Source organism: Caretta caretta, chromosome 6 (assembly GCF_965140235.1).
Source record: "Caretta caretta isolate rCarCar2 chromosome 6, rCarCar1.hap1, whole genome shotgun sequence".
Classification (NCBI taxonomy): domain Eukaryota; kingdom Metazoa; phylum Chordata; order Testudines; family Cheloniidae; genus Caretta; species Caretta caretta.
The window spans coordinates 126,682,683-126,971,040 of NC_134211.1; the positions used below are offsets into that span (position 1 = coordinate 126,682,683).

Sequence of the window (288,358 nt, forward strand, 5' to 3'; positions counted from 1 at the left end):
AGCTCCACCTCCCTGCTGTCTCCTTCCCTCCATCACTGAGCTCTCCCCCTGCACCAGTAGGGAGCTCCCTTCTCACACTGCCTTGCAAGGGAGGGGATACAGAGACCTCTGCCTCTTTGTCCGCCAGGTGCATCTTCGTATATGACGGCGCAGGTCAGAAGGGCAGCCATGTTCCTCCTCTTAGAATCATAGAATCATAGAATATAAGGGTTGGAAGGGACCCCAGAAGGTCATCTAGTCCAACCCCCTGCTCGAAGCAGGACCAATTCCCAGTTAAATCATCCCAGCCAGGGCTTTGTCAAGCCTGACCTTAAAAACCTCTAAGGAAGGAGATTCTACCACCTCCCTAGGTAACGCATTCCAGTGTTTCACCACCCTCTTAGTGAAAAAGTTTTTCCTAATATCCAATCTAAACCTCCCCCACTGCAACTTGAGACCATTACTCCTCGTTCTGTCATCTGCTACCATTGAGAACAGTCTAGAGCCATCCTCTTTGGAACCCCCTTTCAGGTAGTTGAAAGCAGCTATCAAATCCCCCCTCATTCTTCTCTTCTGCAGGCTAAACAATCCCAGCTCCCTCAGCCTCTCCTCATAAGTCATGTGTTCCAGACCCCTAATCATTTTTGTTGCCCTTCGCTGGACTCTCTCCAATTTATCCACATCCTTCTTGAAGTGTGGGGCCCAAAACTGGACACAGTACTCCAGATGAGGCCTCACCAATGTCGAATAGAGGGGAACGATCACGTCCCTCGATCTGCTCGCTATGCCCCTACTTATACATCCCAAAATGCCATTGGCCTTCTTGGCAACAAGGGCACACTGCTGACTCATATCCAGCTTCTCGTCCACTGTCACCCCTAGGTCCTTTTCCGCAGAACTGCTGCCTAGCCATTCGGTCCCTAGTCTGTAGCTGTGCATTGGGTTCTTCCGTCCTAAGTGCAGGACCCTGCACTTATCCTTATTGAACCTCATCAGATTTCTTTTGGCCCAATCCTCCAATTTGTCTAGGTCCTTCTGTATCCTATCCCTCCCCTCCAGCATATCTACCACTCTTCCCAGTTTAGTATCATCCGCAAATTTGCTGAGAGGGCAATCTACACCATCCTCCAGATCATTTATGAAGATATTGAACAAAACCGGCCCCAGGACCGACCCCTGGGGCACTCCACTTGATACCGGCTGCCAACTAGACATGGAGCCATTGATCACTACCCGTTGAGCCCGACAATCTAGCCAGCTTTCTACCCACCTTATAGTGCATTCATCCAGCCCATACTTCCTTAACTTGCTGACAAGAATACTTTGGGAGACCGTGTCAAAAGCTTTGCTAAAGTCAAGAAACAATATATCCACTGCTTTCCCTTCATCCACAGGTCCAGTGGATTGGAAAGATCTTCCTCATACCCATGCCCATGGCAATGACTTTGAGAGCCCATCCTGGCCCCTTGGCTTGTTGCTCAGCATTCCCAACCTCCATCTTTCTGTCTCTCAGAGATTTGCCCAAGCGCTTGGGCTGTGTGCCAGGCAACACCTAGGTGAGATTTTCACCATCCTGGAGCTCTGGGAGGAGTTCGTCAGCAGGGTGCAGCTCCAGCCTTCTGCCGGGGGCTCTCTGGAGGTATGGTCCCACCTAGCATCTCTGCTCTTCCATCCATCCCTTCATCAGCCTTTGCAGGTAAAGGGACCTGCCAGGGAGGACCCTGCTTCCCAGAAGCCTGTTCAGCGAAGAGCTGAATTTCCAAGCAGTGGCTCAGCCTCCGTGGAGGGAGCCCTTTCCTTACTCCTCCGTGGAGCTGCAATCACAGCACAATGGGATGGATCCAGGGGGGAAGGTGGGTCCTGTTGTAAAGCTCTCCAGGGTATCTCCTGCGGAGCTCAGACATGCTCCACGCAGCTCCATAAACAAGGCTCAGAGAGGGCCCAAAAGACACTACCATGCCATCAGCTCCAGCTGACACATTTCTCAGCAGAACAGACCCTTGGTCTTCCCCTGAACTGGGCTATTTCACAGACCTTCCTGGCAGAGTCACCAGGGCTGGCATGTCTGACATTCCCCCTGCCCCCACCACCACCACCACTTTCCCAGGAACTCTCTGGGCCAGTGCAATCCACCGTAGTCCCAGTGACATCTCTGGCGCTAGGCTGAATTAAAGCAGCTGCTAGTGCGTTCCCTTCAGCTGCTGGGTCACCTCAACCACCCAATCCTGGGGAGCTGGGAAGGGCCTCGGAGCCCAGGCAATTCAGCTCAGCAGAGTAGCCTTTGGTTGCTAGGCCGGCTGGGTGAAAAATCCTCCTCTGGCCCCATTTGTGAGATAGGAGCAGCTGGAGGCCATCCCTTCTCCTCACTCTTTCCTTTGCAATTCTCAGGAGCCAGCTTCCATCGAGCAGCTGAGAAGCCTCCTGCTCCTCACCTAGGGGCACGTGGTCCACTCAGGCCCCACGGATCTCATCCTAGAGAGCACAGGCTGCAAGATCCTGTCTCCCATGCGGCAACCCTATTTTCTGAGCCCACACGGAAGTCAGAGCCCTCCCCGACCGCCCACGCAGCACCTACCCGGGCTGTGCCCAGCAGCACAGAGCTATGTCTGCATTAACTGAGCTCCGAGGGCTGGCCCTTTGCCCAGGAGGGACAGGAGACATGGGAACAGCACCATTCTCCGTGACTCCCTGTAATGCGGCTAGCCGGGGCTCGACCCTCTCCGGGGCGGCGGGGAGCCGCACCGGCTCACGACACACAGATAATGTTTGGGGACATTAGTCCAGCCGCGGGAGTCTCCCTCGGCTGCCCTTGTGGCAGCTGAAACAAGCACCGTAAGTCCGGGCCCTAGGTCAGGGCGGGGCAACAATAGGTCAGGTGCTCAGGCCCTCCGGCAGGGGCTGAGCAGCTGCAAACAGTGTATAGAAATAGGCCCAGGCCCTGGGTCAGGGCGGGGCAACCAAGTCAGTAGTTCCGGCCCCCAGGCTGAGCAAAGTAGTCCAATGTTCGCAGGCCCAGGCCTCTAAAGGACCTGGGGGAGGGCCAGACGGCCACCCACGAGTTGGTGGCAGGGGGGACGCAGGCCCTCCCACTCCACTGTGTCCCAGCCCGGGGCCCTAGCAGCGGTAGAGGACCCGCTGCTGAGTCAGTGGGGATCCTGGCCGCAACACACTGACATGGGCTCTGGCGGTGCCTCAGCCAGACTAGGGTCGGCTGCCCCCGGGCTACTTCCTAATACCCCGTCTTGGGATACTTGGGTCCAGGCGGTGTCCTCCGGGGCGTCCAGCACCATGGGTTCCTGCGGGTAGTGGGCGCAGGGCAGGCCCGGCAACTCCTGCAGGTAGCGGGCAAGCAGCAGGCCCGGCAACTCCTGCGGGTAGCGGGCGCAGGGCAGGTCCGGCAACTCCTGGCATGCACCGTGGGGGTTTCCCAGTTGTGAGCCAGGCTGGAGGCGTCTGGCCTCCCCGGCGGCTGGGTCCTCAGTGAGCTTGTCCCTCTCCGGGGCAGCGGGGAGCCACACCGCCTCACTATACTCCACCATCTCAATTAGCTTCTTCTCTGATTCCAGGCCCATGGAAGCTAATGGAAGGACTCCCATCCGGGCCTTGTTAGAGTGTAACTGAGCATCACTTGGTGCTATTGTCCCAGAGACGACTGGACCCTGTTTGGTACTTTTAGGCTTGTGCTGCACTCAGGGATCAGAAGATAAAGATGTAGGGCCTGTTTCCCCACACACTGCAGTCGATGGTGTAGCTGGGCACAAAAGGCGCACTGAGTGATTTAGGCTTCTAGCCCGGTTGACAGGCTCTGGTGCTGAAGGGTGCTGCACCTCAGGGGCAGTCAGCCGGCTCTTGAGTTAATGGACCAGGAGTGAGGCTGGCAGCTACTCAAGGAGGCCCAGCCCGAAGAGTTTGCTCAGAGCAGGTGAGGACAGAGGCTGGAGGAGTCATGTTCTTGCTATGGGGCCTAGTGGGCAGAGATGAGAGGGGGTGGCTGGGACCAGGCTGGCTTCTGGCATGTGCAGGGTTGTCATGCACATGTAAACACGAGCTCTTGTTCTCTCCCAGGGCCATGGTGATCTACCCAAAGCAAGCCTTGAAGAGCATCCAGTGGCTCCTCCTTCCCAGCCTCCCAGGCAGGCCAGCCAGGAGGGCGAACACTGCACTGTCCTGTTGGCAGAGGTGAGCCTGGAGGACCGGGGGGAGGGTTAACCAGGCCCAGAAGCTGATGGAGCGCTCTGCCCTGCTCGTGTCACTTCTGTTAAGCTCAGCTGAAGCCAGCCTCTCGTGAACAGCAGTCGGTACGGATCTAAGTCACCTCCTGGCCCCTGATCATACTCCCTTCCCCTTGCTCCGGCTGGGCTAGGACCCACTAGCCTCGCCCAGCCCTCTCTGACAGCTCCTTTCGGTCCCTTTAGTTCCTCGGCAGCCCCCTGCTGATGGCGAATGAGCCCAAGGCAATGCGGAAGCAGGTTGTGAAGGCCATGCTGCAGCGGACAGAGGACAGCAACATCCACATTTGAGGAAGAGCGCTGCACGGCCTCAGGAATGCAGTAACCGAGTTCCCGGACAAGGTTGGTCTGGAATGGCAGGATACAAGCCAGAGAGGGCTGGGTAGGAAGCTCCTGGTTCCCCTTCTCCCCAGCCCATGGCTCCTGTGGAGCACACTGGGCTGTAGGCTGACTTGCCCGGACTGTGGTTACGCTCAGGCTGACAGAGTGCTGCTCACTGAGCAGCGTCCAACCCCTTCTCTACAGGTCAGGAAGAAACAAGACCAGATTCTGGGGAGCTTTGTCCTCGCCGTGCGCGAATGCTGCGACCCCCGCGCCATTCGGGACGCCATAGAAGGGCTCTGCTGGATGCTGCGGGACCCCAAGACACCTCGGAAGGCGCACGTCACTGTCCCACTGGTCCTGCAGGTGAGAACATTCTTTGAGGATGTAAGTACCAAGCAGGGCAGGCCCCATGGCGCTATAGGGCACCCCACAGAGGGAGATGCTCAGGACCTGCTCTCACGCTGTTCCAGGGGGGTGCTCCCAAACCCCACCACAGAGCCCCCAGCAGAGGGATTAATTTACAAGCCATACACCACCAGGACCATCTCTCATTGGCTGACCAGCTACTGGCCTCCTTTTCCATCAGCTTCCCAGACTTGTGGGGCAGCTCAGCTCCTCTGCCAGGGGAGGCAGGGATAGAATCATTCTTCGGCCCTGGACCCACAATTGTGCGGCCCAGCAGGAAGGAGGGGAGTTTGCAGAGAATTGTCCTGTCGTTTGAACTAGCTGAAACCTCTCCGGGCTCTGCAGCTGCCAGGCTGATTCCCAAAGCATGTGAGGGCCTGAGCCCGTCCCCCCTAACCACCCTGTGCCTCCTGTCTGCAGGAGAACAGCGGCCTGAGGCGGGCCTCCATGGAGCTCTTTGGCCATCTCAGAAAATTGGTTTCCAAGAAGTCGTCCCTCTTTAGGGCTGAGGTGGAGAAGAGCATGGGGACGCTGCTCATCCACCTACAGGACGGGACCCCCAGGTGAGTGCAGCGGAGGGCTCATAGGGGCAGGGGTGGCTGGGGGCATTATAACAACATGGCAAGGGTGGTGCAAACTCTGGCCTCCAAGCCCTAGATCTCCTCAGTGCTGTCCTGTGGCACCCAGGACAGGAACACCCCCACTAGTCCAGCCCCCTCTCTCCCCCCCCACTGCACACACAGCTCTGCCAGCCCTCAGAGTTTAGCTGTGGGGTAGACCTGTGGGGTTTCCTTCTTCTCCTCCATTCCCCACAGGCACCTCCAGCCTCCCTGCCCAGCCAGACTCTCCGTGGCTTTGGCTCCATTTCACAGCCTGCCCTGTTTAGTGGCCAGGCCCAGGTCTATCTGTGGCGCCTAGCAAGTGACCTGACCCAAGCAGGGCCTCAGGGAAGGGCAGGTCGCTGAGGCCGGCTGGCTCTCCATTGCTGCTGCCCTGCCCTCACTTGTGTACTAGCTCCTGTCTGGGAATGACCAGCCTCCTGCAGCAATCCCTCTCCCACCCCCCGAGTAGCAGCCCCCAATAGTGCCTGGGATTGAGGGGAGACCAAGTATGTTGGTTACTGGGCAGTGCTGTTAACAGCCTGACAGGGACCCACAAGGAATGGCCCCTTCCCTGCTCCAGGAGTGTCCCTCCCTGGCCCCAGCATTCAGGCCTGGCTCCCCTCAACACAGCCAAGCTGGAGATGGGGGCTATGGTGGCCTTGGGAACAACCGTCAGGCCAGAGGAGGTTCTGCAAAGAGGTGGCTCCTTGCTGCTCTGGCACAGTGGAGTCTCCCCAAGCCACGCAGAGCCTGCGAGTTGGCAGCCCGTGGTGCTCAGGGAGCTCACCCAGCTCCCTTCTCGCCCTCCCTGGCAGGCGTGCAGGGTGGCATTGCTGTGCTGCGCACCCTTCCTCAGCTGCCAGCCCCTGCGCATGCTCGTGCAGAGCCAGCTGGCCGAGGGGGCAGCCCCCGCCATCCCCGCCTTCCTGAGCGAAGCCTGCAGGACCCTGGTGAGTGAGCTCTGGGGCGTGGGCCCTGCAGGACAGGGGGGTGGGAGGACCCAGGCACAGAGGGGTTTCCCTGCTCCAGGGAGCCCCCTCACTGACTCCGCCCCATCCCCCGCCCTTGAGGATGGCTCCCCTCTGTCCCATGGGAGGAGTGAAGGGGGAGAGGGCTCTGACAGCCTGGGGTTCCTCACCTCCAGAGCAGGCAGCTCCCCTCAGCCTGGGGAGGATGTGTGGCTTGGGACTAACTGGGTTCTTGGCTTCCCAGCTCCAGGTCTGCCCAGGGAGGCTGAGCAAGAAGACTGCCCTGAGAGCAGCAGCTGCCCAGCACCTGATAGGTAAGAAAAGGGCTGGAGCTCTACTTCCTATTATTCCTCCCTGCCCCATCAGTCCGGGGCCCAGTGCCACACGCACACTGCCAGCTGTGGGGTGTGGGAGGGGGCTGGCCTCCTCTGCCCACACACAAACCCACCCAACTTCCCCCCCCCACCAACCTTCCCACCTCCCTGGGACAAAGGGGGAACCAAGGCTCCTTGCAGCCAGATGCGGGAGGGCTCTGCAGCCACAGGGTCTCCTCTGTCCTGGCCCTGGGCAAGCCCAGCACCTGCAGCAGGAGCAGGCCCAAGGGAGGGATCCTGCCTCCCAAAGGTCTCAGCCTGGTTCCCAGCCCCGAGGCATTGGCCCCAACCAGGTCCCTCTGCAGCCTGTACAGGGAGGGCAGAGATTCACAAGAAGCCCCAGTCCTGCCCACCCCAGCTACCACCAGCCATGCAGGCAAAGAGCCAGGGTAGCAGCTCTGCCACACTGTGCTTCACGCCAACTCCCAGTGGGGTTGTGTGCACAACACCTCTCCTAGCCTTTGTGGGGCACGAGGCCAAAGGCAAATTGATCCCAGTAATCTTGGGGACTGACTCTCCACCCAGCTCCTTCCCCTCCTCTGTCCGGATGGATTGGGGGTGGGAGGCACCTTGAAGGACAGAAATACAAGCGATGGCTGGTGCCCTGCATGCTGTTAAATAACCAGGCCTGCCTGCCTCCCCTAGGATACATGGACAATTGAAGCCAGAGAAGAGCAGGAGGCTTGGAACGCTGCCCTGCTGTAAGTCACGGCTGAGGGGTATTGCTGTGTTGGGAGGAGGGGCGGGGGGAAATTGGGGAGGAGTTCTAGGGGCAGGGGACAGTAGCCACATTGCACGGTGGCTGGGAGCCAGAACCCAGTTGGAGTGACTTGCAGAGTGTAGGAGCAGGGAGAAAGCCCTCAGGGCTGGTTCTGGAGTATCCTCTCCCTGGCCACAGTTTGAAACTCCCTGACCCGTGGGGGTGTTCCCATCCTGGCCCAGGCAGGAGCCATGGCTGGTCAGCAGGGTGTGAGAGTCAGAAGTGAGTCATTCCTGGCAGGCAGGGGGCACTGGCAAGCAGAGAGGAGGTGGACTCCACAAGAGGGAGGGAAACAACTTCTGATGGGAGACCCGGCTGCTGGCGGAGACTTTTCCCCCTACTCCCTCACCTGCTGCGGTGCTGCCGGCAGGGACTCTGAGCAGCCCCAGCCAAGGGCGAGGCTGGGGGTTGCTCCGAGCCTCATTTGGTGCTAACTCTGCAGAACCCAGCCTGGCATATGCCAGGAAGCCGTGTTGCAACCCCAGCACTAACCATCTCTCCCAAGGATTGCTGCCAGCCCCCTGCAAGTGGCAGCACCAAGAGCCCCTGCATGCACGGAGCAGCTAACCACCACCCCAAGCCTTCCCGCCCCCAGCCCCAGCTATGCTTATCAGGATACGAAATTCTAGCTCTGAATCTCCCTGTCTTCAACAGCTGATCATGCCCCAAAGGGCTGCACCAGAGCTGAGGAAACAGAGCCAGGTGCTGAGGAAACACAACCCAGGGCTGGAGTGTGCAGTCCAACCCTCCCCCGCATCACGGGTGTTAGTTCGGTCAGAGGCTGCCCCTGCCAGCTGCTTACTAGGCAGAACCCAGCCAGGGGCTGAGCAGGCTCTCCTAGACATGGTGCTTCAATCCCTGTAGAGGCTGCAGTCAGCCCAAGAAGGGTGGGCAGATGTTGGCGGAGAATCGCAGGCTGAACTGCAGGCCGCAAGCAGACCCAGTGTCACTTCTCACCGCCCCAATCCACAGAGCCAGAGAGGAATAAGGCTGCTGCAGCCAGAATTTCCTTCACTTCAGCTGCAGTCCTGGGCTCGCCCAACATGTGACCCTGGCTGTCAGAAAACTCCCCAGCTCCCTTTAACAAGTGACTCTCCCCCCCGCAGTCACTGCCGAGGACAAACTGTGGGGGGCCAGCTCTTGCTTAGGGAGCGGGAGTTTGAGCTCTTTACATTGTCTTTGTAGTGGAGCAAGCTCCTAACCAGCAAGGCCACAAATAATAGCAAGAGCCAAGAGGTTATTTGAGCTAAAAAAATTCTTTAAAAGAGGCAGGGTGGGGAGTAAACAGAAGCCTAAATTACAGCAGGTAGCATGTAAGCGGGAAAGTAGACGTGCTAAGATGACTTGTGAAGAGCAAATAACTGAAGGGATATAGACAAACACTAAAAACACTTTAAGGAGATCAGAAGCCTGTGAAAGAACGGGTGGATTCAAGAGAGCAATTAAAGACGACAAGGACATTGCTGAGAAGCTAATATTTTTGTGTGTGTGTCTTCTGCCTTTATCACAGAGGCTGTTGGAGAGAGATCTGTCCCAGACCGGTTCTCTTCTAGTAATAGAGGTACCATCGGGGCTTGAGATAGCAGCAGAGGCGGTCCCGGACCAAGCTGATAATTTACAAAGTAACCCCCCGACACTTCTTTGAGCTGGACTTCATCCTAGTCTTAGTAGTATAAGGGTCCTACCGTCAATCAAGCCCTAACCCCACCCCTTGATCCCTTAAGCCCGCCCCTTGACCCCCTAAAACTTGCCCACCTGTCACCGGAAGTCCAGCCCCATGGGGGGTATTACTTCCGGCATCAAGGCGGCGACATGACCAGAAGCAAGGTGTATCATGTGACCCCTCTAAGAGCTCCTCCCACTGCCCTCTACCAATGAGGATGGGTTTCGCCCCCATAGGACTGCCCCGAGAGGAGATTTGATCAATCAGGGGGAGTTCCGGGGCAGGGTGACCCGTCCGGAAGTGGGACATGTGACCATTCTAACAACTCCTCCCACCTCTCTCTTCCAATCAGGACGGGTTTCAGCTGTTGGGGACCACCCCTGAGAGGAGATTTGACCAACAGGAAGGAATTCTGGGGCGGGGTTACCCATCCAGAAGTGTTTTGTGTGACCCCTCTAAGAACTCCTCACATCACCCTCTATCAATTGCGATGGGTTTCGGCTGCATAGGACCACCCCGAGAGCAGATTTGACCAAAATAGGGCAGGTTCTGGGACAGGGTGAACCGCCTAGAAGAGGGTTGTGTGACCCCTCTAAGAACTCCTCCCAGCACCCTCTGCCAATCAGAGCATAGCACCATCACCCCATAAGTCCCAGTGTCGGGCAGAAGAAGCCATCTTTTACCAAGAACGCGTGTTTTAGAAAACGTGGAAACTTGGACTCCTTCACCACCCCCATGAGAACTTCGGACTTTGTTTTAGCCCCGAGGGTCTTCGGCCATCCGCAGAGAAAGCGCTACATCAGCAACAGTTCCGAGGAGGAGGGAGTAACCGAGGGGAGCCCTTTGGCCCAGCTGTTGATGGTATGCCGGAACCCAAACCCAAAACCCAACTGCCTGTGAGACACCCCGATGAGCATGGTGACCTCTTGTCATCCACCCCCCTGGAGGAGGAAGGCGAACGCAGCTCAGGGGAGTGACCGGCGGACAAGATGAACCGAAAAGATGTTGCACAGGTAAATGAATGATTAAGAAGTGACGGACAATGATGGGGTGTAATGGGTTAGGAACCAGGGGTTATGTAAATCTAAAAAACAAGCAGTGGGAACTTACACTTGTTTCTTGTATGAAAATCTCTCTACAGCTCGACGATGCCTTTCTAGAGGCCCCAGAGGCCCTGGACAGCATTGCATCAAGCAGCCAAGATGAACCGGGCCCACCTTGTTTTTGCTCAATGCCGATACAAATTGTTGAAGAGGACTCCAAGGATGACGGCTATGAGGAGTTAAGGAGGAGGCTTGGCATGGAACTAACTGATCCAGTGCCACGTTGTGAGCGTAAAAAAGTCATGCGGACTATTGTACGCGTTGCTGTTTATGCTGTCCTTAACCACTGCCTTAGGGAAAAGCTTTTTGAAGATTGTGAGGGCTGTGTCATAGATGCGCCAGCCCAACGGCACCATGACTGTGAGACTTGGACTTCAGTGGATATAAACTGCAAGCTCCGGGGCCTGCGTGCTGAGCTGTGTTTGGAAAGCTTATTAAAAACTGTTATTGCCATAGATTATGCTATGCAATGTCTGTGCCTTCACGAACAAGGTCAGCTCCCAGAGTGCTGCACTGGGCAGCACAGCATGGGGAGGAGGTGACCAACCCTCTGTGAAGGAAGAAGTGGTTCGGGACTATTTAGAAAAGCTGGACAAGCACAAGTCCATGGGGCCGGATGTGTTGCATCCGAGAGTGCTAAAGGAGTTGGTGGATGTGATTGGAGAGCCATTGGCCATTATCTTTGAAAACTCATGGCGATCAGGGGAAGACCTGGACGACTGGAAAAAGGCTAATGTAGTGCCAATCTTTAAAAAAGGGAAGAAGGAGGATCCTGGGGAACTACAGGCCAGTCAGCCTCACCTCAGTCCCTGGAAAAATCATGGAACAGGTCCTCAAGGAATCAATTCTGAAGCACGTAGAGGAGAGGAAAGTGATCAGGAACAGTCAGCATGGATTCACCAAGGGCAAGTCATGCCTGACTAATCTAATTGCCTTCTATGACAAGATAACTGGCTCTGTGGATGAGAGGAAAGCAGTGGACGTGTTATTCCTTGACTTTAGCAAAGCTTTTGACACAGTATTCTTGCCAGCAAGTTAAAGAAGTATGGGCTGGACGAATGGACTATAAGGTGGATAGAAAGCTGGCTAGATTGTCGGGCTCAACGGGTAGTGATCAATGGCTCCATGTCTAGTTGGCAGCCGGTCTCAAGTGGAGTGCCCCAAGGGTCGATCCTGGGGCCAGTTTTGTTCAATATCTTCATAAATGATCTGGAGGATGGTGCGGATTGCACCCTCAGAAAGTTTGCAGATGACACTAAACTGGGAGGAGAGGTAAATACGCTGGAGGGTAGGGATAGGATACAGAGGGACCTAGACAAATTGGAGGATTGGGCCAAAAGAAATCTGATGAGGTTCAACAAGGACAAGTGCAGAGTCCTGCACTTAGGACGGAAGAATCCAATGCACCGCTACAGACTAGGGACCGAATGGCTAGGCAGCAGTTCTGCAAAAAAGGACCTAGGGGTGACAGTGGACGAGAAGCTGGATATGAGTCAACAGTGTGCCGTTGTTGCCAAGAAGGCCAATGGCATTTTGGGATGTATAAGTAGGGGCACTGCCAGCAGATCGAGGGACGTGATCGTTCCCCTCTATTCGACACTGGTGAGGCCTCATCTGGAGTACTGTGTCCAGTTTTGGGCCCCACACTACAAGAAGGATGTGGAAAAATTGGAAAGAGTCCAGCGGAGGACAACAAAAATTATTAGGGGACTGGAACACATGAGTTATGAGGAGAGGCTGAGGGAACTGGGGATGTTTAGTCTACTGAAGAGAAGAATGAGGGGGGATTTGATAGCTGCTTTCAACTACCTGAAAGGGGGTTCCAAAGAGGATGGATCTAGACTGTTCTCAGTGGTAGCAGATGACAGAACAAGGAGTAATGGTCTCAAGTTGCAGTGGGGGAGATTTAGGTTGGATATTAGGAAAAACTTTTTCACTAAGAGGGTGGTGAAACACTGGAATGCGTTACCTAGGGAGGTGGTGGAATCTCCTTCCTTAGAAGTTTTTAAGGTCAGGCTTGACAAAGCCCTGGCTGGGATGATTTAACTGGGAATTGGTCCTGCTTTGAGCAGGGGGGTGGACTAGATGACCTTCTGGGGTCCCTTCCAACCCTGATATTCTATGATTCTATGATTCTATGACCTTGTCCAGGGCCGAACATACAAATGTAGCATCAGGGGATTGACAAGGAATGAGGGATCTCTTGACAGTGGAGGAGCAAAGACCTCACCTCTCTCTCCTCTTCTTCTCGGAAATCGACCATCTCCACTAGAAGCCATAGTTGGGGCTTGATGCTCTCTGCTGGAAAAAACATCAGCATGGTGCCCCAGCACTTGTAGAGAAAGCTCTGCGAAAGAGATACCATCACGCTGGATGCATTGGGCACGGCCTGGCATGCACAGAGCCCACTGGGTATAGCTGTCTGCTTCACTGGTCCCAAGCTGCCCCTGGGTAGCAGCTGCTGTTCTGAACTAGGCACTGAACCCCAATTCCTTCCAGGACACTGACCTTGTCATCAGGCTGCTTATCACTGTGGGCCAGGTGGCGCCTGATACTAGCGATGATCCAGCCCAGCCAGATATGGTCCGGGATGAAGAATAGAAGGTCTTCCAGGAGCTTCCAGGGAAAGAAGAGGCAGTTAGAACCAAGTGGGGCCAAGAAACTGGTCTTCTCAATAGCTCCACCACAGCTGGGAGGGGAGGGGAAGAGGGAGTGTGCACTGTCACCCCCAACGTCTCTCCTAATGCTTGTGAATCCTTATGAGCTGCCCCTGGTCCTTCTCCAATTGTACCCGCTGGGCTCAGCCGCTTCCTCTGTCCCACAATGCAGTGCTGCTGAGGGGCCTGTTAATCCTGCCTCAGTGTGTGGGGGCTGAACTAGATGACCTCTTGGGTTCCTTTCCAGCCCTCCATTTCTCTGACCCTTACCTGCAGCAGCTGCTGTTCCCACTCCCTCTGGCAGAAGGAGGTCTTGTGCTCTGGAAGAGACGGGCAGGTCAGTTTCCTTTGTGTTTAGACCCTTCTACTGGGGAGCAGCCGACAACATGGCTCTTGTTTGGCGGGGGGTGGGGAGCTGGCTCTTTGGAAATCGCTGATGGACAACAATGTTCCTCAGACCTAGACCCCTTGATGTGAAATACACAGGAGTTCTACTTGCAAAGATCCTTCCCCAGGGTGTGAGGTTTCAGATGAAGGATAGATACGGTCCTGGAAAGGATCCTTCCTGTCTAGGCATGGGGGCCTGGGCTAGATGAACCAAGGAATATGATCCTGACGTGATCCTCTCTGATTTAAGGTCACAGCATCATATTATCCTGGATTCAGAGGAAGGCCCTGGGCTCTCCCTCTCTGAACCCAGCACCACAGTGTTCCCTCCCTTCGCTCCTGCAAGAGGAGACACTCCCTCCTCACCTTCCACGTAGAGGAGCATGTCCATCATGTAGTTATCCCAGAATCGGCCCAACCCGGCCTGGAACATGCTCATCAGCTTGAAGAGGAGGAACATGGCTGCCCTTCTGACCTGCACCGTCATATACGAAGATGCACCGAGCACCTGGCGGATAAAGAGGCTGAGGTCTCTGTATCCCCTCCCTTGCAAGGCAGTGTGAGAAGGGAGCTCCCTACAGGTGCAGGGGGAGAGCTCAGTGATGGAGGGAAGGAGACAGCAGGGAGGTGGAGCTGACAACCAGGACAGGATTGAGAAGGATATTTCAGTTGATCAGGGACACTCCATGAACCAGCTATTGGCTCCTTCCATCCTCTCACTCCTGGGCTGGCTCTAGCTCAGATGAAAGGAGACAAGATTATCCAGAGGCCGTCAGGCTGCTGGTGGGTCAGATCCTTGGCCTAGGTTAGAGCAGCACAAGGGGAGCTTGAAGCATCCCGAAAGAGGCAGCTGGGCCATAAAGGGAACCCCAGCTGCCCCTTGGTAAGGGAGGATGCTGAAGGCCAGGGGGCAGGAGGGGGCATGCACAACGGTCCCGAAGGGCTCATTCCAGCTGGCTTATATTGGAGCCGTCCGAGGGCTGCACTAATTTGTGCCAGGGGACCTGGTCCAGCCCTAGGATCAGGGGAGCCAGGAAGGTGGCTGGCTCAGAGAGCTCGCGGGTTCTGTTAAATGCTGAAAGGCGCTGGGTCGATGTGCAATGAACGTGAGGAATGTGACGAGCCAGCTCCTCTGGGGGCTGCGGGGAGAAGAGCCACTACGCATTGCATGCCAGCTGCAGGACTGGCCCCTTCCCACTGAGGATAAGGAAACCTCCTGGCTGCGGGTTACTCAGCAGCAGCCGAGCCAGAAGCTCCTGGGGTAAAGTGGCCCTGGGGCTTGACCGACACCCTGTGAATGGAAAGGGGGGACATCCCATCAGGCTCTGGAGGGCTCTTTTGCATGCACCTCTGAGCTCTACCTGTGCCCTTGACAGCTGGCTGTGTCCTTGCAGTGAGCCGGAACCAGAGTCAAGAGCTGATCCCCACCCCAACCTGGGGGCAGACGCCTCTTGCTACAGAAGGACGAAGGGCAGGTGGATAAAATACGGGGACTCACCTCTGTTCTCCTTGCCAAACCTTCTGGCCAAGGGCAGCCTGCCTTCCTCCTGCATCCTCCTTACCGTCCTAACCAATGTCTGCAGGAGGAGAGGCAGGGCTGGCCCATGGGCTGCTGGGCTCAGTTGAAGCAGCAGCCCAGGCCATAAAACCTGCAGAGCAGAGAAAAGCCATCTCAGTATGGAAATATCCTCTTCCTTCACCAGCTCTCTCTTTCCTACACTAGCCAGGACGCCTGGCCTCGCCACCGCCAGCCAGACCTCTCTACCCAGCCTGAACCATGCAGCGATCCCCACCCCCTCCCCCTTCACACCTGCCTCCAGCACCAAATCAAGTGACACATGACTGACCCCCCCGCCTTTTGTTGAGTGTAGCATCATTGACAGCACAGTATTTCCTAACTCCAGTCCCACTTGGAAAGGCTGTGTTCTCACGGCATGAACACAGTACACCAGCTTGATAGATAAAGGGGAGACTAGGAAAACCAAAACTATCAAGTGGAAGCATAACCGACGCTCAGGGAGGTTTGAGCTCTGACCTTCACATCCCCACGCAGACCTGTGGACAAGAGGGGGACTTAACACACACTATGCCAGAGGGTTACACAATTCTTTGCTAGACCGTATAGAATAGTGGAGCTCAGGAACCCCCGGGGGTCTATCCTACCTGTAGTAACTAAAGCACGTATATTTGGCATGCTCAATCTGAAAGACAGTGTAGCTGAGAGCACGATACTTGGGTCTGCCTTATTAGAAATGTGGCTTCTAGTCTCAGCTCTGCCTGAAGTGACCTTGTGCAAAGTCACTGTTAATTTGTTCAGTGTGGGGAGGGGGCTGGCTAATACTTGACTGCTTAGGCTTGCATTCTGAGGCCTGGGTCAGTAATCAGGTCTGTGCAGTGTGTGGAAACATAAGCAATAGTCAGCAGAGATGAGATTTGGATGTAGTGTCTCCCAGCTCAGTGGCCTCTCCCTTAGGCACCAGGGTAGTGTGGGTGAGAGGCAGGAAATTCTGGGCTAGGGTTGGCTTTTGCAAAACAAGAATGTGGTGGGCTGTATAGAGCCCACCGTGTAACAGCCAGGAAAAAGTTAACAGAGGGACCAATGAAGAGGGACTGAGCTATGGAAGCTGCAGAACCAGCATGACTCACCACAGGGGATGCTAGAGCGGAAGAGCCTCTGTGGCATGGAGGGGCACTCAGCTGGTGCGTGTTCTCTGTTCCAAAGAACCAGGTCTGGCTCGGATCCGGTGTCCATTTTACCCAACCCCATGATGTTCTGGAGCGGGGAGGCTCAGATAAATAAGTCTGGTTGGGGCCTGTGTCATCGAAAAGCTCAGACCCAGAGAGGCCTGCGTCCAATGGAGAGGTGCGGGCTTCTCAATCGCCACAGTTTGAGGCTCCTTATTCCTGGAAGTCTTAACTCGGTCAACGGTGCTTTACAGCTCAGCTATCCGTTCCGTCAGGACCTGCATTTGTTGGGCAAGTTCCTCTCTGGTGCTCACCATCAGTACACTGGCCGTTTGCAGTGGTGTTGTGCTGGCTGGCTCCGATGTTTGGGCTTCCCAAAACTCACGGGCAGCCTGCCTTTCTTCCTCCTCTCTGACCTCTTTTATCAGCTGGGAGTAACTTGGGGGATGTTCCTGTTGTTCTCTGTGTTGGATCTTCGAAGTGGATACTACCAGATCCCTCTGGGAGAAGAAGATAAGGAGAAGACAGCCTTCATCTGCCCATTAGGGTTTTATCAGTTCGAACGCATGCCCCAAGGGATTTCTGGAGCACCTGCCACCTTTCAATGTCTCATGGAGAAAGTTGTGGGAGACTGAATTTACTGCAAGTGTTAGTTTATTTGGATGACCTGATTGTGTTTGGAAGAACCTTAGAGGAGCATGAAGAAAGACTTCTTAAAGTGCTTGATAGGTTGGAGGATTATGGTCTGAAGCTTTCAATTGACAAATGCCAGTTCTGCAGAACCTCAGTGAAGAATGTGGGTCACATCGTGTCCCAAGAGGGTGTGAGTACTGATCCTGATAAAATAGAAGCACTCACTACATGGCCATGTCCAGGTAACTACAGAGAACTCAAGACCTTTCTTGGATTTAGTGGCTACTACCGCAGATTTGTGAAAAACTATGCTACGATTGTAAAGCCTCTGAATGATCTTACCAGGGGACACCAGTCCAGCAAGAACAAATCTCAGACCAAGAATAAGGGGAGGTCCCCAAAGCCTCCTGTGCAGAGACACTATGGCCCCTTCGAACCATCTGGGCCACGGTGGGATGAGAGATGTGAAAGGGCTTTTCGAGAAATCATTACGTGCCTAACTCATGCTCCAGTCCTAGTTTTTGATGACCCAAGCAAACCATTTATCCTGCATACTGATGCCAGTTTGGAGGGTCTGGGAGTAGTCCTGTACTAGGAAGTGGAAGGCAAACGTAAACCTGTAGCCTTTGCCAGCCGAGGATTGTCTGATAGTGAAACTCACTATTCCACCCACAAGCTGGAATTCTTGGCCTTGAAATGGGCCATCACTGAGAAATTTCGAGACTACTTGTATGGTTCTCAGTCCCAGGTGTGGAGAGACAACAATCCACTGACTTATGTATTAACAAGTGCTAAGCTGGATGCTACAGGGCAGAGATGGGTGGCTGCCTTGGCTAGCTATGAGTTCAGCATTCAATACCGATCAGGGAGAAGCAATGTAGATGCAGATGCCTTGTCCAGACATCCGCAGGCACCAGAAGTTGCTGTGATACCCATGGATGGAGTGAGAGCTATTTGCAGTGTGAGTCGCCGAGAGCCAGAGGCCCGTGAGAGCCTTCAGGGATGTGTTGCAGAAGCTTTGGGCCTGCCCACTGAACGCATGCCTTCTGCTTCAGTGAACTATATTGCATTAGACCAATCTCCCTTGCCCACGCTCAATGCAGCTGACTGGCAAGAAGCCCAGCGGCAAGATATTGACATTCGTGATACACTACTTGCCAAAAGAGAGGGGGGAAGTCCAGCTGCCGTTGTCCCACCTCACCCAGAGGGTAAACTACTATTGAGAGAATGGACCAAACTAAAACTGATTCAGGGAGTGCTACACCGAATGACCACCGACCCTTTACAAAAGCAACGAGCACAACTAGTACTGCCAAAAGAGTACAGAGCCCTGGCCATGAGGGCCCTGCATGATGACTTTGGACATTTAGGGATGGAGAGGACCCTGGAACTTATTCGTAGTAGGTTCTATTGGCCCTGAATGGCTGAAGATGTTCACAGGAAATGTGAGACTTGCGCTTGATGTGTTCAAAGGAAAACTCTGCCCACGAGGGCTGCATATCTCAAGAACATCACCAGCACCAAACCTTTGGAACTAGTACACATTGATTTCTTGTCTGTAGAGGTAGACAAGAGGAATGTTGGGAACATTCTAGTAGTGACTGACCATTTTACACGGTATGCACACGCATATCCCACATGTGATCAGAGGGCCACCACCGTCGCTCGAGTATTGTGGGACAAATATTTCTCAGTCTATGGATTCCCGGCTTGGATACACTCTGATCCGGGCGGGATTTTGAGAGTCACCTTCTGAAGGAGGTGCTGAAGATAGCAGGAATTAAGAAGTCTAGGACAACGCCTTATCCTCAACCAAACCCTACAAGATATGTTGGGAACTTTGCAACCAGAGCAGAAGGCAACCTGGAGCCAGCATGTCGCATTTCTGGTGCATGCCGACAATGCCACAAAGAACGATGCTATGGGAGTCACACCATATCTCTTGATGTTTGGGCGAGAACCAAGATTACCCATAGACTTGTGCTTTGGTGTATCAGAGGACGGAGATAGCTATGAAACTCATCAGCAATATGTATCCCGACTAAGAGAAAAGCTGCGGGATGCTTATCACTTAGCTACCGCTGCGGCTCAGAAGAACGCAGATCGCAACAAACATCGATATGATGCCAGAGTGCGTTCGCAGGAGCTCCAGCCGGGGGACAGAGTCCTGCTGCGAAATTTGGGTATTGCTAGCAAACACAAGATAGCTGACAGATGGAAGGCAATACTTTACTTGGTGATGGAAAAGCTGGGCGACCTGCCGGTCTACAAGATCAAACCTGAAGAGGGTCCAGGGCAAATAAAGACAGTGCATAGAAACCTTTTGCTCCCTGTGGGGGAATTAGTAAGTACCCTTATGAGATGGGCTATAACAGGGCAACCGGGCCGGATAAAGGTGCTAAACCAAAGCCACCATCCAACATGGACAGCCAGCCCCCTGCAGCTAACCTACCCCCATGCAGCACATTCGAGAGCGAGTCTGAGGAGGAAGACACAACCCTGGTATATCCTGGAATGGAGACAAGATTTCAGTCTCGATCAGCTGAACCAAACGAGAGTTCCCCCTCTTCCACCCTAAACCCCATGGCGGAATTATTTAGGCCCATTTCTGACACCCCTGTGCCGCTGATGGGACCCCCGTGTGATGACACACACAGGTTATTGGACAGTGGAGACACACAGGTAGAGGATGTCCTAGGCACCTTGGACCCTCCAGTGTTAGAACTAGAAGTGCAGGGGCCTATGCCAGTAGCCGAGGGACCATCGAAGGAAACCTCTCCGTCTGTCACTCAAGAGGATGTTCCCCCTACCACGGCAACAGAGATTCTCAATAGACGAGACAGGGTGATAAGACCAGTAAAACGGTTAACTTATGATGCACCTGGGGTGACTAGTGAGGAGCCAATACATTTAGCACACAGGCTTGTGGAAGCTAAAGTGGGCTTCCTGAGACCCTTTGGAGGAAACCAATGAATTGGTATAAAGGGAGTGTGATTTGTCGTGACGACAAATTCTTAGCTGGGGGGAGGATGTAAGCAGAGTCAGGATGAGCTCCACCCTGACATCTGGGGGTGAGGTGTGGCAAGTTGTGGAAAAGAACTTCAGGGGCTGATCTCATTTGCATAGGCACACCCACCCCGCCTAGAATGAGGCCATAGCTGCCCAAATGGTCACTTTGGCTGCTGTGGGATCCCCAGTGTCTCTGTTATTGGGGCAGGAAGAATAAATTGTTTTTACCCTGATTATGGGAATCAAGGACAGTGGAACTGCACTTGGCCTTTTGTTATGATGGAGGGACTCGCCATCAACTAAGTAGCACTCGCTAGGCAAGGGACATGGGTTCCAAAACTCTGTGAAGGGAAAGAGGCTGGGAACAGGTATTAATACTTGGTGGCATGGGCTACCTGGTGAGGGCCTTACATGCTAATTGCACTTCCTCCTCTCTCCACTGTGGAATATCAGAGCTAATTTTGATTCTATTAGGAGTCTAGTTACAGGCTGCTGAGCTGAATTCACTTTGGGCCAATGGTGCACCAGCACTGAGGCTCCCCTACTACAAGCTGAAATCACAAAAGAGCTAAACTTACTAAGAGCTGAAATCATTGAGGGCTGTGTTAAGTAGTGGGGGAGCCTGAAAATGTATGGTGGAGCAGTTTGCGGGACGGCGAGCAGAGCGGCTGGTGGAACAGAGCAGTTTGCGGGATGGCGAGCGGAGCCATTCGTGAGACGACGAGCGGAGCCGTGTGGTGTGGAGCGGAGCGGAGCCGTTTGTGAGACAGCGGAGCAGAGCGGAGCGGAGCCCTGTGGAGCTGTGGGGCAGACAGCTTCAGGCACACAAGGGAAGTGTTATTTACCCCTTGACATAACACATGAACCAGGGGTCATCCAATGAAATTAATAGGCAGTCGGTTTAAAACAAACAAAAGGAACTATTTCTTCACACAATGCACAATCAACCTGTGGAACTCATTGCCAGGGGATGTTGTGAAGGCCAAAAGTGTAATTGGGTTTAAAAAGAACTAGATAAATTCAAGGCGGATAGGTCTATTAATGGCTGTTAGCCAAGATGATCAGGGATGCAATCCCATGCTGTGGGTGTCCCTAAACCTCTGACGGCCAGAAGTTGGAACTGGATGACTGGGGATGGATCCCTTGATAACTGCTCTGTTCTGTTCATTCCTCTGAAACACCTGGCATTGGCCACTGTCAGAAGACAGGGTACTGGGCTAGACGGACCATTGGTCTGACCCAGCATGGCCATTCTTTTGCTCTTTTGAAGAGCCACTGGGGAGCTGAGCTGGTAGAGGGAGCTGCCGGGTGGGTCGGTTCTCCCTTTACTGGCACGCAGGCTGCCCGGTGGTGATTCCAGTGCTGCCCTATGGCAGCAGGGCTTTAGCCCAGCGTGGGATGGCACGGAGGCTGGCGTGTAGGGTGGAGCACAGGGCAGTGGCTTATGTGCATGTGCAGAGTAGGGCACAGAGCCTGGGTGGAGTCTCTTCTTGCCCTCTCAGCACTGGGGTTTTGCTGTCACTGTGGCTGTTTTCCCCCACTTTATTCCTGGCGCTCAATACTGGGCATGGGCCTACTTAGATCAGGAGGCTCAGCACACAAAGTGCTGCAGTGGCTGCCTGCTCCTGCAGCCAGGGTTTGTGGTCCCGGGTCTTGTTTTTGGGCCTCCTTCTGCTCCTCTGTGTCTGTGGATACAGGCAGAGGGTGGGTTAATTTCCCACAATCCTGGTCACTAATAGAATGCCCTGGGGGCAACAGGGACATACAACTGTGTGGGAACTGTCTGCACCTTATGGAACCCCTGGCGAGGGATTTCCACCAATCACTGCCCGGACAGTGTCATATTACTTAACACTGAGATCGGACATTTCCTCTTCCAATCTCTTTACAAACATTACCCACACCTGCCAGACCCCAGTGAAGATTGTGAGTCTTGTTAGCCCCATTATGAAGCTTGGAAAACTGAGGCACTGAATGATCCTTTGTGCACTGGGATGGAATTTCCTGATGGGACAGAAATAGAAATGTGGTGATTTGTCACAGCGAAAGGCTGCTGACTCCTACCTGGGACGGAAGAGTCAGTGGGGCCTGGCTGGCTGGAGTCCAGATTTGTGCTGTCCGTTCGGAAAGGTATCCATCCTGTCATTCAGAAGGGCAGTGGAGGGGTGAGGTATCATGCGACTGATTCTATGGAAGGGCAATAGGAATCAGAGGGGAACTGGGGTAAATCTATATCATGGGGGACTCTTCTGGGCAGAATTCCTACTCGCCAATAGTCTGAGTCAGTCTTTGGCAGAGATGGTCCAAAAGCCCCATATAGACTCCTAAGACAAGAACCAATGTAAACAGATTAGAGGAGTTTCTCTTCTACTGCACAGACCTCAGAACATTCCCACCTCCCTCTTGGGAGGCCAAGCTAGCGCTCTGGTGCCCCGTGCTCTGCATTGCCATGTGGAATGAGACCCAGGCTCCATTCTCCGAGCCGGTCTGCAGCTCCCAAGATGGCTGGAATTGTTCCAAGTGGGAGGAAACACCATTTACACGGGGAGGCTCTCTGCTTGACTAGGGGCTTTGAAGGGGATTCCACTGGGTTCCCCTCAGCTAGCAGGACGTAACTCATGAGCTGGAGAATCCCAAGGAGCCAGAGACATTGCGAGGCTCAGATGGCAGTAGATGCAAAGAGCTGCAGCACTGAAATGTGGGATCCCCTTCCTTGGTGGTACCTCTCCTCTTCCTTGGGATTCAGCAAGGCGGCTCAATCCCCATTTGGCCCCAGGAGGTATCTGAGTTTATGAGGTGTGTTCTGACCAAGAAGTGACCTATTCTGGCCCACCTCACTGCACAGCCACCAAACCAGCACTGCCTGAGACAGCATCTGATCACGACTCACAAAGCCATTTGTAATAGACGTGTGAAAAACGTGGGCATCTCAGTCATGAAAAATGCACTGGTGCCTGTTTCCAGGAATGGCACGTGTGGGGCTCAGCTTGACACACAGTCAGCCAGTTACAGATCACAGTGATCGTTTGCACAAGCAGTCACTGCAACTGCTTGGGTCACTGCTGCAACCGTGCACACCAGTGAAGAAGAAGGTGTGGACATCCTTCTGAATTTTGAGGCTGATGAGACATTTGCTCTCATAATAACAGTTGTGATTCTCTAATATAGCACCCTGCGTTAATATACCACTGTTCACCCAGATTATTGGCATTTGTGCTTTGTACAAAATATTTAATAGAAGTTTAATTGCTATAACAAACCACTTGTAACTCTAAGAACCTTGGGTCAAGAATCAAAGAACCCAAAAGAGTGTTTTATCTACAGCAGAACACCTCCCTCTTCTGTAAGATGCCAGTTTATTATAGATCTAATCCTTTATCTCAATAAAACAAATGTTATGAAGAAAAATGTTTTAGGAAAGATCTGGCCTCGCAGGAGAATGTGAGGATGTTATTTATGTTGGATATTCCAAAATGAATTTAGGGATGTGTTAGAACAAGAAATCTAGGCTGTAAAGTGGGCTCTACCAGCCCCTCTTTGCAAGAAAACCCTCTGTTTGTGACATTACATTTTTAGAGAAAAAGGTGTGTAGTTGAGAAAAAGTTTTTAGAAAACCTTAGTTGATTTCTAAAATATTGAAATGGCAAACTGTTTTGGAGGGCATATTTGCAAAGTATTTTAACTGAATGCAAAGTATCTAATATGGTTTTCTAATATCATTGCTACGTGTGATAAAATGCATTATGTACTAACATGAAATCTAATGACCTTGCTCAGCTGATTACCAATATAAGAAGACATTTAAGTCTAGACTGTTTATTATATTAATGGGGAAGTAATTAGTTACTGGCAGAGCTCTAGCCACTCCTTCCCCTAACTCAGAAAGATAAGAAGAATCATCATCAATAATTGTTCTAGAGAATCAACAACAACTTCAATCACTATTTAAGCTAAAGACTCCTTAAGAATGATTTAATTTTAAAAGACTGCTTCGAGAACTAAAAGCTTTACATAAACCACAGGTTTGGACTTTTTAAAAACAGAATTTCATTTCCTGTTGAACCCTAATGAAACTGAAGAAATATCTCAGAAAATGAACGGAATAAGTTAAGAGTTAAAAGACTAAATTTGAAGATGTTCTGAGAAACTCTCCAACAAAAATAAAGGAAATATAACTGTCAAGAAATACTTACAACCCTAACACATATACACATTAACAAACTACCTTTCCATAAGATGAAGAGGCTCCATGAATGTACGGCGCCAATGAAAGGCAAGAGAGGTGTGTTTTTCTAAAATTGCACAGAAATAGGGAAGAGACTAGTATAAAAACTCTAAGTGAGCACCCTGCACACGCTCTGCTACCCTGCTCAAACTCAACTCATCCTCTCCCTCTCTACAAGCAAGCTGACACAGACAGAAGAGAGAAGACTCCCGAAGAAACCAGCCCAAGGAAACCTCCCTAAAACTTCAGCATGTGTTGGTAAGAGACATTAACTAGAACCCTGCCAAGGGATGAGAGTTATAAACTCTTGTAACAGTTTTCTTGTGATATGGAAATGCTTTTGTAATTTAAGAAGTTAACAGTTTTTCCTGTTAACCACTAAATGGTTAGACCATGCATTTGGGAAAGAGGCAAGGGCTAAACACTGGGAAATGGAGAAATAGTGGGATTTAACTGAATTTAAGATTCTAAATATTTTGTTAATTGGCCAGTCTCGAGACAGCTCCTTAAATGGTTTCTTCTAACTAAGTAATGTAACTACTTTCTTCTATTTCAGAGGATTTAGTTAAAATTGCTTACTTTGTCCATCTATAGAGACAGTCTAGTTATTAATAGGATCCGCCTGCTCTTAAAATTAGTTTGCCCATCCACAAACAGTCTTAGTATCTATGACTCACAATAATTTGGGGAAATAAGACCTTGGTTTTACCTGCCGCGTCCACAGGTTCGGCCGATCGCAGCTACCACTGGCCGCGGTTCACCGCTCCAGGCCAATGGGGGCTGCGGGAAGCGGAGCGGGCCAAGAGACATGTTGGCCACCCTTCCCGCAGCCCCCATTGGCCTGGAGCGGTGAACTGTGGCCAGTGGGAGCCATGATCAGCCGAACCTGCAGACTTGGCAGGTAAACAAACCTTTCTGGCGCATCAGGGGCTTTCCCTGAACAAACGGCAGACCAGCTTTGAGAACCACTGCCCTCAGGTATGTAAAAGAACCCCTGTGACTCAAATAGTGGAGTCACACCCTGAATTGTCAGGAAAAGAGATCTTAAGAACTAGCCGAACACTTCTTGTTTCTCTAAACAAAATATTTTTACTATGTTTTGGGATAAAATTACTTGACAGCCAACACAATTTAAAATTACCCCCTTTCACCCCACACCAAGTTCTGGCAATATGGACTGGTTTAAATCAGAGTGAGTCAAATCAATGATTTTCATTGTGATTTAAATCAGCAAGGTCAGGAAATCTTGAATTAAATCAGTGATTTTAATCTTGTTTTCCATTTTGTCTTTTTAGATATTTACCTAAAGAAAGGCTGGTTCTCAGCGCTTGGTATAATTTCATACTTCTTTTTCCTAACCCTGAGGATACACTAGGTGTATACACACTTGTGTAAGCAATTATATCGCTTAACATACAGTTATTCAGTCTTAATTTTTACATTTTTTATTGTGATAGAAAATGGTGAATCATACATTTCCTGTTTACTGGATGGCGATTATCTTTCACTCATGATTTGTGTCAAGTTAAATTTAGATGGAAATTGGAATTCAATTAAAAATGCACAAAAGCGTTTTAAAATGGTTTGTTATTAAAGAAAATGACTTTAAATGTGCTGGGTGCAAAAGAAAAAAAGCCTGTTTTGCATTTAAATCTAACTGATTTATTAAACAAAAGAAGTATTATCCTCAACTGATCAGTTGAACTGATTTTTTTCTGGTCACCACGTCCGTCGAGATTTTAGAACTAATAGATCTCATCCTCTCACATCTCTTTTTAATTCATAGATTAGAAGAGGAAAACAAACTTCCCTGCTTTTTCAACTCCCAATTGAGTCCTAAACTTTAGATGAACTACTCATTGAACTGAACTAGTTGGATAAACTGAAATGAAGAAAATATTCTCTCTGAACCTGCAGAAGAGGCTACTGCCATCGAAAGAGGGTTTAGAACTTCAGCAAACTCTGGTTCCTTCCAAGTGGTTAGTCAGCAACATCTACCAGGTCAGTGCTTTTGACTTTCTTGAAAACTTTGACAGCAAGCAAGGAGGTCTAGAATATTTGCTTATTTAATTTCAGTTATATTAATAGATTATATTAAATTTAAGCCTGAATAGAGGTTGTCATACTTTCACATTTAAATTTTAAATAGATTTATCTGTACAAATGTATTTAATTTGAAGAAAAAAATCTGATATTTTTGATGTTTTAATTGATTTTTTTATCCACCCTCATTCATGGAGGAATCAGGAAGAGAGAGGAAGGGGCACTGAGGGAGAAGAACGAGGAGGCAGGGAGATGGAAGAAGGAAGGGAAGAAGAGGAGAGCTCAGATTCCTTTTCCCAGCCCCTCACTGGAATGTTTCCCCCAGATCAGCCTGCGGGAAAACTGGAAGATCCCCCCTCTCGCCCCGCACTTCTCTGTGGAGTATCTGGAAAGGTCCCTCACCCCTGTGCTGGGATGGTCAAGCCACAGAAGAATTTTGATGTCTCACATATAATCGCAGATGACAGTGATGATGTGGATTCCTCCGCGAGTTCTGTATAAACAGGTGCTATACACTCCAAAAAGTGCTCCCAACTGTCTGAAAAGCAGAGCCCAGACAGCTGTGTGCTCCCTCCTCCAGCTCCCAGAGCACACTGAGCCACAGGGCCTACCCACTTTCTGACACAGGGCCCACCCCCTTTGTGACACAGGGCCACTGCTGACATCACAGAGGCAAGGTGGGCTGGGGCTGTCTGGCCAGGGCCTTGTGGTTTGCATCCCCCAGACTGGATTAAGGGAGGATTGCTCTTGGCTTTTGTTGGGAATTTTAATCCAAGGGAGCCCCGGGGCCTCCCCACAAACCCTGTCTGTATAATGTGTCATGAGAAAAGGAGATTCGACCACAAGGTGCAAAATGATTCTGTGTCAGTCCACTCCAGTAGCTTGCCTCTGGCAGCAGCAAAGGGGAAGGTGAAATCCCCACAATGCACCTGGCCAGCTTTGCTGTTCTCTGACATATGAGTAAAAAATTCCTTCCTCACCCCGCAGTGACCATGGAATCCCTGAAGCATGAGCTTGCACTGGCCATCTGTCTCAGCGTGAGCCGCTCCAAATGCTAGTCCAGCCACAGCTGCATCGGTGCCCAGGGCTGAGAGAATAAAAGGGCTGAGAAGATTCTTTCCTAAGGATACACACAGACACTAAATCCCCTCCCTAAAGGCTGCAATAAAAGGCAGTCTGAGCGCAGGACCCGTGAGTCCCAACAGCATGCTGGAGGCTGTACAACACAGGGGAGGGCACAGGCCCGACCCCAAAGGGCAGAGAATCTCTTGCTTGGTTTATTTGATTTCCCATTCTCCTGAGCAGGATCTTGTTTCAGGAGGAACTTGAAGGAAGAGAGGGAAGTTTGGGGCAGGAGAAAGGGAGAATAATGTTAGCCTGAGGAGTAGCATGGCAGGGGGTTGGCAAGGGAGAGTCAGGGAAGGACACAAAGGGAATGACTGGGAGAGTGTGGGGGAATGAACCTGGAGAGTTAGGTGGGGACGTAGTTTGCAAAGACTCAACAAAGAGCTGCACTTGGGTGCTGAATGGAGCTGAGCGAATCAGTGACTTTTCAGTTTGGGAGCCAGTCGGAGAAATACCAAAAAATATATATATATATTTTGGTTTGGTTTGGCCTGAAACAAAATTGTTTTGGTTTTTCATTTCAGGTTGTTTGTGGGTGTTTTTCAACCCCCCTGCTTTTTGTAAAGTTGCCTCAATTTCAAAATGAAAAGTGACAACATTTTGCTGTGGAATGGTCCAAACAAACTGGTTTGACTTTTAAAACAAAACATTCCCTTTTTGTGTGTGGCTGAAATGATTTGCTGAATTCACGCATGGTTTGGGTGGCCCTGAGATGCATATTTGGGGAATTTGCTAGCTCTACCGTAGGACCTGCGAGGGAGCCAGGGGAGGGATCAGAATGGGCTGGTCTGACGGGTGAGATGATTTTACAACGGGCTCTGAAGATGAGAGGAGATGTGGGGGGAGGGCAGAGTTAATGGGATGGGTAATCAAGGCCTGGACCAGGTGGGCTGGAGAGGACGAGGGGGACTATAGAGACGTGGTAAAGGAAGGACTGTTCAGGAAGGACAGGCAGGGCAGAAAAGGTAGGGGAGTTGCATTGTATGTAAGAAAGCAGTATGACTGCTCAGTGGTCCGGCATGAAACTGCAGAAAAACCTGAGAGTCTCTGGATTAAGTTTAGAAGTGTGAGCAACAAGGGTGATGTCGTGGTGGGAGTCTGCTATAGACCACCAGACCAGGGGCATGAGGTGGATGAGGCTTTCTTCCGGCAACTAAGAGAAATTACTGGATTGCAGGCCCTGGTTCTCATGGGAGACTTCAATCACCCTGATATCTGCTGGGAGAGCAATACAGCGTTGCACAGACATTCCAGGAAGTTTTTGGAAAGTGTAGGGGACAATTTCCTGGTGCAAGTGCTGGAGGAACCAACTCGGGGCAGAGCTCTTCTTGACCTGCTGCTCACAAACTGGGAAGAATTAGTAGGGGAAGCAAAAGCAGATGGGAACCTGGGAGGCAGTGACCATGAGATGGTCGAGTTCAGGATCCTGACACAAGGAAGAAAGGAGAGCAGCAGAATACGGACCCTAGGCTTCAGAAAAGCAGACTTTGACTCCCTCAGGGAACTGATGGGCAGGATCCCCTGGCCCTGGGAGAATAACTTGAGGGAGAAAGGAGTCCAGGAGAGCTGGCTGTATTTTAAAGAATCCTTATTGACGTTGCAGGAACAAACCATCCCGACGTGTAGAAAGAATAGTAAATAACCATGAAATCCTTGCTGATCTTAAACACCATAAAGAAGCTTACAAGATGTGGAACTTTGGACAAATGACCAGGGAGGAGTATAAAAATATTGCTCAGGCATGCAGGAGTGAAATCAGGAAGGCCAAATGACACTTGGAGTTTCAGCTAGCAAGAGATGTTAAGAGTAACAAGAAGGGTTTCTTCAGGTATGTTAGCAACAAGAAGAAAGTCAAGGAAAGTGTGGGCCCCTTACTGAATGAGGGAGGCACCTAGTGACAGAGGATGTGGAAAAAGCTAATGTACTCAATGCTTTTTTTGCCTCTGTCTTCATGAACAAGGTCAGCTCCCAGACTGCTGCACTGGGCAGCACAGCATGGGGAGGAGGTGACCAGCCCTCTGTGGAGAAAGAAGCAGTTCAGGACTATTTAGAAAAGCTGGACATACACAAGTCCATGGGGCCGGATGCGCTGCATCCAAGGGTGCTAAAGGAGTTGGCGGATGTGATTGCAGAGCCATTGGCCATTATCTTTGAAAACTCATGGTGATTGGGGGAGGTCCCGGATGTCTGGGAAAAGGCTAATGTAGTGCCCATCTTTAAAAAAGGGAAGAAGGAGGATCTGGGGTACTACAGGCCAGTCAGCCCCTTGAAAAATTATGGAGCAGGTCCTCAAGGAATCAATTCTGAAGCACTTAGAGGAAAGTGATCAGGAATAGTCAGCATGGATTCACCAAGGGCAAGTCATGCCTGACTAACCTAATTGCTTCTCTGACGAGATAACTGGCTCTGTGGATGAGGGGAAAGCAGTGGATGTGTTATTCCTTGACTTTAGCAAAGCTTTTGATACGGTCTCCCACAGTATTCTTGCCAGCAAGTTAAAGAAGTATGGGCTGAATGAATGGACTATAAGGTGGTTAGAAAGCTGGCTAGATCGTCGGGCTCACCAGGTAGTGATCAATGACTCCATGTCTAGTTGGCAGCCGATATCAAGCGGAGTGCCCCAAGGGTTGGTCCTGGGGCCGGTTTTGTTCATGATCGGGAGGATGGCGTGGACTGCACCCTCAGCAAGTTTGCAGTTGACACTAACCTGGGAGGAGTGGTAGATACGCTGGAGGGTATGGATAGGATACAGAGGGACCTAGACTAATTGGAGGATTGGCCCAAAAGAAATCTGATGAGTTTCAACAAGGACAAGTGCAGAGTCCTGCACTTAGGACGGAAGAATCCCATGCACCACTACAGACGAGGGACCGAGTGGCTAGGCAGCAGTTCTGCAGAAAAGGACCTAGGGGTTACAGTGGACGAGAAGCTGGATATGAGTCAGCCCTCTTGGCAACAAGGGCACACTGTTAACGGCATTTTGGGCTGTATAAGTAGGAGCATTGCGAGGAACATGATCGTTCCCCGCTATTTGACATTGGTGAGGCCTCAACAAAGGCACAGCACACGGTGCGATCAGCCACTCTGAGACCTGGCAAACTTGTACCAGCATTGGGCTGCTTAGAACATTGCTTTTTGCTACCTCTTTAGTCACAGGATCACAGCAGTGTTGCAAAATATGCAGTCTTGGCCAGCTCGGCCAGACTCTTACTAAACAGAAGGCAAAAGGAGAGGGAGAGGAAAGAGGAGAAATAGGAGGGAAGGAAAATGACACACAAAGGTGGGGGCAGTGGTGACAGCAGGAACCAAAGTCTTACATCACAGGTGGTGTTTGGGATTTGGCCAGAGCCAGTGGAGGTGGCCGTGTCATCTAGGTCCCTCTCTCTCAGGCCTGGTCTGGACAGGACATTTCTCAGCATCAGGATCATGAAGGCCCAACAGCGTTACGGTGGATCCTGAGGTCCCTAGGAGATGGTGGATGTGGCAGTCGTGCGGTGAAGCTCACTTCTTCCTGTCCACCCATCTCCCAGCTAGTCAGAGCACTTCATTCTCCCCCGAAGGTCTTTTTTCTAACGGACCCCAAAGGGAGCGATGGGTGGAATAGTCCTTCCTCTTATTATTTTGTCCACCAATTAGACCTCATTTCCGACACACCAGTTTTGGTCCCCTGATTTCCAGCCCCACAGTTCTCTTGTTGACCAGGCATGATCTTAACACTATCCTTGAGTTACTAGTTGGCCTTTCTGTTTTGGCTCATTCAGTCTGTCTCCCTTTCATCAACATTCCCTGTTATGAGTTATTGGAACATTTGATCAACTTTTTATCCACTTACCCAAAGTTAAGCTTACAATCAGGGTAGGCGTACGAGGCCCAAATTATTACAACAGGCTCCACTAGCCTAGCTGGATCATACCGTGGTGGCTTATCTTGCTCTCTCCTCCCCTTGAGCCATTTCTTTATCCCTTCTTCTCTCTATGCTTTTCATTTCCCCTTCATCTTCTCCCTCTCTCTCTCTCTCTCTCTCTCATTCTTTTCTATTCTCTTCCTCTGCACCTCCTCCAACCCCTTTCCCTGGGGCCTGTGTGCTCTTCCCCTGAGTTTCCCTAGTTCTCCTTCCCTCCAGGCCTCCCTGTTTTCTCTCTCTTCTCCCCCCGCCTCTTTCTTTCCTTCTGTCCCTTTTTGGCTCTTCCTCCCTCAACCCACTTGCTCCCCATTCCCCATGGGTGTCTTTCTCTAGTGCCTGTCTCTGCTCCGTGCCTCCTCTCCGTGCTTTTTCCTACCCATATAGGTACACACCCATGTACTTTCTCTCTCTGTATCCACACACTCACACAGAGTGACTGAGGAAGAGTCTAATTTAGAATGAATCAAAGCTCTTGACTCTCTTAAGTCAAACTATAGGATGGTCCCTGGCTCCAGCTTTCTGATTATCTCAATATTCCTTTGTGACGAGAATATCTTGTCCTCCCAACACCAGGCAGTATTGTCAGGGGCATTTGCTCTTCCAGTATGCCACTGAGGAGCAGTTTTGTGGCCACGAGAGATGCAAAGATAGTCTAGAATTGTTCAGTGGATGCATATTTTCACTGGGCATTCCAGGGACTCAGTCAAAGGGGTGGGAAGCAATATGGCTGCTGCTAGGTCTCTTTGATCCGTGTGTGAGGAAAGTTCCTCTCTCTCTACAGTCTCTCCAAAGTGTTTGTCATTCAAAATGCTTTAGCAAGGTGGGTGAGGAGTATTATCTCCATTTTACAGATGGGGAAACTGAGGCACAGAGAGGGGAAGGTCAATGTTCTCAAAAGCAGCTACTAATTTTTGGGTGTCTTCATTTCTTGTGCCCAACTGGGGACACCTGGATATCCGTGGGGCTGTGGAGCCGGTACTCCCATTGCCTTCAACTGAATTTGGGGCTAGAGCTGGTCTGGAGGTAAAAGGCGTCGGCATGGAGAGCCCTAGCCTTCTGCGGTGCTCTGGGGATGTGCAGGGCTTGTGGCTTTCTTCCATCTTGGCCCCCTACCAGGATGATGTGGAGGTATCTCAGCTCGGGTCTCCTCAGGGAGATTTCCTCCCCCAGAGCCTTCTACCATGAGCTCTGCCCCAGTTGGTTCGTCCAGCACTTGCACCAGGAAATTGTCCCCTACATTTTCTAATTCTACCAAGGGTTTGACCATGGGGGTGGGATGACTTAGCCGCAGAATCCCAAGAAACTGCATCCTGAAAACAATTCAGGTCAGATCAAAACCCTCATTGGACAAAAGATCACGGTGCAGTATGAGCGAATGGTGTTAAGGAAAAGTTAGCACATGTGACTCCATTTTGGTTTGGGGCCCACCATTGTCTAAAAGCAAGCACATCATGCACCAGGAGGCGTGTTCCTTAGATACTGCATTCCTGTGAAAATCCTCCTCCTTGTTTCCAGCCTGATGAAGTGAGCTGTAGCTCACGAAAGCTCATGCTCAAATAAATTGGTTAGTCTCTAAGGTGCCACAAGTACTCCTTTCCTTGACTCCTAGTATCTGTTCTTTGTCAGTCCCTAAACTCCCTATCTCCTGGCCTTTAATGTGAGGCCTCCCATCCTGATAATAAAAGTTACTGATGCGTGGCTTTAGGACCATGCTGTGTCATTAACATACTAGTTAAGCATGAGGAATGCACCAAGCAGGGATAGGTGGTAGATAAAAAAAGGGTTTGTTTATTGGCTAAGGTTTCTGATGTACGAGGGCAACATGCTTTGCTAAAAAGTATATAACCTTTGTATAATCTGTATTCGGGGTCCCCTCCTGGCTAGCAGGGGGGCACCACGCTCGAGCGTAATAAACTTAGTGTCTTTTGGGAACTCTGCAGTTGTGGACTTTGTTTCTGTGCCTCAGCCTAGATTCGAACTGTGCGTGACCTATCAGGTATAATTCGCAGCATTTGTGTGCGTGTCCTACCAGGTATAATTCGCAGCAGTTGTGTGCATGTCCTACCAGGTATAATTCGCAGCAGTTGTGTGCGTGTCCTACCAGGTATAATTCGTAACAATGGCAAGAACAAGCAACGGCTGTGTGGGACTTTCTGTACTCTGCTACTTTCTGGAAGCCAAATTCTTCAACATGGGAAATTCACTGGGCCCAAATTCTTCTCTTACAGAGATGTATCTTTAAATGACTGCCTTTGTCTGATTTCTAGCTCCATAATAGCCCATGCTTATTAAACTCTTAGGGGACAATGTGAATGCCCATTGAGCACATTTGCAGAAGTGGAGACAGAGAGTCTATATTTTAATACATGATTGAGTTCAAGCTTCTCTGGCTGCTCACACTTCTGGGAATGATTTCAGCAACTGTTCTGATCATCAGAGAAGTTGTCACAACGAAGGCCCTGATCTTACAAGCTGATCATTGCGGGTGGCTCACTGCACCTAGGATGAAGCTCATCGAAGACTCTGCAGGCGTCTGCCTACACGGAGGTGCTAGCAGGGTTTGAGCCTGAGAGGGTTTGAAATGGGGTCCCCTTTCTACCTATGATTCATTTACAATGCAGCTGATGTAACAGTGACAACGTAGTGGTGTGAGTAAAAGTATTTGAAGGTGTAAAACTGCCATACAATGGGGTCAAACTCAGTAAAAGTCCCAGGGCTATCACTAATTAAAATGGATTAATCATCTCTCTTGCGTGCAGTGATGACTATACTCTGAAGACTATAAAGTAGCACATTAAAGGGGGATGTTTGTAAATGCTGAGATGAAAAAGTCGTATTCTTTCAAAGATCCCAGTTTTACAATGAGATAAGTGTGGGTGGACCCCTGCGGCTGTACGGAGCTCAGACATGTTTGGGGGCCAAAGCCACTGATCCTCTAACTGATCCACATGGAAGGACTTTTGTGCATGTGCAGAGCCCCAGTGAAGTCGATTAGACTATTCACATGAGCAAACTCATGCAGAAGTGACACAATCCCACAAATGGGTCCACTTGGGGGGATCCCTGCATGCATGTGGCAGACCCTCGTTGGCTTCCATGGAGCTCCTTGTAGGTAGGTGTAAGGACTCGAGTGTGCAGGGCAGCTTCTGGAATCCTGGCCAGTGTTTGCAGGGACAGGGCCTGATTTAAAACAAGATGCAACAAGTGAGTGTGACGAACACTAGGAGGAAAGGGCATGTGAAATGAGAGTGACAGGAACAAGTCCAGCCTGGTCCATGGGCTAGTTGTGTGTGGTTGGTTTGTGGGTATTTTTATATCATAGATTACCCTATGTGGTTCTCTTTGGGAGTGTGTGTGTGTTTTCTCACATCTCTGCCTGTTTGTAGTCTGTCTTGTAGAATCATAGAAATGTAGGACTGGAAGGGATCTTGAAAGGTCATTGAGTCCATCCCCCTACCTTCACAGCAGGACCAAGTACCATCCCTGACAGGTTTTTGCCCTAAATGGCCCCCTCAAGGGCTGAGCTCACAACCCTGGGTTTAGCAGGCCAATGCTCAAACCACTGAGCTACCCCTCCTGTGGCCCCATTACTGTAGCAGTTCAGCACCTCCCAATCTTTAAGGTCTTTATCCTCACACCGCCGCTGGGAGGCAGGGCAGGGCTGTGGCCCCCTTGCCGGGGTGGGGACCTGAGGCAGGAGAAGGTAGGACTCCAGTGGGGTTTAGGTGCCTAAACCCGGGAGGATCTGGGCCCAGGGGACTGGCCCCCCGCGGCCCTGGGAGCCTGCGGCACGGCAGGGCCTGGTTCCGCGGCAATCCCGGGGCTGACCCCATGGCCGTTCACAGCCGGGCCCGGTCCCCTCCCCAGAGCGGCGCGAGGGACCCGCCGGGGCGCGCGTCCCGCTCTTTCCCGCAGCCGCCGCAGGGGGAGCCCGGGCCAGGAACCGGGGCCCGGGGAGCGGAGGCGGAGCCCGGATTGCCCGTTGCCAGGCGACAGGGAGAAGCGGGACCCAGGCCCCGCCCCCAGGGCGCTCCCTCCCCACCGTGCCCCCCGGCACCGCACATGCGCAGTAGCCCACAGGTGCAGGATCCCGGCGGCCGGACTCCGGAGCTGTGTCTCCGCCCTGGCCAGGCCCCGGCGCCGAGGCCCCGGCGCAGGAGCGGGCCGAGACGTTCCTCTCCGAGCCCTGCTTCGCCGACGGCAGCCTCCGGGGCAGGCGGGAGCCGGACCGGGCCGCCGCTAGCGCCGCCCCCTCCGGCCGGGAAAGAGCGGCCTGCGGGCGCCCCCCGAGCCGGTGTCCTGCGGGGTGCCGCTCGGCGTAGGAACGTGCCACGTCTGGGCACTGAGCATGCTCCGTTCATCTGCTGAAGCCGCTGCCCTTCCCCCTGCCCTTACACCCGCAGGACTCTGCGGACGGCTTCTGGCGGGGGGGCAAAGGGGGCGGAGCGGGGGGCAAAGGGGGCGGAGCGGGGGGCGGGGCTAGGGAGTGAGCAGGGGGCGGAAATTGGCTGGTCTGGGGGGTGGGTCTGCGGCTGGAGGTTGATTCCATTATCCATGCATCCCTCATTCACACACCTGAACTAAGTTAATGAGGTTACAGCAGGGTTTTGCAAAATGGAGTAAGCATTTTAAAATGACAGGTTTCAGAGGAACAGCCGTGTTAGTCCGTATTCGCAAAAAGAAAAGGAGTACTTGTGGCACCTTAGAGACTAACCAATTTATTTGAGCATGAGCTTTCGTGAGCTACAGCTCACTTCATCAGATGCATACCGTGGAAACTGCAGCAGACTTTATATACACACAGAGATCATGAAACAATACCTCCTCCCACCCCACTGTCCTGCTGGTAATAGCTTATCTAAAGTGATCAACAGGTGGGCCATTTCCAGCACAAATCCAGGTTTTCTCACCCTCCACCCCCCCACACAAATTCACTCTCCTGCTGGTGCTAGCCCATCCAAAGTGACAACTCTTTACATAATCAAGTTGGGCTATTTCCTGCATAAATCCAGGTTTTCTCACATCCCCCCTACCCCCATACACACACAAACTCACTCTCCTGCTAGTAATAGCTCATCTAAACTGACCACTCTCCAAGTTTAAATCCAAGTTTAACCAGAACATCTGGGGGGGGGGGTAGGAAAAAACAAGAGGAAACAGGCTACCTTGCATAATGACTTAGCCACTCCCAGTCTCTATTTAAGCCTAAATTAATAGTATCCAATTTGCAAATGAATTCCAATTCAGCAGCTTCTCGCTGGAGTCTGGATTTGAAGTTTTTTTGTTTTAAGATAGCGACCTTCATGTCTGTGATTGCGTGACCAGAGAGATTGAAGTGTTCTCCGACTGGTTTATGAATGTTATAATTCTTGACATCTGATTTGTGTCCATTTATTCTTTTACGTAGAGACTGTCCAGTTTGACCAATGTACATGGCAGAGGGGCATTGCTGGCACATGATGGCATATATCACATTGGTGGATGTGCAGGTGAACGAGCCTCTGATAGTGTGGCTGATGTTATTAGGCCCTGTGATGGTGTCCCCTGAATAGATATGTGGGCACAATTGGCAACGGGCTTTGTTGCAAGGATAAGTTCCTGGGTTAGTGGTTCTGTTGTGTGGTATGTGGTTGTTGGTGAGTATTTGCTTCAGGGTGCGGGGCTGTCTGTAGGCAAGGACTGGCCTGTCTCCCAAGATTTGTGAGAGTGTTGGGTCATCCTTTAGGATAGGTTGTAGATCCTTAATAATGCGTTGGAGGGGTTTTAGTTGGGGGCTGAAGGTGACGGCTAGTGGTGTTCTGTTATTTTCTTTGTTAGGCCTGTCCTGCAGTAGGTAACTTCTGGGAACTCTTCTGGCTCTATCAATCTGTTTCTTTACTTCAGCAGGTGGGTATTGTAGTTGTAAGAAAGCTTGACAGAGATCTTGTAGGTGTTTGTCTCTGTCTGAGGGGTTGGAGCAAATGCGGTTGTATCGCAGAGCTTGGCTGTAGACGATGGATCGTGTGGTGTGGTCAGGGTGAAAGCTGGAGGCATGCAGGTAGGAATAGTGGTCAGTAGGTTTCCGGTATAGGGTGGTGTTTATGTGACCATTGTTTATTAGCACTGTAGTGTCCAGGAAGTGGATCTCTTGTGTGGACTGGACCAGGCTGAGGTTGGTGGTGGGATGGAAATTGTTGAAATCATGGTGGAATTCCTCAAGGGCTTCTTTTCCATGGGTCCAGATGATGAAGATGTCATCAACATAGCGCAAGTAGAGTAGGGGCTTTAGGGGACGAGAGCTGAGGAAGCGTTGTTCTAAATCAGCCATAAAAATGTTGGCATACTGTGGGGCCATGCGGGTACCCATAGCAGTGCCGCTGATCTGAAGGTATACATTGTCCCCAAATGTGAAATAGTTATGGGTAAGGACAAAGTCACAAAGTTCAGCCACCAGGTTAGCCGTGACATTATCGGGGATAGTGTTCTTGACGGCTTGTAGTCCATCTTTGTGTGGAATGTTGGTGTAGAGGGCTTCTACATCCATAGTAGCCAGGATGGTGTTATCAGGAAGATCACCGATGGATTGAAGTTTCCTCAGGAAGTCAGTGGTGTCTCGAAGGTAGCTGGGAGTGCTGGTAGCGTAGGGCCTGAGGAGGGAGTCTACATAGCCAGACAATCCTGCTGTCAGGGTGCCAATGCCTGAGATGATGGGGCGCCCAGGATTTCCAGGTTTATGGATCTTGGGTAGTAGATAGAATATCCCAGGTCGGGGTTCCAGGGGTGTGTCTGTGCGGATTTGATCTTGTGCTTTTTCAGGAAGTTTCTTGAGCAAATGCTGTAGTTGCTTTTGGTAACTCTCAGTGGGATCATAGGGTAATGGCTTGTAGAAAGTGGTGTTGGAGAGCTGCCGAGCAGCCTCTTGTTCATATTCCGACCTATTCATGATGACAACATTCTGAACAACATACTAATCCACAGAGGTCTCCCTACCAACACTACAGAAAGAGGGATTCTAGATGGACTCCTCCTGAAGGTCGAAACAGCAGACTGGACTTCTACATAGAGTGCTTCCGCCGACGTGCACGGGCTGAAATTGTGGAAAAGCAGCATCACTTGCCCCATAACCTCAGCCGTGCAGAACACAATGCCATCCACAGCCTCAGAAACAACTCTGACATCATAATCAAAAAGGCTGACAAAGGAGGTGCTATTGTCATCATGAATAGGTCGGAATATGAACAAGAGGCTGCTCGGCAGCTCTCCAACACGAGTTTCTACAAGCCATTACCCTATTGGGATCCAGGAAGTGGGCGGGCGGAGCTCGTCCACTACGAAAGGAGCCCCCCCCCCAGCCTAAGGGGGAGATCCACAGGGCCTGGAGAGCCAACTAGTTACGGGGGACAACTAATGAAAAACAGGGACGGGAGTGCGGTCAAAGGGTCAAACGAAGGGAACCGGACGGGGACACCGAGCAGAGAACCCCGGACAGCGCCCACTGCTCCTGCAGGAGTCTGGTCCTATTGGGATCCAGGAAGTGGGCGGGCAGAGCTCATCCACTACGAAAGGAGCCCCCCCCAGCCTAAGGGGGAGATCCACAGGGCCTGGAGAGCCAACTAGTTACGGGGGACAACTAATGAACAACAGGGACGGGAGTGCGGTCAAAGGGTCAAACGAAGGGAACCGGACGGGGACACCGAGCAGAGAACTCCGGACAGCGCCCACTGCTCCTGTAGGAGTCTGGTCGAAGGCAAATATGCTGGCCACTGGATAAACAGTTTTCTGTTCCCTGAGTGACCAGAGCAGGGACTGCCCTAGCGCAATCAGGAACCTGCTAGAACCAATAAGACAGGCAAGCTAATGAAGACACCTGGAGCCAATTTATAACATACTAGAATCAATTGTGGCAGGCAGACTGATCAGGACACCTGGTTTAAAAAGGACCTCCCATCAGTTAGTAGGGAGGGGTGCAAGGAGTGAGAAGGCAAGCTGTTGGAGGACTGAGGAGTAGAAGTGTGATTAGGCTTCAGGAGGAAGATCCTGTGGTGAGGATAAAGAAGGTGTTAGGAGGAGGCCATGGGGAAGTAGTCCAGGGAGTTTAGCTGTCACACAGCTGTTACCCGCATGGCCCCACAGTATGCCAACATTTTTATGGCTGATTTAGAACAACGCTTCCTCAGCTCTCGTCCCCTAAAGCCCCTACTCTACTTGCGCTATATTGATGACATCTTCATCATCTGGACCCATGGAAAAGAAGCCCTTGAGGAATTCCACCATGATTTCAACAATTTCCATCCCACCACCAACCTCAGCCTGGTCCAGTCCACACAAGAGATCCACTTCCTGGACACTACAGTGCTAATAAACAATGGTCACATAAACACCACCCTATACCGGAAACCTACTGACCACTATTCCTACCTGCATGCCTCCAGCTTTCACCCTGACCACACCACACGATCCATCGTCTACAGCCAAGCTCTGCGATACAACCGCATTTGCTCCAACCCCTCAGACAGAGACAAACACCTACAAGATCTCTGTCAAGCTTTCTTACAACTACAATACCCACCTGCTGAAGTAAAGAAACAGATTGATAGAGCCAGAAGAGTTCCCAGAAGTTACCTACTGCAGGACAGGCCTAACAAAGAAAATAACAGAACACCACTAGCCGTCACCTTCAGCCCCCAACTAAAACCCCTCCAACGCATTATTAAGGATCTACAACCTATCCTAAAGGATGACCCAACACTCTCACAAATCTTGGGAGACAGGCCAGTCCTTGCCTACAGACAGCCCCGCACCCTGAAGCAAATACTCACCAACAACCACATACCACACAACAGAACCACTAACCCAGGAACTTATCCTTGCAACAAAGCCCGTTGCCAATTGTGCCCACATATCTATTCAGGGGACACCATCACAGGGCCTAATAACATCAGCCACACTATCAGAGGCTCGTTCACCTGCACATCCACCAATGTGATATATGCCATCATGTGCCAGCAATGCCCCTCTGCCATGTACATTGGTCAAACTGGACAGTCTCTACGTAAAAGAATAAATGGACACAAATCAGATGTCAAGAATTATAACATTCATAAACCAGTCGGAGAACACTTCAATCTCTCTGGTCACGCAATCACAGACATGAAGGTCGCTATCTTAAAACAAAAAAACTTCAAATCCAGACTCCAGCGAGAAGCTGCTGAATTGGAATTCATTTGCAAATTGGATACTATTAATTTAGGCTTAAATAGAGACTGGGAGTGGCTAAGTCATTATGCAAGGTAGCCTGTTTCCTCTTGTTTTTTTCCTACCCCCCCCCCCCCAGATGTTCTGGTTTAACTTGGATTTAAACTTGGAGAGTGGTCAATTTGGATGAGCTATTACCAGCAGGAGAGTGAGTTTGTGTGTGTATGGGGGTGGGGGGGATGTGAGAGAACCTGGATTTGTGCAGGAAATGGCCCAACTTTATTATCATGCACATTGTGTAAAGAGTTGTCACTTTGGATGGGCTATCACCAGCAGGAGAGTGAATTTGTGTGGGGGGGTGGAGGGTGAGAAAACCTGGATTTGTGCTGGAAATGGCCCACCTGATGATCACTTTAGATAAGCTATTACCAGCAGGACAGTGGGGTGGGAGGAGGTATTTTTTCATATTCTCTGTGTATAAATAAAGTCTGCTGCAGTTTCCACAGCATGCATCCAATGAAGTGAGCTGTAGCTCACGAAAGCTCATGCTCAAATAAATTGGTTAGTCTCTAAGGTGCCACAAGTACTCCTTTTCTTTTTGCGAATACAGACTAACACGGCTGTTACTCTGAAACCTGACAGCTGTTACAAGAGACACTGTAGACAGCTGCAATCCACAGGGCCCTGGGCCGGAACCCAGAGTAGAGGGTAAGCCTGGGTTCCCCCTATCCCTCTCAACTCCCTATTTGAGAGGAGGTGACCTAGACTGTGGGTCCCACCAGAGGGGAAGGTCCCTGGCCTATCCCCTGACCCACTAGGTGGGTCAGCAGAGACTGCGGGGATTGTTCTCCTTTCTTTCCCCATGCTGGCCAGTAATGAGGTTAGCTGAGTGAATGGCAGGTTTGAGCCACTAGCAAAAGTGGCCAAACTGAGGGTGGCTATGAGTCTCTGAGCCAAGCAAATCTTCCAATAAGTGCAGGACCCACCAAGGCAGAGGAAGAACTTTGTCACTGTATTCATAAGTGCGACTGGTAGCACATTCCTACGTGGAGCAGTGTCCTTCACTACAGACAAGATGCCCTGATTTTATAGGGACAGTCCCAATATTTGGGACTCTTTCTTATATAGGCACCTATTACCTCCCCTTCCCCCCCCACACACCCTGTCCTGATGTTTCACATTTACTTTCTGGTCACCCTAGTTAGAGAGCAGGGTACCTCAGGGTCACCTGCAGACAATCCCAGCTGAGTCTCAGGCCCAGCACGACACAGGCCCCCCGCTGTGGTGTACAGGCAAATGTGGCTGCATGGACCCCCCCCCCAAAAGCGGCAGTGGGAGTTCATTCTACCCCCCTGCTCACAGCTGAGCTCCCGGGGAGGTGCCAATACTTAGCCCAGCAGCAGGGCCTGCTCGGGGGGTCAGGTTGAGTGTGTCCTGTCTGCTGGTGCCCACACAGATTCCGCTGGGGGAGGAGTGTTAGCAGTGCCTGGCGGGGGCTGGGCTCCTCAGGATCTCTGGCGCGCGGTTGCCCCGTTCCCCTTTTTTAAGGGTCAGGGCCAGCCTTAGGGGAAATGGTGCCCTAGGTCACGGGCTCTCAACCTTTTCCTTGCTGAGGCCGCCCCCATGCTATAAAAATGCCAGGACCCAGTGGTAGGGTGGAGGAGGAGAGCTCAGGCCTCCCGGTTGGGGATCCTGGGGCATAGGGAATTTCACTTCGATTTGGGGGGTGGAAGTGAGGGGTGACAGGGCTTGAGTTAGCTCTGCACAGTAAGGTCTGGGGGGGGGGAGTGCCACCTCCACCCCCTGGCTCACTCAAGAGGCTACTCTGCCTATCTGGGCTGTGGGGGGGGGGGACGCAACCAAAACATAACTCAAAGGGGGAACTCAGTTCAGAAAGTTTGCAAACCGCTCAGGGTGCAGCGAGAGGGTAGCTCGGAGCTGTGTGAAGTGAAGGGAGTAGCTCAGGGTGCAGGGAGGTGTGGCTGGGGCTCTGTAGGGGCAGGGGGCTCCTAGTGGAGCTCCCAGCCTCAATGTGGGGGCGCTGGGGTTCCCGGCTTCAGCCATCTGCTGCTCCTGGCTTGTGGGGCACCAGCTTCAGCCCCGCTCCGCTCCTGGCTTCAGCACTGGGGCTTGGGGGCACCGGGTTTCGCCGCGGGACTCTGCGGCCCCCCTGGAAGGGCTCGCGGACCCCAGATTGAGAACCGCTGGTCTCATCTAAACGCTGTTTGCATTTGACCCTTCAGATCGCAGATTATAACCCAGCACACAGATCTCTGAGTGCAAGCCAAATCCTTCCCCAAACTGACAGTTTAAACAGTAACTCCCTTTAGAAAGAGCAGGATTTTTGCCTTAGAGCAGAACAGTGTACTTCCTTTGTTTTTTATCTACAGCGAGAGATTGAAGAAGCTCAATTGATTTCACTGAATGGAGGTTAAGAGGCGATTTAATCAGCGTTTTAAATACATTGTTTTAAAAATTCCCAGAGGGGGGAATCTGTGATTTTAAAGGGTTCCTTAATTCACCAGAGGAAGGTTGAACAAGACCCCTTTGGCTTGAAGTCGATGTCACAAAATCCCGACTGGAAATGACCATTTATAACAGTGAAGCTAATTATCCAGCGCCACAAGCGCCGCAAGGGACGGGGTCGATTCCCCATCACTTGCAGTTTGTAACTTAAGGTCGCGGCTCTGGCTGCGAGACACCCGGTGTGTGGGTGCCCCTGTTCCCCTTTTATAACCTCCAGTACATGGGATCCTTCAGGATCCCCGGCGTGCGGGTGCTCCACCCCCCCATCCAGGATGCCCGGTGGGTGTGTGGACAAAAAGAGACCGCGTCTCACCGGCTTGCCCAGGCTACGCTGCAGGGACTATTCGCAGGCACGATCCCACTCGGGCTCGGCAGGGGGGTTTTGACCTGCTCCGTTTCCGACCTGGGCCGGTTCACCCCTCCTTAGGCAACCTGGTGACCCCGAGCTCCCCAGGGCTCACCATATCGCTGCCGAGCTTAGTGCGGACACCCGCTCGGCACCGCCCGCCGCAGCCTAGAACCCCCGAGCTCCAGCGATCCGCCGGCCTCAGCCTCCCCAGGAGCTGGGATCACAGGCGCCTGCCACGGCGCCCGGCTGGGTTTCCCCGCTCCCATCTCCGGCTTTAAACGGCGCTGGGGAGCTGTGTGCCTTGGCCAGACGGGGGCAGGCTGCCATGGGGGAATGCTCCTGCTCCCCCCGGGCTCTCCTGTCGGTGTGTGGGCTCCGCTGTCCTCCCAGAGCAGACCCCGGTCCCCGGCTGGTTCGGTGCCCGCATCCCCCGTCCAGGAGCCCAGGTGCGGGGAGCCCCGCCCCGCATACAGCATCCTGGTGCCCGCTGCCAGGCGGGACCGGCTCGGCGTAGGAACGGGCCACTTTCTGCCCCAGGCAGCTCGAAATTTTTAATCCTGGTTTTGCCATAGCGCAGCTGAATCCTGCGCCCTGAACGAAATATCCCACGTCCCGCTGCCGCCCCTCGTTTGGAAATGGGGGAGCGGGCAGCTGCGCTGAAGGACAAGTGGGCTGTAGCTCAGGAAAGCTCATGCTCAAACAAATGGGTTAGTGTCTGAGGTGCCACAAGTCCGCCTGTTCTTGTCGAGCATGCTCCGTTCAGCTGCTGAAGCCGCTGCCCTTCCCCCTGCCCTTACACCCGCAGGCTTGCGCGGGCGGCTTCTGACGGGGGGCAAAGGGGGCGAATCGGAGCTGGGGCGGGCAGGGTCTGAGCAGGGGGCGGCAACTGGCTGCTCGGGGGCGTCAAGCAGCTGGAGGCAGCAGCAGGAGAGGGGCTAAAGGCAAAATCAGGAATGCGGGGGAGGCGCTGGCAGTACAGCGGCCCGGGGCGAAGGGGAGCGTGGCGCGGCCCCACCGGCAGCGGCCGTCCCCCCCCCCCGCCGCGCGGGGCTCTCGGCGCCAGCACGGAGCCGCCCCAAACGCGCCGCACAAGTTGGTCTGCCGGGGCGTGCCGTAGGGACGAGCACTGCGCATGTGCGGCCGCTGGTGTCTGGGAGCGTGAGGAGCCCGGGGTGGGGGTCGCGGTGTGTCAGGGGCGTCCCGCCATGAAGTCCCGCTTCAACACCATCGACATCCGGGCGGTGCTGGCCGAGCTCAGGGACAGGTAGCGTCAGCGCCCGGCCGGGGCCCGGGGGTGTCCGGGGACCCGCCCCCGCCGAGAGACCGGGACCCCTCCCTCAGACCCCCCCCCCCGTCCCCACACGGGGTGCTCCCGCGCGCTGGAACCCCCTCCACGGGAACAGCCCCCCCCGACTCTGCCGCCCTCTTGGGACCAGCCCACTGCCCCCCAACCACCCCGACCGGTACTGCCCCCCTAGGGGAACCCCCAACCACCCCGACCGGTACTGCCCCCCCCACAGGGGAACCCCCAACCACCCCGACCGGTACTGCCCCCCCAGGGGAACCCCCGTATGGGAACCGCCACCCCCCCAACCACCCCGACTGGTACTGCCCCCCCCCACAGGGGAACCGCCACCCCCCCAACCACCCCGACCGGTACTGCCCCCCGCCCATGGGAACCCCCAACCACCCCGACCGGTACTGCCCCCCCACAGGGGAACCCCCGTATGGGAACCCCCACCCCCCCAACCACCCTGACCGGTACTGCCCCCCCACACATGGGAACCCCCCACATGGGAACTCCCACCCCACTGCCCCCCAGCCACCCTGACTGGTACTGTCTCCCCCCATGAGAACTCCCCCCATGGGAACCCCCACCCCATTGCCCCCCAACCACTCTTCACCCCGTCACACATGAGAACGCACCATGGGAACCCCCACCCCACTACCCTGTGTGAGAGACTGGGGAACCCCCCATCCTACTGCCCCCTGGGAATGCCTCTGCCCTACCAACCCCCCCACCCTATGTGAGAAACTGGGAACTGCCCCCATAGGAGCCCCCTTGTCAAATTTCCCCCTGCCCCCAGGAACCTCTCACCTCACTGCCTGGTGTGGGAGACCTGGGAACCCACAGCCCTCCCACAGGAACCCCTGTTGCCCCATGTTAGAGATCTGGGAACCACACTACCCGATGGATCCTTATGGGAACTCTGATGCTCCATAACATCCGTTGCCCCATGTGAAAGGCCAGGAGAACCCTGACCATCCCACCCCACTGTCCCCCAGGGGAGCCCTGACATCTCCAACCCCATTGCCTCGCATGGGAGCCCTGATTCTTCTGCACACACACCCATTGCCCCATGTAGGAGACTAGGGGTGTCTTGACCCCTGTGCGCACACAATCCATTTCACCCCACTGGAGCCCAGACAAACTGCACCTCCACCTCCATTCCACTGTCCCTCATGGACGTCCTGAGACCCCATCCCACTACCCCCTGGACTCATATAGTCCTTCCACCCAGGAGACCCTGATACCCCTCAAGGTGTGATTTACATGGGAGTTTTATCATCCATGTTATGCTGTCTTGAATAACTATGAATGAAACAGCAACGGCATCAAATCTCAGTTGTGCTTTCTGTGGTGGTGCTGAAAGTGCTTTAGTCCCATCCAGGCTAGCTCTTCAAGCATTCTCAGCACCTGTTTAGCCAGATGTACTGCTGACAGTCATCAGCCAGGGGGGCTAGTTTGCTAATGTAAGTGGCGCTTCAATGATAAATTGCTGATGCAGAGATATGCATATGCATTAGTGTCTCATAAAATGAATTGTTGCTGAAATTCTGGAGTTGCTTTAAAGTCTTGTTCAAGTGGCTATTCTATTTTAGTTCCTTTTTGCATTTATTTCATTAATAGTGCTCCCCGCATATTCTAATTGTATCGTAATTTCTCCTGGAGCTTGTCCATTTTACTGCGTCTACCCTATCACATCTTCAAATGCTATTTGTATAATATATTGTAACCTGGCAAACTTATTTATGTACACATAAATTCAGTTGTCACTGAATCTTTCTGACAGGCTTGTATGAATTCTATACTGGATTCACAAAATGTATTTATTTTTTATTTAACAGCTTATTGGGAATGAGAGTAAACAATGTCTATGATGTGGATAATAAGACCTATCTTATTCGCCTTCAAAAGTAAGAACTCTTAACATTTGTGAGCTCTGTTTTATTCCTCCTTAAATTTGAGCCTATTTGTCTTGTATTAATTGCTGCTTATCGAGCCTTTATAACCAGTTTGCTAAAAACTAGTTTTGTGGTGTTCCCTGGAAGAAGAAAAATATTTTTATCATGGGAGTTCTTAGGAAATATCACAGGAAGATAATTGTTTTTGCCCTTTTTACAAACAAAATACAGAAAATAAGTGGAAGAGCAGGTGTGTTTTGCGCCCAAAAGTTTTTTCTCGTAAATACCAAGAATAGTGCATATGCTGTGGTAATGATAAGCAGTTATGACCACAGGAGTTGCTGTTCTGAAGCAATGAGTCTGTGTAGTCTGATGCTTTTTACATAGGGCCAGAAAAGTCCCTTTTGGTCACCCAGTTTCTGTGTTGGACTGTTAGCTTTCTCTTTTCCTATTTGTAATGCACCTGACCAACTGGACAGTGCTCTGGGTGGGTGGCCTTTCAAAATGACTTCCTGCAAAAGGTAATCCTGGATATTTTTGGAGTAATCAAGTAACCTCAGTATATCTAGCCTTTAATTTAGTTTATCTTAAACTTAGTTTTTAACTCCATCTTTTTGCTACCAACCTGGCCTCAATATATCTCAACTGTTCTAATATTTTTGACCATAGCTTCCTCTGAAAGATTTCTTTGACTTATAGTTGAAGTTGTAGGGCTATCTGTGGTACTTTGGCGTGCAGCTCTAATGAAATGTCATTGGTATAATGACAAATTGGTGGCCTTTAAAGTGTCAAACTAGTCTTTATTTTGTCAACAGGCCAGACTGTAAAGCTACACTTCTAATTGAATCTGGTATACGGATTCACACAACAGAGTTTGAGTGGCCAAAGAATATGATGCCATCTGGATTTGCCATGAAGGTAAATTAATCTTTCTCTTTCTGAAATTTCCTTCAGAAGAGAGAGTAATGGTGTAGTTTCACATCTGAGATGTAAATGAACTATTAAAGTATTGCCAACTAGCTGAGTGGGTCTTGGTCAAGCAGATGATGATGATGTGGGGACTGGCTGAAAGAAAGGGCAACTGCAGAATGGTGGGGGACACAGAACTGATGCTTGGTACCTGACAACAGTCAAAATGTAGTTTTTAAGACTTAGGGTACGTCTACGGTACGAAATTATTTCGAAATTATTCGAATTTTTGGAAGCGATTTTATACATTTGGTCTTGTGTATCCCCACTAAAGAGCGTGAATTCGGTGGAGTACGTCCACGGTACCGAGGCTAGCATCGAATGTCGGAGCGGTGCACTGTGGGTAGCTATCCCACAGTCCCCGCCGCCCATTGGAATTCTGGGTTAAGCTCCCAGTGCATGATGGGGCAAAAACGTTCTCGCGAGTGTTTCTGGGTGTGTGGTGTAAGTCTCTCCTCCCGCCGTGAAAGCTATGGCAGACAATCGTTTCGCACCTTTTTGGCGTGCAGACGCCATACTGCTTTCAGCAGACAGTGTAGTATGGTGAACCGCTTCTCTCCTGGTACTATGAATTCACGTCGCATTTCCTCTCCACTTTCTATGTAATCTCTATAAGTATCTACTCTTTCTCTTTTCTTCATCGACCGCTTCCGCTGCCAACTCTGCTCAGCCATTGTGAACTGAGCAGCACAGCTTCTGCCGCCAACTCTGCTCTACCGCTCTTGCCGCGCAACCGAGCTTCTCCATGTTGTCTGTCCTGGGCTCCCATCTCCGTGAAAGCTACAGAAGACAACCATTTCCCGCCTTTTTCCGGCTATCGTGAACCGAACAGCACCTCTTCTGCTGCCACTCTGCTCTCCTATGTTTCGCGCCCTTTTTCCAGGATTACCCGTGCAGGCGCCATAGCATGGCAAGTATGGAGCCCACTCAGATCTCCGCTGCAGTTTTGACCACTGTAAATACCTTGCGCATTATCCAGCAGTATGTGCAGTACCTGCAAAACCGGGCGAGGAAGCGACGACAGTGCGATTACAACAGTGATAAGTACATGGACACAGACGTTCCTAGAAGCATGGCATGTGGCGATTGGGAGATCATGGTGGTGCTGGGCCAGGTTCATGCCATGAAACGCCGATTCTGGGCCCGGGAAACAAGCACAGACTGGTGGGATCGCATAGTGGTGCAGGTATGGGATGATACCCAGTGGCTGAGAAACTTTTGTATGCGTAGGTCCACTTTCATGGAACTTTGTGACCTGCTGTCCCCTGCCCTGAAGCGCAAAGACACCAAAATGAGAGCAGCCCTCACAGTTGAGAAGCGAGTGGCCATAGCCCTGTGGAAGCTTGCAACGCCCGACAACTACCGGTCAGTCAGGAATCAGTTTGGAGTGGGCAAATCTACTGTGGGGGCTGCTGTGCTGCGAGTAGCCAACGCAATCATTGACCAGCTGCTATCAAGGGTAGTGACTTTGGGAAATGTGCAGACCATTGTGGATGGCTTTAATGCGCTGGGGTTCCCAACTGCAGCGGGGTGATCGACGGAACGCATATCCCTATCTTGGCCCCGGAACACCAGGTCGGCCAGTACGTAAACCGCAAGGGTACTTTTTCATAGTACTGCAAGCACTGGTGGATCACAAGGGATGTTTCACCGACGTCAATGTGGGATGGCCGGGAAAGGTGCACGACACTCACATCTTCAGGAACTCTGGTCTGTTTGAACAACTGTAGGAAGGGACTTACTTCCCAGACCAGAAAATTACTGTTGGGGATGTTGAAATGCCTATAGTTATCCTCGGGGACCCAGCCTACCCCTTAATGCCATGGCTCGTAAAGCCGTACACAGGCACCCTGGACAGTAGTAAGGAGCAGTTCAACTATAGGCTGAGCAAGTGCAGAATGGTGGTAGAACGTGCTTTTGGATGTTTGAAAGCGCGCTGGCGCTGTTTACTGACTCAGATCTCAGCACAACCAATATTCCAACTGTAATTGCTGCTTGTTGTGTGCTTCACAATATCTGTGAGAGTAAGGGGGAGACATTTATGGCGGGGTGGGAGGTTGAGGCAACTCGCCTGACGGCCAATTTAGCACAACCAGACAACAGGGCGATTAGAAGAGCGCAGCAGGGCATGCTGCACATCAGAGAAGCTTTGAAAGCCAGTTTCATGACTGGCCAGGGTAAAGTTGTGTGTGTTTCTCTTGAAGTTACCTGCCCCCTCTATATATAAGTCACAATTGTTTAAAAACCATTCTTTATTATTTGTTGCACAACACATTGAGAGAAATCAGAAGGTAGACTGGGGGAAGGGGGGGGTACTGGGAAAGGGGGGTGGAGGAGGAGGGAAGGACAAGTCCAGAAATCAAATCAAAATTTTGGATATGCCAGCTTTCTGCTGTTTGTGCAATCCTCTGGGGTTGAGTGTGTGGGTCCCCGTAACCCCCCCCCCCCCCCTCCGCCGCCCGTGTTCTTGGGTGAGGAGGCTGTGGAACTTGGGGAGGAGGGAGGGCGGTAATACAGGGGCTTCAGCGGCAGTCTGTGGTCTTGCTGCCTTTCCTGCATTAGATCCACCGTACAGTGGAGCATGTCCGTTTGCTCCCCCATGAGCTTGACCATAGCATCCTGCCTGCTCTCATCGCACACATCCCTCCGCTCTTCGTATTCATGTAACGCTTTATGGGACTCCGCAATTGTTTGCCTCCACACATTCAGCTGGTCCCTATCAGTGCGGGAGGACAGTATGAGCTTGGCGAACATGTCATCCCGAGTTCGTTTTTTTCCGCCTTCTAATCTGGATCAGCCTCTGGGACGGAGTAGATAGGGACCGCATTGAAACATTTGCACCTGCAGGAGGAGAAAAAGGGAGGGTAGTATTTTAAAAGATATCTTTTAGATAATAAAGGGGACACTTTCTCAGTGAAACAGACAATTCGTAGTACACAGCACATGTTTTTTCTGTACAAGGTCGCAGTTTGCCTCTTATACTGAAGTGCCTGCCACTTTGGTGTAAGTAAGCCATCACACGTGGCCGGGCAACAGAATTCAGCTTGCAGGCAGCCATGGTAAGCCCTAGGGGCACACGGGGTTCTGCTTCTTCCGCATTCATTTCAATGCTTTCAAACTGCTGGGCCCCCTTTCCCATAGCAAGCAATGCCTGGTGGGTTTGCCATATAAAAGGAGGGTCTGTGGGCTCTCTGGGATGATCACTTCACACAACACCCCCCCCCCCCCCCCCCCGTGTGGCTCCGATGAGGCTCTGAGCAGGGATGAGTCCTTTAAACTAAACGCGAACAGCCCAGTGCGGACTCACCAGAAGTGCCTTCTCCAGGGTCATGGTCCGGGAGGCGACTGGGTCCAGTGTGAAGAATGGTCCTGGCTAGGGGGGAAAATGGATTCCCCACTTGCCGTCTGTGCATTGTTCTCCTCCTCCTCTTCGTCCTACAATAACTCATCCTCCTTGCTCCATGCAGCTCCCCCCTTACGGGTGTCCATGGACAGTGGTGGGGTAATGGTGGTGTCACCCCCCCATAATTGCACGCAGATCACAGTAGGAGCGGCACGTATGGGGCTGTGACCCAGAGCGCCCATTTGCCTCGCTGGTTTTTTGGTATGTTTGCCTGAGCTCCTTGATTTTTGTACAACACTGCTCTGTGTCCCTGTAGCCTCTCTCCATCATGGCCCTGGAGACTTCAGCGTACATATTTGCCTTTCTTTTTTGGAATGTAGTTCTGCCATAACAGATTCATCTCCCCAGCGTGCAATGAGATCCAGTACCTCCCACTCAGGCCATGCTGGAGCTCGTCTGGGACTGCATGGTTGCCTGTGATGGTGGATTGTGCTGATGGTCACCTGTGCTGATGGTGACTAAACTGGAAATGAAATTCAAAAGTTCCTGGGGCTTTTACTGCCTACCTGGCTAGTGCACTGGAGTTGAGAGTGTTGTCCAGAGCAGTCACAAGGGAACATTCTGGGATAGCTCCTGGAGGCCAATAACATCAAATTGTGTCCACAGTACCTGTAACCCGGACCTGCGATCTCAATTTTTAGCGCTACTCCACTTGCCGAGGTGGAGTACAGAAATCGGATTAAAGAGCCCTTTTAAATAAATTTAAAAAAACAAAACAAAAACGGTTTGGTTGTGTGGACGGAATCAGTTTTATTTTGAATTAACTCGGCTAATTCTGAAATAACTGCATACTATAGACCAGGCCTTTGATACTCAAGCTTATAAATGTTCACTCACAAGCCATGCCTGTTGGAATTTTACTTTGGCGAAGTGAATATATTATTATTTTATTTTGTTATATAGGCCAGATTCTGAAGCCTCTGAATAGGCAAAACCCAGAGTGAATGGGAGTCTTGCATAAGTAAGGACTTCTGAATTAGACTATCTGAGGTGTCAGGTCTTGAAGTGAACTATTAGGCTCCAGTTCAGCAAATAGAGCCATTGTGGATGCGTCTGATTGCAGAATCAGATTACAGATCTTGTTAGCTCCCCACTCCTGCGAAGAGACCGTACACAAGAGTGCCCATGAGGAGCTTCATTGAAATGCCTCTCTGCAAATCCCCCACTGAAGTCAGTGGGAGTCTTGTGGAAGCAGGAGTAACCCTGAGTGGAGGTCATTGCAGGATTGGGGCCTTAGGTTACACTAGCTCTTTCCCTCCTTGGGATGGCAGAGACATGCAGGTTTCAAATAGTACAGCTGTTTTTATTACTGTAAATGCTGAATGCTTAACAAAAATGTTTAATTTTTTGCAATTTGGAGCTACTATTTTTCTTTAACAAGCAAGAGTAGATCAGAGCTTGATGGTTGTCAAAGTTTGAGCAGCTCATGTATGTAATATTTAGTTTTGTAAGTTTATACCAGGTCTTATCTTTATTCCACTTATTATAGACAAATACAAGCAAGATAAACAAGAAATGTTCAGATTTTCATGGGCATACACACACAGTCGTTAAATTAAATATTTCAGTTTAAAATACTATGAGTAAGACCTTTCTGTTTACACCTTATATACATATGCATATTTTAATATTTTTTTCTTCCATATCATCAGTGTCGTAAGCATTTAAGGAGTAGAAGACTTGTCAGTGTAAAACAGCTGGGGATAGACAGAATTGTAGACTTTCAATTTGGAAGTGATGAAGCAGCCTATCATCTCATTGTTGAGCTTTACGACAGAGTAAGTCATAAAACTGTTTAGTCTATAAATTAGTATTTAATATGGACTCTAATAATCAGTTTTGATGTTATTGCAGGGAAACATTGTTCTGACAGACTATGAATACTTAATTTTAAACATCCTGAGGTTTCGCACAGATGAGGCAGATGATGTCAAATTTGCAGTTCGGGAACGGTACCCAGTTGATAACGCTAAAGCATCTGCACCATTACCTACCTTGGAAAGGTAACTTTATTCTGTGCAACATGTATATTATAAATAAAGCAAAGACCATTTTTACATACAAAAATTTTGAGTCTGAATAGTTTGTTTTAAGCTTTGAACGTTGTGTAGGTGATGCAGTTCTCACAGAATTGAAATTGTTTGCTTTCTTCTCTAATTCAGAAAACATGGAAAGTCAATTCAACATTGTACATTTATTCTTTTGAATAGCAGCAATTCTGCTTATTATGTCTCTTAGGTTGACTGAAACAATATCAAATGCACCTAACGGGGAACTGCTAAAGAGGGTCCTTAACCCACATCTTCGTAAGTAATGGCATTATTACAATATGAAATGTGCAAACTGTTTGCATTCATATTAGATGTAATGTGAAAATTTAAAATAAAAAAGACACAACTGTGTTTCAGAAGGTTCAAGACAGTCTCCTATGTATAAAATGCAAAATTTATTTGTTAAGACTAGAATTTTAATACAAAGGTATAGAAACTTGGCTGCAATCCTTTAATATGCTTTATATGGGTGTAGGGATTTGTCCATGAAGCACTTATAGTATCGGGACCTTTGCTGAATTTTCTCAGTGATGGCTAGAATGTCTCATTCAATTTTGGAAATTAATCATTCTTAATACAGATTTCAACCTGAATGTTTAAACTGCTTCTATAGTTGGTTCTTTCTACTTTTATAGCTTATGGAGCCACACTCATTGAGCACTGCCTTATAGAAGCTGGATTGTCTGGTAATGCCAAAGTAGATCAACAGATGGGAAGCAAAGGTATGTAGGAGTATAATATTTGTGCACTTCAAAGGTTTGCTTGACTATATTTGGAGGGGCAGAGAAGACACCTAGGCACCCTTCACTGAGGAAGTAAAAGAACAGTGGCTTTGTTTCATGGAAAAAGGGTGCTCGGCCAGGATTGGCTGAAAATGCTGAAGGGAACTTTGGGTGAGAGAACCTTCCACCGAAAGATGTTTAACTTGTTAGTTAAGCTTGGTCTCTAAAAGCGTGTCATGATTTATTTATATGTAACCATTGGTTTCCAATATTCATACTCACTACTCTGTGAATCTCTAATCTGTGATAATAAACTTATTCTTGTTTTCAATATAAATATATCGAAGTGCTGTGGTGTTAAGCAAAGCGGTGGTCCTCAGTTGAATCTTAAAAGCTGGTATGTAGTGTTCCTTTGGGAACAGCAGGCCTGGTAATTCTGTGAGCATTCAGTGGATAAGGGCCTGGATGCTGCAGGGAAAAGTCCGAGGATTTGGAGACTGGTGTCTGCTTATTGCTACCTGTCCAGAGAAAGCAAGGCCTGGAAGGCAGTGCTTGTGTTGCCAGAGACTGGTGGTTTCAGGGAGCTGACCCACAGCAGGCACAGATAAGACTGCTTCACACTAAGCAGATAGTGGTGAGGCACCTCACAACCCAGGGTACCCTTGGGGAGCATCACAATGGATATGCAGTGTAAGTTTTTACAGGCTGGAGACTACTTTAACACTATTCTCTTAAAGCCCTAGCCTTGCTTATATACTAGTATTTTTCCATCCCTTTTAGCCTCAATTCTAAATAGTTAACTTTATGTCATATGATGAAGTGGTACTGTAATTGTGATACTGGAAGGATTAATAAGGGACTTACTATACCAGAGTCATGTGCCAAAGTGTTAATCATGAAAAAAATTATATATTGATTAGAAAGCAAGATGGTGGATTTTGAATGAATTAGAACAGTTGCTTTTGATTTCTTTGGAATATACAATTATGGGTTGAGGCGGTAAGGTCAGAATGATTAGTTCTGTAGTCGTACTTTGCTATGAGTGTTTTTTCGGAGGGGGAGAACTATGTTAATATGATGATCTGTAATTAATTAAAATAATGTAATACCTGATATCTGTTGTTATCTGAAGTGCTGTAATAAAGAAGGGAGTTTTATGGCTAATGTTTCAAAAGTAGGGACTTTCATTGTACACCCTTGCCAAGACAGGTAATTGCATGCATCCAGTCCTTGTTTTTTATGTGCGATTATGTGTTTATGCCAGCACTCTTATATTTTATGCATGTAGCTGCAATACGTATTTTTTAAAGAAATATCTCAAAGTTTAAAAAGGACACTAAATGAGGCTTTCTTCAAAATGGACATTTGTTTCTAATGCAAGGAGTTGATGGTTAAAGATGCTTATTAAAATGCGGACTTTTTTGAAATTTGCAAGAATCCTGGTTTTAGAGTATTTCAGAGAGTAGGATTATTGAAAATCTCATAATCCAGACTTCCCACAAGAACTGTATATTGGAGAAAATTCCTCTGTACCCCTGGCTAGAAATGCAGTTAGTAGCAGAGGTTAGTTTTTGGTCTGTCAAGCTTTAGCCTTTATTGGTTAAGTAGTGCACTATGTGTTTATGTAAAATATCCCAAAATTCTTGCCTCTTCAAAATCCATTTTTTCTCCTTTAGACAATATTGAAAGGGTACTTGCTGCTTTACAGAAGGCAGAAGAATATATGAAGATAACTAACAACTTTAGTGGAAAGGTAAATCTTAATTGATATCTGCATAGTTCAAAGTTAAACCGTCTAAGAAACAAACATGCATTATTGTTCTTCTATCATGTCAGACATTTGCTATTGGTTTAGCATGCCTATCACATCTTTTCATGTTGTTGTCTTTCTATTTTTGCTGCTCTGATGTCCTCCAGATACTAATAAGGAATACACCGGACCCTCGCTAGAACGTGGGATTTGGGATCCATACACAGTACTGCGTTAAAATGAATTCCAATTAAAGTAATTAAATTTGGGATCCATTGCTGCAACCACATTATATGCGAATTTGCGCTATATAGATGCACGTTCTAGCAAGGGTCCGGTGTGTATATATGATGCTTGTCTTGGACGTGCAGCTTGTAAATGAGCTAATGGAGTAAAAGGGACCTATCTGACTTGTGTGTCACCATTGTATTTAAATACTGATAGTAATTTTAATGTATGAAGTGTTCAGGGATATCAAAATAATCTCAGTCTGTAGTTCAATGAGGAACCAAAATTTAATTTTGCAGTTGTGTGTCTTCAAGGTATTCATGCGCCTGACGAGCAATATGATTGTAATTTATCCTTCTACATCGATCTTAATGCAACTTGGGAATAAGGCCTGAGTAGAAAGACTGCCAATTACCAGTAGGTAATAGAAATCATTCTTTAACCCTGGGAATTTAGTCCTAATTTTCAAACGTATTTATTTATTTATTGCAATAACTATTGAACATCCTCTGTGGGCCCGTGCCAGTGTTTCTGATCATTTTCACTTCTTGTGGAAAAATTGTGCTATAGCCCATCCACTCCTCTCTCTTCCATGTTCTGAATCTGCTGTCTTATAGCAAGTTCTTCTCTAACTTCAAGGCGGAAAGGATTGCTCAGTTTATGGTACAATTCATTCTGATTCTGACTTGCCCATCACTGCATCCTTAACAAACAAGGGTTGTTTAAAATGTAAGGTACAAAGTTTGTGTGATGCATTGTATACTTGGGTTTGTTATAGAAGTTCAGTGTTCATTTGGAATATTTTAGAATAAAGGTGAGTGGCCAAAATTTTACCTGCAAAGTCACTTAGCACCATAAAGTCTCTATGAAAAAAGAGCTTACCAGCGGATTTAGTGTCAGATGTTTGCAAGGTGTTAAACTGTTCCTCCTTGGACAAGAAAGGAAAAATAACTTTTAAGATTCCTGGAAAGAAATGAGTGTGAATGTGGTGTCTTATGGGGTTTTTTTTTTTTAAGGGTTATATCCTCCAGAAACGGGAGAAAAAGCCAAGCCTGGAGCCAGATAAACCTGCAGAAGAAATCCTCACGTAAATATTTGAAGTATTAACTCCCTTTCTTGCTAGAAAACTAATTTATATTAAGCATTCAAGTGATACTATCAAATGTATATTTTACAGATATGAGGAATTTCATCCTTTCTTGTTTTCTCAACATCTAAAGTGTCCGTACATGGAATTCGAAACATTTGATAAGGTATAGTGGTTTTGCTGATACAGTACTAAGTAGTTCAAATGACTGATACTAAAAACGTGAAAGAAAATATGGTGCTGGAAACTATTACGTTTTTATGCTTTATGACTAGGTAGTTTGGTGTGTAAAATCAGTAAGTATCATAGTAAGATATAAGCTAAATAAAATATTTCTTGGTAACTACAGATGACCCATTTATGTTCCCAATTTGTCTGTCATGTCCAGTAATTGGTGTTGTAACTGTGTTGGTCCCAGGACATTAAAGAGACGAGGTGGATGAGGAAATATCTTTATTGGACCAAGTTTGTGTGTCTCACCAATAAAAGATATTTCCTCACTCATCTTGTCTCTCAAATGTCCAGTAACTGAAATATAGCATGTAGCATTGGTGAAAGACGTATTTGTGTCCAGAACCAAGCTACTCTCTGTCTTCACTTGTTTAAACATATTTTGCTGGTGGTTATATAGGTGTTTATAGACAGTTGGTTTATAGCTGAGGGTAATAGCAAAAATATAAATATGATGAATGTTTGACATGGAATTTCACTAAAAATGAAATCTTTGTCCTTTCTGGTTCTTGGCTAACTAAGGTTAACATAACCTATAGATATTTTATACTAAATCTGATCTCTAGATTCCCTACTTTGCACTCTCCTGCCATGCCTCCCCATCATGTTTGTACCACCTACCTTACAGTGCTGGTGATTTCCATAGCATAAATAAACTCAGAAACTTTATTGTAAGCAGTTTCTGCCTGTTGAAACCAACCACAAAGAACTGTATTGAACTTCATATGCTTGATTTGGAGATTCTGTTCTTATTAACCAATTGATTATTATGCTTATGCTCAAATAAATTGGTTAGTCTCTAAGGTGCCACAAGCACGCCTTTTTCTGTTTGCGAATACAGACTAACATGGCTGTTACTCTGAAACCTTGATTATTATGAGGGCTCGTTGCAGAGATGGCTGTACCTACGGTAGTTTCACAGTTGTTACATACTTAGATTAAAGAACGTGTTCCTTCCTTCACTACATCATTTGCTAATATAGAATTTGGCTCCAGTTCAGTCCCATGGTTAAAGCTAGGCCTGTGCTTAAGTACCTCGCTGAACTGTCCCTTGACTAGGTAGAGCAGGGGAAGTGTGTTGAAACCTAGTTTAGGATCAGACTCCTTTTTGCAGTCATGCAGTCTCCTCTTAAGAACAGAACCACTCCTGTCTGCTTATTCTTTCCTGATCTAGCTTATTGCATCCTTTGAGATCCTTTAAACTGACTTTTTCTCTTGAAGGCCGTGGATGAATTTTACTCCAAGCTAGAAGGTCAGAAGATTGATTTGAAAGCTTTGCAACAGGTACAGTCTCATTCACAAGCAGAACAGCTGATTTAACTCCTTTAGAGCTTCAGGATGCTGGACATTTGTCTGATTTAGGGGCCCTTGCTCTTTGTAGCACCATGTGGGTGCTGTCTTGTTCAATTAAAGATAATGGGTTGCTTTGTATGGGGCAGGTCTGAAGCTGCATGCACCAGGGCAGTTCTTGTTGGGAAATTACAATCACTATGACAGCTACTATCATTAGTGTTACGATGCTTCCGTGGATTCCTTTTAAACTGTGCAGACACGGCATTGAATAGCTAATCAGCAAGAACATAAGAATGGCCATACTGGATCAGACCAAAGGTCCATCCAGCCCAGTATCCTGTCTATGAACAGTGACCAATGCCAGGTGCCCCAGAGGGAGTGAACCTAACAGGTAATGATCCGTAATGAATGGAGTGCCTGTCCAAAAATCACTGAAGTGGCTTTCGCTACACTTTCTATGACAGTGCTCAACAAAATCCTGTTTCCACTTCTTTCCTCTCCATACTGTAATAGGATACAGTTGGGTGTTGAATATCTAACACTGTAAAATTTGTAATATGCAGAGTCGGTTGGCGCTACGCCCGGCTCATGAGACAGCTCATGGTGTCTGACACCATCAGGTGGTCCAGAGACCTCTACACGGAGCACGTCATGGGACACTGTCAGTACTAGGATGAGTAAACAAAACCACCGGTCAGGGAAATAACCCACTTCCTCCCCTGACTGACTGACTAAGGGATGCACCCCCACCCATGTACCTATTCGCTACACCAACACTGACTTGGACTCTAAATAAATTTTATGGGTTGCATACCCGAGATCACTTATTCACTGATTTTTTTAAAAACTCCAGTCTGGGTCTGTGCTGGTTATGTGCTATGTATGTATCTTGTGAACCTTGTAACCAATACTTGTAATCTCTCATAACTCAAGCCTGACCCCAGATGTACAGTACCTTCCCTCTGAACCTGTGTAAATTTGATTTTAAACATTAGCTTTAATAATCTTTTTCCTTTCTTTTCTTTGGCTGTCGAAAGGAAAAACAAGCACTGAAGAAGCTGGAAAATGTTCGTAAAGATCATGAGCATAGACTAGAATCTCTTCATCAAGCTCAGGTAGAGCTATCTGTTTTCATAAGACAAGTTTTAAAGAGAAAATATTTTTAATATTCCATGTAGTATCACTTCCACCATAAGTTGTGTTCCTTAGTGTTCACTTGAGATAACAAATCGGAGTATTTATTCACTAACAAGTTCACCAAAAAGGGAGAGAAGCTAGAGGGAAGTGTGAACTGTAGTGATGATACACTGCTTCTTGTCAATGCTTTGCGTGCCCTTGGAAGAGGTCATCTTTTGAACAATGTGTTTAATTTTAGTGCAGCTGTATTAATTGTATAGATTTGTTTCTTTAATCATCATTTTTATGAAATTTAATTGGTTTTTAGTCTGAATTGTAAGAGAGCTTTTTCTTTCCTGAAGGAAATTGATAAGGTAAAAGGAGAACTCGTAGAAATGAACCTGGACGTAGTTGACCGAGCTATCCAGGTGGTCCGCAGTGCCTTAGCCAACCAGATAGACTGGACTGAAATTGGAGCAATTGTAAAAGAAGCTCAGGCTCAGGGAGACCCTGTTGCGAGTGCAATCAAAGAATTAAAGCTTCAGACAAATCATATCACAATGCTACTAAAGTAAGTATGTTGTAGATCAACAAGACATTAAGAGGGACTAATCCCACAACTAGCAAGTTAACTAGGAAAAGAGCATCTTCATTTGAGCTTACATTATTTTGTCAGTTAATATATGTCAAATGTATTCATGGTGCTGGGTTTTAGCAACATTAAAGCGTGAGTGTGAGGGCTTTGTGAACAGACAGAGGCACTGATCCGATATGCACCTTTCTTTCTTGGTTTTCCTTTAGTTCAGTAACTGAAATAGACTCTTCAAGCATATAAAAGCAAGAGTTAACTGGTCACATTTTAAAAGTGGTGGGAAATGTCTAAGAGGAAAGGGCAGTAGTGAGCAAAAGCACTTTTACCTGCATGTCCTAGGCAGTTCCGGGAAACGTGCCTCATTTGGTTTGATGCAACAGGCAACACCAAGCATATTATGCAAAACAAATGCATTTAAAAAATCAGTAACTTAAATAATCTTGACATTCCTTGATGCCCAAAAGAGGGAATCTAGTTGAAAGTTTAGCATGCTGTAGGCTGGCTGGACAAGATGGCCCAGTAAACAAGTTAGAGTTCAAAATTCAAACTGGTATGAGCTGTGATTTAGATCATTCTGCTCTCTCCAGGAAAATCATCACAAGAAGCTTGATACTGGATCAGTGCCTTGCCCTTGCGGACACTTAAAAATAAAAAAACTAAATGAGGTACAAAACATAAGGGTCCTGCAGGTATCGGCAACAAACTAGAAATATATTTAACTGTGTAAATGTACTGGAAATCCCCTAAGCCTAAACCCAAATATAAGAGATCTTCGTTTGAGTTTATATATAGACCCCCCCACCCCCCAATTAGGAAGCCTAATAGAGAGTAAAAAACTGATAGTGGAAAATACCTTAAGTCAGTATGGAAAAGAAGGATATGAGAATTGTACCGATAAGCAAAAAGTGAATATAGGGGTTTCCAGATATATATTCCAGCTTTTGAGTAGAATGTGGGGCTGAAATAATCTTGCTTCTGCTCACGGTCACAATTTGCTTCCTGTATTATTTTGAGGAAGTTCTATGGCCTGTGTAATGCAGGAGGTCAGGCTAGATCAGTGGTCCCCAAACTGTGGGCTGTGTGAAGGAATGTCCGGGGGAGGCGCAGTGGGACCTGGGCCAGCCTCTGTGGGGCGGTGGGAAGGGAGCACCACCTAGCTCCACTTTGCCTCCAGTTCAGCTCCGGCCGTGCTCCTGCTCCCGGCCGTGGTTCAGACCCCCTTCCCATCTCCGGTCCCTAGTCTCGGCTCCCGACCACAGCTCCACTCCTAGGCCTTGGCCGTGGCCACCAGGTTGGCCATGATTCCACTCCCGGCCCAGGAGTGTGGGGGGGCATGCACATTCCATTAGTGGTATGGGGGGGCGTGCAAGAGGAAAAGCTTGGGTACCACTGGACTACATGATCACAATGGTCCCTTCTGGCCTTGGAATCTATCAGTGTCTCTGCTATTTCAGTTTGTTTCACAATATGAATTAAGGTCACACAGCTAATCATACACATCATCTAAAGACAGTTGAATCTACAGAAGATAATGGAAACAATAGTATACTTTGCTGTGTGATACAGAGAAAACATTATTTATGCTGTATGCTCCTCTACCTCCTTAAGGCTACACATGTCAAACATAGCAATAGAAGGCAGAGTTTACTGTGCTGATGAATAGCAAAGGCAACTCAAAGTAATACATGCTCAGAATAGCTTCATGATAATGGATCAGATATTTCACAAAATCTCAGACCGTTACCTAGCTTGCATTTGCTTTGATTAAACATAATGAGCCACTATCTAGTCTTCATTTTGCACAAAGATCAAGGGTAAAATGTCCTGTATTTGTTTCATCTTTGTTCTCCTTCTCCTCCTCCTGTGTGAAAGTGCATAATCAAAACTGTTATAATTATACATTTATCTTTATTCATAACCATAGAGCCTTCTTCAGATTGAAAACAAGAGTGTGTATCTTTTGTAATATTATTTACAAAATTAATGGAAGGAGGAATGCATCTTGCTAACTTTTACAATAAAAAGTCTGGAGTACTTTTTAAGACAATCAATATACGTTTATATTTTGATAGAAACCCGTATGTATTATCGGAGGAGGAGGAGGAAGAAGAAGATGACGAAGCTGATCATTGGAAAGAAGTTGAAGAACCAAAAGGGAAGAAGAAAAAGCATAAAAATAAACAGCTGAAGAAACCTCAGAAAAACAAGCCATTGTTGGTTGATGTTGATCTCAGTTTGTCTGCATATGCCAATGCTAAAAAGTAAGATTTAAAATGTGTATATTTTTAGTAGTCTGCTCCTTAGCTTAATTTCAATAGACTCTGCTACTATCATAGAAATTAGTCTTTTTCCTACAGAAATATTTAGAGTGTGTAGCCTTACCTTAGTTATAGACTGTCCATTCCTCCGCCCCAGAATGTTGTCTTGCCATTTCTGTGTTAACCAGTCTCTGATAATCATTTTAATTTAATCTTAATTACATCAAGCATAGAAACAGACACAGGACATTATGGCTACGTTCTCTGCAAAGTAAATATAAAGGCAGGGCTCTACATTTCTAGTGAGGGTAATAAATTAGAAACTTCATTTCAACTGATACAATTTTCAGATTCACAGTGATAGGCAATAGGCAAAAAAGCTAAGCCAAACATAACATTTTCCTTATCAGAATGAAGTATTTACTGCTGGCACGAAGTACCGTGGGAAGAAATAGCTCTAAAAATGAGTTAATATACTGGGATCTGAGATGTAAATGAATTTGTGTTTCACAGATATTATGATCATAAGAGACACGCAGCCAAAAAAACACAGAAGACAGTAGAAGCTGCAGAGAAGGTATTTATTATTACCTTTTCCTGGTTTGTTTCAAATGTACCTTTTTTGTGTTAATACTGTTACGCTGATTTAATGTTTCAACCCCCTCCCATCAAGCTTGCCAAAACAATTTAACCTACATGTAGGGCTGACAAGTTGCAGCCTTGAATCATTTAGTTTCCATCAACAGTTATGAACTCCTTAAAAGCATTTTATAATGGAAATGCTGACAGACCAGTAGCTGAGGCAGCATTAACAAGAACCATTATGATCAGGTAGCTGATGTTATTTTCAGAACACACATTTTAGAGAAACTACATGACAGAATAATGGAGACATGCCTTTTCAAAATTATGAAGATTTTAAGACAGCCGTTAATGAAGTGCCTCTGATTTTGTACGGGCAGAAATGGTTTTTAGGCCTGCAAATTGAGTTATGTGCAAAACGAGTGACTATACTGTCTCAAACTACATTTTGGGGGTATTTTTCTTCATATTGTCTTACTGTTTGGCTATTGCTTGTATGATCACTGCATTTGTAGAATTGGGAATGTCCATATTTCCTAAACAGGCATTCAAATCAGCAGAAAAGAAGACAAAGCAAACATTGAAAGAAGTTCAAACAGTTACCACCATTCAGAAAGCAAGAAAGGTTTATTGGCAAGTAAACTTTTGATAGTTACCCTCTCAGATGAGTGTGTGAGTCTGTGTAAATTTAAAAGGATGTTGTTGACATGAAATCTAATTTGTTTTTTAAAAAAAGAGTTAAAAGTAGTGTTTTGGTACTACACCCACCCGTATGTCCCTTGTCAGTTGTTGTGGTTTTAGTTATAAGCCCCAGTCCTGCCGGTAGATCCACCTGGGTGGGGCCCTTCAAGAGTGCTCTGCATGGGTGCGCGGATCTGCCTATGTGGATCCTCTTGTGGGATTGAAGCCATGTTTTCCTAAAATTTTAAACATTTTCTCTTTCTGCAATATAAAAGATCCACACAAACAACTGGGGAGACTGACTGTACACAAAGTGATTTTAAATGCACACAGAGTAAACATGGAAAAGAAATACTTTCTCCCTTTTTATAAACAGCTGTTTTAAAAGTAGCAATTATAGTTAAAAAAAATAGATTGTGAGATTTGCTTGATGTGTCCTTTTAAAGAATATGATTGACAGTCCAATTACATTTGTACAATACCTTGAATTTATGCCATATACATATGTATGAAACTGTAGCTGATCAACAAAACGAAGTATCTTTGAGAATACCTGTCTTTCCACCTGTAATACATTAAAGTACTGAGACCCTGGCAAAAACCATACTTTCTGTAATAGGCAAACAGTTCCAGTTATTTTATACAGCGTGGTTTGATGTAATTTGACAGGTTTGAGAAGTTCCTGTGGTTTATTAGCTCTGAAAATTACCTCATTATAGCTGGAAGAGATCAACAGCAGAATGAAATGATTGTGAAGCGATATTTGAAATCAGGTTAGTAAGATTAAATCAAGCATGTCAGCATAGTTTTTGTTTTCTTTGCTGATTGTTATAAATGCTTGTATTGTAAATCCAAAACTGAGGAACACTGTTAGATCTTTATTAGCTTGTGTATAAAATTCAGCTTGCTTGTACGCATTCTCATTTTGCTACATTGTCTGGAATTTCAGACTGAAGTTCTTTGGAGCTTTATAATTATGTCCATGTGTGAGGTGTGGTATGGAATGCAGCTTCACCCAATAGTTTTGAAATTGCCTGAACTGAGTTAAAAAGCAAACTAACAGACTTTACCTTTTGCAGTTGTACACTGTTCCACATGGAGAAGCATAAGACATGGACATAAGTTATAGCTAGTATTTTCCTGCAGCAGTGGTTCTCAACCAGGGGTCCTGGACTCCGTAGGGGGGCTGCGAGTGGATTTCAAGGGGCTGCCAAGCAGGGCCAGCATTAGACTTGTTGGGGCCCAGGGCAGAAAGCCAAAGCCCCACCTCATGGGGTTGAAGCCTGGGGCCCTGAGACCAGCCACCACATGCTGAAGCCTGAGCAACTTTGTTTCACAGGGCTCCCTGTGGCGTGGGGCCCCAGGCAGTTGTCCTACTTGATACCCCTAATACTGGGTCCTGGCTTTTATATGCAGAAAAACAGTTGTTGTGGCACAAGTGGGCTGTGGAGTTTTTATAGGATGTTGCGGGGGGCCCTCAGAAAGAAAAAAGTTGAGAACCCCTGTTCTACAGCAGAATACAGAATTCAGAAGTATTGCAATATATTAGCATACCAAAGGTCTTAGTTCACCATGATATTGATGTCAGAATAAATGACAATTAGTATGGGGTATAACTGACAAGTAGACATAATTACTTCCCCTGAATATGTGAATGTTTTGGCAGTGCTCCAAGTAAATCAGTTTCTAATTCAAAGCTTGGAACCCTCTTTTAGTGATCAGTGCAGCAATTAAGTGTGCTCAGTGACGTGTCCCAATCTTATCTCTTCTGTTTTAGGAGATATATATGTGCATGCTGACCTACATGGTGCAACTAGCTGTGTAATCAAGAATCCTACAGGTAATTAAGTCTGTGGTTGGCTCTGATTTATAATCTGTTAAACACAAACAATTTGAAATTTAATGGACTTCAGTAAAAATGTACTGCTACATCCTTGTCCGCTCTTCATTTCACTTCAGACGTCGAGTTGACGAGGTTTAGTCTGAAGTCCTTCCTTATTAATGTGCAAGCCAGTGAGGAAGCCGTAATAGCACAGTACTTGTTTTGCGCAGGAAAATTGCCTTCAGGACCTGCCTCTGTAGATGCCCACTCGGAGATGCTTTTGTACGATGTCTGGTTACTTTTTTAAACGTGTGCTCAGCTAAGGCAAATGTGGTGGTGTTGCTGTTACAGGTGAGCTGCTCCCTCCCCGGACCCTGACTGAGGCAGGCACCATGGCATTATGTTACAGTGCTGCCTGGGATGCTCGTGTCATCACTAGTGCCTGGTGGGTCTATCATCACCAGGTAAGGAGATCTTGCCTGTTCGTTTCGCGAAGTTAATCTCTGAAAGAATGAGTGTGGAACTGTCGATGTAAATGTCACCACCGATGAAATTAAAGACTGAAAGAAACAGTTGTGTATTATATGTGATGGTCCTTACAAGTTCTCCCTGGCTCTACGACAGTGGCCTTGGTTTGTGAATATTTAGTATAATGGGCCCAGGACCCAAGAAATGCTGTGGGTTCAGCATCTTTTAAAAAGAGGTTAAAGGTCTGTGATGCGCTGCACTCATCTCTTGTGAGCGCCTCCTGTGGGTGCAAACCTGCACTCTCTCTTGGCTCAGGGTGCCCGTTTCCTGTTGCCCTCATCAGGTGGGTCTTCAGTGGCTCAGCCCTCTGGCTAAGTCACACATAGGCCACGGCTACACTATAGAGTTTACTGTGGTGCAGCTGCTCTAAGCCAACAGGAGAGAGTTCTCCTGTCGTCTTAAATACTTCAGCCTCCACGAGTGGCAGTAGCTATGTCGTGGAAGAAGCTCTTCTGCTGACATAGTGCTGTCCACGCCGGCGCTTATGTCGGTGTAACTTGTCTCTCTCAGGGGGATGATATAAGTTATGCCAACATAAGCTGTAGTATAGACCTAGCCATAGTCTAAATGCAAGAGGGAATCCCTTCCAGGTGACAAAGTTCCAACACGGACTATCACTGTGCCCAAGTAGGCATCTGCGGCCCTGCCTTTGGGTTCAATTCTCAGCCCCTTCTGGGCTAGCTTTCAGTCTGTCCCTGCCCTGTTAGAGAACACTGGCCCCAAGGCGTTCTCCCTGGAGACTTTGTCATCAGTAGTTCTCTGGCATCCCAGCTCTCTAGCCAGTTCACGCCTTAACTTCAGTCCCCTTCTGGCGGTAACAAAGTTGAAAGAATGGTTGGCCCTCTTCAGGGTCTTTGGCCCCATCCCTGGTCCTGTTTAAACTCCCAGCCCCTTTCTTGGGCTTTTTATGCAGAGTCTTATCACCTCCTTGAGACTTAAGCCACTTCTCCTGTGGACGGTGGGGGAACCCGGGCCCACCCACTATTCCAGGTCCCAACCCAGGTACCTTATAGACAACAGCCACATACTATTTCCTCTACTTGGTTGCTGCTGGTACTCCTGGATGGCTTCCCACTCGGTCCCATCACCTTCACCCATTACCTTAGGTCAGTGGTTCTCAAACTTTTTTTTTCACGGACCACTTGAAAATTGCTGAGGGTCTCGGTGGACCACTAAATGATCTTTCCAAACATTGTTTGTACCGTTAGCTAACTATTGTAAAGTGCTTTAGATAAAAGCACTATATATAAAAAAATTAAATTAAAAAATTAAAAAAAATTTTTGTTCTACAAATAAAAGCACACAACTCATATTTTAATATCAGTAGTCTTACCTTTCTAATGCAATGGATGTGCCCTCTCTCTCCTGCTGTGGCAGCCCCCGAGCTGGGGCTGGGAAGGAGGGGGGCCTCTCCCTCTCTCCTCCGCCGTGGCAGCCCATGAGCTGGGGCTGGGAAGGAGGGGAGGGGTATCTCCCCAGCCACAGAGCTGAGGCTGGGAAGGAGGGCCATCTCTCTCTGGCAGCCGCAGCCCTAGCCCTGGAGCTGGGGAAAGTCTCCTCCTTCTCTGGCCACCACAACCTTGCACGTTCTAAATTCCGCCCCCCCCCCCCCCGCCGTCTCACTCCACTGTCCCCTCCCACCTACCCCCTATTTCCCCCAAAGGCCACTACCTCACCTTACATGTGTGTCTTCTCCACAGTCCAGGAACCTAATTAATGGAGCCATGCCTGCACGGCTCCACTAATCAGGTGGGTGGCCGCCCAGGCGTGCACCTTAGAGGGAACTATCCGCGGACCATCTGAATGGAGCTGGCAGACCACTGGTGATCCGTGGACCACAGTTTGAGAATCTCTGCTTTAGGCTATAGTCCTTGGGTTCTACTTTCTTGTTCCCTGTTTGCGCAGGGTCTCACCCAGGCCTCCTTGCCTGGAGAGTCTCTGTCTTTTCCCTTTCAGTCCCTGTCAGGAACTGACTTGCTCAGGTGGCTGTGCTGCTCTTTTTAACTGAGCCTGCTAGGGTCTGATTGGCTGCTCCCCTGCAGCCTTTCAGCACAGGCCTGGAGGACCTACCTTTACTATGCCTTTTCTGGAGCGGAGTGTGGTAGGACCGCAAGGCCTCCAGCAGGCCTCCTCAAAGGGCGTGGTGCACCCCAGCACAAGGTCAGATTGGGAATGATTTTTAAGAAATGTAATCAGTTTTTAATGTTCTGTTAGAACTTTAATTCACATATTAAATAAGGGTTTGTTTGTTTTGTCGTAAAACACCTAGAACGTTGGAATGGGCAGGCAACATGAAAAGCTGATCTGTTTTCTAGATACAGTCATTTGACATAATTTCACCAAGCCTGCTGTGGTTTACCCTTTTCAATATGTTCTTTCTTCATGGCACTGTATTGTAACTGAGGCTAGCTCATGTAAACATTTCTAGTATCTCTACTTAGGTATCTGTATGTGGTTTTAGTTGTGTCTTGGGCACTAACAGTGAAAGACTGGTTCCCAAAAAGTTGTTGGAATCTCTCACTGCTTCCCTACCGGGAAAACAATTTCTCTCTGCTGTGATTTGAACCTGTAATCTCAAGACTGATTAAGGACTTTCCCTCTGGCTAAGAAGGCTGGTCTCAAAAGGAACCTCCTGCAAGCAGAGCACAGTATTGCCCTGGGAGCAGTGGAATGGGGAGTCTTCCATTGCAGAGCCCACTTAAGTTAGGTCTGGGAAGAAACTGAGGGCTTGTCTTCACTACTGGGGAGATCAACACCCCTACGGGTGTTAATTTAGTGGGTCTTACTAGACCCGCTAAATCAACAGCAGAGCGCATTATTCACGTAGCTGGAGTAGCGTATCTTAGGTCGACTTACCCCGGAACTGAAAACAAGCCCTCAGATTCATAGATTTTTAAGGCCAGAGGGGACTGTTATGCTCAAATCTGATCCCCTGCATAACACAGTCTATAAAATTTTATCCAGTGATTTCGACATCAAGGCCAGTAACTTCTGGTTGAACCAGAGCATCTTTTAGGAAGACATCCAGTGATGATTTAAAGGCTTCAGGTGATGGGAGGTTGTTCTTCAGCAAATCCTCCCTATAATACTCTTCACTTTGTGAAGTTAAAAAGCTCTCCTTAGAAATCAGAAATTCAGTTAGCCTAAATGCTCATTTTTATTACCGTTATTACTCAGTGAGGCACCGTTTTCTACGGTACTTTATTAAATATACAATATGTGATGCTCTTCTCAGGTGTCTAAAACAGCACCAACTGGAGAATATCTGACTACAGGGAGCTTCATGATAAGAGGTGAGAACTTGAAGAGAGACCATCAATTTGTAAACCACAATTGTCCAAAAAATCTGTATCTTCTACAGTGGCAAGGATCACTGCAAGAAGCTGGCAAAATATGTTTATATATTTAAACCACCTTTATGTTTTCCTTTTTTTCCCCAGGGAAAAAAAACTTTCTTCCACCTTCATATCTTATGATGGGGTTTAGCTTCTTATTTAAGGTACTGTCCCATTCATTGGTTACATTTGTCTCCTTTTTGTTACATAAACATAAAGCTGTAATAGTTCACAACAATCCTTAATTCCCATAAGCACCATTCCCTTCCAGTAGGTCACTATCATTCTGTTTGCTCTGAATGGAAGAGAAACCTTTAATCTAGTTCATGAGAGTGGGCATGCAGCTCAGAAACAGCCAACTGAAGAAACAAACTGGGTACAATGGGCTAAGCTTATCAGAGAAGCTGCCCCTCTTTAAATACTTCCCCCCTGCAGTGGGATTCCTGTTTTTAATTATTTATTTAGAACAAACCCTGTGACCATGGCACCTCCAGATATTATTATTTTTTTTTTAATAACAAGTGTTTAAAGTGTTAGCAGGAGTTTGTGAAGCTCCCTTTTTGTGGGCAGTCTGATGGGTGTGTGACTAGCTACAGTGGGCTCCCACTAGCCTTCATCTTCTAGGGACATGCTTTCAAACTTTTTTCCCCTTTTTCCTTTCCACTGGTAAAGGAGCTCAAAAACTTAGGAGACTTTTACATAAAAATAAGGAAAAGAAATGGAAGTAGGCAAGTCAGTTGTTCCATATAAAGGCTGGAAATTAATCACTAGGGAAGGCAGTTTCAGGAATGTGTAAATGAGTTCAAGGGACACACAGAATTTGTTTCTGGAGAGGAATAAGATTGAAGGGCATGCTGAAAAAACAGGAAGATGATGTCAAGACAAATAAGGGACACTAAGATTTGCCAAATGGTTTCCACACAAGAGCTTGCATTAATATAGTAGTTTTCAATCTCTTGGCCAGATCCAGTCCTCACAGAACTCAATGGGATTCTGTCCATTGAATGGAGCCCATGATGAACATTGTTGTTGGGCTCCTAAGAATCAGTAGAAAGATTTGAAGTTCCACGTGTTCATTCACTACAGTTTCTCATTGGGTTTGGTATAAGCCAGTTTCCTTGGAAATCCTTTTGCTCAATAAAAAGGACCTGCTTCTGTCATTTAGGTGGAAGAATCTTGTGTTTGGAGACACAGAGACGAACGAAAGATCAAAGTGCAGGATGAGGATATGGAGTCTGTGACCAGTAGTACCAATGAACTGGTGTCAGAAGAAGTGGAGCTACTAGGTATTATGCAGGGTTTAATGTATTTTACTGTGGGCATGCTGGGAACTCTTAAAAATACATTGGGATGTGCATTCAGCTCCCTGAATTAGTAATGTGGTAGTCTAGTGTCTGTAAACTGAAATGTCTTTTCCCCTACCTCATTTAGAAGAAGCACCAGAAGGAGATGATAGCAGCACTGATGATGAGAAGGCACTGCCTCAAGAAATGCCTGATGGTATTGAAGTCAGGTCTAACAGTAACCACGAGGAGGACGTTGCTCATGCAGACAAGGATGGAATAAACAAGCTACCAGCACAAGAGGGAACCTCTGAAGACTATGATGTAGAATCTGAAGAAGAGGCTGAAGGTCAGGAGCTGATGAGTGAAGTAAAGGAGGAGGAGATAAATTATCCAGACACTGCAATTGACCTGTCACATCTTCAGCCACAAAGGTAACCAAAAGAGCCTCCACATTTGTCAGCGATATGAGCCATTCTAAGAATGTCAGTGCCTTAAAACTATGTTTATATGATAAGAGGGATTACAATGAGTACATAAGATTTAATCCTAGTGTTTAAAGATGCAGGCTGCCTGAATACCAAGTAAAACAAGTGTATACATGTCTGGTAGTGCTGCCCCACCCTTCCTAGATGGTCTTCTCTACACAGTTACACAGTTCTTCATTTTGGGTTATCTTATTCCCCCTTCTCCTGACTGTAGTAACCACCGCACTAATGCATTCTCTGGCTGGGGCATATGTAGTATTTTGGCCATTGCCAATGCTATTATAGAATCATAGAAATGTAGGGCTGGATGGAACCTTGAAGTCATCAAGTCCAGCCCCCTTCCCTGAAGTGGGACCCAAGTAAACCTAGACCATCTCTGACAGGTGTTTGCCCAACTGGTTCTTAAAAATCTCAACAATGGGAATTCCATGACCTCCCTTGGAAGCCTGTTTCAGAGCTTAACTACCCTTAGAGTTAGAAAGTGTTCCCTACTATTTAACCTAAATCTCCCTTGTTGCAGATTAAGCCCATTACTACTTCTCCTATCTTCAGTGAACATGGAGAACAACTGATCACAGTCCTCTTTATAACATTCCTTAACATACTTGAACACTTACCAGGTCCCTCCTCAATCTTCTTTTCTCAAGACTAAACATGCCCAAGTTTTTTTAACCTTTCCTCATAGGTCAAGTTTTCTAAACCTTGTTTTGTTTTTGTTGCTCTCCTCTAGAGTCTCTCCAGTTTGTCCACATCTTCCCTAAAGCATGGTGCCTAGCACTGGACACAGTACTCCAGCTGAGGCCTCACTAGTGCCGAGTGGAGTGGGACAGTTACCTCCTGTGTCTTACATACAACACTCCTGTTCATACACCCCCAGAATGAGATTAGCCATTTTCACAACTGCATCACATTGTTGACTCTCCTTCAATTTGTGATCTACGATAGCCCCCAGATCCATTTCAGTAACGCTACCGCCTAACCAGTTATTCCCCATTTTATCGTTGTGTGTTTGATTTTTTCTTATTAAATGCAGAGTATTTCACTTATCTTTACTGAATTTCATCTTGTTGAATTCAGCCCAATTCTTCAATTTGCTGAGGTCATTTTGAATTCTAATCCTGTCCTCCAAAGTGCTTGCAACCCCTCCCAGCTTGGCGTCATCTGCAAATGTAATAAGCATACTCTCACTTGTTGTTCAGGTAATTAATGAAGATAGTGAATAGTACCGGACCCAAAACTGACCCCTGCGGGACCCCACTAGATACACGCTCCCAGTTTGACAGTGAACTGTTGATCACTGCTCTCTCAGTAGGGTCTTTCAGCCAATTGTGCACCCACCTTGTAGTAACTTCATCTAGACCACGTTTCCCTAGTTTGCTTATGAGAATGCCATGTGGGACTCTATAAAGAAAAAAAAAAAATCAAGATATATTGGCTAGGGGTGCTTCAAGCACAGGGCATTTTACAATTTTTTCTACTTGGGGAGACCAACCTTCTTCCACTTAAGTCTTCTACCAGGACCCAGGAAATGGGAAGCCTAATATCACTTCTGTTCTTATTCAAGATGGTAGTGAGTGAAAATTATTGCCACCTGAAATGAGATGCTGATCTCCAGTTAGTGCCAGTGGCTAATCTTCCTACCACTTACCCTGCTGTCTTCACAAATGGCACTACTTAGCAGCTTGAAGGGAACGAGATGAATGGGCATAAGAATGAACCACTCTCACCCTAGACATTGAGGCACTTAGGGGTGAGTCGGGGAAAACTGCCACCCGTCCTCCCAAGAAATCAGACTTCAGTTTCCAATTCATTCAGTCTGGGTTTATTTAATAGGTATTACAGCTGTAAAAATAATGCTTTGTGTGCGTGGGATTTGTGTGCATGCAATAAAGACCTAACAGGGGAAGATCTCTGAGAGCCTACTTCACACTTTCTCTGTCACTTAATTTCATTTATCACAGCTGGGGCTTTCAGAGGCACTCAGTTTCCTTAGGCTCCTTTGAAAATCCAAACTCAAGAGATTTGGATTCAATGCTAGGTTAAATGTGTCTGGTCACTAAACAAAGAGACTTCATTACCCATTCTAGAGGGTACATTGGGGTGGTGTGCAAAATCCCCTGGATGCAGCATAGTGCTGACGCTCTTTACCTGTTCAGAAAAGGAAAGGATCTTTCCTGGACATGATGCCCAATAGACAACTCTGAATTAGTTTGTCTCAGTTGTGGCAGCTGCTGCTATGTCAGGACTGTGTTATCAGACTGTTATTTCTCTAACAACATGCTGCACCTTTCAGTCTTCACAGATCCCACCAGAAAATGGTTACAAAAGAGGAAGCATCTAACCTGGTAAGCTCCCGGGTAAGATCGTCAAACAAGTAACACGGCATGTGATTTCTATGAGTGGAAATAATGAAATATAACTTTATTTCACTTTTTTAGAGTGACAGTAAGTCACATGGGAGAAGACACTTATCAGCCAAGGAGAGAAGGTAAGAATGTCTTCATTTTAAGGAAGCAAAGGTCTAAATATCTCCATGTATGAAAGTCCTCATTTCTTAAGGAGGAGTTAACCTTTTTTGAAGAAGTCACTTGCAGTGTGTTTCTTGCCCCTTGAAATTAACAATATGGATGTAACAGACACTGTGAACACAAAGGAGCTGGTTTTTATCAGCTGGAAGAATTTGATTTTTTTGATGGGATACTGGGTTATTTCAAAGGTCTGGTTCAGAATATAAAGGGTAACTTCTGCACTGTGGAAATTTAATTTGTGAGGGCTTGTGATCTAGTTCAGGTTTCTATGCCACAGAATACTATTTACCCCAAAGATGCAGTGGTGATGGTCCCATGCTTCTGTGTGCAAACAAGGCAGGAACTGAATCCAAACTCAGTTCTAAGCCCAGCAGCCTCTCTTGCCAGCCCTTGAGGTGGAACGTAGGAGTTGGAGGCAAAGGGGCACCAATTTCCTTTCTGGATGTGGTTTCTTAAGGAGCTTCCCAGTTTCCAGTTAGGTGGCTGCCTGACCCATGTTGATATCGGCTAATCTGGCCATATCTTCTTCTAGGCATCCTCTCTTTCACTCTGGTTACACTTGTCAAAGCCAGGGCTTGAACCAGAAACCTTTAGGTCTTCAGCCAAATACTCATCCAACAGAATTAGTTTGGTGTGTCAACTTGTTAGTGCTTTTTTATTCATTTCTTTTAAAAATAAATAACTGACAGTTTCTGCTGGTGATCATCTCCATCTGTGTTGATCACAACTTTGATGCAGTAGGAGCTGTGGGTCTCGGAGTGCTTCAGTTCTCTTTGTTCTTGGCCTTTGTGCTTTTTGGTGGTTGTTGGTTTTTTTTGCCTGCATCTCTTCCTCTTCCCCTTTCATGCTTTAAAGATACAGAGAATCAGTCAAACATTGCAGTTGATTGCACCAAATATTGCTTTACCATGTCCCTCCTGGACAGGCATGGTTATGATATCCTGTGTCCCAGAGCAGAGCGCAGCTACCTCTGCTTTGGGAATCCCCACAAGCATCTGGATCATTGACAGAGCTACAAACAATTTTCTGGCTTTTTCCAGTGTTTCCTATAAGTGTGACATGAAGTTGACTTGGAGGAGAATTTCAGCTTGGTGTCACAAATGTTCCTTGAAATGGTTGATGTGTTCAGGATCTTGACTTATCAATGTGACTGGCATGTGTCAAGACTTCGATGCCTTTTAGTATCTCACTCAGATAACTTATTATTGACTTCTCTTTGGAGCAGGCAATGCCTTACTCAAAGCACAAGATGAGATCTGTGTTGGGGGGAGTTACTGCTTGATTTCCAGCATGCCACCAACTTTGTCCCGTGTTCTGGCAGGCAATCATCTGAGTCTTCATTCTACCCGAACTCATTGTATAGGAGTAATAAATTAGATAATTGATCTGAGAAGACATCAAGAAATATTAATCACCCTAGTATTTCTTTCAGTTGGATTGTTTGTTTGGGTTGTCAGTCCCATATATCAAAACTAGATCCTGCTACCCCATTCTGGATGGGCTAATGAAGGAGGTGTGACTATTTTCATTCTGCCATGGTTATATCAAAGGCAAGAGGTAGGAAGTATTTCAGCAGGAAGTCACCAATGATTCTTTCCACATTCCCCTTAAGAGCTTGGGGGTGAAGGCTACTGTAGTCACTCAGGACTGGTCTGACATCCCTTTCTCTGAGACACAAGGACACCTTTGAGAGCAGGTTTTCCAATATGCAGCGCTTGCAACTTGCATTGGGAACAGCTGGTCCATGGGCCAGTAATGGATTGAGCTGAAGCAGGCAGAAATGCTTGAGTCTGTCTCTAATGCGAAGGGAGACACGTTCTGGTAACTGAATTGTGAGGTTGTGGAGAGAGCTGGACATTAGGCGCTTATGTTCTCCTGTCACTAGCACTGATGCTCACAGGTTTGCATGGCTATGCTAATCAAACCTTCATGCAGAGAACCTGACACAGGACAGAAGGAAATAGAAGGTATTTAGTTAATCGTACCTTTTGGAGCAGAGGAAGTGGCTTAGTGGATGCTGTTCTCTGGAGAAAGATGGGCCTCCCTTCAGAAAGAAGAGTTCTGTATTTTTTTGGACAATATGTTACTTATTTTGATAGGAATGAACGACACTGGCTGAAGCAGCAGGGCTGCTTGCTGTTCCAAGGTCAGGGGAGGGGAAACGAATAGCTTTGAGCTTGGCAAGTTCCTACCTTAGCCTCCTCTGGGAACTCAGACGTAGCCTTGTATCCCAGTGTATATCTTCCAGGATCAGTCGTGGCAAGTAAGCCGTTTCTCCTGTGTTGTTGAATCACTTTGTCATTGGCTTCTATGTTTAAATGTTGAATTTTTATCATCAGTGTGACCTATTTTCCGTGTTCTTGATTGGTCTATTGACTGAACTTGTAGAAATGTATCCTTTGGGAAGTCAGGTGCTATGTTAACGTATGATCATTGTCGTTTCATGCAGCAGAACCCTGTAGGAGGGCATATCCCAATGATTATTTTTCTCTTAGGGAAATGAAGAAAAAGAAGCAGCAACATGACATAGAGGATTTAGAACCAGCTGAAGGAAAGGAAAGAGAGACCAGCACACAGCTCCCATCTTCTCCTGTTTCAAACAAGAGCATGTCAGCCCCTCTGCCCATGAAACGAGGGCAGAAGGTAGAATGGATGAAGCTGCAGAATTGATTAGATTTACCCAATGAAAAGGGCCCTCTGAAAGACACATTTCATATGTTTAATTTTTTTTAGCATTTGCCCAATATTCCAATTTGCATATTCAAACATCTCCAGGCATCTGACAAATTTAGACTCAGTTGAATAGTTGTCTGTGTTTAATAACAATTGTTGATTGACTAACTTTCAGCATTTCATATTTCTCTGAATAGAAATGACGTCTGTTGGGTTAATACAGTGCTTAAACTAAAAAGAATTAGAGACCAAATCCATATACCAGTGAAGGGTTGAGCTCTATGTTGATATTTGCAGAAATTCCTTTTTGTTGTTTGCTAAACTATTAACCCCCATTTTTCTTATCTGTAGAGTAAAATGAAAAAAATGAAAGAGAAGTACAAGGACCAGGATGAAGAAGACAGAGAGCTCATAATGAAGCTATTGGGTGTAAGCCAAAATAACTATGGCTTTTCCTTTGTATTGTTTGTTCTGTGCTTGAGTGTAGATTTAAATCATTTTCATATGTGAAATCTAGTCTGCAGGGTCAAGCAAAGAAGAAAAAGTGAAGAAAGGTAAAAAAGGAAAAATAAAAGAATCAGTAAAGAAACAAGCCCAGAAACCAAACAGAGGCCATCAGGTTGATGCAGGTCGTAAAGAAGAAACCCCCACGGTAGAAGTATTAACACATGAGTTACAGGACATGACTCTGGAAGATCAGCAGGAGGAGAAGGTAAACATTCTAGACACGTTTCATTCCCCACACTTTGCTGCTCAGGCTGTTAAATCATTACTTTATTGTACTATAAATATTAAACCGAGTCTGCGTAGTGCTTGCAGAACTACTTACTCTACTGCATTTGTGTAGTTGCCGCTTTTCTAGATCAGGTTGTTCTTTTTGAGAACAGTGTATCTAATGTCAGGACTAATGTTTAATAGTTGTAAGAGGCACCAACCCAAGAAACCAGGAGGGTGCTTCGCTGGAGCACAGACACACCAAAACTAGACGTTTGAGGGGTACGATGTGTGGCTGAGCTGTGCTGAGGATCTCTTAATGTCATACTGTATCAATTGTGCAGTTAAAAAAACAATAAAAGCTTTTGTAGATTGGCAGCTTGAATTTCAGTATTTCCACCCAAATCTGTCTCCTTCCACCTTTGCATGTGCCAAGGGAGTTTGGGGATAGAAAGAAAAACCCTATATAAAAATGCACTTCACTTAGCTCTCCCTTAAAATGGCATTCCATATGCATTGAGGAGACTGTGCCCACACATGGCTTTCTATCTGCTGTGAATATGACCCTTCTGGGAGAAGGATTCTGATGTTCTACAAGTGTTAATGTTTCCTTTTATTTACATATGTGGTGCAGGAGGAACAGGATCAAGACCAACAGGAAAATGAGGTAAATATTATCACCTTTACACTTCTAATAAAGTGCTAGAATAAAAGTGCTTAGAAAAAGTTTTTAAAAGTCTCTCTGCTCAACGCTGCCAATGGCCTGGACCCCAGGGTCCTATCCGCTAACCCAGTTTGAGGAGTGTCAGTGAGGCTAACAATTCCTAACTTGGAGGAGATCGGGCATGTCACAAAGGTGAAGCACTTAGCCACTATGCGTAATGACAGCTGAGGTTTACTGATTGTGACTTTGGTACAGACCCCATGAGTTCAGACATATCATCACTGCATTATAACTTGGCTTTTTCAGTCACAGTTAGGTTGCGAATGGTCAATCCAGGTATAAATGTTCCTTTATTATAAGGATCAAATCAGTTAAAGTTTTTCTAGTGGGGAGCTGAAATGTGACCTTCCTAGTCTCTCAGTTGTATGGCGGTATTAGTGCATAGTATTAAGGTAATAAATACACAAGTTCCAACAAAACTTGGGTAAAATAATAAGGATTTGACAAACCCATTAAGTAGTTTTCCCTTTGTCTTCACCTGATTAACTCCATCAAGACCTCAGAATAGTGGAGGATCCCAGATCCCTGATAGGCTGACACAATAAGTAAAATCTAACTGTGATAAAAATAGTTCTCAAGACAAAAAGTTCCAGTTTACTTAAAATTGTTTACTGTACTTTTTAAAAAGCCCTTTACCTTCAATGTACAAAGGATATATTTTCTCAAAAGCTTTCAGTAGATGTATTCCACACTTAGACAATTTAAAGAAATGGATTTATCTAAGAGGAAAAGTATAAACTTTCTTTCTATAATAACAAGTCTTAATTGACTATGCCAAAGTATAAACCAAATTTGGAAACTCCCCTTTACCTCATTTAAAACGAAAATCCATGTAATCTTGGACCTTCAGATTTTAATTATCAGATTTTTTTTTTTAAAACTAGAGCTTCTCCATCATCTTTTGATAAATTGACTACATTTCAGTAATACTGTGACCACAGATTATGGTATGATATACACATGGGAATTATGACTTCTCTGCACTTGGGCTGTGAGGGAGAAGGACCAAATTCCAGCCTCTTCGGTAGTAAAAGATTGGGTTTATTTTTATTGCTTTAATTGTTGCTTTTTGTTTAAATGTTGTTTTTCTAGTTTGACAGCAAGGAATGTCTTTGCTATTTTAGGAAGGAGAGAGACTGCTAAATTCTTTGACAGGCCAGCCTCACTCGGAGGATATCCTCCTCTTTGCTATACCAATATGTGCACCTTACACTACCATGACAAACTATAAGTAAGTTGCAGCGAATTATCTGAAGAAGTAATGAATTTTAATTTGACAGATTGGCAGCACTTTGAGTTAGTTCCTTAACACCCGGTAAATGGTGTGATTTTTTTTTTCTTTTACAAGATACAAAGTGAAGCTCACTCCAGGCACCCAGAAGAAAGGAAAAGGTACTGTATACAGCACAAGTAGTCCTTTTCAACCCAGCAGCTCTTTAAGCTGGCACATGCCATTTAACATCTTCTTTCATGTACTTTTTACAGCTGCCAAGACTGCTTTGCATAATTTCATGCATTACAAAGAAGCTACCACAAGAGAAAAAGATTTATTTCGCAGTGTAAAGGTAAAGAGCCATCTTCTTGGCTTGTTCAAACTATTACAGCAAGAATGAAAGCAGCATTTAGTGCTATTGCTTTCTGTTTTGTTCTTGCATTACTATCTCTTCAATCTTGTATTTAGCTGTGACATTGAGTACCTTTCCCAGACATGAGGAAAAGCTCTGGGAAAGTCTCTTCTGCTCTCTTCCTCCCCCCCCCCCCAAGAAGTTGGTCCAATAAAAGATATCTCACCCACACCTTGTTTCTCCCTATTGGCATAGGAGATTAATAGACTTTTAAGGCCAGAAGGGACCATTAAATCATCTATTCCCAACCCCCAAGATTTACTCAGTTTCCCATCTTGAGCCTAATAACCTGCATTTGACTAAGTATACCTTCAAGAAAAGCATCCAGTCTTGATTTGAAGACAGCAAGAGCTGGAGAATCCACCACTTCCTTTCCGGTGGTTAATCACTGTTAGAATTTTGTGCTGTGTTTTTTTTTAATTGGTCTGATTCCAGCCATTGGTTCTTTTTCTGCCAGATTCAGGAATGCTTTAGACCTGGGTATTTTCTGTACATGAAGGTACATACACACTGTAATCAAGTCACCTCTCAAATCTTCTTCTTTTTGATAAAATACACATATTGAGCTTAGTCTCACTGTAAGGCACTTGCTCCAGCCCACAAATCATTTTTGTGGGTCTTCTATGTATTGTCTCCAATTTTTAAACATCAGAACTGTACACAGTATTCTAGTGTCTCATCAGTGCCCTGTACAGAGGTAAAATCACCTTCCTGCTCATACTTGCTATCCTTGTTTATACATCGAAGGGTTGCATCGCCCCTTTTTTGGCAGTCCCACTAGAGCTCATGTTCAGCTGCTTGTCTGGGATCCCTAAATCCTCTTCTGAGTGACTGCTGTCTAAGAGAAGTCTCCTGTTGTGCCTGCATTATTTGTTCCTAGATATGACCTTGCATTTTGCTGTATTCAAATACATTTACCAAGCAATCCAGATTACACTAACTGCCCTGTCCTCCTCATTTACCATTCTGCAAATTTTATTATCAATTATCTTATTTACTTCTAGATCCCTGATAAAAATGTTGAATAATCTGGCCGACCAACAGTTGTGGTGGAACCTTATTAGCAATGCACCCCTTTGATGATTCCTTGTTAACAACTACGTATATTGAATACTACTGAACAAAGTTATGTTCAGATAGCTGGAGTGTTAAGCATATATATGATCTGATGATCCATTGTTTTCCCTGGAATGGGTGGGAGGTGCAGTAAGTGTTAATGGTTCTTTATTCATTAAAAACGGGAAGGTCTGAGCACACTGCATTTTCATCAATCATTTACTGAACTATCAGAGGGCCACTTTCTTTGGAGAAACAAGCAGAGATATGCTGTACTGTAAAGTGACAGTGACACATGGTTATCACTGATTCATGTGACATTATTACTTTGGTATTCAGAGAGGACTTGGGAGGCTGGGAAGGAGTGATTGTTGAACACTTCCTACTTAATTTTGACTCTTGATTTTGTTTTATAGGATACTGATTTATCAAGAAATATTCCTGGTAAAGTGAAAGTGTCTGCACCTAAGCTCCTGAACATGAAAAAGAAGTGAGTGTTGATCGTAAATCATGAATATGTGTTTGAACTGCTACTCCTGCTTCAGAAGAGGATAGACACAAACCTGCCATCTGGACCTCTTCCAATTTTGCTAATAAAGTAAAATAGCTATAATCAGTTGGACTAAATTTAAGAGGCAGAGGTGAACTGTTTCCTGCATCTGACCCTGGCCTACATCTATTTGTATGGACTTTAAATTACATGTAGCATGTGACTCCTCTGAAGTGCACAAGTAAAGTACTACTGGCCTTAGCTGTCAAAGGCAAGACTGATTTTGGACTGATCCTCTTTCTAATGCTGTGAGGACTGGCCCAGACCCAGTCCATTCTCTCCTTACTGCCTGCTCTAGCTCATGCTGCAGCAAAAGTCCTGCTGCTTGTTCTTTTCAGCTCTCCTTGGGCAAAGGCCAGGATTTAAACATATTACCCTGGTTGGAGCCCTCTTTCTAGTCAGAACATCTACTCCCATGTTTAGGAATGAAGATAGATTGATAATGTTTACCAAAAGCCTGTACAGTCATAGGGTAAGAAAAACCCTGCAAGGACAAAAATCCAAGTCTTGCTTCTGACTAGTCAGCTGCAGTCACTTACTGGCAGTGGAGCACCACCATGCCACATTATGAATGAATGGGGAATAGTATAATACTTTGTCCATATTGGGGGGATTTTATATGTACTATACCTCTGAGCAGACAAAAAAACAGAGTACAGCTCAAATAAAATGCACCACTACTGTTCACCCTAATGGAGAGCATATAAGACAGCTAATTAAATTATAGTCAGAATATTCAGTTTATTATAAAAAGAAATGAGACAATAAGGGGAGTGCTGAAGTCACATTGTTCCAATATTTAAATCACAAGCCATTTATTAGTTTCTCAACCCCTCCACTGTATCAGTGGTGGTCTATGCCTTCTGGGAGACAATGAGCACAGTTAAGGCAGAGCCAGAAGGGCCTTAGTGCTGGTTGCTGCTCACATACAATCTACTTTCAGTAGTTTTAAAACTAGTGAAGCTGAACAGAGCCTGGCAGCTGTTAGTCATCAGCTTCACAGCATGCATGAAGCTCTGGATCTAGAAGCTGCTGAAGGAAACAGCACATTAATAATCAAGTCATTCCTGGGAAACTGGCAGTTTGTACTTTTGGCTACTCCTAGACATGCATGGTCCAGTTTGACTAAAGCATTTTCACAATTAAGACAGAATACATCTACTCACACTTACAGCTCTTAAATAACCCCACAACATGACACTTAGTCACCATCCCTCTGTTTGTTTTTAAACAACTCAAACTAGACCTTAAATTGGTGAGCTAATCCCTGGACTAAATTAGAATAGCAGTTTCTCTAACCTTAAACTCATGTGGCCAAACATGTTAGGAATCTGTTTTATTCCTATCAGTGAGATGCTAATACAGACTAAAACTACTTTATCATGTTGAATAATGCTAGAGTGTCATTGTTCTTTAATATTAATGGTGTCCCAAAGAACATTAATGCCTGAAAATACTTCTAGCATTTGCCAAACTTTAAGGCCCAGAAATTCAGCAACAACCTACAAATCCTCGAAGGGTAACTCCTTAAACAGCATTTCCCTGCATTGACACACTCTGAAGTAATTTAGGTTAGAGTAGTTTTCCTATCATCACATAATGAAGTGAGTGGCATTAAGTTGAACAAACCATTACTGGTTTAACTTAGCTTAGGCACTGATACATTTCAACTTGCATTAAATACATTTATTGCAAACATCTTTACACAAAAATAGGTTCTCTCTAAGCCATTCACATGCAACTTACAACCAACAAGCTACTACCGCTGACAATGCAGATATTTATACAAGTTTCACATCTGCCACAGGTGGTTGGTAAAATTATTACATCTTTTAGAATTGCTCATCCACGCACACCTTCACAGAAGTAACTGACAGAAGTCTTAAGAGCCAGATGTATTGTTACTTCCAAACCGCTGATTGACACTGTGAAGCAAGTGCTTTGGGAGGCAGGTCCATGAGTTGGCTAATATCTCTTTGAAGCAAATGACTGCTTCTAGGCACAGCCTTGGAAAAAGAATGAATATTTCAGTTACTATTAAGAACATAAGTGAAATAGCACCAAAGGTAAGAATTCTGTTTCTTAAAGCTGTTTAGTTGACTTGTTCCCCCCAAAGTATTAGCTGTTTTCATTGTCAGAGGATTATAAAGTCTTTACATAAGAATGGAAGCAGCAAGACTCCTTCCATTACTGAATGCTACTTCAGCTTTCCTTGGGGAATGTTATTAACTCCCAAGTATGCCTAGGAACCATGATTTGGTACTAAAGTCTATGTAGTCAAAGTACAAGGTATTAGTAAATGAGAAGGGAAGAACAAAGGTGTTAGATTCAAAAGTGTATTTTTTTTTTTTTTTTACCTTACAAGAGATTTTGGTTGCAGAGAAAACACAAGTATTTCATTACTATGAGCCTGGAAAGAGAGATGTTAATTAATATTTGAAGCCTTATTGTTAAATGCATTGATAAGTTAATTCCTTAAGCAGCAAAAGTTTCTCCTTTAAACACAGTGAAATTTTCCTGTGGCACTGAAAGTCTTAGTCACTGATGACAGAGAAATGCGTTTCACAATTGGAGGTTGCAGTTGAAGTGACAGATGCTAAGGGGGTGGGGGGGTCTCACTTTTAAAAAAAACTTGTTCTCCACCCAGCAGTACTAGAAATTCTTAAAACCAGACTTACGGCTTTGTGATGGGCAAGCAAGTTGTTGGCACAGCCACCAAAAACAATGACCTCTCCTTCTTCACTCGCACAAGCTGTATGCCACAGCCTGTAAAATGAACAAGCCCCACATTTATTAAAGAGAGAGGGGAAGAGTCCGAGTATAGCATTAATACTATTAGAGAGACACTGAGATAAGAGGTGATATTTATACGCAAGGTTGATGCAGGCAGCTTATTTTAGGCATGTAATAACTTCTAGCAAAAGTAAACAATGACTTCAGTGGCTAAAAGTTACTATTCTTTCTACACAAATCATATTGGAGATATCCACTTTGTAAGCTGTCTGGGTGGAAAAGCAAAGTACTGCTGAGTGGTTCTAAGGTCTGATGACAGGCACTCATGAAGTTCATCTTTTGAAAGTAAACTAAAATTTACAGTAATCCTAGTTTGGGTAGCTGAAGGGTTTGTGAAGAAATATTGTTTGAAGGTAGAGCATTCTGTTTTTTTAAATCAAGCCAGTCATATCCGAGGCTTCCAGTTTTTGAGCCGAAGGAATCAGTTACAATAAGATTCTCCAAACAATGAGACAAGGTGAACCCTCACCATCCACACTATCACAGTCCACCTGCTGTCTAACTCATATTACCGATACACCTTAGCTGCCTTATAGTACTTAAGTCAAATTTCAGTGTTTTTAATCAAGCATCTGAAAAAAGTTATTTAAATTTCAACATAACTATTTAAGGCAGGTTTCTGAACCCTGCAGGAAGATCAATTGTAAGAAAGGTGCTTGGGGTAGGACAAAGGTTAGCTCTAGTAGATTACTACAGTCCGACTACAAAATTTTGCACAGTGAGGAAAGAGTACTTCCCCATATTGCCCTTCCTAAAAGATTAGCCTTGTTAACTAGCTATAGTATGCTCAGGGCTGACCACCGCATAAATTATGATACTGGATCAGACCAGTGGTCCATTCAGTCTGGTATCTTGCAGCTGGGGTCAGTACTAGACACTTCAGTAAGAGATAAGTAGTGTCATACTAAGCAAGTTATCCTACACCTGTCCCATCAGTTGAGGCTGGCTTAGGCCTAGAAGCATTATGGTTTATCGTCATTCTAAAACATTTTATCGAACGTGGGCTTGTCTACACTACCGCACAGGGTCGATCTAAGATACGCAACTTCAGCTCCGTGAATAACGTTGCTGAAGTCGACGTACTTAGATCAACCTACTGCGGTAAGTCGACTCCAGTAAGCTCCAGTCGACTCTGCTTGCGCTCCTCGTTCTGGTAGAGTACCGAGTTGAGGGGAGAGCACTCAGCAGTCGATTTATCACATCTAAAATCGACCCCTCCTGGCACGTAGTGTAGACAAGCCCTGTGACTGTGCTTAGTCTAATCCATGAGTGCAATCTTGGATCTCTGTCTCAGTTGCAACTTGTACCAACACGTTCCATGGACCACTTATGCAAAAGAGTATTTCCTTCTCTAAGTTTGTTACCTTCCGCTTTTATTCAGCATCCCTTTGTTTTTAGTACAATAAAGTGTAAGAGTACCCCATGCCTTCCCTATACCGTTATCTTGTATCTTTCTCTAAACAGTCCCAGTTGTGTGAATCTCTTCATATCCAAGTCTTTCCATGCCTTTAATTATTTTTTTGACAAACATCTCTGAACTCCCTCTATTACAGCTTGAAATTGGGTGACCAGAACTGAAAAGTATTCCAAACGAAGATGATTTATGGTGACATTACAATGTTTTCCATCCCATTTTTATGCACCCTAACACTGTTAATTTTATGACTTTGGCCATGTAAAAGATAACGGTCTCTATTTAGACAAAGTCCATCCAGCAAAGTACTCTGACGCAGAGCCAGCTGTCAGCCAGGGCAATCAAAGCACTGCAATTCCCCGTATGTCCAGAGCAGCAGTTTTGAAGAATCATTCTGCTAGTAGACCGAGCATGGATTTCCAAGTCTGGCATGTTAAGGTCTACTCTGCCTGGCGAGTACTAGAACTTTGTGTACTAACACCACTAAAATGGACATTCTAGTTAGTTCTCTGCCATTTTACAGGCTAATAGTTACGCAGATAAGTAAAGTATCAGCTGATAGCGGAGTTCCAAACAGTGTAGTCAGAGAGATATGCTGGAGTCTGTATCAGTATAGACATACAGCTACCTTAATCCTGCACCTTCATAAAACAGGATGTATTATTGTGGTGGGGTAAGAGAAACCAATTTATCACTACTTTACTTTAAAAAAAGATGCTGTATTAGTGAAAGAGTGATCCGAGTCCTTTGTGTGCTGTATCAACGCTACAGACCGCCCCCTAAGATTTCCTAGATACACATACTGGTTTTTATACATTTCCAAGAATGTGTGTACATCTTACCTCGGTTTTTCAGAATAATTATGCTCAAACTGTTTCCACTCATTCTTACTGATACAATAAATCCAAGCATCACCTATAAACACAAAGATATATTAACCCTTGTCACTGTTGCCAGAACAAGCATGTTCTGGTATAACCTAAGAATATAGTGTTTAACCATGTGTGTGTCCAATTCTTCAGGACTGAAATTTACAATTTTTGGCTGGCTGTGTGAAAACTTGCTCTCGCTGCTGGCTTTCTGTGGCTAGGACAGAGTAGAGAGAGGCAGATGGGGAACCTATGCTTTTATCCCTTGCCCATACCCACAGCAAAACTTTCATTCAGGAATAAAGTTTATAACTTTACAAACTTCAAAAATTGTAAATTATCAGCTCTGAATGAGAAGTGAGAGTGTAGTGGTTTTGTAGAAAAAGAAAAATACAGCCACAAAGTTGAACATAAATTACTAATCATCTCCTCCTCCTCTCTGGTTCCCACTCCACATGACTGCATGTACAGGAAGCCTTTACACACAAACACTGAAATCCTTATTTATGTTTTTGAATATATGTGCTGTTAAGTCAAGTCAAATTATACACATGTATAGGTATATAGTCCTCTTTACATCTTTCTATTTATGGAAGGAAGAGAAATGTCTTATTTTAAATTCCTTCTAAAACACAACAGACCAGACAAATGATGGAACGCTTTTCCTTGCAGAAAACAGTATACCTATGAAAACTAGATGTAATATTATTAATGAAGTTTTCATAAGCCTCTCTAAATGTGCATCTGGTCTTGATAAAGTTCACAAAACAAAAAGCTGATTACATGTTGAATTAGACAAGAGTAGTGTTGCTTTTCTAATAACCATAAGAAATCATTCATATGATGGCCAGTCTGTTGATGATGCAATTCTTGTTTTCCCCTGGGGCTAGACAGTGTAACTCTTACAATTTGGGGGACAGGTACAGCCATCTTACCACTCTGGGAGGAGTCTGCCATCACATGTTCCATTCGTCTGAATGGATTTTACACCACACAAGGGAGTTGACTATAATCAAATAGCACTTTTCAAAGATAAGCCTAATAACCTTCAGTATTGACAAGGCTGAATAAGTCTACAGCAGGTCACCTAACTACACAGGTTTGCACATTGCTGGAAAGATTAAGAAATGAGCTCTCAGTGTCTGATTGGGCGTGGGATGCTCTATTTAAAAAAATGCCACTGCTGCTATGAGAAGTGAACAATGAGCACTGCAAAATGTCACCCATGGGAATAGTCAATGGCTAGGACACTAGAGGGGGACTCAGGAGACCTGGGTTCAATTCCCAGCTCTGCCACTGGTTTGTTGGATGACCTTGGGCAATTCACTTAACCCATGCCTCAGTTTCCCCATCTGTAAAATGGAGACAGTGATATTGACCTTTATAAAGCACTTGGAGTTCTATGGGTGGAAAGCACTAGGTATTACCGAGGCACTGTTAGTAAAGAGTTTACAGTTAAACAGACACTTGAGCATGCAACTGTATAGAATTTGGAGAGTATAAAGTTTCCTTGGAATTACTTACTCAGTGGCTGCTTATCGGTGGTAAACCCTCCAAAGAGAAATAGGTGATCTGATGAAACTGGAGTTAAGGAATGCCAAGATCGGCCTACTGGGCAAATGCCTTGTGTAATTCTGCATTTAAACAAAAAAGCACCCCAAGTTACAGACCAGCTAAAACACAATGCAGACTTTTTGGGTTGCAATGATTTTTCAGATATTAAATCCATGCAGCTGAGTATTGGATGCTAACTTTGACCAACTATCAGCAACAATTCAGTTCCTTGTTGAGGATGGCACAGTTCATTTCTCAATGATTATAGGTCAGACTTCCTGGAAAGAGTTATTGCAGACAGACTAATCCAATGAAGACAGAATAATCTCAAATAATGGCAGTCTGAATGGCAGAAGGAGTTTTCCTCATCTCCAGGCACTTTAAAATTAGTGATGGCCAGTGAAACAAGGTACTAGAACATAAACATTCAAAAAGCAGTGCATTTGATGGTAAATACTTTGAAGTTCTGTTAGAATGATTTGCAGGTGAAAAAGCACATTTACAAATACAATGATATACTGCCTTGAAAAAAAAAAAAAGACTAAAGAGCTTTGATACCTACATTTCATTCCACTCCCATGTGTCCAAATTAAGATGATAAAGATCATTCATTCTAGAATCCTAAAATAAAATAGATAAAAGTTGAATGAAATATTCACTTTAGAGATTCAGCAGTAACATTGTAAAACTGTTCTTACACTTACTCGGTATCTGCCTCCAAACACATAGCCTCTGTTCCCAACTGTAGCGCAGGCATGGGCTGCTCGGGGTGAGGGGGATTTACCCTGACATAAGAAAATATTAAAATTAGAAGGAAGACTTGTTCGATAGCGTTATTCAGATAGTGGTATTGAGCAGCGGCTGGAAACTAAGAAAGGAAATCTGGTCAGAGATCTTTAACAGCTCCATAATTACACAGAGGTTACATTCAAGATAAAACCAAATACCATTTCCCCCCAGAAATTCATGATTGGCTAAGAGGGCAGAAACTCTGGGTTAATGGTCTGACTTAAGGTGACCAGCAGCAGGTGGGGACAGGGGAGAAAATGGGGTTGCATTCATTTACATAAGGGAGGCCCAGGAGACCCAAGTTTTACGTGTTTGGGTGGGAGGCAGTTGGGAAGTCACCTAAGAAGAGAGAAAGGAAAGGCTGCAATTTAAAAAAAAACGAACACCCCTAGGAATATCAAGTCTGGTTTTGCTGGAGGACTTATGATGGACATAGATGTATATGAGGAACTCTCTCAGATTTTAATTGAAAAGATGAGGTGGGGAAGCGATAAATATTTTTCTTACAGCTAATTCCAGGGCATGAGATCAACTGTTTCAAACTCTTTGTCTTAACTATCTGAATGTCACTTCCCATCAGATTTTACCCCCTTGGTATCCATGGCGCTGTAACCCTATTAGTTTGCTTCTGAACAATTCAGGCAGCTTCAGTGTCCAGTGTGTGCCACTACAGCACGCAGTCATTTTTCTTTATTTTGATCCTTCATTCACCAGCCAAGTGGGTTTAAGAGTGCGAAACTCGAGCGCTAAGGAGGGTGAGGGGATATCTTTTATTGGACCAACTGCTATGGGTGAGAGAGATAAGCTTTCACCAACAGAAGCTGGTCCAATAAAAAGGTATTATCCATCTTGGGAACCAAAAGGGCTACACAACACTGCAATCTCAAGAGCTGTCAGTTGGTCAACAACAGGTTGGAGTTAGGTTGTAAATTTCACTTTGCTGATTTCCCTATAAAAGCAGCAACTAGGAAATAGGTTCCTACCAATTCACATTCTCATAAGAAAGCTAGGGAAATGTGGTCTAGACAGCTAACTACTGTAGGGTGTGTAAAGATATAGCATCTCTCCAGGCACTAAGTGCTGCCAGGTGTACGTGGACAGAGGTGAGAGCTAAGCCTGATGTTTTCAGGGCAAAGAGGTAATTTAGGACAATGTCTCTCAACCTTTCCAGACTATGGTTTCCCTTTCAGGAGTCTGATGGGTCTTGCGTACCCCCAAGGTTAACCTCACTGAAAAACTACTTGCTTTCAAAATCAGACATAGAAATAGTTAAGTGCTAGATTACTAAAAACAAAAACAGGGACTCCAGTAGGGCCAGAATGAAGGGTCCCTCAGTCTGGGCGGTCCCCAGGAGAAGCAGTACCAGGCTTCTCTGGGGGTGGGGGGATGGGGGTGTCATAAGGGTGCCTCGGCTATCCACCTGGGCTCCTGCATGGCAGCAGAGATGTTGGTGGGGCTATTTCCTGGGACTCCTCTGAGTCGGATGATGGTGCCATTGGAAACAGCAGGACTGTCGGTACTGGATGACCCTCATCTGATGGATGGGAAAGGGGCTTTGCTGCAGAAGGAGCAATGATTCATCCTCAGGTGTGGGGACATCCCGAAGAATTGGTGGGCCCAAGAGGAGTGGAGACTGCGGGTACGCAGGAACACCTCCTCTGGCATTTGGAATGTCTCTGTACATCCAGCAATCCGTGAGGTGCCACTGAGACACCGGAGGGAACCAATTCAGCAGTCACGGCCAGCCAGTCAGCATGTTGGTGGAGTGGCTCTGACAGAGCATCTGGAGCCGCGCTCGTAGATAGGTGCTCTAAGTGTCCCAGAACCGAGGGTCACTGGCGGTACAGATGGATCTCACTTCTTTGCCATAGCCTCCAGCCAGGGGACCTTTGGTGCCAGTTCAGCAGGATCCATGTGCGACATCTCTCCCGACCTGATGCGGCTCAGGGAGGAAATGTGTCTCTTATGAGCAGTCTGTTGGGGGGATCTGCTCTTATGCCCAGGAGAGTGTTTCTTACTCTTGCGGTGGCGCTTGTCTTTAGGCTCCACACCATTGCTCGTGCTCAGAGGGGCATTACATGTTGGTGGAGGCCGCTGTACAGAGCGGGGCCTAGACATAGTCCCTGGGTGACGGGGTTGTTTCCCCTGATCAGGGAGGGTCTATACTATATTACACTAAACCACACTATGAAAACTATGAAAAACTATTTACACAAAAGTGTGGAGACAACTCTCATCAAAATAAGAGCAAAGGAGAAAGAGGGGTTCCAACTCAGGCCATGCAGCAGTGAGAGAGAACTGGAGTGGCGTCGACCCACACTGCCCCTCAGACTCTTGATCGGGAGCATAAGGAGACATACTGCACGTGTGTGTCAACGGACACTGCTGGGGAGAAACTTCCGGACTCAGGTGCATGACGCGCATGAGCACCCATGTGTGGAATACACATGGGGATCATCACTCGAAGAAGAAACCTGACCTGTGAGGAAAGGTTAAAAAAACTGGGCAAGTTTAGCCTCGAAGAGAGGCAGAGGGGGAACCTGATAACAGTCTTCAAATATGTTAAGGGCTGTTACAAAAAGGGCAGTGATCAATTGCTCTCCATGTCCACTGAAGGTAGCACAAGTAGTAATGCGCTTAATTTGCAGAAAGGGAAATTTACATTAGATTTAGGTAAAAATCTTTCTAAATTATAAGGATAGTTAAGCACTGGAATAGGTTACCAACAGCGTTGTGGAATCTCCATCACTGGAGGATTAACAGGTTGGACAAACGCCTGTCAGGGCTATGTATACCTGGTCCTGTCTCAGTGCTACAATTCTACGTTTCTGTTATTTCACTGATGGGAAAACTGAGGTGCAGAAAATGAATACTAACCACACAGTCAGGGTCAGCAACAACTGTGCGGATTGGAACCAAGATCACCCGACTCAGTCATATGCTTTAATCACAAGACTATCATTCCTTCCTTTGAACTCTCCTGCAGATCAGAGTTAAATTACATGCTCTCAGAGGACAACTAGGAATGACAGTTACTTGGATTGTTGCAAAGGCCGTACTATTTTTCCATAGCAGAGGAAAGCTGAGGGCGCATTACATCACCGACTAGTGATCCCTGCAACTGAGCAAAATGGAACTAGGGTATTGCCATTCTGAATCAGATCCACGCTCCATCCTTCCTGTATCCTGTCTGACAGTGGCCAGCACCAATACCTGAGAAAGGTCCAAAAAACCTCCTAATCCCTAGCAGCAAGAGACTGGCTTAAGACCTGCAGCATGCAGCACTGATGGGCTCCAGAAAACTGCCCTCTCAGCTAGGAGGCTCGTGACTTGTACACTAGGTCATAGGGATGGAATGTGTGTGTGGCTGGGGAGAGAAGAGATTCAAGGCACTAACTGGGACTTCACACACTTCATACTAGGGAACACTAATTGCACAATACCACACCTTCTATCATTGTATCGGGAAGACAGACTAGAGCTAGAGCAAAAGTGTGAGGCTGGACCATACAAGTAAACTTTTAATATGAGGAGAAGACATGGGGGTGGGTGAGAGGGGAGTGGAGAGGGAGAAAGAGACAGGCAGATCCGCCAATAAAATAACTACTGAATTTATAGGACTACAATACAGAAGTGGTACTTCAAGACAAGTCAATTGCTCAAAGCCACTGCTGGAAGCCCCTGGAGGCACCTTTGCAGAGCAGCCTTTTGATCTGTAGACTTCCTCTTTCTTAATGAGGATCAGAACAAAACTTAAAAAACCATTCAGGCCTAGCAAGTGATGATATTTTGCATAGTATTGCTACTCTTTATCTTCATGTCCCTTCTAGTGTCAATCCTAGAAAAAGCAGCCATTTCTCCTGAAGAGTTATGTTTTACTCAGTGTCAAAATTCTTTTAAAAATTACCGTGGTTATGGGCTGGCTCCAAGAAAAGGTTTCAGTGTCCAGAACATGTACGTGATCATTCCATCCTCTAGGCTGACCTGAGTTCTTTGGAAAATTGATGAAAAAACTATTACATTTCCATTTTAATGAACATATTATGCACTAGCACCAGCATGTTTTCTGCTGAAAATTACTCTTAGGTGGAGAAAGAAGGTTACTTACCCAAAAAGAGGTTTCATCAAATTCAAAAGTTCCTATTGGTATCCCTTCAGGCGAATAACCATAACCTCCAAAAAATATTAGCCTGTTCAACAGAAATTACATCAAGATTATCAAAAGCAAATACCATTGTATGGCAATCTCTACTATTACAACTTAATGCTCAGTAAAGGCTTTTCACGCACAGCATACGGGAAAACCCACTATGCTCCCTTGACTTTGTTACCAAATTACAAGTAAGGTTCTTCTTATTTTCAAACATGTTTAGGGTTGAGCACTTTTAAAATGTTTATTTAGAATTAAACCTAGCATGAGATTCAATGTATAACATGTATTCCCTTCCCAGTTTTGTTCATCTTAGATACAATACACCAACAAGAATGACAATCTTATTAAAAAAAAAGTCACAAAGAGAACTGCAATACTTTTGGTCATGCTTGCTTACTTATTTTTATAAACCCAAACTCCAAGTTTGTCCTTTGATGAGGGGGGAACACCTTGACATTCTACTCTAACCCACTGCAACACTTTGTCCTTGGATCTGGAGTTTAACATGTAGAACTGCAACACAATAAAAATAAAAGTTTTTTAACCCACACAGTTAGCATAAATCTAAAGACTAACAAATGTTTCAATATACTGATTAGCATGCACCAGCATAAAAGTATATAGTTCTTTTCCAAGCTCAGAATACTATGATGAAATATTCTGCAGTCACATGGAAGGATCCAACACCACCCATAAGTAGGCCCTTAGTGCGGTTCTATACCTGTGAAAGGAGTATTAGTACTGAACTTTGTTTACTCGCATCCCAGGGTGGAAAGCTGTAGTACTCTCTCAAGCTCCAGCCATTTGAGTGTAAAATAGTCCACTCAGCAGATTTTTTTATAATATGATCATCTCTCCTTTCTTGCACACTTGGCTGTGCAGAGGGACAGCTGATGTTGAACTGAACTTGTCATTATGCTAATGATGAAGTCTATCAGTGACATGAATATGAAGCTGGTCAGGTGTCAGAGCTATTTTATTTCAGCCTATCTGCATCATCACTTCATCAGTTTACACTCTAGTTTATGATTTACTGGTATCCTTTTTTAAGTGAAAGCTTAGATTCTCCAAGCCTGAGATGGATGGAAGGAAGAAAGAGAGAACCATTTTCACCAAACTACCACAAACCAGCTCAATTTGTCGCCACTTCTATTCAGCTGCAAGCTTAAGATTTAAGTGGATTTTTTAAGCTCTCAGCCTTCAAAATTAAGTAGATTCAAAGGATCTATGTAATATGACTGCAGGGTGAATTTGGCCAGTACACTAGGATTAACACCACTTCCTCTGCAGTAACTACAACTACTGGAGAGGAGGATGTTTTCCAGCATTGCAATCTACTCCCCTCAGTCATGCCAAACTATCTAGGGTTGGACATGATCCATTCCCAAAACCCGTATCAGCCAATAAAGTTACAGAGAAATTGAACTGGTGGAAATCACTGTGTCAGTCATCTGGATGAAAAGCTCAGAGTGGTAAAACTACTACTGTAAGTTGTTGCTTCTTCGGCAACTGTAAAAAAGTATCATTTGTTTGGATTACTTCAAGTTTGAGGATGCGATTGAGGGAAAGAAAACTAGTTTCTTAGTTCCAAGCAATGAACATATAGACAGCAGATGAAGGTATGTTGTAGGAGAGAATGTGAAGGACCTAATGACTTGCTACCTATTCAGCATTCCCCAGTCATTAACATGACAATATCGAGGCTTGGTTAACACAGTCCAACAGACATACTATAGCTGTTCAGAAGGAAGAGGGTTTGTAGGTTATGAAATGTGGTATTTTCATGCTTTGGATGCATTTTAATGTGCTTAGAAGTCAGTCTTACCTTTAGTACAGAATGGGGCTACAAACATTGTCTACTGGAACCTCTTTAATAGAAGGGGTATAATTAATCTTCAGACACTGACCTTGTTTGTATTGCCACGTGCATGATGCCCTCCAAATAAGTACAATACTTTGTCTACACACACAGCACAACTGCCTGACATGGAAGGTGGAACATCTCCTTCTGTTTTTTTTTTATTCCTGGAAAGATAAAATGCATTTAAAAACGGATAAAAAAGAAAAAATTATTTTGTCTGAAGTCGAAGCATTCAGTCTGACTGGCTGAGTTATTAACTGCAACAAAAAGGAGTTCTTGTGGCACCATTCAGACTAACAAATTTATCACGAAACCTTATGCTCAGATAAATTTGTTAGTCTTCAAGGTGCCACAAGTCCTCCTTTTCTTTTTGCGAATACAGACTAACACGGCTGCTACTCTGTAACTACAAGTGTTTGTGGGATATTGAGGAATCCCGTTTTGAGTCATTTGGATCTTTGTAGTAACAGCACTTCAAAAACACTGAAAAACCCTCCTTTTACAAAAATGTATTTTCGGGGGATTCTCTATGCTAAGGATTCTCCTCCCCCCTCCACCTTTTTGAAATGGAGATTCTCAGACACAGAGAATCCTCCCTTAAAACACATCTTGGTAAAAAAAAGGAGGGTTTTTTAATGTTTCCAAAGCGCTGTAATCACAAGGATGCATTTCCAAACTCAAGGCTCCACATGACCACAAGGACAGCAACTGCCAAGAAAGACTGGATGGGACTCCCTTCAGAACCAGTTAATACTACTCCTTAAAGAGTTTAGAGCACTTTGCAGGATAAGTCCTTAGTTGTCTAAAGAGGTGAAGCAACACATAACCCCCCACCACCAACAGCAGGTATGCAGCTTCTGAACAACTTTCGGGGTTTTTTGTTGGACTAGGAGGCAAAAATAGTATATGTCGCTGAACAGATGTTTTTAATTTAAAAAAGATATTGTACCTTCACAGCACAATGAAGAAAATACTACCTGAACATAGGTTTATTTCATTAGGTTATTTGCTGTAGTATGTTACAAATATCTACACTCTATGGAAACTATGTTTGATATCAGGGGTTCTCAAACACTCCACAGTGTTTGTCACACCTTATTGGAGAAACTGTCTTGGGAGCCACCTCCTCTCCCATTTAGAGTCAAGTGACATCCCTGTGGCAACTACAGCAATCACTTACATGGAAAAATAAGATTAAGAAAACTTGATATTAAACTGTTTTATAATGCAGTTTGCAGGGTGAATAAAAATCAATGATTAAAAAACCCAAAGTCAGTTTTAATTTTAATTAAATATGGACTTCTAAAAAATAAATGCACTTAAAATTAAAAATTTGAAATTGACAACCTATGTTAAGGCTTAAATAATTATTCAAATCATTTCAATTATACAAAAAAACCCCCCTAATAGTACATATTTGTTGCCAAATTTTAAAGAAGGTCAAACCACTGAACTGGTGGAAGCCATTGACTAAGCTCCTTGAACTACAGTCTGTTGAAGTGCAAACCTAACTTTTGACAGCAGTAGCCTCTTCTGCAGATGCAGAGAAAATATTTTCTTCATTTCACTTTATTCAACTAGTTCAGCTCAGTTACTAATTTAATTCCAAGTTAAGAAACCAATTAGGAGTTGAAAAACCAGGAAAGCTTCTTTTCCACTTACTGTTTAAGAATAAAAACAAGGGATCAGGGGATGAGATCTATTAGTTCTAAAATCATGAAAAACAGTGACCAGAAACATCAGTTCAATTCACTAACCATAGTTAATACTGCCTTTGTTTAATAAACCAGTTTGTTTTGAATGCAAAACATATTTTGATTTTTTTCCCCTCGTTTCCAGCTCATTAAGGATAGTTTTATTTAAAAAGTTGTTTTTGTGCATTTTTAATTTATGTTTCCATCCAAGTAGAGCATGACACAGATCACAAGTAAAAAACAATCATACTCTAGTAAATGAGAAATGCATCACTTCCTAAAATAAAAAAGGTAAAAATTAAAAATCTGAGTAAGTGTATGTGGAAGTGTATAACTGCTTAACTAAATGTGTATAGATATAGTGTATCCTCCTGGTTAGCAAAAAGAACCACCAAATTTAGTGTACAGGCTATATTTACTTGCAAATCAAATCAACCTTTCTTTAGAAAGGTAACTAAAAGGTACAAATGCAAAACATGATTAAAATGGATTTAAATCAAAGCTCCCTGCTTGCTGATTTAAACAATGATTGAAGTCAGTGATTTAAATTGCTTATATTTACATCAAAGGACCTTGGGGTGGCAGTTTGGCATCTGGAAATGAGGAAAGGCAGTGCCATACTGGCCAGACATGCACCAGCAATTCCTCCATGGAGCATCAGTATGATTTATAGATCAGTTTGACAACCTCTTTAAAATACAGACACTGGCTTAAGAAAGGAAAAATAAAGTCACTCATGTACTGTACCATCTTCCAGTTTCCATGCTGTAGATCCATATTTCATCTCTAGGCAGATAGAAGTCATAAAATCCCCTAACTTGAGCATTCTGCAGGGACAGCAGAGAAGAGAAAAGGCACTATTACAAAAGGCTCGACATTTTATATCATGTAGAATCAAGTGTTTTCAGGCCTGCCCTCCTTCCCCCCTCAGAAACAATTCCACCTATTTTTAAATGTTTATGAAACAGAAAATAGCATCAGGAGCCAGAGGAGGGATGAGTAGTGGTGTGACCAGTGCAGGCTGCACTCCAGTGACTCCCGCTTGTGTAACAGCCCTTAGGGAGCAGTTACACACTGTGACAAATTCAAGCTGTCTCAGGGCTACTTTAGCTTGTGCTGGGGACTGCACCAGCTCACTGCAGACTCCAGGATCAGAGGAGTATTAACATGGGTTAAAGCCACCTTTGCAAACCCCCTCCCCCAGCACACTAAAGCTCTAGCATGAGGATCTGCGCTCAGACTTTTTTTTTTTTTAAAGGATTTTGCCAGATGTTAATGGAATACACTAGGCACCTTGTTTCCAGATATCTGCAAAAAAATTAGTTTGATGTCACGTGAAAAATAAATTTGGTGACCTTACCCTTGTGAACTGGACCAACAAGAACTAGATCATAATATGGTTTTATTTTCTTTTTAAACTACACATATGCCAGCATGATTAGCAGTCTACTCAGGACCTCTGAACTCTAATGTATCTCCAAGTAGGGGTGTGCTAGAAAAGCTGTGTGGATAAAATGGTTAAGTGCCGATCTGCGCAATATCTGGATCAACCAACCAACAGTATTTCCCTATCTTCCAGAGGATTAAATAGCTGGCAAGAAATAGAGAAAAGAAACCCCATCTCCTACAAATAGCCATTGATTAGTCTCCAGAGCATTTATTTAACATCATTTTACAAGGGTCATGCCATTTCTAACTACTTACATGTCACCTTAAAGTTATAAAGTTCAGTACGTGGCATGTCAAACTTTTTTTGAGTGGTTATATTATGTATTTAGAGTTTTGTCAAAATACTGAGGCCGGTCAACCTCAATAGCACCACCAATGACAGATGCCTGGGTTAGCGCAGAGAGAAGCTGTTTTGTCAGACAAGGAGGACTCAGCTGTAGTAATATTTTAAAAGAATAACAGTTTGAGAATGGTACCTTATAGCCTCCCCAAACAAACATGCAGTGTCCATCAGTGACTGCTACATGCCCACTGCGCTCTGCGGGGCTGCTGTTCTCCAGCTGCTCAAAGTTGTCCTCAGCTGGAGCGGGGAGCTCTTCATCTGCCTGCAGCTCTTCATTATCATCAGCCATTTTGATACACTGCTATGTTCCTAAAACAGACATGTGGGCCTTTTAATAATCACTGGGTGAAACAAGGAGTAGAGAAACTTCACAGAGCTGCTTCCCTCACACAGGTGAAAGATGCCAGACGGAAACAAGAGACAGCCCCACGGTGGAAGGAAGTTTCCTCGTGCACTCTCCTGCCACTTGGAGCGGAAGGCTCCGCTGTGTGTTTCTTGTGTGTCACTTCGGCTGCGGTCGCCTTTACGGAGGAGCACAGAGCTCGGGCGGGCCACACACGCTCAGCGGGATTTAACGGCCTGGCTTAGGGACCCTGGGCACAAGCTGCTGCTGCCGCAGCCTCCCGGCAGCGCGTCTATCCCAGCGACGCGGCAGCAACACCTACCCCGCCGGAGACACGGCCAAACGCGACGTGACCCGCGCAGATACGGGGGGCGCCTCACAGGCAGCCCGGGGCCGGGCAGCCGGCGGACCAGGGGCCCCGCCAGGGCGGCCGAGCCGCTTGGCGGGGGGAGGGGGGGGGCGAGGCTGGCGCTGCGCTCGGGGAGGGGGGGGGCGCTCGCCGCCCGCCCGCCCCTCGCGCGCAAGGGTCAGGCCCCCCCCCGGGCTGCGCCGGGCCCCTCGGCCCGGGCCGGACACTCCCCCGACGCCGCCGCAGGGCGGGGGCAGGCGGCTCGCGCCACCCCCTGACTCACCTCAGCGGGCCACCCAGCCTGTTGTGGGCCACGGCTGTCAACATCCGCCGCGGCGCACTTCCGCTCCCGGCAGCCTCCGCGCCCAGCGCCGGCTCCGCCCCCCACCGACCGCCGCGCGCGCGCCTCCCCCGCCCCCATGACAACCCGAGGAGGGCGGGGCAGGCGTTGGCCCCGCCCTAGCGATGCCGCCTGGCCGCAGGGTAGGAGCTTGGCTGTGCCCAGGCCAGACCCCGGGGGTCCTGGTTCCCGTCCGTGGACAGTCCTACAGCAGCCTGGCTGGGGATGATCATGTCCTATTACCACTGCGCTCGGCGCTGTACAAAGCAGGGCCGCCCGCTGTCCCTGGCGTCTGGAAATCTTCCCAGCGCAGTAAAGGTGCCGGCTTTGGTCAGGCACGCCCCATTGGCTCCCACAGCCCCTCTTGTCAGGACAGCCTGAGGGCAGCCGTGCCCGCGCCCCGGGCGCTCTAGCTCCGGAGTAGTTGGGAACTGCAGGGATGGGGTGGCTCGGGAGCAGCCAGTGGAACGGGCAGAGCAGGTACCGGCTGTGGGGTCACCGCCAGGTGGGAGTACGATGGATCGGCTGGTGCCATACCCTGTTTGCCACGGTCAGTGGCCAGGGTAGCCCTGGCAGCAGGTGGCTGTGGGGGCTGGTGTGATCCCCCAGGGATGGGATAGCGAGCCAGTGCCGGGGGGGGGGAGAGGAGGCCAGGTGTATGTGGTAGAAGGTAGGGGGCAGGTGGATGTCCTGTGTTTTTGCACCTCAGAGGGCAGATGCCCCATATTTTTTTGTATGCAGAGGTGGCAACCCTCATGTGAGCACAGAACAGAAATAGGGTCTCTGCCTCAAGATTACAATATTAAATTATTCACTACGTACTCCCTGTCCCATACTCCATGATGACCTGGACTTCATGGTGGTGGGGGTCACATACTGACCTTTAGGACACTTAATTTAGACCTTGACCTTGCAGCTGATTCTATTCAAACAGACACTTGTGTCTACATGTAGCCCATACAAGAATAGGTCAGGGGTACTAGAAAGGGCTCCTGAAACTGCAGTACCAAGAGGTGCACTGATCCTTCAGGGATTGGTCTGAATGGACCTTCCTGGGTTCTGGAGTCAACAATCCCTCCTGGCTCACACATTGCTCCTGGGGGTGTGACTTTTTTGAGTGCCCCACTGAGTCCTTACAAACACTTGGTGCCTTCTTCTTGCAGAGTCCGGTACCTAGGCTTTAAGAGACTTAACACAGTCTCTTCTTAGGATTCTATTAGAACATGAGGAGCATGCCTAACAGACTCGGACTTCTTGGTACTCATTCTGACAGCAGATGATGTGCAGACTCCATGAGCATGTACTTGAATCTGGCAATTTTGTGATCTTTTTCGAACAGGGTTTGAACCCTCTACAAGTGTGGTGTTTGTCACATGTGCCTTCCCAGACACTTAAGGCAGATGGAGTTTGGGTTGCTCACTGGCAGATCTGTTACATGAACAGGCTGGCCTTGAAGCCATGTGAATGGGGCATCAGTCCGAACCTGGAGCCCAACCAAGCCAATGGTAGCTATATACTAAAAAGATCATAGAATCATAGAATATTAGGGTTGGAAGAGACTTCAGGAGGTCATCTAGTCCAACCCCCTGCTCAAAGCAGGACCAACACCAAATAAATCAGCCCAGCCAGGGCTTTGTGAAGCCAGGCCTTAAAAACCTCTAAGGAGGGAGATTCCACCACCTCCCTAGGGAACCCATTCCAGTGCTTCACCACCCTCCTCGTGAAATAGTGTTTCCTAATATCCAACCTAGACCTCCCCCACTGCAACTTGAGACAATTGCTTCTTGTTCTGTCATCTGCCACCACTGAGAACAGCCTAGCTCCATCCTCTTTGGAACCCCCCTTCAGGTAACTGAAGGCTGCTATCAAATCCCCCCCCCCCTCACTCTTCTCTTCTGCAGACTAAATAACCCCAGTTCCCTCAGCCTATTCTATTCCCTCAGTATTCTAAATTTATTCCCGAAGCTATTTACAGATATTCTGTAAAAACTAAAAACAAACACTAAAGATACTATTTACACTAAAGGAGGGAAGATACGAAGAAACAAAGACTGTAGCTGCAACAGTAACTGTCACTGGCAGTAGGAAGGAACTGAGGGGAGTCGGGAGCAGTGCAGCCCTTTATACCTACATGCAGTGATGCGAGGCACTAGAGGGCACTCATGCTGCCCCCACCGGTACTGCTAAGAGAAAAAACTTCAAGGTGCACACACACTTACAGTGGAATGGACATGTGCAATCACTTGAAGAAGAAGAATTAGCAAAGTTTTTAGACAGAAGTTAGAAGTAGTGGGTGGAAGAAAATTGTGAAATACTAGTACAACTAATTCAAAATATGGGACACACTGATGTCAATGGGAGTGTAAGGATCCTTTTGTCCTAAAACAGTATGCTTTTAGGAATTAAATATTACAGATAGTACTTTAAAGTGTGGCACAGTCACGTATTTTAAAGGAAACACGTTACTTATGATAGAATTGTAAAATATTTTGCAGTCTGTGATCATAACTGATTTACAATGTAGTCTGTCAAAAACTCACATTTTTATTCTAGTTTATAACAGTAAACAAAGAAGTAACTGCAAATATTCTGAAACATTAATGAAAACATAACATGGTGCTAAAGGCACTTTTGATAATGTCTATAACTGAATCTGAACAGTCTCCATAAAAAAAATTGCTGGTATTTTACCTCTTTTTTTATACTAACTTCTTTACATAAGAACATTTACCCAAGTGTAATAATAACAAAATTGCTTGTCTTAAGATAATTAACACAAATTTTCCACTGCTACATACAGTCTGAAATTAATCATTTTGAATTTTTATAGTGCTAAATGTTCCCCAGGAACATTCCTATAAAGTGCACTTGCTGTGCTGTTGAATGTCCCAGGTACATCTAACATTCCACTGATTTTAAATGTTCACAGCAGCATATGTGCAGTGGCAAAACTATAGCAAATGGATTAAGGATTACACATTGCCACAAAATGTTTTGATCCTATTTCCTCTGTAAATCAATGGGCAAAATTCTCCTCTCACGTCTGTACAGTAGAAATAGCACTTCAGTATTCCTCTATGCATGTAGATCTCTCAGTGATGTCATTGTGAATTCTGCACATATGGGGAAGCAGAACACCAGACTTGCATACTATCATGTGGATCTGAGAGGGAATTGTCCCTAGTATCATTAATACAGATACTCATGGGAAAAGTTGCCTTTTAAGGATTTATAATTAATTCCAAAATGATGTTATCTATCCTTAACCGTAACTCCTATCTGAGAAAAATATAATTCCGTATGTGAAAGAACCAATTTTAAAAGGACTTTCAAAACTTCTGAACTCCAGTCATAAAAGCTGGAGGATGGAGGTCATAAAAGCTGGAGGATGGAGGTGGAGCCTGGAGGTGTTCTCTTCAAATTTGATCAGATCAGTTCAAATGATGGTCTAAAGAGCTCTTATAGGCCCTGATCCTTCGAAGACTCATATATGTGCATAACTTTAAGCATGTGAGTAATCCCACTGAACAAAATGGGACTATTCATGTGCTTGAAGTCAAGCATGCATATGAGTCTTTGCAGGATGAGGGTCATAACAAATTCTAAGTAATTAATATATGCATTGTGGTAGGATGTATTTGAAATTGTCCCTTGTTCTGCAGGATAAGAGCTGCAAATCCAGCTATATGTTAAAAAGTGGAAGGAGTGGATGCTTATACCTAAGAAAATTTTACAGTCGTTGGGGCCAGTTTAATCATTTGAACCATTTCCTTGTGTGTGGGAATCCCTTTTAACATAAAGACCACAAATCTGGACAATTTACACTCCCACTTCACATTTTTTTTTTTTTGCTAATATCAAATGTCTCCGTAGTTGAAGAAAATAGGAAAATATGGCTCAACTGTGATACTCAGTCATAATATATTTTCTTCTAAGATACACATTCACTACAAAATCTCCTTTCCTAATTACATAGGATTTTGGAGTCAGATTGTAAAAATGGTAAAAACTAATCAGAATGGTCTACATTCAAATATACTGTTTACATAAAATTTTAATGACTGGGTCCCAACTAACTAAATACCCAAAACAGATAGGAAAATAGTAATTCTATATAAGCTTTTTACAATAAATAAAATATTTTGAACCAAAATTAAATATAAACTTTACACATTCAAAATAAAAAATATATATAAAATCTATTTTGAAAAAATGTCATTGATTAGAGAATTACAGTAAAACAATGTTATGAACTGCATCTGAATTTTCACATACAAAATTATTTAGCTTAATATCTTTTTTTTTTTACTTTTAAAGTTCCACAGTTTAGCCAACGTGTTGATTTTTTTGCTTTTGTGTAGGATGGTTACCTCCCAGTATCAATAGTCAAACTTTCATATGCTGCTGTTAAATAAATCAAACAAAAGGATTTGCAATTATAATCATATTAACAAGAGTTAAATTAACACGGATACTGTGTCAAACTAATTTTGTCTTCATCAGCAAGTGCTGATGTGACAAAACTGGAAATAAGACTTTAGATCCGAAAGAGAAATTTTTATGCCTCTGAAAAAGTTCTGTCTTCTGTTACTTTCCAAAAGAGTACTTTTTATGAAGTCGCTTACCAAGACCATAAGAGCAGAAGTTAATTTCTGCAACCTCAAGTGGTGTTATTACAACACAGAATATTTAGTTTTCACTCTTTGCAATACCTCAGGAAACAAAAAGGACTTTCTTGTAGAAACTCAGCCTACCAAATACCTTATGTGTACTGCTAGTAAACAATCGCTAACAAAAATCTTTGCTGTATACTATAAATACATATAGCGGTCAATATCTTTTTTGTCCTTGTTCAGGTGACATTTATTTGCTCTTGTTTTTCAATTTCAGCTTTTTTCTCTTGCCGATGGTTAGATGCAGCCCAAAAGGTTATTTTTTTCAACACTTGTGGCAAAATTTTGGATGGTAACCAGGATATTTGATTCTTTAAAAGGCTGGCATTTTTACCAATGCAGTCAAGGCACAATCTGAAAAGAATGTCAGAATTAACTAAGGTCTTATAACCTAAAGATAAAACACATGAAACAAACTTTTACAAAAAATGTTAAATTAAAAATATATGTAATTTATGTATAGTCCATTCCATAATAATACCAATGCTTTAAAACTGTTTTGAAACATATTTACAGAGCATATTTACATTATTAACTAGAGTCATCATTTTGTTTCTTACCTACTGATCCAGGTAAGAATAGTTAAAAGTGCCTTATGTTAAAAAAAACTATTCAGTTATAAAAAGTAGTACCATAATTATCTGTGCTAGACTCTTTGTGCCACTATATAATCTAAACTCACCTGAGAAGTGAGTAAGGTTGAGTTTGAAAAATCAATAAATCACTGCAGTGACCCTAATGAAGAAGAACAGCAACAATCAGGAGAATGATCAAGATTAACTGTCAATTTAAAAGTTATCCCAGGAATACCTTTATATTTGTTTCAACAGGATGATATAAAATGGATTACCATAAATATAATTAAAATCTATGAATATTTAAATTAACAATTATATTATAAAGATTAAAAATACTTCTGAGCCCCCACCTACATGCCTACAGAGGCAGGACTTTGGGGACACGTCTTCTTCAACCTCCCCTCTCAGCAACATTGAAGGGCCACATCTTTACAGCATCAAGTTCCCCTGACAACTGCTTTGTGGGGCTGGGAGGTGGATTTTTGAATTGGAAAGATGTGGGAAAGTGGTAAGAAGGGATTTAGGTAATGGGCAAACTCTAGTGGCATCTTCACAACCCTGGACAACAGTGATGTCAGAATATATGTTTTACTATGGATTGATGGAGTATGTGCCATCTGGCATCTTCAGGGACCCAACCCTGGTCCCTGAACAACAGAAGAGCTTTGATGGCCTTCCAGCCCGATCTGAGGCAGGACTTCTAGGGGGAGAGAAGTTTAGGAGTTTATATTTTAAAAGGAACTAATAATGGTAGATAGAAAGATGTTTGGGAATAGTCAGTAGAATAGAAAGAAAACAAACAATTACAATAAATAATATACAAATAATGGGGTCTATGATTAGATAGCAAATGTTTAAAATGGTAATTGAGTAAAATTAAAACATAGTTTAAATGAGTCAGAACCATCAAGGTGTACACACACTCTTAGCTTATGTAACCAGATGATAACTATTACTTTTACCATAATCTTCCTTCCCCTTTCCCTCTTGTTTGTTACACTTACTTGTGGAGTCTTGTTTTTGGTTTTTTTTAGGTTAAGATATGCAGACATTCACACATGCCCATAACTATTCACATGACTTCAGTGGGACTACTCACAGGAATTATGCACACAAGTACATGTTCTGTGCTGCGTGGAACTCAGATCTACAGATGCACCTATATAGCAGCATAGGGAGTGGGTGTTCTGTAGCTATGCAGATGTGTGTCAGTTCCTGCAGGAGTGGATGAAGCAGGCTCAGCAGAGTTGTGCCATTCATTTGGAGGGCTGGGGTATGGAGTGTGCCTCTCTGGCTTTTCCCCTGCACATCTACATAGCACCCAGTCCCACTAATTGGGCTGTTGCTATGCTCTGGATATAGGCATTAAGGCACAAAAATTAACACACTATATAGTAATACCAAACAATCCATGAATGATGATGAATTGTAGTTCTTATAGGAACCAAAACTTTAAAATGTAAATCAAGATTGCTCCACTGAAGAGAGTAGTCACAAGAATGATGAAAGGAAACATGCTTTATAAAGATAGACTTAAGGAGCTCAATCTATTTAGTTTATCAAAGAGAAGGTTAAGGGGTGACTTGTTTATAGTCCAGTAAATATTTGTTTCCATGTAGGTACTTACAAAAGGGCTCTTTAATCTAGCAGAAAAAGGTATAACAGGAGGCAGTGGCTCAAAGTCAAAGCTAGACAAATTCAGACTGGAAATAAGACATACACTTTTAATGGTGAGAGTAATTAACCATTGGAGTAATTTACCAAGGATCGTGGTGGAGTCTCCATTCCTTACAATTTTTAAATCAAGATTTTTCTAAAAGATCTGCTCTACGAAGTATTTTGGGGAAGTTATGGCCTGAGCTATACATGGGGTCAGCCTAGATGATCACAATGATCCCTTTTGGCCACAGAATCTAGGAATCTAAGTCAAGACATTATACTGATTTATACCAACTGAACAGTTGGCCTTGAATGTCCTGATCTTCATGCACTTAAATTCTCAGCAATAATGTTGAATTAATGTTTTTTTAATTAAATTATACTAAGACTTCATTATTAAATTTACTGACTGTGTCCAAGAAATGCAAGTCATCTTTGCTCCCACCAAAGATCATCACTTCTCCTTCTGTGCCAAGACAGGCTGTGTGCCACAACCTACAAACAAATTTATAAATAAAATGAATAGCTTAATAAATAAAATAATAATAATGGTTTATTTGCATATTATCAACTAAAGAAATCTAAATTAGTTAATTTTAAATGTTTTAATATAGGATTCAGGGAAGCAGACCTTTATCTGAATGAGTATAACCTCATCCACATCACATGATTTCCCCCTCATTTCTCATATCTCAAAAGATTCATTTGAAAAGAAAATTGAATAATGACATGATAAATTTGGTTAAATGGAGCAGTCAATTTTATAAATGCTATGAATCCAATACTTATGAACAGACAAATTGAATTCTTACTGGTCTTACACTACTTACCAAGAGGAATTTTATTAAATTCTTATTGTATAAAAAATATTTCAGGAGGCTTCAACACTCAGGAACCATGCCTGAAAGATCAAATTATTCACTTCTATACTTGTATGAGAGGATTAAAAAGTAATGGAAAGGAATATGACTAGCCATTTTACCTTAAGAGAACTTTCAGACCGACATATTAATGTGGCTGTCTGGCTGATTTGTAGTATAGTTTTTCTATTATATATATATACACACACACACACATATACATATATTGGCTTACCTATCGTTATTTTACACAGAACACTACAGTGGAAAACTCATAAGTATCTTGATAAATGTTTACATATAGTAAGTATTTTATTTTTATATCAGTTTTCCACTTTTATTTTTTAATTAACAAGTACTAGCAAATTGGGATTATGGGCTCATTTATGTTGACTCTCATTCCTGAATTTTAGGATTGAGTCTCAGAACACAGGTTTTTCTCCATCAGTTCCCATCCATCCTTTTTCTGCCTCATTCCAATTCATGCAGATCACTTTCTGATTGTGACAATTTCCACATTCATGCTCAGCAGGAGAAGTTTTGTTTGTGTTGTGTATATAAAATGTTTTGGAGAAAAGTGATTCTTATAAACTTATTATTTTATCAACGATTCATATAAGTAGATTTTCACTGTACTGCATTTAGTTATTGTTATTATTATTAGAATTAATTGATCGAATTCTGCACTGTCTTGTGCCAAGTGTAACCCCACTCAGGTAAACAGGATAGCATTGGGTGTAAGTCAATGTAGAATTTGGCCCCTTCTGTTATGTTTTAACTACTAAAAAGTACGCATAAATGGAATTTTCATGCAAAACTAAATTCACTCACATTTTCTTACGTCATTCATTTCAGCAATTATTCACTGTTCTCCTTACACTAAACTATCCCACCTTTTCTCTTCCTCATACCTGTAGATAGATCTGTCTCTGTCTTATCTGCATTAGGAAAACTCTGGCCTGGACTTGATCATCGAAGAACACTGGAAAGCCTTTCCTGCCTTGACTTTCTTGACATTCTAGCTTGAAACCTGATGCTTTTTTCTATAGACTGATAGAGTTTATGTCCTCTCACAGCTGCTCTAACTTATCACCTAAACATTCTAATAAAGCATGTTATTTACATAGTACATAAGCTGAATTAATGTAACCTTTTTACACAGACTCTCTACCTAGAATTATAGTGATGACATAGTTTATCCTTTAGTTAAACACTGGGAGTTTATAACAAACAAAAAATTCATGCTGGAAAGAAACTTGGCATGCAAAGTCTTAGCCTAGCTGCAATTAAAAACCAAACCAAAAAACAAAACACTTTTTCCAGCAAGACACACAAGGTTCATTCAATACTGTAAGTCTATAATAAGAGTGACAGTTTATTATGCATAATTAGAAACAGAAAAACAGTCTCTTACATAAATTATTTTGGGGGATTGTCATAAATGAAAAAGTTTTGTAGGAAACTCAAGAAAATACATTCATGCACTTATGCATGTGATATAAGCTATATCTTTATATAGGGATATACACATGTATACTTTTTTTGCCAACACATTTTAAGCACAGGGTTGCCAACTTCCAGGATTGGCCTGGCGTCACCCAGAATCAGCATCCATCTTCCGGTGACTATTGAAAGCAATGCAGGAGATTTTAATAGGATATTTTAAGAAAATGACATTATGTTATGTTGGAAAAAAAAATCTCCTGGAATAGCTTCAGTCAGAGTTGGCAACCCTAATTTTAAGACTCTGTTCTCAAATTCATCCCACTGCAAAAGGCCTGCATAAAGCTGCCTGTGTTCTGAAGGCCCTGCAATAACCCTATACATATATCAGGAGATAGGGCACAGATACAGTACTGAAAATGTGCTCTGAACCAACTCCAAATAGGCCAGCATGGAAGGGGATTTCCAGAGTTGGCCAGATTAGAAGCCAGTAGATCTGTGTTTATATGGCCTGATGCAAAGCCCATTGCAATCAATAGAAAAACTTCCGTTGATTTCAACAGGTTCTGCATCAGGCCCATATAGATCCACTGGCCAAGAACCTAAGCACAGGGGCCACAGATACTATTCTAACCTACAGTCTGGAATGGTGACTACGCTACAGCCCTTTGGCTGTCCTCACACTGGACACTCACCCACAGCTTGATTACTCTGTTGGAGGCAGTGTGGCCCAGCAGTTACTTTAAGTGAGGCAATATAGACAGACGATTGTACTGGGAGTCAGAGGACAACTGTTTTAATTCTTACTCTGCTACTGACTTGCTATATTACCCAGGACAAGTCACTCCATTTCTCTGTGTCTCAATTTCCTCATCAGTAAAACATGGATAATGATACTCACCTTCTTGCCTAAAGCACGTTGAGATCTATAGATGGAAAGTGATGTCGAAAGCTAAGTATGATTATTAATACTTGTGCTTTAAGGTGTTTTCCTAAATTTCAACCAGATCTGGTGTAACAATCCTATTATAATTAAACTAAATATAGCAGATATATTGCAGTGGTAATTAATTCAGGAAGAAACCTGGAAACACCCCGGTTAACGTATAAAGTCCTTTTAAAAACTGGCTATGTACCACCTGCAGTAATTAAATTTACCTAGGTATTTACAGTATTTTGGATTCTAAATATAGGGAATGCTGCAAATGTTGGCAAAAATAAAAAAGTGTACCCTGATGCAGTAAGTACCCATTTTCAATGGCACTATCTGTATAACATCCATGTTTAGAACATGAGACTTACTTACTTCAGTCAGACATGGAACGAATCACACATTTCCTTTGCTCTTAATTCCATAAAATTAAATTATGTTTTTGTTCTACGCAAGCTCTAAAAAAAGTCTACTTGTGCAAATCTAAAAGATGTAGACATTGGATGTTTGAACTGGACCCTTTTTGCTCAGTAATGAAGTCCACTAAAGATATTATAGTCTTTCAAAATACTGCAATTTAAACCCAATCACTGTTGTTCTGTATTAAATTAATTTATGCAAAACAATAAGTGTCATTAGCTACTTCTGTTCAGGAAAAAAACAGAAAGAACTATTATTTAAACTTCCTTTGAATCCTAAAAGAGTGCAACATCATTTCCCTGGTTCTGTCTCTTCTAAAAATAATGAACTTTCATGATTCATTTAGTTGTATATTATTAAATCTAATGTTAATTAGTAAAAGTGCTACACATTTTACTTTTACATATTTCTGATATCTACTTATTTGGAAGTAAAACATCAAGTGAATTTAGTCTGCACCCCTTTCATTACAAACACCCTGTTAGTGCCAGCAAGCATTTTAAATAATAAATCTTGAAAATAAAAAAAGACTATGCCTAATAATGAAAAAGAATAAAACTACTTATATAAAGCAAGCTGTTCAATTATGTCAAGCTCATTTTGTAAAATATTTTAATACATTATTTTAAAGGCAGGTGTTCTGATTTAATACCTTATTTAATCATATTTCAAAATATTCAAAAATTTCAGCAAATGCTGACTTTTTTTTTATACCTAGGCCTACTCTTAGGTAAGTGGGTAAGTTGTTTCCATCCATTTGTTGTGACATTATGAATCCAACCGTCACCTGCAAATAAGGAAAATATGTATCTTAGAATTATTTCTTGGTGAATAAGATATTACCTTTTGTTTTGTACAAAGAGCTCTACAGTCTAAAATATCTAACATCAAAAGAATGACTACCATGTTAATGAATTGACTACCATAATTTTAGAGTCTTCATGACTTAACTTGTGAGTTCTTTTTTGTCACAAAAGATAAAATTAGCTACACTGAAATCTGGAGTTAAAAACACAATATAAAATATACAAGTCAAATCAGAGACTATTTTGAAATGACAGGACTATATTCATCAGAATGAAGACTGCTGTGTCCCAGGGACTCTACAAATCTTAAAGTACTCCCCCAATCATAGAATATCAGGGTTGGAAGGGACCTCAGGAGGTCATCTAGTCCAATGCCCTGCTCAAAGCAGGACCAACACCAACTAAATCATCCCAGCCAGGGCTTTGTCAAGCCTGACCTTAAAAACTTCTAAGGAAGGAGATTCACTACCTCCCTAGGTAACCCATTCCAGTGCTTCACCACCCTCCTAGTGAAAAAGTTTTTCCTAATATCCAACCTAAACCTCCCCCACTGCAACTTGGGATCATTGCTCCTTGTTCTGTCATCTGCTACCACTGAGAACAGTCTAGATCCATCCTCTTTGGAACCCCCTTTCAGGTAGTTGAAAGCAGCTATCAAATCCCCCCTCATTCTTCTCTTCTGCAGGCTAAACAATCCCAGCTCCCTCAGCCTCTCCTCATAAGTCATGTGTTCCAGACCCCTAATCATTTTTGTTGCCCTCTGCTGGACGCTTTCCAATTTTTCCACATCCTTCTTGTAGTGTGGGGAGCAAAACTGGACAGTACTCCAGATGAGGCATCACCAATGTCAAATAGAGGGGAATGATCACGTCCCTCAATCTGCTGGCAATGCGCCTACTTATACAGCCCAAAATGCTGTGAGTCTTCTTGGCAACAAGGGCACACTGTTGACTCATATCCAGCTTCTCGTCCACTGTAACCCATAGGTCCTTTTCTGCAGAACTGCTGCCTAGCCACTTGGTCCCTAGTCTGTAGCAGTGCATGGGATTCTTCCATCCTAAGTGCAGGACTCTGCACTTGTCCTTGTTGAACCTCATCAGATTTCTTTTGGCCCAATCCTCTAATTTGTCTAGGTCCCTTTGAATCCTCTCCCTACCCTCCAAAATATCTACCACTCCTCCCAGTTTAGTGTCATATGCAAACTTGCTGAGGGTGCAGTCCATGCCATCCTCCAGATCATTAATGAAGATATTGAACAAAACCGATATTGAAACAATATTCCCTCACTTTCTTTATCTCATTTTCTGTCTTTCTTTTTTTCTCTTCCTCCTTCTTCCAAGTCTCCTTTTTGCTTGATCTCCAAGGTGCCAGACAATGAAGAAGGAATTAATTAAGGCCTTCATTTTGCATAATAGATATTTTCATGCAGTAACAGCAAGAGTAACACTGACTACAACCATGATTTCCATAATTAAATATATAAATGATCATCTTATACCTTAATAAAAATAAAATTCCTTAATTTGCAAGGACAGTAGTAATATTTTTATTATTTGATTAATGCATAATAGATGTTAAGTGACGGGCTTTTAAAAAAAATGGTTGCTAAAAAGTGATTGCAGGGACAATCACTCATATCTGTAAAGGACAGAAGACGCAATCTTATAGTCCAAATCATTATCCAGGCAAAACTCTTAAAATGAATGGGAGTGTTGCCTGAATAAAAGAGTGCAGTGTCAAATCCCAAATTTGTCTGTGCAAATCATAGAATCATAAGACTGGAAGGGACCTCAAGAGGTCATCTAGTCCAGTCCACTGTATTAATGGCAGGACTGAATATTATCTAGACCATCCCTGAGAGGTGCTTGTCCAACCCGCTCATAAAAATCTCCAATGGCGGACATTCCACAACCTCCCTAGGCAATTTATTCCAGTGCTTAACTAGCCTGACAGTTAGGAAGCTTTTCCTAATATCCAACCTAAACCGTCCTTCCTGCAATTTAAGCCCATTGCTTCTTGTCTTATCCTCAGAGGTTAACGAGAACAATTTTTCTCCCCCCTTGTAACAACCGTTTATGTACTTGAAAATTGTTATGTCCCCTCTCAGTCTTCTCTTCTCCAGACTAAACAAACCCATTTTTTTCAATCTTCCCTCAGAGGTCACGTTTTTTAGACATTTAATCATTTTTGTTACTCTTCTCTGGACTTTCTCTAATTTGTCCACATCTTTCCTGAAATGTGGTGCCCAGAACTGGACACAATACTCCAGCTGAAGCCTAATCAGCGCCGAGTAGAGCAGAAGAATTAACTTCTTGCGTCTTGCTTACAACACTCCTGCTAATACATCCCAGAAGGATGTTTGCTTTTTTTGCAACAGTGTTACACTGTTGACTCATATTTTGCTTGTGATCCAGTTTGACCCCCCCGATCTCTTTCCACAGTACTCCTTCCTTGGCACAGTCATGTCCCATTTTGTATGTGTGCAACTGATTGTTCCTCCTTAAGTGCAGTACTTTGCATTTGTCCTTCTTGAATCTCATCCTATTTACTTCAGACCATTTCTCCAGTTTGTCCAGATCATTTTGAATTTTAATCCTATCCTCCAAAGCACTTGCAACCCTTCCCAGCTTGGTATCATCTGCAAACGTCATGTGTACACTCTATGCTATTATCTAAATCACTGATGAAGATACTGAATAGAATTGGACCCAGTACTGATCCCTGCGGAACACTTGATATGCACACACATTAAATACATTCAGATTGATGGGTCAAGGCACCTTTCAAAATCTGGCCCTGAATATTTGTGAAACCTGAAGCTCCACCATTACCACCAACTGTGCATTGTATCAGTTATACAGGCTGCCTTTATTAGAAAAAGAGCTTTGTAGCAGGCTCTCTCACTTTTTACGTGAAGGTTTTGTAGGTCAGATTGGAGCAGAAAGTGATTAATGTTACGTTTATTCACATATTGTGTTGGAATTATATTTTGTTACTAGTTTTGCAATTTTATTGTCTTTGATGGAGTTATTCCTGATTTAGACTGGCATGAGTGAGACTCTAGCTCTTATTTTATCAGATGGTAAGTTGTTTGGTGAAAAGGCTATTTGTTCAACACATATACTCATTGTACTGTGCTATGTCCATCATCAGTGCTATATAAAACAACAATAATAAAAAGTGTCTGAATAAATATTCACATAGAGTAAGAGTCATATAACAAGATCTGGACCAAACATCTTTATGATGAAGTTGAATGTATATAACATCATGGTTAGCACTAAAATGTATGATGGACTCTGTATGTTTTGAAGTACTTACTTAGAGGAACATTATCTGAACTCAGTCCACCAAACAGGAAAAGTTTATCATCTGCTATAGGAGTCAAAGTGTGCCACGATCGATCTTTTGGTTTCTCTCCACTAATATGAATTCTTGGTAAAACAAAAAATAAGAAGAGAACAAGTTAAGAAGAATGCTTAAACTGAACTGGACTGGCAGCTCATCGTTTTCTAGAATAAGAATGGGCTCTGTCCTGATTAAACAGGCTACAGTGTAAGCAGAGCAAACTGAAACAAGAAATTTCTTGTAACAATTGCTCTTTGGAAGTAGCACTTATGATAATGATCTTACACTTATATAGCATATTTTCCTCCCCCAAGATATTTTACAAATCTTAAACTTATGTACGAAACACAGGGACTGCTTTTTTAAACCACTGAAGTGATTATTTAACACACAAGAACAGTTTTAGGATGGGAAGTGAAGAATAATGTGTCCAATTGAAACTGAATAGAGTATTTAAGTAGATAGATTGGAGTTGCTCAAACTAAAACGTAACCAGGATAGTAGAGTTATAGTTCTCTTGGTCCTGAGAAAAGAAATAAGATCTTTAATGACTACAAATGGCTGGGACCTTGGCTTTACTTCTTATTCCCAAGATACCACACTTCCACAGACACAGTGCCCTCTAACAGAATGGCAGGACACAGGCGCATACAGACTTTGGGTGAAGAGTGCCACCTTCTGAGCCTCTTTACAAATCATCTGAGCCACTTTAACTACTTCCTGCAACAGCTAGGTGCTCCTGGGGACTCTCCCAAGAACTTGATGCTTAGCTTGGGAGACCTGAGAGAATCACAGAACAAGATCTATGATACTTATTGAAAAAAAGAGTTACTTACTTTATATTAACCATGTTCTTCAACACGTTGTCCATGTAGATCCAATTCTAGATGTGCATGTGCCTCATGCATGTGAGATAGGAATCGCTGAATAGCAGTGTCCGTTGTGCTGTGCATATCCTCATACTTTCCCACCCTGGGGCATAAATGGCAGAGTGGCCGCAACCATCCCTCAGTATCCTGACTAAAAAAAAGTGGGGATGGAGGGCAGGTCGTGCAATCCGCCAGAAGACAACATCTCAGAGAAGAAATGGTTACTTACTGGAACTGTGGTTCTTTGATTTGTGATGCAGACATGTATTCCACTTAGATGTGTGCACACCCAGCGCACCAGAGCCATAGAAATTTGCCTAGTAGTATCCATAGAGAGGTGGCACTCATGCCTAGTGGCCATAGCCCCTCTCCTAGCTACATGAGGTGGTGCTGCCCCAACCCTCCCTCAGTTCCTTCGCACTGAACACCCAGGAACGAGACTCTGATGCAGAGGGGACGGAAGGTGGGTCATGGAATACACATCTGCATCACATCTCGAAGAACCAGTTAAAGTAAATAACCATTTCTTCTTCTTCGAGTAGATGCAGACGTATATTCTATTTAGGTAACTCACAAGCAGTACCTCCCCCAGGACACAGGGCTCAGAGCCTACTTAAACAAGGACTGCAGGACCACTCCGTCAAAGGGTGCATCCACCCTGGAATATGCAGTTATGGCACAATGGTTTGTGAATGTATGTATCAATGACTATGTAGCAGCCCTGCAAATGTCCAATATGGAAATGTCACTGAGGAATGCTATGGATGTTGCTTGCGCCCTCGTACAAAGAGCTTGCACTCATTGAGGGAGCTTACCCAGAGCTATTTCATATGCAGTCTTGATGCAGGATGTTATCCATTTGGAGATTGTCTGTGAAAAGACCGTTTGACCCTTCATGCGATCTGCATATGACACAAACAAACGAGGCAAAGCACAAAACAGTTTAGTCCAGTCCAGACATCGTCTGACTTCTAAGATACAGAGATACCACTCCTCTGGAGATGAATGCGGCTTAGGAAAGAACACAGGTACAGCATGGTTCCAATTAAACTGAGAAACCACTTTAGAAATTTTTTTTGGATGCAGTTATAAGGTCACTTTGTCTTTGGAGAATTGTGTATAAGGACGCTCTGCCATCAGAGCCTGCAACTCACTCGCTCTCCTTGCAGATGTTATCACTAACACGAATGCAGTTTTCTGACACAAAAGCGGAAAGGGACAAGATGCCAGGGGCTTCCATTAAGATTGTCAGGACTGAGTTAAAGCCCCACAAAGGAACAAGCTCTCAGACCGGGGGATGTAGATGAAGGAGTCCTTTTAAGAATCTTGCTACCATGGCACTGCAGAAGATTGACCTTTTTGGAATGGGGAGATTAAGTTCCAATAAATGCTGCCAAATGCACTTCCAGTGAATTAAACACAAGCATCAACACCTGAAGGTGCAGCAGGTAATCCAAACTGTCCTGGATAGAGACCAGTGTCGGTTGGATTCCATGGGCTATTGACCACACCAAAAATCACTTTCATTTAGCTGAAAAGGGACATCCTGGTGGAGGGTTTTCCATTGATAAGGAGAACTTGTTGGACAGCCACTGAACACAGTTCTTCCTCCTCATTCAGGCAGGCAGCAGCCACGCTGGGAGATACAAGGAGTGAGTGCAAGGATCCAAGGATGACCTGAGGGATGATTGGGACCAGTGGAAAGGCATAGAGAAGAGCCCTCTGCCAGCTGAGGTGGAAAGCATTGGACAGGGAGCCTGGACTGATGCCCCCCGACAGCAGAATAGATGACATTTCCTGTTGTCCCTTGTAGCAAACAGGTCGATCGTTGGGATGCCCCAAGCTGTAAAGATGACCCGAAGGACACTTGTCTTCAGGGACCATTTGTTACTCAGGGAAAAATAGCTGCTGAGATGGGCTGTGAGATGATTATGAACCTTGGATAAGTGAATAGCTATCAGAGTAATGGTCTCCTCAATGCAGAACTGCCAAAACCTGACTGTCTCTAGGCAGAGTAATCTGAAGTGTGCTTCCCCTTGTTTGTTCACATAATACAACATGGTGGTAGTGTCGGTAAGTATGTGAACCACTGAGTCTCTGATATGGTCCTGAAAAGTGTGACATGCATTGTAGATGGCCTGAAGCTCTAGCATATTGATATGGAGTAAGGCCTTCTGCTCCTACTACAGTCCCTTCACTTTCAGTGACCCTAAGTGTGCCCCCCAACCCATTGGGGAGGCATCAGTAACAACTGACCTGGTTGGCGAGGACCAGAAAAAGGAAATATGTTGCCAAATGTTCTCTGGATGCATTCACTGCTGCAAGGAGTTCAGAGGAGACAGATGAACCAGTCTGTCTAGAGGGTGAAGCGTAGAATGGTAAATCATCTTGAGCCACATTTGAAGGGGGAGAAGGCACAACCTTGCAAACTGGACCACCTGCATGCAAGTGGACATGTGTCCCACAAGCCTCAGACACATCTGAACTGTCATGGAAAGCTGAGACTCAAGACTGAGGCAAAGACGGCAAATAGTCTGAAAACAGTCAGTCAGCAGAAATGCTTTCAATGTTGTGGAATCTAACAGGGTCCCACTGAACTCGATTTTCTGAGTGGGAGCCAAGGTTGACTTCCCAGTGTTTAGGCTGAGACCCAGATGCTTGAACAAGAGCAGTGTGGTGCCAGTGTGAGCAAGAACTTGCTCTCTAGATCTGCCCCTCAGTAACCATTTATCCCGATAAAGGAAGATGTGAATTCCTTTCTTCCTGAGATATGCCATAACAACGATCATGCATTTGGTTAAAACCCGAGGGGCAGAAGAGAGGCCAAATGGAAGCACTGTGTACTGAAAGTGGCATTCTGCCACAACAAATCGAAGGAATTTTCTGTGGCTCAGCAAAATCACCACATGAAAGTACGCATCCTGAAAGCCCAGAGCAACAAACCAGTTGTTCTGCGACAACAGACGGAGACTAATCAACAGAGTGACTATTTGGAACCTCACAGATCTGATACATTTGTTGAGGCTTGCGAAGGTCAAGGATGGGTCTTACCGCTCCCTTGCTTCAGGGTACCAGGAAGTGCCAGGAGTAGAAGCCATGACCCAGTGTTCCAGCAGAACCTCTTCCACCACTTCCAAAGCCAGCAGAGAGCAGACCTGCTTGAGAAGAAGTATCTCATGAGAGGGGTCCCTGAAGAAGGATGGGTGGAGAGGAACTGCATGGCATAACCTGATCTGAAGGTGCTTAGGAACCAGCTGTTGGTGGTGATCAAGTCCCAAGCATTGTGAAAGTGGGCCAGCCTGTCCCCAAAGTCGGGGGAGATGAGGAGAGAGGAGCAATGACTGGAACAGTGCTTTGGAGCAAGGAGTCAAAATGGGTACTTGTAGGACAGTGTATGGATTGGCTGAACCCCAAGCCTGACTGCTTTCTCCTATGGGATCTATCCCTCTTTCTGGGGTAGTCCCATTGCCTTGGATGAGGGAAAGGCTGGCCAAACATGCACTGCAGACGATACTGCTGCTGGTGTTGCTTTTGAACGCCGTAGTGGTGTCTCTGCACCATCAGAGTGTATACTCCTCACATGACTGCAGGGTAGCCCTGGAGTCTTTGAAGGAGTGCAGCATCTTGTTAGTTTTGTCCAAAACCAGGGTTTGGCTGTTGAAGGACAAATTTTCAGTGGCTTGCTGGACACTGGTGGCAATGCCCAAATTCTGCAGCCAAAAAGCCCTCCTCTGGGTGACCTCAGAGGCCATCATCCTGACTGAGGTGTCTGCAATGTCTAGCGTGGACTGCAAGGACGTTTTAGGTACCAAGCAGCCCTCAGTGACAAATACCCAAAATTCCTCTCATGAGGCCTTGGGCAGCTGGTCTGCGAACTCTGACATAGCTGTCCAGTTAATGAAATCGTATTTGGACAGCAGAGCTTACTGGTTAGCAATCCGCACCTGTAAGGAAGAGGTATAAATATTCTTTCCCATGAGGGCCAATCATTTAGAGTCCCTATCTTTGGGTGTGGACTTAAACCTGCTCTGCCGGGCTCTCTCATTCACTGTAGTTACAAGGAAATTGGGGGTAGATGGGAGTAAAACCCTTCAAAAATCCCTGCAGAGGAACAAAATAGCGCTTTTCAATTTGCTCAGCTGCAGGCGGTACCAAAGCCAGTATGCTCCATAGAGCCGTAGTCAATTCAGGGAGCACATCACTGATAGGGAGGGGGACTCTCCCAGGAGCAGATGGCTGCAAGATCTCCACTAATTTGTGCAAGAGAACATCACTGGGATACTGAGGGAAGCAGCTACATACTGCAGAAGGTCTTGGTACATCTTAAAATTCTCTGGTACCGAAAGGAAGGATGAGCCAGGCAGCACAGAATTGTCTGGAGACAAAGACGAGGCCCTTAATTGAGTGAAAGGAAGATACTTTTCCAGTGCGGACAGAAGGACCGCCAGTGCCTGTGGCATATTGATGGTCACCACTGCAGACCTGGCTGGCGATCTCACCTTCAAGCGAGACAAAGAGTGGGACCTTCGTGACTGAAGAGCATCTGATGGATTCTATAGAGGCCACTGACATGGATAAGGCATTGGTGACCAGTAGGCACCTGGCCAGGGGATGCTGGTCAGGCACTGGAGAGTAGGAGGATGACAACCCCAACTCAGACGCTGAGGAATCTCGAGATCCAGGAGATAAAGACAGAATGAGACCAGAGGGAGTGAGTAACCAGTATGACTCATCATTCACCTAGAATGAGGCGGGAAGCAGTGCTTCCAAGGGAAGCGGTACCATTGGTACCAAGCATGCTCGTGCCGGAAGCAGTGTCAGTCCCAAAGTCAACAGCGGTACCAGAGTATCTGGCAATACCAACGTTAAGAGCAGTGAAAGCCGCCACCGAAGCATTTGCAGTGCCAACAAGATTCCCAATACAGAGGTCCCCTGTACTGATCCTGGTACCAGCCCTGCTTTCCCAATCTGTGGAAGGGGAACATGGGGGTGCAATGCCAAAAGACCCAAGGCATCAGCAGCTCGTTCAACCGACAGGGCTATAGATGATGTGACCCTGGCAAAGTCATGGACCAAAGGAGAGGTTGGGAACAAGAGGCAGAGAAGGTCTGTAGCTGCCTGGTATACCACCGACATGGAAACAGTCAGTACCAGCATCTCTCTCGTCAGTACCGGACTCAATGCACACGTGGAGGACGGAAACACAGTCAATGGTACAGGGTTTCTAACCTCTATACTCAGTACCAGGGAAGGGTTAGACATACCCATGCCATCCCATGTGCTTGCACCAACTCCCGGTCAGTCCACACTTTTTCTGGAGGAGGTGGAAGAGTCACACTGAGACCTGGAGCAGTCCTGACTGGTCTTATGCAACCTTTTCCTCGGTGCAGTCAATGAGGAATGGCTCCTCCATTTCTTCAGAGAGGCGCCTGCTCCAGAACATGAAGCAGTAGCAGTTTCGGAGCCTGAGGGCAGTCTCTCACCCAATGAGGGCCTCTGTAATGAAGCAGACTGCATGGCCTGTTCAAACAGGTGCTGCTTCAGGCAAAGGTCCCAAGCCACTTGAGTCCATTTCTTAAATGATCTGCAGATCGTACAATGCTTCTTGATGTGGGCATTGCCAAAACAGAGCAAGCACCACGTGTGGGGATTGCTGCTGGGGATCGCTCCCCCAAATGAAGGGCAATGTTTAAACCCTTGTGAGGGCATCACCAAGGAAACAAACTACTACAACTAACACTAACAGTACTACTAACCATGTACACGGGAAAAAACTAAAATAGTTGAGAGGTTATGAAGTTAATACCACATAGAGCTCTGACTCTAGCTATGGGTGGTAAGAAGGAACTGAGGGAAGGTCAGGACAGCACCACCTCATGTAGCTAGGGGAAGGGCTACAACAATGCAGCGTGAGTGACGTCCCTCTATAGGTACTGCTAGGCAAATTTCTACAGCTCTGGTGCGCTGGGCATGCACTCATCTAAGTGCAATATATGTCTGTATCTACTAAAAGAAGAACCACAGTTACCAGCTGAGTAACCATTTTTTTCCTTCTCTGAGTATAAGTCTGTGGAGCTCCTGGAGCTCATTCTAGGTGACTGATAAGCAGTGCCCCATCTGTAAGGTGGGACTGAAGAATCGTAACTGCCACTAACTAAAGAGTGATTGTAACACTTCCCTACCAAATTTGGCATCTGATCTTGCTGCCAAGTCCAGGGAGTAGGGTTTAATAACCGTAAGGGGAACATTGTGTAAGGAGCATCAGATGTGAGAGCTTGGAGTTTGCTGACCTTCTCGCTGACAAAGTGGTGACCAAAAAGACCGTCTTGAGAGTAAGGTGGTGTAAAGAGCAGTTCAAGATAGGATCAAAGGGGAACTCCTGTAGGCTTGAAAGGATAGTATCCTATGCCAGAGGGGGTTCCTTTACTGGTAGTTAAGTACAGAGTAACCCCTTTAAAAATCTGAATGCAGTGGGGGGGAACACGACTGAGTGGGGGTGGTAGCATGATGAAATCATCGCAAGGTGGACCTTAATGGAACTGAATGAAAGTACAGAGTGTTTCAAATGCAGAATATAATCCAGGATTTTAGGTACAGGGGCCTCCAATAGGTCAGGTGTTGGGTTGCCCAAACTGAAAATTATTTCCACTTTGAGTAAGTTTTCCTTGTGGGCAGCTTTCTGCTTTGCAGTAGGATTTCTAATATCTCTAGTGAACAGTCTCTGTCAGTAGCATTCAACCTGCTAGCATCCAGGCTATCAGGTGTAGCAATTTCAGGTCTGAGTGAAGTACCTGACCTAAAAAGAAAAGGAGTACTTGTGGCACCTTAGTCTCTAAGGTGCCACAAGTACTCCTTTTCTTTTTGCGAATACAGACTAACACGGCTGTTCCTCTGGTACCTGACCTAGGTTCTGTGACACTACGACTTGACAGTCTGGAAGCACTATCGGAGCTTCAGTTGATATTTCGAGGAGGTCTATTACCCAGAACTGTTTTGGCCAGTTTGGAGTTATCGGGATTCAAGTGGCTGCCCCACGTCTGATTTTTCATATTAACCTGGGTGTCACTGTGCCTCAGTGGGTCACAACTGAGAATACCAAATTCAGGACAAACTGCCGAGAAATAGGGAGGATATACCCTAAAACTGGTGGTTATTTTCCCATAAGATATACCAGACCAGCAACAAAAGTAAACTTCTATTTCACCACACTGGCTAACAAAAAGTCAGAAAAGCGGTTTCCTTAGGTATTCCAGTCCTTGTATCACCACCAAAAACACTAGACTTAATGATGATTTATTAAAATGATGATGGTTATTTAAAAACCAATTTAATCAACCAAAGGAGCAGCCTCATACCCAGGTCAATATATAACTCAGATCTTACCCAATAATTACGCTGTTGCCAATCCTTTAGTATCTAATATCTAAAGGTTTAATTATAGAGGGAAAGAACGGTGAGAGTTAAAATTGGTTAAAGGAATCAAATACATACAATAAATGCAAAGTTCTTGGATCAGGCTTATAGCAGTGATGGAATAAACTGCTGGCTTGTTAAGTCTCTGGTTGCTTCAAATCATTGGAAGGTCCTCAGTCCTTTGGATAGAATGCTCCCATTAGTATAAGTTCATAGTCCAGAGGCTTGAGCAGGAAAGAGGCAAAATGGAGGTATTTCCAGGGCCTTTTATAGCTTCTGCCATGTGGAGGGAAACCCACTGTTTCAAACAAACCCCGCCACACAGCTTGTGGAAAAATACAGGTAACAAGATGGAGTTTAGTGTCACATGGTCTCGTCACATGCCCTAGCATGCTTTGCTGAGTTATAGCAGAGGCCATTACCCATACTCTAGCTAGAACACAGGAAAGTCCATTAGGTGTAGATAGGTGTCTTTCATGGTCCATTGTGAGTTAAATGTTCCTTGATGGGCCATTCAACTTGAACAGTCCCTTTACAATGTGCTGGCTAAATACCTTGTGGGTGATACCACAGGAGCAAACACATTTGAAATACAGGTACATAGTTAACATTCATAACTTTAGATATACAAATGATGCATGCATACAAATAGGATAATCATATCCAGCAAATCATAACTCTTTCATAGACACCTTACTTGACATTGTACAAGGTTTGTTGCGATTATATAACAGTGGTAGCAACAATGATCTACATAGTCATAATTTAATCAGATAACGTCACACTGGGTATCAGTGGGATCGGTGGAAATGTGTATGCAAGACCTTGATTGCACAGTATGAGATAGGTGTCTTTCAAGGATCCTGGGCTCATGCCTCCACTGAAGCAAAAGACACTGTGTTCGCTTTTGTGGCAAACATGTCGATAGTGGGGTTTCCCCATCAGTGAAATACGGCATATATGCCAACCTTGCTCTGAGACTTTTTGGGACATTAGGGAGGTTGCTTGGACCTCTCTCCCCCTTTCCCTCTCTTCTCAGACACTGGGACCTCTCTCTCTTCATCTGCTCCTCTCCCTGTGGAGAAACTGGGACCTCTCCCTTCTCCCCTCCTATCATCTCCCTGTCGGTGGCCAAGAGGAGACAGAGTTGACCCCTGGGCAGTGTTCCCTCTAATTTTTTAAGTGCATGTGCAGAATGAATTTTGTTATGTGCACCAATATGGAGGTGATTGGTGGCGGGGGTTTGGCCAAGGGGTTCAGAGGGTGGGACGGGGCTCAGGGCTGGGGCAGAGGGTTGGGGTGCGGGCTCTGGGCATGGGCTCTGGGGTGGGGCCGGGGATGAGGCGTTCAGGGTGCAAGCTGCCCCAGGTCCAGGGACAGAGGACTCTCCCAGCCTTCTCCCTGCCGGCAGCACGGAGCTCGGGCGGGGGGGAGGTTGTCTGTCCCCTCTCTCCCCGCTGGCAGCACAGAGCTCTGGGGGAGGTGCCTGAGGCAGCCCTGCACGCTCCAACTTGCTCCTCTCTCCAGTCCCCGCCCATGCCCTACCTCTCTCCTCTCGAGGTCCCTGTGGCTGCATGGCCCTTTATAGCCTGCTGCGTAGCCACGCATCTTAGAGGGATCTTAGCCCCTGGGCCACACCCTCATTGTGTCCTTGAGCCCTATCCCCCAAAGAGAAAGAAGGGGAGGATTGGCCCTAGGAAAGCTGCCCTCCTATCAAGTTTAGGGCTTGGTCAGTCCCAGGCCTGGACATCCTTCCCAAAATGGTCCTCCTTCTCTTCTACTTCTTCTGTCGCATTCCTTCTCCTCCTCCACTGCTGCCTTCATTTGCCCCTCTGGCTTCTCCTTCCCCACAGATTGTGCAGAAGGCAAGCCGCAGCAACTGTCAGCTAGGTCAGGGGAGCTGGATTCACTGCCCAAGCTGCATGTTGAGCTCCAGCAATCCTGTGTAGACCCTTCTGGTGCACTCTACATACCTAGCATCATAGTTCAGGGCAACCGGACCTGTATTCCCCTTTTCTGGTCCCCTGAGGGCACCCATTCTAGGCTCCTGGTTCCTCAACCATCACTTCTCTTGGACAGACACCTGCACCTCTCTCCCTCCCGACCGGGGTTTTACCAGGCTGCACAGTTCCCTGGGTACATTGTGATAGCCTCAGCAAGCCAGATTGACCAACCAGGCCAGTCTGTGCTTTATTTTCTAGGTTTAAGCCTGACTTTAGGGTAATTGATAGAAGTTATTAGTCACCACACAGCTCTTTATAAGCCAGCACATTATTCTTAAAGTGAAAGCATTACAGAAAAAACATACTAAAGCAATAAAAGAACCTAGAAACATGCTAAAAAGCTTACTAGAGATCACCCCAACTCCAACAAGAGCTCTTGTAGGAGTCTGTCCTTCAAACTCCACAAAGGGGTTTCCCTGTGGTTACAAGTTCATAATAGCCTTAGCTCAGAACAAGCATCCCCATGAATAGCTTGGGCCTTTGATCTTCAGATTCTGGGAACAGATAATTAGTACACAGTAGTCCTCCCCTCTGGAAATAGCTTCAAAAGGCTGGGATTCTGCATAACCAGAGGCAGGAAATTTGCATTCACCTCCCCCTAGAGATGTGACACACAATCCCAGCTCACAATAATGAATATAAGGCATTCATTTAAAACAATGGACCCCAAAGCTACTTAAACTTAATTCAATAAGGTCTCTAATGGATATGGCAGGAATTGCCTTCTCTGTCACACCTACAGTGCATTAACATAGTCCATCAGGGTCCACACGGGGCAGTCAGAACACAATATGCAGCCTGTGGTCTGGACAGTGAATCCACCAGCACCCCATCACATTCAAAATTGCCGCAGCTTGCCTCCCATCAGACCCTCACTGTGTACTCTGTGCACGTGCCATAGGGATGGTGGAGAAAAATGCTCCCTGTGGCCGAGGTGCTATTTGCTGAGTTTGTCGGAACTGAGTGGTTGAGAGTGACAAACAGATATTTGTACATAGGCGTATAATGTGTGTGCTTGCAAAATTAGTAGATTTAAGCCTGAATTAGTAATTTTGTAATTACATATAAAAATCAGGAGGATTATGGAAAATTAGGGAGGGTTGGCATCTCTGATATTGGCATGATACTATTCAGGGTTGATGACAGATTGTCTCCTTACAAAGTCTGCTAAATCATAGTTGGCTCCTGTGAGATGGAGATTTATTGGGGTTATCCCATGTTTTTGACACCATGGCCACAACTTGATTCTGTCCTGGCAAAGGGGTGGTGAGCGGGCACCTACTTATTTATTTACATAAAACATTTCAGACGTGTTGTCCGTGAGATCCTGCATAGCAGAATTCTTTAAAACAGGAAGGAATGCTATGCAAATTAATCTGATCGCTTGTAATTCTAGAATATTTATGTGTAGGACATTGTTCTTTTGAACCCAAGTTCCTTGTATTTGGAGGCTGTCCAGGGGTATGTCCCAACCTGTTCCTGATGGATCTGGATCAGTGTCTTTTAAGGCGGTGGTGTAGAGAAGAGGACCCCATTCTGAGCATTCTTGGGTCGGACCAACAATTCAATGATGACAGAATGTGAGTGGGAATCACGATGTGCATGCTCATTTGATGATCCAAGGAGTGAAACACGAACCTTAGCCAATCTTGTATTGTATATAGATGAAGTTTGGCTACTGGTGTCACATACATGCATACTGACATGTGATTTAGGAGTCTGAGGCAGGTTCTTATTGTGGTTGGTGGATTCATTTTCATGCTGGTGGTCATCATCTAGTGAGGGTGAAATCTGTCTGCAGAAAGGTATGTGTAATAAGGCAGGTCCTCCTGGAGCGTCCCCTCATGGCTAGAGGTGCCACAGCCTCAGTGTCTCCAATATACAGGTCTTCATAAACTCCATCTTCATTTTTTTGTTCAATAATGCCTTTGCTATGGGCTAATTTATTAACATAAATGCTTCAAAATAACCCCCCCAACGTATAGTCCTTCATCATAATACAAAAGCCAGGCTCTTCTTCAGTCTCCCTTTTTTAATCAGATTGGCGGGTACCAAGATTTCTCCCTGGTGTACCTTAGCCAAACTCAAAGCTCAAATGAAAAGTGCAAAATAAACAGAGTCTGCCTGCCTTGCGTTTAACAAAAATGAAAAAGTAACCAAGGTCTGCCCACGCTGGGCTTATGTTCTTAGTCCTTCCTGGGTTCTCCCACCATATCAAAATTATTCTCTTGGACTTCCTTCTCCCTGAAAGAGACAAGCTCAAAGATGTCAGCCGGCAAACTTCCCTCCACTGCTGTCCTGGTTCTGAGCTTTGTAGATTCTGAAGATCTACATTTTTCCTGGGTTCTTCCCAGCTCCCTGTTACTTGTCTGGAACACCAGCCCACATAATTGTTTACCTGGATATTCCTTCTCCGTTGGTTCAAAAGAGGTCAGCGGGCAAACTTCCTCTGCTGCTGTCCTGGCCCTGAGCTTTTACCAACTCTCTTCCCGCAACAGCTCTCCACTATTGCTCTCTGGAGAAATTCCAGCAGCTTGCTGTCTTTTGGGACCTTCCACCAAATCCAAGCTGCCCCTTCTTGTCTCCCCCTTCCCAATTACTGCCTGACCCTTTATATATGCCGGGTGTCTTCTCTTCAGTCCCATTAGAAGGCAATTTACCAGGCACAGGTCGATGGGCCTGCTCCCTCTTAAAGGAGCCAGTCCCCCTATGACAGTATGTTTTTGTCAGTTTGGAGTTGATTAAGGCTTCTGTAAACTCTATTGTCTATAATGGGTTGTGGGAGGATTTTTTGTAATTCATCATGAGGCCCAGCTGTCTGAAGAAGTGAAAGACATAGTTCAGGGCTCTGGCAACTTCCTGATGAGACTTGCCTTTGATCAGCCAATTGTCAAGATATGGATAGACATGAATGGCATGTCTCCTCAGATAGGCCACCACAACAGGTAGGTATTTTATGAAGACTCTCGGTGCTGTGGACAGGCTGAATAGTACAATCTTATACTGGTAATGACTGGGCTCTACCGTATATCAAAGATAATTCCTGTGGGTTGGATGGATTGCAATATAGAAGTACATGTTTTGAAGGTGAAGAGCCACAAACCAGTCTCCAGCCTGAAGAGAAGGGATGATGGAGAATGTTACCATTCTGAATCTTAGACAGTGTATATATTTCTTCACTCTTTTCAGATCTAGGATAGGATGAAGACCCCCTTTTTTCTTCGAAAGTTAGGTGTTGCATGCCAGCTAATACGGGCACTGCCTAGCTGTGACTTAGAAGTGACCGGTCCCATTTTAGATGTTAATGCCCTTTTTTCAAGGTCTGAAATTTCTCTCACTGAGATCTCAAGAAGATACAACTTTAACCAAGTTTCCCTGGATTTCCTTGTTCTGGTAAAAAAAAGAATGGCAAACTGAACAGTGATCTGGCACATGGTTCTTGTTAAGACAAAAAAGGTAGTGATTATTTATGGCTGACTGTAAGAGGAATGAGTCCATCACAAGAAGCCCAAAGGCTTAGAATCTGCCACTGTAGGTTATAATATTGATGCAAAGCGGCAGAGAAAAATTAAATGTTTAAAAAAAATTAAAGAAAAAAGATGATTTGATTGAGAAATTAACCATAACTGACTAACTAGATGACAAATATCAAAGGAGAAGATAGGTTTCAGAGTAACAGCCGTGTTAGTCCGTATTCGCAAAAAGAAAAGGAGTACTTGTGGCACCTCAGAGACTAACCAATTTATTTGAGCATGAGCTTTCGTGAGCTACAGAAGTGAGCTGTAGCTCACGAAAGCTCATGCTCAAATAAATTGGTTAGTCTCTAAGGTGCCACAAGTACTCCTTTTCTTTTTGCAAAGGAGAAGAAATTTCCACTAAGTGGTAGCAGCAGACATTGCTTGTTTTGTCTCACTGCAATGGACAACAAGAAGGAAATGAGGGGCAATCACGGCCACTCTGCACTTGGATGGCGGTGAGGGGCGCAAGACCATGCAGGTGCAGGAGTGGCCCAAAGAACACTGTTGTTCAAAGATTCTAATCTTGTACAAAAGTCACATGCACTTAGAGTGGGATCCACATGGACACACTCGAAGACACTGTATTCCCCTGCCTTGCATGAAATGACAGTTAGGCAACGTAGGGAAGAACAGACACAATGGCCATCAAATGACATTTGTCTAAAATAGGTACATGAAAATCAATATATAAACAGTGACTCCTCTTCTCTAGTGGGTTCTATCATAAATGCTCCCTACCAAGTGTAATAATAGGAAGCAAAAAAATAATTTGACAAACTTTATCAAAAAGTAAATATTTACGAAAGAGTCTTCCCTCGTAAATTCTACTCTTTCTTAAATGTTTGTCTTGATATACACTAAAACCTTTCCCCAATCTAGAATATAAAGAAGAGCCTCATCTACATAACATAAGACATATAGGGACTGTAATGTTAAAAAGACATATGAAAGTAAAATTTCAGTGGTAATTTACCCATGTCTGAAAATGAGGCAACTAAATCACTACATGCTGTGCTGAAAATTTGCCTGATAGCATCAGTGGTCCTTGGAGCACAACAGAGAACAGTTTAGTAGCCACTACAAATTAAATTGAAATAATAATGTAACGGCTGTTGAAATAGTTCAAAAACTCCCATTCTCCTCCTAGAAAAGCTACTATAATAGCATTAAAACATACTGTTAAATAGTTCCAATCTGTTATCTATAACTAAGTGGCACATGGCCAAACTTACCTTCCAGACCAAATCCAAGTGTCTAAATTCAGACAATGCAAATCATTCATTCTAGTTTGCTAAAACAAAACAACAAACAAAAAACCGCTCAAAAACAGGTGTTTTAAATTAGGCATGTGATAAAGTAGAGTATTTCAGAGATCTTCCTAGATACTATGTATTTAAGTAACATTCTATTAAAAGAAATTTGTACCCATGTAGCTCAGCACAACAGTCTGAAAAATCCCCAGATCAGGAGAGAGGGTTATTCACTCTGTGCAGTAACTGAGGTTCTTTGAGATGTGTGTCCCTGTGGGTGCTCCACTTTATGTGAGTCTGCTTCCCTGTGCCTGTGATTGGAGATTTTCAGTAGCAGAGCCCACTTGGACCGCACATGCGCTCCCCCATCTCGCGCTGCTTTTGGAGATTATATAGCGCTGTGCGGCCAAACCAGTTTCTTTTCTACCGCATAGTCCGTGTCTGAACTCCGAAGTAATGGGGAGGAGGGTGAGTAGTGGAACACCCATAGAAGGACACATCTAGAAGAACCTCCGTTACTGCACAGGGTGAATACCCCTTTCTTCTTTAAGTAGTGTCCCATATGGGTGCTCCACTTTAGGTGACTGGAGAGCAGTGCCCCTTGTTGGAAGGATGGGGCTTCGGAGTTGGGATTCATGAGCGATGATAAGATAGTCAGTCGTAAGAGAGCATCCGATGTTAAGTCCTACACAATCGCATAGTGCTCTGTGACTGTATGGGCTGATGCCCAAGTGGCTGCTTTACAAATTTCTGTAATTGGTACATTGTTCAGGAAGGCTATAGAGGTGGAAATTGATCTCATGGAGTGTGTTTGAGTTCCTGGGCAGGGGGAGGGTTTGCAAATCATATTGACTATAGTAGAAGTGAATGCAACCGGAAATCCATTTTGAAAGCCTTTGTTTAGATATAGCTGAACCTTTTGATCTTTCAGTAATAGAAAGGAATAATTTTGGCATATAAGTCTAGCATGTGGAGCATGGCCTCCCTTTTATTCCCATGTGGCTTGGGGAAGAATGATGGGAGGTAAATAGCCTAATTCAGGTGGAATGAGGAAGGTATTTTAGGTAGGAACTTTGGATGTGACCGTAATGTATCTTTATCTTTGAAGAAAATTGTATATACCGGGTACATCATGGGAGCCACTATTTCCCCCACTCTTCAAGCGGATGTGATGGCTATGAGAAAGGTTGTCTTCATAGATAGATGTATGAGTGAGCAGGTTGCCATGGGCTCAAACAGTGAGGCATCGTAGCATCAGATAAAGGTCCCAAGGTGGAGTGGGATCTTGTCCAAATACTTGTGAAGAACCGTTTTGTTATAGGATGGGTAAATACTGAATGTCCATTAATCTTGCAGTGGAAAGCCACAACAGCTGCAAGATGAACTCTAATTGAACCTGAGGATAGTCCTGATTTTTTTAGTCCTAGGATATAGTTAGGGCCCTACCAAATTTATGGCCATGAAAAACGTGTCACAGACCATGAAATCTGGTCTCCCACTGTGAAATCTGGTCTTTTGTGTGCTTTTACCCTATACTATAGAGATTTCACGAGGACACCAGCGTTTCTCAAATTGGGGGTCCTGACCCAAAAGGAAACTGCAAGGGGGTTTCAAGGTTATTTTAGGGAGGTCGCAGTATTACCACCCTTACTTCTGTGCTGTCTGCAAAGCTGGGTGGCTAGAGAGTGGTGGCTGTTTGCCAGGCACCCAGCTCTGAAGGCAGCGCCCCACCAGCAGCATTGCAGAAGTAAGGGTGGCAATTCCATACTGAAGGGCTAAAATCCATATGCTGTTTATGTTGCAACCTGATATATAGACTATGCCAGCTCTTTTTACAGGCCCAAAGTCCAGAGTTTGGTCAAGATGCCAGAGATCTAAGGCAAATAGTGAACAATATTAGCTAAGAAGCAGAAAAAACAGAAGACAACCTTCCTTATTGCTGAGATAAGCTTGGTCAGCAAGATGCCAGATGGAGAATTATAATTGGTGACTTTATCTAAAAGTTGCAAACAGACCTAACGAATGAAAGGGGCCCTGTTTCTTCTGTAGAAGAGGTGTCTTCCTACACACCAACCTTGAGTTTATGGAAGAGGTTCAAACGAGTCAGTATGAGATATGACATCCTCCCTCTCACAGATGTACATCCCTCCTCCAAGCCATTACCAGTGCCTGCCTTAGAAACACAAATGAACAACTAAAAAGCAATCTTTATTGCCAAATACTTTTCATTTGTCTCTTTGCTTTAACCCCCAGGTATGTACCTGTTGGACAATCAGAGGAGCTACTTCGTTCCTATGGACCCCAAATCAGAATTCAACATATATATTTTATACTAACACAGTTTATACATTGTTTAAAGGAAAACACCTGTGTACTAATTGTATGTTACTTGTTAACCTGAAACCATGGGCGGAGACATTATGTAATCTTGGACTATTGGCTACTGTGCTTATCTTGTCTTGCTGCTAAACCTATCCAGGGGTTTGGGACTGCCTACCCTGTCACTTCCCTCCACCCATGGAAAATCCATATAATTCACTGTAATCAATTGTTTGGCAGTGTCTCTGAGCCTAATAAGCAAGGTGACACTCCGCCAGCGCTGTGCATAATAAACCCACCTTGATTATCATACACATTGTAAGGAGAGTGATCACTTTAGATAAGCTATTACCAACAGGAGAGTGGGTTTGGTGGGGAGAAAACCTGGATTTGTGCTGGAAATGGCCCACCTTGATTATCATACACATTGTAAGGAGAGTGATCACTTTAGATAAGCCATTATCAGCAGGAGAGTGGGGTGGGGGGAGAGAAAACCTTTTGTAGTGATAAACACCCATTTTTTCATGGTTTGTGTGTATAAAAACATCTGTATTTTCCACTGAATGCATCCGATGAAGTGAGCTGTAGCTCACGAAAGCTCATGCTCAAATAAATTGGTTAGTCTCTAAGGTGCCACAACTACTCCTTTTCTTTTTGCGAATACAGACTAACATGGCTGTTACTCTGAAACCCACATGCTTGCTTCTACACAGTGTCCATACTTTGTTCCTTCAATACCATGCCACCCTTACTTCTGCACTGCTGCTGGTGGTGGCTCTGCCTTTAGAGCTGGAATCCCAGCCAGCAGTTGCTGCTCTTCAGCTGCCCAGCTCTGAAGGCAGTGCTGCCGCCAGCAGCAGCGCAGAAGTAAGGGTGGCAGTACCGCAACTTCCCCTTACAATAACCTTGCAACTCCTCCACAACTCCTTTTTGGGTCAGGACCCCTACAATTACAACACTGTGAAATTTCAGATTTAAATACCTGAAATCATTAAATTTATTATTTAAAAAATCCTATGACCATGAAATTGACCAAAATGGACCGTGAATTTGGTAGGCCCTAGATATAGTCCAGTATCTGTGGCACGGGTGAGGTGATAGCCGAGGCATGTCTGTTGGCGCACCAAATGTGGAATCTCTTCCATTTGTGCAGGTAAGTAGCTCGCATAGTCAATCTTCTCTGCTATTTAATAGTATCTCCTTTACATCTTCAGAACAGGTCATCTCAGTATTCTGGAACCATGCAGGAGCCATGCCTTCAGGTGGAGGATCTCTCGGTTTCGGTGGTGAGTCTGGCCTGCATCCTGAGACAGGAGATGTGGAACAGGGTGAAGAATGACTGGTGGGCATACTGTCATCCATAGGAGGTAAGGGAACCATGTTTGTCTGAACCATGTTGGGGCTATCAAGATGACTCTGACTTGTTCCTCTTTTATCTTGCGAATTACTTTGGGCATTAAGGGGATCAGTGGAAAGGCATACAGCAGATGTGTGTCCCATTTGATGAGGAAGGCAACCCCCAGAGAACAGTAGCCCAGTCCTGCTCTTGAGCAGAACTGTGGGCATTTGATGTTCTCAAGTGTGGCAAAAAGGTCTATACTTGGGAATCCCCAATGTCTGAATACCTTGTATAGGATCATGGTATCTATCTCCCACTCATGTTCCTGTGAGAATGTTTTGCTTAGTGTGTCTACTGTGGTATTGTGACCTCCCAGTAGGTAAGTCCTGAGATGTTGATGTTGTGGTGAATGCACCAATTTCATAATTTCAGTGCTCCGACACACAGTGATTGCGACCTTGCTCCCCCTTGACAGTTTATGTAAAATATGGAAGCAATGTTGTCGGTCATTATTCTTTTGTCCTTGTTTCTGAGCAGTGATAAAAAGTGTGAACATGCATTCCGGACTTCTTGGAGTTGCAATAGGTTGATATATAAAGTTGACACTGAAGTTGCCCTGTACTCTGTAATTTTGCAAATATGCTCCTCGATCCAACAGAGACATGTCTGTTGTCAGTATGAGTGACAGAGGTGGCTCTGTGAAGAACACACTTTGTGGGGCTTTGTCCACCAGTCTAGTGAGCTTTTGACTGTGACTGGCATTAAGAGACACTTGTTCAAATTGTCTCTGTGCGTAATGTATACTGTCCTGAGCCACTCCTAAAGGCAGCGCATATGTAGTCTGGCATGTCTTACAACAAAGGTGGTCATTGCCATAAGTCCTAGTTGTAAGCATGTTCTGGCTGATACCTGTGGGCTGGATTGCACTGTAGAGATCAAATTGATTAGTGGGGGTAAATCTGTGAGATAGTAAAAAAAGCAGGAGTACTTGTGGTACCTTAGAGACTAACAAATATATTAGAGCATAAGCTTTCGTGGGCTACAGCCCACTTCATCAGATGCACAGAATGGAACATATAGTAAGATATATATATATATACACAGATAAGTTGGAAGTTACCATACAAACTGTGAGATAGTGTGACAGAGTGGACTAGGCCCTGAAGCCTCCAGCTGGAGGCCTCACGGTCCTGCCACACATCTCCCCATCCTGAAAAAACTGCCTAGAATGGCTGTGTGGGACGCAGCCAATAAGAAGGGGCTGCAGGGAGCAGCCAGTCAGGGCCCAGCAGGCTAGTATAAAAAGAGTCAGAGTGAGTTCAGTTCCTTGCTGGAGCTGGAACAGTGTGGATGGTGTGCCTGGCTGGCTGAGGCAGCTACAGGACCTTGGACAGAGCAGTGCTAGCAGAGATGCGGGAAGGGAGCAAGATGGTGTTCTGGGCTGGCTGCTGGGAGTCAACTGGGACAAGGCCCTGAGGTAATGGTGAAGAATGTGCTGGGGCCATGGGAAGTGGCCCAGGGAATTGCAGCAGTGATGCAGTGGATGGCTGCTATGTATAGGGTCCCCGGGCTAGGATCTGGAGTAGTGGTGGGCCTGCATGTCCCCCCTGCCACCACCATTAGCCGCTGGAGAAGTGGCCTGGACTTTTGATGCAGCCCAGAAGGGGGAACTGAATTCTTTTAGTGGCCCAGCAGGAGAGCTGGGGCCAGAAAGGCCCCAAGAGGGTGAAAACATTGCCTCCAGGGAGGGAGCCCTGGGGCACAGTTCTATGCCAGAGCAGGGGCAATTTGAGAGAGTATAGAAGGGGCTGAGAGACAGTTTGAACCAGAGTACTATGATAGGCCCTACTGGACTGATTGAGGAGTGAGCCTAAGGACAGGGCTGCAGGTAAAGAGATGTTACAGAGGGCACTGAGAGAGGTCCCAGTTGGACTTGTACCCCTGAAGGGTTTTGCTTTTTATTTCAAACACAGACAGTGTGTGACTTGGCTGGAGAGCTGAGTTGCTGAAGACTCACTGCAAGGGATACAGAAAGGGTGGGCACATGCACTCTGCCAAGGGGGGTGCTTGTGAGCGGTGAATCCCACCCTGTTACAGTTGGCAATGAGGCTTTGGCCTCTAATGCATTGAGGTAGACCCCAATAAATTCTAGGTGCTGTACAGGTATCAGTATCGATTTTTGAATGTTTGATTGGAGGCCTACTTGTGAGGAAAGGGCCATTGTCCTTTGTGTTGCTGCTAGGGTATCTTCTTGAGAGGGGGCTTTGAATAAACAAACCATTCAAGTATGGGAATATCATAATTCCCTGTTTGCAGGGGTGAGCCGTCACCATTGCAAGGATCACGGAGAACACTCTGGGTGCCACAGAAAGGCCAGACAGAAGTATCTTGCACTGGTAGTGATCCTGCTCCAGAACAAATCTGAGGAATCTCTGATTTGATGGATCTATAGTGATGTGAAAATATGCATCTTGGAGGTTGAGGGTTAAGAACCAATCCCCCTGTTCCTGTGCTAGGATTATTGTTGCTAATGTGACCATCCTGAATTGGTGAACTTTGATGGGTTTCCATGACTGTTCTTTCTCGGGATTAGGAAGTAGTTGGAATAAAAGCCCATCCCTCTGTTGTATCAGAACAGGTTCTACAGCACCCAAGTGCAGGAGGTGGTTTATTTCCTTCCATAAAAGGTGCTGATGAGAAAGGTCCCTGAAGTAGGATGGGGAGAGAGGGCAGGAGGGAGGAAAGTAAATTGAAATGAGTATCTGATGTTGATAATTTCTAACATCCACTTATCTGAGGTGATACTCTGCCATTCTGGGTAGAATGGAGTCAGGCAGTCTCGAATCTGATGGTGGTTGGAGCAGATGGGACTAGGGAAAGCAGTGGAGGTGGCCTATATTTTGTGACCCTCTGTCTTTGCAAATCACATCGTCTCTGCGAAGAAACGTATGGAGCAGGTCTCTATCACTGTGCAGAATGGTATTTATTCGGGCTTCTCTTTTGTGCGGGTGTGTAGATATATAAAGACTGAATCCTTTAAGTAATGAAGGGATTCATCCATCTTGTCCACAGTTTCAATCCTTTGAAGGGAAGATCTTCAATCATAGATTGTACCTCTTCAGGAAATCCTGAGAAGTGAAGCCATGATGCCCTTCGCATGACTACAACTGGAGACATTGATTGGGCAGCTGTGTCGGCTGTGTCTAAGGAAGCTTGTAAGGCCATCCTAGCCAGAAGGTGACCTTTGAGATAATTGCCTAGAATTGTTGTTTTTTCCCCCCAAAGATGACTGAATGTATTGAGTCATATTTGAATAGTTGGTGTAATTGAATTTGGCCATCAGTGCTTCATAATTGGCAATTTAAAATTGCGGAGTCGCTGATAAGTAGGCCTTGCACCCAAAATGGTCTAACCATTTCCAATCTTTATTGTACGGGGTATTTCTAGTATGGTGTTGCCTGCTCCACTCATTCACCGCCTTGACCACCTACTAATCTGGGGAGGGATGTGAAAATAGAAACTCCTTGTCCTTAGAGGGGACATAATACTTTTTGTCTGTTCTTTTGCAGGTGGGAGGTATTGTGGCAGGTGTCTGCTAGACAGCCTTAACTGGGTCCATCAGAGCCTCATTTATGGGGAGTGCAATATTTGAAGAGGTTGATGTTTGGAGTATATCCAGTAACTTATGTTGAGACTCTGTAACTTCTTCCAAAGATATTTGTAGTGAGTCTGCAATTCTTTCAAATAGTTCTTGGAATTGATTAAAATCATTGGCTGCCGGTGGAGAAGGCATGATAGTATTTCCTTGTCCTCTCCAGATGAGGTTAGTTGGTGGGGTGACTTCCTGATCCATCCTCTCCTCCTGGTCCTCAAAAGTCTGGTCCTGAGGTTCGGGGGGGGAGGGTGTGTGTGTGTCTACTTACCGAGGCTGATGCGGAGCATCTTGAGCTCTCAATGGGTGCTAGGAGGCCTGGAAAATTGTTGCCTGTATGCAGCCCATGGATCCCAGTAAGGCCATTGTTGTGGGAATGGCATGTGTGGCATCCATGTATGTCTGTACCATCTATGTGCATAACCCTTAGGCTGACATCTGGCCTGTACCAAAGGCTAGTAGTTGTCTGAGCGGAGTGTTGATGAGAAGTAAATGTCCTTTTCCTCATTATTGTCCTCCTCACTGGATAAAGGGGGCAGATCTGGATGGCGGTGTTGAATGTGACAGTGTCGAGCGCACTGGGTATGCGATGTGTACCAGAGCAATATCGGTACCAAGGAGATTCCGGTATTTCAGATACCAACAAGTTGTAGCCTTTTATTTTATTTCAAGTGAATTTTGTAATGTGGTATTACACCACCATAGGTTCGGCTCTGGTGGCTACAGTTTCAAGCTCAGAGTGAAAGTCACCTCTGCTACTTGTTTTAGACGTATAGTCTCTAAGAACACATAAAGACCAAGGATAGTGACACTCATACATTTACAAGTACAAGGTTTAGTCTGTGTTTCAAGTTTTATTAAAGTCATGATTACCCAATGTGATACAGGAGGGCCAGGGAGCAGTGGTAGAGGGGAAATATATAAGCCCTAGCATATTAAGGCGTGGTTCCCTGTAGACTAGGGAGGGTTGCTACAGGTTAATTGGAGCACCTGTAGTCAATTAAGGCCCTGTCAGGAACCTAATAAAACCCCCTGCTTCAGAAAGTCAGGGAAAGAGGAGGAAGGAGAGAAGACTGGAGTTTGGAGGTGTGTTGTGAGAGCTGAAAGACCAGAGAACTGAAGTAAGGGAGACCCTGCCCTCGCAGGGCAGGGAGATTCCCTCCCCCAGCGTCTAAGGACCAAGGATAACCCCACCCAAGGAGGAAGAGGGTAAGAAACCCGCAGGGGTTGAGAGGGGCTGGGACTCAGAGGGAGGAGCAAACCCACCCCCCACCACCACCTTCCCAGGCCACTAGCAGGGCCTTCGGCACCCAAGAGCAGGGGCAAAGGGTAGCATCTTAGCCCCTACCCCAGAAAAGTTCAGGACCCACCATACGAAATCGGCCATCTTGTCACACCAAGCATATAGAAATCCTATAAAGACCCATGCACAAGTTACATATACATCCTTAATGATATTCTTAAACTCTGATGGCTGCCTTGCCAATTGATCATCAGTAGAGGGATAGTTCCTGCTGGAGTTTTCCCATAAGGAACTCAACTTGCCCAATCTGGGCACCCTCTTTTTATAATGTGATTCCAACTATACCTCATTAACATTTATGGATATAATGCACCCTGTAATTAGGGTGCACTAATGCACTAGGATGCACCCTGTGATTGGGGTGCACCCTGTGATTAGGGGAAAATGTGACTACCAGGTATCTTGTAAGCAAAAAACTTCTCTTATTATTAATTTTTTGCAATACCACCCATACGCACATCTTTCCCCATAATCTTGTACCATTGGGTCATTCTTTAGTCACTTATTTATGTCAAGCATTTCTTAAGCCTATGGCCTACTATGGCTAAGCTAAAATCCTACGGGCCTCAGCCTGTACGCATTGTGTTTCAGCCCTACTTATTTAGATACCTAATATATACTTATCCCTTCTGGCTACCAATCAGTCTTATATTTCTATAATCCTACAATTTAAATCTATTGAGAATACAATGATTATATATGACATAGCATGTTAATCATATCACACAATAAATGAATGATAAAATTAACTAATTGGCTATAAAGTCCTTCTGAAAACAAAATTCTTATGGTACCACAGGGAGACATTAGCAGTAGTACCACTATAGTCGAAGTGGTTATCAGTGCCAATGGGGTTCTGTGCTCTGCTGAGGGACTGGTAAATTGTTGTGGTGCCAATCTGCTTGGTGCTGCATGTCTGAGTGGCTCAGTTGGTACTGGCATGGAGGAGCTAGGCTTATCTCTGCCACTCCTTTCTGAGCCCACCCTCTTAGGGTTCTTGGCTTTAACGGTACCAGCGATACCAGAGGATCCCACCAACTCAAAGGTGTTCAACCTTGCTCTGGCCAGTACCAATGTCATCAAGCATGCTGGGGATCTTTTCTTTTTAGCAGGTTCCCTGGTAGAAGAGGTTGTTGTCCTCTTCATGGTGGCCTTTTGCGAGGACTGCAGCAGTTTCCTCTGTGAGGGAAGCAGGAAATGTTTCTCTGAACCTGCCATTGAGGTCAATGGGGACCAGTGCTCAGAGGGAGTCTCTGACCCCGGATTGGAAGCTGGACACAGTGAGCTTTCCATCATGGTAAATTTTAACTTGAACACTGACTCTTCTGCTGCATACCTTGAAGTTGAGGCAATGCATATACTTTTGTGGTATGCGTGCCTCTCCTAGACAGCGGATGCGCCAAGAGCGCCCATTGCTGATGGGGATAGTCTCCCGGCAAGAGAGAGACTATATGAATTTGGAGTATCTGGGCATGTCCCTCTTTCCTGCTATCTTTCCCTAACGGGAAGGAGCATTGTGGAAAAAACTACACTACTCTACAGATAACAGATTCTTAGCAGAAAAAAATTTTTTTTTTTAAACAAGAAATAAATAAATGAGGGAAGAGCATAGTTCTAACTATCACTACAACAATAACAACACAACACTAAATATGCTCTGCTGAGAGCTCTGTCTCAGGCCAAGGGCAATAGAGAAAGAAGGAACTGAAGGCAGTTTGGTCACACAGCGCTATATAGCCACAAAAAGCGGCACGAAATGCAGCATGTGTGGCCCAGATGGGCACTGCTACCAAAACTCTCTGATCACAGGCACAGGAATGTACACTCCCCTAAAGCAGAGCACCCATATGGGATACTACTTGAAGAAGAAGCATTTATCTTTTGTAAAAAAAAGTCTATTTGAAAATAAACTACTGACACTTGCCTCCTTCCTAGAAAGTTTTAGGGGCTAGTTTTCTACTTCTTTCAGTAGTGTTTTAAGTTTATTATTAAAAAAATTATTAAGTATTACCCATAATAGCTGTAGTAAGTGTTACAATATGGGTAGCATTCGGCATATAGTTTAATTTTACTTTATTGTCTTCTCATTTTGGCCAGATCTACTAACTTACTATCTACTTAGACCCAGATTTAAGGTGCCTAAATACCTTTAAAAATATGGTCCTTGCTGATGCCTTCTCTCTGTAATGCCCCAGAATGCATTTGTAATATAGAGAGAAGGGTAGCATAAAATCCCTCCTTGGCAGCTGTACTGAATCGCTTTACCTGTAAGGGGTTAAGTAGCTAAAATAGCCTAGTTGGCACCTGACCAGAAGAAACCATGAGGAAAGAAGATACTTTCAAATCTGGGGGGGAAAGATTTGTTTGTGGCTCTTTTTGTTTGTTTCCTCTCCGGACGGGGGGAGAGACCAAGCAGGTACAACATCTCCTGAAAATACACCTGGAATGATATACCTAAAATTACAGAAATTGTAAGTAGGGCAAGGACATGCGTTAGGTTATCTTTTGTTTTGCCTTGTGAATTTTCCTATGCTACAGAGGTAGTTTTATTCCTGTTTTTGTAACTTGTGAAGCTGAGCCCAGTGGGGAATCCTCCATGTTTTAAATCTTTTTATTACCCTGTAAAGTTACCTTCCATCCTGATTTTGCAGGTGTGATTTTTATTTTTTTTCTTTCATAGAATCATAGAATATAAGGGTTGGAAGGGACCCCAGAAGGTCATCTAGTCCAACCCCCTGCTCGAAGCAGGACCAATTCCCAGTTTATTCTTTCTAAATAAAGTTTTTCTTTTAAGAACCGGATTGACTTTCAGTGTCCTGAAGACACAGAGTCTGATCTGTGCTCACATTGCTAACCAATTGGTTGGTATATTATTCTTAAGCATCCCCAAGAAAGGGGGGTGAAGGGGCTTGAGGGAATATTTTGGGGGGATAGGGATTCCAAGTGACCCTTCCCTGAATTTTTGTGTAAATCATTTGGTGGTGGCAGCAATACTGTCCAAGGACAAGGAAAGGAATTTGTGCCTTGGGGAAGTTTTAACCTAAGCTGGTAGAATATAAGATTAGGGGGTCTTTCATGCGGGTCCCCATATCTATACCCCAGAGTTCAGAGTGGGGGGAATCCTGACAGCATTATATTGGAGGGGAGAGAGAGAGTGGTAGTATTTATTTACATGAGACAGCACATAAAACATCAAAACCACTCAATTAAAATGTACCACTTGCTATTATTTCATTCACTGATATAGAAAAAATAAGTGGTTTGACCATATAAGCCCTTCAAACTGTGTTTAGCACAGATTACAAACATTCTGCCACTTATTTGAAGCTTACCTACCGTAAGTCATACTTTGGCAGGACTTCTTTGAAAGCAAAGCTAATGGAGCTTACACACAGCTTACCCATTTTATTGGGTTTATGAACATTTTATGGATACCTTATCTATCCTTATAAGACAACAAGTATATATATTTCTATCATTACCTTTGAAATGCCTCATGTCCTGGATTCATCTGAAGATGTGATCAATGACATTTGCACAATGTCAATGGACTGAGTTATTCTTCCAGTACATGACACTTACCTTACTGCTGAAAGTAACATTATTGCTTCAATTTGAGACTTTTTAAAATATTTACTTTGACTAATTGCCATGTGGTGTTTTAGCTCTAGCTTTGTTATACTGTTTCAGTACATATGTACAAAAAGCTCTTTGGTTGGATTCTTCTTTGAATTTACTAATAAATATGCAAAACACAAAAAATATTTTATGAGCTAAAGACAAAAGATTCCATTAAAATAGAAATGAACATCATTTAGGGCTAAATTATGGAATCTAGCCATAACTCTAAGCCAGAAGTAGTGCAGACCTAACAGTCACACAGACCTAAAAGTATACTACATGCTTGTCTGGATGTGCCCCCTCCCTATGGCCAGCCATCTTTGTAGACCAGTGTGGAGTGGTATATGACCAGGGCCTACCACTTGCCTGCTCTCTTTTGGGCAATTTGTGCTTCCACCCTTAGGGTTGCATAGAAGAAGCAGATTGTTCATAGCCTATTTGCAGGTGCACAAGGAGGTAAAAAGACATCTTGGGACTTCTCTCCGCGAACATATGGGTTAGGAGCAAAGACATTCTGGGCTCTGTTGGTACTGCATAAATTGCTTTCAGTAAGTAATTAGCAAAAAATAATATTGTTGCCAATAAAATATTAATTAAATAACTACTAACCAGCACTCGTCCTCCAAAGATGTAACCCTTATTTCCCAGCACAGCACATGTATGAGCTGCTCGAGGCTGAGGTGGAACTCCACCCTGAAAGTGCCAATGCAAGATTTTTTAGAACATTAACCTATACAGTGTCCGTAAATGTCTAACTGCAAGTCAATAAAACATGAAATGCAATGGTAAGGTTGAAATGTACCCCATATCTTCCAATATGAAGGCAAAATTGCAAACGTGCAAAACAATTTGTGGGAACACCCAAAACTCCCAAGGCATTAGATGACACATTTTATAGTACAGTTCAGCCTTAACTAAATTGCCATAAATTTTGGTGTTCAGTTTATTCTCTCAGCACCTGATTTACCAATGCTTTATTCCAGTTTTACACCAGTGATACTCCACTGATTTCTAGAGTTTCATCAGTGTAAAACTACAGTAATACTGGTGGAAAAGTCCTCTAGGGCCTGTTTTTCAGAGATGCAAAGTACCACATGTGGTCACCTCTGGGGGTGGGGGGAAAGCAGCAGCACTTAAAATGCAGGAATTTTGCAGAGGGTTTAACAAAACTTTGACTACTCAAACCTATGGAGTTGGTTCATGATCAGGATTTATGGTAACTCCTGGGGATAAATTTTAGACAGTAGGTTCGCCTTCTTATGCTTAAAGATCTTGTATGTTGCGAAGGTTATTTGTTTGAAGACAAAAATATCCCCATGATGTAATATTGAGAAATAATAATGAATACCTAGCTCTTATATAATATGCTTCATTCATAAATTTCACTGCTTTACAAAAATCAGACTCTTAAACTTTGTATGTAATAGCCAATCACCTGATGCCAGCGGGAGTTTTCCCTATGTAAAAAAAAATAAATAGGGATTGCAACACTGGGGCCTTAGCTTTTAATGGAACTTTTCACTTAAGAATTTTATAGAATCATAGGAAGTCACATAAAAGAAACATGAAAGTGTCAAACAATCTTATTATGTTATAATTCTTCCACTGAGCTCTTAATGGAGTCTGTGTAATCTTACCAGAATTTTATGAGGCTCTTCATTATGCTATAATATTAATATATAAAAATGTTCACATTACAGTTTTATTGAGAGCTCACTGAGAATATATGCCATCATTGGAACAATATTAATATAAAAGAATTTCTTACATGCAAGACATCAGTTACTGCTCCTGTTCACACTTAAAATAAATGTTAGTCTTTCTCAGCATTAAACCCTTGATGCAACGGAGTTATGAAACACAGCAACTGAATCTACACAGTATTCATTCAAGTGTATATATCTCTTCAATATTAAACCATTTTTTTTCACAAATATCAAAAGGCTGAACAGCTACTCTAATGACTAGAGACCCAATTTTGCAATTGGATCTGCATGGATGGAACCTGTGCCTGCTGGATACCCCACTGAAGTCAGTGGAATGCAACATGAGTGCAGGAGTCCATTAACATGCATCTGATTGCAAGATCATAGGAATGGCCATAATGGATCATGCTTGTGGTCCATCTTGTCCAGCATCCTGTTTCGAACACCAGAGGACTCAGAGGAAAATGTAGGTAGGTAGATACGTGGTGATCCTAATCCTTGAAAGTTAGATTGGCTTAAACCCTCATTTCAGGGTTCATCTCCCTTCCAATACTCTTTTTGTCAGTATTAACTACTTTAACTCTGGATATTCTTGTTATCCAGCCCCTCTTTAAATTTTACTATGTTCTTGGCCTCAACAACATCCAGTAGCAATTACTTCCAGTCTAATTACATCTTTTGTTGAAAACCGGCTTTGAATTTGCCACTTTTTAGTTTCATTTAATGTTTCCTTACTCTTATGTTATGAGATAGGGAGAACATAAAAATGCACTCATGTTATGAGCCTGAGAAATGCCACATGTTCAAAATAGTTCTCCCTGACATCAGTCTCTAAAGTACAGTTATTATTCAATATGTGGTGGAGTTACAAAAAAGTACAGAATGATTAAAGATTTAAAAAATACTCACTCTAATTGTTGGTTGAAACCAAGTTTGTGTGTTTGTATCAAAAGCATGAACATCGTTATGCCATCCCCAAAATATCTGCCCTTCCTAAAAAGAAGAGTGAAATATCTAAAATTATATTTTTTTCATTTACTTAATCTCATAATCCTTTTGTTTCATCAAAAGGGTTTAGGCATAAAAGTGACAGACAAATTATTTTCTGTTTTTAATCAGAGTAAGTATAGGCATGCACTAATTTTTATTTTTAAAATACACATGGGGTAACATTTACAAAAGTGACAAAACATGTAGGTGCCTAAATCTCATTGAATGTCAATGGGATTTAGGGCCCCTAGTGCCAAAGGCACTTTTAAGAATGGCCATACTGGGTCAGACTAAAGGTCCATCTAGCCCAGTATCCTGTCTTCTGACAGTCACCAATGCCAGGTGCTTCAGAGGGAACGAACATAACAGATCATCATCGACTGATCCATCCCCAGTCGGCCATTCCCAGCTTCTGGCAAACAGAGGCTAGGGACACCATACCTGCCCATCCTGAATAATAACCATTGATGGACCTATCCTCCATGAATTTATCTAGTTCTTTTTTGAACCCTGTTATAGTTTTGGCCTTCACAACATCTGGCAAAGAGTTCCACAGGTTGACTGTGCATTGTGTGAAGAAATACTTCCTCTTGTTTGTTTTAAACCTGCTGCCTATTAGTTTCATTTGGTGACCCCTAGGGAGTAAATAACACTTCCTTATTTACTTTCTACACATCAGTCATGATTTTATAGACCTCTATCGTATCCCCACTTAGTTGTCTCTTTTTCAAGCTGAAAAGTCCCAGTCTTATTATTCTCTCTTTATATGGAAGCTATTCCATACCCCTAATCATTTTTGTTGCCCTTTTCTGAATCTTTTCTGAATCTTTTTGAGAATGGGATGTAGGTTCCTAAATCATTTGGGCACTTTAGAAAATATTGCCTTCAAATGTTTAGTAGGATATGCTTTGTATAAGCAAAAGTTTTTATTCATTAGGAAGACATTTTTCTTATAGATTAATACTAACATTTGATATAAGGGATCTGTTCTCTCCTTGATGTATCTATCTCTCGTTAATGCCAACAACAGTTGAACATGCATAATGATTAAACAGACTTCTATGTCATTTTCTAATTATGAATACTGTAACCAGAGCCATCCCTTGGGTATGGTGAATCGAGATGACCGCCCTGGGCCCCGTGCTTTGGGAGGCCCTGTGCTTCGATAAAATCATGAAGAGGCGGGCACGGAGGTAAGGCAGGAGGCAGGCGGCAGGCAAGCAAGGTGAGGAGGTGAACGGGGAAGCGAGTGGCAGGCGGACGGCAAGGAAGAGAGCGGTGGGCGGGCAGTGAGGAGGCAAGCGGCGGCCACTGGCAGCCCCCCTACCAAAACCTCCCCCTTCCCCCAGCGCCTCCTGCCTGCCGGTGGGCCCTGCCAATCAGCGCCTCCCCCCTCCCCTCAGTGCCTACTGAAGCTCAGATGTTTCATGGCATCAGGAGGCGCTCGGGGGGAGGGGAGAGGAGCAAGGGCGCAGCGTGTTCAGGGGAGGGGGCGGAACTGGGTGAGGAAGAGGCGGGGTGGGAGTGGAGCAGGGGTGGGAAGAAGTAGGGTGGGGGCGGAGCCTTGGGGGAAGGGGTGGAGTGGGGGCAGCACCTGGGTGGAGCCGGGGGGAGCACCCCCCAGCAGATTAGAACCTCGGCACCTATGACCCAGTCCCCAAACCCCCCCTTGGGACAGTCCTGATTGTAACAATTCACTATGGGAAACTAAGTAGTACCTTGTTCCAGGCATCTTATGGTAAAGGTATTTACTCTGGATAATAAATTAAGGGAAGGTATTTGTGGACAGATAAAGCTGTGAGGCTATAAGTTCCTGGCCATTACTTCAAAGAGCTCAATACTATAATTTTTTGTAAGTGGAAGCATCTAATTGGAATAGAGCTATTTCACTTTTTCTACTTTAACAGCACTTTGCTCTTACTTTATCTAGGAGAGTTCAGCCTTGGGTACTCACAATAAATTATAAATTGAAATCACAACTGATTTTTCAAGATTCAATTCTGTATTACTGTTGATGCAATCTAATAGAAACAAACTAAAGAAAAAACAGTCTAATATCAAATGGCTGCAGTACAACATGATTATTTTACACGTCTGCTGAGATTATTGTAATCTGTAGATGTAGTATATGGTAAATCTAGTTTGAATTTATGAGCACAAAACAACAAAAATTAGAACAGTTTTCAAAAAGTGAGATACTACTTTTTAATCATCATTAATCGTCTTAATTAACTAGCCTCTTACAGTCTGTATGGCAACTTCCACCTTCTCTGTGTTACGAATTACACCTGGTAGGACACGCATACAACTGCTGCGAATTATACCTTGTAGGACACACATACAAATGCTACGAATTACACCTGATAGGACACGCACACAACTGCTGCGAATTATACCTTGTAGGACACGCACACAAATGCTACGAATTACACCTGATAGGACACACACATCAATGCTGCGAATTATACCTGATAGGTCACGCACAGTTCGAATCTAGGCTGAGACAGAAACAAAGTCCACAACTGCAGAGTTCCCAAAAGACACTAAGTTTATTACGCTCGAGCGTGGTGCCCCCCTGCTAGCCGGGGGGGGACCCTGAATACAGATTATACAAAGGTTATATACTTTTTAGCAAAGCATGTTGCCCTCGTGCATCGGAAACCTTAGCCAATAAACAAACCCTTGTCTTATCTACCACCTATCCCTGCTTGGTGCATTCCTCGTGCTATACCAGTATGTTAATTACACAGCATGGTCCTAAAGTCATGCATCAGTAACTTTTATTATCAGAATGGGAGGCCTCACATCAAAGCCAAGAGACAGGGAGTTAGAGACTGACAAAAACTAGATACTGGGAGTCAAGGCAGGCTGGAGACAAGGAGGAGGATTTTCACAGGGATTCAGTATCTAAGGATCACTCCTCCTGGTGTGTGATGTGCTGGCATTTAAACAATGGTGGGCCCCAAACCAAAATGGAGTCACATGTGCTAAGTTTTCCTTAACATCTGTATGTATATATCTTCTTACTATATGTTCCATTCTATGTATCCGATGAACTGGCTTGTAGCCCACGAAAGCTTATGCTCTAATAAATTTGTTAGTCTTTAAGGTGCCACAGTACTCCTGTTCTTTTTGCAGATACAGACTAACACAGCTGATACTCTAAACCACTTTTTCAATTATCCGTAAATTTAAAACAGCTTGTATCTTTAACCTCATACAGTTTTTAAAAATCTCCAATGACCTAAAACATATATATAAAGCCAAAAGGACCTTCAGTGGAAGTTTCTTGAGGTGAGCAAAACTGAGCGTAAAATGGAAAGCATTTTACAGTTTACTTTCCATTTTATGCTCTATTTTGCTCATCTATGGAGTCATTATTATAGCTCCATAATAACAGATATTGGAAACGTTGCTCCACTAAAATGAGAGGATTCCTCTGAAGAGAGAAAAATATTCAAACAAAAGTAAATCAACATTAATATAACAAAACATTTTCATTATGAAGTATCTCTAAATAATCATCTCTGGGTGAAATCCTAGCCCCATCAAAGTCAATGGGAAATCTGACATCCACTTCAATGAGGCCAGAATTTTACACCCTAGTTTTAAAAAAATGGAGTAAAGCCCAGAGTTTTCCTAAATCCAATCCTGGTGCAACCAGGTGCAGTTCCATTAACTTAAATCACTGTCCATCACTCCCCTGAAGAAGACCTCCACTGCACCCCTCCTCACAATATTGCCCACTGTACCTGCTACACAGAGGAAACACATCACCTGTATAGGGTATACACAATAGAACTGTTGTTAAACCCAATATACACCATACTGTCCTGAGATCTCTCTTTCAATTGAGTTAACTATACTTACTCCAGGACTGAATCTGGCCCCTTGTTTTAGTAGCTGTGGTTCCTTTAATAATCATGTGTTTAATAATACTTTTCAACAATTAGAAGGCACTACTTATTTTAAACAGTAAAAAAATCTTACCCAAAATGCATCATGAACATCAAAACAATCACTCAGTTCACTGTGTTTCCTACATCCATAACCACCAAAATATATTAATCTGGAAGAACAAAAAAAAAAAAACTATTGAACTTCATTTGTTTTAAATTAATGTTCAATTTGATATTTTGAAAAGCTATTATATTTAATTAATCAGAAATTTCAATTATCTCTACTATTAATGTTTAAATGTGTAAACAAAAAAATATTACATACTGTATATAATTACTAAACAAACTTTGTGTTGCTACACACATAAACATGCCTGATACAAACCCACAAAACCAAGGAAATGAAGTTAAGATACATGCTTTACTCCTCCACATACACGTTTATCACACCTCAGCATTGCCAAAACTACTACACACCACAGAACAAGGCTTAACTCTGCCCCCGTTTCATACTTCTGCACACACATCTTTACCAGACTATATTTTCTTCACCAATAGTGGTTGTGAACATTTGGTGTTGTAGTTGGTTGTTTTGGGAGGTGGCAGTTTGATGATGATTTTGTACAGAAGGGAGGTTACAAGGTATGACGGAAGGCTCGCATCCCTATGAAAGCAGAATTACAGCAGCTCTCTAGATATTTCCCAGTATTGTGCAAGCTTCTAAGAAATACTCATCTTCAAATTCACATCTCCTGAGGACTGATGGCAAATTTTCAAAATGGAGCGTAGTTTGCCCCCAAATACGTACATTTAACAAAAATGTAGAGTTAGTTACATACTTCCACCAGAAATGGGTGGATCTTCATTCTGTACATAAATTAAACTTGACTCTGAATTAATTAATTCATGCTCTTGAACACCCTGGTATCGACAGCTAAAAAGAGATGCATGGCTGCATACATGTTTATACATCTTGCAGCTAATTCAGAGTTTCAAAACCAAAATGCAGTACTAAGTACTAAATGTGTTGGGTGGTTGTTGTTGTTTTTTTGTCACACCCTGGAGGACCTGGAGTCCAGAAATCAATAAATGAATTAAATGAATAAATTGTTTATTTTGTTCATTATATATCATGTAACTCTTATGTGTTTACAATAGCTTGTACAGCAAATAGCCCATATATACAATTGATTTATTTCTCAGTGACCAATTCTACCACCATAGCTACCTTTAATGGTTAATATAAAATCTAAAGACATTTTTTACATTTGTTTTTTAGTTTAATATGTTTAAATAATTTAAAGAACTTTTACAACCAATTTGGCTAAATATGCTAAGAAGCAGTTACAATACAAATACCTAGCTTGTATTCTCAACTTGGTTCTTTGTACCAGGGAGTTATCATTGAAATACCCTTTCTTATTGTCAATACTTTTGCTAACAAATATAATTTGAAATTATACCAAATCTAACAATGTTTTATAGCATAATCTATGTAATTTCATAAGCAATTAAAAATTCAGTAAATTAACTTTAATACCAGTTTAATAATCATCAACTAAATAAAAAGTAATATTTAGCACCTGAATAGTGTCTTGCACCCAAGGATCTCAAAGCACTTTAAAAAATAATTAAATCTCACAACATCTCCATAAATTAGGGTTGGTAAGTATGATTATTCCAATGTTACAGGTGGTAAAACTGAGAGACAGAGATGTTAAGAGATTTGTCCAAGGTCAGAGAGTAAATCACAGTCTGAATTGGAGTTCCAGTTTTGTGTTCTACCTATAACATAACACTTCTTCCCTTTGGTTAGTAGGTATTAAAAATACTCTTGATGTATATTACCTGTCCTTATACACCCAGCAGGAAAGCTTGTCACGTGGTGTAGGAGGTTGACCTTTAAAGTCTGTAATTTTTTTCCACCTATAGGTTCCATTTCTTGTTCGCAAATTAACATAATACAGCTTAAAAGAAAAATTATAATATTTTAGTATAAAATAAATTATTTTGAAGAATCAAGCACAAATCAGCAATAGATATGATTACAAAGAGCAAAAGAACAATCATTTTCTTATTAAAAAAAAAGAAATCTGAGTGCAATTGACAAATTATAATTCTTATGATAGTAAGAGATTGGTTTACTCACTAATCACAAATAAAATGCAGGAAGAAGCAGCAAAATCTCCCCCTCTCCGCTTTGCTAATGCCCTTTGGCTGAAATCCTGGCCCTGCTGAAGTAAGAATTTTGCCATTGACTTCAATGGCACTACTATTTCACCTGTTAGTCTCAGTCTAATGCTCTCGCCACAGACAGATTACTATAAATGCAGCGTACACAGAACCTAACTAGGTGCAGAAGTGCTGCAGGTTAGTTAAACTATCAAACTCATTTCACTTGTTTTCTAATCTACACTGAAATTCTGGTTTCCATTACATTAATCCACTGAATACCCATTTTCCCCATTTCATTCTTTATTAGTATTTAATTACCTGCAATCAACAGGGAAACTAGCAGTCATATGTTAATGTTAACTAGTTATTATCGGACTTTCCTAGAAACGCAAATGCCACTTGCCCACTAAAGAGCAAAGAAAAAGCAACAAATGTGAGGTAAGTCTAATTATGGTTGCAAATATATTTTTCTCATAGAAATGCAATTAAATTTCGGAAATACTAGCAAACTTGAGAAATAAAAATAAAAAACAAAACATACTGGGCATTATCTTGCAGTCTTAACCCAGTCAAAACTCCCAATGCAGTCAACAGGAGATGTGCAGATGCAGAGGGACTAAAGAATCAGATCTACAATTTAAAGTATTTTAAAGTGCACCTTTTCTAAAATAAAACCAAAATCTCACCCTTAGATTTTTCCTGCTAGTTAAATGCAAGGTTAAATGCTTTGTTAAACAAAGTTCTGCATTAGTAGTCATTCAATTAAAATACACTCCAGAATTAAGATTACAATACCCGATTACTGTATCCTTTATCATCAAATCCTCCAAATATATACAGCTTCCCATTAATGCAAGCTCCACAACTTCCTGACATAGAGGTAGGTAGCTCTCCTTCCATTAGGTGCATTGTCCTGCCGTTTAGTAAATATATTAAAATTTCATAATTTTGCTCCCAAACAAACCAAAATACATCAAAAGCAAAGTAGTACTAGTAGGAGATATAACAGGATGGGGAACACACAGTTGCTCTGGGAGGAGGGCACATTAGTAGGCTGGTCAGCACTATCAGGTGTGCTCATTAAGGACAGAATCTTTGAGACTTTTTGTAGTTAGGCTCTAGCAAGTCTCTACTGAACATGTGCAAACTGCAGTTTTTCAAATACTTTAAATTGGCCAAAGCTGGGTGGATGTTCACAGGCATGGCAAAAGACACATCCCCCAAACAAAAGCCATACCCTTGCCAAATTTCAAGTCCCTGCACCAAAGCATGGAACATTTCAAAGATAAGGGCTCAATAACTTTTTAACTTGGGCAAAACAGCATATTTTCCCCTAGCCTCGTTCTTAAACAGCTCAACCCATTTTGGCTGAAATTTAAAATATTATATATATCGCAGACACCCAGCATGGAAATTTCAGCTCACATGGCTAAAGTTTGGCAAAATTATAAGCAACTAAAAACAGGGGTCTGATAATGGGAAGTATCGGCCGACTTTAATAATTGGCATTGCTACTAGACCCACCTCCCCAAAATGTGTAAATAAAATTTGAATAAATAAATAAATTAATTAAATAAATAAAACTTAAATATTATATTGCTAGTGATGTGTAAAATTTTAATCTGATTTAAACATTTAAAATATATTATCTATGCAAACATATTTCTGATATGATTAAGTAATAACAACAAAAAGGAAGTAACCCTAAATGGATCAAGCACCCTAATCTTGTTGTATTTAATATTCATTTTAACATAAAAGTTTATTTAGCCAGTATAAATACATAAGTGGCTCTTTACATTTAACAAGACTTAAAGACTTTAAGACTTTAAACTGTGTTTAAAAAGTTCACATTGGAAACATCCCTTTGAAAAAAATTACTGTGCTTACATAGGTATTTTCTTATCTGAAGACATTATTCCAAAATATATATCAGATATTAAATTTTACACTAAATGAATGCAGGCTATTTAAGTAGCCAAGAGACAAGAAACAGACCTCATTTATGTATCTGAAATAATAGTAATTTTACCATAGGTAAAAATACTCAGGTGTAAACAGCACATTTTTCAAATTCATTAAATATAAATAAAATGGCTTACCATAACCCACTATCAATTTCATAGAGCCAAAGCTCATCATTAGGCAAATACACTTCATTTTCTTCAATTGACTAAAAGAAAACAAATATGCAAAATATTTCATCAGTTATGTATCATATGTCATTACAATTCAAAAATCATGAAAATACATGTTAGGAACATTTCACAACTTTTAATGAGACAATTCACAAAGACTGCATAAAATTTTTATGCTCAACGTGTACTCCCTGATAATTTTATCTGGAAACGCTCAATAGTTCTAGTATTTTTATATTTAACATTGTAAGTTCAAAACAAGTTTTTATTTTTATTTTTGAAGCATTATAAAAAAATAAAGCATCTATGCAGAATGGTGTCCCTATGAAATAATTTTATTAGTTGCTGAATGCCAACCCTGCTCACTCACTTGCACATGGGTAGACTGGAAAAAAAAATGTTTGGCTTTGCAGTAAATGAGAGAGGGAGAGGAGTGGTTCCATATTCAACTAGCAATATCAGTTTAATGCACAGTGGCCATCTTGCAGGAAATGTAAAAAGCAGTAGCAACTCAGGAAAATTATTAAGTGCCATCAAGAAATATAGTAATTATGACTAAAAGCCACTACATTTTGCATTGTAGTTGCAATATGAAGCAAAACACAGCAAAACCAGTGCAAGAAACCACACTTAGGCAAGCTTCTTTTTTAAGAGACTACCCAAAAGTATCTCCAAAATAGAGAGCAGCTATCTGCTTTTATTAGAATACTACTGATTAGTAAGTGTAATTAAATAGCTGATCTTTCCTGGTCCCTTGAGTGGTTACTTTAACCAGTTTTCATTGTATTGTAATCCTTGCTACTCTAATACACCTATATAACGCTGAAGATGACCTCCAAAGGAATAAATAATTAATTAGGTTTGTACCCTTTTGCTTCTTTATGATATGGCCTCAAATACTTTTTTAAAGGGGTTTTTATGTTTTTATTTCTCCCCAGTAGCAATTCAGGTCTCACCTGTGTTTTCTGGAAGTCTCTATGGAAGGCTAGACAACTGGTAAGATTACGATAGCAGTGAAATCATGAAGTGAAACCCTATTAATAGAGAGGGGCTGTGATTTATTTTAAGACTTCATTTTTTTAAACACCACTTTCACTCAAATACTTGAATAAAGAGTTGAAAGAAAACTACTTTTTTTTAAAATGGGATTCAATACCTTGGGCCCTTCAGTTGAGGACTCAGATCTCCCAATCAACATGTCTGTGTCCTCCAGTAATGACATATAGCAAATGAGAGGCCAAATTTTAAATAAACAAGCAAACCACAAAATAAAATAAAAAAAAAACACTTAAACTAAGGGCTTCTTTTTATATCATAAAATAAAGAAAGGCACAAGATCATTTTTTGTTTCGTTGAAAGCAATCTTTAATTGGGAGGATTTTCCAGGCATAATTGAGAAGGCCTGATGACATATATAAATGAAAGAGGTTGTGTGTGGTGGTAGGGGGAGAGTGGAAGAGTATAGGAAAAGAAGAAGGCAGAGATATAAGATCTTAAGCTATGGAATGCCATAAAGAAGAGGAGAAGCTTAAATTTAATGCCAGAGATAGAAAACCTGAGAAGGTTTTCAAATAGGGGAGAATGGTTGGGAAAGGAAAATTATTTTGGCAACAGTGGTTTGAATGAATGGAGGGAAGAGATATGAAGTCAGAGAGAAGGAGGTTGCAATATTAAAGTTGGTGATAATAATAATATGAATCAGTGTCTTTACAGTGTAGGCCAGGCTTGATATCAGTAACTGGACATGGGTGAGGCCTCGTTTCTTGGAAGACAGGATTAGGGAGATTAGCAGGCTGGAAACAGAATGTATGCACTAGCTAAAGTAAGGGGGAATCACCAAGGGAATAACTTGAAATGGACAAAATAAAATTGATAAGATAAGCATGGAACATAAGATGAGGTAGAGTAAGTCATGCATGGACAGTGCGTGGGCAGAGCATGCTGCATAGGGACTCGTTCCTACAAAGTGACCAAGACAATTCCAAAATGTCTGATGCAAAGTATAGTAAATGCAATGTAATGTGTAAATGTATATAAAGGAAGAGGTTTAGTGTGTAACTTTGGATATGTGGGATGCACTGTACCCATCCCCAGTGCTTAAGTCTGATCAACTCAAGAGTAGCTTTGCTGTATGCCAAATAAAGGAACCTGAGTGATGAGATTGGAATCAGACTGAGTTCTTGGGGAAACACCAAAAGGCAGTAGGAATTGAGAGCAAGGGAAAAAATATAGGAACGTAGCAGAGGAAGAAGCAGAGGGATCTAGAAAAAAGTCTGGATCAAATGGGAGAAGAGAGAGAGGAATCAAAGTTAACTCCAAGATAGTAAGTTCATGCTACAGTTGCTTATATGAACATCTTTACTTTAATTGATGCCTTATAACTATTCCCTTCCAAACTTGGGTAGTGTATTCTGGAAGTATAACTGCCACCGTTGGTTATCTACGGAACCAGACTTTTGAAAGCACCTGTTAGGTTCTGTTCTTAGATGTGCAGTTTGCAGCTTTCACGTTATACATAATATATAAGACCATGTGCAAATGGATTTGGGGGCTCCTGTGATGGGAAGCCAAGCATTTATTTTATGAACTAGCCCTGAATTAATATAATTGGTGTTAAGAATAAAAATGCTGATTTCACTGAATGCTGGTCAACTGCAAAGTGTCATGCTAGTATTAATAAAGCACTTTATATCTTTAAAGAACTGTTAAAATAGTGACCTAATCCTCAAAACACCCTTGCGAAGTAATATGGGAAAATTGATATACAGACAGAGGTCAAAGCTCACATTTTCAGGAGTGTTCACTAATTTTATGTGCCCAATTTGAGGCGGACTGGGGACCTGGGCCTTTGTGCGTGACTATTGGTGATGCTGAGAACCCCGCAGCTTTTCATGGGAAAACCCCTGAAAATCAGACACTAGTTGTCTCAAGTTGGTCTCCCAAAGTCAGTGAACAGAGAATTAGGGTACACAAAATTAGTAAACACTTCTGAAAATGTGTTTGTCCAAGGATATCCAGCCAGTCACTGGCAGACGCAGTATTAAAACTGAGGATTTTCCAGCTGTCTATTCTGTGCTTAGACCTATGGTAAAGAATTCTTAGGCATAAAACCAGTGGAATTTGGATATTTACTTAGGCTTGATTGTTTAGTAGGATATAAATGAAAATACAAAATACTGCTTGTGCTATTTGAAACATGTTACCACCTTGTACAGGCTTGGGACTAAGAGAAAGGGAGACTGTGGTCCTCCATATTTTGCCATCAATCTTCATTAAAACTTTCAGTGAAATGAACTGCATGCTTGTGTTTGTGTGGGGCATAGATGCCAGTGTTTGAAGGTGTGACACATGACTGGAAAGGGTTAAGCATCCTGCAAAATAAATAACTCAAATTCAACTCTTAAAGACATATGGGGAGATAATGTTTGTGTTTTTGCATATTTACCTATATATTGGTAGTGATCAATAATGTAATCGAACAGTCCCTGTCTATGCTGTATTCTGTTAATTCAGAGATCAAAAGGACATCTGAATATTTAAATGAACTGTAAACATAGGATATCGCCGTATTCATCTCTTAGAAATGTATGGCAAATCATCTGTGAATGGTGGAAAAACAGGCAATTGCCTTATGTTAATCTGTCTGGATAATTACCAGCGACGCTTAGGAAATGGGTCCACCTCAAAGTTCCCATGAGGGCCTATTGTTCACCAAAGGACTCCGAGCTGTCAAAGAAGGCCTGAAACTGTATAAAAAATTGCTTGGGTCCTGATCCTGTTTATCTCAGATCTGCTTGAGGCTTCATGCAAGGGAAGCCTAAACCATAAGGACTGAGATCCCACTCCTGACTGGACTGCCCTGAATATAAACATTGAACTATAACCTATGAACTATTTCTGAAAAAACTCTCTGCATTTACAAAGTTCACCATCTCTGCTATGAATTTGAATTTCAAGATTGTTCTCAAGTCTGTATGTATACTGATCTTTTAACCATACTATCTTATCTTTTTTTAATAAATTTTAGTTTAGTTAATAAGAATTGGCTGTAAGCGTGTATTTGGGTAAGATCTGAAATATTCATTAACCTGGGAGGTAACGTGTCCAATCCTTTGGGATTAGTAGAACTTTTTTATATGATGAATAAGATTTTCAGCAATCTTCATCATATTTGACTTGGGTATCTAGGGGAGGCCTGAGGCTGGGTTACTTTCAGGGAACTGTGTTGTTGGCTTCTGGATAACCAGTAGGGGATTATAGAATCTGTTTTGTGCTGGCTTGGTAAATCTAAGTGTTGGATATTTTTGGATGTTTTTTAAAGTTTAAAATATATTTATATCAGTTACAACACAGCATACGAAGTGTACAGTGCTCACTTTATAATTTTATTACAAATATTTGCATTGTAAAAAACAAAAGAAATAGTATTTTTCAATTCACTTAATACAAATACTGTAGTACAATCTCTTCATAATGAAAGTTGAACCTATAAATGTAGAATTATGTAAAAAAAAAACTGCATTCAAAAATAAAACAATGTAAAACTTTAGAGCCTACAAGTCCACTCAGTCCTACTTCTTGTTCAGCTCAGACACACAAGTTTGTTTACATTTGCAGGAGATAATGCTGCCTGCTTCTTGTTTACAATGTCACCTGAAAGTGAGAACAGTCATTGCATGGCATTGTTGTAGCCGGTGTCACAAGATATTTATGTGCCAGATGTGCTAAAGATTCTTATGTCCCTTCATGCGTCAACCACCATTTTGGAGGACATGTGTCCATGCTGATGACGAATTCTGCTCGATAACAATCCCAAGCAGTACGGACTGATGCATGTTCATTTTCATCATCTGAGTCAGATGCGACCAACAGAAGGTTGATTTTCTTTGTTGGTGGTTCAGGTTCTGTAGTTTCTGCATCAGTGTTGCTCTGTTAAGACTTCTGAAAGTATGCTCCACACCTCCCTCAGATTTTGGAAGGCACTTCAGATTCTTAAACCTTGGTTTGAGTGTTGTAGCTATCTTTAGAAATCTCACATTGGTACCTTCTTTGTGTTTTGTCAAATCTGGAGCGAAAGTGTTCTTAAATCAAACAACATATGATTGGTTGTCATTTTAGACTACCATAACACAAAATACATGGCAGAATGCGGGTAAAACCATGGAGCAGGAGACATTCAATTCTCCTCCAAGGAATTCAGTCACAAATTTAATTAATGTATTTTTTTAACCAAGCATCATCACCATGGAAGCATGTCCTCTGGAATGGTGGCCAAAGCATGAAGAGGCATATAAATGTTTAGCATATCTGGCACGTAAATATCATGCAATGATGGCTATGAAAGTGCCATGCAAATGTGTTAAGGAAAAGTTAGCACATGTGACTCCATTTTGGTTTGGGGCCCACCATTGTTTAAATGCCAGCACATCATACACCAGGAGGAGTAATCCTTAGATATTGAATCCCTGTGAAAATCCTCTTCCTTGTCTCCAGCCTGCCTTGACTCCCAGTATCTGGTTTTTGTCAGTCTCTAACTCCCTGTCTCTTGGCCTTGATGTGAGGCCTCCCATCCTGATAATAAAAGTCACTGATGCATGGCTTTAGGACCATGCTGTGTAATTAACATACTGGTATAGCACGAGGAATGCACCAAGCAGGGATAGGTGGTAGATAAGACAAGGGTTTGTTTATTGGCTAAGGTTTCCGATGCACGAGGGCAACATGCTTTGCTAAAAGGTATATAACCTTTGTATAATCTGTATTCAGGGTCCCCTCCTGGCTAGCAGGGGGGCACCATGCTCGAGCGTAATAAACTTAGTGTCTTTTGGGAACTCTGCAGTTGTGGACTTTGTTTCTGTGCCTCAGCCTAGATTCGAACTGTGCGTGACCTATCAGGTATAATTCGCAGCACTGGTGTGCGTGTCCTATCAGGTATAATTCGCAGCACTGGTGTGCGTGTCCTACCAGGTGTAATTCGTAGCACTGGTGTGCGTGTCCTACCAGGTGTAATTCGTAGCACTGGTGTGCGTGTCCTACCAGGTGTAATTCGTAGCACTTGTGTGTGTGTCCTACCAGGTATAATTCGCAGCAGTTGTGTGCGTGTCCTACAAGGTGTAATTCGTAACAAATGACTTTTCTCACTTTCAGGTGATGTGAATAAGAAGTGGACAGCACTATCTCCCGTAAATGTAAACACACTTATTTCTCTTAGCAATTGGCTGAACAAGAAGTAGGACTGAGTGGACTTGTAGGCTCTAAAGTTTTACATTGTTTTGTTATTGAGTGCAGTTATGTAACCAAAAAAAATCTACATTTGTAAGTTGGACTTTCACGATAAAGAGATTGCACTACAGTACTTGTATGAGGTGAACTGAAAAATACTATTTCTTTTGTTTGTCATTTTTACAGTGCAAATATTTGTAATAAAAAGTAATATAAAGTGAGCACTGTATACTTTGTATTCTGTGTTGTAATTGAAATCAATATATTTGAAAATGTAGAAAAACATCCAAAATATTTAATACATTTCAATTGGTACTTATTGTTTAACAGTGCAATTAAAACTGCAATTAATTGCAATTAATTTTTTTAATCATGATTCATTTTTTAGAGTTAATTGCATGAGTTAACTGCGATTGACAGCCCTAAAAATTACACCTTATTTCCAGTCTTAATTTGGGTAGATTCAATTTCTAGCCACTGGATCATGTTATACCTTTCTGTACTACACTAATAAGTCCATTATTAAATATTTATTCCCCGTGTACTGTAATCAAATCACCCCTTAACCTTCTCTTTGTTAAAATAAACAGATTGAGCTTCCTGATTCTATCACTATCAGGCATGTTTTCTAATTCTTTATTCATTCTTGTGGATCTTCTCTGACCCCTCTCCAATTTATCAACATCCTCTTGAATCGTGGACACCAGAACTGAACGCAGTATTCCAGCAGCGGTCGGATGAATACTGAAGACAGATATAAAATAACCTCTCTAATCTTACTTGGGATTCCACTGTTTATGCATCCAAGTATTGCATTAGTCTTTTTGGCCACAGCATCACACTGGGACTTAATATTCAGCTGATTATCCACCACGCCCCCCAAATCTTTTTGAGTCACTACTTACCAGGCTAAAGTATCCCATCCTGTAACTAGGCCTATATTCTTTGTTCCTGGATGTATACATTTACATTTAGCCATATTAAAATGCACTGTTTGCTTACACCCAACTTACCAAGTGATTCAGATTACTCTACATCAGTGACCTGTCTGCTTCATTATTGACCACTCCCCCAATTTTTATGCTATTTGCAACTTTATCAAGGAGGATTTTACGTTTTCTTCCACAACGTTGATAAAAATGTTAAATAGCATAGGGCCAAAAAAAAATCCTTGTGGGATCCCATTAGAAACACACTAGTTTTATGATTCCCCATTTACAGTTATATTTTGAGACCTATCAGTTAGCCAGTTTTTAACCCATTTAAATATATGCCATGTTAATTTTTTGTAGTTTTTTAATCAAAATTTTGTGTGGTACCAAGTCTAATGCCTTAAGAAGTCTCAATATATCAAACCTTTATCAACCAAACTTCTAATCTCATCAAATAAAGATATCAAGCTAGTTTGACAGGATCTATTTTCTATAAACACAGGTTGATTTACATTAACTATATTACCTGCCTTTAATTCTTTATTAATCAAGTCCCATTTCAGCCACTCCACTATCTTGCCCAGGATCCATGTCAGACTAACAGGTCTATAATTAGGCAGGTCATCCCAATTACCCTTTATAAATATTGACACAACATTTGCTTTTGTCTGGTGTTCTGAAATTTCTCCAGCGCTCCAACACTTATTGAAAAATTAACAGTCCAAAAAGCACCTCAGCCAGTTCTTTTAAAACTCTTGGATGCCAGTTATCCAGACCTATTGATTTAGAAGTGTTTAACAGTAGTAGTGGCTGTTTAACATTCTTCAGAAATATGAGTGGAATGAACAGAGTGTTATCATATGATATGACTGCAACTCTTTTTCCCCAGAAAACACAACAAATATTTATTGAACAATTCTGCCTTTTCTGTATTATTATTAATAATTCTATCATTTCCATCTAGTGATGGACCTGTGACAGGGCCCTATTAGTAGAACCCTGGTCACTGATGTTGCTGCAACATGGAGAAGGCTATGAGCAGTTAAACACTTTCTGTTGGGGGATTATGAATACCTGGGTGGTAATCTCTGGGTTAAGAATGTAACTGGGAGGACATAAAAAGAGAAGCTCAAAGGAAAGCTAGAGGGTAAGCCTGGGCTGAGAAGTGAAGGCTGCAGGAAAGCCTCTCCTCGCTGTAAACCTGCATTACACAGTGATAATTCGTAAGAAAGGAATAAATACACACCTTGGCGAAAGGGTAATAACACGGTGGGTGGGTGTGACTGAGACACCACACGAACAGTATAGGCAGTAAAGTACATTTGGTAGTGACGTAGGTGCCCTGTGACAGGAACCAATGGCATTGTTAGGGTGTTTTTTGTTCCTATTATACTTTAAAAACTCTTCCTCATTGTCCTTAACTCTCTTAGCCATGATTTCTCCTTGTATCCCATTGCTTCTCTTATCAATTTTCTACGATTCCTAACTTCTGATTTATGTTAATTACGATCAGCTTCCCCTTTCTTCCATTATTATATTTTATTTTTTACTTTTTACAGCTGCCTTTACTTCCCCTCTACACCAGATCGTTTTTTTTTTTCCTCAACTGTGCGATTATGGCTTTTGGGGCACCCAGTAAATTGTTCTTAAACAATTCCCAACAATCATTTACATTTTGCTAATTAAATTCTTCCTCTGAGTTTATCTGTCTCATAATATTTTTCAGCTTTGTGAAATTGGCCCTCTGAAAGCACCAAGTATGTATCTGGTCTGGACTTTATTCTGTTTGCACATTATAAATGTGATCAAATCATGATCACTTATACCTAGATTACCATTCATTTTTAGTTCTGTGATCAGTTGCGCTTTTTCTGTCAAGACACAGTCTAATACAGAATTCCCCCCTGCTGGTGTAAAGAAGTGATACAGCGATTAGGTGCATGTAAAATGGTAAGGGCCTAATTGTATTTAATGGATTACATCTTGGTTAGCAATACATAATAAATGCATACACAATATATAAGCAATATAAATGTTGGCCTAATAACCCGATTGGGAAGGAGTGCAAATAAGGCCTTCTTGGCTTACTAAATATCCTGTTATTCAGTTTTTGGAATGTCTCCACTGAGTACAGGAAAAAGAAGAGGTCACTGTGACCTGCTAAAGATGATCAGGATAAACAAGGTACACCCCTCTTAAATAATAAGATTAATAGTTTTGTTATTGTTAATAAGTAATAAACATGTTATATAATTGAGTATGTAATGTGGAATTGTATGTATTGTCATAAATATTAATTATTATTATTACATAACAAGTCAGAGGAGGGGTGTTGATAAAAGTAGAGTGTCATCCTGGGTATAAAAATGGTGTACTGAGATTTAAGTATTTGCCTTTGTGTACTTCCAGTCAATGCATTGGCCTGTTACATCCCAAGTGATCACTAGGGCAGTGGTTTTCAAACTGTGGGTCACGACCCAGTAGTGGGTCGCGGAATGTAAGGCACTGGGTTGCGGCAGCTCTGGTCAGCACCGCTGACTGGGCCATTAAAAGTCCCATTGGTGGTGCTGCCTGGCTAAGGCAGGCTAGTCCCTATCTGTTTCAACATTGCGCTGCACCCTGGAAGTGGCCAGCAGCAGGTCTGGCTCCTAGGCGGGAGGGACCACAGAGCTCCGCACGCAGCCCCCGCCCTGAGCACTGGCTCCACACTCCCACTGGCCGGTTCCCAGGGTGCAGCACAGTCCACAGTGCCAGGACAGTTAGGAAGCCTGCCTTACACCCCCACTATGCCGTTGACTGGGAGCCACCTGAGGTAAGCCCATGCCCCAATCCCCTGCCCCAGCCCTGAATCCCCCCCCCAAACCCAGAGCCCCTTCCTGCACCCCAAACCCCTCATCCCCAGCCCCACCCCAGAGCCTGCACCCCCAGCCCAGACCTTCTCCTACACCCCAAACCCCTGCCCCAGACCAGAGCCCCCTCCCATACCCTGAACCCCTCATTCCCAGCCCCATCCCGCAGCCTTAACTCTCCTAGCCATGAACCCCTCATTCTCCCCCACACCTCAATCCTCTGCCCCAGCCCTGAGCCCCTCCCATACCCCAAACCCCTCATTCCCAGTTCCATTGGATCGCAGGCATCAACAATTTTCTTCAACTGGGTCACCAGAAAAAAAGTTTAAAAACCACTGCACTAGGGTGTGGCATTCTCTACCTATGCTAAAATAAACCTGTTCCTTGGATTTGAATGTGGAATTACAGTGGCATTCGTCTGCTACAGCAAGCAATGGTTGTCTGCTTTGCTAGGCTCATAAGGTAACCTGTGGGCCTGATCGGTGGTCCTGAAATATCCTTACAGTTGGATTCAACACTTTTGAGTTAGGAAATTGTCACTTATAAAATTTATAAATCCATGGTACGCCCACATCTTGAATACTGCATTCGGATCTGGTCGCCCCATCTCAAAAAAGATATTTTGGAATTGGAAAAGATACAGAAAAGGGCAACAAAAATTATTAGGGGGTTATGGAACAGCTTCCATATGAGGACAGATTAATAAGATTGGGACTTTTCAGTCTGGAAAAGAGACAACTAAGGGAGGATATGATAGAGATCTATAAAATCATGAGTGATATGGTGAAAGTGTATAAGAAAGATTTACTTTTTCTTCTAACACAAGAACTAGGGGGTCACCACATGAAATTAATAGGCAGCAGGTTAAACACAAACAAAAGGAAATATTTTTTCACGTAATGCACAGTCAACCTGTGGAACTCTTTGCCAGAGGATGTTGTGAAGGCCAAGACTATAAGAGGGTTAAAAAAAGAACTAGATAAGTTCATGGAGGATAGGTTCATCAGTGGCTATTAGCCAGGATGGATAAGGATGCAAAACCATGCTCTGAAGTGTCCCTAATTTCTGTTTGCCAGAAGCTGGGAATGGGCGACAGGGAATGGATCACTTGATGATTACCTGTTCTGTTCGTTCCCTCTTGCATTGGGCCATTGTCGGAAGAGAGGATATTGGGCTAGGCGGACCACTGGTCTGACCCAGTATGGCCTTTCTTATGTTCAAGAATGTTTTAGATAAACATGTTATATAATTGAGTATGTAATGTGGAATTGTATGTATTGTCATAAATATTAATTATTATTATTACATAACAAGTCAGAGGAGGGGTGTTGATAAAAGTAGAGTGTCATCCTGGGTATAAAAATGGTGTACTGAGATTTAAGTATTTGCCTTAGACCTCTAGCATGTGTCACTGAAATGTAAAGTTGTCTATGATTATGCAGCTTTTCCCATCTACACATTATAGATAGGGGCATAAGGAGCCAGTCATCCTGTTCCTAAGTGTGATTTGGTGGTCTGTAGCAGACACCAACTAGTACCCCATCTTGGGCTTTATCTGTTAGGACATGTAACCAGAAGCATTCGAGATCAATTTCTTCTAAGTTGTCTGTGCCCTGGAAACAGGTAATGCCATTTTTGACATAGAGTGCCATTGCGGGTGCCCTTTTGCCCACTCACTCCTTCCTAAATAGGTTAGAACCATTGATTTTAACATTCCCATCACGCGAATCATCCCACCAGGTGTCAGTAATACCAGTTAGATCACATTTATGCTCATAAATGAGCAATTCCAATTCCTTTTGTTTGTTAACCAGGGTCCTAGCATTGGTGTTTCTATCAAGCATTCTTAAAACTACAATACCCACCTGCTGAAGTAAAAAAACAGATTGACAGAGCCAGAAGAGTACCTAGAAGTCACCTACTACAGGACAGGCCCAACAAAGAAAATAAGAGAATGCCACTAGCTGTCACCTTCAGGCCCCAACTAAAACCTCTCCAGCGCATCATCAAAGATCTACAACCTATCCTGAAAAATGATCCCTCACTCTCACAGATCTTGGGAGACAGACCAGTCCTTGCTTGCAAACAGCCCCCCAACCTGAAGCAAATACTCTCCAGCAACCACACAAATAAAACATTAACCCAGGAACCTATCCTTGCAACAAAGCCCGATGCCAACTCTGTCCACATATTTATTCAAGTGACATCATCATAGGACCTAATCACATTAGCCATGCCATCAGGGGCTTGTTCACCTGCACATCTACCAATGGGATATATGCCATCATGTGCCAGCAATGCCCCTCTGCCATTGTACACTGACCAAACCGGACAGTCTCTACGCAAAAGAATAAATTGACACAAATCTGAGATCAGGAATCATAACACTTCAACCTCTCTGGCCACTCAGTAAAAGATTTAAGGGTGGCAATTTTGCAACAGAAAAGCTTCAAAAACAGACTCCAACGAGAAACTGCTGAGCTTGAATTAATATGCAAACTAGATACCATTAACTTGGGTTTGAATAGAGACTGGGAGTGACTTAGTCATTACACATGTTAGAGAGCTTATTCCTTCACTCTCCCACTTCCCTAGTCCTTCTCGCATGAACAGAGAGCAACAATACCCGAAGTCCGAAGGTGCAAACAATTCGATGTTTATTGGGGTGAACTTCCAGCAAGCTTAAATACAAGTTCCTTTTTCCTTATTTTCGAATCCCAACTTACTTCCTGTTTGCCCCTAATTTATATAGTAATATTCTTAGCTATACCTTAACCAATCATTCTACTGAAATTTAACTAACCAATCCTAACATATTGTAACATGATTAGCTAACCAATTATATCCCACCACCTTAATTAGTTTACACCCAGCAAAATTAATTATACAGCAAACAGAAACAATCACAGAACCAGACAGAGACCATGCCAATAAACAATAGCAAAGTGGGAACTATAATGACAAAACAATACAGAAGTGAGGATTTCACAACTACATCTATAAAGACATAAGAGTTTCCCAGCTGTGTCTATTGATAAGTGAGTTCTTACCAGACAGAAAACTATCAACCTTGATTTCCTTTTACATCTTCTAGGCATTTCCCTTTCTCTGGAGGTGATAGGCACTATCAGGACAGGACTGTATTCCTAACAGCCCAATAGCACCTTCTTTCAATGTGACTACTTTGGAATGTGAGGATGTGACCAGTCGCTTCCCAGCTTATGTCTGCCTCTGTCGCTTAGCCAAAGGCCTTAGCCTAAGAACAGGGCCTCAGACTGTCACAGTAAGAGAAGGACCTTACACTGGCAGACAGTGATTTTGATTCTTTCTTTTATACCTCTAACTAGCCAAGTGATAAGAATACACCTAAATTCTTAAAGTACAGGCCTTTGCAGACAGGCCTGAATATCTATATCCTAACACTACATATTGAATCTATTTCTCTAAGTTAAGTATCCTCACACCTTCTTGTCAACTGTCTAAATGGGCCATCTTTGATTAAAACAAAAGGTTTTTTCCCCTGCTGATAATAGCTCATCTTAACTAATTAGCCTCTCACAGTTTGTATGGCAACTTCCAACTTATCTGTATATATATATCTATATCTATAGATATATCTTCTTACTATATGTTCTATTCTATGCATCCGATGAAGTGGGCTGTAGCCCACGAAAGCTTATGTTCCACCCCCCACTGTTCCTCAGACATTCTTGTCAACTGCTGGAAATGGCCCACCTTGATTATCACTACAAAAGGTCGTCCGTCCGTCGTCCCAGCCCCTCCCCCCGCTCTCCTGCTGGTAATAGCTCACCTTAAGTGATTACTCTCTTGTTACAGTGTGTATGGTAACACCCATTGTTTCATGTTCTCTGTGTATATAAATCTCCCCACTGTATTTTCCACTGAATGCATCCGATGAAGTGAGCTGTAGCTCACGAAAGCTTATGCTCAAATAAATTTGTTAGTCTCTAAGGTGCCGCAAGTCCTCCTTTTCTTTTTTCTAATAAATTTGTTAGTCTCTAAGGTGCCACAAGTACTCCTGTTCTTTTTGCAGATACAGACTAACACGGCTGATATTCTGAAACCTTGATTAATTTTGTTCTCAACATCTCAATTTTGTGGTGAGTGCTCATATCTTCTCTCTTTTTACCGTTCCCTTTTGTTATTAGTTGAAATCCCTCCTGACTACTCTAGCCAGCTTGTGCCAGAGAAGACACACTATACAACCCCCTTTTCCCACAAAAGGTGGACCAACCAATGTTCCACAAAACCAAAACCCTCCACCCTGCACCACTTATGTAGCTAGAGGTTCACTTCTGTCTTCCTTTGCTCATGGGACAGGAATGATTACAGAGAAGATCATCTGGACATTCATCTTCAGCACTCTTCTGAGTTCCATTAAATCATCTACTATCTGAGAGATATCCTGCAACACATTGTCATTGATGCCAACGTGAACCATCATCAATGGATCCTTTCCTGTCAACTTCAAAAGGCCATCCAATCTTGGAGTAATGTCTCAGGACTTGGCTTTGGGAAGACAGCACACCATTCTGATGTCCACCTGCCCCTTGAAGAATGTTCTTTCAATTCTTCTGAGTACTGAATCCCCAACAAAGATCATCTGTCTTCTTTGGACAGCTGTAGAACCCTGTGGGAAAGCTTGATTTTCTTATAGGTTGGCGCAAGCTGACATCAAGAGGTGTGTCCTGTACAACTCACCATTCCCTTGCACCAGCAGGATTTTGTTTCCAAACTGAGGACCTGTTATTGAATGGAAACTACTGGCTGTGTGGAATTCTTCCTAGCCCTCTTCTCTCTGATGGCCACAGCCTGACCATCCTCGTCTATCTCCATCCATGTAGGATGCTTCCATGATCTCTTGCAGCCTGGTGGTTTGTAACGACCAGAAGCATCTTGGACTTCCTTTCTGATTCCTTGGTGGCCAACTCTGTTCTTCCTTGAATCTGGGGTACCAATGTTTTCTGAACCTGACTGTCTAGGAATGCCTCAGCTTCTCAATACTATCTTTATTTGCCCCTCCAATCCTGAAGCATGGCCACCAATTTGCATTTCATGAACAGGAAGTCGCTTCTGGCAGTAAAGAAAAATGATACATCCATTACAGGTCACCATCAATGTTCATTGCTGGCCATCTTGAAATTGCATGCAGAACTAAATCTGGAAGAAAACCTCTCACAATCTTTCTCTTAACTCCCTCTGATACTTTCCTATTAGTTGCCCTCTGTTCAGGGCTCTTGAGTTTGCCTAGCAAGTGACCAAGTCTCCATGCTCAGCTCAGTTCAACTCTGCCCCTCATCACCAGGGAGCGATTAATCACTCAGAGACTTCAAACAGCTATGCTGATCAAAGCTCCAAGGGTTAGAACCTCATGGCCTTTACCAACGCACCAACAAACAGATCCATTTCAGCTGCTTACTCAGGTACCTATTGCCCAGCTGTGTAGTCCCTACCCAGAGAGCAAACAGTCAAAGAACCCACAGCCAGATCAAATGCACGACTCATCAAGTTCTGCTGCCTCCAAGCACAGACTCCACAGCTATAGCCTCCCAACTCCTGTTAGCTGCCTCTGTTCTGATGACAGTTAACACCCTAACAGTCTGGTGTATTAAAGTGTCAGGGTGGTTTATTTGTGTCACACTTTCCATGCTTAATGAACACTCACATGAGGTACGTTTGACAGAAAAGGTGGCTGGGGACAGGTGGGTATGAGAGGAGTCCCAACTTGGGATCCCCTCCCACAGCAGCTGGTAAATGTGACTGGGTGGACAGCACATAGGTACAAATGAAATGGAAGCAGTTTTGCTAAGGAACCCTTCCCGGAGCAGATTGGAAACAGGAAGGGGGGCAGACAGCTGTGCCTGTGTGTTTTATTCAGAAAACCACTCCCCAGTGGAGCAGATGGGAAATGTGAATAGGGCACAGGGGTCTGTGCGATCTTTCTCAGGACACCACACTGGAGCAGAGGAAAGTGTATCTGGGACGGGAGCGAAGTCCCCACTCTCATGTTCTAGGCTTGGACTCCCTGGAGGCACCAAGCACGTGCCCCTTCACCTCGACAGGCGGCCGTTATGGCGGTTGGGAATCCAGCGCAGCAGCACGAGCGTTCGACAGCTGAGACTTGAAACACCCGCTCCCTTCCCGCGCGGCATGTCCCGCCCCGCCAATCAGCGACCGAGCTGACGTACAGAACGTGCACGCCCCCTCCGCCCTGTCCGTGTGGCGGTTGCAGCCCTCTCACGAGGAACAAGGATTAACCCGCAGTTAGCGGTAGCTCCTTTGGGGGCAGCTGAGGAACCCGGGTGCTACTAACCACTGCTCCCACCCAGCCCAGGGCGCCGTGGGGCACAGTGCGTTGGCCCGGCCGTGCAGCAACAAAGCCCGCCCCCCATTGCCACCCCTGATGCCCCAAGCCGCCTCCTCCCTGCTTACCACGTATCCCCCCCACACATAGAGAAAGTTCCCGTCCACCACGGCGCAGTGGCCACTCCGTTCCTCGGCCACGCAGAACTGCTGAGAAGGAGGTGGACCCGCCGCCATCTTATGAAGGGGGGAAGGGAGGCGTCTGCCGCAACGACCGCGACTCGCCACCCCCTTCTGGAGCGCACCTGCTCTCCGCCGCTCGGTCACCCTCCGGCGGACGGGAAGCGGAGAGGGTCCAAAGTATGGGGAGTAGCGGAACGAGCAGCACAGCAGCGCCTCCGCTCCTCCCGCTCCAAATCAGGCGCTCACGTGGGAGGAAGTGGGGGGGGGGGCTGCGGGATCAGCGAGGCGACTCGGGGCCAGGTGTCCGGTTCTGTGGCTCAGCTCCTTCCGTCTGCTTCAAAAAAGAAAGTGGGCCGCTCACTGGTAGCAGGTCGAAGTGGGTGCAGTTTGCACCTCATGTAGAGGGTGCAGGGCCCCTTGCTGTGCTGGTTTGCTCCCCCTTTCCGACAAAATAAGAACAGTCTCATGCTTTTGCTGTAGCCCGTCAAGATGAGGGGCCCCTCTTTCGTGGGGGGCATTATCGCCCCCATCCCGGGGCAGCAGGACCTCGGGCACCCAACACCCAGGCCCGCTGGCTTTGAAATTGAACAAGTGATCACATGGGGTCGCGGGGCATGTGCACCAGGGGTCTGTCTATATTACAAAATGTTACTGCGCTTCAACATGTTAGTGAATGGCCCATTTAAGATGATGCTGACCTAGTCTGTGCTGACTGTTAAACTGTGGTCAGTGACCTTATGTCATCCAGCGTGGGTCAAACACAATAGGAACTGTTGTACTGTATTGGGTCAGACCCCTAATCAATCTCATCCATTATTGTCCTGCCTCTGAGGGTGGCCAACATCAAATGCTTTCAGAGAAAGGTGCAAGAAACCCCACAGTGGGCAGATATGGGATAATCCCTGCCCGTTATAGTTTTAGCCTACTCCTTATTAGAGACTGGTTTAAACGCCAACGTTTATAACCTTGCAAATACCATTATGGAATGTAGACAGACCCCGCGGAACAGTAAAAGCCTGTGGGGCACAAGATCTGGAAAGAATCATTTAAACCCCTTGACTTGCATAATGTCAGGTTTCACAGTAGCAGCTCTGTTAGTCTGTATTCGCAGAAAGAAAAGGAGGACTTGTGGCACCCTAGAGACTAACCAGTTTGTTCGTCTCTAAGGTGCCACAAGTCCTCCTTTTCTTTAAACCCCTTGGAAACTTTAGAGGACATCTGGGGATGCCCCAGCAACTTCATGCTTCCCCCACTCCCACGGCTCAGTGTCACAGATGATGTGTAGGAGTCCCCCCCTCCCAGAATAGGACCAAGGCCTGGGTCTGCCGCTGCTACTGGGAATGGAGGCGATTGTGAGACAGCTCTCCCGCATGACCCCCCCTACAAGCGCTGCCCTGCCCGCTCCACCCGAGCTAACCAACGCCCGCCGCCGGCCCCAGCTGAGGTGAGCTTGGAGCAAAGCTTGAGAGCCGCTCGCCGAAGAGGACGCGCGCCCTTGCGCCCGCCGCCCCGCCCCGTTGGCCGGGGACAGGCCCGGGACAGCCCCTAGAGGCGGGGCCGGCGGCCGGTGGCGCCAACGGTTCAAGATGGCTGCCGAGAAGCTGAGGAGCAAAGTAGGCTCTGCCTTCAAGATGCACGGGTTGCTGCTCCGAGCGTGAGTAGCCGGCTGGCTCGGGGCCTGCTCTCCGCCCGCAGCCGGGCCCGGGGTGGCGCAGAGCGGGCGGGGAGAGTGGCAATGTCACACGAACCCGGGCAGAGAGGCGGGGACATACAGCGCCCCTTTCCCCTGCCCGGGGGAGCGGCTGACAAGTGCCACTCCGCCCCGCTCCCGTCCCGTCCCAAGGCGGCGGCGGAGGGGGGAAGCCGCTGCCATTCTATTCCTCCTCCCGACCCTGGCCCTCCCGCGAGTGACCCACCGTCCTCCATCACCAGTGGGAGACACTGATACTCAAAACATACTCCTGAGTGGTGCTCCGAGTCCGCGAGAACGGGCCCGTATAAGAGTCTGGGGAGGTGGGAAATCCTTCCCTCCAGGCGAGAGACAGCAGCAATCAGGCAGGTTAATGTGCAATGTCTCTTCTGCCCAGTAATGAGAATACTTGGTATGAAATCTGTGGAAGTCCGGAGCCTAAATACCTGTGAGGATCTGGGCCTTAATCCCCTCTCTTAGTGTTTTACTAGAACAGAATTAAAACTCTTCCTGCTAGTGGTTGAAGGAATCCTTTGTCATTTTAAATACTGTCTTCAGAAAGTAAGTCCAGCTATCACTCCCCAGACACGCTTTGGGTGTCGGAGCTTTATAATATCTGGTGTCACTTCTGTTCCTGCAACCCAGCTGGCAGGCTTTTATTTCTCTTGCACTTAGAAGTATTTTAACAGAAATAATAGAGTACCCAGCTGGCAGACTTACTAAATAAAAGCCTTGAGAATAGGAGTAGGTTCTTGTTACAGATTAGAGTTCATCATAAACTTTGTGTATGAAATTTATGACCTATGATCTCCCTTTACGTGAGTATAAAACATATTAACTACTATGGTTTAAATCTCAAATAATTAGGCCCTACAGATATTTAGGCACATGCTTAGTTTGCGCACTATGAGTAGTCAAAGTGCATAAAGTCAATCACGTACCTAAGTTTTTTCAGAATTGGGGCCTATGATTGCAAAGGAAATGAGTTTATTTTCAAGTAGGTTCCTCATGGAAATTAACATGGCTTTGTAGAGCATTCTGTGCATCTCAACACCATTGGCAGCCTGATTTGACGGCAGGCCTAGGGTTAGTCTAGAAAGAATCTAAGATTATGTCTACACTATGCACCTTTTAGCAACACAGCTGTGCTGCTAAAAGGCGTGCAGTGTAGCTGCTGTCTGTTGGCAGGACAGAGCTCTCCCACTGACAAAAAAAACTTCCACCCCCAACGAGCGGCAGTAGCTTTTTTGGCAGGAGAGCTCTCCCGCTGACAAAGCACTGTTCACATCTGCGCTTTTCGTCAGCAAACTTTTGTCGTTCGGGGTGTGTGTGTTTTTTTTTCAACGCCCTGAACTACAATAGTTTTGACGTTCAGGTTCCAGTGTAGACAAAGCCTAACAGGAGGCTTGCCCCCAACCACTAATATCCTCATTTCAGTTCTCCATTATTCACTGATAATATGATTCTGTTGCTCATATTTTTTCCTCTAGAGAACTTAATACAATAGTGATTCTCTTTTTCTTTTGGCTTGAACAGGGGGTTCAATTATGCAGGGCATTATTTTTTTTTTTTAATTTTTAAAAACAATTATTTTGGACAGTGTCCTACAGTCCTACATTACTGAAATCTCTGAGGATTCTAAGTTTAGAACTCCTGGTACCCAGGGGTTAAATGTGAAATATTTTGAAGTTCAGACTGTTGACCAAAATGTCATTTTTGATCAACAGTTAGATGACATTTATCACAGAATTGCTTTTCTTTAAATACTGGCCTTTACTTTGAGTTTTAGGGAAGCACTATAGATGAAAAAAATTATTTTAAGTGGAATTTTGTATAGCTGTTAAAAATAATCTCTTAAATTGATTTTTTCCCCCTTTCTATTGCAAAATAGTAGGTATACTGGCAGTGTAAGTCATCTGACAGCCCTGTCTATAGATACACATCTTCAAACTACTCTGTCACATTTTTTTTGTAAGAAGAGAGCTTCTATTCTTCCTTTTCAGTGCTTCCTTCAGATGAGTGGGAACTCCAGAACTGTGGGAGCGAGTAGGTGGTATTTTGAATATAATAATTTGAGTTTCTGGTCCAAGTGGAAGGAATATTTTTCCCTGTGTTTTCTCTCCTTTCTTCCTTCATTCCCTTCCCTTTTATATGTCTATCTTCTCTCCATTTTATTTTTAATGTTTCCATGGATAGTATTCAGAGCATCATACTTCACTGTGTCAAGATAATAAGAGTCTCCCCAAGATGATGAGGTCTCTAGAATAGATCAAACTTTGTCTTGCCTTCTCCTTAAAAACCCACATAGTAAGGTAGGACATTGGATTGTACAGTGAACATCCTGCCTGGAGGATCTGTTGAGATCACCAAGGCCTGCTGCTTTATACTTAATTATTCTATTCTTGGGACTTTTTAATTTCCGAGCATATTTGATTTAAATGGGATCAGGATAATTATTTCTATGCTCCTTCTCGCTAATAACCACAAGCCTTACAGCAGTTGTGTGTGCACGTGTCAATATTATAATAGTGGACATAAAGCGTATATTTTATTTATTGAATATTAATTTCTTATCTTGGCTAACTTATTTTTTCATTCCAATTAGTGAAGCTAATAAATATCTTACTGAAGCTCTTCAGTCTGTCAATGAATTAGAGCTTGAAGATGTAATAGAAAACATCATTGATGCTGTTGAAAAACAGCCTTGTAAGTAACATTTTTTTTGTAAACCTTCTAAATTAATCCTGCCTTTATAATGTTATCTGTAAAAAGAAAAACCTACTGACAGCTCACTAAGGTGTTCGTTCTAGTGAAGCTGTTTGAACATAGATGCATGTTACATATATTTACTGTTGACTTCCTGTTTTGCTAAATATTAAGGTTTATCACTTCATCAAAAACCAGTGTAATTTTGCCACTTCAGAAGTCTGGCAGCCCTGCTTCTCCTGACTGTCCAGACTGTGTTAACCTATTTGAATAATAATGTGAACCTGAATTAAAAGCTTCTGGAACAATGAACCTGCAGTATATGAAGCTTCTGTAGGCTATTTTGGCAGGCTTACAGGGATTAACTATAATACTCTTGTTCTAAATTCTGAGTTAACTACAGATACAGTACGAAGATTTGTGTAGAGATGTCGTTTTCTGGCAAATATATTTAATGAACTGCCTTTAGAAATTTGCCATAGAAAATTTAGGGTACCATATGTCATTTGCTGAAAATATAATGATTTGTAAAGAATATTTAAGAGACACTTTGAAGGAGGATATTGAATCATTTTTGTAAAATATTTGAAACATATTTAATTTAATACTTGTCATTTTCCATAGGCTATAGTTTTAATCTTATGAAACGTTCTTTTCAGTGTCATCTAATATGATTGAACGAGCCACAGTGGAAGCCGCAGTCCAGGAATGTAGCCAGTCATTAGATGAAACTATGTATGGTGATACAAATTTATTTTTATTTGAAATTTATGGCTAGATAGTGTGCATTCACTGATTTCTTCTTAGGGAGTAAATGTCCGATGTTTTCTGCAATGCTAATCATACAGTAATTGCTCTGTGTTTTTTGTCTCCTGATATTTAATTTAAAACTGAGTAATCTTCTTTCTTAGGAAATTTGCTTCACAAGTATAGACCTGTAGGGATTGTGATATGGTTCTAACATTCTTAAATTAAAATGCTATGGCTTTGTGTTACACATATTATATACTGAATATCAGCCAAAAAAATAGAAATAAATATTTTTGAGAATGAACTTTATTTTTGTGCATTTTCAGTTGGACTTTCTCTTTTCCATTATTACTCATCAATATCTTATTATTCTTCTGCATTTCTAAGATATCTTTTGTTCTTGAAACATTTCATGATGCTCTTTTCTACTCTTTGCTTTTACTAAACTGTTACTGAATTTTGAAAACTGACCCATTGTTGGGGCTGCTGAGGGTATTATGTGTGTGTGATATACACACACACATAGATAATATGAAAGGATGTATTTAAAATTGTGTTTATTGGGATTATAATACAAACTGACTAAAGCAGATAAATGATTAAGAAAGTCAATAAGGTGGTGCAACCCTATAGTTCCCAGGTATGAGGTTATATCCCCACCTGACTTGGAATACTTTCTTTTTTGCCAGTTTGTTAGAACTGTAACAACATAAGTAGTTTTTTCACATAGTTGCTCTCACATATTTAGGTCTCAATCCTGAAGAGAAATCTGTGTGGGTAGATCCTAGTGCAGAGTACCTCTGAAGTCAATAGAGCTCTGTGGACCAAAGAGTCTCCCTTCCTGTATCTCTTGAATTCTGTTGTGATAAACTCAAAGACAAAGCATCCGTCAGAGAGCCATGTTGTTCCATAACGAAGGCATTTTCTCCCTTAGGCAATGATGGATGTTTTCTACCTGTAAGCTTCAATACGTCCTGACATTACAAATCAATGCTGTAATTTTTATCAACTCTGAAGCTGTTACAATTATAATAAAAGGATTAAAACTTAGATTAATTGTTGGAAGGGAATCAACAATAAATTCAGTGGCATACAACCCTTCCATGAAATGGTATGAAAAGGAGCATGCATACGTAGTAGCCACTTTTTAAAAATTATCTTGACCCGTACCAAAGCTATTTTATTTCAAACTAGGTACCAGTGCATATTAATAAATAATCTTGACAAATTCTGTTTAAAAATTTGGCAATTTTTGTTAAAGAAAGAAAGAGGAGCACATAATTTATTTTCTCTTTAATTTCCATACAGAATTAAAAAACAATACTTTCCGTAAATGAGATGCAGATACAACGGTCAGAGGTGCGGGGAGGGAACTGGAAGGGAAAAGAATGAAAGAGTTAACAAAAGGGGTGTGTTGACATTCTTTTACTCAAAACGAGGTTTCTGTGGAGCACTGAAGTTAGCTGTTTCCTTGAAATAGTTCTTTTCTCAAATAAAGCTTTAAATCTATTGTGGTTTCAGAGAACACATTTTCAATATTATCGGGGCCTTTGATGTTCCACGTTATGTTTATAATTCAGAAAGGAAGAAGTTTCTACCGTAAGTCTTCCCATTTCTTAAGTCTCAGCTGCTATTTTTATGACATTACTAATTGTCCATGTATCAAAGCCTTTATTATTGTATGGTTAAAATTTGCTATCTACGAACTTTCATTCTTGGATTGTGTGCTGGTCTCAAGATGGATGATATGTGATTCAAGAGTGAGTATGTTGTGGGCACACTGCCTTTAGGAAACTGATTATAACAAACTGTTTTTGAGAGAGAGGGGGTTGGTTTTTTTTTGTTAAATGGGGTTTACAACTTCTATACAAAATTAGTTGAACTCATTAGGTTACTCTGTTTTAAGGTCATGGTAAATAATGACAGGTAAATATATTTACATCTGGGCCATGGGTCAAGACTTTCTCTTTCAGTAGCATGGAGTGAGAATAGGTAATCTTTGTCCTGTGATGATTGGTACAATATATGCAGTACTGCTGGTGATGATAGTGGCCCTAAGTTGTATGTATTTGTCTATCAGTTCTTTGGTTTGAACATTTTGTTATATGGTATTTGATGAGGGACAGAAAAAGTCCATATAGCACTTGATCCATCCCTTTCGATGAGATGGCATTCATGCCTCACAAAGTGTGTGTGTTTTTTTTCCTATTTGTCTGATTTTGTAGTAAACGCTATAGACAAGTTGCTTATGTTGCAGCACACAGTAATCTATGTGTGAAGGAATTTACACCTATTTTCCTTTAGAGTAGAATCCTTTCTTAACTTTTGTTCATGATTCTGCTGGCCTATCTAAAGCATCCTGCAAGGTTGCTGTAGATTTTTCATTCTGAATCCCACTCTATAGCTTCCAAGGTTGGCAGGAGCTGGGAGTTCTGTGAAGATATGCTGCTAAGCCAGAACAAGGATAATATCTTTATTCATTTAAGAAACAGAGTTGTGTCCAGTGCTGCTCAGCTGGAAAGATGTGACAAAGATGTGACAAACTCCTCTGGTGTTAAAGGGGACAAAATGAATGTAATCTTCCGTATACATAAATACATGGGATTCCTAGCAGAAAACTCCTTCACTGACCAAATAAAATACGCAATGGCGTTGAAGACTTTGTAGCTTCCTACTTATATAGAGATTTAGATTAAAGTATCATTGGGTCTTTGTTTTCTAAAAATAAACAAATAAATAAATCATGACTAACTTTCTTCCAGTCTATCAATGACCAACCATCCTGCACCAAATTTATTTGGAACTGCCAGGGATAAAGCAGAGTTGTTTCGTGAACGCTACACCATCTTGCAGCAGGTGAGTGAAAGAAAGGTTTTGGTTTGTTTAATGCTATCATCTCATGTTCTGAGAGAGACATATATGTATAGTAAGGCATTTATAGTTGAGCAGCTAGTGTGAGCCACAGTTGTAAACTTATAAAATCAGGATATGTTACAGATTGAATTGACTATCCTTTGAAATTATATGGCATTATGGATTCTGATGTATCTGTTATCATGTTTGAAAGGTGATCTGTGAATAACATTAAGAATCACACACCAACTTTTGAACTATATGCTGAATGCACCAAACAGATTCTATTTTAGCCTTAAAATTTAAGGTCCACTGAAACTGTGGACTACCAGCTACTGCTTCAAGTGATGCTGCAGGCAGTGCCGCACTGGCAACATCACATGCATAATGGAAACTGCTAGAGTTTGGAGATGTTGCGGGAGGAGGGATTAGGGAGGGAAGTGGAGATGGAATTTATTTCTTAATTGATGTATATTGCACAGGTTTGGAAAGGCTTTTCTATTAATAGTCTTACTATGTACCTTGTGGGTACAATAAAAACTTTGCAAATGAGTAGCATGCACCAAACTTTTCTCTGACTTTTTTTTTAATAGAAACCATTAAAAATTTAAAAGAACTAAATGTTCATTTTTTAAAAAAATGTATGTTTGTGAGGGAGGAATGTGTGTGACTCTTTAATTCTCACGTAGGCTGGCTCCGTGCTTCACTAAGTGTAGTGTCATTACTATAGTGTGGGCTGGGACTCTGGCAAGTTGAAAGACCAAAAAACCCATACTTTCTTTAATATTTGAGGCACCTTGTTTGCTAAGATATTTTATTTAGTCATCTTTTCATTTAGAAAATGTACTATTCCAGGCTCCGGCTTTCTTCCTTTGGATGGAGAATCTCCTCACAGCCATCCATACTTTTGTCATTGCCTGGTTAGATTTGTGTTATGTGCTCTATTGGGAGCTACCCTAGAAGACCACTTGGAAGCTTTAGTTGGTGCAGATGCAGCCATCTGTCTGATTAGTAGAATTTGTTGGTGTGAGCACATGATCCCTGGGTTCCATGAAGTGTACTAGGTGCAATTCAAGGTGTTGGTTCTGATCTGTGAAGTTCCAGGTCATGTGGAATCTGATTACCATAGATGCCTCCTCTTTTCCTATGCAATATCATGGTATCTGTAATAAACTGAGGCACTTCTTCTGAGAGTTTGAGATGTGCATTCCTGATTGCTGGAAGCAGGGCATTTTCAATAGAGGGGGCTTTGGCTATGGAACTCACTCTTTTTGGTTTTCCAGAAGGCTGTTTTATTTTAATTTTAAAATAGAGGTGCCAGTCACATTTTGTTTTGGTCAGGGATTTATTAGCCTGTGGATCTTGTTGGGTTATTGCTTGTGCTATGCTGGGATGGTATGGGGTTGGAGCAGTTTGAGTTGCTGATTGGGGTTCAGTTTTATTTGTTGTTGCATTTATTTTTGAGTCAGGTGTTCAAGTGCCATGTTAGTGGGTGCATAAAAGTCATTAAAAGAAACAAAACCATTGTAAAGCTGAAAACTTTTCTTCATTCTCTTCGCCATTCACTTTTAAAATATTGCCTGGTAAACGTAGGCACTGTCGTTCAAAGATTAATGCAGGAGCTTAACTTTTTAGATTGTAAGATCTTTAGGGCAGGGACTGCCTCTTCGCTACATGTTTGTATACAGCACTTTGTACAATGGGTCCCTCACTGAGACCTCTTCCCTGCCTAGACACCAATGTTGTTATAAATAATATATAACAAGACCTCTTTCATGGCTTTAAAAAGTTACCTCTTAAACTTCTGTTTTATTGCCAGGTGGTATTTATGGTTTATTATTTGGACGTAAATTCTTGTTAAAAATATTGTGGTTTCCAAATCAAAAGATGTTGGCTGAAACTGAATAAGAGAATTTTAAAATAGCATTTCATATAGTGTGTATGTAGTGAGTCGTCTTTTCTTTTTTTGTGGTGGTGGTGGTGGTGATCATTTTTAACCAGATCACATTAATCTCGATTTTTCTAGAGGACTCATAGGCATGAGTTGTTTACTCCTTCAGCGATTGGTGCTCATCCTGATGACAGCAGGAGTAAATTCCAGGTAAAAATATTGGTATTTTCTTGGGGTGGGGGAGAAGTGTATGCTCAGTGTGGTTTAGTTAATTAATATTTCCCTACTTGATACCCAAGTGTTAATCCTGACTTTCGTAACCAGTGAACATGAGATATTTGCTATTGTCTTAGTCTCTTTCTACATCACAAAATCCTTGTATCTGGCACAATTCAGCATAATTAGCGGGCTGCTCAAAAACAGCTTTTAACTGGAAGAGAAGAGGTCTGGCTGAGGTGCATTGGCAGAGAACCCTCCCACACTGACTCCATTAAGCTTGAGATATTTTCCCCATCCCTCACTTTCATAAGCACTAAATTCACAAATTTAGAGCTAATAAAGTCATCAGCCTACTGCTAATAAGCTCTCTCTTTTTCTGTATCCTTATTTGTGCTGTGAGTTGGGAGCTTCAGGTACCAAATGGTAGCCTTTCAGTTATCCACTGTCCTGACCCTTCCTTTATTTCCATATCCAAAGCACTGCAAGGGCTTTGAAAGAGCAAAATAAATAGATCTAAATTGAGTTGGAATAAATCCCTCTTAATTCTATACTAGCATATTACTTTCTTGACTGCTATGTCTCCCCCCTGTCACTAGGAGCGTGCATAATGCATATGCTGACACTAAGAAGGTTGCTTCTTCTGATTAGAGTATAATGCCAATCTGTGACCCAATAAAATATGGTTTCTTGGTAGTGATATAGACTGCACCTTCCTTGCACAGGACTTTTGGTATCAGCTGCATCACATTTCCAGAACTCTGGAGACCCAGCTGTTGTCTTGAGTCCTTCTAACCATTCCTCTTAGTTTAAAAGCGACTGATGTTACCAAATGACTTGTGGGCTAGCTCTGTGGTTCAAATTCTGTTCTGCTGATAAATGTATGTTACTATCATTGACAAAATGTATTCCAGGGCCAAGATTTGGCCCGTATGTTTAATTTTAATCCATTTGTAAATTAAACTTATCATATTTTTGCCATTTTTGTTTCCCCCACTGAACAATTTTAAGCTAGTAGCCATTATTATCAACTTTTTCCCCCTATACACAGGTGCATATGACACATAAATATATCCTCAAGTTTCCAGTAAAACTGAATCATATTGTAACTAATTTATGTATATAAACTATATCATGTACTGTGCGGTACTTAACTTGCTTACTTAAGAACAGATTTATAGAAGGTGTAATTTAAATCTCACCTAGTTCACTCTTTGATTCCAGCTTAAAACAATAGAAACACTGTTGGGCAATACAGCTAAAGTTGGGGAAGTGATTGTTCTTGGGATGATAACACAGCTAAAAGAGGTAGGATACATTTTATTGTGGGGTCTTTTAGTTGTCATGCTTTCAGCAATACAATATTTTTAAAAATTATATGGCTTAAATATCTCAGTTATGGTCTGATCCTCCATCTATTTAAGTCAATGGCAAAACCCCCATTGACTTAAATGTTGCAGGAACAGTCTTTTATACGGAACACTTTCTTAGGAACAGTCAATAACTTATACATAAGGGATCTGCATTTTTCTCTTCAAAGGACAGAATTTTGTAGAACTTCAACTTCCTGTAAATCTGGACTGTTAGACAGTTTCTAGAGAGTTCCAACTTCAATCACTGAAATCCTGAAATGTTATGTCTGAACTTGCCAGTGCATTTTTATATACCTCTTGCAATAAAGAAGGATATAAAAATCAAAACAACTTCTGCAGTTAAAGGATGAAATTGTAAAATTTAAACATCTGACATGATTTTTCTTTAATAAGTGTATCAAATGCTTTCCCTTTATATGCCCTGACACTTGTTAAAAATTAAGATTGAAGCCAAAAATATGCAGTGTGCCTAATGATGATCTGGTTCTATCACTGATGTAAGTTGTTAGCTAAAATCAGAGGTGGTTAGGTTGAGGTTGGTTTTAGAAATTGGTTTGTTTGGCATGGACCAGCACAATGAAAATCAAAATTGTTTTTGTTATGAAGAAGCCAGCAATAGGTCCTTTTGGTGCCTGAGTAATCCGTTCTGTAAGAATGGTTTGGGAGTTTGTGTGACATCTCCGTTGTCCAAAAATCCAGCAAAGGGTGATCGCCACTGGAGTCATGAATTCTCTGAACCAGTTTCTAAGGATAAGTAGGTACTAACAATATAGGAACAAGGGTTAACCCATTTTCCCATAATGTCTTCCCCAGTATGCAGCCACATGCAGTGCTTGCTGGAGATGGGAAATGGAGATGCTTTTACCCTGTTGTCAGCTCTGATTTGGGGGTCAAAAGGGTCCCTGATCATAGTGTGGGCTCTGTATTGCTTCTCTCTGGAGTGTGATAGCACAATCTCTGTTGATCTAGAGGTATACATTGTTTTGATATGCTTTTGATTTTTTTTTTTTTTTTTTTTTTTTTTTAACTTTTAGGGGAAATTTTTCTTGGAAGATCCTACAGGAGTTGTTCAGCTAGACCTTAGTAAAGCAATATCCTTTTTGAGAATCTTAAGGATTTAAGAGGTTTTCAGAAAAATTACTGTAGAACTGCATCATTTCACACTTTAAAAAGGCGAACGATTACATTTTAAAAGTACACATAGACAACTGCAGATCTCCACTTTTTTCCATGCTAATAACTGAGTTTGCCTCAGCTCAAAGACACAAAAAGGGCTTGTTGTAATGGAGATAGGCTTGTTGCAGTGGGGTTTGTATTCTGCCTCTTGGAAACCTGTCTGGAGTTGGGGGATGTTCCTGTTCAACATGCTATCCATCCAGCCAACTACCAGGTTGATCACCTTACTCTCACTCAGCGTGTAATGCATTTACACTGCCACCAACCAGCCTTACTACACCACCTGTAAAATAGATTTTAAAGGAATTTCTTTCAGTATCCCCATCTAACAAGAACATTGTCCTTAACAGCTTTGCACCAGTTCCACAGTGGCCTATATACTGAATCATGCTTTGTTTTGGCAGAAGGTAAAACAAAATTTTTTGCTAACTTTTAAAATGTTATCCTTTCTCTTCGGACCATTATTGTAACAATATACCCTCTTGAGGTGGATAAAGAAGCAAATGATTTAAGTCAGTATTTATGCTACTGAGGTTTGTCTGTGAACTGAGTGTGTGATTGAAACTCTTGCCCCTGAGCTTGGATCTTTCACAGCCAATCGCTGTCTTATGGGTTTCATCCCTGAGAGGTTCTGAGTACTCTTTTTCCAGTGAAATCAGTGGGACCCAACAGTGCTTAGCACCTCTCAAGATTGGGTGTTCAGTTTGTGTGGACAGAATGTGCATGAAGAAAAATATAATTAAACTAGGGAGAGGAAACAGTGGCAACATCGGTGTGGGACTAGAAAATAATTTAATGAGGCAAATACATTATTTTCAGATTGCGAAATGTTTTATCTTGTTAGTAAGGCGCTAACCCTGCAAACACTATGATGGGACTACACACAGTAGTAAATTTGAGTACATGTGTCTAAGTGCAGAATTGGGGCTTTTAGTGTCTATGTTGGCATAAGTTCAGGTGGACAATTTTTCTTATTGTTAGCACTTTATTTTATAATATATAAATAATTCCAACATGCATAATATAATATAATCTACATAATATGAACAATTTCTTGTTTTATGGTAATACATAATGTTTTAAAGATTTCATAATTAACTAAATGAAAAATAAATAAGAAAGGATGGAAGTAGTGTCATTTTCATATTTTTCCGCTTTTGCTTTTTATAAAATTGGAACAATGTTAGTATAAAATACAGCGTTAAAGATATGTTCAATTTACTAAAATGTATTTCTGTGGGGTGGGGATTAAATTTCCTAGGCTGGTATGAGGATCAAGTATTCCACGTGAATGCTTTTGGATTTCCACCCACTGAGCCTTCTGCTACCACTAGGTATAAAAATGACTTAATTCTGTCTTCTCATATTTTGTTACACCATTCAAAGTACTACTATTGTTTGTTATTTGTAGAACATCAACGATGTGCTTTCCTTTCTTAAAAACGTTGCATTGACTTTTATATCTTGCTGATCTGCTTGAGCCTGATGGAAACCCCACTGTGTCAGTGGAAAGTGTCCCAGTGGTTAACGGGCTTTGGATTGGGCCTTTTGTGCATTAATATTGATGATAATATAAGCCGTTGTTAGATGGAGATAGGGAAACTACTGCATGGGAATGAGGAAATGGGATGCAAGGATTGCTGCGAGGATGAATGTGAAAGAGAACCCAGGACCAAGACACCAGTGAGAACGTGTTGAAGTTTAGCAAGTCAAAGCCCATGCTTAATGTCTGGATGACTGCTTTTTCTGTCTTCACCCCTCTTCGACCCCCCCATCCCCCATATAGATACTGAATGTCATCTTGTCTAATTTTCAGTTAGCAAAAAATTTTCATAATAAAAGTTCATATTAATCGGGAAAATGGGTCATAGCCAGAAGCCAGAAATGATTGGGAAGAAAAAGGGGTTAACCAGAGACTCCAGGCAGAAACTCCAACAAGTAGAGGCAGAAGCAGCCAAACTAGGGACTGCTGCACAGTAGGAGGGAGTGGAGGGGGAAGTAAGGGATAAAATGGCAAACAGCTGGGCCCACCCTTTCCCCCAGCAGCCTTCTGAATCCAGAACTGTGCAGGGCGTTAGGCCCCAGGTGGTGTCCCCAGTGTGGAATGCAGAGAGGAGCAAGCTAGAGATTCGAGCTGGCAGGGGTGGAAGAAGCCAAAGCAGGGACCTTTTAGATCTCTGGACATTCAAAGTACTTTCTACAGTTTGACTGTACTTTCTCTGCCTTGTACTGATTAACTTGTTTGCTCTGACCCTTCCATTCCCCTGACTCCTCCTTCACTGTCTCTTCACCTCACCTTCACTCCACATCTGCCCATTATCCTCTTCTCCCCTGCCCTTTTCTTTCCATTTAGCTGATCCACTCCTATGGTAAACTCACCCAAAATAAATAAATTAATTAAATTAAATTGTGGAACTAAGATGCTGTTTGCTGCTACCACATTGTTCACTCTGCTTGTGTGTTCTACCCCTTTCCCATCCTGCGTCTGCCTGGTATATTTAGATTGTAAGCTCTTAAGGGCAGGGACCATCTACTACTCTGTACAATGCCTAGCACAGTGGGATCCCACTCTTGAGTGGCCCTTAAGTACTACAGCAGTAAACATGTTAAAAGAAATAAAAACCTGAAGAATGACAAAATATTGTTTTTAATTTTGTAGGGCATATTATGGGAACATAAATTTTTTTGGAGGGCCTTCTTCAACTTCAGTAAAAGCTTCTGCAAAACTGAAACAACTGGAGGATGAAAATGAAGATGCCATGTTTGTTTTTGTTTCTGATGTTTGGCTGGACCAAGTGGAAGTGTTAGAAAAGCTTCACACTATGTTTTCAGGTAGGTGCAGTGTTATTTGCCTTTTTAGCTGATCCTTATGTTGAAGAATGTTTAAGCAGTTTGGTTGGGTTTATGACTTAAAATAGGTTCTTTTGCCAAAAAAGGAGTTTTCCTCAAGTTGTGATATGACAACTAATCTGTCACTGTTAAGCAGATGCTGAGAAAAGCTGGGGCAGCAGCATAATAGTCACTAGCCACATGCCAATGTCGGCATGAACACATGACTGAATAACCTTACATTTAGAGAAGGAGTTGGGGCGGAGTGGGGCACATCTTATTATGTTTAGAACCCTGCCAAACCTATGCCCAGTTCTGATGAAAAGTCAATCTTCAAGTGGTTGCAGCGTTGATTCATGGCTTGTATTATTTTTCTAATTTGGACCCCTCTCTAACAGTTTTTAAAATCGATTTGCATTGTGTTTTTGCAAAAAGTTGTAAGCTCAGATACCTCTCTATATTTCATTTAGTAACAATATTGTTTTGAATTGTAGCTATGTTATGTGATGTGACATGACGACAAGAATGGTTGCCTTGTTTCTTCCTTGGCTTTTTTTTTTTTTTTTTTAAGAAATCCTTTACTTTATTGGAATCTAATACTCCCTCTTGTGCTCTTGCTGGTTTTAGCAGTAAGAACATGCTATGATTTATTTTTAAAATATGCACTGCTTTTTCCCCTCACATATTACATTAGTAATGTTGACAGCTCTTGTACAGCAAATGTCTGAGTGATCCATGAATTGCTTCTTGGTGTTCCAAAATACCTTTGGAACAAAATGTATTCAATCATTTGCATTCTATCCAAAGCAGAGGAGGTGGAAAAAACAAAATCATAGGTGGGAAATTACTGTTAATTTATGGAAAATGGGAGACAAATTATCAAACTCTATCCTAGTATTACGTTATGGAAACTAATTAATTATTTTGACAAAGGTTGACAAGAAGTGACTTAAACTGATCTAAGATTGCATATGATAAAGTAATAAAGGGATCTTGATCAGTTAAGTATCCTACTATCTAGGATGCATGTAATAGATTTACTATTTCAAAAATTAGGTCAAATAAGAGTTTTATTTATGGCACGCTTTTTAAAAAAATATAGTAATATTTGGGAGAAATATCAGAATAGAGACATAGGTTAGGAGTTTAATTTTTTTTACATAAAACCTTTTGTTAGATGCTTCATTTATCAATTGCATTTTAAGCCAGTGGAACAAAACTTGAGCCTGGAATAGAATAATTTCAAAAATTGGGATGTAAATCAGAGATATATATGAAAGCCTCAGAACTTGTTCTTGTTAATTTTTATTGGGAATTTGGTTTATTTTGGTTACTTAAATTTGTCTTATTACTTACTAATATTTTGTGTTATCGGGTTGCTGTTTCTTTTTGTGATTTGTTGTATTTAAAATATTTGTCAGAGACTCTTAGACTGTTTAGAGAGGTATCTCTAATTAACAATCTAAAGAAATAATAAGTAAGTACGCTGCAGTGTGTTGGAATTACTTTTTAGTGCAGAGAGAGGCGTGTGTTTGCGCACACAAACTTTGGAACATGTATACACACATCTTACAGATACTGTAAGGGTATCTGTCCTTTTTACTATTGTAAAGGGAAAGTAGGTATTTTTAAAATTGCAGTGTATTCATTTTTAATTAATCTGGTGTGATTTGATTGCTTTTGTGTGGAAATACTAACTATTGGCCTTCTCTGCTCCTACTGAAGTCTGGAGCTGGAGCAGACCTTGTGTTGTTATTGCTGCAGATAACAGAGAATTCCCTGTAAATGAGATGGTGCATCTCAATCCTGTTCCCCTCTAAATAGTTATGGGTGAGCTGTTCATCAGTGAAGAATCCTAAAGTACAAAGTAATACTGAGTGTAATATTCATGTATCTTTCCCAGGTTACTCCTCTGTGCCTCCAACTTGCTTTTTCTTTTGTGGAAATTTTTCATCTGCACCATATGGAAAAAATCAAATTCAATCCCTAAAAGGTATGAAAGTCTTTGTAGTCAGATATTTATTGTACATTAAATGGGCAACAAATACTGATTAAAATATATACTTTTTCACTTCTATAACATTTTTAATGTTTTAGGAGAGACAGTATTTTAGACATACTAAAATGTATGAATAGTTCATGAAGTACATAATTTTAGTGTCCAGACAGGTAGTGTCATAAGAAATCTTTAAATGCATTTTTTTCTGACTTCAGATTCCCTCAAGGCTCTTGCTGACATAATATGTGAATACCCCAGCATTCATAAAAGGTATGTATCAAAATGCTACATAATGGTAAAGTTATGTTTGTTATGTGAAAAAGTTAACAGAATAGTTGTGCTAATGACTTTTAAATACTTCATTAATTACTATGGGTCAGCTATGATTGTGTAGCTGTTCACAGTACCATGCCACAGGGTTGAAACAAGGTCATATTGTTGTTGTTTTTGGAGTTGTGTAAGGTTTGGATCCAGCCTGTGATAGCTGTGTAATGTGAGCAACTGTTCGTTGAACAAAGGTTAGACCAATTCTCCAGCTCTGGAACTGTTTTCATGTATACTAGTTATAGTCCCTGATCTTGCCAGAGTGCTATTCGGGTAAACTTCTGTGCCTGCCTGGTGCCCAGTGCAAGATCAGGGCCTAAGTTGGATTTTATAAATTCAAATGTAAGATTTTACACTGCTGGAAGCAACAGCAGGCCGTCAAGCTGTGCAAGCCCCAGAAAGCTTCATCTGAAATATTGGCTTGATACAGATGCACTTCCTTTCCACCTCTCCCCCAGACAGCTTTCCACAGCCATTATTTTAGGAGCTAACTAGTAGAAGGGGAGCTCCTGTAAATGATCTCTCTGCACTACGTTGTTCCTGTTTCTGTGGATCTTTCAAAGCCTCCTTCCATGGCTGTGGGGCTGATACTCCCTACAAAACCCTGTTTAAAACTCTCCTTTGCTGTGATGCCTGCAAAAGTAACAGTGGTTAGGCCACTGCTTTGCTGATACCATTGCCAATCATGCTGACCCATATTCTTATTGTTCCCTTGTGCTCACTTATCTGTTTGTTCATTTGTTGTCTCATCTTATACTTTGATGTAAGCTCTTTGAGCACAGGTTCGTTTTGTGTTTGTACAGAACCTACCACAATGGGGCCCTAGTCTGTGAAGGCTCCTATGGTCATACAAATAAATACTACTACTACATGGATTTGAGGGTACGGAGGGAAAGGCAGGGGTAGCCAGGCTCATCCTCTCCATCTTCTGATGCTCTGAATTTGTAATAACCGTTCTCAAATTACTGGCGCTGGTCAGCTGAATGGGTACCCATACAGTAACATTACTTAAGCATCTTTATAGTTTGATTCATAATATGTAACTTAAATTTAGATAATTGGAATTATGATTATATTAAACATAAGTTATGCATTAAATTGTTTATAGCAGTCGATTTGTGTTTGTTCCTGGCCCTGAAGATCCTGGTCCTGGTTCAATTTTGCCAAGGCAAGTTTGCTACAGAGTTTTTCTAATTTTAAGAACTTTCTAGTACAATATTGCTAAAGAGCATACAAATCTTCTGCAATGTTACTCTTTGTTGTAGGCCACCACTAGCCGACAACATCACTAGTGAATTCAGACAGCAGGTGCCATTTTCAGTTTTCACTACAAATCCTTGCAGGTAAATGTGTGACTTTTATAGTAACCAGAGAATGCAAAACACTTATTGCTATTTTCATATTGTTTTAGTGAGTGACCAGTTTGTGTATAGAAGTAACATTCTTAAAATGTGTGATAGCTACAGTAAATATATTAGAGGGAAATTAGTTTTAAACATTAGCAGTAAAAGGTACATTTTACCTTGTAACCTCTTCTACTTGTTATTTATTGAGGAATAAATAAGTTTTTGTGTCCTTTAAAATTAGTATCTGTACATAGTGTGCAATTATCTTATATTCTTCCCTCACCTAAAAGTTCAGTAGCAGAAATATAAACAAAGACAGCTCGGATCCAATATGTTTACTTTTCTATTTCAGAGGAAGGGAGGCGTGATGTCAGGATTTGGAGAGAGTGGTTTTAATTGCAATTTATCTTCAATTTTTGTAGATATAAACAATAGGGAAGAGATTGACATTGAAATATTTTTCCAGGCTTTCATAACATTTATTACTTCATTCCAATGCCAGGAAAATAAAAATTTCATACGGTATTTTCTATTCAGGGTTCAGTACTGCACACAAGAAATAATCATCTTTCGTGAAGATTTAGTAAATAAAATGTGCAGAAACTGCGTCCGCTTTCCTAGCACCAACTTGGATATTCCTAACCACGTAAGTTAAGAGTACGATGTAGCCTTTTATTCTATTTAATGTTAATCATACCTCAGTGGGTTTGGCTCTGTGGCTACAGTCTCCAGTTCAATAGAGTCACCTCTGTTAGCTCTAGATTTAGAGTTCATAGGAACACATGAAACCATAGGCAAATAACACATACAATTACAAGAGCATCTATCTTTTAGTAGTTTTATTAAAGTTACCAACAAAGCTGTAAATGTCACAACATATACAATTTCTATGGACACGTATAATGAACTAGTTATACCTACAGACATACTCACATCCTCCTAGATGGCGATACCATCTGATGGTCCTCTCATGGATTGACTATCAATATAAGAGTGATTCCTGCTGGAGTTTCCCGTAGGAAGCCCAGTTTCCCTGGTCTGGACAACCCTTTTATACTCTGAATCCGTTTATACCTACATTCTGTGCATGTCCATAAGTGTCAGCCCTCTCTTTCTTATTGATTTGTGTCTCCTGGAAACACAAGGCACCCCAAATTTTAAAGGCTGGGTAGGTTCTCGTCAATATTGACATACCACCTTTGTCTGCGGTTAGGGCACATGTTAAGAGACTATTTGTTGTTTCAGAGTTTTATGATTTAATTTTAATCTTCCTAGCTGTACTTTTTGCAATGTTACCAATTAATGCTTCTTTTTCCCATCATCTCTTGGGTTATTTCTCGGTCATTGTCTTGCACAATAATTTCTTGTCTCCAAGGCCTAAAATAGTTAAGCTAAAATCTTGCAGGCTTCGGCCTACAGGTCTTGCATTTCAGCTTGTCTTAATCATTAAACTAATACTTGGTTCCTCTAAATACTGATTAATCATCCTACAGATCAACTCTAATTAACATACAATGAACATATAGTATAACATATTGATTATCATATTGCATGATATATGAATACTAAAAATAATAATTGGCTACAGTGCCCAAAATTTCTTGTTAAGATCTCCTTGATTTACAGTGTTTTATAGTTCTGTATCACTTACCTCACTATAACAAAACCTCATAATAGAATGTTTGATGACTGAGGACAGTATTGTAAAAAGAGTTCAGTGCATATGTTACTACTTCAGAAGTAAGTTCTATAGTAAAATAACTGAAGATCTAACACAAACTGGCAGCATTCAGAGTTCTTTGAGTCCTCATCTCTCTGGATTCCATTGCTGGGGCCCATGCATCTATATCAGGGGTTGGCAACCTTTCAGAAGTGGTGTGCTGAGTATTCATTTATTGACTCTAATTTAAAGTTTTGTGTGCCAATAATAAGAATCCATGTGAGCCATGCTGCGCTGCGCCCCTTCTTGACCCTGTCTGTACCCCTTACTGCCCCAGGCTGGGGCCAGAGGGCCACAGCTGGGGGCGGCAGCAGAGCCCCGGGCCAGCAGCCAGGACCGCAGGCCAGCAGCAGAGACCCCCGGACCGGTGGCCGTGGCTGGCAGCAGGCTGAGCGGGGCTGGTGGCCGGAACCTTGGCTGGCAGGGGGCCGGTACCCCAGACCGGGGGCTGGGACCTGGGGCTGGCAGTGGGCTGAGTGGGGCTGGCGGATGGAACCCCAGGCTGGCAGCGGAGCCCCCCGGACTGGTGGCTGGGACCTGGGCCCAGCAGCGGGATGAGGGGGCCGGTAGATGGAACCCCGGCTGGCAGTGGGCTGGCGGCCGGTGTCCCAGGCCAGCAGCGTGGGACCGGTGGCCAGGTGACCCAGGGCCAGCAGCAGGCTGAGTGAGGCCAGCGGACAGAACCCCGGCTGGCAGCGGAGCCCCCGGGACTGGTGGCCAGGACCCAGGCATTGTGACTGCCACTGAAAATCAGCACGTGTGCCATAGGTTGCCTACCCCTGATCTAAATGCACAAGTTTGGAACTTTCTAGCAACCAGTGTTCTGGGTGTGTATGTTGCCAGTAATAGCCATTGTGCCAAGTAATTCTGACTTCTTAATAAAAGGTTTAGCACAATATATCCTGTTGTGCCTTGATATTCCAGGGGTCAGAATGGTGGCTGAGTTTATATTGCTCTTTTGTTTGTTTGTGGTACCCAAGGTTTGTACAGCTTGGCACCTATTTGTCTCTGAGGTTTCCTTCCCTTACTGCGTCACACAACAGTGGAGCCTTTCAGTGTCAAGAGCTACCCAGTCAAGAACAGAAATTTACAAATCTTCATTTTGTGCGTGCACGCATGCCACAAATCTTTACTTTCTATATTAATGACAAAAACACCTTTCTCCCTCCTATTGTATGTGTCCGCAAGGATGCTTTCTGCATGACTCCACAGCATTTTCCCTCTGAGAGCTGTGTTGCATTGTACCCATAGTGCCCTCCTCCTTTTCAGTCTGCCTCATTAAAGCAATTTAATGGGAGGGGAAAACCTTGCCCTCATATTGACTTTATGGCATATTCAGGTCTTCATTAATATCAGTGGAACCATAGAGTCATATGCATGTAATGCTTCCATTAACAGCGGTTGGTGGGCCTTCAAACTCAGTATGATCCGTGGAATAATTCTGATTTGACTATATATGTGTTCATTAATCTTACTGTTCTTGAGATTGTAACTGAGACCTCACAATTAGTTGTTGTGGTGCAGACAGGATTAGGACTTCTAGTGAGACATAAGCAGAAATAGATACTCTTTTCACAAACACGTGCTTTTCTGCAAGTGTCACTGATTAAAAAACAAGAGAGGAGAAATACATGAAAACTATAAGCATCTCTGAGTTGCTTTTAAGATGGAGAATTGGTAAATAATTATGGCAAACATGAATTTCGGTTGATTGAACATTTCATTATTTTCTTTTATTTTTGTCTTGCAGTTTGTAAAGACTATCTTATCACAAGGACATCTGACTCCACTTCCACTTTATGTCAGCCCTGTATTTTGGGCATATGATTACTCCTTGAGAGTGTACCCCGTGCCAGATCTGATTGTCACTGCAGATAAATATGATCCTTTCACTGTTACTAATACTGACTGCGTTTGCATAAATCCTGTAAGATTTTCTTTATGCTTTACCAAAATAAGGACACTACATCACCAATAAGCAGAGAATTGTATAATATCTTTAAAATTGAATTTATTCAATTAAATTATTCTAAGTATTCGTAGTAGGCCAAATATAGAAGGGAAACTACTGTATGGTTAACAGACAAAAAGAAAGCAGTTACACTTTGTTCTTTGCATAATAACACTACAAGCTGCTGACACAAGTTTGGTATATTTTTCATTATAGGGTTCTTTTCCAAGAAGTGGATTTTCTTTCAAGGTGTTCTATCCCTCCAACAAAACAGTAGAAGACAGGTAAATAGCTTCAGGACCCGATGTTATTAACAAATGATTAACATAACCACTTTCTGCTGGCTTTCTTCTCATAATGAACAGGAATATTTAATGATATAGACAAAAGATCATCATCTCTCGTTACCCTAAACATAGCATACTTGTACCCATACATAGCGTACTTAAGGACAATGAAGCAAAGTTCAGATTTTGCCTTCAGAAACAAACATGCAGCTCCCATTGAAGCTAATGGGAGTGAAGTACACAAACCTCAGGGCAGGAACTGGCCATTTTCCACTACCATGAATTTGTATTTGCTTATTTATTTATTAAATGCAACAATATCTTAACAGTATCTGGATGCAAATGTTCCAATAACTAACACGTAATTTTTGACTTATACTTTATTATTACTTTATACATAAATGTGTGTAGTCAGGGTCCTGAATCCCTACAATAAAAATAATACATTTACAAATTATAGTAAAAATTTAGGTGATAAAATAATAAAATCAGTAAGTAGAGGGAAAAAAAAGAGTACCTTATGCTTTTCAGTACCTCAAGCCCAACTGCAATGCTGAAAGAAAGTAATTAACTTATGGAGGTTAGGGTTGCCAACTTTTCTAATTTCTGAAAACTGGACCCTACAGCAGAAGTGCCGGAACCTCCCCCAGTCCTGCCTCTTCCCCCATGTCCTGCCCCCCAGCTGGGCTCCCTCTGCTCCTGCACTGGGAAGAGAACTGCAGCCCCTGACGGGGAGGCTGCCTGCCCAGGAGATGCAGGTAGGAGTTGGCCCCAGTTGAGCAGTGGCTGGCACAGGTTGATGACCTGGTGCTCCTTCCCACCTACACCGCTCCCCAGTAATTGGACTTTTGGTGTCCAGTCAGTACATCTGACAAGACACTGTACACGTCCCCTTTCAACTGGACTTTCTGGTCAAAAAACGGATATCTGGCACCCTCAGTGGAGGTGGTGCTATATTGTGCCTAGATCTTGGAAAACATTTGCTTCTTCTTCCATGCAGTGTCCTGTTTTGCTGTAACAATGTGTTTCTAATATAGTTTTGTTGTTGTTGTAACTGGAGCTAATTAAATCCCAGTGCAATTTTCTCTGACATGCTTGGGATCATGATCTAGTCAACAAGTGATTGTGGGTTAGTTTTAGATTTTCAGTATTTTACACCTGTAAACTTCATCTGGTCTGGACAGCGATTGGAAAAAAGGCCAGTCAAAATGTACTGGAAATAGAAAGCTTCGTATAGTAGGTTTACTGTTGTGATGAGATCTGCTTCAGTTTGAATCCATTACAATAGAAGCTTATGAGAAATGTGAAAAGTATTTCTTGTATTAAATAGAACTCTGTGATTCAGTTAATAAGTCTGTCTAGATTTTTTTTTTAAATGGCTGATATAAAATAAGGGAGTCTATAATAGAATTGTTCACACAACTTTGACCAGAAGATAGAAAATACCCCACTAAAAGGCAGTAAATCTGTTCAAATATTTCAGACTTTATTAAACCTTTCAGGTATGAGAGAGCATAATGGTAAGTGAATTGGTTTCCAGAAACAATGATGTATGTTATACAAATTAAATACTGTTTTTAATATTTTCAGCAAACTTCAAGATCTCTGAATTTCTGAAAGACTGCATGAAGAAGTCAAACATTCTGTTCCAACATATTGCAGAACTAATTTGAGATTGTTTCATATGCTTATGGATTTATTTTATTGTGTGTTAGATTATTCATATTTAAATGTCAATGCAAAAGACTGGTAAATTTTGTAAATAAATTTTACAGGAAAAAATGTCAGTGTTAGTTTCTTAGAATAATTAAGGATTCATAATATACTGTGTGTTTGAGTTAACCTGCAAGATCGAAAACTAGAAGTGGAGATGCAATTAAAAGATATTCAAAGTGGATATATTTTATATTTAAACTTTAAGTACATATTCAAAATTATGTGCCTCTTCTGAGAATTTTGTTTTTTACCTTGTGCTGGTCTATTTTTTTTAAAAGTCAGGATCTACTTCTGAGACACAGATATAGAAGACCTCTTTCTTGAGCAGTTTTTTTCCCCTTTACGGTAAAATATGTATGTTTTATTCTACACTTGCTTTGACAGTTTAAAAATAAGTATGTACCTTAAATATTTGCCTAGTCTCCTTTGAAACCAGCATAGAGTAGCCTGCACCTTGTCTGAGTCTAAAACTTGGTTTTGCTCAGGCTATATTACAGTGTTTGATGAAATCAAGTGAAATACCAGTGAGGGAAAATCAAAGGCTTCCTTTGGCATACACAAAAAGATTTGAGCTTCGTTGTTAAAGAGTGTGACATAAAACGAGTGTGACATATCTCGCTGAAGTATTTTATGCCATAGAGTCTGTACAGAATTAAAAATATTTTTGAAATGTAAGTGTTAGAGGCATTTGGACAGACACTGAATCACATGATAGACAAAATTATTTGTGTGAGGCAGAATATTTTTGAAGAGCAGCTGCAAAAATATTTTAAAAACTAGTAATTTTGACAGTTCTGCACTAACACCATTTTTGTACCTGATTCAGTAAAGCCACCTTGAAAACAAGCAGGAATATTAAAGTATCTAACTGCTTGATCTTGTTTGGGTAGGTACCAAGGACATAGGGAAAGGTAGGAGACAGGTTCCGGAGGCCAAATTTAGGCTTATAAATAAGAGATTGAAGTCTAGGACCTCCATAGTAGCATTCTCTGAAATGCTTCCAGTTCCACATATGCAGGGCCAGTTATACAGGCAGAAAGGCAGAGGCTCAATGCATGGATGAGATGATGGTATGGGGAAGAGGGATTTTGGTTTATTAGAAACTGGGAAACCTTTTGGGAAGGGTGGAGCCTGTACAGGGAGGACCTAAACCAAAATGGAACCACATTGCTGGCATGCAGAATTTAAAAGGTCATAGAGGACTTTTTAAACTAAGGACTAGGGGAAAGCCAACAATTGTGGAGGAGCACACGGTTTGGACAGAGACATCCCTTAGAGCAGTGGTTCTCAACATTTCTAGACTACTGTACCCCTTTCAAGAGTATGATTTGTCTTGTGTACCCCGAGTTTCACCTCACTTAAAAACTACTTGTTTACAAAATCAGACATAAAAATACAAAAGTGTCACAGCACACTATTACTGAAAAATGGCTGACTTTCATTTTTACCATATACTTATAAAATAAATTGATTGGAATATAAATATTGTACTTACATTTCAGAATGCTACTTGAGCCTGTTTTTCCACTTATGAGTCTTGTACGAAGCCAAAGCTCCGCTGCCTGCGGCTGAAGCATGTAACTTAGCTTTGTGGTGCCCCCTGTGGTGTAGCAGGTAACTGCCCTGCTTGCCATTTCCTAACGCCAGCCTTGCAACTCCCCCAAACCCATCCTGTGACCCCCTGGGGGCTGCAACCCTCATGTTGAGAAACACTTCTCTAGATGAGTACCCCTAGAGGTACACATATCCCTGGTTGAGAACCACTGCCTTAGAGCATCCCCTTTAATAAATCCTCCCTATATCCTAGTAAAGAGGAGAGGCAGAAACAATCAAACAAAAGAGTCCCACTCAATTACATCACATGAATGCAGACAACTAAATATTGACACATTTTATATGTGCTTGTATACAAATGCTAGAAGTCTAAACGCTGAGATGGGTGAACTTAAGTGTCTGGTATTAAATGAGGATAGTCATACAACAGGCATCACAGAAACTCAGTAGAACACGCTTAGGGTACAAAATACAAAGGAATAACAGAGTAGGTTGCGTTGGTGGGTAAGTGGCACTGTATATGAAAGAAGGCATAGTCACATATAGTAAAAATCTTAGGTGAATCAAACAGTACCATAGAATCTCTATGGACGGAAGTTCCCTGCTTGAATAATAAGAGTATAGCAGTAGGAATACATTACCGACCACATGACCAGGATGGCAACAGTGACTGTGAAATGCTATGGAAGAGTAGAGAGGCCACAAAAACGTACCTCAGGATGGGAGGCAGAGATAAAATGTCTGGACACCATTAATGACTTTTTCTTGGAGCAGCTAATCCTGGAACCCACAAGAGGAGAGGCAATTCTTGATTTAGTCCGAAGTGGAGCACAGGATCTGGCCCAAGAGGTGAATATAGCTGAATCACTCAGTAATAGCAACTATAATGTAATTAAATTTAACATCCTTGTAGGGGCAAAATACCAAAGAAACCCACCACAGTAGCATTTAGCTTCAACAAGGAGAATTACACAAAAATGAGAGCTAGTTAAATGGAAATTAAAAGGAATAGTCACAAAAGTGACATGTTAGTTTCCAAGAAACTTGCAGACAACACCAAAACAGAGGCTTGGGGCAGGTCTACACTACTGCTTAAGTTGATCTAACTAACATTGCCTAGGGGTGTGAAAAAGATCCCCCCTCCTCCCCCCGAGCAATGCAAGTTACAGCAACCCACGCGCTGTCCACACTGGTACTATGTCAGTGGAAGATGCTCTGCCACCAACACAGCTTCCACCTCTTGTGGAGATTAAGTAATTATGCTGACGGGAGAGTGCTCTCCTGTTGGCATAGACCATCTTCACCAGACCCGGTGCAGCTGCACCAATGTAGCACTTCTAGTCTATACTTGCCTCAGACTGAATGTGTACCTCAAATTAAAAAAACAAAACAAATCAGTAAGAGGGCCAAAAAAATGCCTCCATGGCTAGACTGCATAATTAAACAGACAAAAAAGCATCTTTTAAAAAGTGGAAGTCAAATCCTGCTAGAGGAGAATAGAAAGGCAAACAAACTCTGGCAAGTCAAGTGTAAAGGTATAATGATGCAGGCCAAAAAAGAATTTGAAGCTAGCAAAAAACTAACAGCAAAAAATTAAGTACATGAGAAGCAGGAAGCCTGCCAATCAGTGGGGTACCTGGATGATAAAGGTGCCAAAGAAGCACTCGACCAAGACAAGGCTGTTGCCGAGAAGCTAAATGAATTATTTGCACTACTCTTCGCTGCAGAGGATGTGTGGGAGATTCCCACATGTGAACTTTTTTTTTTTTTAGGTTACAAATCTGAGGACCTGTCCAAGATTGAGGTGGCTGTAGAGGAGATTTTGGAACAAATGGATTATTTAAACAGTAATAAGTAACCAGGACCAGATGGTATTCACCTGAGTTTTGAAGGAACTACTAACTGTATGTAACCATTTGTTTAAATCATCCTCAGTACCAGAAAACTGGAGGATAGCTAACGCCACGTAACACAGTTTTTAAGAAAAAGCTCCAGAGGCAATCTTGGCAATTACAGGCTGTTAAGCCTAACTGCTATACCAGGCAAAGTGGTGCACACAACAGTAAAGAACAGAAGGATCAGACCCAAAGATGGATACAATATGCTGGGGAAGGATCAACGTGGCTTTTGTAAAGGGAACTCATGCCTCACCAATCTATTAGAATTCTTTGAGGGTGTCAGCAACCACATGGACAAGAGTAAAGCAGTTGATATATGGTGACAGGACCTTCCGAAGGCCTTTGACAAAGTTCCACATGAAAGGCTCGTAAGCAAAGTAAGCAGTCATGGGATAAGAGGGAAGGTTCTCTCTTGGATCAATAACTGGTTAAAAGTTAGGAAGCAAAGGATAAGAATGGTCAGTTTTCATAATGGAATGTGGTAAACAGTGGGTCCCTCAAATCTGTACTGGGACCTGTGCCGTTAAACATATTCATAAATTATCTGGACAAAGAGGTAAACAGTAAGGTGGCAAGTCTGCAGATAATAAAAAATTACTCAAGTTACTTAAGTCCAAAGCTAACTGAAGAGTTACAAAGTGATCTCATACAACTGGGTGGCTGGGCAGCAAAAAGACATGGAATTCAATGTTGATACATGGAAAATAATACACATTGAAAAACATCCTAACTATACATATAAAATGATAGGTTCTTATTATCTGTTACCACTCAAGAAAGGGATCTTGGAGTCATTGTGGCTAGTTCTCTGAAAACATCCACTCAATTTGCAGCGGCTGTCAAAAAAGCTAGCATAATTTTAGGAACCATTAGGAAAGAGATAGACAGAAAATATAACTGCACTATATAAATCCAAGATACACCCACACCTTGAATACTATGTACAGCCCTGGTCTACGTCCCCCAAAAAGATACATCAGAATTGGAAAAGATACAGAGAAAGGCAACAAAAATGATTTAGGGGTATGGAACAACTTCCACAGGAGGAAAGATTAAAAAGTATGGGACTGTTCAGTTTAGAAAAGATGATAAGGGGGATATAACAGAAGTCTATAAAATCAGAAGAAAGTGAATAGGGAAGTATTATATCTCTTTACAGAACACAAGAACCAGGGTCCAATGAAATTAATAGGCTGCAGGTTTAAAACAAACGTAAGGAATACATGCAATGCATAATCAACCTGTAGAACTTGTTGCCATGGAATGTTGTGAAAGCCAGAAGTATAACGGGGTTCAACAAAACTTAGATTAAGGATAGGTCCATCAATGGCTATTACCCAAGATGGTCAAAGGTAGCAATCCTATACTCTGGGTGTCCTTAAATGTGTGACAGCTGTAAACTGGGACTGGACAACTGAGGGTTGATCACTCGATAAATTGCCCTATTCTGTTCTTTCCCTCTGAATCATTTGGCACTGGCCACTGACAGAAGACAGGATACTGGGTTAGATGGATCATTGATCTGTCCCAGTATAGCCCTTCTTATGTTGCACAACATATAAAAAAGAAATTAACCCTATAATTATTACAGCTAGACCCACATTTAAAGTTGGAGGCTAGAAATAAAAAAATGTTATAAATAACTTAAATGAAGTCACAAGGTTGTTTCCAGTAGAAAGCTGGGCAGTAATCAATGTGCTTAATGTGCTGTAGATACCTGAAGTTTGAGCATCATGAGAAAAACCTTCCATGTCTGAGAGGTGCTTCCATCTAAGTCTCTATCACTTTAACAAGCTATTTCACTCAAAATTAACAAAGGGGAAACAACTTTTAAAAAAATTATTTGAAGAAATAAGTTTCTTAAAGTACTTTTCAAAAAAAAGGCTAGACTTTTCTCCTCCTCTGTGTAAACTTGAATAGCTCTTACCCACAGTGGCTTTTAACCTTGTTACTTAACCATATTATTTTAAAGCGCCTCAGTGGGAGACCTCACACCTTAACTGAAAGCTTTGACTTTTTTTTTTTTTAAAAAAAATAGAAGTTTAAAGGGACTCTGAAGCTTAACATGACACAGGGTCTTTAAGCTAGATGCCTCTGCAGGAGGTGGGGGAGAATGTGTTGCTACCTTCAAAAATTCTTTGCTATCGTGGAGAGATTTCCAGCTGGTGGTAAGATGACCGCTACAGGCTGGGGACCTACTGGCTAAGCAGCAGTTCTGCAGAAAAGGACCTGGGGATTACAGTGGATGAGAAGCTGGATATGAATCAGCAGTGTGCCCTTATTGGGCTGCATTAGTAGGAGCATTGTCAGCAGATCGAGAGAAGTGATTATTCTCCTCTATTCGGCACTGGTGAGGCTACATCTGGAGTACTGTGTCCAGTTTTGGGCCGCCCACTACAGAAAGGATGTGGACAAATTGGAGAGTGTCCAGTGGAGGGCAATGAAAATGATCAGGGGACTGGAGCACGTGACTCACGGGAAGAGGCTGAGGAACTTGGCTTGTTTAGTCTGCAGAAGAGAAGAGTGAGGGAGGATTTGATAGCAGCCTTCAACTACCTGAAGGGGGGTTCGAAAGAAGATGGAGCTCGGCTGTTCTCAGTGGTGGCAGGTGACAGAACAAGAAGCAATGGCCTCAAGTTCCAGCAGGGGAGGTCTAGGTTGGATATTAGAAAACACTATTTCACTAGGAGGGTGGTGAAGCCCTGGAATGGGTTCCCTAGGGAGGTGGTGGAATCTCCCTCCTTAGAGGTTTTTAAGGCCCGGCTTGACAAAGCCCTGGCTGGGATGATTTAGTTGGGCTTGGTCCTGCTTTGAGCAGGGATTGGACTAGGTGACCTCCTGAGGTCCCTTCCAACCCTGATATTCTATGATTCTGTGGAATCATTCATGGGGGTCTTTAAGGGATACAAACAGGGCCCTAGCGGCTGCTGGACAGGAAGGTGAGAGCCACACCAGGCTATGTGCCAATGAACCAGTCCTGCAGCTGCACTCAGAGGGGGTGCACTCAAAGCAGCAAGAAAAAGTCAGGAGGCATGGCCCCCCATCCATGCCCTGGCTGCACCTCAGCCTGGCTGGGGGGAGGGTGGCCTGTGCCAGCCGGCGGCGGGCCTGCTGAGCGGGCAGAGGGAAATAAGGGCGCCCCACGGCAGCCGCTCCGGGCGGAACAGAACCCGGGTACGCGGCTGGCGCCACGGCGCCCCCTAGGGGCGGGAACAGACAGAGCGGCGGGGCCGCCATTTTGTTTGGCGCTGTTTCCACGGAGACCAGCGAGGGTCCGGCCGGGGTGAGCGGGCGAGGCCGATGGCGGCCGCGGGGCGCTCCGGCCTGGAGGAGCTGCAGCTCACGGCCGAGGAGGTGGAGCGGCTGAAGGGCGCCTTCCGGGACGAGCGGTTCCGGGCGCTGCTGGCGGAGTACGCGGCGGAGCTGGCCGACCCGGAGCAGCAGCGGCGGTACGAGGCGGAGGTGACGGCGCTGGAGCGGGAGCGCGGGGTGGAGGTGCGCTTCGTGCACCCGGCGCCGGGCTACGTGCTGCGGACCAGCCAGGGGGGCGCCCAGCGCTGCTACCTCAACGTCTGCAGCGACCCGCTGCTGGGCCGGCCCCAGGCCCGCGCCGAGCCCCGCGGCCAGCGCTGGGCCCTGCCCTACAGCCTGGCCCCCGGCCGCGAGGAGCTGGGCCGCGCCGGCCGCCGGCGCCTGGTCTACGACGTGGTCTTCCACCCGGAGACGCTGCGCCTGGCCGCCCGCAGCGCCCGCTTCAGGCGCATGGTGAGCGACACGGCGCTGGAGGCGGTGCAGAGCCGCTTCGGGGTGCAGCTGGACCGGGCCAACGCCGTCCCGCTGCGGGGCACCGCCTACAAGGGGGTCCCGCAGGCCTCCGTCATCCGCACCCCGCTGCCAGGGGGCGCCCCGCCGCCGCGGGCCGAGGAGCCCGGCTCCCCGCTGCCGCCCTTCCCGTCCCCCTACTCCTACCCCGCTGCCCCCGGCGGCAGCGCCCAGCCGCCGCCGCCGGCCCCCGCCGCGCCGCCCGGCCCCCAGCCGGGTGACGGGGCTCGGCCCCCGGCCCCCACCGCGCCCCGCTGGAGCCTGCGGCACCGCTCCTACGTGGACCTGCAGGACTATCGCTGCTGCCGGGACTCGGCGCCCAGCCCGGTGCCCCGGGAGCTGGTGGTGACCATCGACCTGCCGCTGCTGAGCTCTGCCGGCCAGGCCGCCTTGGAGATCCGGGGGCGGGAGCTGCGCCTGGACTCGCAGCGGCCCGCCTACCGCCTCCGCCTCCGCCTGCCCTACCCGGTGGACGAGAACCGCGGGCAGGCCACCTTCAACAAGGCCAAGCGGCAGCTGCTGGTCACGCTGCCCGTCCTGAGCGTCGCGGCCCCTGCCGAGCCCAGCGGAGCGAGCCTGGAGGAGCCCGAAGTCGGCCCGGCTTCCTCAGTAGGCCTTGGTCCGGGCCAGGAGCAGCGGGAAGAGGCAGGGCCTGCAGCCGGGGAGGAGGAGGAGGAGCTCGGGCTGCCGCCAACTGAGCAAGCGTGTGTGCCAGGCGGTAGCGGCCGGGCCCCCAGCAGCCTGACTCCTCCCGTGACACCGGTGTGCCCCGACAGCGTGGATCTGACCTCGTGCACCACCACCAGCAGCCAGGCGGATCCTTCCCTGGCACCCAGTAACGGGACAGATCTTCCCACTTGTCCCAGCAACAGCCTGTACCCTGCCGTGCCCACCGAGTGCCTGAGCCGCAGCGTAGAGCCCCCCATGAGCTGCAGCGGCGACCCAGACCGTCCTGCGGCCCCCAGCACCATGACCGCTCCGGTTTGTCCCGCCTTCCAGTGCACCCAAGACGAAGAATCTCTGACCCTGCTCTTGCAGGTGCCAAACATCCAGCCAGAGAGTTTGAAGGGGGAAGTTGGCACAAATCACTACAGACTCAGTTTCAGTTCCAAGGACGCTGCTTCCTACTCCTTCCTCTTACAGTTTCCTCTTGAAAACAAGCTGACCCCCCCCGAGGCTGGTATTAATGTCTCCCCCAACAACGCTGTAATAGGACTATCCAAATCTCCTGAGAGTGGTGGACTTTGGGGGAAGATGTACTTCGGCTTAAACAGCAACACTCTGCAGGTAATTATCTCTAAAATGACACATCCAATATATAATGATCCCAAAATAAGCTTAAATTTAGATGTGCTTTGGGGAAGGTCATAGCTTGATCTAGTTAAAAAAGGATGATTGACTTAGGGGATAGTTAATGGGCTATAAAGCTTTTCACTTCTAGGCCACTAGTTCAGGTTTAAACCAGGGGGTAGTGTCTTCAAGTCCATTACCATCTGACAGCTGTTCAGTGGCCTATTGTAAAATGAACCAGTACCTGTGATGGCCCTATTCTGATTCACAGATGGTGGGCAGACGTTCACATGGCAGAGATCACTGCTACTATTAAGAATCTTAGCAAAAGCCCAGCATTGAATGGGGTGGAATACAAACTATTATTGCTCTCAGAGGTGGTCCCTCTAAGGGCTTGTCTACACTGGCAACTACTCTGCTGTGACAGCGCTTTAATGTGCTTTGTGTAGTCACGGCACAGTGCTCTAAAAAAACACCTCCACAAGGGGAAAGGCTAGCAGTGCTGAAACTTGCAGCACTCAGGGGTGTTCTTTCACACCGCTAAGCGAGAAAGTTGTAGCATTGTAAATTGCCAGTGTAGACAAGCCCTAAATAACTAAGGGTGAAGACAGGTAGGCACAACGGTGTGAGGGAAGCAAGGCCTAACCTTGCTGTACCTGTTTTGTGGTTAAATAATTGGCTTTAATCTCCAAGGCTGTCAAGCTGTCCTCTTCCACAAGCACTAAATTCACATGAACAATAGTGTATGTATGTGTGCACACATACAATTATTTTGAGATGAAAGTGTGTGAATATAGTATACACCAGTGGTTCTCAACAAGGGATACTCAGAGGTCTTCAAGGGGGTACATCAACTCATCTAGATATTTGCCTAGTTTTACAGCCAGCTACATAAAAAACCAAAACACTTAACGAAGTCAGTACAAACTAAAATTTCATACAGACAATAACTTGTTTATACTGCTCTATAATCTGTATACTGAAATGTAAGTACAATATTTATATTCAGATTGATCTATTTTATAATTATATAGTAAAAATAATAAAGTAAGCAATTTTTCAGTAATAGTGTGCTGTGACACTTTTCCATTTTTATGTCTGATTTTGTAAGCAAGTAGTTTTTAAGTGAGGTGAAACGGGGGGGGGGGGGTACTCAAGACAAATCAGAGTCCTGAAAGGGGTACAGTAGTCTGGAAAGGTTGAGAGCCACTGCTATACACAACCAATTTCAAGATAACTATATACTGCTATAACTGTTGAAATAAGATTGCTAAAACAAGCAGGTTAACATAAAAAGCAGCTTTAAACGTTAAAAAGCCATTGATTGTCATCTTGAATTAGAGCTCCAGTAACGTCATGTGAGCAACCTAGATGTGATTTCTCGCTTAATTTTTTCCTTATTCCCTGTGCCATGGGCCTTCAACGTGACTTTTTCTCAGTAGTCATCTAGAAATACCTGTTTCCAACATATGGAAATACTCAAAACTGGTTTTCTTCAATAGTGAAGAGCATTCACAGAGATTTCCATGATAAAGAACTGGACTTTCCTGCACATGGAGCACTTAAAACAAACTTTCCATGTATAAGTACCCAAGAGAATGGAGTTTTGGGTTCAACTTCACTATATTGTAGAACCATGAAATCCTTTACAACTTGGAACACACATTGTGAGATGCCCATTCTGTAAAGCTGACTAATGTCTTCAGTATATTCGCTGGGCTGAGGGCCTGGAGCATGGAAAAATTCTTTCCAAAATCTGCAAAAAGAAAAGGAGTACTTGTGGCACCTTAGAGACTAACCAATTTATTTGAGCATAAGCTTTCGTGAGCTACAGCTCACTTCATCGGATCCAAAATCTGAGGATTGCAAAATATTGTGTGACGCTTTCAGGGATTCTGGGACTTCTTAATTTTTGTTTTTTTTCCCCCCAGTTAGTATAGAAAGGGACAAGTTTTTTGAAACCTGGCTTCTAATTTTGCATGCCTACATGAAAGTCATCTTATATCAGTGTGGGAGAAGTTGCTGGTGAAAGGAAACCATGTCATTACGGGGCAGTGTAAAAAGTTGAGAATTCATTGGATGGCCCTTCACTATAGCTGTTGTGGTGAATTACCTGGGACAGATTCATGGGCATTTTCTTCAAAGCAAGAGCTTCTGATGTACATCAGTGGAACCATGAGGCATTATCCTCAATGTTTTTAATCCATGTGACTAAGAGCTTTTCTTACCTGATATGGCATTGGCCCTATCTGTGCAGATTTCAGTAGACCACTGTCACAGAATATAGGAATCTTTGACTGTTTCCTGAAAAGTCTTAGATATGCATTCTCCTGGTGCAGCTTCACATGGGTATTTTCCCTTTGTCATAATTATTTAGCATGGTGTGTACTCTCTGTATGAAATTCACGTGCACGCAGGTATTACCAGAAACTCTAGCAGCCTGTTGCGCATTCTTGCATCCTAGTACTTGCCAAATCATTATGTAGGGTGCTCAGATAACACCAAAACGTTGCACAGTATTACATTTTTTGCACGACCTCCCATGAGTCCCCTCTGTGATTCTTGTGGAGGTAATGAACCTCAGTTTGGGACACTCTGATGTAATATAATGTGCTTGTAATGAGGTGAATGATTATCTGATTTAATTTTCATGTACCAGTTGAACCTGACTGTTGGTGTTTGGTACATGCATTCATTAGGAGTTAGAATCATAGAATATCAGGGTTGGAAAGGACTTCAGGAGGTCATCTAGTCCAACCCCCTGCTCAAAGCAGGACCAATCCCCAACTCCCCAGATCCCTAAATGGCCCCCTCAGGGATTGAACTCACATCCCTGGGCCAGACCAATGCTCAAACCACTGAGCTATCCCTCCCCAATTTTTGCCCCAATCCCTATATGGCCCCTTCAAGGATTGAACTCACAACCCCGGGTTTAACAGGCCTATGCTCAAACCACTGAGCTATCCCTCCCCTCCGCTTCTGAGTATATGTGGGGAAGGTCACTAAAAGGTTATTCAGGATATCAATCAATCAAAATAGTCAAATGCCTTTCTGAGTTAAAATTTTGAAATTAGATAATCTCATTCATTTTGGACCACTAAATGTGTGTGTGTAGGGGAGAGGATGTTTAGGACTTATCATAGGCCATCAGCAGTTCATTAACGTAGTAGATTAAAAATTAATTTATTCTGAGAGACAGTTTTTTTAGGACACAGTCTTTGAGTTGACATAGTACCACTATTTTCAAGAAGTATAGTTCAGGGAGTAATATTTTTTTCTTTTTCTTTGTTAGACGAGGTCAGATCTTTTAGGGTCTCTGGGCTGGCATACATTCATACTAAATATTTAGGTTTCAATTTTCATATGTGCTGAGCACTTGTAGTTCCAGTTGAAGTAAAAGGGAACTGTAGATGTTCAGTGTTACCCCCTAACTGTCCTCTTTGCGAGGTGGTGTCAGGGACAAATCAAAGGGGAACACAGCGCATCCATCTGATTAAATATTGGCACAAACTCAAAATGCTTTCATCCAAACTTATTATTTTATTAGATCTCAAGCACACACAAATATGCAAAAGGGTTAGAGCGCCCCCAAACAATAGTCTGGAGGTGTCTCAAGTGGTCAAATGACAAGGTTCAAGTGGCCAGCAATCCGCGTGACACTGGGGATTCCAAGAGATGTCCAGAAGGTCAGATCCAAATCACTCAGACCTCTTCCCCTTTTTATGCTCAAAATGTCACCAATAACCACTGAGCAAGAAGTTTGTTAAGCAAGAAATTTCGAGACCTTAGTTATACAGATGTTTTTGCAGAGTCTGCAGTCTCATGGGCCCCAACACACACACACACCAGAAGTCAGATATAGACAGACTCCTTGTCTTTTCAAAACCACATACTTCAGCAATTTGAAAGAGATATATAAAAAAACAATTCAGACATATATTAACCAACCGTTTGAGGTTTTTTTAGTAGCGTGGGGGAATCTGTCTCTACTGTGGGATTTGCAGGATCTAAGGTTTTTGTGGATGGTAATGGGATAAAAATGCAAGAAACAATGCAGGAACGGGTGAGAGTGGGTATTGTGGGGTGGGTTGGGAGTGGGATTAAAAAAATATTCCCATACAGGGCTCTGATTTAGGGTACTGTCCCTCAAGGCCTCTTCCAAAATCCCCTCCCAGGCTGTTTGCCTAGATTTACCCAAAAGCAGATCCTGATCTCTCCCACTGTTACTTATATTCTAGTCTATATTTCCTGTGTTCACACTGGACTACATTCTCCAGAATGCTGTGGTCCTAGGCTGACCCAGGAACAGGGCAAGTGGAAAATCCTGACCCCCCTCTTAAAGGGCTAGCTTGCCTCTTGACATTCAGCCTATGAAATGAAATACTTAATTCTTAACAGAAATAGAAAGCAGGTTTTGATCTTGTTGGGTGAATCAAGAATATATTCTGCTGTCAATAGACTATTTTGTAACAGTAGTTTAAACTATATTCAGAAATGGGAAGCAGACTCAGAGAGGCAGTTAATTTAGGCAGACCAACCACCTGCAGCTTTTGGGGGCAAAAGTGCCTTATTTTATTTAATTAGAGAAATGTTAGTTAAAGTACTAACTGAAATGTATTTAACTTCCTCCAGGTTAAGTGTAAGAGACATCAGGTATTCCTCAGAGTGCTGAGGAGGCTATGCTCATAGGGGTATATACTTTTATCATTGGTGATTGTGCTCTAAAATCATCATCTTTGGAGGAAAAGTTACTGAATACTTAAAATCCTAAAGGCTGACCGCCCTTTAGACATTGGCATTAGGTTTATTCCATAACATATTAGGAATAAGATTACATAGAGAATTGTGCTACCTCCTTTTGTGGGCTATGTATATTATCACCTGTACATGGAATAATCCCCTTACTCTTATCTTTGATTGAGCCCAGTGTTTATGGGATGTAGTGGTGCTGGAAAAATATTTAACTTTTCTAAATATACTTTTTTCATTACTACACTATCTGGTACTCTTTCATCACTGAAGGACACAATCCTCTGTACCAAAAAACCCAAGATCAAACAAACCTGCTTATGATGTGTGTTGGGACTTCAGCTCATGAGTTGTGGTCACAATAATGTCCTCTTTTTAATCTTAAATAAGAACAGTCATACTTTACCATAATGGGAAGTAAATTAAACTTGGGCCTGTGGACTGGTTACAGAGAATGGTAATACACCCCATTTTCTAAGTAATGTTAGACATGCTGTGTTAGTTCATGGTTCGCTCTTATAGTAGATAATTACAAGTTTTATTGTTTGTGAGAAGTTAATTAAGGCATATGTCTGAAAGGATAGGAGAGCTCTCTTGGACCCTTGCATCAACATTGACACGCCTGTGGAGTACATTTTAGATCTGTGTGCAACCAAGTATACCCAAACGACAGTGGATTGACTGTTATCCTACACAGCTGGACCTCCTCATGAATTGACAGTCTAAGATAAAGCAAGCATTGTTTTTTCCTTTCTTCTCATATGCTTATATTAGTTTTGTAAGAGTTGGACTCGTGAAATGTATAGTCTTACCTAACTGCATATGTTAATGCTTCCTTGTTATAATGCTGAGAATCTGACCGGCCCCTTCATAATAATTGATTCTGTGTATAATGCTGTAACAGCTGTAACTTCTACCTAGTATTATCTTAAGCACATGTGTAGATATGTACTTTAGAAATGTCGTATTTTCTAACATCTAAACTCCTATGCTCTTTTTTGGTGATAAGGCACATTATAGGGAAAATCCTATTTTGTTAAAGGTAAATGTCCTCCACAGTTGTCTATGTCACAGAGATGTTGACAAGAGAGGCCATGGGAACTTTTTATATAGTCTGTCATTTTTAAATTTTTTTTAAAGGGACTCTCAAGGCTGACAGTCCCTAAAAGTAGTCAATCTCACAATATCTTTAAAAATACCATTTTTTTTCTTTTATAAAAATTTCTTCTGACACTTAAAATTATCAACCTTTCCAAAATCAGGGCTGCATTATGGATACAAGTGTGGTAACCCATTATATATGAACCCAGAGGGCTGTGTTCTGAAGTGCAGGGTTCATGTATATTTAAAGCCCTTTCCAACTTCCAAGAATAAAGCTGTCCATGAGAGCTGAGGGGATGGCACAATGCACCCACAAAATCTGCTTCCCTGCAAACCAAAACAAAGCTGGTGGATCTTACTGATGTCATTTATGAAAGTAGTGGTAGCCTGTCTGTCTTTAGTGCTGGACAAAACTTTTCCTATTATTTCAAAGCAATTTTGAATGTGACTACAAGTGTTGAAAATTTTGTCTTTGTCTATATAGTTGTTTGCAGGTTCTGTAGAGTACTCTTTTTCCTGTCTAAAAAAGAGTTAATATATTGTGATTGGGGCTAGGTTACTTATTATAAGACGATGCTAGAAACTAAGACTTTCAAGATTACTCCTGTGAATGTTTTATTTTGGGGTCAATTAATTCTGTACTGAAGATTTCGAGACACTTACCAAGTTTTTGGCAGGTCACAGGAAGGAAAAAAAGAGAACAGAACAGATTCATTGCTTGGTTTTGAAATAATCTCTTCCCTAAACTACATTACAAATAATAATAGGTTTCCCTCTCATATAAAGCAAACTGATTTCTGAAAAACCTTTAATTGTTAGGTGCATTATGGGACTGGACTAGGTGACCTCTCGAGGTCCCTTCCAGTCCTATGATTCTATAATTCAGCACTCAGATTGTATGTGATCAAGAGGAGAGTTCAACAGAAACCATTGACGTCTACAGTTTGTTCCTCAGCACGATCAATCAACAGAGCAAACTCTACAGATGGCAGATGCAGTACAAGATGACAACGACTCAAGGATTCCAGACAGCCAGTCATTGTAACTAACGGACAGCCAAATGAACAAGTTCTTATGCAACTAGGTCATGTAATTAGAAAACCAATACCATTCAGAGACACTTATCAGACAAATTTTAGAGTAGCAGCCATGTTAGTCTGTATTCGCAAAAAAAAAGGAGTACTTGTGGTACCTTAGAGACTAACAAATTTATTTGAGCATAAGCTTTCATCTGAATGCATCCGATGAAGTGAGCTGTAGCTCACGAAAGCTTATGCTTAAATAAATTTGTTAGTCTCTAAGGTACCACAAGTACTCCTTTTCTTTAACAGACAAAGACAGTGTGATAGCATAAATACTGTAAATGATAGGAGTGTAGAACTTAAAGGGGGAGATATAACAGAATGCTAAAGTTTATTATACTGTTCTGCCACTTGGTGGCACTGTGTGAAATACCGTCTTTAAGCTAACCTCAGTCATAGCTGGCAAAGCATTAAAGGATCTTATGATACGCACTAGATGTGTTCGTCTCGCTGAGAAGCAAGCTGGGTAGTTAGTCCACGTCTGGTACAGGAGCATAACAGGGATATCAATGGCTAAGTCCTTTCTACAAAATGCAGTCACCATTACTACCATTGGTGGTGGATGCTGCTAGTGTAAACAAGCCCCCTACTGTATTCTGTTCATGAATAATCTCTCTGCACCCTTCCTTTCTGTCCTGCTGTCTGTGTACGTTTCTTGGATTGTAAACTCTTCGGGCAGAAAATGGGTTTAATTCTATACTTTGTAAATTGGCAGTATACACATGATCTCCAAATTTTCATTTAATATTGTATGACTATGGAACTATTTCATGCTCCCAATTATAGCTTCTTTTAGTGATCAGAATTATATCTTTGAGAGTCCAGACACAGTTGGATGAGAGAGCTGAAAATATTTAAAATTGCCTCATTGCATCTAACATCAACAGGACTTCCCTGGTGGCTGTACTTTTCTGGTATTCTGGTATTGTATTTTTCTTAAGGGAAGGTAATTAAGCAAACCCAAAGATCCAGAACTTTTTTTAATCGAATATCAAAAGAGAAGGGAGGGCAATTGAAACATTTTTTTCATTGTAATCGTTCCTCAAATGGAAACTTAAACACATTACATGTAGAAAACATGCCTCCCTTTAAACCATTGCCTCTTGTGTGAGTCAGACCCATATTTTGTACAGAAATCATTTAAACCATTTTCTTCATGTTCATCTCTCACTACTTCTGAGTGTCTTACTGAAAATTAATTAAACCAGAGATTTAAACAGATACTTTTTTCACAAGCAATGTGTGTGTCTCAGCTGCACTTTCAGAATCAGAATTTTATGTGTATGTATATATTTAGTGGGGTGCTGAGTACAAAAGCACTGATACATGTTCCTTTCACATTATGTAAACGTAACTTTGTTTCTTTTGCCTTTAGGAAAGGTTGTTTGTCAGTGAAGAAAATGTTGATGAATTTCTGGATAGTGTCTTGTGCCCTTCATTCCTCAAACAGACAACACTGGAAAGCCAACCATTAATTGAAGTACTTGATGTTACGGAGGTCAAAAGTCAAATCAGATTAAAGGTAAGGATCTGCTTAGCAATCATACATGGCACTTCTATAGTTAAACAAGAATAGTGTGTGAAACCTCCCTCAAATGGAGTCATTCCTGCTTTGTTTGGATACTACTGAAAATCATGTATAGGAAGTGATGTTTGCAAGTGTAAACATGAGTTTTTGGAAAGGCCGATTTACTTTAAACTCCATTTAATTTAACTTGAATGGTGAAGTGGAACTACGTACAGTTCTGGCTTGGCAACAGTTTATTGGGATGACAGTGAAACATTGTGTTGTCTCATGTATAAATACCTATATGTTAAATCCCTCCTTCATATTAAAACAAAAATAGTCTCAGATTTCTACCTCAGTAGTGTTCAGGGGATACAGATACCCAGAAAGTGCTTCCAGTTCACAGCCACTTGGCTGTGCTGGAGTCTACACGCTCCAGACAAACCAGGGGTAGGGACGTCATTGGAATAGAACCAGTCTGAGGCCTTGTCAACACTGCAGAGTTTTGGTGGCAAACAGCAGAAGTGTACACACTGTGAAGCCACTTTTGGTGACAAAACTCTTCTGTTTTTTGGTGACAAAAAACCACCTCGATGAGAGACATAGGGCTTTTTGCATTATGCAAATTTGCATCATTATGTCAACATAATTGGCCTCCCCAAGTATCACACATTATGACTGCTGTGACAGCTTGGCTCTGCTCGCTGTTTTCAACTTGGCTGCCCTGCAGGCATGCGCCTCTCCCCTTTCAAGGCTCCAGGAAGCTTTGACATTCCTCGCCCTGGAGAGCTCACCCAGCTGCTGAGGAGGCTGTGGGAGAGAGAGCTCAAGGGAATTGCAGAACTGCAGGTAGGCAAAGCAGGCTGCTGCTGTGGGGGAGGGGGGAGCGAGAGAGACTGTTGTGGATTGATTGCTCAGGCTGCTGTCTGAACATAGAGACAGCATGCCATCACACTCCTCCCCAACACACGCACTTCCCCTGCACGCACGCACGCACTCTCACACACACACACCTCTTCCTCCTCCACATACACTTCAGTTGAAAAACAGCTGGCAATCTAGTGGGATGCCCAGGGAACAATGGGATTGAGAAACCTGCACCATGTGACACTGTACTTACCCCATGAGGCATTGCAAACCCTTCCCAAAGCACCATGCAACCAATTGCACAGTGGGATAGCTACCCACAGTGCACTGCTCTGTGTGTCAATGCAAGAGCTGCTAGTGTGGATGGGCTCTGCCAACACAAGGAGCATAGTGTGGATATGCAACAGTGGGTAATTAAAGCGGCATAACTTTTGTTGACAAAACTCTGCAGTGTAGACAAGACCTAACTCTCCAACTCTTCTTTAAGGATGTGCTCAATATGAATAAGTGAAGAGTCCATGTCCCTCCATATACACAATTTTGAGTAAAGTTTTGGAACCCTGTGGATATAGTGTACAGTATTTCAGTGGTTCTCAACCAATATCTAGATGAGTTGATGTACCCCCTGGCCTGGGGGTACATGGGTCTTCCAAGGGGTACATCAACTCATCGAGATATTTGCCTAGTTTTACAACAGTCTACATAAAAAGCGCTAGAGAAGTCAGTACAAACTAAAATTTCATACGTTGACTTGTTTATACTGCTCTATATGCTATACATTGAAATGTAAGTACAATATTTATATGCCTATTTATAATTATATGGCAAAAATGAGAAAGTAAGCAATTGTTCAGTAATAGTGTGCTGTATTTTGTATTTTTATGTCTGATTTTGTAAGCAAGTAGTTTTTAAGTGAGGTGAAACTTTGGGGTACTTAAGATAAATCAGAGTCCTGAAAGGTGTACAGTAGTCTGGAAAAGTTGAGAACCACTGGCATACTCCATTGGGTTGAGGTACCTCTGATTTAAAATCTTTCATGCTTATAGATGCGGCTCAAGACAGAAGGCCCAAAATTTATACTTTGGAATGTGGGGGTCACAGACGGGAGGCTTAGGGAGAGGACAGAAAACTCGTCGTTTTGGGGATTGCAGTGAGGATGGACTATGCTGAGATGGACAGGGAGGTCACAACAAAGAGGAGCAGTGGGACTGTCGGGAAGGTAGAGAGGGTACCTTGGAAAGTTTGTCTGGATAAAAATCTCAACTTCTTCTATTTGAGCTGAGCTAAATCTTTGAATCTTGTGAGTTTTCTGTGTCAGTTAGGGCATACTTGTGAGAGTACAGGGCTGTCGTCTACAGAAGAGCAGTGTGACTAGAGGATTAACATGGGACTGGGAGGCAGGACTTCATGAATTCTAATCCTACCACTGCCATTCATGTGGTGTCAGCTAACTGACTCTCCTCCCTCAGTTTTTCCATTAGTTCACAGGGTATCTGAGGGGTATAGTAAGCTTAAGCATTATCTCCATTTTATCAAACACAAAACTGTGGTACATAGGATAAGTAACTTGCCAGAAGTCCTACAAAAACTACATGGCAGTGTCAACCACAGGAAATCAAACTCTCCTTGCTCCTTGTCTCCTGCCTTACCCAGAAAACTATCCTTTCTGCCCCCTTCATTGTCTAAATACACGGAGGTACAGCCACACTTATAACCCCCCCCAAAATTAATTACATCTGAACCCTTTACAATAACTGAACAAGTTTGGAAAAAGCTTTCTCTGCTTTTTCAGTTTAACTTTGTCCATAGTAACTTTCACTGTTTCCCGTCTCTAGTGAATGTTTCCTCTCTTGTTTGTATGAAATTTTCAGAGTAATAGAGAGCACAACGTTTTTAAGATAGCAAAATGTGATGGTAAAACTACCAAAACTGATGGGGATTTGGGAAGGCATAGCACTTGAAACTTCTCTCTTTTTGAAACCCATTACATTACGTTTCAAGTTGACAGGGTCTGTTTAGGTCCCATCTACAACTGTATGTTGCAGCTCTAGCCAACACTTATATGCTAATCCAAAAACCGGTTTCAGAGTAACAGCCGTGTTAGTCTGTATTCGCAAAAAGAAAAGGAGGACTTGTGGCACCTTAGAGACTAACCAATTTATTTGAGCATAAGCTTTCGTGAACTACAGCTCACTTCATCGGATGCATACTGTGGAAACTGCAGAAGACATTATATGTCTTATTATGTTGTTATTATATTATAATATTATATATTATATATATGTCTTCTGCAGTTTCCACAGTATGCATCCGATGAAGTGAGCTGTAGCTCACGAAAGCTCATGCTCAAATAAATTGGTTAGTCTCTAAGGTGCCACAAGTGCTCCTTTTCTTTAATCCAAAAACCAAAGTTCAGAAGTGGAATTTGGACTTTGATACTGAAGTAGCTGAGTAAAGAACTTACTTCAGGGCTAGTTGCTCCGCTGTTACTTCAGTTCACTCTTCTTTCAGTTAACTATGGTTAAACTATGAGAAGTTTTCCAGATTTCACTTTGCATCACATTGTGGTGTCCTCATTTGCATTTACATATTTTTGCATCGTTCCAAATTAGTCATGTTAAATATTTTGTCCCTCACTTTTGTAATTAATTCAATATTTAGCCATAGTTTAAGATGCATGTTTTGTGCAGATCTCAAAATAAGATATAGCCTTTTGCACATTCAGTTTGTTTGTGTCTAACAATAGATACTCCACAGTGGTACAGTCGGCCTAAATTCTGTGGCAAGGCTCCCTGATGAACGATATTGAATTGTCATTTGTGGCAGCTTCAAGTAATGTCAATAATAAGGTTTTAATTAAATAAATAGTCACTGTAGTAATCCCTTAACCTACTATTAATTTCAACAATTTGGCTTTACATTTTTTCAATTTTACTCCACCCTTAGTTTTCAGCATGCAGCAGAGTTGTGAAGTTCCAATATATCACTATTACCAGCCGGAGAGTGGGGTGGGAGGAGGTATTGTTTCATGGTCTCTGTGTATATAATGTCTTCTGCAGTTTCCACAGTATGCATCCGATGAAGTGAGCTGTAGCTCACGAAAGCTTATGCTCAAATAAATTGGTTAGTCTCTAAGGTGCCACAAGTCCTCCTTTTCTTTTTGCGAATACAGACTAACACGGCTGTTACTCTGAAACTTGTCATTATATCACTGCATTTCTAATCTATGAGTGCATTGTAGAAGTCTTTGGAGGAAAGCTGGAGATTTTGGACACTGAATAAACCAGGGGTTCTCAAACTGCACTGCACCCCCCCTTCTGACAACAAAAATTACTACATGACCCCAGGAGGGGGGACCAAAGCCTGAGCCTGCCCAAGCCCCGCTGCTGTAGGCAGAGGGGCCAAAGCCCAACCCTCACCGCTGCAGGCAGGGAGGCCAAAGCCCAAGCCCTGCCATTGAGGAGTGGGGGAAGGAGCGCAAAGCCTGAGCCCTACCACCCCAGGCAGGGAGGCCAAAGCCCAAGGGCTTCACCCCACATGAGGGGCCTGTAACCTGAGCCCCACCGCCCAGGGCTGAAGCCCTCGGGCCAAGCTTCAGCCCCGGGCCCCAGCAAGTCTAACACCAGCCCTGGCGACCCCATTAAAATGGGGTCCCGACCCAGTTTGAGAACCGCTGGGATAAACAGATTTGGCTTTTGGCACCAAGAAAGTGAGGGAGAGAGGGAAGGTAGTTTGGGGTGTTGGTACCCAAGAGATGGGTGAAGCTTTCGTCACTGCTAAGGGAATGAATCTTCTCTTACTTTCTTGTTCACACGGTGACAGTAACTCATCTGGGGGGTGGGGAGTAGACTAGAGAAGATTTGGAAGGGTAACAAATCTTGAAATTGCTAGTTCCCGGAGCTAGGCAGCTGCCTTTGTCAACATTAAGTCACTCCACCACAGCCAGCCACACCCTATTTATTAACAATGAATACACACCATGTAAAAGCTTCTGCTGAAATAACCAACAGCAAAAAAGTGAATGTGGATCTGTGGTATTCAGTCATCTGTTTCAGAGTGCTCACCTTAGTGAGATGAACAAGAACAGTTCTCTGACATTGTTTTATGTACACTCAAGAAGACAACACTGCATTAGTTAAACTTTCCACATGTGACAGGGACATAGTTTTCACAACTCTACAGGCTAGGAACATTTCCTCAAATGAAAGTTTATATTCTGGGGCCAATTTTGCAGCCATGGATTTATGCAAGGCTGTGTGTAATAACCCAACTGCAATCATTTGCTTTTTCTTCCACTATTAACTGTTGTACATCATTACCAATGGGCAGCTGTCCAGCAGCTCTTTCCCACCATAAGGTTTTACTCTGCTGTGGAAAGAGTCTCTATAATACACTCCCACATGCATTTTGATTACAGTATTGGGAAACCCTCAGCACAGGTCTGATTTAGCTTTCTGAAAGCACAGATTAACACAGATTGTAGATCTCATAGAAATAAATGCATCCTGAGTTATTCAGTGTCTAGGGCCTGCCATTGATCGTATTTTTGTGTGTTCAGTCAACATTAAGTGTTAGGGTATCAAAGTACAATTAATTTCCTGCTTTTTTTCCTCAACAGTCACAGGAGGTTAAACATTGTGAACTTGGTGAAAAAGAACAAAGAATTAACAATTCAGGAAGAGATCAAGTTGAAAAAGAGAACAGAAACTATTTAAAAACAAATATAGAAGCTAACCATATTGCAGCTGACACAGCTGGAGAACATGGTATGGAAACTGACATTACTACTGGATCTTTTACAACTGCTAAAACAATAGGAGTAGTAGATTGTAGTTCAGGCCATTGTTTGCAAGTTGAACCTATTGACACTAGTTTAGCAATTTCTGGGAAATCTCAGATAAATGAACCACAGTTAGAACTTGCTTTCACAACAGGCAAAAGTGCCACATCCTCGGACTGTGAAAAGCAAGAATTACTTCATTTGAAAGAGCAGGCAAAAATAAGAAGGGATGAAGAAGTCCTGTCTTCAGAGCCAGCAGAAGAGAACCAGCACCATTTGAACTGTAGACCAGTTTCTCCAATTATAAAGGAAATGAATATGCAAGATGGAAGTGTGCAAATTGTTAGAGATCATACAACACACGGTGCATTAATTTTTCAAAATTCTTTGTTGTATGAATTGGATTAAGTTATGTCAGTTAGGATTTTAATTGTAATGGTCAGTTTATTATCTGCAGTTCAGGCTTCTGTTTTTTTGGCATCGAAATCATTGCACGGAAAGCAGAAATCTGAACTTGAGTCTGACAACTTCAATAAGAGGAACCAATTTAATTGTTTTGTTTACAAGTCAATTTATGTTAATTTTGATTTTTTTACAGTTTTAACTTTCTTTAAAATAAAAATATTTTCATAAGAAATGTTCAATTGAGTAGAAATTAAAACATATAAACAGCAACAGTGGACTACTTTCCCTTCAAGGACTTGGATCTTGATTAGTTGTGTAATCTCTCTAATGTATTAAAGTTCTTATATATGTTTATCTACTGTGTTTTTGCAATGCTTCTCTCCAGATTTGCTATCTTTGTTCAACTTAATGACACACAATACCCATCATTTGAAGTAAATATTTGCCAATATTCATTTTGTGATGATTGTAGGGTTTTTTGGCAAATAACATTTTTCATTCCATGGAGAGACCTTAAAATAAATGTTTATACTGCTATCTTAGTCTACTACTTTCCTTCAGATACACAGTATCCAAATACACCATTTAACTAATTTGTTTCCTTGTTATCCAGTGCATCAAACCCTGCATTTCCCAACATCTCTGCATTTATTCATGTATAGTCATCTTCTAGTATGGAGTCAATTCATCTAAATTATTCTTACCACTCAAAATAAGTTTCCTGTGGTTTAAATGTGCTGCACGTCGGATTGCATGGCAGTGGAAGTGCAACAACAAGCAAGAACACTTCTGAGCTTTGATATCAAACTTTCAGATCCCTTTTCTGTCACTTTCAAAAAAAACAACCACCCATTCCTTTACAAACTGTTGTACATGCTGAAGAAAATGTACTTCTGAACAAAATGAGGTTAAATTTGATTTACAGTTCAAATCTCCCACGGTTAGGTTGTTTACGTAGCTGTGCCAACCACAAGTACTTCTTGGGGCTGCATATACTTAACAGAGCAAGTACTGAATTTTATTGCTTGTGACAACTTTAAAATGTATATACTGTGTTGGTTCCAGGATATTAGAGAGACAAGGTGGGTAAGATAATAACTTTTATTGGACCAACTTCCTGTTGGTGAGAGACTTACACCAAGCTCCTCTTCAAATAAAATCTGAAGAACAGCTCTGCATAAGCAGCAAAGCTTCGCGCGCTCTCTCTCTCACCAACAGGAAGTTGGTTCAGTAAAAGATATTACCTCACCCACCTTATCTAACTCTAAAGTTTGACAGTTAAATTACCCAGGAGAACAATTTGTTTTGGCATACATTCTATTTTTTAAAAAGTAATAAACATCCACATATTGAGATGGCTTCATAACAGTTGTTTTGTTTCCTCTCCAGTGAATACATTTAAGCAATTTATTCACATACCATAAAGTAGGAGAGAAAATTAAGAACGGAGTTTTGTTGAAAGTTACGTCTCCTCTATCAGCACACAAGTTAACCAGTTTCATTGAGCAATAATTATTTTTAGACAGGAACAAAAGGCCACTGACCCTCTCTTATCCTAATACAAGTGCAGTAGAGTTTTCTTCAGGCTGAATGTAACAAATTTATCCAATCACTTTTTTTTATTAATGTCTGTAAGTCATCTAGCTACATGAAAGTACTTTTAGAATAATTCATGTCACCCCATTTTTAAAACCTTGGTTTGTATGTATTTGATATGGTTTATGGGGACTAGCTGATGTTTAGAGAGTGACTGCATTCCAGCTGTCACGTACATTCCCCCTCTATACTTCGTCTAAGTCGTTCAGTGAAATCTGTTTTAAGTCTATTCCACAAAACTTCTTTAACTAGTATTGACAAGTTTGTTGTACTTCAATGGTAAGTGACATTTTTAAAAAAAAAAATGCATCACTACAGTTAGAACAGACAAATGTTTCACTTTAACAAATGGCATTGTTTCGTATTGTTTCTGGCTTTCAGTTCCAGTTCAATATATGTTTTCATTAAACAGTACGTTTATTCTTTTTATATGGCTGACTAATTCGAAAGCTAAGTGTTGTGATTACTTTCTGCCGAAGGAGGTTAATATTGTGTTTCTCTGTTTTAACTCAATTACTGATTTTTTTAATGAAGTTAGATGTACGCTCTTTGAATGGGTAATGATGACATTTGGTGTATGTTTAAACCCCTTTTGTATTAGGAAAACTGAATTTTGTCATAGCAGGAAAGATTTAAACTAAACTAATGGTTTTGCAGAATCAAGGACTTTCATGGTATTACAAATGTGAATTTTATTTTGGCAGAACTAAAAAAAAAAGTATATTTCTACATTAAACTGAGCAATGATTTGTCCCTCTTCATATAATCAAATACATAGCAAATAAGAGAATGCTCTTGCAGATATGCACCAAATCTCAAGCAAGCCTAATAAAATAGTACAAGCTTGTGGAATGCTGAATGATTTTACTCTAATGTCACTGAATTTAAACAATAAGTAGTTATTTAAAACAGTACAGGGCTGCTGGACTGCAAACTGACTAGAGTTCAGTCAAGCTTATTCCATTCCACCCTTACTCTTCTCAGTACTTTGAGTATCATGGATTTGCTCATTTCAAAATGTATTTTACATGGAGTTTAAGAGATTCTGAAAGTGAAAAGCCCTATAATGTAATAGAGAAGATGCATTTTAATGTTGTTTATCCTTGTCAGTAAGCACAGCATAATGGCTACTTTCTGTATGTGGGCTTAAATTTTGATTTCCAGCTGATCTCAGCAGTAGAGTCTGTCCAATTTAAAAAAATCTAACTGGGAAACATGAAAGATTACTATTTTTAGACACCTTTTACAAGAATGTTTATTCATCTTAAAGCAGAAACCCTTTTATACACTTTTGTCCATAAGACAGTATGGAATAATTCACAAGAGAGGCTATTTGAGAGTTTGATTTTCACTGCAGTCTGCGATAACTTTTACAGAGTTCATGGTCTCGAATATCTCCCCACCCTCCGTTTTTCACGTGAGGGGAGAGAGGTGCCATGGAGTACCTTTTACTGACACTCATTGTTTCAGGAAACAGGAACTGTTGGTTGCTGCTTAAGAGCGAGTCGATTTTGGCACTCTGGGTGGAGGGTCTGCAGGATTTCTTGTGGTGCATGCCACAGTCCCCTGTATGAAAAACCCTGGGGATTTCGGGTACTAGCACTTTCCAGAACTTTGGAAGACAAGAGACAGTCAAATGCTGCAGCGTCCAGTCCCAGTTGTAGTCGTCGTACGTGCAGAAGGCATCCGTGCACTCGATCAGTTGCTGGTACGTGTCTCTGCTGAAGGCCATGCCCATGTTGTGCTCGGTGGACTTCCACGTCTTCATCTCCACCTTGTCGGCTTTGCCGGAGAAGCCACCCCGCACGACGTTGTAGCTGCCAAGGGAGAGGACCTGGCACTCCGGGCACTCCCGCTGCTTCAGCGCCCACAGCTGCTTGAGGACGTGGTAGAAGTCGGGGGCCAGGTAGTGATCCTCCTCCAGGAAGAGCACCAGCCCCGTGTGCTCCCGCAGCGCCCGGAGCCGCTCCCACACGAAGTGCAGCTTCCACCACCAGTGGTGCTTGGTCTGCGAGAACTGGGCCTCGCGGTAGTGGCCGAAGGAGTCCGGGAACTCGGCGTTGATGCAGCCCAGGCGCCGCGCCGCCTGCCGGTCGAGGTCGCGCGGGCAGTCGCGGGGGTCGTGGCCGGGGAACTCGCGCGGGTAGAGCTGGCTGCTGAAGGGGAAGAAGATCTGCAGCACCTGGCAGAACTCCACCTCCGCCGCCAGCCGGTTCAGCTCCTCCGACCACAGGTCGTGGCTCAGCACCAGCAGCGCGCGCTCCACGCCCGGGGCCCGGCGCAGCGAGTCCAGCAGCAGCCGCAGGTGCTCGGCCCGCTCGTGCACCTGCACCACCAGCACCAGCTCCAGCTCGCCGGGCGGGCGGCGGGGGAGGCGCGCCAGGTTGCGCACGGGCTGGTCGAAGTTGAGCTGGTAGAAGAGCGAGCGGTAGCCCAGCGTGCGGTTGGCCGGCTCGGCCCTGGGCGGCGGCGGCGGCGGCGGCGCCGAGGCGTTGGCGGCCCGGCGGCCGGCGGCGGAGGCGGCGAGCTCGGCCGCCCGGCTGGCGGCGCGGGGCGCGGGCGGCTCGCCGGGCTCGGGCTTGCGCGGGCGGCCGTGGCTGCCCCAGAGCGCCAGGCCGCAGGCGGCCACCAGCAGCGCCAGCAGCAGCACCTTGCGCTTGTAGATGCGGAGCCGCATGGTCCCGGGGCGGGGGGCGGAAGCGGGGCCTGCCGCTCGGCTCGGCTCGGCTCGGCTCGGCTCGGCCCGCCCCTAGCTCATCGCGGGCGCCGCGCTCCCCGCTCGCCCCAGGCGGCGGCGGCCAGACCGAGCCCGGAAGGGGGAGGAGACGCCCCGGGGCCGCCCCTCCGGCATCAGCGCCGCGGCCCTCCCGGAGCGCGGGGGCGCCCAGCCCGCGGCGCGCGCATGGCCCCGGCGGCGGCGGCACCTCGCGGCCCGGCGCGGAGGGAGGCGGACACCAACTGTCACGGCGGCGGCGGCGGCGGCCGGCGGCGCGCGCGCGCGATGCCCGGGCTGCGCCCCGCCCCCCACACCGGACACGTCCCCGGCCGCCATAGGGCACGCGCCGCACGTGGGCCCTGGACCATTGGTCAAACGCGCTGTCACTCAGCGCCCGCCCGCCCCCCCTTCCGCTGCCCGAGGGGCCGGTTGATATTGAGCGCGGCTCCGCCGGCCGAGCCCCGCGGAGAGGGGCGGGGCCGGTTCCCGTGGCGGGGGGAGGGAGAAGCGTGGCCCAGTCTGGGCCGGGCCGGGCCGGGCCTGTCCTGTCCCGTCCCGGGGGCCGGGGTCTGTTCCGGGGGCCGGGGTCTGTTCCGGGGCCTGTCCCGGGGCGGGGGCCGGGGGGACGCGGGGCCTGTGTCCCGGGGGTCGGGGGGGCGCGGGGCCTGTGTCCCGGGGGCCGGGGGGACGCGGGGCCGGGGGGGCGCGGGGCCTGTCCCGGGGCGGGGGCCGGGGGGCCTGTGTCCCGGGGGCCGGGGGGACGCGGGGCCGGGGGGGGCGCGGGGCCTGTCCCGGGGCGGGGGCCGGGGGGACGCGGGGCCTGTGTCCCGGGGGCGCGGGGGCCGGGGCCGAGCGGCAGCTGGCCGGGGACGCAGCCGTGTCGGTGTCGCTGGCTGCTCCGGGCAGAGCCTCCAGCGGTCCCTGGGGACGGGCTGAGCGCCCCCCTCCCCGATTGTGGGCAGCCCGGGCCGCCGCCCCCTGCCCTGTCCCCGTGTCTGGAAAGGGACGCGAGCGCCGGGCTGGGCCTGCGGACGGCCCCCGGCCCGTGTCGGGCCAGCCGCCCCGGAGTCTCCGCCGGCCCCGGGGCCGCAGCGCGGAGCTGCGGTTGCCCAAGACCGGTGCGGCGCCGGGGGCCGCTGATCAGTGTGTGTAACCGGGGTCGACGAGCCCCGCGTCCGCTACTCTGCGAGCCCAGCCGGGCCTGCAGCCCCGAGGCCGCTGGCACCCCGCACACCCTGCCCAGCCTGGGCGCCGGGGCGGGGTCTTTGTGTCCTCCGGTGAGGAGCGCCATCTGTGCCCTTCCCTACAACGTACCCCCGCCCTCCTTCCACAGGGCCCAGAGAGGAGGGCTTAGCTTCCCCTCCTTCGCGCTACCTCCCGCGGCGGGGAAGGAGCATCAGCCCGCTGCCCTGCTCTTCCTCAAGGAAAGGGGAGGTCAGAACAGGAGAGAAAAGAAAAGAAGTGGGTCAGAGCTGTGCAGTGAGGGATGCGGGAGTCAGCTCTGCCTCCTCAAACCTCTCCCTTTCTGTCCAAATATGTCCCCACAGTGCTGAGAGCTGGATGGGGAGGTGGGAATGAACAGATTCAGTGCATGGGGCAGGCCGAGGTGGGGGGAGGAGCTAAGAACAGGCATGCTTGTTGCAGGGCCCAGGCTTACAAAGCAGAGACCCAGGTGAGCCGTGAAATCAGGATGTTTGATATATGGCCCTGAGAGTGCAGTTGGGAGGTGCGAACCAGCAGGTGCAAAATACACAGGCCTGGTCTACACCTACAACTTAGGCCAACCTAGCTACCGTGCGCACCCCTGAAAGAGGTAGGGTACCTCTAGGGTCCTGCAGCACAGCTATGCTTCTCTACTATAGATGCTCCTTCCTCCACTGATGAAAGGGTTTTTTCATTGCTGTAGTTAATCCACCTCTCTGGCAGGCAGTGGTTAGGTTGACAGGAGAATTCTTCTCTCAGCCTAGCTACAGCTACAGCAAGGGGTAGGTTGACTTAACTATGGCACTTAGGGAGTGAAACTTTTCACAGCCCTAAACAACATAGCGAGGTCAATCCAGTTATTAGATGTAGATCAGGCCATAGTTAAGCTGACATAGGCCCCAGTATAGATACCACTAAGGTGATGGAAGAATTCTTCCGTCAACCTAGCTGCCACCTCTTGAGGGTGTAGATTTACTACAGTGACACAAATCTTTTCCAGCACAGTACCAAGTGTCTCTGCTACAGTAGCATAGCTGCAATTGTGCTGCTATAGTGTAGACATAGCCACAGTGTTGAGAGCAAGGTGAGGAGCTGAGAACAGGCATACTCCATGCACATAATAGGCCCACAATTGTTATAATTGCAGGAGTTGGGGCAGAAGGGAATGAGAACACTCAGTGAGATGGTTGGAGCTGAACCCTGCTCAGACCTATTGTTTCAGGCTGCATTCATCTCCCTGGGGCTTCTCCAGCTGAGAAGAGCACACTGAGATGAATGGACCACTTCACAGCTCTCTGAGTTCCCTATACTGCTACGAGTCGGCTGAAGATGGGAAAGGAAGGAGGTGGGAGGTTTCCCACGATCTCTCCCTTCCAATGGCCCCTGAACCTTCTGATTCTAACCTTCCATGCCTGGTAGGAGATCACCTCAGGCATTCTCATAGGAACATCAGAACGGCCGTACTGGGTCAGACCAAAGGTCCACCTAGCCCAATATTCTGTCTTCCGACAGTGGCCAATGCCAGGTGCTTCAGAGGGAATGAACAGAACAGGTCATCAATCTCATTGCTCTTTCAATAGCAGTGGAGAGGAAAATCACAGCACCCATGTGTTTGGTAGGGTTAAATGGTAGCCATTTAACCCTACCAAATTCACAGTCCATTTTGGTCAATGTCACGGTCCTAGGAATTTAAAAATAATGCATTTCATGATTTCAGATATTTAAATCTTAAATTTCCCAGTATTGTAATTTTAGGGGTCCTGACCTGAAAAGGAGTCGTGTAGGTGGGTTGCAAGGTTATTGTAGGGGGGGTTGCGGTTCTGCTACCCTTCCTTCTGCGCTGCTGCTGGCAGCAGTGCTGCCTTCAGAGCTGGGCAATGGAAGAGCGATGGCTGCTGGCCCCGGGAGCCCAGCTCTGCAGGCAGCGCAGAAGCAAGGGTGGCAATACCACGAGCCACCTAAAATAAGCTTGTGACCCCCCCTGCAACTCCCTTTTGAGTCAGGACCCCCAGTTTGAGAAATGTTGGTCTCCCCCATGAAATCTCTATTGTATAGGGTAAAAGCACACAGAAGACCAGATTTCATGGTGGGAGACCAGATTTCACAGTCCGTGACGTGTTTTTCATGGCCACGAATTTGATAGGGCCCTACATATAACATAATATTGTAATTCGTAATATGTCCTTATTAGCCACAAACAAACATAGCAGCTACCTGAGAGCTCCTCAGTTAATGAGATGTACATGCTCTGGGACAGTGTACAGCTGAGCACTACGCATGGAAATCACACTGTTAAATTTATCTGCAATTATCAAAATGGTAAAAGGCACTCTGATGGAAAGCAAGGGTAATAGGAAATCTGAGAAGGAATTTACAAGGATGGGCCTGAAATATTTCTCAGGCCTGGTCTATACAAGTTGACTTGTGTTGACCTAGTTGTGCACGTCTACACCAAAGTTTGTCTCCTGCTGACATAAGTACCTTATTACAGCAACACACCACCACCACCTCCCCAAGCGACTCAGAGCCGTGGTTTAACTACTTAGGTCAATGCAGTGAGAGTACAGACACAGCATTACTGAGTCAACCCTGACAGTCCTGCAGCAGTTGTCCCACAGTGCCCATCTCCATGACAGTGGCTGCTTCAGTCACAGCCTTGAATTTCACTGGGTTGCAGACACTCTCCCCACACTCCTCCCTGCCTTTTTAAAAATCATGTTTTATCTATGCCTCTTCCTGAATGCCCACCTTGGCCAGCTCACCTTTGTTGCGTGCATCTGACCAGAGTGCCCCCCGCCCCCCAGCTGCTAGGAGCAGGCAAGATGTCTTCTCCCCATAGCCCAAGAGAATCCAAGAGGCTGTACAAGCCCAGCTACAGAACAGCCATAGAAACACAGACATCTACGTACAGATTGCACAGGGGACGGTGAAATGGGAGTACAACACAGAGGGGCAGCAGTGCTATATACAAGCCAAGGAAATTCTCCAGGGATACCAGAAGGTGAGGGAGGGCAGCTAGAAATCTGGTGCAGCTCTGCAGACCTGCCATTTTTACTGCAAACTGCAGGCCATACTTGGCAGTGACCCCACCAGAAGCCAGCAGATGACTGTGAACAGTTCACAGGAGCCGGATACAGAGTCCCGTGCTGTGAATAGTAAGGAAGAGGGGGAAGAAGCAGCAGGGAACTCAAATCATGCCACAAGCCAGCTGCTTGAAACTCCATCAAGTCATGCCAGTCCCACCAGCTGAGCACAGATGATACCACTGGTGAAGAGGAAGGGAGCTCAGGCAAGCATGTGCATGCTTTCATACATTTTTTTCTTTTGGTTGCCCAAAACTTCACCACCCTTCCTCTGCTAACAATTTTCCCCATTTACAACTGGCACCCATCCATCCGCATGTGCACAGAACAAAGCCACTGACTTCTGATTGCTTACTTTACTGGTATTATGTTAGAAAATAAAACAATAGGGAATAAATTCAAAGAAATTAGTAGGGAAATCTGATCACACAATCCCCAGCAGATCAGTGTCCTGTGCTCAGGTAGAGGTAGAACAGAGAGGTAGAGGTGGCATCTGCTTTTCAGTTCTTTTGGCGTGTTAAGCTAGGCAGGGGAGGCCATCTAGAGTAGTTTGTTAATCTGAATAGGGATGTCCCTTTTATCCTCTTGAAAGCTCTTGATGAAACTTTCATGGAGATACTCTGCAAAACTCTCCCGAAGATTTCTAGGGATGGCAATCTTGTATCTTCCACTGCCAAAGAAGACTTTCCCATGGCACTCTGGCACCGTTGCAGTTAACAGCTGGCAGCATATAGGCCCGGCTGGCTTGGGGACATCAGTAGCAGCTGGGATCTCTGAGCCTGCGTCACCCGCAGGAGGGAGATAATGCCAAAAGCACCATTGCCTGTGAAAGTATTCCCACTATTTATTGAACTCTCTCTAAACCCACAGATGGGGATGGGCACTCAGCATTTAAAGCTTCAACTCCACAGAACAGCCCTCCGCCCTGCTAGGCTAGGCCACCTTCACCATAGTTTGAGCTGCAGAGCTCCTGTAGTGAGGCACTCCAATGTTAAAGTGACAATTCTCATTTCTGATTAAAGATATTGATGGGAATAATTTAAGGGAGTTTTGAGACTTCTCTCTCCCTTTTTGTTGTGACTGAAATATCTAATGGTGCATCTGTCTGTTTTAATCAGCAGCCTCTAGTGGGGTGGCCTAGAGAGATGCACCCAGCACACCTACTGAATGTCTGACGGTGATCAAGATGACAAGATGAGGACTACAGAAGATATGTGCACTCCACAGCCTCCGACTGTGAACACAGGGCTTTGAGGGGCCATATGATTGTGACCATGGACAAGGATCAAGAACGAGGAACACAGGACTTGGAAAGGAAAAAGGACTGAGATGCAGACTGGGAAATAAGCCAGGACATCATGGGTTTGCTCAGGCCACAAGCTCAGATGTTGCAGAGAATTACTGACCTACACGCCCAAGGACCCCAGACTCAGCAGCCTTTCCAATCATTGGAGAACTCCATAGTCGATGCTCCCTACACCCCTCAATATCCCCACCCTACTACTCCATACCAGGGGAGAAGGAGAACTAGAGCTACTCATAACAACTGGTGAAAACCACAGGCAGGTGCATGTGTAGCCCCGGCTACTCCATTGTAATGGGTTTTACATAGATGAGGAGGTGTTCACTGTTTAAAACCCCAAGCAAAAATGGAAGTGAAGTATGGTTCACCCTGTTACAGTGTTAGTAAAATGTTTTTAACCTTGAGTTAGTTTGCTCTTAATTTTGTTGCCCATTTCTTTGCACTCGAAGTTCTATTTCTGAAAACTCTGAATATCTTTATGAGTTTACCCCTACCTAGCATTACAGAATTCAGAGTGGGAGGCAAAGACCCATCCATATTTAATCTCACAAGACACTCTGCAACTGCTGAGCAGATAGTTGAATCTTTCTTTGGGGCTGTCCAGCTGCTCACTGTACGGTTTCACAAGACAGGGAAGCAAGGGGTAGGCTGGGTCACCCAGAATCACTACAGGCATTTCAACATCGCCAGTGGTAATCTGCCGGTCAGGAAAGCATTCCAAAACCTACAAGCTGGGACAAAGTCCTGTGTTCTTAAAGATGCGAGCATCATGCACCTTCCCTGATGAACCCACATCAATATGAGTGAAGCATCCCGATGATCTACAAGCATTTGCATAGATATGGCAAAGTAGCTCTGTCTGTTGGTCTGCACAGTAGCAAGATGGGCTGCTGGCAGAATACAGATGTGTGTATGTGGTCTATTGTCCCATTGCAGTTCAGGTTGCTGAAAATCCATCCATTATTTTCTATATACAACCCAGAGTCATGGTCCTGTGTAGCATAAGACACAACCTCCCTACACTCATGGATGGCAATGGCCCCCCACTGTGGATTTTCCATTTCCAAACTGATTGCCTACAGCAATTCGGCATTGCGAGCTCCCAGAGCATAATTGTCTCCACTTGCAGTGCAGCTTTCATTTTGGTGTCACTGCACTGGATGGCTCAGACCTGCCTTACAATGCAATCCCCCCTATCAGTCCTCATTTCTTGGGCCTAGGAACAGCAATCCACCCTGTGGAGCAGCACCCTGGCTCCCCACCCCTCCAACACAGTGTGTCCCTCAGCATCCAGTACATCTCTGCCTCTTTCTCATTGCAATACTGGTTGTAGTATTACTCATTCAAGCCCTGAAAATACAGGAGAATTGTGCATCCTGTATTAGCAGTGGCCATCCTGTAATTGCAATGGCCACCCCACTGATCTCTTCAGGGCCCATATATCTGCCAGAGAGATGGTAAAGACCAAAAAGCAGCAAGAGGGACTGAGAGTTTAAAAAAAATAGAATAAAAAAGGTGCACAAATTATGGAATGTGGAAAGCATTATGGGATGGAGAAAGTGGCATGGTGGGAGCTTGACCCCTAAATCCCTTGGTAAAGTGCTGGTATCCCACAAGACATTGAGCAGGACAATGGCACGCTGCATTCTACTTCAATGCAGGCACTCGTGGTATGTGCACCAATGCAAGCTCCCAAGTGTGCGTGAGTCAAACTGATACATAAAAGGCATACACAAAAGTTGACATAATTTGCGTTGACCAAACGTTGTAGCGTAGGCGTGGCTGTAAAACTAGCTAAAAGGTAGTTTGTGGCAAACGGATCTAGAGCTTTCCTCCCTGATGGAATTCAGTGACAATATTTAAAAGTAACACCTGGAGACTACATTCTGCCACTGCTTTAAAGTAGTTATGTTGGTAGTAGGATAATGCCCCATGCAGCATGCTCCTTTGAGGGTTAAATATCCCTTCCCTCTTCACACACAATTGCATAGATGGCTGGAGCATTCTAGCACCACTTTGTGGTTACAGAAGGGAATTTCTGTTTTAGTGCAAGCTATGCTTCACATAAGTTTATAAACCTAATAACAAAATGAAGACTTTAGTTGCAGACAAACCTAATCCAGATGTTTGTCAGGATTTTATTTCACCACCTTTACTAGCATTATCTATCACTGCTACTGTTGCACAAAAGCACTGCTCTCACATTTCACCTAGAAGCTGGTGTAAGTTTCTTATTGTAGTTCTCCATCTTTCCATGCTGGAAGTGCTGCATTTCATCACTGCTCTCCCTCAGATGATCAGTTTCCCTGGTTTTCTTTATATTCCTCTGGTCCTGAAGTGAATCTCTATCCTTGCAATTTAGAGCAGACATACACTACCCTCAATTTTGTGGCAGATTGCTGCTGCCTAGTCACAGCCTCTGTGCAATGTGGTATTTACAGTTTTACAGGTACAGTTGTTTGTAGTTATTGTATCAGAGGGTATTTGAACAGCATGGTTTATTTCCATATTTGTAAATGCTTTGTGGCTAAATGAAGACAAACCAATCAGGCTACCTATTAGCAATCTTAAATTCAAATTGTAGATTATTTCTGTAAATTTTATGGGGTGCGGTGAGGATAAACACATTAAAGATTATGAGGCACTCGGATATTACAATAATGGATACCAGGAGTACAATAGCGCTAGGCTAATTTTATCAAGTAAATCCACTTAAAAGGTAGCCGATAGTTAAGTGCCCTTGAAAGTTAGGCTATGTAAAACTGCAGTGTTAGTTAAGTTTGTTTATTTTTTTAAGGTACAAGGCTAAATGTGAGGTACTAATTACATTTCAAAGAAGTCTCATGTTTGAGAATCCTTAACTTCAAAATGATTTGACCAATTGCTTTCACATTTGCAAAAGAGATTCCAGTCTATTCAGAGTAAATCCCAACATAGTTTCCCCGTGCAAAGTTATAGGGATTTATAATGGAATTCTGGTCACAAGATTAACTAAGGAGCTTCTGCAGACTGTTTCCATGTTTGGGATAAATTTTAATATCTGTAACTCCAAAACAGCTTGACCAAGTTTCTTCATAGTATTAAAAAGGTTTCCTTAGCTTTAAGCATACACCTGGCAATTTTCAAGTCAAAAGTTAAAAAGGACTTGGGCTAAAAGTATTGGAGCACCATAATTGTAAGAGAGAAGTTGGTCTCTCCATAACATATCAAAATAAGTCAACTCACCCAATGTGTTCAGGTTGGATCACGTAGTGTATTTCATGGAATATTCTGATATGTAATCAAAGAACATACAAATGAAAATAAGTCTTCATAGGAAGTTCTCCCAGAATCATATTAAATAAAAATGCAAGTGACTTCTATGAGAACGCAGAAGTTTTTCACCTATTCATGTCTTCCCTTTGGGAAGTCCTTCATGTGCTTCATGGTCACTAAGCGAACTGGTCAAATGACATGGACTCAAATGCCAGCAATACACAGGTGACACTCAGTTCTACCTACTCTTCACTACATATGACCATATCACTACCACCACCATGGCCCAGTGCTTGGATGAGATCAGTTCATGAATAAAGAACAGCTGGCTGAAGCTGAACCCAAGCAACGCAGAGGTGGTGCTGGTGGCAAGAGGAATGGACTTTGGAGTTGCAGTCTCCTTTGGTTGAAGGTTGGAGCTTCTGAGCAATCAAGCCACAGACAAGACATGAATTAGCAGTGTGGAAGCTCTCTAAACATTTCAATATCTTGGTCAAGATAAGAGACTGGGACTAGTGACCGGAAAGCATTAGATGATCATAACGGACAAGTGCAATTGTAACACAAAGCAACATTTGTATAAATTCACATGTGCAAGAAAAAGAATTTCACCATTTAATAATTGAAGTAATCACATAATGAACATCCCAAGAACCTTAAAAATTTGCATGATGCTTAGAAATAGTAAACAATTTAGGTTGTGAATGTGAAGCTGTCATTTCTCTCTCATATGACAGTTATAAAAACACACAAACATTTGTTCAGATAAAAATATCATAATACTGTTTCCTGTTTGAGGTGAGCACCCTATACATGGAATTGTTTATGGAACCGAAAATACCTGAAGAGTGTTTTAGAACTAGTCATGCTCTTTGGCAGCAGAATACTTTGTTGTTCCGCAATAAACTAGCGAGTGAATAGACATAGGACTCCTGCTCGCTGGCAGGAAAGGCACCACACTGTGCTCTTACAAAGGAGAATAGGAGATTCTGGACTAGGAAAAAAGTCTAGTACTCTCTAACTGATAGAATTCAGAGCATCAAGCAAGGGAGGGTGTACAAGATTGACAACAGAAACAAGCAGAAATTCACCCAACTCTCTCCTTCTGGCAAGGAGAGGTCACCTAATCCATTTAAAAAAAAAAAGCATAAAGAGAAAAAATAATGAAGCTTTGGAGAATGTTACAGCCATATAAGCAAGCTAAAATACATTCTTACTAAGAAGATTCAAGTTGGGAGCGATCTCTCTCTCTGCACTAAAGTGATAGCTACTTAAGATTAAAGAAACTTCAAAGCACAGATACACCACATCAGGCTTATGGTGAGAAGGCTTTGTAAGTTTGACATTATTAACTATTTGTAGTGCACATTCAATGGTTTGTCTCCATTTCATAATAGCAAACAAGGACAGCCAAGCAACATTTGATTTCAGAGTCCTCCATCACTGGATGAAACTTCCCACAACAGTGCCTTTGCTGTCCCTTAAGGTCACCTATTACTCTGCAGATATCTATCTAGAAACTGGGAATAACAAGTTAGAGAGCAAAAATAACAGACAATGGGTGCCTCTGTACCTCCCATGTTATCTACAAGGACCACAGTATGAGCTACGTGGTGGAGATTCATGGTCACTGTTGTCTGAATGAAGCAGCTTAGACAGGCACTTCCACATTGACATGTTTTAGCTACTTCCAGATCTTCACAGAGGTGAGAAGGAAGGAGATGACGACTGTAAGGGATTCTGTTGAAAAAGATGAGTTTGTGTGAACATACTGCAACATTAACCAATACCAGTCAAATTTAGTGATTGACACATGCATTGCTAACAATTGTGCCATGAGATAACCCTTTATAAGAGGAAATAAACATAATTCAAGTCTGAAAGACCTGTTCATCATCTGCAATGACAGACTAGCGTTACAGCCAAGAGGGAAGTAAATAAATTGCAACCATGTTCCTGGTTGCTTTGTTAAGAATCAGGAACCTGGATCAAGACAGACAGTGAAAAAGAGCCAGAGGGCCATGCTGGTTATAAAAAAAATCATTACAGTGCTAGGACAGATGCAGGGAGAAAAGAAGAGGGGAAACAAAAATTTAGCCACCACACCACACATTTGCCCTCCCCCCCCACCGGTCAGCAAGGTCTCTGTATGTTCCCCCCCACCCTCCAATCCATCCATTCATAATACATCAAATATCTCAAAGCCGGTGACATAGAAAAGACAGTGATGTCAAATATTACTCTTAGGATAAATTAGATATTTATAAAAACTGCTTTGAAATAAACAAAATGGTAGTATGTCCTAGACACCCTAACTCGGACTTCTTGCTGACTTACCTACTGCTGACTTACCTACCTTCTCTGTCATGACACTCAATAATCACTTCAGATCAAGAACTAGAACCAAGGATTCTCCCTCATGCAATTATTGTTTTAAATAACCATAAGAGACTCTGCCCCCCCAAATTAGTTTGCTGCCTTTGATCTGTTCCCAGTTCCCTCTAATTAGAAGAGTGAAACCACAGATAATCCAAATTCCGATTTTGCATATGGAATACTATGCTGCTACAAAGTATAAACACAGATCCCAAATATAGTTTAGGGGTTTTGGGAAGGGTTCCTTCTGAGGCCTTGTCTATACTACGGGGGAGACCGTTATGCTACTTCAGCTAAGTGATAACGTAGCTGAAGTCAATGTACTTAGATCTACTTACCATAGGGTCCACATTACACTATGTCAATGGGAGACACTCTCCTGTCAAATCCCCATGTGCTTCTCATTCAGGTTGAGTATAGGAGTCGATGGGAGAGCGACCTGCGGTCGATTTACCGGGTCTAGTGAAGACTCCCTAAATCGACCACCGATGCACTGATCCCCTGGTAAGTGTAGACAAACCCTCAATCTCCCCATATCCTTGGAGTCAATTAGCAGCAATGTATTAAAATGATTATGCTTGGCATATTAACTAAAAGAAGCCCTCCTGAAATCTAACTGGCTAGTGAACTGGCATTAAGTTCTCCAGACAGACCCTACTAAAAAGGGAGCTGGTAGCAACCCCTATATTTAGGTTGCTTAGCACTTTTTTGAGAAGTATATACTAGCTTGTCACAAGTGTACTTTGTATTTGGAAGTTGGGAAAAAAAGTATTCACAAAACTTCATCAGGACTGTACTGAGTAACTCACCTGCGAAGGGGAGGTCAGTGGCAGTGAGAATATGAACTAGATATGAGCTAGCCAGTGAGAATATGAGATATGAACTAGTCAGTAAATTCACATTACAAGAGTGTCCCAAATACCCGTAGGTACTTGTAACCTGTACTTCCAGACCAGTGGACAGGGCTTTACAGCTTATATTTTAGAGAGAGGGCTGGAGAAAGATTCCAGAATTTTGATAATCTACATTTTATTTCCCCTTTCTTCTGTCTCTGGGTCCTATGTTAAACCTTCCCCACACCTCTCTTCTAATCCAAACCCCAATTTCTTGTGTAGTCCAGAAGCAGCAGACTCTTACGTCTTGCAGCTTGGGACTTGAGCATTTTTCCTCTGCCTGTCTCCCCTAGGGGTTGTTACTGGGCATGGCAGCTCGACTCCTAACACAGCTACTGGTTTCTATACAGACCCACAGGCAGTAACATTTAGCTGTTGCACACTGTAGTAGACCCCGGGGAGTACAGATGGCAGACACTGGCCTTGCAGGGAGGCTGCTTATTTCCTGCAAGAGTGAGATAGTAATTATTTTTAGGCCACGTCTACACTGCCCACCAGATTGGCGGGTAGTGATCGATCTATCAGGGATCGATTTATCGCGTCTAGTATAGACGCTATAAATCAATCCCCGATCGCGCCGCCGTCGACTCCGGAACTCCACCAGGGCAAGAGGCGGAAGCGGAGTCTACAGGGGAAACGGCGGCCGTCGATCCCGCGCTGCGAGGACACGAAATAAGTGATTCTAAGTCGATCTAAGATACGTTGACTTCAGCTACGCTATTCTCATAGCTGAAGTTGCGTATCTTAGATCGACTCTCCCCCCAGTGTAGACCAGGCCTTAGTTACTCAGAGCTGGGTCTTTTCAAGTTAGAGGTGAAAAGCTCCATATCCTAACCCCTAAAGCCAGTTAGCAATCCTGATGCTGCAGTGCTTCAAGAAAGCCAGTGGTAAGGTAGATAGAAACCTCAATTGGAATGATGTAGCTACAGCTATACATTTACCTTCCAAGCAGTCACCTCACATTTAACCAAAATCTTTCCAACGCTGCTCAGATCTTCTTTAAGGCCCTGTCCATACAAAGAGCAGAACAAGCTACAAACACATTTGCAGCTGGCAGTTTCAGTGTGGATCGGTTTCTTTTCCTTTTCAAAAACCAGCATATTAGCAGAAAGTGGATACCCACTAGCAAATATTTAGCATGATTTCTAACATGGGTGTGTGAACACAAGCTGAGTGGCAACCATGCGTGAAAGCAGCCTCAAGCCATAGTGGATAGGACCCAATATGAACTATACACCCACATGACAAAACCTCCCCACAATAGGAACCCTGCACTGGTAGTTTCAGAAGAGACCAATATTCATGGAAACAGGTGTATTCTTATAACTTGAGAGAGCAGATGTTCATTTCTGAAACTATACCTGTTCTGTGGATAGAGGGTGTCAATCTACAGGTTTCACTGACTCCCCCCCCCCCCTTCAAAAGCTTCAAGTTACAGTTAAAACAATCTCAGACTCTCACCAGTATTACACTGAGCCTTGAGAGATGAACTTATATGGAGTTTAAAGGAACTTTTCTGCTACCCTGTAATTTACTGTAATTGCATATGTTAGAAGTCATAAAGTTAAACACTTGCCAGGTTGTTTATCATTTTTTTTCAAAGCTATAGATGAATCATTCTATTCTTACCTGTAATTTACTGTTGCTCTTGCAGCAGATTCTAGTAAAGTTAATGGTATTTTTAGCTGTATGCTGGGAACAAGAGGATTAGGCTGTTCAAAAGGGTTTCCAAAGAGATCTAACTTCTCAAGTGAGAGATTTCTGAAGTCACTGGGCAAAAAAGGAAGCTTATTACGGGCTGCTGACAGGAAGCGCAGTTGACTTAGCTGGCCCATCTTGAACGGCAACCTAATCAACTCATTATCATCCAGCTTTAAGTGAATGAGTTCTTGCAGTTGACAAAACTGAACTGGAAGTGCTTTGATTTTATTTTGGCTGAGGTCCAAAAACTGGAGAGACTTCTGAAGCGTGGAGTTGCACAGAGCTACGCAGAAGGACTCCAAGTGATTGTTGTGCAGATTAAGCTCCTGAAGGCCGACGAGGTCACCAATAGTTTCTGGCAGCTTTTTTATATGATTGTGGCTTAAGTCTAGTTTTCGGAGTTTTTTCAGACAAAGCATTCGCATGTCGACTCGGGCGAGTTTGCAGTATGAGGCCTGCAGTTGTTCGAGGGAGTAAGGGAAATTTTTGGTTAGCGGATAGTCTCGTCTCGACGTAATGATCATCTTAGTTTTAGGTTTTTCAACTTCCGAAGTCTTTGCTGGTACCAAGACTGAGAGCGGCAGGGCTTCAACATCGGTGCCTCGGTGAGCCAGCCTCACTGCTGCAAGGAAGCTCTTTAAATTGCTAGCATTTGCCTACAAAAACAAGAACAGAATAACTCTAAACATTTCACTTTTAAACCTCCTGGACTTGTGCTAGTGCTTTCTGAACTCTTTTGTACAGAAGGGTGTCCAGTGATGCTGAGTCAGCAGAGTAATGAAAATGGCTAGGGGGAAAAAGAGGCTTAATTCAGGCTTGTTTTGAATTCTCTAGTAATTGTATTTAAGTGCCAATGATAAAAAATTCAGGTAGGGAAGTTACAACCTCCCCTAACCAGTCAGAGCAAACAAAATGCACTACATAGCTCAAAAAAAGAACAAAGCGCAAGAGTTTGAAGCTGAGAATAAGGGTTGGAAAAGGAGGGCAGCAAGTCACAGCTGGAACAGGTTAACATGCCTGTTTCTATAGACTACACACATGGGGTGGAGGGGGAAACAGAGTTTTAAGGCTATAAACAGTGTTTCTGACAGCCCCTAGGCAGGGAGGGAAAAACAAACAAACCAAACACCCACCCCCCAAAAAAACAAACAAAAAAACAAAGGTTGAGCATGGGTGGCATTTGAAGTTTGAGGCACAATGGAAACTCTGGACTAACAGGTTTAACATCTTTCAGAGGAACAGCCGTGTTAGTCTGTATTCGCAAAAAGAAAAGGAGTACTTGTGGCACCTTAGAGACTAACCAATTTATTTGAGCATGAGCTTTCGTGAGCCACAGCTCACTTCATCAGATGTGTAGAGCAAGTTCAGATGTTCTGAGACAGAGAGGTTAACTGGTTGCCCATAGTCACACAGGAAGCTTCTGGTAGAACCAGGAAGCCTCCCTACTTTTCTGAGGAAACAATCATCCTTGCTTCAGGTTGGGTGCAGCATGATGATAGCACCACTGACATATCACATGGATCAGTTTGAGGAATACCAGATGACTTGCATGTTGAGTAAAGATCTAGCACAACTTTAATAGATTTAAAGGAGATCTGTATTGGTACAGTTGAGGTTAAATAGTATGGCGTCACTTTCAAATGCCTCAGCTCTTTTGAAAGCCTCTCAGTACAGATCTAATCCAAACTACCTCTCACAGAAAATTAACTGGCATGCGGTAAGAAGCCAGATTAAGCTATTATGCATCTCAGAAAAACAAAAAAAAAACAAAGGAAGCAGACGATGAGGTGTTCCCACAGACAACATGCACTTCTCTCTCAAAGCAGGAGAGGAAGAGGAGTCTTGTGCTTCAGAACTGTACAGAGACTTGGAAGATCTATACTCTATTCCCAGCTCTGACAGCTCTTTGAGAGCTTGGCCACAGTCGCTCAGTCTATATGCTTCAGTTCTCCATCTGTAAAATGGAGGATAGTAATTCCTTTCTTCCAGCCATTGTCTATTTAGATTGTAAATTCTAGAGGACAGTGGACTGTCTCTTACTATGTGTCTGAAGCACCCAGCACAGTGGGGCCCTGATCCTGGGGGCCCTTAGGCGCTATGGTCATACAGATAAGCCGTATTTGATTAAGATAGCAGTAAGGGCCAAATAAACCTGATTGCACTGCTAACAGTATGACTGGCTTTCTTACTAAGCCCACAAATATCTAATGTAAATTAACTCCCCGTTTAATATCAAAGGTGGCAAATCAAATCTGAACATAAGAAAAAATATCCCCCCGATCATTGGGGAAGTGGGTAGATTTGTTGTGACTATACGCCAGAGAACAAAAGTTATAGGTAAGATTTCCTTTGCTCTAGAAGTGGATATCACAGCAGATGCCAACTCTTGGAAACTAAGCAGCTCTGGGATGCCAGAGGCTGAAGGTAAAACATTCTGCAACTTCAAGATGACAATACCTTGTCTTTTGGTGTCTCAAAAAGAAAATCCTACCACATTGTCTAAGCAAAGTTAGTATGATACCCCTAAACAAGAACAAGTTGAGAAAACCCAAAAAGACATGCCTATGCAAATAAAATAGGCAAATGGTTACTCTCAGAAGTGCTCAGGATCCTGTGATAGTAATAAGTGAAAACTGGAATCAAAATATCAGAGTCCCAGCAATAAAAAAGGCTATTGTAAAAGTAAGCAGTCTGTGTTGCTGCCCTACAAATCTCTCGGACCGGAACTGATCTGAAGCTGGCTATGTAAGTAGACATTCCTTGGATCTAATGATTCCTTCTAATGATCTTTTGCTCCAGGGTTATAAAATAAAGCACTGGATGGATGTTCCAAAGATCTTTAGTCTACTCCAGAGAAATTAGGAACCTGTCTACAACAAGGTTATGAAAGAGAACATTACCAGAAAGGATATGGAAATATTGTTGGCAGGGAGATTGACTAGTTAAGCTAGAATTCTCACTTTTGGAAAGAATCTAGGATGAAGCCCCTCGGGTAGACAGTGCCCTCTGCCCCCTTCAGGCTATGAGGGGCCAAGCCTTGCACTGCAGTCCCACATCCTGCTTAGCAGCACGGGGCAGGGAGGCAGGTTCTGGGAGACCAGCCCAAGGGTGCTGGGGTTTGGGCAGATTCCTCCCTCTTAGGGCATAGGACTGTGTTTTGCTAGGGACATTCAGCAATCACACCCCCACTCTGTTGCCATAAAAAAAAAATATGTGCCAGCTCCATAAGTAACCTGTCCCCTCACCTCCAGGAGCTCTCCTGGACGGGGCTGCTGTTGAGTCTCTGGCAGGAGGCTCTTCTTCTACAGGCTGCACAGAGGTTTGTCTTCTCCAGGAAGGTGTGGGACATGGAAGATGTTCCTAGCCCTGAAGAAGCTGGTGGGCTTGGACCAGGCTCCAGTCAGAGATAAGAACATGCTTGTAGGACTGCAGTCCATGAACCAGTCTCTGCAGAACAGGTTTGCCAAGGGGTCCAGTATAATACGAAAATTGTTATCTGAGGGGACAGGAACACAGGGAAAAAATCATACTCTAGCACTGACTCCAGGGGAAGAATTTTGTTGAGGAATATATTCCTACTCAGGAGATCCAAGTCACCAGCATCCACTGGAACTATGAAACCAATGATGATATCATGAAGGCTGTTGTCTGGGATGTAGCTGACAAAGGAAAATACAAAGCCAGAGCACCACTAATTCTTAAAGAATTTAGAGTGGATGTGTTCCTAGATCGTGAAGCTCATTCTAGAAGCTGAAATCACTGTCATCTGAAAATCTGAACTCAAAATTAGAGTGGCTCAGAAGGGGGTTGCATCAGTTTTGTGAAATGTCAACATTCACCTACAATGAAACATGGAGTTTTTTAATAAAAGGTTTTAAATGTAATAAGCAGCTCATGATTTACCTTCAACTGCTTCACGGAATGCTGAAGTTAGCCACTAAATAAACTCTAAATGGATACTGTAACCTAGATTGACAGATGTCAGTCAAGCAGTTTTTCTGTAGATATGTAATGAAATCCAAATGGGTCTTTAAGCCACACACATTTTCCACTTCAATTTTTATACCTCTTGTAAACCTCTGAGCCGCCAGCAGGCCTTCAGCCTTTTGCTCAGAAACAAACCTTTGGATTTGTACCATTTCAGAATCAATACTGAGAGAGAAGGACCTTCAATCAGGATGCAAAGAATAATCCTGGGGGCATTCTGCGCCATTAAAAATTCTGCAAATTTTATTTGTCAAAATAATACTACATAATCACGCCAGTTTCAATTATTTTGGTAATTTATTTCAATACACCTGTCAGCAAGTATGTCTGCAACAGTACAGAGACACAAAAAAGTTCCCCCAGGAGTAAAGAGTTAAAGAAATCCCGATGACAACCCAGTTCCTGTTTCTCTACCCCCTCCGCCACCACCCCACCTGCAGGGTCACCCCCGCCAATACACCCGAACCACCTCCTCTCCAGAGCCCAGCTGCCAGGAACCCTCGAGCTCCGTGGTTCTCAAACTGTGGGTCGAGACCCCAAAGTGGGTTGTGGCCCCATTTTAATGGGGTCGCCAGGGCTGGCTTAGACTTGCTGGGGCCCAGGGTCAAAGCCTAAGCCCAAGGGCTTCAGCCCTGGGCGTCAGGGTTAAGGTTACAGGCCCCCTGCCTGGGGCTGAAGCCCTTGGGCTTTGGCTTTGCCCCCCCCACCCCGGGTGGGCTAAGGTTTTGGTCCCCCCTCTTGTAGTAATTGTTGTCAGAAGAGGGTCGCAGTGCAATGAAGTTTGAGAACCCCTGCTTAGCTCCCTCTCCCTCCAGCAGTGTCTTCTATGTGCAAGTTGGGCTCTGCAGAGTAGAGTGGCCCCTAGTGATGGCCAGCAGCACTGCAGCCCATTTCTGTGGGGGAAGGGAACCTCTGCACGCACGTTAATTTCTGCAAAATTCTGCATTGCACAGTGGCGCAGAATTCCCGCAGGAGTAAAAGCAGCACACTGGCTCTGAATGGTCTTATGTGACAAAGTTTTCCTCCTACACAGGATGCAGCCATCGTTATCACAATTTTGAATCAGAAGAATTTGCAAGTCCTTCCCCTACTGCAGATTTTCCCTATATCAACACACAGACAGTGCATCTGAGAGGTCAGTTATCAGAATGCAGAGAAAAAGTGTGTTTTATCACCACCACATCCAGCACATTCTATCAGTTAAACAAACACAGCTCAATCGTCAGGCCAAATACTCTCAGCAACGATGTTCCTGAAACTTGCAGGCTCAGATCAATCCTCTCTGCTAGATCCATGAGTTGTGGATCCCTTCTTGGTAAAATAATTCTTGTAACTATTTATACCTAGCAGGGCTCCTATGTACTCTGGTTATCCTTGAGAAACAATCTAAGACTGAATAGTTTAATATGAACCCTAACTCCAGCATGACAGTGGTAGGACAGGCAGGTGCCATCCCACGGCTTGTAAAATCACATCTGATTACTCAGTCATCCTGACAGGGAAGTTATGGACTCCTACCAACCAGTCAAACAGCACAGCCACACACAAGATCTGCCGAAACAACCACCTTTAAAGAAACATCCTACTGAAATTGGAAAGGCTCTACATGCTCTACCAATGCCAGAAACAGACTTCAACCCTAACATAAATAATTGTTGGTCTTATAAAGGAGGAAGGTGAGACAGGACAGAGTCGGCCCTAAAATGAACAGAATTATATTGTTTTAAATTAATTTAAAGCATCATTTTAATTAAATTTAACACATTTAATTTTTTTTTAAATACTGTATCCACCAAACTGAAGTGCTAAGGTTTTGAATGGCTTCAGAAGTGAGTGGAGGCACGAAGTCCTCAGATACCAAGGTGATGAGCGCTGTATAAATGGACAGGCAGGCAAGGAGGTTGGGGGTAGAACTGGTAGGTGAGAAACTCCCTGCCCCCATAAGCAAAACCATTTTCAGGGGCTGGAAGTGCTGGTTCAATGGGTTCTTCCCAGAACCTCCAGTTCTCAGAAGCTTACTGTTCGAATCCATTAAACAGATAAATAAATGCTTATTGCAAGGATGTTATCAAGTGTTCCTAGCATTGCTTCTAAGGTTTCAACTTTTCTGTAAGGCTACTGAAGCTATTTTTCTGTTCATAAGGACCATAAGCTGTTATTAAATTTAATTCTCTGAACAACTTTTCTTCAAAGATAGAATATATTTTCCTCATAGTACCTACATTTCCTTCTTCGCATAAATCCGAAAATTGACTTCATTTAGATTAGAGACTCAGGAATACAGCACACAAGCGGAAGGGCACCGGGAACCAGTGCGGCTTCCTAAACAAAAGGGTAAACAATCTACTTTTCTTCTAGCCACACAACTGAATTTTGAGATTTTAGAAAAATAATCCTAGAAAGATTCGAGGTTTTCCTAAATTTTGCATCAGTTCTAGACAGGCATTAATTGAGCAATAAGAGAGACAGCAAATGTATTGCTGGTACATTAACAGAGGCCTCTAATTTTGCAGCACAAGCTGAATAATCATTTTAATAGTGCATTATTCGTACATTCACAGAAGCATTGAAGCAATTGTAAGGAAAATCCATGTAGTAAGCTGTTTTGGAAAAGAGACAACGTAACGTGGGAGGAGTAACGGAGGACTGGCTAGATGAAAAATAAAGAGATAAGGGATGCTGCTTTTTAAAGGAAAGAGGAGAGAAAAAAACACTAGACAAATGAGGAAACCGAGTGGCAGAGATAGAACGGCGGGGATTTGGAAAAACAAAGGAAAGAAAGTTAACGTATCAAAGCAAAAGCAGCAGGGCTCAGCTTTTTCTGCAAAATGAGGGGATAACCCAAAGATCCCTCCCCATTTTAAGATATATATAACAAGTTAATTATATTTCTGAATAATCTCCGACCATATATCCAAAGGCTATTCCTTTGTGCCTGGTTAAGTTTGTGGGCCCCCAAAATAATTGTCTGGCAGGCCCAAATTGCTAAGACTAACAGTGATTACAGCCTAAATTTTCCTTTAAAAACATTAGGGAAAATTGCTCAGGTATCTGTATTGTGACTTTTCATTCACTCTGAATAGAGAGATGCCTTATACAGTATAAAGGCAGACAGAAGCAAATGACATCCTGTCAAACTTCCTGGCTTGAGCATTTATACTCTATATGACATCAGTACAATACAGTTTTATTTCTATGCAGCAGACTTCATACAGATCACCCCAGAATACTTTCTAGTCCAGATATTTGCTTTGGACAACAAGCAATTAAAGCCATGCAAACAAATATGCACAGGCACGTAGGTTATGGAACACTTAACTGTGGAAACCTAGCTAAGGCTGGTCTAGTGCCAGTGCCATGAACTCCTACACAGGGGATCCACCTCTAGCACCAGATTGAGACCTCACACTACATGCACCAATAGGTGCCGCGAATGCTGTAGAGTCAGAACGCATGTCAGGTAAGAAAACACCTCAGGAAGGTTTTATACACCAACTTTTCCAGGGCTTGACATGTGTTTACTAGCTACAGAAAGAGCAACATTCAAGACCACAGAAAAAAGGGAGGGGTCTCCCAGTGAACCACCCACATAAAATAAAAGAAAGCCAGACAGAAAGCTAGCCCGCTATCAGTTCTCTACCTTGCTGAGACAGACATCCACTGCAGGTTCCTTCAGACGAACAGTAGCTTTCCCTTCCTCCACAAATTTGGTGAAGAACTGCTCAATGTTCTCCTTCAACTGTTGAAAGAAAGAGAGGAAAAAAGTGGAGAGCTTGAGTGTAAAGTCTTCCCAAGAAATCAGGGGGTATTTAATTTTGGTTAAAACAACAGTAAAAGCACCTTTCAAGATACAGTTTCAAAGTATAATTGGGCTTAATAACTATTCCTGGTGTAGTACTAAGTACACAATTTCTTTTTTCTTTATCTAGTACAAATCAAGTTTGCAAATCCTTACCATGTAAATAACAGAGAGATCACTACAACAGTGACCTTTCATTTAGAGAAACATTATACAGTAACAATAATCAGATCTCTCTATTTTACAAGTTATTGCCATATTACAGAATGAGCATATTTACACATCCCAAGACATGTCATTTCTAATCATTCTATTAAAAGTCTTTGCTCAATTTATTACATACATTTAACAACCCAGGCATAGCTATCAAATGTCAATATTAAAAAACACAACGTTTCTAATGCAGACATAGGAATCTTGTAGGGATGGAGAACACACTTGAGCTTTGCTAGTGCCTAAGTGAAAAGCACAACCAGATACCCAATGTTGTGCTGTTCTGTAACCTCTACTGAAAACATTCAGCTATATCTGGACTAACAAGAAGTTGGGGGGGGGCGGAGGGCGGAGGTGGGGGGGGTCTGCCCTCGGGCCGGGCCCCGGGGGGGGGGGGCGGAGGCGGGGGGGGTCTCTCCTCGGGCCCGGCCCCGGGGGGCGAATGGCGGAGGTGGGGGGTCTCCCCTCGGGCCCGGGGGGGAGAGGGCGGAGGCGGGGCCTCACCTTGTACCTGGCCCCGGCCCGGTCCCGCGCGGTGCAGACCATCAGGTAGACGCCGTGGCCGGCGCCGGGCCCCCCGCGGCCGGGCGGCCTGTCGGGCGGCCGGCCCAGGGAGAGCAGCGCGCGGGCGCCCTTGGCCCGGCCCCGCAGGCCGCAGGCGGGCAGCAGGCGGCTCCGCACCTCCACCTCGCACTGCAGCCTCATGCCCGGCCCGCTCAGGCAGCGCGCGCCCGCCCGCCCGGGGTCCTGCGGCCGCTCGGGCTCCCGGCGCAGCCTGGCGGAGCCGCCCGCGCGCTGCCTGACTCCTCTGGGCCCTCCCTCCGCTGGGGCTTCGTCTGTGCGGCGCGTCTGCCACGGCGGGGCCCGAGCTGCGGTCTCCGCCCCGGCCAGGGACCCCCTGGGCGAGAGCGGGGACCAGCTGGCTGCGGGAGTTTTACAGGCAGGGGTGAGGACACCCCGACCGCGTGAGGACCCCTCGCGGGCGAGCGCGGGGCCCCTTGGCCCCGCCCCCTCGTGGCTGCTCCTGCTCCGCCTGGCGGTGGAGGCCGGCGTAGCCCAGGGGCGGCCGAGCCCCGCTCCGGGGGGTTCGGCGGGGCGGGGCTCGCGCCAGTCTCCTGCTCGCTCCGAGCCTGGGCCGGACTCCTCCTGTCCTGCGTCGCAGCAGCGTGGGGGCAAGCGCCAGCCGGCGGGATCCGGGGGGGCCCCAAATGACCCCAGGCACTGGGGGGCGGGCAGGGCCCTACCTGTGCTTCGGTGCGATGGGGTCACTAACTTACCTACGCTGCAAGTCCCTTGGATCAGGGGCTGTCTAGTGTGTGGCTTGTCCAGCGCCGTGCACACCGTCAGCACTTAGCTACTGGTAACAATCATACCTGCCTGGGGCAGCATCCGCCTAGCCCAACTGCTTACCAGATCAAGCTACACCCCTGTAACCCTTGCTGTACATCAGGGCATGCATCTACGATGGCTACCAAGAGTAGGAGTAGATTCTTCGTCCCCTGATGTGTTAGGCTCAAGATGGGATGTCTTTCTGGAACGGAAGATATTGCTTTAGTGAAATACAGATTATTGGGCTCAGTACAGGGTTAATGGAGTGAAGTTCTCTGGCCTGTGTTATACAGGAGGTCAAAACAGATGATCTAATGGCCCATTCTGGCCTTGGAATCTGTGAAGCTGAAAAGATGCATATTTCTCTTATGTAGACAGGGCCTTTTCATGGCTGTGGTAATCGATAATAATGAAAAGGTGTTGAACAGGAAATATTTTCTTTGTTACATATTCTCTCCTCCACAAAATCTTCTTCCTTGCATGAATCTCATCAAATGAGTCCTCTGTGTGATTCCTGATCAATGTTGTATTCTCTATTATAAGACATGCTAACATGTCAGGGCTGGCCTTACCATGAGACGAACTGAGGCGGCTGCCTCAGGTGCCAGACTGTGGGAGGGCTTCACTAGGACCCAGAATTTCAAAGTTTTGGCCCAAGTGAGGGGGCATGGGGGCGTCATTTGAGCTCCCCGCCTCAGGTGCCAAAATGTTGTGGGCCAAGCCTGTAACATCTTTGTTTATCAACTCCCGCCACTTCTTCTTGGGTCTGCCTCTCTGTCTTTTTCCTTCAATCCGTTCGATTCTCTTACCCACGTAGTTGTCAGGATTGTGCTTTACAGACCAAACCGTGTGAGCCAGTGCTCCCTCAATGTTTTTCCATTCATCAAAAAAATGGAGTGTGATGACATTTACAAATGATACCTGGATTTTAGCTTGATTTTATTTTATTTACATAAGCTTTCCTGCTGATGTAAATGATTGTTGGTTTTAATTTGAAAGGTTTTATTTCCTTACACTTTGCCTCACTAGTGAATGAGTCCTAACGTCTATGAGTTGAAAAAAATACTCCATCTAGTGTCAACATCTCAACTTGCATTGCATTTAAATGTCTGTGCACTGTATGATGTCCTAAACTTTTAAAAAGAAAAGGAGACTACAGCATCCGATGAAGTGAGCTGTAGCTCACGAAAGCTCATGCTCAAATAAATTGGTTAGTCTCTAACGTGCCACAAGTACTCCTTTTCTTATTGTAAGGAGAGTGATCATTTTAGATAAGCTATTGCCAGCAGGAGAGTGGGGTGGAGGGAGGTATTTTTTCATGCTTTGTGTGTATAAAAGATCTTCTACACTTTCCACAGTATGCATCCAATGAAGTGAGCTGTAGCTCACGAAAGCTTATGCTCAAATAAATTGGTTAGTCTCTAAGGTGTCACAAGTACTCCTTTTCTTTTTGCGAATACAGACTAACACGGCTGTTACTCTGAAACTAAACTTTTAAAACAACATGAGAATTTGAGGCCTATAAAATGTCCAGTACTGGGGAAATAGGAAGAAATGGCACAGAATTGTGAACAACGACAACAACAAAACTCCGTGGTGAAAAGGTGGTGTCAGAGGGGAGAAGCTGGTAAACTATCTGTGCCTTGTGCTGAAAGCACTCATTCTGGATTGCAATGTCCTGGGAAGATCCATCCTATGTTCATGTACGTTGGAAGTCTGGAGTAACTCCATTGGAATCAATTGAGGTGTAAGCCAGATCAGCCTCATGGTCTTTGTATTTGGGAGGTTACACAGACTAGCCTGATCGTTTAATCAATACAGTACCAACTTGTTCCTGATTCTAATGACACAACAATGTCTTGAACTCCTATCCCTTCATTAGTATTACTGGTCTGATCCAGTGCCCACTGAAGTCAGTGGGAGTCTATTCACAGATTGCAAAAAGAAAAGGAGTACTTGTGGCACCTTAGAGATTAACCAATTTATTTGAGCATAAGCTTTCATGAGCTACAGCTCACTTCATCAGAAGCTTATGCTCAGATAAATTGGTTAGTCTCTAAGGTGCCACAAGTACTCCTTTTCTTTTTGCAAATACAGACTAACACGGCTGCTACTCTGAAACATATTCACAGATTAAAATCCAAATTGGTGTAGGCCCTAAGTGAACTGAGCCACTTTCTACTTTCTATCCTTCTTTATTTTTTTCTAAGTCATAATTTCTGTTTAGAAGTTGCTATATAATCAAACCTTGTTTTCAAACTAACATTTTTTAAAGTAATTATCTAGAGGAGTTTATGTGTGCTTAGACACACTGTTAATTTAGAGCCTGATCTCTCTCTGATTAAAGCCACTGGAAAGGCTCCCATAGACTTCAGTGTTTTAGATTAGAAACAATGATTATGGTTCCTGCAGTCTCAGGTCCTATGTAGTCTTGTAAATATAAAAAGAGAAAAAAAATTAAAATAGGAGTTGATGGAATTTGAGGAATCAAAAGGTTCTGTGGCAGAAAGAATCCAAGAGTCAGATTCTGATCTCAGTACCCCTAGATTATATCTAGAAGGACTAACTCTGGATTTACACCGAAAGCAGAATTTGGCCCCAATTGTCAGTGCTTGGTATCTTGGGCTGAGTGGGGTGGCAAGGAAGAAGGTGAGAGATGCTTGAAGGTAGCTGAGCTGAAAAGGAAAGGGGACTTAGAAGAAGGATTCAAGGGGAACTAAGCACAGCTCTTGAGTGAGAAGGAAAGCAAGACCTTTGTGGATCATTAAGCATTTAATTTATTAGTTGTTAAATCTTATTTTATTCTCTGAGTCAAAGAAGTTGTATCTTGTATCTGCAAGATGTGAACTGTTGGTGAAAACAGAATTAAGATGTGTGTTGGGTGGAGTCCCTTTAATATTCCCATGTCCCTTATATATCAATTGATAGAATATTGCTATTGATCATTTTCTCCCTTCTTTCAAACCCATGCTTCCTATACTACATATGTAGCGTATATCTTAAACCATTGTTATTCTTTTTGTTTTGAGCATAGATCTATTCCCCTAGTTCTGGGATCTGACCATTGGGACAGGTGGAATTTGTTGGGCTTGATTTTTTTCTCTCAGTCACATTGCTGTTACACCAATTACTTTAATCTCAGTGGCGTTTATGGCTCGTTTACACAGTTATGAGAGGACACTTCGGATCGCCGTGCGGTAACTGTGGAGGGAAAATGACACAGCCTTGGTTCTATCTTCCCCCACATTATGAAAAGTCTGTGGCTCACCATCTCCCCCATTTAAAAGAGACTGGGGCACCCCTATTGAAAGAATCGTATTTCACCACAGCTTGTTCCCCTTTATAGAGAGTTGTGTCCCGCCTTCCTCTCTGCTAGAAAATCTCTCACTGTCTTGCCCGGGCTAAGCTGGGAGTCGGGTTAGTGCATCTCTCCTCCGCTTCTCGCACAGAGCAGAGACTGATTTAGGGACATTGATTCAGGCACGGGACTGACCCCTGCCGGCTGCTGGGGCGAACGCAGCGACTCCGAGCTGCATTTCCAGCCTGGGGCCAGTGGGAGGCAGAAGGAGCTGAGCGAGACTCGCAGAGGTGAGGGTGCTGGTGTCTCCCAGGGTCAGCGTGAATAGTGGGGTGGACCGTGTGAACAGCCAATGGAGCTCTGCATTGGGTGGGTGGGTGGGGGTGTGTGAGTCAGAGAGACAGGGTCCCTGTCTCTCCAGCCCCCCGGCAGACCTTCCCCACCAGTGCAAAGGGCCATGGCACCCCGGGGCGGGGACCGAGCCTCTGAGACCCGTCTCCTGCAGTAACCATCCTGGGTGCCCCTGACCCCCACCCAGTTCAGGATTCCAGTGGTGGGTGGGTGCCCACCAGTAAGCACCCTGGGTGTGTGGGGGGGGGCCTAACCCCGCCCAGAGTATCCCTGGTTTGTAGGTGCCCCATCACCTCATTAAAAATCCTGTTCCCTTGCCCCCAAACAGGATCCTGGGGGCCGTGTCTCCGTGGTGGGTGCATAAAAAGAGACCGTGTCTCACTGTCTTGCCCAGGCTACGCTGCAGTGGCTATTCACAGGCGCGATCCCACTACTGATCGGCACGGGAGTTTTGACCTGCTCCGTTTCCGACCTGGGCCGGTTCACCCCTCCTTAGGCAACCTGGTAACCCCAAGCTTCCCAGGGATCACCATATTGATGCCGAACTTAGTGCGGACACCCGATCGGCATAGCCCACTGCAGCCCAGAACTCCTGAGCTCAAGCGATCCACCGGCCTCAGCCTCCCAAGTAGCTAGGATTACAGGCGTGCGCCACCGCGCCCGGCGATGCAGTGGGGTCCCAGCCTGTTACTAGAGGCTGCTGCGATGATGACGTCACGAGCGGGAGGGGGAAGCAAAATATTTCTGCGCCTGCGCGTGGTTGGCGCGGCGCTCCCCCTTGCTCCACTCGCGCCTGCGCACGCCGGGGGACACGCGCTGCGATCTCAGCTGCGCCTGCGCAGTCTGCAGAGAGCCGAGCGATTTCGCTGTGCACGCCGGGACGTTCCGGCCGGCCAGGGTTGATTAGCGCATGCGCGGCGGGGCCCACTCCCTTTCGGCGCGGTGCGAGCAGCGGGCAGGATGGGTCACCAGCAGCTCTACTGGAGCCACCCCAGGAAGTTCGGCCAGGGCTCCCGCTCGTGGTGGGTGCCGCCGGCTGGGGCCCGGGGGCCCGCCCGCCGCCATGACGGGCTCCGCGCGGGGCTCGCGGCCTGGCCGGGCGGGACCCGCTGCGGGAAGCGGGCTGAGGCGTGGGGGTGTCCCGGGGGGGGGGCGGGGGTGGGGCCGGCCCGGAGAGGGGGGGCCGGGGGGCCGCTGCGCTGACCGGCTTTTCCCGCTCTCGCCCCGCAGCCGCGTGTGCTCGAACCGCCACGGCCTGATCCGCAAGTACGGGCTGAACATGTGCCGCCAGTGCTTCCGCCAGTACGCCAAGGACATCGGCTTCGTCAAGGTGAGGGGGCCCCCCCCGGGCCCGGCCTGCTGCGCCCCCCGCCCCGCCGCCGCCTGCCCCGCCCCGCCCGCCGCTGGTCTCCGGACGCGGCTCGCGCGGGGGGCCCGCTCCGCAGCTAATCCTTGGGGGAGGGGGGCTCAACGCGGCGGTGTCAGGCCCTGGGAGACACTGGCCCCAGGCCTGTAACTCCTGTAGCTGGTTTTCACGGAGAAGTCCTCAGTGCAGTGGCCTTTGTGCAGTCCCTTAGGTCGTTGTCTGTATAGTTACTGTTTGCCCTAAGAAACTGAGCCTTTCCCGAAATACATGTGCTGGAAGGAAATCTCCCTGTTTATTGAGGGGCAGCACCAGTCTTTGTGCTCTAATGTGATGTCCAGACAGGCTCGTTGTAGTTGACTGTACTGTGCTTCATGAAAAGAGGGGGTACTTGGGAGTTGGATGGTTGTAACTTTGAAATCACCACTTAAATGGCTTGGTTCTGATCCTTGCCATCTGTTCCTTACTAGCAAATAGCTCCTTCAGATGTTACTAGTATAAGCCTTCTGCTGTAAGACTGAATCCTGATGCTTAAATATCCATTTAATGACTGGAGAAAATGCATGATTTGGAAATTGGTAATTTGTCTAGATATCAACTTTACACTTCACAACTTTTTTTTCCCTCTTTTCAGTTGGACTAAACACTTCTCAAGAAGATGAGATGTCACAAGGAGACTTCTGGACATAATTCTCTGCCTAATTTGGATAACTGGGCACACTAAATTTACCAAGTCTTTGCCATGCTATTTTGTATATAAAATAAAATGGCCAAACAGTCAATTCTGCTTTGTTTAATTTGTGGATACTTGAAATTTAAACTTCCATTGTAAGGAGTTAAATTTGCTTCAGTGTAGTCAAAGTTAAATGATTTTATGTACTATGCTCCTTTGTTATACTGTTTTATATGAAAAGGTGAACTGTTATTGAAATACAGTATTTCTTAATGGGAATGTTGTGCAAAGAAATCCTCCATGTTTACAGCCAATGTTGTCTGAAACAAATCTTAATACACTTGAAGTACTAGACCTCATTCTCTCATAAAAAGGATTAAACTGTTAATACAATCTAAGAGCTTTGATTTGTTGATAACTTCTAAATAAGTGAATAGGGCACCTATTACCTCAGTATACCCTAGAAAGTGTATGTCTACAGTGCAGTTAAACACCTGCAGGTTACCTCTGCTAGCTGTAGATGTTCAGGCTTGGACTCGCAAAAAGAAAAGGAGTACTTGTGGCACCTTAGAGGCTAACCAATTTATTTGGACTGAAGCCTGAGCTCTGGGACCCTCCCCCATTGCAGGGTCGCAGAGCTTGGGTTCTAACTTGAACCCCAATGTCTACATCATAATTAAACAGCCCCTAAGCCAGAGTGAGCTGGCATGGGCCAGCTGCAGGTGTTTAATTGCAGTGTAGAGGTATCCATATAGGGTGAAATGCAGGTCATGGCAAGAATGTTAAACTAGCTAGTTATAAATGCAGCATCAGCCCTATCATTAGTAGCTTCCCACAAGGGTAAGGCTAGAGTGAGAGGCAGTAACCAAATAGGCATTGTTTTGCTGGACTGAAGGGGAAACAGTCTAGCATTGAATGTCCTCTACAGTTTAGAGGATAGGTCATGGATATAGAGTGATCGGGATAGTTTAAGCTCCGTGGAAGCAAACAATTTGTGTTAATATGGGTAAATATACATTTGGGAAGAAAGGATGCAGGTCCTACACTATGGAGGACTCTTATCCTAGGAAGCAGGGATTCTGAAAAGATTTGGGGGTTGTGATGGATAATCAGCTGAATATGAGCTCCCAGTGCAGGGCTGTTGCCACAAGGCTAATACTCCTTGGATGCACAAAGGGTAATTTTAAGTGGGCATAGAGGGGTTATTTTCCATTTATATTTTGGCACTAGTGCAGCTGCTGCTGGAATAATGTGTCCTGTGCTGGTATCGACAGGTCAAGGAAGATGACCGATCAGAGAGGATTCAGAGAAGAGCCATAAGAATGATTACAGGATTAGAAGTTGTGCCTTTGTAGTGATAGTCAAGGAGCTCAATCTATTTAGTTTAACAAAGAAAAGGTTAAGGGTGACTACAATCTGTAAGTATCTACGTGGGAAATACTTGATGCTGGGCTTTTCAGTGTAGCAGACAACAGGTATAACAACCCACTGGGTAGAAGTTGAAGCTACACTTCAGATTGGAAATAAGGTGTACATTTTTAAGTGAATAATTTTAACCATAGGAACAGTTGACCAAGGGTTGTGGTGGATTCTCTGTCACTGACAGCTTTTAAATCAAATTGGATGTTTTTTCTAAAACATCTGCTCTAGGAATTATTCTGGGGAAGTACTATGGCCTGTGTCACATAGCAGGTAAGACTAGATAATCACAGTAGTCCTGCTGGACCTTGGAATCTGGTTTGATTTTATTTTTATAAAGAACATTTGGTTCACACAGACTCAAATTTATGAGGGTTAACACTCTGACCTTTGTGGGGGAAAATGCCATGCTGATTATAGTGACAGTTCCTGTTTCACTACAGTATATGCCACCAACTCCCACTGGAACTACCAACAGTGCTCTAGTTAGAAATGGAAATGAGCTGCTGGCTATGTAGAGAGAGACATTTATTTGAAGAATGGGTAATTTTGTTAATCTAAAGAAGAAATAGATCACCCAGAAATTATATAGGCTTAGTGCTGGAATTACTAGGTGAAGTTTTATAGGTTTGTATTGTGCAGGCGATCAAACTAGGATCCCTTCTGGCCTTTGAAGATGTGATGCATCATACTTAACCACTTGTGTGTTATAAGCAGTACTTTTCTGTCTAAAAAGACTATTTCAAGTATGGGTTTTAAAAACTTCACTAGATGGGTGTAATCTGTTCGCTGATGTATGATAGCCTGAAGGGATTCATTTGAGAGCGGAGAGACCTGGAAATTCTTGGACTTCGTAATTTACTTTTCTGTTCCTCCTAGGCCCAACTTAAAGCGGCATGTGTCCAGATGCACAGGGCTGATAGAAACTGACAAACCACTAACAATTTTCTTCAAGTCTAGCTTGTTTTTTCTCATTGAAACAAACGTCAAGTCTTGTTTTGGAGAAATTCTGTTCAGCTTCAGCGAAGCTCTGTGTGTCTGTATCTCCAGAACTAGGGTGATCTTAACCAGAATGGACTTAAAAAAAAAAAAAAAAAGTAGGAAAATTATATTCTATGATGGCCAAGTAGGCTCCTTTGTTCATAACATTAAAGCTAGTGAACTGATTCTGTTGATTGTTGGTTTGGACATTAGCACTAAATGAGACTCTTTGAAGACTGTAGCTTCAGTTATTTTTCAAGTTAGTGGAGGACCAAATTTCTACTTGAGTTCAAACTGTTAAACCATTCTACCTGAATGGTTTTAAAAGTTTAAACTCTTGCCTTGTGTTAAATTCTATAGTCCGATACTGGGTCTTCTCTATTAGTTTTGAAGTAGTCTCCAGCCTTTGGGAACAAGTCTGGATTGATCAGCATAAAACAGCAAATTCAAAGTGGTTTAGCACTAGAAGCAGTAACCCATAGCATTTTTACCTGCTGTTACCAAATCCCTCATCCAGTTAGCTTAATCTTATTCCTTTTATTTACTAAAAGTACTACACTTCTAAAAAGAAAAGGAGTACTTGTGGCACCTTAGAGACTAACCAATTTATTTGAGCATGAGCTTTTGTGAGCTACAGCTCACTTCAGCGGATGCATACCGTGGAAACTGCAGAAGACATTATATACACACAGAGACCATGAAACAATACCTCCTCCCGCCCCACTGTCCTGCTGATAATAGCTTATCTAAAGTGATCATCAAGTTGGGCCATTTCCAGCACAAATCCAGGTTTTCTCACCCTCTGCGCCCCCCCCGCCCCCCCCCCCCCCACACAAACTCACTCTCCTGCTGGTAATAGCCCATCCAAAGTGACCACTCTTCACAATGTGTATGAATCATAGAATATCAGGGTTGGAAGGGACCTCAGTAAGTCATCTAGTCCAACCCCCTGCTCAAAAGCAGGACCCATCCCCAATTAAATCATTCCAGCCAGGACTTTGTCAAGCCTGACCTTAAAAACTTCTAAGGAAGGAGATTCCACCACCTCCCTAGGCAACGCATTCCAGTGTTTCACCACCCTCCTAGTGAGAAAGTTTTTCCTAATATCCAACCTAAACTACCCCCACTGCAACTTGAGACCATTACTCCTTGTCCTGTCCTCTTCCACCACTGAGAATAGTCTAGAACCATCCTCTCTGGAACCACCTCTCAGGAAGTTGAAAGCAGCTATCAAATCCCCCCTCATTCTTCTCTTCCGCAGACTAAACAATCCCAGTTCCCTCAGCCTCTCCTCATAAGTCATGTGTTCCAGACCCTTAATCATTTTTGTTGCCCTTCGCTGGACTCTTTCCAATTTATCCACATCCTTCTTGTAGTGTGGGGCCCAAAACTGGACACAGTACTCCAGATGAGGCCTCACCAATGTCGAATAGAGGGACGATCACGTCCCTCGATCTGTTCGCTGTGTCCCTACTTATACATCCCAAAATGCCATTGGCCTTCTTGGCAACAAGGGCACACTGCTGACTCATATCCAGCTTCTTGTCCACTGTCACCCCTAGGTCCTTTTCCACAGAACTGCTGCCTAGCCATTCGGTCCCTAGTTTGTAGCTGTGCATTGGGTTCTTCCGTCCTAAGTGCAGGACCCTGCACTTATCCTTATTGAACCTCATCAGATTTCTTTTGGCCCAATCCTCCAATTTGTCTAGGTCCCTATTATAATCAAGGTGGGCCATTTCCTGCACAAATCCAGGTTCTCTCACCCCCCGCCCCCCACCCCCATACACACACAAATTCACTCTCCTGCTGGTAATAGCCCATCCAAAGTGACCACTCTCTTCACAATGTGTATGATAATCAAGGTGGGCCATTTCCTGCACAAATCCAGGTTCTCTCACCCCCTCACCCCCTTCCAAAAACCACACACACAAACTCACTCTCCTGCTGGTAATAGCTCATCCAAAGTGACCACTCTCCCTACAACGTGCATGGTAATCAAGGTGGGCCATATCCAGCACAAATCCAGGCTTTCTCACCGCCCCCCCGGGAACACAAACACACACACAAACTCACTCTCCTGCTGGCAATAGCTCATCCAAACTGACCACTCTCCAAGTTTAAATCCAAGTTTAACCAGAACGTCTGGGGGGTTGGAAAAAACAAGGGGAAATAGGCTACCTTGCATAATGATTTAGCCACTCCCAGTCTCTATTTAAGCCTAAACTAATAGTATTCAATTTGCAAATGAATTCCAATTCAGCAGTTTCTCGAGCCTCTGATAGTGTGGCTGATGTTATTAGGCCCTGTGATGGTGTCCCCTGAATAGACATCAGCCACACTATCAGAGGCTCGTTCACCTGCACATCCACCAATGTGATATATGCCATCATGTTCCAGCAATGCCCCTCTGCCATGTACATTGGTCAAACTGGACAGTCTCTACGTAAAAGAATAAATGGACACAAATCAGATGTCAAGAATTATAACATTCATAAACCAGTCGGAGAACACTTCAATCTCTCTGGTCACGCAATCACAGACATGAAGGTCGCTATCTTACAACAAAAAAACTTCAAATCCAGACTCCAGCGAGAAACTGCTGAATTGGAATTCATTTGCAAATTGGATACTATTAATTTAGGCTTAAATAGAGACTGGGAGTGGCTAAGTCATTATGCAAGGTAGCCTATTTCCCCTTGTTTTTTCCTACCCCCCGCCCCCCCCCCCCAGACATTCTGGTTAAACTTGGATTTAAACTTGGAGAGTGGTCAGTTTGGATGAGCTATTGCCAGCAGGAGAGTGAGTTTGTGTGTGTGTGTGTGTGTGTGTGTTCCCCCAGGGGCGAGAAAGCCTGGATTTGTGCTGGACATGGCCCACCTTGATTACCATGCACGTTGTAGGGAGAGTGGTCACTTTGGATGAGCTATTACCAGCAGGAGAGTGAGTTTGTGTGTGTGGTTTTTGGAAGGGGGTGAGGGGGTGAGAGAACCTGGATTTGTGCAGGAAATGGCCCACCTTGATTATCATACACATTGTGAAGAGAGTGGTCACTTTGGATGGGCTATTACCAGCAGGAGAGTGAGTTTGTGTGTGTGTGTGTGTGTGGGGGGGGGGGGGGGGGCGGAGGGTGAGAAAACCTGGATTTGTGCTGGAAGTGGCCCAACTTGATGATCACTTTAGATAAGCTATTACCAGCAGGACAGTGGGGCGGGAGGAGGTATTGTTTCATGGTCTCTGTGTGTATATAATGTCTTCTGCAGTTTCCACGGTATGCATCCCATGAAGTGAGCTGTAGCTCACGAAAGCTCATGCTCAAATAAATTGGTTAGTCTCTAAGGTGCCACAAGTACTCCTTTTCCTTTTGCGAATACAGACTAACACGGCTCTTACTCTGAAACCTCTCCTTACAATGTGTATGATAATCAAGTTGGGCCATTTCCAGCACAAATCCAGGTTTTCTATTGCCTCAGTTTCAATACCTCTAGGAAAGTTTTGATTCTCATCTCTGGTGTGAGAAAAACACATCTTAACTCAGTTTTTTTTTTTTTAAATTACTAAGAAGAGCCATAAAACTAAATTTAGGAGATTCCAATCCAGCTCACCTCAGGAAGCCAAGGCCCTGATGACTGCAAACACTTGGGCAATCACTGAGACTACCTACCATAGTAAAGTTAAGAACATTTATAAGTGCAAGATCAGGGCACAAAAGTAAGTGTTGATGTGTGGAATCTCCAATGAAGTAGAATTGTAGGCAAGTAATTTTTCATTTTTTTTTATTCCTACAACCAAAGGGCAACTTCAGCTGGTGATGCTGTTTGTCTTTGCTGCTATGAAGATCCTGGGCTAGATTCTCCAGAACACTCTGGCAATAATCCAGGTTTATAGTTGCTTCATGTAGGTGTTTGCATCACTGGAGCCATGCAAAGCAGCTGGAGTGTACTGCTGTTCTTTGATCCTGGAAATCAGAGAAATTATTACTGAACTGAATTTTTCCTTGTCTTGATTCTTTTTAGGAGACTATTCAACATAAAGGTCAGTTTCTACATTCAAACTGTAGAAACAAAAGGTTAATTGCCCTGTGAAGCTAACTAGCTCTGCAGCCTCTACCAATTAATACAAGTATAGGAACATCCAGTTAGAGGGTGGCAGCCAGCTTCTATTTGGCTTGACTGCCGCCTTAAAAATCAGAAATTTACTGGCTTAATTTTTGTACCAAGTATTTAATTGTTAAATCTGTCTGGTGTTCAGTGGACACTTATTGATAGACAACATATTTGACTTTTCAGTATTTTTAATTTGTTCCATGTTCTGCTGGTAATTTACTTTTTTAATGAACAGGGGAAAGCCAATTAATTTATATTTGCCCATGTAATTTGTCAAAAGGAGCTGCTGTTAATTGAGGTCATTCGCAGAGAATTTGGGGCTCTAGTATCAGGGTCAATTTCCACATAGAGTGATTCACTGAAGCATGCAGGCATTTGAGAGAGATTTGCAGAAATGTGGGATAGGGGGATGGGATTACATTGGCTTTAGGCGTAGATCCAGAGCTCAGTGACCAGCTCAACCAGGTAGTGGGTAGCAGTGGGAGAGGAAGAGGAACGGAATCCTCCCCAAGCTGTGTAGCTTACTCCAACCCAGTAATGAATATGATTTCTGAATCTTCAGGCATCTTCTTTCTCCAGGGGTACACTGTTTCTGGGCAGTCTCTACCCCCGCATACAGATTGAGCATGTTTCCACTGTGTGTAGATTCTCAGTCTAGAAATGGAATTTTTGTGTATTTCAAACAGGAGCTTTGCGCAGCCATTCTATCAAACACAAGAAAACTTATGTAAATTCTAACAACCTGCTTGCATCAACGCAGCCTTAGAGGGTAAACAAGTCCCCAGTGCAGATTCTCTGCATCGCTGCTGCACGGTGCGAGACCTTTACAGCAGAGAGAAAAATCAATATGCTTGAACTAAGTGCTAAAGCCACCAACAGTTACCGCATCAGAATAGATAACATGGTATTAAGCTTAGAGATGCTTTTCATTTTTATTTCACAAAAATAGAACGCATATTAAAGGATTATATGCAGAGTTGTAGCAGTGTTGGTCCGAACGAATTAGTGAGATCAGGCGGGTGAGATAATATCTTCTATTGGACCAACTTCTATGGCTGAGAAACAAGGTTTCAAGCTTCAAGTCCCGAAGAAGAGCTTGGTGTAAGCTCAAGCTTGTCTCTCACCCATAGAAGTTGGTCCAATAAAAGATATTACCTCACCCACTTTGTGTCACTATTAGAAGACGGCCAGCTCTAAACAGGCACTGAGATGAAAAAAATTAAGCAAAGCAAGGAAAAAATGAACCTCTGGAATTTTATTATTGGAATCCATAATCTACTGCATTTGTTTCACCTTCGGTTATTTCATGTAGATATAAATAAAACTTAATACTGGTGACATTTTCTGTCCATAAATCTCAAAGTCTGGAGGTTAATATCCTCCAGAAATTGTGTTGAAGAGTGTGGTATAAAAGCCTAGACAGCTTTGCAAAGGTTGTTAAATACAACATGGTTTTACAAAAGGTAGATCGTGCCAAACCAACCTGATCTCCTTCTTTGAGAGAGTAACAGATTTTTTAGATAAAGGAAACGCAGTGGATCTAATTTACTTAGATTTTAGTAAGGCGTTTGATACTGTGCCACATGGGGAATTATTAGTTAAATTGGATAAGATGGGCATCAATAGGAAAATTGAAAGGTGGATAGGGAATTGGTTAAAGGGGAGACTACAACGGGTCCTACTGAAAGGTGAACTGTCAAGTTGGAGGGAGGTTACCAGTGGAGTTCCTCAAGGATCAGTTTTGGGACCAATCTTATTTAATCTTTTTATTACTGACCTGGGCACAAAAAGTGGGAGTGTGCTAATAAAGTTTGCAGATGATACAAAGCTGGGAGGTATTGCTAATTTAGAGAAGGACAGGGATACCCTACAGGAGGATCTGGATGACCTTGTAAACTGGAGTAATAGGAATAGGATGAAATTTAATAGTGAGAAGTGTAAGGTCATGCATTTAGGGATTAATAACAAGAATTTTAGTTATAAGCTAGGGACGCATCAACTAGAAGTAACGGAGGAGGAAAAGGACCTTGGAGTATTGGTTGATCATAGGATGACTATGAGCTGCCAATGTGATATGGCTGTGAAAAAAGCTAATGTCATCTTGGGATGCATCAGGAGAGGTATTTCCAGTAGGGATAAGGAGGTTTTAGTACCATTATATAAGGCACTGGTGAGACCTCACCTGGAATACTGTGTGCAGTTCTGGTCTCCCATGTTTAAGAAGGATGAATTCAAACTGGAACAGGTACAGAGAAGGGCTACTGGGATGATCCGAGGAATGGAAAACTTGTCTTATGAAAGGAGACTCAGGGAGCTTGGCTTGTTTAGCCTAACTAAAAGAAGGTTGAGGGGAGATATGATTGCTCTCTATAAATATATCAGAGGGATAAATACCAGAGAGGGAGAGGAATTATTTAAACTCAGTACCAATGTGGACACAAGAACAAATGGATATAAACTGGCCACTAGGAAATTTAGATTAGAAATTAGACGAAGGTTTCTAACCATCAGAGGAGTGAAGTTTTGGAATAGCCTTCCGAGGGAAGTAGTGGGGGCAAAAGATCTATCTTGCTTTAAGATTAAACTCGATAAGTTTATGGAGGAGATGGTATGATAGGATAACATGGTTTTGGTAATTAAATATTCATGGTAAATAGGCCCAATGGCCTGTGATGGGTTTTTAGATGGGGTAAGATCCAAGTTACCCGGGAAAGAATTTTCTGTAGTATCTGGCTGATGAATCTTGCCCATATGCTCAGGGTTTAGCTGATCGCCATATTTGGGGTCGGGAAGGAATTTTCCTCCAGGGCAGATTGGAAGGCCCTGGAGGTTTTTCGCCTTCCTCTGTAGCATGGGGCACGGGTCACTTGCTGGAGGATTCTCTGCTCCTTGAGGTCTTCAAACTACAATTTGAGGACTTCAATAGCACAGATATAGGTGTGAGGTCTTTTTTAGGAGTGGTGGGTGAAATTCTGTGGCCTGCATTGTGCAGGAGGTCAGACTAGATGATCATAATGGTCCCTTCTGGCCTAAATATCTATGAATCTATGAATCTATTATTGCTCTGGCTTGGATGTGAAAAATCATCTCCAATACAGAGAGGAAGGATGGCCCAGTAGTTAGGGCATTGGCCTAGTGTTTGGGAGCCAGAGTTCAATTCCCTTCTCTGCTACAGGCTTCTTGGGTGACTTTGAGCAAGATAGAAAAGGAGTACTTGTGGCACCTTAGAGACTAACCAATTTATTTGAGCATGAGCTTTCGTGAGCTACAGCTCACTAGGTAACCTCGCTGGCACCTGACCAAAATGACCAATGAGGAGACAAGATACTTTCAAAAGCTGGGAGGAGGGAGAGAAACAAAGGGTCTGTGTGTGTGTCTATATTCTGTCTTTGTCGGGGATAGACCAGGAATGGAGTCTTAGAACTTTTAGTAAGTAATCTAGCTAGGTACGTGTTAGATTATGATTTCTTTAAATGGCTGAGAAAAGAACTGTGCTGAATAGAATAACTATTTCTGTCTGTGTATCTTTTTTGTAACTTAAGGTTTTGCCTAGAGGGGTTCTCTATGTTTTGAATCTAATTACCCTGTTAAGTATCTACCATCCTGATTTTACAGGGGGGATTTCTTTATTTCTATTTACTTCTATTTTTATTAAAAGTCTTCTTGTAAGAAACCTGAATGCTTTTTCATTGTTCTCAAATTGGTTAGTCTCTAAGGTGCCACAAGTACTCCTTTTCTTTTTGCGAATACAGACTAACATGGCTGTTACTCTGAAATTTGAGCAAGATGTTTTAGTACAGATCCGCAAAGAGATTTAGCTGCCTAACTCCCATTGACTTCAGTTCAGATACCTGTGAAGACCTGGGCCTCAGGTCCCTATTTATAAAGGGGATAGTAGTACTTCCCCATCTCCCAGGTGTGTTGGGGGAATAAACACATTGAAGATTGTGAGCTGCTCAGATACTAGGATGATGACGGTCATGTAAATGCCTAAGAGGTGAGAAACAGTGAATTAGTGGCAGTGCTGAGTTTAGAATAGATCTCACTCCTATGTCCTGTCTACTGGAGCACTGTCTGCGTAACTGTAATTGGTATTTATATGGGCCCCAGTACCATAGGATCTGAGCACTTCACAATTGTTAATGTATTTAGCATTTATTTAATGCCTCACCTCCCATGTTGTAGTAAAACAAGCCTGCCCTCCCCTTGATGTGTTTTTAACTCGCATTAGCATCATCGGATCTGTGTTTGTGCAAAATGTCATACAGAAAGGGGGCACTAAATACTATGAGAACATAGGAATGGCCGCACTGTGTCAGACCACTGGTCCATCTAGTTCAGTATCCTATCTTCTGCCAGGGGCCAGTGCCAGATACTTGAGGGAATGAATAGAACAGGGCAATTCATCGACTGATCCAGACTTTGTCGTCCTGTCCCAACTTCTGGCAGTCAGAGGTTTAGGGACACCCAGAGCACAGGGTAGTGTCCCTGATCATTGTTAGGGGGCTTATTCCTTCACCCACTTACTTCTCTGGTCCTTCTCGCATGAACAGAGAGGAACAATACCTGAAGTCCAAAGGTGCAAACAATTCAATGTTTACTGGGGTGAACTTCCAGCAAGCATGATTCCAGTTTCCTTCCTTAGTGTCCCCCCTTCCCAGCTCTGACACCACAGAGCCTTACCTGTGGCCCTGTTCCCATTCCTGCTCTTATCTAAACATGATTCCAATTTCCCTACCCCCATTCCCTGTTCCCATTTCCCCCACACACTTCGTGATTGACTGCAGACTATATAGTAAAACTTGAGTTCTGCTTAGCTATACCTTAACCAATCATTTTACTAAAAATTTAACTAACCAATCCTAACATATTGTAACATGATTATTTAACTAATTATATCCCACCACCTTAATTAGTTTACACCCAGCAAAATTAATTATACAGCAGATAGAAACAATCACAGAACCAGACAGAGATTATACAGACAAACAATAGGGAAGTGTGGACCACAGTGATAGACCAACAAAGAAATGAGGATTTCACATCCTAGCTATTGATAAGTGAGTTCTTGCCAGACAGGATGCTATCAAACTAAGTTTCCTTTTACATCTTCTAGGCACTTCCCTTTCTCTGGAGGCGATAGGCATTATCAGGACAGGATTTTATTCCTAACAGCCCAATAGCACCTTCTTTCAATGTGACTAGTTTGGAATGTGAGGATGAGACCATTCACTTTCCAGCTTATGGCTGCCTCTGCTGCTTAGCCAAAGGCCTTAGCCTAAGAACAGGGCCTCAGACTGTCACAGTGAGAGAAGGCCCTTACACTAGCAGACAGTGATATTGATTCTTTCTTTTATACCTCTAGAACTAGCCAAGTGATAAGAATACACCTAAATTCTTAGAGTAGAGGCCTTTACAGACAGGCCTGATTATCAATATCCTAACAATCATCTTGGCTAATAGCCATTGATGGACCTATCTTCCATGAATTTATCTAATTCCTTTTTTGAACCCAGTTATACTTTTGACCTTCACAACATCCTCTGGCAATGAATTTCACAGGTTGACTCTTGTGTTGTGTGAAGAAACATTTCCTTATGTTGGTTCTTGCTGCCTATTAGTTTCATTGGCTGACCCCTGGTTCTTGTGTTACGTGAAGGGGTAAATAACACTTCCTTGTTCATTTTTTCCACATCATTGTAATTTTATAGACCTCTATCGTATCCCCCTTTAGTCGTCTCTTTTTCTAAGGTGAACAGGCCCTGTCTTTTTAATCTCTCCTTGTCTGGAAGTTGTTCCATACCCCTACGCATTTTTCTTGCCTTTCTCTGTACTTTTTCCAATTCTAATATCTCTTTTTTTGAGATGGGACGACCAGAACTGCACACAGTATTCAAGGTGGGGGTGTAGTCTGGATTTATATAGTGGGATTATGATATTTTCTGTCTTTTTATCTATCCCATGCCTAATGGTTCCTAACACTACGCTTTTTTGACTGCCGCTGTGTATGGAGCAGATGTTTGCGGAGAACTATCCACAACAACTCCATGTGATGTGTGTACAAACCCTGCACTCGGCCCGAAGGCATTAAAGGGCAATACTGGGCCCAGAAAGCCCCAACCCTCCAGACCTGCAGCGCATGCTCCAAATGAAGAAGAAGCTTGAAAGGGCGTGACCCAGCTCAGAATGGGAGGCTGGGGAGGACGACAGATTTACCCTGAGGGCTTCTGGACAAGGATGCTGAAGAAGCCTCCCTCTAAGGAGCAGGGCTGCACCTGTAGCTGGGTTGGGGCTGAAGGTTTAGTTCTCTCTCTCTTTCATTTGTTACCTTACATTGGACTTGGAACTGTGGGGAGAGGCAGATGGTAGGAAGTGATCCAGGCAGGGTAACTCCGAGGGCACTCCAAGGGATGGACACTGTTGACACTCAGATGGCCCTGGGTCAGAGCTCAGTGGAGTGGGAAGGCCAGGGCTCCACAACAAACTGCCCCTGCTGCAGGAGGGACGTAAGCCACATTTCAGTTTCACCCCCCACTGATAGGAAGAGAGCAAGGACACCACAACCTGCATTGAATTTCATCTGCCATTTTGTCACCCAGTTTAGTGAGATCCGTTTGTAATTCTTTGCAGTCGGCTTTGGACTTAACTATCTTGAGTAATTTTGTATCGTCTGCAAACTTTGCAACTCACTGTTTACCCCTTTTTCCAGATATTTTATGAATGTGTTGAACAGCACTGGTCCCACTACAGATACCTGGGGGACCCAGCTGTTTACCATTCTCTACTGTGTAAACTGACCATTTATTCCTACCCTTTGTTTTCTATCTTTTACCCAGTTACTGGTCCACGAGAGGACCTTCCCTCTCATCCCATGAGTGCTTACTTTGCCTAAGAGCCTTTGGTGAAGGACCTTGTCAAAGGCTTTCTGAAAGTCCAAGTATACTATATCCACTGGATCCCCCTTGCCCACGTGTTTGTTGACTGCCTCAAAGAGTTCTAATGGATAGGTGAGGTATGATTTCCCTTTACAAAAGCCATGTTGACTCTTCTCTAACAAATCATGTTCATCTCTGTATCTGATAATTCTGTTCTTTACTATCATTTCAACCAATTTGCCTGGTACTGAATTTAAGCTTATTGACCTGTATTTGCCAGGATTGCCTCTGGAGCCTTTTTTTTTTTTTTTTTTTTAAGTTTGGCGTTATGTTATCTATCTGCCACTCATCTAGTAGAGAGGCTGATTTAAATGGTAGGTTACATATCACGGTTCTGCAGTTTCATAATTGAGTTCCTTCAGGATTCTTGGGTGAATACATTTTGGTCCTGGTGATGTATTGCTATTTAATTTTTCTGTTTGTTCCAAAACCTCGTCGACTGACACCTCAACCTGGGACAGTTCTCCAGATATGTCACCTAAAAAGAATGGCTCAGATGTGGGAATCTCGATAACATTCTCTGCATCAGATGCAAAGAATTAATTTAGTTTCTTTGCAATGGCATTATCTTCCTTGAGTGTTCTGTTAGCACCTTAGTTGTCCAATGGCCCTACTTATTGCTTGGCAGGCTTCCTGCTTCTGATGTACTTAAAAATATGTTGCTGTTTACTTTTTGCTAGTTGCTTTTCAAATTCTTTTTTGGCCTGGCTAATTATACTTTTATACTTGATGACCAGAGTTTATGCTCATTTCTATTTTCCTCAGTAGGATTTGACTTCCAATTTTAAAAGTATGTCTTTTTGTCTCTAACTACCTCTTTTACTCTGTTTAGCCATGATGGCATTTTTTGGTCCTCTATTTTTTTTTTTATTTGTGGTATACATATTGTTTGAGCCTCTATTAAGGTATTTTTATATGGGCCCTGGTCGTCCCCCCTGAGATGGACTTTGCTGAAAGTTCCTGATTTCTGTGCCCACCAGATCTGTTCTACGCTGTGTTCCTGTTGACTAATAAACCTTTCTGTTCTACAACGCTGGCTGAGAGTCGCTGCTGACTGTGAAGTTGGGGTGCAGGAAAAAGCTTCCTGAGGTGGCCCATCCAGGTAGATTCACTGCAGGGAGCTCTCGGTGTTCCCATGTAACATGCAGCATTTCACTCTGGTCACTTTTTCTTTTAATTTCTGTTTGACTTGTTTCCTTGTTTCTGTGTAGTGCCTCTTTGAAATTAAATGGTACTGTGGTGGGTTTCACTGGTATTTCCCCCCCTACCAGGATGTTAAATTTCATTACATTATGGTCATTATTACCGAGCGGTTCTATATTCACCTCTTGGATCAGATCCCGTGCATCACTTAGAACTAAATCAAGAATTGGCTCTCCTCTTGTGGGTTCCAGGACTAGCTTCTCTAAGAAGCAGTCATCAGTGGTGTCTAGAAATTTTATTGCTGCATCCCATCCTGAGGGGACATGTTCCCAGTCATTATGGGGAGACTTGAAATCCCCCATTATTACTGGGTTTTCTGTTTTTGTAGTTAGCTCAGCCTCGCCTCCAGTGTAGATGCAGCTAGGTCGACAAAAGAATTTTGTCAACCTAGCAACTGCCTCCTGGAGAGGTGGCTTAACTACATCAGTGGAAACCCCCTTTCATCGAGATTGGAAGAGTCTGTACTCCAGCTGCATGACCCTATCTGGGCTGCTGCAGTGTAGACATATCCTCAGGCAGTTATTGCCTCTCTCCCTAAGCTAGGAGCCCCTAGTTCTTCTCCTGGGGCACAGTGTCCTTTAGTTTACCGTGGGGCTTTAGCCAGCTACTCCCTCAGCTGGCCCCACTTAGTCTTGAAGCTCAGCAGGTTTGGCAGCCTTCTCCTGCTAGTGTCTGTCCTGTTATGAGGGCGCAGGGAGCCTATATCCTTTTCCCCATCTCCCAGCTCAATCCCAGTTGGCTGGGTGAGAGGGGAGCCTGGCCCCGCCCTCTCTGCAGGGTTCTCGGCCTGGAGCCCTTACATATGCAGTGACAGGATTTCCTCCCATGCACCACTCATTCCTGGGACTACTGCTTCTTTATCTATAAGCCCCTTGGGTCTTTGTGCTGGACCTTTCAAACCCTTAAAGGGCCGTGCCAAATGGCAGGGCGGGCTGACCACTAGGTGCTCCTGCCTTTAAGGGGCCGATCACCCCATCAAAGGAAGTTGAGTTAAACAGTTGAATTAAGAATCATGTGCCATTACAATGGATACTTCATTCACGGATACGAGAACAGGATTGTGAGATCTGCATACCCAAGCGTTCTTTGAGTCTTTTGTTACGAACACTGAGGGCTGTGTCCTCTGTTGTGTAGTGTCGTGAGTTATGCAGTTTACAGTAGCTGAGGATCTGGCCCTTGAAGTTAAGTATCAGACAATCTGCGTTTCCTGCAGAATGAAAAATAAAAAGTCTATTGTACAAAATAGCAAGGATTCCCAATTGAAAAGCAATTTCCCACTTGAAAACAAGACTCAAATGCTTTTTTGAATTACTCTGTGCTCATTAAAATACCTAAATTTTCACCTTGTAATTTAGTAAATGCCATAAATGTCCTTGCTTCTTTTCTATTCTATTACTCCCATCTTTTAAGTCTAGCAGAGAACTGCTGTAGTACAAACTATAATTCCATTTTACCCTTATTGCCGACTTAACTGTGTATTTATTGCCCAATATACAACAAATGGTAGGCGCCGAAACCTTGAATTTCCTGAGCTTATAGTGCAAATTGTATTTTGTTTCCTCCTAGAGCTGATGGAAACAAACTACTAATGTGCATAGATCTGAGGCACCACACCTTACTTGTAAGCAAAATTATTTCTAAAGAGCCATAATTTTACCTGAACAGGTAAAACCAGAATATTTTTCAAGGACATTTACATTAATACCAAACAGTGACTGATAATCGTATATTTTCCTTTAGGGAATAAAGCTGTACATCTGAAGTGAAATGAAAGGTACTGATGCATTTTAGTTTAAAACAGATGAACCAGTAATTGTTAAAATACATTTTAGGTGGGATTGGGAATTTTTAAAAAACCCTGAAATCACATCAAGTTATATACCAGATTAAATCTCTGATTGTTAGAGGCTCCAGCTGGAGTTTGCAAAGCTTTGGGTAAAATGCAGGCTTTTGAACTTGTCCCCAGGCTAGACAGTGAAGCTCTTTGACATATTCAAATGAAAAAATATGACTACTGCAGGCATGTTATTGCAGTGTGATTCCTGTGAGAATGCAAAATTCTGCATCCTACCAGAAGCCTCCCCTACTAGAACTGTTGCCTATAGAAAGCAAGATTAATGAGCTCCAGTTTTGTCTGTAATATCATACAAGATACACACTGCAAGTTCAGCCCCTGAGGAGAAGGCTCCACTAACTGGTCCACTTTAGCGTCTGGCAGCCATTTGCCAATATCTCATTCCAGAACTGGTCTTGATTGCTCTTTTTGTCAGCAGAAAGGACCTTCTGGTGAGTGACATTAGGGCATCCTTCTGCCCTGTACCCTCAACTTCACTGCAGCCACAGTGCTTTCAGCCCCTGCCAACAGCTGAGCTTAGGAGCTAAGCCCAGGGGTCTCAAGGGTGATCTAGTGCAGTGGTTCTCAACCAGGGGTACGTGTAACCCTGTGGGGTATACAGAGCATCTTCCAGAGGGTACTCAACTCATCTAGATCAGTGTTTTTCAACCTGGCGGTTGTGGGATGGGTTTAGGGGCGGTCGCAAGTGAAGGGCTGGCGTTGGGGGTGGCAAGCAGGGCAATTGCCCGGCGCCCCATGCCACAGGGGGCCCAGCAAAGCTAAGTTACATTCTTCAGCCCCGGGCAGTGGGGCTCAGTCTTCAGACAAGGCTCACAAGTGAAATGTAAGTACAATATTTATATTCCTATTGATTAATGTTATATGGTAAAAATGAGAGTCAGCCATTATTCAGTAATATGATACTGTGACACTCTTGTATTTTTATATCTGATTTTGTAAGCGAGTAGTTTTGAAGTGAGGTGAAACTTGGGGTACACAAGACAGATCAGACTCCTGAAAGGGATACAGTAACCTGGAAAGATCGAGAACCACTGATCTAGTGAATAGAGTACTAGACTGGCCCTCAACAGACCTGGGTTCGAGACCTGACTCTTCTGAAAATTTCCTGTGTGATCTTCGACGAGTCAGTTAATCTACCCTGTGTCGTGGTTCTCCATCTGTGTATTACAGATAATGCCTCCCTGCCTTACAGGAGTGGTGGGAGGAAATACTCCTGTAATCGGGGTTGGGAATACCTATGGAGCTAGATCCCACCTGGCAGTACAATGCTTTGGTACCAGACCACTAGGACAATCCTTGGACTAATGCTTGATAAGCAATCTGTCTGAGCCAAGCTGAAAATGAGAGAGTCTGTACAATTTGCCATGCAGTTAAGCAGACGGAACTTCTACTAGGATGAGGGCTTTGACTCTTATCTGTGGAGCTGGCAGCTACACCAAGGCAGACTGAACTGTCCTTAGAGCCCTAGTCAGGGCCCTGGGTTTTCTGCAACCATTACATTTATGGCAGAATCCAGCCCCTGCTGCAAGATTATGCTCTAGACTTTCAACTTGCTTTAAAAACAAACTTCCAGCTTTAGTGGTTGTGAAGAAAACCTTCAGAATGTGAACCTGATGCAGCAGTGTTGTTTGCCTAAGGCTGCAAAGAGAGAGCCGGGAACAACAGTACTGTGCCATTGACTCTGAACCCTAATGATGTATTTTAAAAATGTCAGCGTTGACTGTTTCCTGACTGGCCATTTTAGCAGCCACATCTGGTTAATGTTGGCACTCTGTGACTACTGCATTGTGGCAGATATTGGAGTGAGAATAGTGGGGCACTTGGCTGGTGTCCGAACTTGCTAAGGTAGAGAAATAGGCAGATTAAGCCTGGTCAAAAATTTCAATTTGCTTCCATCCCTGCCCACCCTGGGGAATTTAATATTAGTATAACGCTCAGCAGATACTGCACTGACTATCACCCATTTTCATGCTGAATTCAGTAAAAAACCTCCTTTTTTTTAGTTGACTTGAAGTTGCTGCAAAATTTTCACTATGCTGCAGAATTCAGCCCTGCCTTGAAACCAGGGGGCCTTGCTGGAAGACAGGTCCAGCTTGTCACAGAGCACACAGGACCACAGAGTAATGGGCGGTGTCAGGAGCAATAATCCTCTGTTAAAGGCTAGAGAGCAGAAGCCAGATTTCCAGGTACGCTATGGCCCTTTCAGGCAGATTCGGGAGGACAAAGGAGCCCAGAAGTGTGGAGAAAGGGCCCTCGGAGAACACCCCTTGTGCAAGTGGCCTTCCTGGCTGGTGCACAACAGATGTAAGTGTTCAGCATCAGCCCCTAATATGGGGGCGTGGGCTGCACTCTGGCTATTTTCTGCTTTCCAGAGCCCATAGGGGACTATGGAACACTGTAAACTGGAGAAGCCCTGAAGATCTGGGCAGCGTACTGCATAACCCCTGCATATGTTAAAGCTGCTCTTCCCCCTTGCTCTTGCCCCAAATGAGGAATGGAGACGTTAGCTGAGAATTGGGCCCCTGGACTTTAAGTCCCTGCCTTCATCACAAGGCCTGCTTCGGGCAGGTTCTGGACTGAGTCAGGTTTTGGTTCCAAATGGGGGGTGTAGAATGGTGATGTTGCTCTGTGGTAACATATTAGGAGTTAATCCACTGTTCCTTCAGGTTCAAAGTCCCCATCTCAAATGTGTAAGTCCCCAGAGAGTGGCACAGGAAAGTCTGAAAGCTTAAAATGTCAGCGAAAGGGCCTCCTCCCACATGGATGATCAACCTCCATGTCTGGAGACGCAGACCATGCTCACGAGTGGGTCAGGACCATTTGCTTCCATCCTTCCTCGACTGTGAACTGGTTGGCGTTAGTGAGGTAAAAAGGAAATGCCAGGTATCCCCTCTCCTGACTTCACAATACAACTCCAGAGTGAAAATCTGTTCAGCGATCTAACGGTGAACGACTGAGAACTTCTATCTTACAAACTACCTCTTCCTGTCCTACTTGGTAAGAAGAGCAATTGACAATGTGTGTGGGAGACTGAGGAAGATTAGAAATTCCACTGCTTTCAGCTGTATTTACTGTTCATTAGGCCGGGTGAAAGCAATGGATGAGTTTCATTTCCCATTTTGTCTCCCATTCAGCATTAACCACATTTAGTTTTATTACCAAAATCTTCATTCTAGGGATTGTCAAGGGGACCAGCAAAAACTGTTTGTTTCAAGTAGATGGGACCATTACAGATCAAACAAAATTGTACCATAAACCTTGGGGTTACTGTTAGGATATAGATATTCAGGCCTGTCTGTAAAGGCCTGTACTCTAAGAATTTAGGTGTATTCTTATCACTTGGCTAGTTCTAGAGGTATAAAAGAAAGAATCAAAATCACTGTCTGCTAGTGTAAGGGCCTTCTCTTACTGTGGCAGTCTGAGGCCCTGTTCTTAGGCTAAGGCCTTTGGCTAAGCAGCAGAGGCAGCAATAAGCTGGGAAGCGACCGGTCACATCCTCACATCCCAAACCAGCCACGTTGAAAGAAGGTGCTATTGGGCTGTTAGGAATAAAATCCTGTCCTGATAGCGCCTATCGCCTCCAGAGAAAGGGAAGTGCCTAGAAGATGTAAAAGGAAACTTAGTTTGATAGCATTCTATCTGGCAAGAACTCACTTATCAATAGCTGGGATGTGAAATCCTCACTTCTGTATTGTTTTGTCATTATAGTTCCCACTTTGCTATTCTTTGTTTGTATAATCTCTGTCTGGTTCTGTGATTGTTCCTGTCTGCTGTATCATTAATTTTGCTGGGTGTAAACTAATTAAGGTGGTGGGATATAATTGGTTACATAATCATGTTACAATATGTTAGGATTGGTTAGTTAAATTTCAGGAAAATGATTGGTTAAGGTATAGCTAAGCAGAATTCAAGTTTTACTATATATTCTGCAGTCAATCAGGAAGTGAGAGGGTGGGTGTGTGGGTGAGGGAGATGGGAACAGGGAATGGGGGTAAGGAAATTGGAATCATGTTTTGCTAAAGGGGGAAATGGGAACAGGGAATGTAAGGAAATTGGAATCATGTTTTGCTAAAGGGGGAAATGGGAACGGGAAATGGGGGTAAGGAAATTGGAATCATGTTTGGCAAAGGGCAGGAATGGGAACAGGGACACAGGTGTAAGGCTCTGTGGTGTCAGAGCTGGGAAGGGGGGACACTAAGGAAGGAAACTGGAATCATGCTTGCTGGAAGTTCACCCCAATAAACATTGAATTGTTTGCACCTTTGGATTTCGGGTATTGTTGCTCTCTGTTCCTGCGAGAAGGACCAGGGAAGTAAGTGGGTGAAGGAATAAGCCCTCTAACAGTTACTTTAACGTGGTGGCTTCAAACAGAGGACTACCAACTGGAGGTGCTTCTACAGCTTGATCCAAGGCCCACTGATTCCATCAGGAGTTGTTCCATTGACACACTTGATGCTCTGTTTCAGATATCACTGTATAGCTAGTTTACCTGTAAGCTGGTGATACTCTCAACTGAGAGCTAGTACCTCGCATGTGCATTGACAACCTTCCAGAGCAGTTTAAAGCCTGTTTCTTGAAGAAAAAGATTAACAAAATTCCTAACATTGTTTTGCAGCCAGTGTGGGAAGATACTGGTTTAATAATGGACATATTTTAAATCTCTACAACAACAAGCTATGGCTGAAAGTAAGTTTAATAAATTCCCATGTCTGAGTTTAGAAGCTAGATGGCAGAGTCATCACATCATTGCAGCAGGAAGTTAAAATGGCCTGTAGTAACTGTTGCATGGATGGATTGCTTTCCTAGCTGTAAACAGGAAATAAAAGATGTCTAAAAATGATCCCCTTTCCATAATAAAGATGTACTTTTCTGAAAGGCACTACAGTGTACTCTTCGTGTAATGCATGTCACAATCATCCCCTGTGTAATTGCAAGAGCCTGTTTCAGGAAATATATTTTTCGTTTGGAATGCTTAGGAATGCAGGTGCTCTAGCGAACTAGACTGTGACAAATTCACTCCTCCCATGGGGTCTGTTCTGCTCTCCTCATTCATGCGCAACTCCTGTTTGACGCTAATGGCAGTTACACATGTGGATGAACAGGAGGAGAAAGAAAAAGCGACATTTCCAGTCCTCTCCTTTGATTTTTCTGAGTCTCCACTTTTACGCGCACAAGGGATCACATCTCCCAAAGTAGGCGGTGCGCTCATTGTCCAGCTCATGCAGCCATTTTAAAAGAGGGCAACTCACACCGTTTTAAAACTCGGGCACGCTCTTCTTGGCTTGCTATTAGTTTGGATTTTCCTGCTCTTGGGCAAAGAGACTGATTCCCTGGCGGTTTCACTTTTATCTGTAGGCAGGCTTATGTCCTGGGTCTCATGCTGTAGTGAGACACTGTCCTTTGGTCCTTTCCCCTTTTGTAGAATCCCAGTGTTGGCTCTAATGTTGTCGCTGCACAAGACTCAGCCAGTGGGTGTCACAAACATAGAAGGAATAGGTGGGGGGATCAGAGGGGCAGGGCTAGGAACACACAGTTACACAGACTAGTTGTGTGCTCACTGCAAGATGGACGTAAACAACTCTGTTGACCTTTGTCACCCCTCCTGGCTGCCTTCGTGTGAGGAAGAGGCAGCCTGGGAGAAAGCACAAGGGAGAAATGCTCAAACAGTCACTGGCTGCTGAAATCACTGGCTGAGCAGGGAGGGTACCACGCTAGGCTACGGAATAGAGGGGAGGGCCGTAGCGGCGTGAATAAGGGACTAGTTCAGCTCTTGTGCCCGCTGAGTTCTCAGGCTCTGCTCGGGTTGCAGCCTGGGAGGAGGTGGGGATGACACTTTTAGTGAAGTGAATTTGTGTCCACACCGGGAAGTGCGCTGAACTCCCAGCTCACTTGTCATGGACTACAGCACCATGCAGAACTGGGTCTTTCACTACCAACCTGGGCTGATCCAAAACCAGCCGTTTGGGGAAGGAAGGTCACTATCTTCCATTGAGGAGCCCCTGGGACATTTGGTTCCATCTCCACGGTATACTCACTGACATCCTCCTCACACCAGTCATGGTAACTCCAGCACTTGACTGCTATTTAACTTCACTCCACCACTAATTATGTGGCTCTTGTGTGGTCCTATCTGACCATCTGGAGCATCCTGAGCTCCCACTGCCTTCAGTTCACTTAAATCCCTGGGCCAGTGTTAGATATCTCTACAGGATCCTAGGAGTCATGGGGGGTTTCAGTTCCCCACAAAAGACATAGATGTCAGTGAAGTGGAGGTTTGTATCTGAAACTGCCCAATTAAGCGTCGGGGAAGATCAGATCCAGATCCAAACTTTCTATTTGAGACATATGAATTGGAGCCCCAAATACCACTAACCCCAATCTCTGGGATACTTGTGGCACCTTAGAGACTAACCAATTTATTTGAGCATGAGCTTTCGTGAGCCACAGCTCACTTCATCAGATGTGTACCGTGGAAACTGCAGCAGACTTTATATACACACAGAGAATATGAAACAATACCTCCTCCCACCCCACTGTCCTGCTGGTAATAGCTTATCTAAAGTGATCAGCAGGTGGGCCATTTCCAGCACAAATCCAGGTTTTCTCACCCTCCACCCCCCCACACAAATTCACTCTCCTGCTGGTGCTAGCCCATCCAAAGTGACAACTCTTTACATAATCAAGTCGGGCTATTCCTTTTCTTTTTGCGAATACAGACTAACACGGCTGTTCCTCTGGAATCTCTGGGGAAGTTCAGATCTGGACAAAAGCGTTATGGATTGGGAACATCACCAAAAAAGAAAAAAAGTAGCCACAGTGACAATCCAAGAAAAGGACAAATGAATGGGGCTATTCGACTTCTCCAAGCTCTCTCTGGGGCAGAGTCTGCTGTGTACTGTGGCACCTAACCCAAGGGAGCCCCAGCCTGGTTAAGGTGACTGCAATATAAACAATCAGCCTGGTTAAGGTGACTGCAATATAAACAATAAATAAAAATGACTACGGTGAAATACCTGAACCCTTTCACAGAGGCTTTCTGCAAACTGCATAAAACAGAGAGCAGACCAGCCCCTATGAATGTGCCTGGCCCCTAGGTAGGGGCATGAGGCACTGTCCCTGCTCTGTTTCCCAATTGCTCACCGGTGCAAAATCTGCCACAATCAGTCTCTTAACTTCTTAGAATTAACAGAAATTATTTTGCTAGGGATGTATTGAAAACTCTCATACAAGCACTGCTGTTGCATAGCAGAATCCGTTTTATTTTCTTCCCTTATTCTGCATTACTAAAGATGTTTGCGTGGAAACAGGGTATTTGTTTCTTAAGACTTCACCTGCTCCTGCTGTTTATTCTCCAGCTGAAATCACGTAATCCTGTCTTTGTGCCATCATAATCATCTCCACAGCCACGAAATGTGATAGCAGCAGAGAATCATCATTTCCTGTGAGAAAAGAGCAGCAGGAACCAACCAACTCTGACAAATAAAGAGCCTGTTTACATGCAAACACCTTAATCAGGGGCCCAATCCTGAATTCCTGGGTTATTAAGGCCCATGAAAGTTACGTCTCAGTCACGGCCAATGGCCTGATCATCAGTCCATCTGCTTTGGTGGAGGTAGGGGAGCCTTCTCTGTGACTGGAGTTATGGAAGAGGGGCATTACAGCCTCACCTTGTGTTTCCCCTTGCCTGGAGCCCTGTGAATGTCCTTCTGCCTGGACTCCATGCTTGGTGATGGGAGCAGGTGGACCTGGGAAGAATGTTGCCTTCCAACACCAGATATTCAATCAGGAGTTCATGTCCCACTACTCCCACAATATCCTTTACACAGCCAGTGGCATGAACAGTGTGGAAGGTCTGCAGCGTAATGTTGGAGGCTGTGAGATCTGAATTTCAAGAGTAGAACTCCGAGGTTCCCCCACATTTCTCCCCTGTGAGAGGAGCATATGACAGAAACTCCACTAGTTAAACCTTAGTGGGTTTCCTGGATTCTCTCCTGCCTCCAATATGGCCCCAAGGAAAGGAATTCTGGACTGGGCCCAAACATTAGTGCAGAGGACGGCCCACATTATACTGATGGCTACACTTATGCAATCCCACTGCAATTCTGGTATCCAGACAAGATGGTGATAGGAACGTTAGAAACTCAGACGGACAGAATTTGACTCAAAGTGTGGTATGCAGAAGTGCTTCTATAATGAAACATTTTCCAAGGTTGTCATTAGGCATTAGTGGTCTTTGAGTCTTGCCGCTTGTTCAGAGTGTATATTCATCTTCAACAATGTTTATTTATGGACTGTAAAATCTATTTAAATCAAATAATTTCCATAACTGAATATTTATGCCAACATCTATTGAATGCTCATTGACTAAACTGAAAACTATTTATTCACTTATAAATGTTTACTTCTTGAGCGTTAAAACTGCTTTACACCAACTTAAAATCAAATTGATTTCTCACCTATTAGTGCATTCTTCACTTTATTCTAGATTTGACTTCCTGGGAAATGGTTAAATATTTTATTATTATTTCATTTGAAATCTAATAGCCCCTGTATATTTATCACGTCATATAATAGCACTGATGTTCATAGCACTGGGATAGATTTGCAATGCAACTTCTGCGGTTATCAAATGCCTCAGCTTGACTCAAAGCATTTAATCAGTAGCCCTTTATTGCATCATGCAGTCAGCATTAGCTCTTAAATAATATTGTACTAAGTAGACTCAAAATCTCGGCTCCATTGACAGTTATGGAATCCAAGAAACTCCCTTTTAGTTATGTCAAGTCCGTGAGTGTGCGAGTGTTTGGAAATTATATTTATGTCTTGAGGGCGCACCATCTACCCCTTGTGTGTTTGTATTTATTGCTTGTGAAGCTGATGGTTTTATAGTCCTTGGAAAAATTACCGGCTTCTTTTCCATAAAAGCCACCCACAGGGCAGGTGTGACAGCTTTGCTAACATGCTATAATACCCATTTTCTCTGAAACAGAGGACAGCTACATTTGCTTTAGCCTTTGCAATGAAGTTTCTCAGGTCTGTTTTTTAGAATTCTTAGGATTTGTCAAGATCGCTCTTCCAGAGTAGTTAGGCCAACTGGACATGGAAGGCCTAAACTTTGCAGTGAATCCAAAATAGGCTCTGCTTGGAGGAAATATATTTTTGTTACTTTAAAAAAATATGGATCAAGAACACCCCGAAGGTGGCTGTGTTTTGGGGGTTTCTGTAGTGATCCATCTATAAACCTTAATCACTTCTTCATTACTCAAGTTTTACACCGGTTTAGCTTAATAGATTTTAGTGGAATTACGTGGGCATAAAACTGGAGTGATGCAGCGGTGAACCAGGGCTGTAGTTTTTAGTTTAGCTTTTTAAGTCTGTAAAGCACTTTGTGTGAATCTGGTGGGATGTGGGTCTATGTAAATATAACTTCTTATTCTTGAAGTAATGGTCATAGTATGAGATGCAGGTAGCAGAAGTAAAACCAAGCCTGTTGCTTTTTGGCATTGTGACTCAGATCCAAACTCGTATTCCATATGCAGGGCTGCATTTACAAACCTAGAGGCTCAGAGATCCCAGGCAAGAAAAAATGTTTAGGTGCACACATGGCGAACAAGCCACTCTGGCTGTGGTTAGGCAGATGCATTCAATTGGGCCTAATGACCAAAATATCTCAAATGGTCTCAAAATGTAGAGTCGGCCTGAGGCAACCTCATCATGTTCTATTCAAGCCCCAAGAGCCTTTATTTCCTGTGCATTATTTTTTACTCTGATTTCATGCAAACACAAGGAAATTCAAATTACTGGATGAAATGGAAGTTACCACACAGGGGCAATGCGTTATTCATCAGACGTAAAACAAGCTATTTCCTACCTTCTGCTCCTTGAGATGTTGCCATTTCCTCTGTGCTTCCCTTCAGATCTCAAGGAGTAACTCAGCGTCATATCAAGCAACATTGTCACGTTGCTGTTTTTAGCGCAGGCAGATTTGATTATTTTCTCTTGGCACCACCTTTTAGGAGAGACGTGTCAGGCGGCAATGATGTAAGGTAGTTTAAAATAAATATTTCATCAGAGTAAGAGCATGTGGGAGACCATCTCACAGCTGTAGTTTGTGTTTTTATGTAAAAGCTTGATAACTGTTGCTACCCCTTTGGATGGCGTGATCAGCCAGTATTCGGGGTCCTGCAGGTTGTTTCCTTTTGGAGGAGAATTTGATGATGGAGTCAGGTGTTTCTTTAGTGCAGTACTGTTTATTTGCGAAGAATGTAGCCAGTCCTGTTTCCCTGAATACAGTCGAATCAAACAACAAAAGATAGGGCTCTCAGCTTTCTCTCAGGATCCCACTACAAGTGCTTCTCTGGCTCTCTTCCACCTTCTCTGCTTCGGTGGTGCTTTCTGCTCTCTGGCTCTCTCTCACCCACAGCTCCCAGAACAATACCCAGCCCTCAGCCCGCCTAGCTCAGCTCCTGACTGGCTTTCCATGTACCATGTCTTCTGGATGTATTGTTTCAGCTAGCTGACTACAAAAGAAGCATAACGGTTTCTTACGTTTATCCTCAAAGCAGGGTGGCTATCATGCCCACCAGCATCCAGGAAGTCTCATCCAACCTCCAGAATAACACTATGTACTTTTTGATCACTCCCTGATCACTCCCTGATCACTCCCTGATCCATTTTGACTTCTGTGTGAGCAGGATCCAGGCCCGTGGTGCTTAGAAACGGCATGCTAGAGACTTCATGGGCATGCCCTGTCTCTGGACAGGTAGTGAAGGGATTAACCCTTCAGCTTTGGGTGCAACTGCAGCTGGCTATGATCAGTGTAAAAGGAAGATGGGAAGGGCCAGCTGATTGCTCCTATGAATAAAAGGTAGGGCTTGCTCCTCTCTAGATGTGATGCTAGGAAAGACCTGGGAGAAGTCTGCCTGTACTTACTAGTCTCCTGTGTGTTTTACTGATTGGGTGATCGGCAGCGCTCACACTCTTAAATTGCCCCCTCACAGGGCCACATGGCAAGCTTCTCATATATGTGTGTATGTGTGTGGGGTTAATTATTTCCAGTCACACCCATAATGTGCTAAAGTGTCTTCCCAAACAGAAGAGAAGGCACAAGCTCTAAAGAGCTCACCATCTAAACACAGACAGACGGGGTAGGGAGAAGGAGCAATGAAAGTAAAGTGACCAAGGTTTGGGGTTTGGTTATACAATATTGTATTAATGCAAGGTTGGGCTTTATAACTAGCTTATACAAATAACTCGCACTTGCCAATAGCAGCCAGCTGTCCTCCCATGGGTATATTGGCAGAAATCCCTCTTCCAGAGGCAGAAGGGATGCTGGCTTTACAGATGGCCTCTGTGTGTCCCATGTGTTCGGGAACCCTCCTGGGAACACACCAGTCCCCTGATGACTATGCTGTGCTGCTGAGGGATGACTGCCCGTGGCTTGAAAATCTTACTCCAGGCCGTCTGTGCCCCAGTGAAGCTGCCATGTAAGAAATGCCTTCTGTCCTGGGCAGCTGTCCTATGTTTTGACAATCTTGGCTCTGAGATTTGTGACTGTCCTCACTCCTTATCTTGCAGAGCTCTTGGCTATCAGGCTAGTGGGTTTAGATCTTGCTGTCTTTCCTGTCCTCTTTCAAAGGCTGATAACGTTGATGGGCTGATAGCTTTTGACTTTCAGGACTACTGGGCACTCCTGTCCTGTGGCACTAAAATCTGCAATCAGCTTTCCAGAAGCTGCATTAATGTCTATATACCAACCAGGTGCATAAATAACATTCTCTTTTCTGCTTCCCTTTTCCTCATGGAAATACAATGAAATCTACAATTCTGAATAAACAAGATATGGTTCAGTAACCTGAGAGGCAGGGCTCTTGTCTTGCTTTTTCCATTTCTTTATTCCCTTCTTTCCTTCCAACTTTCTGCTTTTATTTGGGTTTTCTGGCCATTCCATTGACTGTCTCTTGTCTGGTGCCTTTTCTTTGCCTTTTATTTCCTCTCTTTGCAGCTGGCTGCCTCTGCACCTATCTGTCCTCCAGGCAGAGCTCATGGAGCCCGGGGAGGGAGGCCCAGCTTGGCTAGCTCAGCCTTCCAGAGGTCTGCCTGCGTGGGAGACTGCACATCCCAAAATATTTGCTTTGCGGGATGAGGCTGTAGCATTCAAATCCTTATTTATCCATCACTGAGCTCAGTCCTGTTGTTACCAGCAGACACTGCACACACAGGGAGTTTCCTTGATAGGGAGAGTGTGTTTTTGGATTTCTGCTCTGTTTGTCAATAGAGAATTTCACTCCCCCTCTATTCCTTGTCCTAATCTTTTGTGCCAACATGTTGTAGGTACATTTGCTCTGACATTGATGTACTGGGGGGTTATACTGTATGGCAGAGGAGGATTGAATCTTAGTAGTCTAAAAACCCCCACCAGGGATGAATTCATCCCTAGCAGAACTCCCCCAAAGTCAATGGAGTTCTACCAGAAAGATTTTGTCTCCATGTGCAGTAAGTCTCTGAGAGATTACTTGCGTGTTCCATGGTGTTCACAAGCCTGTGTCTTAAGCTGACCTTGCTGGTTTGTCAGGGGACAGATGCATTTGGTTTTATTGGGCCATTAGGTCATTATCATGCTGTAAGTCAATGTCATATCAGCAAGAACTTGGCATTCTAGATGACATTGTCCCCTGGCTTTTGTCCAGGATCCAAGAGTCTGGGTCTAGCTCTTCTGCTAATGCCCTGTATGTTCATTGTAGATCATAGAAGGAATAACCCTACTACAACACAGGTCTTGAGAGGATGTACCAACCTGTCTGTAATCAGGGATGCTGGGGATCTTGCCAGATACACAAGACTATATTCACCAAGATCCTGATCCCAAGCCCATTTTAGCAGAAGGAAAGATTCCCATTGACTTCAAAGGGTTTGGAATCTCGCCCATCAAAGGCAGGTCATATTTGATAGCAATACAATGTTTCAAGCAGATCACTTGTTCCGTATGTAATGCCAAGTACACAAGATCTTATTCTTCAGGACAAGATCCCTCATATCCCTGATTAAAGCCCAGGTGGTAAATCCTCTCTGAGTTGAGTTGTACTAGGATTATTGCCTTTATGTTCGACAATGAACATGACAGGACTTTAGCGGAAGAGCTAGAACGCCAAAGACGAAGCTGCTCCTAGAGAATCCTTCCAAAGTCTTACACGAAGCCAATGCATGATAGTACATATGCTTAAGAAGTGCTGTGTAAATAATCTGGCAGCATTGATATGATCAGTAAAGCTCATAGTTGTGTTCTTCACTATCTTGTCTTAGTGGTTTGATGTAAAGAGTTACCACTAAGTGGTGATCCAAAATCTTATCCACCCTCCGTTGTCTTTAAAACTTCTGTTATACTTAGAGTTCTGATCCTGGGCCTCCGTCCTACACAATTTAACGCAAATGGGATCTGGCCCTCCTATTGGTGTCCCATAGTTTCAAAACTTCTCAAAATTATGTTCTTAACTAGAAGGTCACTTAAGGTTCAACTCCAGCTTCAGGGTTCACAGTATCACATTCCTCTCTCAGCAGTTGTTGGATTTCTTGGGGCAGAATTTTCAAAAGCACCCAAGGGAGTTAAAATATGGCTAGTTGCTTCTGAAATTCTCACATATTTTCTTGCTGGATTTGGAAATGCACCGAGGTACAGCCTCAGTGCTGTCCAAGTCTCTCAGCTGCCTGCCTGGAGACACCGCCAGCACCATTTTTACACTGGAATGATTTTTTTGGTTATTCTGTGTCCTGGGGACCATAGTACACTCTTCCCTAAAGCACCTTTTCTGGATGGCTAATAGGCTTCTCATTGTTTGTGCAGGCACTCTAGTTCTCAGAGCTTCCTCTCCATTTAGGAGCCATCTCCATTATACAGCTACACAACTAAATCAAAAGGAGCAGCAACCGCTCCCCAGATGAAAGAAGAATCAGTAACTCAGCACTGGCAGCTGAAGAGTAAGGAAGCAATGTGTAACCACTTAGATCGGGGGTGGGCAAACTTTTTGGCCTGAGGACCGCATCTGGATATGGGAATTGTATGGCGGGCCATGAATGCCCGGTGTGGGAGGGGGACTCTAAGGGGTGTAGCATGGGGGGGCTTTGTAAGGGATGTTACCGAGATGAGGGGAGGGGAGACTCACGGGGTGTGTGTGTGCGGTGGGGGCTCTACAGGGGTGGGACCAGGGACTCCTAGGGGCCCTGCCAGCAGTGACACCAAGGCGGCCGTACCAGGCACCGCCATGGGCGGAGGCACCCTCGCTGGGACAGATAAGGCCCCTGGGCAGTTTTGAGGCTCTTGAGGGTGGGGCCGTAGGACACCGCCAGGCTCAACGAACACCATTGTTCTGAGGGGCGTTTTAATCAAGAGACCCTGAAAGCAGGGAAACAATGGGAGTGAATGTACAATGGGGATGCTTCAGGGTGAGGAGTCTGGCTTTTTTCTTTGGTTGGGTGGGGTGCCACTAATCACTATTCTGAGGATCTGGGTGGATTGAGGCTACACTGGGCCGTAATCCATCCCCACCCCAGCCTTGCCCTAGACAGACAGCAGTATTGCCAGCCTCAAAAGGTCAAAAAGCACGAGATGGTTTTCTTAAAAAATCGTATTTTGTTGTCGGTCTGTCTCCTGAGTTTTGAACTCCCCCTGCCCACCTCCAGTTGTGGTGTGCAACAGTTAGTGTTGCCGGCTCTCCCATGCTTGGTGAGTGAGGGGAGTTTGGGCCCTGCTCCCGGAGCTCCCACTGGCTGCCTGACGGTACAGAGCTTCTCCCCATTGTGTGCTCACATCTGCCTGTCCCCCAGACCCCACAACTGTCCCCGCAGCCTCAGCTCTTCATGCCCTCTCTCCCAGGCCAGGGGAGGCTGCAGAAGAGCCCCCTCTCCCCTTCCCAGGGCTGGTGTTGTGGGGGGAGGAGCAGAGGAGCTGTCCCCATTGCTTATAGGAGAGGAGGGAAGAGCTCCAGTGACCCTGATTGGCTGCTCTAGCCTAGGAGGTGGGCAAGTGAGGAAGGCAGCCAATCAGAGGTGGCTTCCCCCCAGGCGGGGCTGAAATTTGCAACAGGGCTGGAGATTCTCACTCAGTTGCGAGGTTGGTTCCAGCCCCGGCCAAAAACCCATCACCGGTGAAGAAATCGTGAGTTGGGTAGCACTGAGAGGGACTGTGTACGTCCTCTTGGGTGTGCTCCTCAAGTGGGAGCAGGAGGGTGGCTTTGGGGTTAAGGCACAGGGCTGAGTCTCAAGACATCTGCTGCAAGCTTCCTGTGTGACCTGGGGTGAGTCACAGGTCTCTGCACCACAATTCCCCACCTGTAAAACTGTGAGCATAATCCTGCCTTTCTCCCGCCCTGTCTTTTCTATTTATACTGTCTGAGGTAGGGACTGTGGGGCCCTGATCTCAGTTTAGACCACTCAAGGTAATATAAATAATATTACACATCCAAAACAATGTTAAAAGAACATTATTAAGGTTGCAAAGTCAAGCATGTAGAAGTTAGAAAATGCAGGAATTAAGGTTGCAGAGGCGTATGCATTATGACCTAGTTCTTAATTACATGATCACATACTAGTTTTTCCACAGGACCTGGGTATCATAATGCACATGCACAAGGGGTCCAAATTAAGGTGACAATTCTGGCATTTCCTAACTTTTGAGTGCTTGACTTTGCAACTTTAATAAGGGGAAAGGGGGGTTGTGTGTAATTTCCAGGGTTTTTTTTTTTTTTTTTTTAAAAAAAGCAAACTGGGAAAAAAAAAGTAAATTCAGTCATGTGGAATCAGATTGACCCCTACGTGGCTCATCAACAAGTTTGGGATGTGTAGATCTATCGCACAGACCTCTGCCACTAGAGCTAAAAGAGTAACTGGTAGCAGTAGTAGGTTGTCATCCTCTATGTGGACCAGCAGTAGAGGGGCTGAGACAGTTTGCCAGTAGATTTCACAGGTATTTTGCTGACAGCAAAGGAGAGGTGAGAGTCAGGAATCTTGGTTCCATTCCAGGCTCTGGAGGGGAGTGTGTTCTAATGGGCACAGCCCTTCTGCCTGTTCCATCCCAAGCATGACCCCTTCTTCTCCCATCCCCTCCAACCTGTCCCTGTCTCAGTCCTGTCTCTTTCCCACTCCGACTCCCCCCACCCCCTCCTTCCTCAAATGGCTTCCAAATTCTCCCTTTCCTCCCCTCTATTTCCCTCCCTGCCTCCCAGCCCAAGTCTCCCTGGCCGGACAACCAGACACCTCCCCTGCTCCAGTCCCAGTTTCTCTTTCCCCTCCCTCCTCCCTGTTGCCTCCTGGGTCTGGCATTTGTTCCCTCTGCATTCGAATCAGGTATGCTCTTCCCGACTGTCCTGGCCCGCAGGGAGGCACTGCTTGCACAGGAGAGACAGTTTCCCCCGCTCTCCCTCGTGGTGCCTGGCTCTGGTGTGCCGTAGCGAGAAGCCTTGGGAAGGCGCATGGCCCATGTGGATGGAATCTTTGGGGGGACTTAGCTGTGACGCTCTAAAACAAACTTGCTCTGGGCAAACGGAAATTTTTCAAAGGCTTGTCATAACTTGCCGAATTTGGATGGGTTTCTCAGGGAAAGCACAAGGCACAGCCGTGACACGAAGGCCAACCCCCTGCCAAATTTTAATTCCCTGCTCCAAAGCCTGGGGGTGCTAGAGCGTCATCAAAGAAACGGCTGCCAGAATTTTTTAACATGGGCAAAACAAGGTATTTTCCCCTCTAATCTCATTCTTGGAAATGGCTGAACAATTTTGTCTGAAATTTTCCAGGAAAATTCAGCCTGAGGCAGACACCCAGTATGAAAAATTTCAGCCTAAACAGTTAAAGTTTGGCAAAGTTATAAGCAACTGAAAACAGATCTTATAATGGGAATGTATCTGGCCACCTTAATAAAGGGCGGTGATCTGTGAGACAGTCCAGCAACCCTGTTCTGCTGCCTGCTGGTCTGTCTTTGCTTCATGAGGTCGTAAAAGCCCCCATCCTGCAGCTGGCTCAACAAGGGCAGATGCTGCAGAAGCCCCAGTGATGTGATTGCAGAACTGGGGCCAAGGTTAGGGGCCGCTTGGCCCACCATGTGATTTTATGGCTAACCTCTGGTAAGTGATTATTTTAATATTCTTTACTTATATAGGGTCTTATTTTCCTGAAAGCTTCTCCTTCCATCAGGAATGATTCAGCTAGAATCAATGACAGACAGACATAGACTTTTGTACGTTTAAATATCAACACACTGCAAAATCAGATACTTCAATATAAGTCAAGGGAGGAGGGCGGGTGAGAGTGGTCTGCGGGGAAAAAATTGGTGTTTAAAAAAAGTCCTTTCTAACAATGGAAGAGGTAATTTGTGAGTGATGGAGATGGGACTGTGTGTCTCAGCTGACTAAAAATGCCAGTATTTTCTCCTGACTTGGCTAATGAGATATTTATTTATTTAATTGCATAGAGGAAAATTTATTTGGGTTTGTGGAGAGGCAGCTGGACCTTCCAGAGCTGTGCACATGAAATACTGCTGTTTATTTTGCTTTTAATTTCTCTCTGTCTCTTGCTAAAGTAATTTCTGAAGGCATTAATCTCTCCAAGAGCTTGGTCTCCAAGCCACAGTCTATCACTTTCTCTGCGGTATCTGGGTGGTAATGGTGACGGCAGAGGTTTCCAGCTGGGTGCTGTGGAAGCTGAAAATCTATTACCCTCGTGGGATCTCTGGGGTAACTGAGGCCTTGGTCATAAGCATCCTGTAGAAATGGAACAACTTCTCAGAGCTGGACACTCTGATGGTCAGAGGCGAGGAGAAGGTATACGTTAACCTATTGGGTAGCGTGAGGCGAGTGGCTGAGACACCTTGTGGCAAGGTTGGAGTTCGGGATTAATAGCCTCTGCCTTACATAGGCAGGAGGCAGGGTGAGCCCCGTGGTTTCCCAATTCATCCATGAGGATATTCAGGGAACGTATTGGGAAGAGAAGAGATGGTGGATCCAGCCCTCTGTTCTGCTCCGGCAACTTTGTGCTGTTCTGCTGCCATAAAGGAACCAGCCCCCAGCCGGTCTGGCCAGTTGTGAGTTATCCAGGCATGTGGGGTGGGGGGGAGGGATCCCCGGGTAGCACAGAACTGCTGTAGTACTCCGGCATAGGGAGTGTGGCCGGACGGAATGGGGCGTGGGCTGTGGTTGGAGTGTCTAATCCAGATATGCTCCGCTGTGGGAATGGCCCTTTGGAGCCATAGGCAGGTGGGTACAAGTCAGAGCAACCCTGAGGGAGGTGGTGCTGAATATAACTTGGGAAGGAATTTGGGTAGATGAAGTCTTTGCCAGGAGCATTTTCTTTATGGAGAGACACTGGTTTAAAAATAAAACAAAACCACACCGAGTAACTTTTAGATTCTGCTGGAGGGGATTTCCTAGTTGCCCAAACATCCCATTTGACATGCTTAGTGTCCTCCAAGGCATAGGTTTAAATCTAGCCAGGGCTAGCTCAGTCCTTCATGCGCAAGGTTAATAAAATGGGTGCTTAAATAAACCTGCAGTTTGTTTTCTGGATTTTTCCAGACCAAACCTGAAAATCTGAGGTTCTTTCTGTGGCTTATAGAGCCCACCACATACTTTGTAAGGGTATGGTTCACTCCTGGTGTCATTGTACAAAAATTCCCTTCCCCTCACCATTGTGCAGCATACTGTGTTCTGTTGGGTCGCTGCTGCTCTCCACCCCAGAGGTGACTGCAGTTTAGCACTGCTAACTTCGTAAAGTGCTTTCAGATGGAAGGTGCTATATAAATGTAAAATTGTCCTACACAGTATTATCTACTTAATCAGGATAGCTGTCCACTTCACAAAAAGAATATGCCAGGTTTCTGGATATTTATATATCTCAAATGATTTTTTAAAAAAGGGTTGGGATCGTCATAAATGGATACTGAAACTTCCTGTATGTAAGGTAATATAAGAAATTCTAGTTAGTTATTATATTTGATAGTATTTATAGCTTTTTATAATGGCATGCACAGAGAGAGACCGTATTTTAGGATTACAAAGATCCAGAAACATGTCATATTCCTTTTAGGCTCTGGTCCGTTTTACAGATTCCCAGCTGTACAATTTGGGAAAACACATAACTAAAGCTTTGGCTCCCATTGATAATAATCAATTATTCCCTCAGAGCAGTGCACAATTTGCTGAAGCAGTCATCAAAACTGGAGGATCATTGTGATACTTATTTTAAGCCTTGGGTGTCAAGATCCTGGATTTAGAAATATTGATTCCTATCCTTTGGTTTATGGGTGGTGATCAATGACATGTTCAGAATTGGGGATAAATGCAGCGGAATGTTTCAGAGCAACTGTGTCAGTCTGTATCCTTAAGAAGAACAGGAGGACTTGTGGCACCTTAGAGACTAACAAATTCATTAGAGCATAAGCTTTCGTGGGCTACAGCCCACTTCATCAGATGCATACAGTGGAACATATAGTAAGAAGATATCTATATCTATATCTATATATATATAGATATATATATATACATACATATATATATATATATATACATACATATACATACATACAAACTGGCTACTCCCACCTTTTCATGATTCTGTCTATATGTATATATATATATCTTCTTACTATATGTTCCATTCTATGCCTAAGCTTTCATGGGCTGTAGCCCACGAAAACTTATGCTCAAATAAATTTGTTAGTCTCTAAGGTGTCACAAGTACTCTTCTTTTTGCAGCGGAATGTGTCACTGGTGCGTTTCTGTGTGAGACCTGGAAGTGGGGTTTTGTAATGTGTGTAATACTAGACCTGGGTGGGCACGATTTATCAGTGAAAAATGGGGCACTTCCTCTATTGTGGCTCAGGGAATGGAGGCCTAGAATACAGGTGTTCTGCATGCATAGACCAAAGGGACTTAGGTACTGCTAACTCCTAGATGCTCTGCTGCCCAATGGAATTCTAAACCCGTGGTTAGGTGCCTAGGTTCTCCCTGCATTGTAGGGGGAGAGCTCGGTACCTAAGAAAGGGATTCTCAGCAACCAGCAAACTGAGTGAGGAGCCACCTCAGCCAGCCAAAAGTGAAATGCAAAGGAAAGGAGCCGAGCATAGGGCACATAAGAACAGCCATACTAGGTCAGACCAAAGGTCCATCAAGCCCAGTATCCTGTCCTCTGACAGTGGCCAATGGCAGGTGCCCCAAAGGGAATGAACAGACAGGTTATCATCAAGTGATCCATGCCCTGTCACCCAAGCCCAGCTTCTGGCAAACAGAGGCTAGGGACACCATTCCTGAACATCCTGGCTAATAGCCATTGATGGATCTATCTCCCTTTTGAACCCCATTATAGTATTGGCCTTCACAACACCCTCTGACAAGGAGTTCCAGAGGTTGACAGTGCATTGCGTGAAAAAATACTTTCTTGTGTTTGTTTTAAACCTGCTACCTATTAATTGCATTTGGTGGCCCCTTGTTCTTGTATTATGAGGAGTAAATAACACTACCTTATTTACTTTCTCCATATCACTCATGATTTTATAGACCTCTATCATATCCCCCCTTAGTCGCTTCTTTTCCAAGCTGAAAAGTCCCAGTCTTATTAATCTCTCCTCATACGGAAGCCAGTCTATACCCCTAATCATTTTTGTTGCCCTTTTCTGACTCCAAGATCTCTTTCTTGAGTGGTGACAGCTAATTTAGACCCCATCATTGTATATGTATAGTTGGGATTATGTTTTCCAATGTGCATTACTTTGCATTTATCAACACTGAATTTCATCTGCCATTTTGTTGCCCAGTCACCCAGTTTTGAGAGATTCTTTTGTAGCTCTTTGCAGTCTGCCTGGGACCTAACTGTCTTGAGTAGTTTTGTATCATCTGCAAATTTTGCCATCTCACTGTTTACCCCCTTTTCCAGATCATTTATGAATATGTTTCACAAAGGTACTTAGGCACTAACTGTCCTGGACCTGGGCCTTAGGCTGACAGGCCAGAAGGAAGTGCCTGTCTCTGCTCAGGTCTCTCAGCTACGACCCCTTTCCTGGAGTCAGGCACCATAGTCAGGTCAGCCCTTTCTTAAGAGAGAGAGAGAGAAGCTGGCCCCCACCCCATTAGCCCAGTGGGTGGGGTGCTCATCTGGGGTTGGGGAGAGGTGTTTTCAGAATCAGGCAGAGCAGGGACTTGAACCCACGTCTCACACTGCTCAGGTTAGTGTCTGGGCTCTTGGGTCTCTGTCAATATCTCCTGTTGAAGCTGGTCCTCTTTGTATAAATAACTAAATATTTATTGGAGCGGGGGTTTGAACTTGCCTCTCCCACATCCCGGATGAACACCCTGGGCGGTGGAGTCAATTGCTTGCTTCTCCCCGCTGCTCTGTCCCAATAAAGAGAAAGTGATTCACACATCTCACCCCATTTTCTTGCTGGGAAATTGGTTTGAGGATGAAATCATCCACATCTGCTGTGTGTATTGCCTTCCAGGTGGACAGGTATAGAAATCACAGGCTGGAGCCTCAGCTGTGTAAACTGATGTCATTGGTGTGAGCGGAGCAACACTGCCTTGTGCCAGCTGAGGATTTAGCCCAATAAGTCTACTTTTAGGCAGATCACCTTTTTATGGTCCAGCTGCTAACTTGGGGAGGGAAGGGATTGGACGATGCTAGATGCTTGGCATACCGCTAGGATTGGGGTGGCTCCATATTTTGAGTGGAACAGATGGATATCCAGAACTAACATAAATATGAATTAAATGGCAAAAAAACTTTGTTAATGCAGAGTTGAGGTTGCCTGATGTTAGCTCCTTGCAGAACGGCAAGTTCAGCAAAACTCACATTTCTGAAAACCAGGCAATGCAGAGGTAAGGTAAACCCCCACATAACCTTAATTCTGCCCCCTGGAGCTGGAAATAGCTGCTGGGAATTAACTGCACGCGCTGCAGTTGTTTCCAGTGTTTCAAGTGTAGCTGTACTGAATGACAGAGGCGGTAGGGGGGACAGGTAGGTGGAGCTCTGTCTGTGATACGAGGAGATCGGGGGATTAATGTGTGGAGTGTCACAGACCTGGGATTGTGATATGGCAGACTGAACATTAACCTTGTATCTGCTGAATTGCATGTCTGGAATATCATTTAAATGTGTCACCCTAGTAAACACAGTCTTGCATCATGGCCTTTGGGCTTAAACAAGTGCACTCTGCTAGAACTCCTAACTACAAAAAGATCCTGATTTACCTCTAGAAAGTGAGGACAATGTAATTAGCAAACACTAGCGATGAGAAGGCCTTTCCTGGTTAGCTCCTAGTAGGCATAGAGGCAGTGGTGCTGGAAGTAGGAGTGCTGGGGGTGCAGCCACGGGCTTGAAGTAGCAATAACAACCACCTAATGCAGGGTTTCCATCATCAGCAAACCCACTATAAACATTATTCCAGCACGCCTGCCTAGAGGTAACCCCTGCATCTCATAACATGCAGCACTGTGAGAGAGATAGGTGCACTTACAATGGGGACATCCTTTCTCTCCCTAGCTAAGGATTTTCCACGGTGTCAGGCAGGTTCTCTTTGGTCCAAAACAAGGCATCCTGCAGTGGTGGGAGAACACAGACATGCCAGCATCTTATTACCTGATGTTGAAGTGGGGATGCTGATTTCCTGCTGTCCCTTTAACTATTTCACAGACAGCTTGTTCTCTCCTGATGTATGAATTTTGTTCTCTCTCCTTCTGTTGTTCATGGTTTGGATGAACGCCTTGCTCAATGAACCTTTCCCAAGGCTGTAAGAAAACCGCAGGTGGTAGTTTTGTTGTGGAAAGTGCAACTTTTAACACTCACGACAACTTTATATGTACCACGAGTTTGAGTGGTTATGCAACCCCGGGCGC

The 288,358-nt window shown here is 44.1% G+C and overlaps 8 protein-coding genes, 1 non-coding gene and 1 pseudogene across 20 annotated transcripts; 6 read left to right on the plus strand and 4 right to left on the minus strand.

Annotated features, from left to right (window-relative positions):
- Positions 1–10,281, plus strand: part of LOC125629881 (uncharacterized) — a 19,852-nt pseudogene extending 9,571 nt beyond the window's left edge.
- A 33,951-nt stretch (positions 10,282–44,232) lies between these two features.
- NEMF (nuclear export mediator factor) lies at positions 44,233–80,820 on the plus strand. 2 transcript variants are annotated; one of them, XM_048852318.2, is made up of 33 exons: positions 44,233–44,388; positions 46,254–46,322; positions 47,126–47,228; positions 52,335–52,460; positions 52,537–52,685; positions 52,921–52,988; positions 53,369–53,455; positions 55,132–55,208; positions 56,450–56,520; positions 56,611–56,686; positions 57,973–58,035; positions 59,082–59,159; positions 59,523–59,731; positions 61,825–62,013; positions 62,524–62,587; positions 63,137–63,225; positions 63,943–64,046; positions 65,051–65,113; positions 65,447–65,559; positions 68,859–68,916; positions 69,064–69,122; positions 70,124–70,244; positions 70,390–70,675; positions 73,023–73,074; positions 73,168–73,217; positions 75,753–75,900; positions 76,282–76,359; positions 76,448–76,642; positions 77,279–77,311; positions 78,493–78,599; positions 78,717–78,760; positions 78,854–78,933; positions 80,466–80,820. In XM_048852318.2, the coding sequence occupies exons 1-33, from the start codon at positions 44,330–44,332 to the stop codon at positions 80,541–80,543; spliced, it is 3,246 nt and encodes a 1,081-aa protein (XP_048708275.2). In that variant the 5' UTR covers positions 44,233–44,329; the 3' UTR covers positions 80,544–80,820. The 2 variants fall into 2 exon arrangements, with proteins under 2 accessions (XP_048708275.2, XP_048708276.2); XM_048852319.2 differs by lacking the exon at positions 44,233–44,388 and adding an exon at positions 45,200–45,878.
- Positions 80,821–81,320: 500 nt separating this feature from the next.
- KLHDC2 (kelch domain containing 2) lies at positions 81,321–98,606 on the minus strand. 3 transcript variants are annotated; one of them, XM_048852321.2, is made up of 14 exons: positions 98,494–98,606; positions 97,652–97,827; positions 96,474–96,553; positions 94,079–94,196; positions 92,569–92,684; positions 92,127–92,208; positions 91,926–92,009; positions 87,934–88,014; positions 87,792–87,850; positions 87,200–87,309; positions 85,649–85,721; positions 83,278–83,365; positions 82,957–83,009; positions 81,321–82,605 (listed from the first exon to the last, which is right to left on the minus strand). In XM_048852321.2, the coding sequence occupies exons 2-14, from the start codon at positions 97,805–97,807 to the stop codon at positions 82,482–82,484; spliced, it is 1,224 nt and encodes a 407-aa protein (XP_048708278.1). In that variant the 5' UTR covers positions 97,808–97,827; positions 98,494–98,606; the 3' UTR covers positions 81,321–82,481. The 3 variants fall into 3 exon arrangements, with proteins under 3 accessions (XP_048708278.1, XP_048708279.1, XP_048708280.1); XM_048852322.2 differs by lacking the exon at positions 98,494–98,606 and adding an exon at positions 98,184–98,278; XM_048852323.2 differs by lacking the exon at positions 82,957–83,009.
- A 2,465-nt stretch (positions 98,607–101,071) lies between these two features.
- Positions 101,072–168,240, minus strand: KLHDC1 (kelch domain containing 1). 7 transcript variants are annotated; one of them, XM_075130024.1, is made up of 15 exons: positions 167,920–168,233; positions 159,864–159,959; positions 151,428–151,498; positions 150,121–150,238; positions 148,999–149,117; positions 147,242–147,320; positions 143,171–143,254; positions 141,165–141,248; positions 130,396–130,494; positions 128,304–128,362; positions 113,242–113,354; positions 109,829–109,901; positions 105,871–105,955; positions 103,906–103,958; positions 101,072–103,577 (listed from the first exon to the last, which is right to left on the minus strand). In XM_075130024.1, exons 1-15 carry the CDS (start codon positions 168,025–168,027, stop codon positions 103,403–103,405), a joined length of 1,416 nt encoding a protein of 471 aa, XP_074986125.1. In that variant the 5' UTR covers positions 168,028–168,233; the 3' UTR covers positions 101,072–103,402. The 7 variants fall into 7 exon arrangements, with proteins under 7 accessions (XP_074986125.1, XP_074986126.1, XP_048710104.1 ...); XM_075130025.1 differs by lacking the exon at positions 143,171–143,254 and having other exon boundaries at positions 167,920–168,236; XM_048854147.2 differs by lacking the exon at positions 159,864–159,959 and having other exon boundaries at positions 167,920–168,231.
- Positions 168,241–169,301: 1,061 nt separating this feature from the next.
- On the plus strand, positions 169,302–193,209 carry POLE2 (DNA polymerase epsilon 2, accessory subunit). 3 transcript variants are annotated; one of them, XM_048855860.2, is made up of 19 exons: positions 169,309–169,627; positions 172,269–172,369; positions 173,029–173,104; positions 174,641–174,718; positions 175,882–175,975; positions 177,999–178,073; positions 179,304–179,387; positions 180,487–180,543; positions 180,987–181,035; positions 181,890–181,962; positions 183,288–183,460; positions 185,361–185,450; positions 185,672–185,726; positions 186,889–186,948; positions 187,046–187,123; positions 187,664–187,772; positions 190,597–190,773; positions 191,014–191,081; positions 192,675–193,209. In XM_048855860.2, exons 1-19 carry the CDS (start codon positions 169,560–169,562, stop codon positions 192,691–192,693), a joined length of 1,584 nt encoding a protein of 527 aa, XP_048711817.1. In that variant the 5' UTR covers positions 169,309–169,559; the 3' UTR covers positions 192,694–193,209. The 3 variants fall into 3 exon arrangements, with proteins under 3 accessions (XP_074986130.1, XP_048711817.1, XP_048711820.1); XM_048855863.2 differs by lacking the exon at positions 169,309–169,627 and adding an exon at positions 171,673–171,709; XM_075130029.1 differs by lacking the exon at positions 190,597–190,773 and having other exon boundaries at positions 169,302–169,627.
- Positions 193,210–199,482: 6,273 nt separating this feature from the next.
- Positions 199,483–216,209, plus strand: DNAAF2 (dynein axonemal assembly factor 2). Its single transcript, XM_048855858.2, has 3 exons — positions 199,483–201,361; positions 209,672–209,818; positions 215,289–216,209. Exons 1-3 carry the CDS (start codon positions 199,553–199,555, stop codon positions 215,856–215,858), a joined length of 2,526 nt encoding a protein of 841 aa, XP_048711815.2. The 5' UTR covers positions 199,483–199,552; the 3' UTR covers positions 215,859–216,209.
- A 2,471-nt stretch (positions 216,210–218,680) lies between these two features.
- MGAT2 (alpha-1,6-mannosyl-glycoprotein 2-beta-N-acetylglucosaminyltransferase) lies at positions 218,681–220,406 on the minus strand. Its single transcript, XM_048855864.2, has one exon. It carries the CDS (start codon positions 220,126–220,128, stop codon positions 218,800–218,802), a length of 1,329 nt encoding a protein of 442 aa, XP_048711821.2. The 5' UTR covers positions 220,129–220,406; the 3' UTR covers positions 218,681–218,799.
- Positions 220,407–221,450: 1,044 nt separating this feature from the next.
- LOC125639201 (uncharacterized) lies at positions 221,451–226,160 on the plus strand. The gene is made up of 2 exons (XR_012669124.1): positions 221,451–224,659; positions 225,575–226,160. It is a non-coding gene; the product is annotated as an uncharacterized LOC125639201 (transcript).
- Positions 226,161–228,524: 2,364 nt separating this feature from the next.
- Positions 228,525–242,708, minus strand: LRR1 (leucine rich repeat protein 1). Its single transcript, XM_048855865.2, has 4 exons — positions 242,485–242,708; positions 241,609–241,707; positions 233,910–234,637; positions 228,525–230,751 (listed from the first exon to the last, which is right to left on the minus strand). The coding sequence occupies exons 1-4, from the start codon at positions 242,683–242,685 to the stop codon at positions 230,499–230,501; spliced, it is 1,281 nt and encodes a 426-aa protein (XP_048711822.1). The 5' UTR covers positions 242,686–242,708; the 3' UTR covers positions 228,525–230,498.
- A 5,116-nt stretch (positions 242,709–247,824) lies between these two features.
- Positions 247,825–249,103, plus strand: RPS29 (ribosomal protein S29). Its single transcript, XM_048854868.1, has 3 exons — positions 247,825–247,980; positions 248,189–248,288; positions 248,956–249,103. The coding sequence occupies exons 1-3, from the start codon at positions 247,919–247,921 to the stop codon at positions 248,962–248,964; spliced, it is 171 nt and encodes a 56-aa protein (XP_048710825.1). The 5' UTR covers positions 247,825–247,918; the 3' UTR covers positions 248,965–249,103.
- Positions 249,104–288,358: the final 39,255 nt, after the last annotated feature.

Coding starts and splice junctions, on each gene's coding strand:
- NEMF (XM_048852318.2), top strand. CDS start 44,330: ATGAAGTCCCGCTTCAACACCATCGACATCCGGGCGGTGCTGGCCGAG. Junction 56,687..57,972: donor AATTCGAAACATTTGATAAG/GTATAGTGGTTT, acceptor TTTCTCTTGAAG/GCCGTGGATGAATTTTACTC. Junction 64,047..65,050: donor GAAGCGATATTTGAAATCAG/GTTAGTAAGATT, acceptor CTTCTGTTTTAG/GAGATATATATGTGCATGCT.
- KLHDC2 (XM_048852321.2), bottom strand. CDS start 97,807: ATGGCTGATGATAATGAAGAGCTGCAGGCAGATGAAGAGCTCCCCGCT. Junction 88,015..91,925: donor GGAGCCAGCCCATAACCACG/GTAATTTTTAAA, acceptor TTCTTATGTCAG/GGTAAATCCCCCTCACCCCG. Junction 87,310..87,791: donor ACATGGGAGTGGAATGAAAT/GTAGGTATCAAA, acceptor GTTTAAATGCAG/AATTACACAAGGCATTTGCC.
- KLHDC1 (XM_075130024.1), bottom strand. CDS start 168,027: ATGGCGGCGGGTCCACCTCCTTCTCAGCAGTTCTGCGTGGCCGAGGAA. Junction 143,255..147,241: donor ATGTTCATGATGCATTTTGG/GTAAGATTTTTT, acceptor TCTTCTTTTTAG/GAAGGGCAGATATTTTGGGG. Junction 109,902..113,241: donor TTCAGATAATGTTCCTCTAA/GTAAGTACTTCA, acceptor CCTTATTTGCAG/GTGACGGTTGGATTCATAAT.
- POLE2 (XM_048855860.2), top strand. CDS start 169,560: ATGGCTGCCGAGAAGCTGAGGAGCAAAGTAGGCTCTGCCTTCAAGATG. Junction 169,628..172,268: donor CACGGGTTGCTGCTCCGAGC/GTGAGTAGCCGG, acceptor CATTCCAATTAG/TGAAGCTAATAAATATCTTA. Junction 187,124..187,663: donor TTCACTACAAATCCTTGCAG/GTAAATGTGTGA, acceptor TTTTCTATTCAG/GGTTCAGTACTGCACACAAG.
- DNAAF2 (XM_048855858.2), top strand. CDS start 199,553: ATGGCGGCCGCGGGGCGCTCCGGCCTGGAGGAGCTGCAGCTCACGGCC. Junction 201,362..209,671: donor TAAACAGCAACACTCTGCAG/GTAATTATCTCT, acceptor TTTTGCCTTTAG/GAAAGGTTGTTTGTCAGTGA. Junction 209,819..215,288: donor AAAGTCAAATCAGATTAAAG/GTAAGGATCTGC, acceptor TTTCCTCAACAG/TCACAGGAGGTTAAACATTG.
- MGAT2 (XM_048855864.2), bottom strand. CDS start 220,128: ATGCGGCTCCGCATCTACAAGCGCAAGGTGCTGCTGCTGGCGCTGCTG.
- LRR1 (XM_048855865.2), bottom strand. CDS start 242,685: ATGAGGCTGCAGTGCGAGGTGGAGGTGCGGAGCCGCCTGCTGCCCGCC. Junction 234,638..241,608: donor TGGATGTCTGTCTCAGCAAG/GTAGAGAACTGA, acceptor TTGTTTTTGTAG/GCAAATGCTAGCAATTTAAA. Junction 230,752..233,909: donor AGAGCAACAGTAAATTACAG/GTAAGAATAGAA, acceptor CTTTTTCAACAG/AATCCCTTACAGTCGTCATC.
- RPS29 (XM_048854868.1), top strand. CDS start 247,919: ATGGGTCACCAGCAGCTCTACTGGAGCCACCCCAGGAAGTTCGGCCAG. Junction 247,981..248,188: donor GGCCAGGGCTCCCGCTCGTG/GTGGGTGCCGCC, acceptor CTCGCCCCGCAG/CCGCGTGTGCTCGAACCGCC.